This window comes from Eleutherodactylus coqui, chromosome 1, assembly GCF_035609145.1.
Source record: "Eleutherodactylus coqui strain aEleCoq1 chromosome 1, aEleCoq1.hap1, whole genome shotgun sequence".
NCBI classification, from domain to species: domain Eukaryota; kingdom Metazoa; phylum Chordata; class Amphibia; order Anura; family Eleutherodactylidae; genus Eleutherodactylus; species Eleutherodactylus coqui.
The window spans coordinates 93,131,141-93,419,498 of NC_089837.1; the positions used below are offsets into that span (position 1 = coordinate 93,131,141).

At 44.9% G+C, this 288,358-nt stretch overlaps 1 protein-coding gene across 3 annotated transcripts; it reads left to right on the forward strand.

The window, feature by feature from the left end:
* The first annotated feature begins 63,143 nt into the window (after positions 1-63,143).
* On the forward strand, positions 63,144-189,576 carry RYK (receptor like tyrosine kinase). Of its 3 annotated transcripts, XM_066598098.1 has the most exons (16): positions 63,144-63,503; positions 110,366-110,487; positions 112,486-112,585; positions 120,484-120,618; positions 121,731-121,790; positions 122,500-122,644; positions 124,857-124,957; positions 125,852-125,905; positions 129,916-130,041; positions 139,551-139,637; positions 155,084-155,153; positions 163,108-163,240; positions 174,843-174,952; positions 176,850-177,009; positions 183,643-183,779; positions 185,309-189,576. In XM_066598098.1, the coding sequence occupies exons 1-16, from the start codon at positions 63,161-63,163 to the stop codon at positions 185,418-185,420; spliced, it is 1,995 nt and encodes a 664-aa protein (XP_066454195.1). In that variant the 5' UTR covers positions 63,144-63,160; the 3' UTR covers positions 185,421-189,576. The 3 variants fall into 3 exon arrangements, with proteins under 3 accessions (XP_066454195.1, XP_066454197.1, XP_066454198.1); XM_066598100.1 differs by lacking the exon at positions 125,852-125,905 and having other exon boundaries at positions 129,907-130,041; XM_066598101.1 differs by lacking the exon at positions 125,852-125,905.
* The last annotated feature ends 98,782 nt before the right edge of the window (positions 189,577-288,358 follow it).

The window sequence follows — 288,358 nt, forward strand, 5'->3', positions numbered from 1 at the left end:
CATGTGATTAATCACATGCTGGGCTCTGCAAACAACTCCTGGAGGCTCTTTTACATGCAATTGAAGATGATAAAGTGTCAATGGCCATTAACACTTTATGCAAATAGATCGCAAAATCTTTAAATTCGAGAGCTCTACTCAAGTAACGTACCCCATTGACTACAATGGGAGACTCAAGCATTTTTGTATGTGAGACGCCAGGTGCTGAGCTTTTTTTTTCTCTCTAGATTTCTCTCTCTCTCTCTCTCTCTCTCTCCCTTTCTCTCTCTCTCTCTCTCTCTCTCTCTCTCCCCTGCCAGCCAGACAAAAAATTTGCCATTGAGGAGGGGCCAAAACAGGCACATCACAGTGGGGAGGAGCCAAAAACTGGGGCGGGGTCAAACGCGGATTGATGCTCGTTCGAGTAACGCACACTATCGAGTATGCTAATACTCGAACAAGCATCAAGCTCAGCAGAGTATGTTCGCTCAACTCTACTTTAGATCGATCGAATTTGAATGATAATGATTCACTTATCGTTCATTTTATGCAAGACTGAAATCATTCTTGGGTCATCTGCTAACTGTATGGTTTAAATACCAATCGTTTAGTCTTTCTCATTCACTTATACAATGAATGCGAACGAAAGAACAAGTTAGTGAGTGAACGATTTATTTGCCTGTATAAACAGGCTGTACGAGCGAACTCTGACATCCTTCCCTTGTGCGAATGATGAATCGTTCCGTCTATAAGCACCCTAAGTCACCTGACATGTCTCACAGCAATTACTTTATCAGTCTTTCACATAGTGTTTGCTTGCTTGTATATCACTTGTTGCATTCAGGGAACATTCTCTGAATGTTGGCTGTAACTAGTCTAATCTAATGTTTTACATCCAGTTCTTTGTGATCCAGTCAAGTCGTGATGTTCAAAGTGAATTTGCACCAGTTTCATGTGAAATCCTGTTTCCAGCTTATTCAGAGTCATATGTGTCAAGAAGGGTTGTTAGTAAGCCAAGTGTTTATACGAACGTCTGAAAACCATACCTGATCTATTACTCATATATTTCTGCACTCCTATATTTGGATGTTTGGCAGATGAGGACAATGCTTTGGGCATATTTTGTAGAGACTTGTTGAACTTTTCTATTACAGATAATCAAGAATGATGTGTGGCCGGCCCTCTAAGACTTGTTCTGCTGCCATGTGACAAACACATCTTAGATTTCATGCAAAATCTCATTTCCTTTCACAGAAGAAAAACTGTTCAGGATATGTTTTACCTTTGTTTTCATGCATACGTTTCATGCTTGGAGGTGTAACTTGAAGCTCCTGGCCCCAATGCAAAATATGTAACAGGGTCCCCTACCTTCCCATATGCTACTTATACTATTACTGTCTTCTTATGTGGCAGGCATCAAGGCCGGATTTGAGTACTACTTCTGCACCCTCTATAGCTTCACCTTTGCCCAGAATGTTACTTATATTGAATTCTATTGAAATCTAGACAAGAGAAGATACTAGTTACTTCACTGATGGGCTGAAAGCTTGAATCATTCTGATACACATATCAATATATTAATATGCATTAGATAATTACGTCCCCTATATCGGCCCCAGTAGTAATAGTATTACTACTGAGGCCACTATGGGGGTCACTATTACTACTGGGGCTGATATAGGGGACACTTACTACTGAGGCCACTGTGGGGGTCACTATTACTACAGGGGCTGATATAGGGGACACTTACTACTGAGGCCACTGTGGGGGTCACTATTACTACTGGGGCTGATATAGGAGACACTTACTACTGAGGCCACTGTGGGGGTTACTATTACTACTGGGGCTGATAGAGGGGACACTCTTACTACTGGGGCCGCTGTGTGGGTCACAATTACTACTAGGGATGATATATGGGACACTATTACTACTGGGGCCACTCTGCATGTGGCAGCATACCTCAAGCTGACTTAGGGTATGCTTACATGGGGTGGAAATGTCTGCGGCAAATTGTGCAAGATTTCCGCATCCAAAAAGCTGTTAAAATCCACACTATCGGTGTGGATTGTGACTGGAATTCAGCCGCGTATTCACAACTCATTTCATATTATATGGCCTTCCCCTGCACCTACTCTGAAGGATTCCTGCTGTCAGCATTCACTGACTTCAGATGATGCCCCTACAGGCTGCTGGGAACCAGAAGCCAGGGAGCATTGACAGCGGGAAACCTTCGGAGGAGGTGGGGGGGAGCGCAGCATAGTATTTCCAGTCAAAATCTTCACCAATGGTACGGATTTTGACAGTTTTTTGGATGCAGAAGTGCTGCAGAATTTGCTCTCTGTCTTTTTTTAAATGGACCTGTACTTTTTATAACATCGGAGGTAAAATTATTGCGGTAAGCCCCGCCCCTGGCCACACCCCTTTGACCCTGGGAAAATCTGGTCACCTTACACTAATTGACAAAATAATGCAGTCAGAAATGTTGGTTTGCTGCTAAACTCAGCCTGCAGTTATGTCAATGATACATAAGCAGATATGTAGGTGATTACATTTATGGTCTGATTACACATTGGGTCTTGCCTCTAGAGGCCAGAAAAATGCCTCCCCCATTGCCCTATAAAAAGGCTTTCAGAGGCTACCTTTGTGTAGTGGACCTCTTGTTGAGAGATTGTTGTCCACTGGATGCCTCTATAACACACTTGAAGACATTTTGAATGGACTTTTGAGAAGGGCACATCACTGGAATGAGAAAAGCAGGATGGTCATTTCAACAAAGCTGTTAGGAGGTGTTGGGAGCAGTGAATACGTGAGGGCATGCACAGACAGCCACCAGGTTCCGAGCGGCAGAGACCGGCCACCAATAGGGAGGATTGTTTGATCCACCAACAAAGCACAAGCAGATCCATACAGATATAGGAGGCATCTTCATTACAAACCCTGTCTCTGCTCGGACCATTTCTAGGCGCTAAATAAAGGAAGTTTGGTGTCATGGCACCCATTACCTGCCATAAACACCCCAACACTGACGCCTTTTTTTGCAGTGGTGTCATAAGTGAAAAACCTGGACTGCTACAGACTGGCACTGTATCGTCTTTAGCGACAAATCCAGGTTTGTTTGGGACCAGAAGATGGTTTTGTTCAAGTATGGAAGCCACATTGTGAGTGCTTCAATCCTGCCTTTGCTGTGGGGTGACACATTGCCCCAACTGCTATTGTGATGGTCTAGGGAGCCATAGCTTACCATAATCGGTCACTCTTAATAGGGATGGAGAGACACTAACAGCTCAGCGATATGTGCTGGGAATTCTGCAGCTATGTGTCTCATGGTAGGGCTTCTAACAGGTGATTTTCAGCATTTAATGCTCACCCACACAGCAAGGGTGTCCCAGGAATGCTTCCACTAGGCTGCCACACTTCCTTGGCCTGCCCAGTCGGCAGATTTATCGCCGATCTAGCATTTATGGGACCAGCCAGGACATCAATTTTGGCAGCCTACAAGTGCGCAGGATCTAGAGTCCCCAGCTGCAACATCTATGAGCAAATGTGCTGCAGGATAACATTTTCCCCCTTCCCTCTCCTTTCTGACCCTCCAGTTAATCATACTATCCCCATACTGCCATCATCTAAACTACATGTTGAATCAATCTCTTGATTCAAAAAAAATCTCTTGCTCAAAAAAGAACGTTCCATTATACACCTTCGAAACGCGTTGTATTGGCCTACATTATGTTTAATGAATACTCTATTGTTCCTGAATAAAATTCTGACTGAAACCAACCAAGACGATTTCTGTATTATAGAAGATGCAATTGGACTTAGAGGAGTTCTATCTGGACTCCTCTATGAAGTAAGTTCAATCATCATTTACGTATTGCTTCACTAGCAGCACGTACTATATTTCCTATTGCAAGATAACATACGGAGCCCGTCCAGAAGCTCCTCCCATATTGTGATGTGTCTTTCCCATTTGGAACTAAGTGCAACTATTATATGTGTATGTTTTATAAGACACATACTACGCCATGAGATGCGTGTCTCTCCTTCCTTTTAATTCCTATTTTGCCTCATTATGCCTATATTGGCCTTGTGTGGTGCAGAGTATTAAAGGGGTTGTCCCGCGGCAGCAAGTGGGTCTATACACTTCTGTATGGCCATAATAATGCACTTTGTAATATACATTGTGCATTAATTATGAGCCATACAGAAGTTATAAAAAGTTTTATACTTACCTGCTCCGTTGCTGGCGTCCTCGTCTCCATGGTGCCGACTAATTTTCGCCCTCCGATGGCCAAATTAGCCGCGCTTGCGCAGTCCGGGTCTTCTCCTCTTCTCTATGGGGCTCCGTGTAGCTCCGTGTAGCTCCGCCCCGTCACGTGCCGATTCCAGCCAATCAGGAGGCTGGAATCGGCAATGGACCGCACAGAAGAGCTGCGGTCCACGGAGACAGAGGATCCCGGCGGCCATCTTCAGCGGTAAGTATTGAAGTCACCGGAGCGCGGGGATTAAGATAAGCGCTCCGGTAAGCCTCCTTTACCTCCCTGCATCGGGGTTGTCTCGCGCCGACCGGGGGGGGGGTTGAAAAAAAAAAAAAACCGTTTCGGCGCGGGACAACCCCTTTAAGGCAGCAGTATGTAGTCCTAAGCTCTTGCTCATGACCTGAAGGTTGCGGGTTTAATCCCTGCATGGTTCAAGTAGCCGGCTCAAGGTTGACTTAGCCTTCTAAGGTCGGTAAAATGAGTACCCAAGCTTGCTGGGATAAGCGATGCGGAATAAGTTGGAGCTATACAAATAAGTCCCTTTCCCCTATTTTTGCAGCAAATCTGCCTCATGTGAATATGGCCCTATGTCTAAAATACCTCTGTCATAACGTGTGCAATTGTTGGCAGCCCTATAGAAATCCAATAGAAAATAAGTGATAGCATCTATGAATATCGCCATGCTAGGAAGGTTGTGCAGCATTTATCTGTACGAGTTATAAACATGTACCTGGCATTTAGAAGGAGACATACTGGGCATACACTTAATGGTTGCACAACACATATAACTACAAGTTCTGTACTGGTGTCACAATCAGATCATTCCTTCTTCCTCTTCTCTTTCCAGCTCAGGATTCTTTGCATATAAACAGTAAACAGTTCTCTCTTCCCCTCACATACTTCACATACTTGTGGCTATTTTTTTTGTACTTTTCCCAGAATTCAAGAAAGGCCACATATTCCTTGCCGCTTCTTTGGGCCAATCTCTAGTATTCTTTTCCCATAACCTCAGTGACCTTGAAAGTTTCTGACCAAGAGAAGCAGTGTCCTATATCTTCTTTTATCTGGCATTCCAGCATTGGAATAATGAGTACAATATCTCTTGTCTTGTTGTTAGACTGTGACCCTTCATACACTCGGAAAAGAGTTGCCTCCTCTGCACTGCTGTAAGCATAACTTCTGCGATAGTCCCACCAGTAGAAGTATTTACCCAAAGATAAAGGGCCCCACACCATGGACAAGCTGGAGTAGAGAGGGAGAGATGGTAATTCATTAGTAGTTCTGTCCTGAATTATATATTCGTCCTTAATAAAGGAAAGAATTCATAACCCTACAAATGAAATGACATAGAACTTGCCAACTTCTCTATGGCCAGCTTCACACGTGCATTTCTAATGTCATTTTTTGAGCAAAACATATAGGTGGATCAAAAAGGTTAAAAAAGTATAAAAGAGACCGTTTCTCCTCTTTGTTTAGCTAAATCTGCACGTGATTCTAACCTTAAACCATTTATGAGGTTTTCTTTTATAAGTCCCATTTTTCTAGTTTGGGTAAACAATATCATTAAGTAACTTTACTTTATGCATTTCATACATTGGAATTTATTCAATAGATTGCTGTAAAAGGCTGGAATCACACATTCATTTAGTTTGCAAGTTGCACAGAGATTCCTCCAAGCATCTCACAGCTGACATTACTAGATAGGGGCAATAAATTCGCACTGTGATCATATTTATAGAATCTACTACCAGTCGCAGAAGATATGGAGTTACAAGGCATACTCATAACAGGGAGCCAGCCTTGATAGTTGTAGCTAAGGTGTTATCGATGGTTAGATAATGCATTTAAAGAAGACACAGTACTTTGGACTCTATACCTTCCATACCAAAAGTATAGACTGCACAATATTATAAATAGCTCTGTAAGTAGAGATGAGCGAGCATACTCGCTAAGGGCAATTACGCGATCGAGCATTGCCCTTAGCGAGTACCTGCCCACACGGAAGAAAAGATTCGGCTGCCGGCAGCAGGCGGGGAGCGGCGGGGGAGAGCGGGGAGGAATGAAGGGGAGATCTCTCTCTCCCGCCCGCTCCCCCCTGCTCACTGCCGCAACTCACCTCTCACCCGTGCCGGCAGCCGAACCTTTTCTTCCGAGCGGGCAGGTACTCGCTAAGGACAATGCTCGATCGAGTAATTGTCCTTAGCGAGTATGCTCGCTCATCTCCATCTGTAAGCCAATTCTGCTTCTTGTCCCTGCTGTAACACCCTGGGGAATTACTAGGTGTTCATACATCTTTGATAGCAGTTGGCCACCAGCAATTTCTCCCAACTCCGCCATACACATGTATGTTCAGTTAGGCCAAGCGTTTTTGTGTTTTCCATGGGGAGTCGGTGTATTTTTCTAAGAGAGTTCAAGTCTGGAGTGAATTTGAGGAAATTTGTTTCATTCTTACTATCTGGCAGCATATTGTCAAATTCTCTATAGCTAGTCAACAATGCTGATCTGTGTGTTTCAGGATTGAACCAATGGTGCATATTTATTATCTAGTTTGCTCCAGAATTGTGGCATCAAAAGTCACAATTTTGGCACCATTGTCAACTTTGAAGGTTTATGCCGGCTCCCATCACTTTTTTCTTTGAGGGAGCACAGCTTAGCATTAGAGGGTGTGGCTGCAGGGGCTGCAGATATGCTAGAATATACACCATTAGCTGGCATAAATATAGCTAAAATCTACACTAGCTTGTAGCTGGCGTATGTTTCAGTCTGGCACACTGAGGTGTCAATGGATGTGACAAATGTATTAAGAGACTAGCGCTAACTTTACTTAGGGTGGCATATATTTAAGGGGTTACCCTAAAGGGTTAAATTATTACCGTGACAATAGACTATGAGTTGTCGAAAAAATTGCACCAAATTATTGCATGTGCCAAAATTTTGGTGTGGCCAAACACAGTATGCCTAGCGGACTTTTACCAATTGGCTGATGCCTGGTAGATAAAACGGAATGTATGCTTCACCACAGAGAGAGCACAAGGACTTAGCAGGGAGCCGAGATGCTGCTGAAAAGCTGAGAGAGAGAGAGAGAGACTGACTGTGGGAGCCAGGACCTCTGGTTGAGAAAGGACACCTGAAGGACAGATAGTTGGCCAGGCTGTGTTCTGGACTGTGGGGAAGGCCCAGACATCTGCTGTTGGTGTCTGGAGCCGAGAGGGAGAGAGCAGCCATAACATTGTCCTAACCTGGTGGGGTAGCTGAATTGTTTTAAGGGACCATGGATAGCTGTGGTAGAGTTGCATTCCTAACCCTGAACAGGCTCAGGTTGGTAGTAACGGTGACTCCCGGGCAACCAAACCGTAAGTAATGCTGGCCTCAAAAGGGAGTGCACACCAGCAAAAGGTTACAAATAGACAGCAGGCCTGTTGCAGGGAGAGAAAGAAATCACATGGGGAAATCGGACTATTATTAATAAACCAGTGCTTAAACCTCACCTGCCTATGGTATCAAGTGAGGTTTAAAGAGACAACAGGAGTGTTAAACTTTAAGGAAAGACTGTGTATTATATTCTGCACTCTGCATTTTTGGAAACATGACCGATATTCACCAAACATTATTGATATTATTCTGAAAGGTGTTGTAGTTGTTTTGTGTTATACACAAAGTAAGACCATTCCTAGGATTTATGCCCCTTTTACACGAGCCGATTGTCGTTCGAACAAGTGCACGAGCGAGTGACGCCACCGCTAATTCATTTGCAGCTGTTTGTGCTTGTGCAGACTTGTCCACTTCTCGTTCTATGGTAACAGTTATTTGCTTACTTGTCATTATACCATTACTCTCTTTTGTTGGTAAATAAATTAATTCAAATAGTTCATATTTTTGTAACTCTTTCTGCTGTATCGTATCCTGAATCTGCATGATTATACAATCATCCTCAACATATGCTTCACCAGTCTATGTATGTACACCCCACTATGTACTGTGATCACTCATCATACTGAGGGCCTCATAGTACAACATCACAGGCTGTATGTGGTCCCTTGACTATAAAATGAGCTGTTGAATAATCAAAATTAGCTGATTGATTGCTATAGCACTTGATTACACATTAAAATACGCCATGTCCTGGAATTTTATGAATGAACACTATTAGAGAACATAAACATGTCATCATTTTAATCTTACACATTTGCAAATGTATAGTAATACACTGATATTATGACACTGATTATGCTACTTTCTTTCCACTGAAGAATGCCACCATGTTTGGTAGTCTTTGATGAAATAATAAACACACAATGATGAATTACTACATGCATGCTACATCTATGTATGTAATTTAAATGCTTCTAGTTCTTCAGAAGACATAATTATGCATTGACGTAGTCGGTCTACATTCCCTCAATACTTTCATTGTAATAGGTTCTAGAATGACTCACATAACCTACAGCTGGAATGAAGCTATAGGCAGACATTACAGGTATGTGACTCAGGGGAGGCTCTAATATTGCACCTCATAACCCCAGACTCTATTATACTGATGACTTCAGGAGTCGTCTCATGATCTAACTCAAGAATGACCTACATTCTTTTCGAAACCATATAGTCACCTACTTATGTAATAAATGTAGATACTGTGCAGTAGCGGCATAGTCATCTACACTTCCAAAATTACTGAAGGTTTCTTACTACCATTATAAAATGTACAAAACTGGTTGTCCTGTATTATAAAACAAGTGTAATGTCTACTAAACTATCTAATACAGTTATGAAAGTTGTATTTATTTTCCAGGTGATAAAGACATGGTTTGTATGGTTTTCAATAGAGACAAGCAAATTTTTGAAAAGTTTAAATTCGTCAGTTCTCCGAATTTCAGAAAAAAGTTTGGTTCAGTCCAAATACTAATGAGTGTGACAGCCATAGCATATCAAGAACACAAGACCTCATGGTTTAGAGATGCTCTGATCCATTTGTCTAGTGATTATAATTTATTCCTTGTCAGAGTTGCTCAAATCCTTGCACAGCTGACGGTTCCAGAGGTGGAGGAAGAAGGAAGTAGCAAGAAGCATAAGCATGGTGGCTCAGTGGTTAGCACTGTTGCCTTGCAGTGTTGGGGTTCTAGGTTCAAATCTAACCAAGGTCAATATCTGTATGGAGTTAAATAAAGGTGATTATTATGAAACACAAAGTGAACATACAAACTACATGCAGATATCTAAGCACCACAAGGCAACAGTGCTAACCGGTGAACCACAGGAGAAGAGGAGTCACCTTCGGCTTAAGTAGGCTTGGCCCAGGATGAAGGTTTGAATTCACTGCAAACCAAACTATTAGAAAAGTTTCACCTGACACAGGGTTTGACTGGTTCACTTTGCTCAACACTAGTCTTTGAAGGGTTGTCTACTTCAACCAATCTTTTTGTGAGAAGAGTTCCCTAAAAATAAGTTGATTATAGGGTATTCTACAGTTGGGATCCCCAGCAGTCAGCTATAATCTAAGAGATTCCTGGAGCATATCATTATACATAATGCGATAGATACCTTTGAGTCTCAACCCCCTCACTCCCATCCACACCCTTCCTAGGATAAAGGTGTTACTATACGACTATCCATTTGTATGGTATAGCCCAATGATGGACAAATTGTGTGCAAAACATTGCTACTTCCACATGTATTAACTCTACAGTCGGAATCCTTTCCGATATATAGTTAATAAAAGGAATATTGATGAGCATTTCAAAAACTCTGTTTCCTATGTTTCTTTATATCAGCTATAACCTGGGGGATTACCAGGCAGCAAGTGTCTAATAAATACCACCTGTATGCTGATGACACCCAGCTATACACCTCTGCCCGTGACATCTCTGCACCTTTCCTCCAAAACATCACCAACTGTCTGTCCGCTGTCTCTAACACCATGTCCTCTCTCTACCTAAAACTTAACCTCTCTAAAACTGACCTGCTGGTATTTCCACCCTCCACTAACCGACCTCCTCCTGACATCTACATCTCAGTGTGTGGCGCCACCATAACTCCTAGACAACATGCCCGCTGCCTTGGAGTCATATTTGATTCTGATCTCTCTTTTACCCCCTACATCCAATCTCTGGCCCGAACATGTCAGCTGCACCTCAAGAACATCGCAAGAATCCGCTCTTTTCTCACTGTGGACACGCTAAAAACGCTTACTGTTGCCCTCATCCACTCCCGGCTCGATTATTGCAACTTGTTGCTGATCGGCCTCCCCTGCACCAGACTCTACCCTCTCCAATCCATCCTGAATGCGGCAGCCAGGCTCATCTTCCTGTCCAGCCGCTACTCGGACGCCTCTGCCCTGTGCCAGTCACTGCACTGGCTGCCCGTTAAATACAGAATTCAATTTAAACTCGCCACCTTCATCCACAAAGCCCTCCACAGTGCAGCGCCCCCCTACATCGCCTCCCTCATCTCAATCCATCAACCAGCCCGGGCTCTCCGCTCTGCTAACGAAATCAGATTGAGCGCCCCTTTAATTCGAACTTCTCATTCCCGCCTCCAAGACTTCTCCAGAGCAGCACCGGTCCTCTGGAACGCACCACCAAAGGCTACCCGAGCAATCAAGGACTCGCAGAACTTCAGGCGTGCTCTAAAAACGCACCTCTTCAGGGAGGCATACCGAATTCCCTAAACAAACCCCTCTGTACTCCGCCTGATAACATGCTCCCTGACCTACTGACTGCAATCCCTGCTAGCCATCATAAACCGCTCCTGCAGTCATACTGTTTCTGCCGTCACACGGCTAAATGTCTGACCATTGTTTATGTGTATATCACCCCTCACTCTCCACCTCGCCATACCGTACACATCTCCAGCCCTTTACCTTCTGTATCACCCCACTACTTGTAGTATGTAAGCTCGTTGGAGCAGGACCCTCACCCCTATTGTTTCCATCAATTGATTACTATGTAACTGTGGTTCTGTAATGTTTGTACTTTTGTCTTTCTGTATCCCCTGTCCATGTAAGCGCTGCGGAATATGTTGGCGCTATACAAATAAAGTTTATTATTATTATTATTATTATTAATTTCCCTGTAATGCCTCCACAGGTGAATTGAAGCATTGCACTATTCGTACTAAAATCAATTGACTGTATATGCAACACATGGAAAGGCTAGATCCTCCAGTCAGGAGACACTCTTTAAAGCCATTTTATACTCTGGCTATTAGAGGAGGGTCCTAAACACAGGACCCCTCTCTACTAATTTAGTATTCTCTAAAAGAGCATTTGAAAAAGGATTTTCAAATTCACACAATACCTTTAAGAAGCAAGTATGTATAAAATAAAATATACTAGGGTTTGCAAAAACTTCTATAGCAATTTGCTTTCTTCTATTAGCTACTGGGGTCATGTATAGAAGGGTTTATTTAATAATAATCTTTATGTGTATAGCGCCAATTTATTCTGCAGCATTATTTAATGGTAATGATATAATTAGCCAACATAAAAGGGATTATGTTGTTCCACTGCTGGGACATTAGAGATCATTTGTAATCAATTGGTGAACATGGAAGCATGTGTTAAATTTTCCAGTAGTGCTCCCACAGGACAAATAAAGTATTGCATGTTGTGGATTGTTATCTGTGTAATACATGAACCTTTATTAGAGATAGTCCTTGTAGGTGTTCTCTGCTTTGGTTAATTGATGAAGCTTATGATGGAGGTGCTTCCTTGTATTAACTAATAGGAAATTTGAATTTTTTTCATACCAGACAATCCCTTTAAGGCTGCATTCCCACGAACGTATATCGGCTCGGTTTTCACACCAAGCCGATATACGTCGTCCTTATCTGCAGGGGGGGGGGGGAGGATGGAAGAGCCTCTCCCCATTGCAAATAGTGCAGAGAGGCGGAGAGGAGGCAGAGAGTGGGTGGGAGCTCAGTTCCTGCTCCTGGCTCTTTCATCCCCCCCCCCCCCCCCCCCCCCGCAGTTGAGGACGACTTATATCGGCTCGGCGTGAAAACAATGCAGCCCAAAGAAAATTTTCATTCAAATGATAAATAAGAGGAAAATAAACATCTATACATAAATAGTAGGAAGATCAGTTTATCACTGGACCAACAGTAAATAAGATTTGGAAGGTGAAAAGTTGATCAGGACTTTCATGAGTTTCACTTTAAATATAAGAATTAGCTTATAGAAGTCATTTCTGGAATTTTGCCTGCAACCTTACTCTGTAATAGGGTGGCATAAATCAAGAGGCTCTTGCTAAATGGAAGATTTTCTGAGTACTCGCATTAGGGAACAGAATGAAGAACATGCCATGTCTAGCTGTGACCAGTTACTGTGGACTGCTATAAATGTTGCTTGCTCAGAAGTTCCAGCAGGAGCAGCTGACTTGAAGGGGATGAGTTTAATAGAAACAGATATCACTCATCCATGAAAGTTCAGCCAATGTCCAAGGTATGAGTGGTAAAGAATTGGCAAGGCTGCAGGTGCATGCTAAGTGATAGCCTGCTAAAGGAAATGTATACAGTACAGATTTGTACATATTGCAGTCTGAATTTGGGTGTTACATCTCTTAAAAAGTAGTTAAAAACTTTTAACTAACTTTTGACACGCCAGGGAGACATGTCAAAAGTATTGATTAGTGGGCGCCTCGCTACTGAGACCCTAGCTGATTGCTAGAGTGAGGGGGCTGCAGGACTCACCCAAGTGCTGTTCTCTTTGGCTGTCTTTGCTGCTTTTTGGCCCCTTCCAGTAGCTGAAGACAATCGCATAGAGGTGTATAGTACTTTTTATAGACCTCTATGTAAACCGTCTACAGCTGTCAGAAGGAGGCAAAAAGCAGTGAAGACAGCCAAAGGGAAAAGTGCTTGGTAAGCACTGCTGTCTGCTCATTCTAGCGATAAGCTGGGGTCTCAGCAACGAGACCCCCACTGATCAATACTTTTAACATGTCTTTATGATAGGTCAAAAGTAACTTGAAAGTGCAGCTACTCTTTAGACTTTATGTTGCCCATGCAAATTCACTATATGGTGTGATATTTTACATTCATATGCACTTAGTCAACATGAGTAAGTATGAATATGAATGCAGTGCTGGTTCATAGACTCTACTGGGAAACTTTTCCACAGGGCTTTGAAATATAGCCAAATTAGTAAGATCACGGAAGTTGGGCGAAATGGCCTGTCTCATCGTTCTCACTGATTCCAAAGGTTTTTGCTGGGTTCAGTGCATCATGAAGGGTAATGATGTTCTTCCATGCTAAACTCAGCAAACTATTTCATCATAAAACCCATTTTGTGCAAAGGGAAGACATTGTCATGCTGAAACTTTTACCATGTTCCGTAGGATGTCTTTGTTCACTGCAAGAATGGAAGATAACGTACCATATCATTCCCAGGTAATACTATCATGCTGTGCATAAATATCGATTCCATACTGTGCCTAAATCATAATGCCATGCATTATAGAGCCCAAATAACAGTCTATACGTTGACCAGATAGCAATGAGTTACATTGTCTAAATAACACTTAAATATATGTTGTACATTAATGTTGCCGTAGGACAGCCATACAGTCGCCTAAATAGTATAGCAATGCGATGTAATGCTCAAACAATACTCTCAATGGGCACGTTAGACTTGAATAATCCAACGTCAACTATTGACATTGAGGTGTGGGGACCGCACACTTGACACTGAGCATCAGTAACTTGGCTTAGGAAGAACCTGTCCAGGCATAGAGAGGTGAGTATGGAAAAATATAGGAATGGAGTCAGCAGGGCTGCAGAGCCATGCTACCAGCCCTGCTAACTCTATCCACTAATAGGTCTTCTTAAAGGGAGTAAAAGTGTTAATATCCCTTGTGTTCTTGGTTGGTTGAAGGTATTTATATCTCTGGTGGTCTATGATGGTGAAGATTTTAATATCCGTGGGGGTCTAGGGCTACTTCCCAGGTGGTATATGATGGTGAAGGTGTTTAGAAGCCTCTTAATATAAGGTGGTGGAGGGGGTAGGGGTAGGCGAAGGTAGGCAACAGCCTAGGGCGTAACCTCATTTGGGGTAAGGTGGGGCACAATTCTATTGAGAAAAGAAAAGTCTTGCATTGCCAAGCTTTATAACCAATGAGCACTTCCATCCATAATGGAAGTATTTATTGCTACATGAGGCCTAACAGTGGGTATGGTCTACAGTATTACTCACCACTCCTCCATTTGCTTGTGATGTGCTAAGTCCTAATACTGCCCTTAATTAGGATGCAGTGTGTAACAGCAGCAGCATCAGTACATAGCACAGCGCCCCTAGCAAAAAAAAGCTGATTAACTGTGCTCAATGTAACTGGCTTTCCATGGTTTTATACAACCAAGCTAATGGATAATGCATTTTTCGGGACTGCGTACATACACCCTTTAACGTTGGTATACTGCAGAAGTAAAAGAATGCCTATTGGCTTTTGTACCGACATTTCCAAAATATGCCATAATTCACATGTAGTGTACAAAATCTACAATTTGATGGAAATCGACCTCAGGTTCTGTGAGAACAGTTCACTTAGACAATGCAAAAAGTCACATTACATACTCTGGATCCATTAGGGCGCCTATAGTTTGCAACTTATTGCATGTCAGTACCTAGTGAAACATAGTATATACACAGTTTTACTACCCCTGTTTTTAGGATTTGTATGTTTCCTTTTTTGTTAGAGATTATATATTGGGAAGTCACTCTGCGTCTTAGATCATCTTGAAAAGTAGCCCCAAAATTCTTGCAGTAAAAAAGAAGATTTGTTCCATATGCCTATAAATAAATAAATTGGCCAAATGTCAGGAATTCAACTCACGAATATCTCAGCAATGTTTCGATTGACAGTTGACCTAATTCTGCTTGCATGACTCCAGTTTCTGTACTGGACATAGAGCCAGAGAGGTTAATCATTAGTGGAACTTGCCTGGTTAATATCAAGCTATTTTTACACCCCAGGTTGGAGGAAATCACATTCTGTACTGGGGTACATATGTCTTCTTGGGAAGTAACTGCCTTGTGGTTTTGTAATACTAGAGGATTCATCTCCTTTGCACGAACAGAAGGCCCATATTAACAATACACATGTCAGACGAGCAACGCTTCAAACTACAGTGTATGTGAACTGAGTCTACTGGGTAGCCAGCCATAGAATTCAATGGAACAGCACCTATATAGGGTTATTCCTTTTGCAGGACCCTTCTATTACATGCTTAAAGAGGATCTGTCACTTTGATGGACAGCTACAAAGCAGGGCATTTATGTCATGGACTTAGTAGGTGTTATGGTACCTACTGAACATTCGACCAAGCCTAGGGAGCCAAGAGGTAGTCAGTGTTGTATGGAAAGCCGAGCATCCTCCGACTCCCCAAGAGACCTGGCAAACTCTATATCACCTTTCTTAAAACAGAATTGGGGAACCTGTTAGGTAAGCCTAACTTTACATTCATTGTGCATCTCCAGTCAGTCTCACATTTGAGAGTTTGGGGGTTAGTTTTCAATGTGTGATATTGCACTCTGTGTATGAGGCTGCCCTAAAGGGTAAAATTATTGCCATAATAATGGAATTCCATCATAGTAGAAATATTTCAAGTGGGTTTTGTAAGTTGTATTTTCCTATAGGCTGTGCTGATCGTATTGAAGAGTACACCCTATTGAAGAGGCAATCTTACTGGGTCCTCCCTGGTGTATAATATGAAAGCGCTGATACTCACCTCTCTCTGCTCCTTGCTCGTCCCCCACTGCCAGCTCTGATCTCCCTGCTGGCATCATCTTTAGAGGCCTCAGTCAGCCTGAGCTATCTACAGACAAGTTGCTGCAGCCAATGACAGAGCTCAGCAATCATCGTTGTGTGCTGTCATTGGCTGCAGCAGCCGGTTTACGGGATGTCAAAGGCAGCCTGTAAACAAACACAGTGGAGACAGGAGCTGGCAGTGGGGGACGAGCGGGAAGTAGAGTGAGGTGAGTATCAGCTGATTTCTTATTTTACAACATGAAGGACCCAGTGAGATGGCTCTGCATAACTCAGACAATCCCTTTAAGTGAACTATATTTCAGTGCAATTTGACTGATTTAAGCCAAAGGTTATTTGCATTAATTCTTAAAGGTATTGCAGTAATTCTGTGTTGCACACCAAGCAATATTATTTTTAGTGTTCAGTTAGCTGTAGTAAGTGTTAGGTAAATCTATGGTAAGAGTTCAGCTGCTTCCTTGTTTTTGTATCAATATTCTCTTTCATTTTTTTCTGCTCTTGAATAAACATTGCACATTTTGTAACTCCTTCTGCTGCATCACATCCTGAATCTGCATTGCAAAATCATCCACCTGTAATAGTTGCTCGAAGCTATAGCTTGATCACTACAGGGACTTTGAAGCTCTGTATCTGTAAAAATTACCGTATATACTGAATATTAGCCGACCCGAGTATAAGCCAAGTCAATAAGTTTTACCACAGAAAATTGGTAAAACTTATTGACTCGAGTATAAGCCTAGCTATACTCAAGTATATAGTAGGTAAAAAATAAAAGCAATACTCACCTATCAGCTGGCATCTGTGTCCCCAGCGCAATGCTGTCCCTGGCTGTGGGGCCAGCTGCTGCAGTCTTCTCCCCACTATCTTCTCCCTGTCTTGCTTTTGAAATCCCCGCCATCAGTGCTGTGATTGGATCGAGTGCCGGCCAATCACAGCAGGCGCTCGATAAACCAATCACACCCATTCAGAATGACATCACCGAATGGCTGTGATTGGTTTATCGAGTGCCGGCTGTGATTGGCCGGCGTTTGATCCAATCACAGTGCTGACGGCAGGGTTTTTCAAAAGCAAGCAAGGAAGAAGACAGCGGGGAGAAGACTGCAGCAGCATCGTGCCGGGGACACAGACGACGGCTGAGAGGTGAGTATTGAGGGTTTTTTTTATTTTTACCTCACTCGAGTATAAGCTGAGGGGGGCTTTTTCAGCACATTTTTTTGTGCTGAAAAACTCGGCTTATATTTGAGTATATACGGTAATCTCCGACCACTAACAAGATATATTAATAAATCAATCAACTGAAGATGTTGGATCTATTTAGATAATCTGCATGTCTTCTCTACAAAACCATTTGTTAAGATAACAAAAAGAAGAAACATCATATCCATTGTCTTAACATAACCAATAGAGATGAGCGAGTATACTTGTTCCGAGTATTTACTCGATCGAGCACCGCGATTTTCGAGTACTTCAGTACTCGGGTGAAAAGATTCGGGGGGCGCCGGGGGGCGGGGGGAGGCGTGGCGGCGTGGGGGGTAGCAGCGGGGAACAGGGGGGAGCCCTCTCTCTCTCCCTCTCCCACCCACTCCCCTCTGCAACCCCCCACTCACCCACGGCGCCCCCCGAATCTTTTCGCCCGAGTACAGAAGTACTCGAAAATCGCGGCGCTCGGGCGAAAAAGGGGCGTGGCCGAGTACGCTCGCTCATCTCTAATAACCAATTATAACATATGTAAAAGTTCCCAAAAACATTTATTTGCAAAGGGTTGCTGTTGCGAAATTGAATTTAAAGGGGTTATCCAGGGAGCGTCTTCAGGGATACACTGGGGTCGGAGGGGAAGCACTGCTCCGATCTCTGTATAGTGGCCAGCACTCGTAATTGCAAGCACAGTTGTCATTTAAATCAATGGGTTTAATCAATCAAGCCGCCAGGTGCTTCCTGAATAACCCTTTAAAGAAACCCTCCGGCCCTGGATAAACAAAGATAGTTGAACTGCTTCGCTGACTACCTGATGCACACTGAGCATAGTATGCATTGGTAGACACTACATGTTGATCTGACTGGCCAGCACTGCTCATGTGAGCAATAATCAAAGCAGGTGTAGTGTCTAGACTTATGTGTCACTAGACTGAGGGCTTAAGGCCCATTTACACTGAGCGATGATCGCTTAAAAATCGCACAAACGACAGATTGAGTGACAGCTTTGAGCGATCATTTTGCATAAACTATTAAGTAGCTACTCAGCTGCTTAAGAGCAATTAAGTGTGCAAATGAAGCCTTTAGCTGAATGCAGTTATTAGCCCAAGGGCTCTTATCTGCTTTCAGTTCTTTTGTTCTTCAGGGGGAAACAATGCTATCAGCACTCCCTGTGGAGAACTCCTGATAAGGCCCAATGATGATTTTTAGCTTGGCCTGAATTTAATGATCAGCTAGCAGTGCACGAAAAGTGCACAATGGCCGCGCGTTTAGATGCAACGATGATCGCTCAAACGATCGTTTTTTTAGCAATTTTTGAGCGATCATCGTTCAGTGTAAATTGGCCTTTAAACTGGTGAACGTGTTTGCGCACATTTTTGCGCGTGTGAAACTCACTCCCACAAAACATGACAAAGCAAATCCATTTATTTTCATAAGCATGTTTCTCAGGCGCAATTCCTGCTCGGGAGACAAGATAGGATCTGTCCTATTCTGTGTTTTAAGCAGAAAGTTACCATAGAAGTCTATAGCAGGTTAAAAAATCAAGGAGAAGGATATGACGCTGCGGACGAGAAGACAGATGGGCCCTAATTAGGCTTTAAATTGCCATTCTATCCCACGGAACTGGCACTGCGAACGCAAAAATTACAGTACCATACACTGGCACGCGAGTATCAGTCTGATTATTGCTAAACCTTGTTCATGCGCTCCGTTGCGGCGAGCGTATTTGTGAATACATTGATCTGTCGAAGCCCTAAGAGAGGGAGTTTGATGCAAATGAAGGTGCATTCACACAAGCAAGTTTCTCGCGCCAATTTTGTGCGCTGTGAGACACACAAAACTCGCAATGAAATAGGCTTCATTGTTTTTACTCGTAGTGAACATGGCAATTTTACAATTGCTCATCTGTGCGAATGCACCTTAACTTATGGAAAATCTGATCTAAGATACAGTGAATATGGCAAACGTGCACGTTTCTGTGTAGTCCCTAATATTTCCAAGGGTAATATTACCACCGTGAATGGTTCCTTTATGACACTGGTGACATTTATGGGAGGCCACTTCTGCCGTTTCTGAATGCTTCTTACACAGGGATAGTTGTTCTACCTCTGGATACAAATGGTTGTGTTGCACAATCTACCTTAACAATGAGCAGTTTATTAATAATGTAGTACTTAGTAAAGTCATGGAAACTTGAGCAAGGAATGACACTGGATTTTGGGATTCTTACAGGAATCTTTTAGGCCAATTTCCATTTACTGCAACTTGTCACTTGATAGGCTGGTGACAAACAAGTGTGTTTCGGCTGCGTTTATGTGTCCATTGCACAGCGGAGCACTCCGGTGTAGTGTCCAGAAGTGGATGTGCATAAGTTTCTAGACGTTTCTGAATGGTCTATGTTTGTCTTGTGCCTATGTGTTTTCAGTGTCTTCCATGTGAGTGAATTTGATATGTATTGCATAGCTGCAGCACCGAATGGGTTACTGTTTGGGTTATGTCTGGAAATGTAGCTTTTGTATGTCATGTGATCTTGTTTTATATATGTGGTGGCGAGGTGCATGAGTGAGGTCTTTTATCAAGAGTCTTCTATCTTCTGTCTTCTGTTTTCTGGGAGCCTGTTGGCACACAGACACCTTCAGTCTGTGGGCCAAGAAGATGGAAGAGGCAGAGAGGATGCTGTGTGTGTTCTGGACCTAACCTACCCAGGCCTCTATGCTAAACACCAAGAGTAACCGCAAGTTCGTGGGAGCCCACCGTGCTGGGTGCCTATTCTAGAAAGTAAGTGTTTACTGGTAGAGAGTTTGAGAGAGTGAGAAGAAGAGTGGCCGGGAATAGATCCGCTCAGATAACCTGGCCTGCGGATTCATCTGCTTTCCCGTGTTTTCCTCCCCGTCACACCACAATCCTCCTGCATCAAGTGTCCTGATGGTGGCTGCAAATTGTTTTGGACTGTTTCTATTTTGTACAAGTTTAATTCCATAGGAAACGGTTTTAACGACAGTTCCGGGTTCAGTCTTTTAGAAGTCAACTCTGTGTCCCTGGACTCATTATTGCATCTTCTGGAATTTACCAGAGAAAACGGAACAGTGGCATCACACGTGACAAGAGACTAAGGTAAAATGCAGTTAGGTTAACCTCCCTTGAATAGCCTGTCCTGGGCATCTTGGACGTGTCACCAGTTACCTTTTGGGTGGGACACGGTAGAGCCACCATGACAAGGCCCAAACTCTATCCCGTTGTCTCCTAGGCTGGGGCCTACTCCTTGGATGCTGCACCGGCATGACCATGGGTATCTTGACCTGAACTATGAGCATCATAAATTCTTACGGAGACCCACTGGTGCCGTAAAAACGCGTGAACAGGCGCACAAATCTAATGTTTGTGCGCCCGTTTAGATGGCACAGGCCCCGGAGCATATACGCTGAAGCCACAATGCCGTTGCCTCCCCTTCCCTACCCCTTGCCAGCTCACCTCCTTTTTCCTTCCCTCCGGCTGTTTGCAATGGGAGGAGGCGGAGCTAAGCACACGCCCCTCTCCGCCCCTTGTCTGCAGCCAGCAATGTGAGGGGCGGAGCATAGCTCCACCCCCATTCCACCCCTTCTCACTGCAAACAGCCGGAAGGGAGGAGAGAAGAGGGAGGGAGTTTAGCAGTCACGCTACTAATCTCCCTCCCACATCCCTTCTCCAGCTGCTGTCATTGGCTCTCATAGGAGTCTATGCAGCAGCTGACGTATTCCGGTTTGAAAGATAGTTCCAGGACTATCTTTTTGGCCCAGCGTGAAAGTGCCTGGCGCTATATTTGCCAGCCGGGTGCTTTTAAGCCACAGGAAAATCGCCCATCTGATCTGATGCATTAGAATCCAATGTATCAGACTGTAGCATATATATTGACCGGCCGTGAAAATGGCAGCCGTTATATGCTCGTGTGAAAGAGCCCTCACTTGAAGTCCTGCTCAGTTCCTCACCAGCAGAACAACCAATAGTCATAAATACGGCATTGTATTTTCTTTCCTCCCCACCCTGATTGGGTTGGAATAGAGAAGTGAGTGCTGCTGGACTTTATATTTGCAGCAGAACAACCTAGTCGCCTACACAAAGCATCGCCATATTTGACCCATCTGCAATGTACTGTACATAAGGGTCCACATGAAAATGTACCCATGCATATAGTATACATGGCAAATCAGGACACCACTTCATGTATGCCCATTCAATGTCATGTATAAAGGCTTCTTCACCCGGGCATATGCGCAATTGCACACACCTCAGTACAACGTATTTGCATCATGAACTCCTTTTTTTGCGCTCATATCGGCGTATTGTACTACACTGTTTGGGCACATAAAGCATGATCATTTGCACGCGGCAAACAAACACATCCTGATTTAAATGACTATTTAGCCTAATGATTTCGACATGTGTTCTGTTTCCCCATGGAATTGCGCAGCGTATTGTGCATCTCCTTGCGTATTGCATGCACATTTGCGCACCCCTATAGACATCTATGCAGAAACACACAAACGTACAGCCTGCTGCGTTTTTTTTTCAGCACTCGCAAAATGCACTTGCAAAAAAAGTCAATGTGCACGAACCCATTGAAGTCAAGGGGTTACAGTATATTCTCTACAAATTGCATGTGCACATTTTCAGCCCCAAAATCCACACTGCTAATGTGCCGAAATCAGGAACGGGATATTCCACAACAGCATTGCAGAATATTCCATCTCCTGCCTGCAGATTTTGGATTGGGGTGCGGTGTGCAGCCTATTGCGTCCTGTATGAATGGTCCCTAAAGGATATGCGGTATACACCTATGACATGCAGCAATAAAGGAACAGGAACACACGTACACATTTCATTCACGGTTCTATTAGTAGTTATACATAATCCAGGTTAGATTTTAGGATTAGCTGTTGTGTAATGTGCAATTCCAAAGTCATCGAAAAATCCGTGTAATAGTTTCAATGACATCTGGTTATGACATACCGCATCATAACTGACAATGGAGACATTCTCCGTAAAAGCCATCATTAACAGGTTGCCTAAATGAATCCAGAGGAATCTCTCGCACACATATCTCCTTGACTTGATGGACTGTTCCTACCCTCCAATACAATTAGTAATTTATTGCTCTGATTAATGATAGCAGACATTCCTGGGATATTTGCTGGACTTCCCACTACCATTAATAACCCATAATCACCCGCTTGCTGGCAGTGTAATGCTCTGACCTGGATTGCTATGTTATTCAGCTGGCTGGACTGAGCACTATGAGAGGTGCTGATTCCAGGCCCAGGTATTTCTGCTTTGGGCTGGGCTTGGCTTTATTAGGCTGGCCTGCGACATTGTTAAAATGCAACACATTCCTTTACTGGATTCTTTTATTGCTTCTGCAAGCCTGATAGTAGTGCAAGTATGCTGCTAACCTATTCACATACCCCTGCTCTTCCAGGAAGCCCCCGTACAAGGCTTTGTGGAGACCACTGGGTGAAACACTGTATTGGGACTTGGCGCCAAATTAATTAAAAGGGAGATTAGAGAAAATAGCTTCAAGTAAATCCTGCAGATAGCAGCGCTACAATATACTAGAGAACTAGACATAGTAGGAAAGCAATGGTTTCTAAAAATGTACCATGCAATGCTCAATTAGCACAATGGAATGCCTAAGGGCGGCTTCATACGACCATAAGCGCAAAGACTTATGTGGTAGCGTAACTTGTTGCTCTGTGAAGGTTGCTCTATTGTGCACATTTTACTGTCCTTTCGGTGTTGCTGGGTACCATGCACAGCACCACAGTACATTTAAAAGGCTGTGCAGCCTAATTAGCCCCCCAATGTTATCGGTTTCCCCACAAAATTGCAAAGTTTATTGTGCAATTTTGTGGGGATCCAGCGCACATTTGCACACCCCTATAGACTCCCATGGTGCCCTAGATGTGCAAATGCGTACAAAAAGAGCATGTCACATTTTTTTTTGCACAAGCGAAATGCATGCACAAAAAATAAGGGTGAGAATTAACCCCTAAGAAATATTGGTTCAATTCTCTGCGCAATGCACACCCAAATTTTACGTGTGCAAATATGGTCGCCTGACGCTGCCATAAGGGTGAAGTCACACGAACGTATATCTGCTCGGTTTTTACGCCGAGCCGATATACGTTGTCCTCGTGTGCAGGATGGGGGAGGATGGAAGAGCCAAGTGCAGGAACTGAGCTCCCGCCTCCCTCTCTGCCTCCTCTCCGCCCCTCTGCACTATTTACAATGGGAAAAGGTGGGACGGGGGCGGGGCTAATTCGTGTGACTTCACCCTCAGGCTGCGTTCACATCATTTGGAGCCTCCGGCAATGATTTACCTTTTGCATTCATCAGTTCCCAAAGACTCAGCTTGGCATCCTACCTCTGTATGGATAACCTGGGCTTGTAATGGTTTTTTTCACTAAGGGTGCATTCAGACAAGTGTGTTTATGTGCGTACATATGTCCACACAAAACCAGAAATATTAGTTCCCCAATAAATTCAATGAATAGCAGAGCACTGCCTCTGATTGGCTAAGCGTTGTGACCAATCACAGGCAGCACTCAGTTATCATTCAATGAATGGCTGAGCGCAGCTTGTAATTGGCTGAGTACTCAGCCAATCAGACGCAGCCCTTTCAGCAGGCAGGGATTTTAAATCCCCACCTGCTGAAAGAACTTCATTACAGTGACGGGACCCAAGCGACTAGACACGCCTGAGCCCCGGCAGTGGTGTAAAGGTGAGTATATATATATATATATATATATATATATATATATATATATATATATATATATATATATATATAATTTATTTATTTATTTATTTTTTTTAACCAGATAGGAATGATTTTCAGGGAAGGGCTTATATTTAAAGCCCTTCCCTGAAAATCACTGCAGGGGTTGCCAGCAGACCATTGCTTTCAATTGGGCTGCCAGCAGCAGCCGCGGCCCCATTGAAATCAATGCTACATGGACCTGTTTTTACGCATGTTTGTGTACGCATGTGGGCGCACCAGTTTTGTGCGCACCTATGTACGCACCAGCGCATGCTCATCTGAATACACCCTAAGGCCGCCTGCAGACGAGCGGGTCGGATCCGGCGGCGAGAATTCTCGCCGCGGGACCCGACCCGAGAGCCTGCAGGGCCGAGCGCGTACTCACCCGCACCTGGCGGCCCCCGGCTCTTTCATGTGCCGGCTTCCGGGCAGCCGGCGCATGCGCAGACTGGAACCGGCGGCCGGGTGAGTGACGTTTCTGTGCGAGGCTCTGTGAGCCCCGCACAGAAATAGGACATGCCGCGGTTTGTTTGCCGCGCGAGATTTCGCACGGCCAAACCGCGGCCGTCTGCATAGGAGTGCGTATTGTAATGCACTCCTATGCAGGCTTTCAGTGGTGGAAATCCCGCGGGAAATACCACCGCGGGATTTCCGCCCGTGTGCAGGCGGCCTAATGGTGAGCTGTACTTTTAACATTTTTACAATATCTGCATGCTGTGCTATTTTGTCTATTATACCTCCAAAGGGCATGCCAGAAGCTGGACGGACTCCATTCCTTATAATACACTGCTCATTTGTACTGTTCCGGCACTTCCAGGCTTTCCATTGATTGGCTTCTGGGATCGAAGTGAATACCCAAAATGAAAAGCCCTGGTGTGAAGCTAGTGATGCTATTGCAATGCAGAATTCCAGATTCAGAATACAACGCAGCAGGTGGAGTAACCAAAATGTACAATATTTATTTAAGAACCAAAAAAATGAAAGAAGAATGGAATAATTACATTGATTGAGCAATCTAACTTTGGACTTGGAATAACCTGACATTAACCACACTGACTAGGAATGATGCAACTTTGTTCACAGTAAGAAATAACATCAAAGCAGTAAAATAAATAATATCAATAATCAAGTATCAATAATACCTGGCGACAAATGAGTTCTTTTTTAAAGAAATACAGATTCTGAAATGTAAGGCACAAGCCTCTTTAAGGGTTAACACTTCCCCGTGACCATTGCGCAAAGCACCACTGCACCAATATCTGTGTCCTCTGTGCGGAGCTTTATGTAGCATTGAAAATGGCATAATTCTGCTGTCAATTCCACATCAAAATGCGGGTTTTGTAGTAAATTTCACAGTGGCAGATTAAGCCGCCTTTTTGGTGCGTATTGAAGGTGAATTCCCTTGGGGCGCTTTCACATGAAGGTTTTTCCGGCAGTTTTCCAGCAAATTTTTGAACCAGAGCCAGAAGTGGATTGAGCAGGAGCGAGAAGTAGAAGTCGATATTTCCTTACCTTTTGAATTCACTTTTGTCTCCGGCTCAAAAGCTGCATGAATCGAAGCCAGACGTGGATTCTAGAAATAGGGGACATCTAAAAGGAAGGACTCCCACTTCTCCTTATGGCTGGATCCAGCATGTTTTTAGTGGTGTTTTTCCAGTTTTTGGTTTTTTGCCAATCTTTTTGAACAAATACCGCTGCAGCCAAATGTTAGCAGTTGGTCAATGGGAAAATGCGAAACTTGCTACAAACTGCGTTTTTTGGTTACTCTTTTTTTTCTTTCGGCATGCGATTTTTGGGTCAGTGACCTTTTTTTGCAATCCCAACAAGCTGTAGGTTTGGTGGGTTTCTTTCTGGTGTTTTTGCATAATTTTCTCTGTGGAATAAAAGCACATATAAAAATATGTTCATTGAAAGAAATGCCACCCCAAAAATGCATTAAATAGACTAACGTAATAAAAGATTGCTGGCTTTTTCATATGCGGTTTTATGGTCAAAAAACACCACTAAAAAAGTGAATGTGAAGGAAGCCTAAGGCCAGCTTCACACGGCAGAGAAAATCACGCGAGATTTGTGCGTTGTGAGACGCACAAATATGAACCAATCGCAGCATTTTCTATCTGGCTGCGTGCTCTCGCATCACGGCCCCAATGAAAGCAATGGGAGAACTCTGTGATCCTCTGCTACGGCTGTTGCAGCCGCAGTGGGGGATTCCCTTAATCCCCAAAGTGATGTGAGGCTGTTTTCACAAGAAAACGCCTCGCATCCACAAGGACTTCACATGATGGGGAGCGGGATTCACGGCTCCATATCGCGCTCGCCCGTGTGAAGGTGGCCTTCACATGGGCCAGAATTGCTGCGAAATTTCTGCTAGCCAAATCGCTGCAGACATTTCTGCAGCATTTACAATACAAGCCATGTGGAAGAGATTTTAAAGCTGTCCTTCGCATGGTGTGCAAATTTTCCACAATAAATGCTAAATTGAATTCCGCAGCATAAATGGACATGATTCTAAATGCGCAGCATGTCTATTTATATTGGAGAATTCAACCCTTGAAATACAAGGGTTAAAGTCTGCAGCTGATCTGCATTTTAAAACGTGGCCAAATTTGTACCATTTTGGTGCGGATTTGGCCACCATGGATTTCCAGCAGATTTGCTACGGTGTATTCCATTGTGGAATGCCCACAGCGATTGTCAAGGTACCCTAAATCTTAAAACCACTGTGTATTCTCTGGATAGCACTAGGTCCCATAGTTTATGAAGCTATTCAGAAGGTCGGCTTTTCATATAGACCAATGGTCTGTTCGAAAAAACTTGCTGCATGACTTATTCTTGTCCGTAGGACATTCAGTGAATGGAGTGCTGCGTAGTGCAATATTTTTCTGCTCTCCTTAAGGCTGCATTCAGATGAACGTATATCGGCTCGGTTTTCACGCCGAGCCGATATACGTCGTTCTCATCTGCAGGGGGGGGGGAGGATGGAAGAGCCAGGAGCAGGAACTGAGCTCCCGCCCCCTCTCTGCCCCTCTGCACTATTTGCAATGGGCAGAGGCGGGTTGGGCTGGGCTAATTCACGGCACTTAGCCCCGCCCCCGTCCCGCCTTCTCTCATTGCAAATAGTACAGAGGGGCGGAGAGGAGGCAGAGAGGGGGCGGGAGCCTCAGTTCCTGCTCCTGGGCTCTTCCAGGCTCCTCCCCTGCAGATGAGGAGGACATATATCGGCTCGGCGTGAAAACCGAGCCGATATACGCTCTTGTGAACGCACCCTAAAGGAGTTTTCCACTGAAATACTATTGATGACCTGTCATCAGGATAGGTCATCAATAGTTGATTGGCTGGGGTCCGCCGCTCGAGATCCCGACCGATCAGCTGTGCGGGCGCATGCAGTCAGTGCCGCAATCACAGAGGTTTGAGCAGAAGCATCCTCACCAACCTCCGTGTAGTGGCCTGGGCTTGTAACTGCAGGCACAGCTCTCATTGAAATCAATGGGAGCTGTGCCTACAGTTACAAGTCCCGGCCACTACATGGGAGGTTAGCACGAAGACTTTCGCTCCAAATACACAGAGGTCGGAACATAAGCTTCTGCACCGACCTCCCATGTAGTGGACGGTGCTAGTAACTGCAGGCAGAGCTCTCATTGATTTCAATGAGAACCGTACCTGCAGTTACAAGCGCCGGGCACTATACAGAGGTCAGCGTGGAAGCAATAGATTTAAGGGGAAAAGCAAGATATTTTTTTAGCTCTGAACGCGGATACGAACACTTTCTTTATGCATTTCAGTTGAGTCTTACTCAGACACGACTCAACAGTAATTCAGGTTATGGATATGAAGGACTAGAGGTGCTGCACCTTTATCGCTTTTACAATCCACATCAAAAAAACGTATATGTGGAAAGCTACTGTGTTCTTTACTACTCCCGTTTGCATGCTGTTGCACATCACTAGTGCATTCCGGGGGTGTGGGAAAATTTGATGTAAAGCGCATTTAACAAGCTTGGGCGTATTTCCCTTGTAATCTGAAATCCAAGCAGTTATAAGGAATGGGAGGCGGCTCCTCCCGTACACCTTATGTAATGAGGCACTACATGGAAACACTGTCCTCTTATGTCATAATGTCTTTGTTACTTCACCATCCACCGCTGTGAACTTTTAACACACTACAGAATCCAGCCTCTCCCTGCTATGCCAATTACTACTTCTAAATTGCAGGTTTCAATTTATTAATGTCTTTGTAGTGGCAATATGACACCATCTCATTTGCATAAGACAATATAATTAATATGGGTTCATATAGTTGTTCAGCTTTGTTATACATGCTTGTCTAAGGGCGGGTTGCACCAACTATGCTGTTAATCTAGGTTTAGTTAAAGGGATCTGTCAGCTCCAACATGCTTTTCCAACTGCAGCCATCATATTATAGAACAGGAGGAGCTGAGCAGATTGATATATAGTTTTATGGGGAAATATTGAGTATTACTTGTATTTTATTCATTTATATCTCTGCACATTCAGAGCTGCAGGGTCCAATGGGCGGAGCTATCAGTGACTGACAGCTGTGCATAACTGTACATACACAGATAGCTGTCAATCACTGATAGCTCCGCCCATTGGGCTGTTCAGCTGAGAATCTCTTCAGGAAGGCATTTGATAGGTCCAGTATGAGTAGAGCATTTAGAAGAAGCCCTCAAATAACGGGGCAAGTCCAGGTGACAAGTTTTTTTAACAAACCTCCAATGATAACATGACCAAAAAAGGATGTGTTAACTGTAATTCCTGTATTTACCTAACTCTAGTGGATGCTATTTCATCATCTGGGCCACTTTGCACAGATATCCCTGTGTACATGCCGTAATAATAGCGTGTTTAAATGTACACAGCTGTTATGGAAACTGTAGGTTTGGTTACTTCTTGTTCCATCCTTACTATCCTGGGTATGATATACATATTAACTAGAGATGAGAGAGCATACTCGCTAAGGACAATTTCTCCTTAGCGAGTACCTGCCCACTCAGAAGAAAAGATTCGCCTGCCGGTGGCGGGCAGGGAGCGGCGGGGGAGAGCGGGGAGGAACGGAGGGGAGATCTCTCTCTCCCCCTCGTTCCCTTCTGCTCACTGCCGCAACTCACCTCTCACCCGCACCGGCAGCTGAACCTTTTCTTCCGAGCGGGCAGGTACTCGCTAAGGACAATGCTCGATCGAGTAATTGTCCTTAGCGAGTATGCTCGCTCATCTCTAATATTAACCTTATCAAGATCAATGGTCATCCTTGAAATAGAGCATCAATAGTTGATTGGCAGGGGTCCGCCATTTGAAACCCCTGCCAATCAGCTGATCCTCCAGCCCACTGTCAGTGCAGCAGGGCTAGAGGTTTGGGTCGGTAATCAAGACCAAATGTGTAAAAGACAGCTTCACACACATTAAAATCAATGGGTGCGATGCCTTCTAATACATTGACCGTAATGAGGAGTCTCCCATAGAGGTCCCATAGAGATTCCCTCCTGTCCATTGCATGAATGTCCCATGACACTGCTGTAAAAGCCTTGTGTGGCGCAGAGTGGTAAGGCAGCAGAAATGCAGTCCTAAGCTTTTGCTCACGACCTAAAGGTTGCGAGTTCAATCTCTGCATGGTTCAGGTAGCAGGGTTAAGGTTTACTCATCCTTCCAATGTCGGTAAAATGAGTACCCAGCTTGGTAGGGGGTAATAAATAAATTACCTGAAAGCGCAGCGGAATAAGTTGGAGCTAAACTAATTACAAGATTTATTTTTATTTATCTCTAAATGCTGTTAAAAGCAGTTCAAGCAAGATGGCCATCCATAGTCATGTACAGACAATAGAATAAAAATGTACAATAAGAAAATAAAACCAGATTAGAAAAATAAATATAGGAATAAATATATCAAGAAATGGCACAGATTTTATTAAATTAAGGCCGGCTGCACACGGCCGTCACTGCGCCTCGCAGAGACCCCAATATTACCTCCGTCTTCCGTCCTGCAAGACGCTTTGGCACGCATGCGCAATAGAGCGCGTGATGCGCCGGCCGCGTCATGTGACATGTCCACAGCGTCACATGACGCGCCAGACGCGTCATATGTTGCGGCTGGCGGTGGGCGGGGAAGCAATTTCACGCTATCTTCCGCTGTGCTACCCTCCCCCCCGGTAGATGAAATGAAACAAGCTGAAGGATTTTGAATATTGGAAGAATGGAGGTGCTACACGTATCTCTCAGATACTGTCAGGGGAAGTGATAAGACATTCGATCAACTACTAAGTGATTGTGATTTACCGCACACACAGTTTTATAGGTACTTGCAGTTGCGGTACCCATACCAGGCAGAGGTGAGCTCTAGGGAAATGAGGACTACAAATTTTATATTGGCTGACATTATAGGTACAGCATCCACTACAGCAGGGATGATATTGCAGTTATACAATTATATACAAGGACATGTAAACCTACAGAATCAATCCTCGATTAAGAATAAATAGATAAATAGTAGGCTGATATTGGTCCCATAGAGGACTCACATTGGGATGAAATCGTGCAGATGACCCCTAAGTTGTCCGTAAGTGAATCACATAGACTATCACAGACATATTTGATACTCCAGCATTTTTGCAGAATATAGGGATAGCCCTTTATGTGTTCGCTGGAAAACTTATGTAGCGGGACTGATACATATGATGTGGCAGTGTCCAAAATTGAACCAATACTGGAGGGAGATCCACTCTCTGATTAACACGTATATGAAATAGATCTGAAATTTTCTCCATTAATATGTATCCTAGGATATATAAGTGATATACCAGTGGAGGAGCGTGAACTAGCAGTAGCGAGATTCTTATATATCGCAAGAAAATTGATAGCGCAGCATTGGCTGGATGAGTCCCCCCCCCCCCCCCCCCTATTTTTAGGGAATTTAAGGATAAAGTCAATCGATTCGACCATGAGAAAAAGGCATATACTTTAAACAAAAAGCCTAATAGCCCGAGGCTATTATCTGCGCTCAGATCCTTTGTTCTTCATGGGGAAACAATGCTATCAGCACTCCCCCCCCCCCTTCCCCCATGGAGAACTACTGATAAAAGTGAGCGACGATTTTTATGTTGGACTGAATTTAACGATCAGCCAGCAGTGCCCGAAAAGCGGGTGATGGGCGCACATTTACACGCACCGATTAACGCTAAAATGATTGCCAAATAGTTTTTTTTTTTTTTGCGATAATTGGCTGGTGCAAATGGGCCTTTAGGCTGAAGGGAGACAATGTCAATCTAGTTCAGACTGTTTCCACCCCCCACTCCTTGTTCATCCAAATAAAGGCAAATTTTGCTTTACTAAATTTTAGTTTTTTTGTCATTCCCTGATAAGGCTTCCTATTGAATGACAGCTGGAAATTAACTATAGTGTGGTCACTATTTCCTAAGTGTCCCTCAACCTGCATCCCTATAATTCTGTCCAGTTTGTTAGTTAATAAGTCCAGAGTGGCCCTCCCTCTAGTCGGCTCCCACACTAGTTGGGTAAGGTAGTCGTCTTTAATTGTTCTTAAGAACTTATCACCCTTGTGAGTTTCGCAGGTTTCGTCTTCCCATATTATATCTGGATAATTAAAGTCCTCCATAATAATTACTTTATTGCGGCTTGACGCCTCTTCTATTTGCCTTATTAGTAAGGTTTCAGTTTCTTCTTTTATTTTTGGTGGCCTATAGAAAACCCCTATCAGGATTTTGTTATTTTTGCCTCTCTGTATTTTTGCCCACTGAGATTACACGTGTTCATAGCCTTCACCTATATCTTCCTGTTGCCTCGGCATTAAGAAGGATTTAATGTACAGACACACCCCTACCTCTTTCTGTTTGTCACACAGTCTCTTCTGAAGAGATTGTAACCCTGTAAATTCACCGCCCAATGGCACTTATCATTAAGCCATGTTTCAGTTATTCCTACTATGTCCTAATTTTCCTCAGACATTGATGCTTCGAGCTCACCCACTTTACTGCGAAAAAAACAAAAAAAAATATAAGAATTTTGGTATTGTTGTAATCGTACCGATCCGCAGAATAAATTTATTGTGTCACTTATGCTGCACGATTAACGCTGTAACAAAAAAAACCCCAAATCTATGGCAGAATTGATGCGTTTTCTCTCCCTGCCATGATAAAAAAAATAATAAAAGTTTTACAATATAGCCTATGTATCCAAAAATGGCACTAATAAAAACTACAGTTTGCCACGCAAAAAAACAAGCCCTTATACGGCCGCGTTGAAAGGAAAAATAAAAAAGTTATGGATTTTGAAAAATAGGATGAAAATCTGCCAGAAATTGTTGCATCCTTAAGCCTAAATATTCCATATCCTTAAGGGGTTAAAGGGCCACTCTGGGGAAAACACATTTTTCCATATCTGCCCCCTTCACTTGATTGCCTATCACAACCTGGAGGTTTCCTCTGTGTATTCTGCAGTGTCCCGTAGGGTGACCGTGGACACATGGCATACGCCGAGGAGCTGGGAGGGCAAGATGCTGGCTTGTCACGCGGCACTTACCACGCTCCCTACCAGAGGGACACACGCAGCCAAGGCCAGGGTAGAGCTGGGCCTCTTCTGAACACCCCCGGCATAGGGATGCCCAATAAACATTAGAACAGGTGAAGGGGTTGTCATGGGTGACCCCACCGGCGTGAACATCGGAGAGGAAATAAGACAGTAATATAGTACTTCAGGTCCCTGGGAATGGTCAGGGCCTGGAACAACTTTACTGAGTAAACTTCTCCAATGGTACAAGGCAAAACAGACAGTATTTCACGTGCAGGTAACATAGTAACATAGTTTGTAAGGCCGAATGAAAACAATGTCCATCTAGTCCAGCCTGTCTATCCTCCTGTGTTGTTGATCCAGAGGAAGGCAAAAAACCCCAAGAGCAGAAGCCAATTAGCCCTTTTGGGGAAAAAATTCCTTCCCGACTCCCTAATGGCAATCAGACTGTTCCCTGGATCTACCCCTTATAGTTCCTACCTGCCTGTATACCTGGATTAACAATTAACCTTAGATTTATAACCTATAGATTTAGGCATATACATAGACAGACTTGAAGATGAGTACCTCCACCAAGCGGTCCCAGACTTCAGAGCATGAACAATTGAAGACAGAAAGAGGACCTCTGCACTGGGCCTCGGGTAAGAAGAGTTAGAACTGACTCACGCTCTCTCTTTCTTGGCTGGGCTCACTCACTGGTAATGCTGATCCTTGCGCTCAGGAAATCTCTCCTCCTCTTCCATCTTCAGAACATGAGGGCTGAAGGTGCCCCCATGTGCCTCTGTGCTTTACTCTCTCAACTCCAGAAGATGAAAGACAACAACCACCTTTTCCCGCTCTAAAGCACTCACATTTATACCCTTTCTCATACCACGGGACAAGACATAAATTGATACATTTGCAAACAGTCAGATCACACTTTGCAGACATTAACCTCTCCTTTGCTTCAGCTGTACAATACACATAACAGAATGACAAGATAGTTTTGCACAGAGCATCTACATAAGACATACCTATATGACATTATGGAGAGGGCCAGGAAAGCATGAACTGGGCCACTACATATTCCAGTCACTTCTCTGCAGTGTAGCCCCCTTTTCAGCCACAATCTTAACGCAAGATTTTGTTTTCACTTTCACATCTATCCCATGATGCATCAGCACAGCTAGACCATTTCTTTCTGCAGGAACAGTTTAATCATCATTAGCTTCTTAAAGGGGTTGTCCCGCGCCGAAACGGGTTTTTTTTTTTCAAACCCCCCCCCCCCCCCCCGCGAGACAACCCCGATGCAGGGGTTAAAAAAACAAACCGGGTAGTACTTACCCGAATCTCGGCGGTCCGGCGTCTTCATACTCACCTGCTGAAGATGGCCGCCGGGATCCTCTCTCTCTGTGGACCGCAGGGCTTCTGTGCGGTCCATTGCCGATTCCAGCCTCCTGATTGGCTGGAATTGGCATGTGACGGGGCGGAGCTACACGGAGCCGGCATTCTGCACGAGCGGCCCCATTGAAGACAGCAGAAGACCCGGACTGCGCAAGCGCGGCTAATTTGGCCATTAGAGGCCGAAAATTAGTCGGCACCATGGAGACGAGGACGCCAGCAACGGAGCAGGTAAGTATAAAACTTTTGATAACTTCTGTATGGCTCATAATTAATGCACAATGTACATTACAAAGTGCATTAATATGGCCATACAGAAGTGTATAGACCCACTTTGTTTCGCGGGACAACCCCTTTAAGTCTTTTAAATAAACTGCAACCTATAAGTATACAGTCAGCAAAATTAGCTGTGAGCACCTCTATTATAACTGTGAGACAGGAGCTGTGTGATCATCATCAATAACTGTGACAGAAATGACTGCACCCCCCTGCAGGCAGGTCCTTGTAACAGTATCACACAAACTGAGAGTTTGACTAGAAAACAAACACGTAACACAACTCAGATCTGAGATGGTCAGAACTGAGATCATATGACCATCTGAGAAAAAAGAGGCTGGGAGTTTCAGATAGAGAGAAATAACTAACCAATGTAACCCTAGCTCACTTATATATATACTGGGGTTTAGCTACATAATGAATGAATAAAAAAGGCACTGGAATGGCCCTTATTGTTTGTACTGACAAATGGTGCCTATAGCAACCCAAAACTAACTATATACACTCGTTGTTAAAAAACTTCAAGCACATAGAAGAAGTTGTCTCAGACAGATATGCAAATGATTAGATTTGTGGTGTAATTAGATGAACAGTCTGTCACCCGGGGCCCTAAAGGTGGTTCCACCCTTGGCCTATAAAAAGGTTCTCAGAGGCTACTTGTGTGTAGTGGACCAGTTTTTCTGCTTGTGTAGAGCTTGTTGACCACTTAATGCCTCCGCGAAGCAAATCAAAGAGACTTCACCCCATTACCAGAGGTTTAGAGAGGTGCATTATTGGAATGCAAGAAGCTGGATGGTCGTATTAACGATGGATGTGTGAGAGCACACGAGACGACTGAGCTTACGACGCCCTCGACAGACCACCAAGAGAGAGGATCGCCTGATCGGCCGACAAGCATGAACAGCTCCAACTGTTTCATTGTCCGCCATCCAGAGACAGGTGGCCCCATTGTTACAGGGCTAGAGGTGGTACAACAGGGTACGGGAGCCTCCATGCCCACCCATATTGCATCTTGCATCCAAGCTAGAGGTGGTACAACAGCGTACATTTGCCTCAATGCCCGTCTGTAAAACATCTTGCATCCAAGCTAGAGATGGTACAACAGGGTACTGAAGCCTCCATGCCCGTCCGTATCACATCTTGTATCCAAGCTAGAGGTGGTACAACAGGGTACTGAAGCCTCCATCCCTGCTTGTATCATATCTTGTATCCAAGCTAGAGACGATACAACAGGGTACTGGAACCTCCATGCCTGTTCGTATCACATTTTGTATTCAAGCTAGAGGTGGTACAATAGGGTACTGGAGCCTCCATGCCTGTCTGTATCATTTCTTGTATCCAAGCTAGAGGTGGTACAATAGGATACTAGAGCCTCCATGCCTGCCTGTATCATATCTTGCATCCGAGCTAGAGGTAGTACAGCAGGGTATGGGAGCCTCCATGCCCGCCCATATCGCATCTTGCATCCAAGCTAGAGGTGGTACAATAGGGTACTAGAGCCACCATGCCCGCCCATATCGCATCTTGCATCCAAGCTAGAGGTGGTACAATAGCATACAGTTGCCTCAATGCCCGCCTGTAAAACATCTTGTATCCAAGCTAGAGACCGTAAAACAGGGTACTGGAGCCTCCATGCCTGTTCGTATCACATTTTGTATTCAAGCTAGAGGCGGTACAACAGGGTACTGGAGCCTCCATGCCTGCCTGTATCACATCTTGTATCCAAGCTAGAGGTGTGGTACAACAGGGTACTGGAGCCTCCATGCCTGCCTCTATCACATCTTGCATTCAAGCTAGAGGTGGTACAACAGGGATACTAGAGCTTCCATGCCCGCTTGTATCACATCTTGTATCTAAGCTAGAGGCAGCCCAACAGGGTACTGGAGCCTCCATGCCTGCCTCTATCACATCTTGCATTCAAGCTAGAGGTGGTACAACAGGGGTACTAGAGCTTACATGCCTGCCTGTATCACATCTTGTATCTAAGCTAGAGGCAGCCCAACAGGGATACTAGAGCTTCCATGCCCGCTTGTATCACATCTTGTATCTAAGCTAGAGGCAGCCCAACAGGGTACTGGAGCCTCCCTTCAAAAGTTCATTTTCCATAATAAATTGCCCTTTTGCTCTGATATTGTAATCACTTACTTACATCAATATTACAATCACTCATACAGTTTCACTCATTTCTGACAACCTGTTCTAAGAGCTTAATATTTTTTTTTACAATAAGTTTAATTGTGACTATAAATGTATATTGCATATGAGCACCACCTTGACCTAACTTATCTCTTTACTCAACATAGCTGAAGGTGTCCAGTCCAAGGACTTTGCCTTACTCTCAGAACACTATGTGCAGTATTTGACCTTCTGCTACTGGCCTTATTATACTGCTAACCGTGTTAGCTATGTGTGGTATTTATTTGGTGTTTTTGTATTTAGACTTATGCTTTGCTTTGTGAATCTTGGCTTGTCTTATGTCGACCTTTCCAATTTAATATTATTATTATTTTCTGACTTCTTTCAAAGTCACATCTTTCCTGGCCGGTGGAACAATGGAAGGTATTACCCGAGTTCATGCTTGAAACTTATGAAGAAAATATTAGACCATAAACACTGTTGTATCCCATAAATTGACTGAACTTTACACCCCTCTGAGGCCATGTAGAAGATATGTAATTCAATATTTCGAATTGTACAATGATGTATATAGTAAGGAATAATAATCTAATTGTGTTAAAGTTGTATTTGTTTTTTGTAAAGTTACTGCATATTGCTAGTATATACAGTAATATGATCAGTGAGGATATACCTCTAGGACCCTCGCCAGTCCTGAGAATGTAGGAACCCTTCACATTTACCTGCACAGTGGTGCTCCTGGAAACCCATTTCATTCAGGGAAACGGAGAATTAATTAAGCCATTCATTCCAAGGTCTTGTTGGGAGTCCCAGCAGTCGGACGCAAAATCAATCAAAAAGTGATGGCATATCCAAACTATATGCCATTACTCTCTATGGTGGGGAAAAACCTTTAAGAGTTGGCCAGTACTACATAAAAGAAAGTTTATGGACTGCATATTGCTGAAACCTAAAAAACGTATGCAATCTGCCAAATGTGTTAAGAAAGCAAGTAGAGTTTTTAAGAATAGTAGTCTTACCAGTAGAAGGGACAGCGGTAGTTCAAGAGGCCTGAATAAATGTTGCCTATAGATGTGTCACATCTCATAACACTCTACAGGCAGCGCTGTAGGAATAGTAGACAACAGGATATTACAATATCTTTTTCTTCTGCTAAATCGACCATCCCACATGACTCCTTAGTCCTTACCATGGACATTTATAACAAAAATCCCACTTTGTAAATCAATAATATGGTCTCACATCTTGGAGGTACCATGTTCTGGCCAAAACGCTCCAATGTCATGTGAATACCTAAATTGGAGCCAAGTGGAATTTAATTGTACCCACTAGAAGCATTATGGAGAAACAGTGACAATTTGTATTGATGTTGTCATAGCAATCACATAGAGTAAAAATGTAAGTTTTTGGCTGTACTGTTCTTTATTGTTACGTAAGATAGACAAACCTAGGGGTGTATTAACACATGGTGAATTTCTTAGCCATTAGAGCAAAATGTCATTCTTCTCAGTAAGAGAAAGAAAGTAATGTTGTAGATATGAGACCCTTTAATGGCTAACAGAAAGAGATGATGTTCGAAAACTTGCTGTAACATTATCTCTTTTTGTTAGCTATTAAATCCCCAATCAGATGTGCCACATGTTAATTCACCCTTTAGAGGGGTTTTGCAAAGATGCATAGCCCCTTTGAGAATCCTGCTTTCGGCACACTCGGCAAACAGCTGATTTTGCCAGAAGGAGCCATGGTCAATCTAACATTTGACCCTGCAGCAGATGCTGTAGGGTAAGTGTAAAATCCACACAGTGGCTGCTGATTGACATCAGGACCCAATCCAGTAGTGCCAAGAGCTGAACACGAGCTGGGAGCGAGGAGGATAAGCACACAAGCCACTACCGGTGAAATCCAATTGATAATGACTGTTTTCATTTTCAGTTTGTTCTTTTTTGCTGCACTTTTTAGCCTCACTCCCCAGCAAGAGAGTAAAAACCATTTATCACAGGGTGAATGGGTGAGAGAGGCTAAAGATGGGTGAGGGTGACTCAAAGGCCCCTTGACCACATAATAAAACAGTATTATAAATGATTCGTGGAAGGGGGAGGCCCTAGTACAGATTTTGCATTGGGGCCAAAGAGCTTCAAGTGAAACCACTGTTTTCTAACCAATGTTTCAACTAGAGTTTTATTCTGTGCGCCACCAAACTTTAAAGGGGTAATCTATGGTAAAACATTTATTGGAAAGCCACTTGCTAGGTTACTAAAACTTAAAATAAGACATACTTCACCAGATCTCCTCGGTCAGCCGGTGCAGTCAATGACTACTCTCTACTTCCTACTGCAGCAATGATATCACTGACCCCAGAGATATGTGACCACTGCAAGCAATCAATTCATACGGTGATTAACTACAGCAGTTGCATGTCCTTATGTTAAAACGTCATTTCTGCTTTAGCAGGAAGTGGTGATGAACCACAGACTGGGTAGCGGCTGAACGAGAGCGGTGGGTGATTGAGTGAGATGAGCATGTCTTCTTTTATATTCCTGAGTCCTGTTGAGCAGCTTTCCAATAATTGGTTTTCCCAAGATAACCCCTTTAACTTCTCTAAATATTTAGACATATGCATAAATTGTGTTATACTTCCTCACCATATGCTTTTGGTAACTAAGATTCATTGTAAGGAATTTGTAAGTTCTCCTTGTGTTTGCGTGGGCTTCCCATGAGCACTTCCTAAAATGATAAATTCACTGCTAGATCTATTGGCTTCCCATGAAAACAGGCCCTGGATTACATGTGTGTCTCATATAAAGAGTTTAGATTGTGATCCCCACTATCGCAGGAAATGTCAAGAAATCAACATATGGTGACAATGTTGGACATTCAGCATAGATAAGTACGAATATGTTCTTCACACAACTAGCAGGCACAGTGGCTTGGACGGATTAAGAAGGCAAGTGTAGGCCTATATATAAAGGTGAATTTTAAGGATTTGCATGTTACAGGGGCAAGGAGTTTGCTAAACTAGTTGCAGGAGTTTTATGGAACTTTAAAGGGAACCACATGTATAGTTATCATTTGGAATAAGAGGTTTTTCTCATAAACTTAGAAGTTACAACTTTGACTCGTGAAGCAGAAACTGTTGTGAACTGCAGGGAGGCAAATCCCTGAATAATGAACCCACAGAGAAAGCTGGAACTTATTTTCCAGTCATCTGGCTGCTCAATTTTTTTCTCTTCCTGTCTTATTTCATTTTCTTAGAATTTCCTCTCTCCCATTACAGTCCCCCCTCGCCTCCCGCCTCGCTCATATTTGGGATTACACAGTGAAAACATTTGAGGGTTTCCACGGCAATGATTTAAAAACTTCCAAAGCTTATATAACGAAATAGCAAGAAAAAGAAAGAATTTTTTAGCAGAGGACAGGATTGAGTGATGTCTTAGAATGGAGCGAGGGCTGAGAAGAGGGGAACATTCAGGGAAGATATGTGGAATGAACGAAAATACTCCCTTAAAATAAAAAAATAAAATAAAAATCATCAGTAAGTATAAGTTCCTTAGTTGTCCACTTTTGTAAAGTTTCACAAATTCTGTGGGAAAGCGGTGTGACAACTTTTGCTGATATCCTTCAAACATACGTATGGAAGGATTTCTGAAAGCTCTCGGAGTTGAAGTCAATGGTTGTGGCGGCGCAGAATGCAGAACACTCAGTAGTGATGAACAAACTTTTCAAAAGTTTGGTTCAGCCAGCTAACTAAACTTCTGCAAAAAGTTCAGCTCAGTCTGAATTAGTTTGAACTGAATCGGACATTTACCAAAACCCCTAAGGGCCATGAAAGCTCTGTGTAACAATCTGAGAGTAGACTGAGAGTGGATTGATTTACATTGGTCATGTAACTGAGCCCTGGTTACTAGGCCAAGTTAATGGGGTTAGTACTTGACTTGCTCTCACATTTTTCTGCCGTTGATTACATTTGTCAATTCACTGGCCCTAGTGAACTGGGCCCACAAAAAAAAATCTCCTACTGCTATTCTACTCGCCTATTCACTGTTCTGTACACTTTCCTGTTGTTTACACAGGGAGAGTGTAAGGCGAGGGGAAGGAGAGCGTGAGCAACTCTGCCGTCTGCTCTACCATTTCCCTCTCCGCAGTGCTCATCTGTTTACTCTACTGTCCACTTGACCAGTGTGCTTACATTAGTCAAGTGGTCATGCTTTTACTATCTTGCCTGCCTACTCAACCATCTACTTGACCGATGTAAACCAGACCTTATCGCTCTTAGACAGTGTTATACACTGTGTTCCGGACCAGTGTTGAGAGAACTAAACCAGTAGAACCCTGTCTCGGATAAAACTTTGCTAAAACCTTAATTCATGTTCATGCTGAACCAAACTTTTAGCAAAGTTCGACCTGAAACAAGGTTCTACTGGTTTGGTTCACTCAACACTACTAGTTAGATTGGCTGATGAGAGGAAACAGTGTATTGCACTATAAATTAGGCATCCTGCACATGGCAAAACTGGATTCTATTTGATATCACATGGAAACCCTGCGGTCGGTACTCTGTTGCCATTCGGTGAATACCTCTGTATTATTCCATATAATGGCACATGTTGGGATTTTATTTTTTCTCACAAAGGCATACAGTAATAAATCAGTAGATGTGGCTCCAAATCTACTTCTACTTATTTCTCTAAATTCTCTACCAGCTACAATCCATCTGCAACATAGGCAGAGGAGATACAGGTAGGCTAGCCTTCTGGTGCCAGACCACAACTCATGACAGTTAATAAGTACAGAATGTCGGTACATTTTTATGCAGAGACTAATACAAATCGAATCATTCTGCTAGTGCCATGGGCAAAGCTGTGCCAAGTGTGCCAAGGCTAAAGCCAAAGACTACCACTACCTTGTTAATAGCATGAGTTTAAGTCTGAGGTTGAGCAACCCATTTAAACATATGTTTCAGAGCCAAAAACAAACCACAAAAATTGCCATGCATACCAGCCTTTCTGGAAAGTATCATAGAAACCTTTGTTAATCCCTAAAGCTGCTACAGAGGCTTAAAATACAGTACAGTCCCTCATGGAAATTTGGAAGGGCTGAAAAATCCTTACAGGAACAGTATTCAAAATTTGCTGTATGGGGTATGTTATTGGTGTTGTGGAAACACCATGGTACGATCCCCATTTAGAACATGCTCTACGATTGACAATGCCGTCTAGTTTACATCTCGTGCCATGTATGCAGTCCTTGAACAGCCGTTTGAGGGTCCATACTGCTGTGCGAGATGTAAGTACGTTGCGTATTTGGAAGATCCTGGATCTAAAGGCACAGCTTGCAACACTGAGTTCCATTGGCAATATGGAAAGGAGTTTGCTGCTCACTGAGCAGGCACTCACTGGTGTAGATGTGGGGGTGGATGCTGGTTTTGGAGAGCAGGATGAGCAGGCAGTTAGCTATGTGACAGTTAGAAGGGGTAGAGGGAAGAAAACCAGGGAGGCTAGTCCTGAACTGGCACACCCCAATAAGTTTGAAAAGATTGAAGATGAGGGGAATGCCATTACTGGGTTAGCACTGCTGCAACATGACAGGGGGGTGACTGCTCCAGTAAGCAGGGGAATAGGAGCGCCAGGCAGGCTAGACAGGTCCTGGTAGTGAAAGACTCAATTATAAGAGGAACAAACAGGACAATCTGCCACAAAAATCAGGATCGTCAAGAGGTGTGTTGTCTTCCTGACACAGTTTGACACATCGCGGAAAGTGTTAATAGATTACTGGGAGGGGTTACTGTGAATCTAGCGGTCATGATATGCATTGGTACCAATGACTAAGTTACAGGTCGGTAAAAAGCCCTTAAAATGATTTTAGGGACCTAGGATGTAAGCTTAGTGCAAGGACCTCCAAAGTAGTATTTTCTGAAAAACTACCTGTACCTCTTGCCACACCAGAAAGGCAGCAAGAGATTAGAGAGGTAAACAAGTGACTTCAGAGTTGGTGTAAGAAGGAGGGGTTTGGGTTTCTGGAGAACTGGGCTGACTTTACTGTAGGCCACAGGTTCATCTGTAGGCATGGGCTGCATCTTAATGGGAAGGGTACAGCTGTGCTGGGGAAGAAGATGACTAGAAGTTTGGAGATGTGTTTAAACTAGGAACTGTGGGGTGGGGGGCAACCAGAGAGATAGGGGGGAAGATGGTGTAGACAGTGACCTGGGACTAAGTAATGGAAATGGGAGTGGAGGTGTGGGAGGGGTTAGTAAAGTTAGAACTGGCAGAATAGTTAATAAAATAGACTTAATGTAAAAAATAACCCAAACCTTCTAAACTGTATGTTGACTAATGCTAGATGTTTGACCAATAAAGTAGATGAACTAGAAGTAGTAATATCTTGGGAAAACTTCGACATAGTGGGAATAACTGAGACCTGGTTGGATGAAAGCTGTGACTGGTCGGTGAACTTACAGGGTTATAGTCTGTTCAGAAGGAATCATAAAAAACAGAAAGGGGGAGGGGTTTGTCCTTATGTAAAATCCTGTTTAAAGCCCACACTACCGGAAGATAAATGTGAGGCAGATGAACATGTGGAGTCTCTATGGGTAGAAATACATGGAAGGAAAAACAGTAACAAAATCCTCATAGGCGTTTTCTATAGGCAACCAAATATAACAGAAGCTACTGAAAATATATTACTAAGGCAAATAGATGAAGCAGCAAATCACAATGAGGTAATTATTATGGGGGACTTTAACTATCCGGATATAAACTTGGAAGCCAAAACCTACAATTCTCAAAAAGGTAACAAGTTTCTGTCAATTACTAAAGATAATTACCTTACCCTACTTATACGGGACCCAACTGGAGAGATCGCCCTTTTGAACTTAATATTAACCAAGCAGACCTGACAGCACAACAATAGTGCAGGTTTGGGGGGCATCTGGAAAATAGTGACTATAATAATATAATACATTTTCACCTGTTTCTCAAAAGGGAGTTTTATTGGGGGATACGAAAATAGTAAATTTTAGGAAGGCAAAGTTCGATAAGCTCAGAGATGCCATTAACTTTATTGACTTGGACAATGTCCTCAAAACAAGAGTACAAATAATAAATGGGAAATATTTAAAAACTTCCTGTGAGAGGCTCAGCAAGTGTGCAGGAGCCTTTATGCACACAGCAAATTATAGACGTGGCATGGTCTGATCTATTAGATTTCTATGGACTAGAGATGAGCGAGCGTACTCGCTAAGGCAAACTACTCGAGCGAGTAGTGCCTTATATGAGTACCTGCCCGCTCGTCTCTAAAGATTTGGGTGCCAGCAGGGGAAAGCGGTGAGTTGCGGGAGTGAGCAGGGAGGAGCGGGGGGGGGGGGGGGGGGGGGAGAGAGTGAGAGAGAGATCTCCCCCTCGTTCCTCCCCGCTCTCCCCCGCCGCTCCCTGACCCCCGTCATCACCCGAATCTTTATAGATGAGCAGGCAGGGGTACTCGCATAAGGCACTACTCGCTTGAGTAGTTTGCCTTAGCAAGTACGCTCGCTCATCTCTACTATGGACTCATACTGTACAGTTTGCATGCCAATCATGCCATATTATAGAGCCTTAATAGGGCACTATACAATTGCACATGGTGGATAGAGTCTCTGTGTAAAGGCTCTGTGCATATGGCAATACTGGGTGCACTTAATTACTTGTGCCAAAGCTTCCCACCATTGACCCCCAAGCTTCCACCCTTCTCACTCAGAAGTTTGGAAACTAAAACTTCCAGATCATTGGACAACTATGGTTTAAAACTGAATATAGGAAACGGTAGGTGAGGGGAGAAGCTACTCATATGGTAGTTTAGTGGAAGCAGGGGTATTCTAGCTTGTGGGCTTTTCTGAAGAGGTGGGTTTGAAGGTTGTGATGGTGGGGGACAGTCTCATGTTGATGTAGTGACTTCTAGATGCATGGGAGAAATCCTTAAAGGGGTTGTCCCGCGCCGAAACGGGGTTTTTTTTTTTCAACCCCCCCCCCCCCCCCCCGTTCGGCGCGAGACAACCCCGATGCAGGGGTTAAAAAAGAACACCGGAGAGTGCTTACCTGAATCCCCGCGCTCCGGTGACTTCTTACTTACCTGCTGAAGATGGCCGCCGGGATCTTCACCCTCGGTGGACCGCAGGGCTTCTGTGCGGTCCACTGCCGATTCCAGCCTCCTGATTGGCTGGAATCGGCACGTGACGGGGCGGAGCTACACGGAGCCCCATTGAGAAAAGAAGAAGACCCGGACTGCGCAAGCGCGGCTAATTTGGCCATTAGACGGCGAAAATTAGTCGGCTCCATGGAAACGAGGACGCTAGCAACGGAGCAGGTAAGTGAAAAACTTCTTATAACTTCTGTATGGCTCATAATTAATGCACAATGTACATTACAAAGTGCATTAATATGGCCATACAGAAGTGTATAGACCCACTTGCTGCCGCGGGAGAACCCCTTTAAGATGATTATGTGAGAAACCAGTAAGGGGAGAGAAGAGAAGGAGGTCTTGTGTAGGGTGGTATTGAAATATTAGGGCAGAGAAGTATGGAGGGCTCAGATTGTGGACAGCTTTGTATGATATTGATAATATTTTGAACTGGATTCTCTGTACGATGGGTAGCCAGGGATGTGATTGGGGTAGGCAGGGGAGAAACGGGGAAATGTATGGATTAGCCGGACAGCAGAACTGAGAATGGATTGGAGTAGTGCAAGGGCATTGGAAGGGAGGTCAAAGAGATAATGTTGTAATAGTCAAGATGGCAGATGAAGATGGCATGCACTAACATTTTTGGTGAACTGAAATCGAGGAAAGGGCTAATTCGAGAGACATTTTGGAATTAGAGGCAATGAGAGGCGGTAAGGACTTGGGTCTACAGTTTGAAGGACAGGGCAGATATGTATTTCAATGCATACTTGTTTAATACCTTTGGCAAAAGTTTGCCAAGTTATATGAACACATAATTGGAACTGTTACCAACTATTATATACAGAGTTGTAGTACAAATTGGGGATAATGAAGATATAAATAAACGCTTGGATACATCGTTTCTCCAGTTAACTAGTCTAGCAGTTATGAAACTTGTGCAGTGGGTTTACCCTGTTTATTTGCATCATGTGAAAAACATCTTTTCATCACCGGATAAATTTCTTTTCTAGTTGCAGATGTTGCCTGGAATGTAAATACAAAGCAGTTTGCCCTTTGTTATTTAGATTGAAATCTATTCCCCTTAAATGGATCCTTCGCTCGTTTAACATGGAAAGATATTTAGTCAGGATTAAATGCTTCCAACCTGTACTTCACTTGCTATCTTGTTACATAATTAGGCTGGTATTTTTAGTTGTTGATCGGTTTTATTAACTCTTCAGTACTGAGTATTCTTCCAAGCGCTCTTAGCGCTGCAGATCATGCCTGAACCATTCAACTTGTTTTGAGAAGCAAATTAAAATGATCAATAAGTACAATACTGCCCCCTAGTGGAATTTAGGAAAAAGAGCAAAGATTATCAATAACAGTTTAGGGCAAAATCAGGAAACAGCCGCTCTCATATTTTAGACCTATCATGCCAGCCAATTCTCTGGAAACAGCATTGATGCTCGGCTCGGTTAGTGGGTCACAAAGAAGAGGACAACACAGAACACTTTGGCTGGATGCAATCAAGATTCTAACATATGGAAGAACTGAAAGAAGCGGTCAAGGATAGGAAAGCATGGAGAATGATGATCCATAAATTGGCAGAAAGTGGGTCTCGTCTGAATGGATAATCATCATCATTTTCGATCAGTATTTCGAAGCTGAAATCAGGAATGGAACCTCAATGTAATTAGGCCTCTTTCACATGGGCTACAAAAGCATCGCTACAAAATGCATGTATGTGAAGCCCATAGTTTCCAGTGGGTTCTTTCACATGAGATGTTTTGTAGCCTGAAAGACCCCATTGGGCTTCACATACATGCGTTTTGTAGCAAGATTTTGTAGCCTGTGTGAAAGAGGCCTACAATACATACCGCAATAACGTTCAGCACGTCACAAATCACACAGAAAAGACATTTCTGTGACAGTCCAACTCATCAGAATAGAGTTTGAAGGCATCCATATACATACTGTACAACAACCCCATTAACCCTTTCCAGTCCACTGTCTGACCTGTGAAGACATTAGGGTCTAAGGCTGTACAGCTCTGATGTTGGAAGACATCCGTCGGGGTTCTCTTACTGTGTATTGCCAGCCTCTCTGCTGTCGGAGCCTATCCAATGTGTCACCTCATGCAGTACTGGCTTTAGCCAGCATATAGCGCCATGGTATAACGGCAGAAAAAGAGTAAGCCCCCTAGGAAAACCAGCATACGAGTTGGATTGGAAAGGGTTAACATGCAGTGGATATAAAAAGTCTACACACCCCACGTTAAAATACCATTTTTGTCAAGGTAAAAAATCCGACAGATGAATAATTTTAGATTTATTTTCACCTGTAATGTGAAGCATTATCTGTACAATTCCATTGGGAAACAACTGAAATCTGTTAGGGCAGCCGCACACAAGAATATGCGCACATAAAATCTGCAGTCAATAGAGCCCATTGTTTTCAATGGTTTTTTTTCCACATGCATTCCAAGTGAGCGGGAAAAAAACGCGACATGCTCTATTTTGGTGCACAATTACACAGCAAAGGCCCCTGAACTACACGATTTCACATTGGAAAATCAAAAACCAAGTAGGATGGTCTGCCTACTCAAACATGGTGCTGCTAGAACCACGCCAATGTGAGCAATCCCAGCAGAGCCAAAAAGTACTGTAAAAAGTGCCACTATGGGCCCAATAGTAGGTGATTGCACTCCCTGCACAGCGCATATACTTCAAGCTATTATGAACATATGCGCGCTCGCCTTTAGGGTGAAAAAATTAAAAAAAAGTTAAATAGTGTGGTTGCGCAAATTTGAACACTCTGAGGGCTTAAACACATGGAGGTGTTTTAGTTCCATTTTGCAAAACAGGACGAACTTTCCCTTTCTCACACATAGTTTTTCTACTTGCAGGAAAGATAGGGCAGGACCTATGGTGATATGGGTAGGACCTATCTTCCTGCAACTTATTTTTACCACTGCGCAATAGCAGAAAATTTGAACGGTAAAAAAAAAAAAAAAGAATTTTACTCGATTCATGCTGTAATATGCTCTGTAGCGGCGACCATATTAGTGCATGCGCCAGTCTGTTTAAGCCCTAAACAAATATTTTGTTGATGTACCCTTTGATGTTATGACAGCATTCAGTCTTTTCAGGTAGGTCTCTATCAGCATGGCACGTCCTAATTTGGCACATCATGTCGTACCGACTTTGTGTCATTTTTCGTCTTTACCAATTTTTTTTAGAATGGTAAAATGAGTTGCCAACTTTTACAAGATTTCGAGAGCCTATATACTACTAGTGAAAGTGCCCTGGGACTACAGGCCCATTTAGACGGGACGAATGCCGGGCAAACAGTGCCCGATACTCGTCCCCGCACATACTCGCTGCTGCACGGGAGCTAGTATCATTGGCTGACAGCAGGGCGGTTGGAGGAGATTTCACTTCTTGCTCTCCCCTGCCCCTCTCTATTGACTTAACATAGCGGCTGTTCAGTACTGAATGGCTGCTATTTACACTGAACATCAGCGTTTAGCTCATCGCCCATTGTTTATGCTCCCCGTCCCCCTGCTGGCCACTCTGTGAGCGAGCCAGTGATACTAGCTCCTGTGTGACAGCATGAGAGCGAATATGTGCGGGGACGAGTGTCGGGCATCATTTGCTCAACATTCGTCCCATCTAAATGGGCCTTTACTGGACATGTTGAACATATTGAGTATATATGTAAAGGGGACCCAACATTGCTAGTTTACAAAGAGTGTTCCCTCCAAAGATTGGCACAGATAGACACACTAGTTTTTAACAATGCAAAGCTAATTGGATTGTGAGAAATGAGGCATTAAGACCTTTAGGGCTTAGCGTCAGGAACGATCTATCATCATCCATGGTTAGAAGTATGTTTAATATTTACCTTGGATGTTTTGGATGTTTTTAAGCTTTGTATCTTTTGTACTTGTAAATAGTTTGATTGAAACATTGTATGAATGGTAAGAGGCGATGCGTGACTAGAAGCTATGTTATCTCTCGTTAACCATGAGAAAAAGTCAGAGAACGTAAGATGGCTGTAGGCCGAGCAATATGTATCAATCTCCCATGTAAATACCTGCAAAGAAGCACTACAACAAAGAGTTTGTTAGCGCACACTGATATCACCCAACGCATTATAGTGCGGTGTTTGCATTAACAAATGCTGTTTACTGCGGTTGCTATACATTGGATGTTGGGACTGTTTGGCCCTGTTCACATGCATAATCTGGGCATGAATCCTAACATAGATTCTGGTGCGGATTCCATGGTCAAATCAGTGAATTCTACACCATGTTTAGGTGCGATTTTTTTTCTTTTGCGCGGCTCAAGTTCCTTCATCTGAACATTTCCATAGGCAACCATTGGTTCTAATAATCACTTTTTTTGTGTGTGTAAGTTAGCTGCGCAAATTCCCTTGTATGACTGAGCTCTTAGGCTGCCTTCACAGTGGCGAGAAAATCATGTGAGATTTGTAAGTTACGAGGCACACTAATCTCAAACAAATATGAACCCCATTTTTTTGAATAGGGTCATGCACATGGATGATATTCTTTCTTTCCGCATGCTCTCGTGTCCCACTATTGCCACTAGGGCCGAGGGCAGCATCGTGGGGTCTCCTATTGAAAGCAGTGGAAGAGACTCAACAATCCTTCCCCGCAACAGGATGATTGCTTCTTCCTTGAACTAATTTGAGGCTGTTTTGACATGATAACGCCTCACATTCTCTGGGAATTGGCATGATGGGGAGCGTGATATGGGGGTGGGATTTATTCTAAAGGGGTGAAGATCCTTTTACAGTGGCAAATTTTCAGGCAGGAATGAGTCCCGATCAACTCGTTCAGCTTTACATGGAACAATCAGCTTGGCAATACAGCCCTGTTCACACACAGCGACATACTGCCAACAACAGATGATTTTTAGTGCCTCATAAAAGATACGATCACCAGAAAAAAAGAGCCCCTTAAGGAGAGCTCACACATCATGGAATTGTTGGGGAATGCAGATCACAATTCCATAACCATGTACAGTACCAACCTCAGTCCTCACAGCTAGGGTTGCCACCTTTGTCACGAAAAAATACCGGCCATGGCAAAAAAGGGGCATGTGGGGGGCGTGACTGGGGGGGGGGGGGCTATTGCAGCATTTTTTCCCCTTCTTTATTTCCTGGATCCCGTCTAGCAGCTGTGCGCATCAGCGGGATCCCGTCCAGCGTGTTCTCCCGACTAGATGATGTTTAGGTTGATTCACATGTCATCTACTCGCGAGTACACGCTGCAGACGCTCGCATCGCATACAATCTACACATATTTAATTATATGATATTCCCAGGTTACCCCAGCATGGTCCATATCACTATATACAGATATACCTTCCCTGTATATAGTGATGCTGATGTAAGGTAGATATGTCCTGTATGTAATTATATGTACAGCTGGTATAACGTATACCACCTAAACATACAAGATTACATGCAGTACATGGTGCATACCTCGTATCGTATGTACTGCTCCTCCACTCTCCTCCTCGGGTCCCGATACTGTCACTGCAGAGCCGGCCGGACATCCATCCTGCCCCCCACACATTGCACACACAGCTCCGTACATCCATCCCAAGGGTGTAACTATAGAAGATGCAGGGGATGCGGTTGCACCCGGGCCCAAGAGCCTTAGGGGGCCCATAAGGCCTCTCTTCTCCATATAGGGAGCCGAGTACTATGAATAAAGCATTATAGTTGGGGGCTCTGTTACAGGTTTTGCATGGGGGCCCAGAAGCTTCAAGTTACGCCTCTGATCCATCCTGATCCCCACACATCACACACACAGCTCCGTTACATCCATCCTGATCCCCAGACATCACATACACAGCTCCACTACATCCATCCTGACCCCCACACATCACACACACAGCTCCGTACCTCCATCCTGATCCCCACACATCACACACAGCTCTGCTACATCCATCCTGATCCCCACACATCACACACACACAGCTCCACTCACTCACTCCATCCATCCAGATCCCCACACATCACACACACAGCTCTGCTACATCCATCCTGATCCCCAAACATCACACACGCAGCTCCGCTACATCCATCCTGATCCTCAGACATCACACACGCAGCTCTGCTACATCCATCCTGACCCCCACACATCACACACACAGCTCCGTACCTCCATCCTGATCCCCACACATCACACACAGCTCTGCTACATCCATCCTGATCCCCAAACATCACACACGCAGCTCCGCTACATCCATCCTGATCCTCAGACATCACACACGCAGCTCTGCTACATCCATCCTGACCCCCACACATTACACACACAGCTCCGCTGCATCCATCGTGATCCCCACACATCACACACACAGCTCCACTACATCCATCCTGATTCCCAGACATCACACACACAGCTCCATTACATCCATCCTGATCCCCAGACATCACATACACAGCTCCACTACATCCATCCTGACCCCCACACATCACACACACAGCTCCGCTGCATCCATCCTGATCCCCACACATCACACACAGCTCCACTACATCCATCCTAATCCCCACACATCACACACAGCTCCACTCACTCCATCCATCCAGATCTGCACACATTACACACACAGCTCCACTACATCCATCTTGATCCCCACACGACACACACAGCTCTGCTACATCCCTCTTGATCCCCACACATCACACATACAGCTCCCCTACATCCATCTTGATCCCCACACATCACACACACAGCTCCGCTACATCTATCCTGATCCCCAGACATTACACACACAGCTCTGCTACATCCATCCTGATCCCCACACATAACACACACAGCTCCACTACATCCATCCTGATCCCCACACATCACACACACAGCTCCACTCACTCACTTCATCCATCTTGATCCCCACACATCACACACACAGCTCCACTTCATCCATCTTGATCCCCACACATAACACACAGCTCCACTTCATCCATCTTGATCCCCACACATCACACACACAACTCCACTACATCCATCCTGATCCCCACACATCACATACACAGCTCTACTCCATCCATCCTGACCCCCACACACAGCTCCACTCACTCACTCACTCACTCCATCCATCCATTTACTGACTCCTCCCACACAGGGTATCACATGACATGACATCATCAGAGGCCCTGGAAGCTGTCAGCTCTGCAGGTCTGTGTTTCCCCTGATGTTAAAACTGCCGGAGGAGGGTTAACCGGCGGTAAGGGGCAGTGCAGGCTCTGAAAATACTGGCCTGCAATAGGGCCGGTAAAAAAAAATACCGGCACCGGCCTGGCAGAAAAAATACCGGCCAGGCCTGTGGATTACCGGCAGGGTGACAATCCTACTCACAGCAGAAGACATCCACAACGCAATCTGGTCTTACTGCAGATTTTCAACTCCTCGTCACGCTATAGCTGTTGCAGTAAAGCAGTGAATGTTACTGCATATTCCATTCGTTGCGATGCGTTCAGTGAAATCTGCTGTGAAAATCTGCAATGAGGTTGTGCGGATTTTGTTGTAGACTTTGGTGTGGAGTCACATACTAATCTTACTTTGTGAACTTTCTTCATCTACTATCTGGATAGATCTGATGTGTGTTTGCCCCTCTGCTGGTTTACAGACAGATGCCCGTTGTGACCCGCTCTATCCCTGACCTCAACAGAGTGTTTCCTGTTCTTTCTGCAGTTATCAGCTACATAGTGCAGTGAAACTGGTTGCCATGTCCTATGGGTATAGATTGTTATGGAATGCTTTGTGAATACCATAGGACTTTATGGATTCTTCCATGCAGTTGGTGCACACATAAGACATGTCTTCCTCTATCCCCGTCCCCACTGTTCAAAATTTAAGGATAGTCAAAACACTGTTAATGTCACTGACGTAGTTTATAATTATATACGGCCAATGAATTCTTATATTACACCAATGCTAAAATTGCCACCCGAACTGGTGATAGTCCCAGCAGCACCTGACGTTCCCAAGCAATTACAAGTTTTGGGGTCCCACCCACTGGCGATATTTTCTTTCTTGCACTGCGAGAGCACGAGAAAACTCTTGCATCGCAGCGCAAGAAAGAGGCCGGTATAGAATCGGTATATCGCAAGTGGTTTCAATGGGGCCAGCGACAGCAGCGCTAGCCCCATTGAAAGCATAGGAAGAATGCCGCGGACTTCTGCCACAGCTGTGTCAGCTGTGGCAGGAGTTTCCTTCATCCCCGTGGATGAAGATATAGCTAAGATATAGCTATTCATGAATGAATAGCTAAGAGCTATGTGTGATTGGCTGAGCGCTCAGCCAATAGCTAAGCAGTAGCTGCTTTTGGCTGAGCCCCCAGCCAATCCGCACAGCCCTTTCAGGAGGCGGGTATTTTTATATCCCCGCCTGCTGAAAGAGCTTAATAGCAGTGCTGGGGAGCCAGCAGGAGGACGCGGCTGAGCGCAGGAGAGGTGAGTAATAATTTTTTTAATTTTTTTACACACTTTTGGCAGATTATCAGGGAAGGGCTTATATTTCAAGCCCTTCCCCAATTCCGTGGGGCTTGGCAGAAAGCAGTGCCGATCCCATTGAAAGCAATGGGCTAGAATGCTGGGGACTTCCGCCACAGCTGTGACAGCTGTTACAGTTGTGGCAGAAGTCCCCGGCATTCTCCATCTCTTTTCAATGGGGCTAGCGCTGCTGCCACTGGCCCTATTGTAAAGACTGGCGATATGTCGGCGTGATGCCGATATCCTGGCGTCATGCTGATTTTTTTCTCGCACTGCGATGCGAGTCTTTAACTTTAGTCTCGCATCGCAGTGGAGAAAATATCGCCAGTGGGTGGAAGACCCTTATACTCATCTTTTGTGATCATTTATGGGAGTTTCTTGAAAAAGCAGCTTTGGATTTTATCTTGCTTTAATTATGTAACAGGTACATAAATTCCTCTGCATTGGGCAAAAAGTGTGTCTACCATGATATTCTCTGCCTGCTTCATGGCTATCCAGGTATCTGGGACCTTCATTTTGTCCCGCTTAGGGACGCTGGGGAAAGCGGGACACGGGGTCCCAAAATGGGACAGTCCTGCTTAAATCGGGACATCTGGTCACCTTAGGTATGGGCACACAAATCCACACCAAAATCTACAATGAAATCCATACAACATCTGCAGATTTTCGCAGTGGATTTTGTGCATTGCAATGAATGGAATATACAGTAAAAGTCCGCTGCAACAAATCAGAGCGTGCCGTGTTTGTGCTTCAAAATCCGCAACAAACGTGTATTTTTGAATTGGTGCTGTTTTTATGTTCTTCTTTAATCTCTATGGCAAAAATCAGCTGAATTTCCATAACATAAACATGCTGCGGAATCGTAATCCACAGCATTTTTCAAATTTCTTACTTTTCCACATCAGAAGAATTCCGCTGTGTGAAGTGGATTTATAAAATCTTTCTCACTTGGCTTGTACTGTAAACGCTGCATTTACTGCCTGTGTGAAGGCGGCCTTAAACTATAGGGGTGATAATCCTGCTCATAATCGTTTATTCTCACTGGTGTAACTCTCATCATTCTGCTGTCCATGTGTGTAACTGACTGAATAGTTGATCGTTAGGGGTCCGCCACTTGGAACCACTAGTGATCAGCTGTTCTCAAGGCGACCGTCAGTGTGCGCAGACAGCTCCGTGCACATTACAGCAGCCCTGGTTGGTAATGCGGGCACTGTTCCCATTCAATTCAATGCAAGTGAATTCAACTGAAATAGTTATATGTACGCAGGGCCAACATATTCCATAAATGCCTGCTGTGATTCTCAACTCTGACATAATATCCTGGCATATTATACAATGGAGAGGTGACCAAGTGTGACCTTCCCTATTAAACTCTATGGAAGCAGAGCTTGGCTCTTTTCCTAATGCGCTTCCATATCGCTGTATGCGCGTGGATATGTTATAAATGTTTAAGATGACTATGTGCCCTTAACTGCTTGTGGGTGATTAGCTTATGGAGCTTTATTTATATTACCCTACTGGTAGGCTGGCTTCACACGGGCTTAGGCATCTGCACTGCGTATTTGCACGATGGGAGTACTTTACTGTATTTTTTGCGGGCACATATCTTGCATATTTGCACGCTCAAAAAAAGAAGCATGCTCCCATTGATTTCAATGGCCAATTAAGTTTAATTGGTCGGATATGTGCTATTTCTGTGCGCAATATGCACAAAAATAGAACAAACTTTGGGGGTTTTTTGCGCAACCGAAATGCAAAATTTACGTGACTGAATCCACTTAAATAGATGGGTTCTATTCATTGCGGATTGCATATGCAAATTTTGCACATGTAATACACAGTGGAAATGCGTTTGTGTGAATAATCCCTTAAACAAGCGGACTGGACCAAGTGACAGAGCAAGCACCTTTCCCTTTTGTGCCACTCCTTTGTCCTCATTGATTATAAGCTTGTGCAATTAGGACTCCCACGCCTCTTGCTGGAATTGCTAATTAGTTTGATACTCTGTAATATCTGTTTTGTAAAGTGTTGCGGAAAACGGTGGTACTATATAAATAAAGATTATTATTATAGTTGGAATTTAATAAATGCTTTGCTGTCAACATTAATATTACCACTAGATGGCGCTCAGAGGTTAAATCACAGCAGCTGCTGCTCATTTCACCCACACAACTATTTGGGCTTATTGACATGAACGCATTTGTGCAGCATATTACGCATGCAAAATTTGCATGCGCAGTACACAACGAATAGAACCTATTGATTTCAATGGGTTTGGTCACATGTACATTTTTGTGCAAATAAAACCCCCAAAACTATTGCACACCAATTAGCCCATACTAAACTTAATTGCACATTAAAATCAAAGGGAGCATGCCTGCGTGTCTTTTGAGCATGCAAATATGCAGGGCATGCACGTGCAAAAAATACAGTAAAATGCATACCTATGTGTGCAAAAATGCAACGTCCATCGCTTAAATATACAGTGCAAATTCGCATATAAATACACTTATGCCCGTGTAACATAATAACATAGTATGTAAGGCCGAATGAAGACAATGTCCATCTAGTTCAGCCTGTTTATCCTCCTAACTTGTTGATCCAGAGGAAGGCAAAAAACCCCAAGAGGCAGAAGCCAATTAGCCCATTTAGGGGAAAGAATTCCTTCCCGACTCCCTAAGGACAATCAGACTAATCCCTGGATCAAACTCTAATAGTTCCTACCTGACTGTATACCCGGATCAACAACCCACTGGTCACCTAAAATTTATATCCTGTAAAATCCTTCCCCTCCAGAAAAACATTAAGACCCCTTTTAAACTCCTCTATGGATTTTGCCATCACCAAAACTCATGGCTATTTCAGACGACCGTATATTGGCTCGGTTTTCACGCCGAGCCGATATACAGTGTCCTTGTCTGCAGGGGGAGGAGGATGGACGAGCCAGGATAAGGAACTGAGCTCCCGCCCCTCCCATTGCAAATAGTGGCAAGGGGCGGGAGCTCAGTTCCTGCTCCTGGCTCTTCCATCCTCCCCCCCCCCCCCCCCCCGCAGACAAGGACACCGTATATCGGCTCGGCGTGAAAACCGAGCCGATATACGGTCGTCTAAATAAGCCCTAAGGCAGAGAGTTCCATAGTCTCACTGCTCTTACAGTAAGGAACCCTTTTCTGTGTTGGCAATGAAAAGCTGGCCTTTAATTTCTCACATATTCTACCTACAACATGCTCCTTGCAAGGATGGAATTTGGTGGAGCCTTTTACACGGGTTCCTTCATATGGGCATAATATGCAGAGAATGGATGTCAATGGGTTCGTACACATTTCCGTAATTTGTACATGCATTTCGCGCATGCAAACAATACACAGCATACTCAACTTTTGCGTGCATTTACACACCAAGGTTCCCCATAGAAGTCTACATGGGGTGTGCAGTACGCAAGGGGAAGCGTGAAACAATGTGCAATTCCGCTGGAGAAGAACACTTCTTGACCTCATTAGACAAATTAGCCATTTAAATTGGACCAGTCGTTGCCTCGTACTCAAAAAACCATGTCACGGAAAAAGCACAGTAAAATACACGGATACGCGTGCAAAAAAGACTCATACACGGCGCAACTACTGAGGCGCTTGTGTGAAGCTGCCTTAATCTGGACCCGTAATGGGTGCCAATTACCGAGATCAGTCCTTCACACAGGCCAATTCAGCATATGCGTTTTTATGTTCGCACGTCTGTGCCGTAAATGTGCAGGAATGGACAATTTTCCGCGGCCAAGTCCCGAGCTTAATTAGTGTTTTTTTGTCCATTCACGCGGCTGGGTATGAAGTTTTAGCAAAAAAATATATCACACCCCAGAGTACCCTTGCTCGGCATAGATCCTCAGTATGACTTCACATACCTAAATAGAGGCACCTGTAAGCTTGCTGCAGTGTTGGACACTGCTAAACTGCCTCCCTCTCCCTTTTCTTCCCCAGCTCCCTTAAGGCATCATGTCCACGGGGAAAATCAGGCCCGCTACGGATTCTCCAGGGAGAATCTGCAGCGGGTCCCTCCTGCCCCGCAGACATGAGCGCTGAAAATAGGAATTTAAAAGAATTTACCCATCCGTAGCGGGTGGGAAAAGTCTTCTCTTCCTCACGGCCGGATCTTCTTTTTCGGCCGGCGGATGAACTCGTCACGCCGGCGGCACGTCGCCGACGCCGAGCCGAAGCAAGAAAGATGCGGCCGTGAGGAAGAGAAGACCTTCCCCGCCCGCTCCGGATAAGTAAATTCTTTTAAATTCCTATTTTAGGTCTCCCGTGGATCTGGACAGCTTCCATAGACTTCAATAGAAGCCCGCGGGAGCCGTCCCCGCGGGAGATCCGCACGAAAATGGAGCATGGTCCAGATTTTTTCATGCTCCATTTTTTTTAAAATCACTTTTATTGACCATCCACAGGTATTTATCTACCCCGCGGGTAGTCAATGCATCCCTATGGGGTGCGGATCCGCGCGCGGGAGAAGAGTTAAAATCTGCTGCGGATTTTAATTCTTCTTTTGCCCGTGGACATGAGGCCTTAGGAGTCTATGGAACCAGAACTCTCTTTTTACCCAGCGTATAACAGCGGGCCCGAATTTCAGTCACGTATGTTCTATTTTTTACAAACCGATGGTCGCGTATATCGGCCAGGCGTGAAAGCCTACATGTAGCCGCACATAAACGTTCCGGTGAATAAAGCCTCAGAATGCATTTTCCCCCATCCAGCTTCGTCATCGCGCGCAGCACATTGCTCATTCACACGAGGATGCGATGTGCTGCTGACAGCAGTTATTTTTTCCAGTTGCACAAAAGTTACGACCAACCAATAAACAAGTATTTTCTCACTTGTTGGCTTATTAAGTGCTACTTCGCATGGGCCATTGGTTGGGCAAACAAGTGTTCTTGGCCAACATTGTGTCATATATAAGGCCATTAAAACAGAACAGTTCTTAGACCCCATTTACACTGATAGATGATCGCTCAAAAATCGCTTAAACGACAGTTTGAGTGACAGTTTTGAGCAATCATCTTTGCACAGTCTATAGTAGCTACGTAGCTACTTAAGAGCTATGCAGGCGGAGGGGGACACCACTGCTATCGCTCGGCGCACAATACGGCTGTTTTGCATAGGCAAACAGATGCAATGTTCTCCGCGCTTACAGCTCATGTCCCGCTGTGAACTACCAGCGGGACACGGGCTGAAAGAATCTTATAAGCGCTGCCGACTGTGATAGCAGCCTGCACCGCTGATAAGAGTTCATCGCTCAATTCAAGAAAACTAGAATTGAGCGAGGAACAACTCATGCATGAAAACTGCACGATGTCCATGCATTTAGACGCAACGGTTATTGCTAAAAGACGGCTTTGAGCGAATTTTGAGCGAGAATCTTTGTGTCTAGATGGGCCTTTACATTCTTTCTACAACCTGCTTCGACTGTCCCTGCATCCTCAGAACAGACTGCAGGAGGCCACAGCAGGCTCACTTGATATCAGTGGGAGGTGTGCCTGCAGTACCGACCTCAGCCACTGCACTACGGACAGAAGTGTCTGCTTCCGGCTTTGTCCATAATGACAGCTGCATGATATCAGTCGATCAGCAGGAACCCCGAGTGGTGGAGCCTGTCGATCAGCTATTGATGACCCGTCCTAAGGATATCCAGAAAGATAAAAAAGTTGTACCAGCAGCACCAATAATACACCCACCCTGGGTCGGACTAAATGATGCAACAGCCAAAAAAAGGAATCCAAACCTGTGTTCAAGCTTGATAAAGACCTTGATAAAAATTGATTTTAAAAAATGTATGTTTGGTATTGCAGGCTATATCCAGTGATACCAAACATGCATTTTTTTAAATTAATTAATTAATTTTTTAAAGAGGGGAAATTGAGCGAAAGAGTATTTTTTAATAGTTTATTTTTTTAGTAATTTTTTTTAACAGTTTTTTTAATATCTCTGTAGGGGACTTGAATCCATGATCATATGATCACTATGATAATACATTGTAATATGTCCGTACTGCATTTTATTATTGCAATTTTTAGCAGAGCTAAACAGTCTCCCTCCGCCCAATGGCATTGTGAGCTCGGCATATATGCGCTGGGCCAGGGCCAGGGCCGTCTTAACGGGCGCACAAACATTAGATTTCTGCGCCCGTTCACACGTTCTTACGGTGTCGGCAGGTGAACGTAAAAACTCCGACACCCATGTAAAAAAGCCCTAAAAAAAGGTTCTTATAGTGCAAAAGTGTAAAAACCTAAAAAATATATATATAATTTTGGTATTGTGGTAGTGTTGCCAACATACAGGAAAAAATTATCATGTCATTTAGGGCTTATTCAGACGACCGTATATCGGCCGGGTATTCACGCGGGCTGATATATCACAGAACTTAGCTCCGCCCCTGCACCGCCTTCTCTCATTACAAATTGTGCAGAGGGGGGCGGGGGGAGGGGGTGGAGAGGAGGCAGAGAGGGGGCGGGAGCTCAGTGCACTGCTCCCGGCTCTTCCAGCCTCCTCCCCCTGCAGAGAGGGACGCCGTATATTGGCCGGCGTGAATACCTGGCTTATATACAGTCATCTGAATAAGCCCTTATGCTGCATAATTGTTGCTGTAAAAAGGTAAGTGCAGAAAACAATGGCAGAACTGAGGTGTTTTTTCTCCCTGCCTTCCAAAAAAAAGGAAATAGAAGTTAGACAATCCATTATATTTATGGTACCAATAAAAGCTACAGTTTGTCACACAAAACAAGCCCTCATATGTCCATGTTGCTGAAAAAAAAACAAAAAAACAAAAAAACATGGCTTTTGAAAAGTGACGATGAAAATCCAAAAAAAAACGTTGCATCCCTATGGCCAAAATATGCCATGTCCTTAAGGGGCTAAGGTCCTGACAGTTTTTGTTTTTTCATCCCTGCCTTCCTAAGTCCATAAGTGTTTTCCTCTTCCATGAGTATAGCTATATATATATATATATATATATATATATATTTATTTTTTTTTCTCTGGGGATGAGTTGTATTTTTTGAGAGCACCATTTATCTTATGTTTTGAAAAATGAAAATTTTTGTGCAGCAGAATGGAAAAAAAACTGTATTTCTGCCACTGGGCTTCTTTTTTTACGGCGTACAGTATGATAACATGTTCACGTTATTCCGTCAGCCAGAACAGTCGCAGCAGGACTAAATTCATGTACGTTTTTATGACTTGTTACTTTTACTAAACTTAAAATTTATACAAACTTTTTATTTAAATTCTGCTTTGTGTTTCTGCCTTCTGAGACCCAAAACTTTTTTTATTTTACCGTTGACGGGGATATGAGAGTTCGTTTTGTGTGGAAGCAGTTGTATGTTTTTTTCGGTATTATTTCAGGTTACATGTGACTTTTTGATCATTTTTTATTCAATATCTTGGAAAGGCGAGGTGATGAAATAACAGCAATCCTGCCATTCCGTATTTTTTTTTGTACATCATTCACTTTGTGACATACGTCATATTTTTAGGTGTTTTGTCACATCGGCGTTAGGCCTTAGGCCAGTCTCTCACACAGGTGTTTGCAAAAAATGATACGTTTTTAAACACTGAGTTTTACAGCATTTAGGAACGACGTTCTCAAGCGTGTTCGACAGCGTTTTTAACGCACCTCCCCATTGTAGTGGGTGATCTGCTGCGTTAGAAAGCGCTGCAACATACTAAAATAGATTAGACGCTCGTCTGAGAGGCTCCATTGAAATGGGATTCCCCAGCAGCGGGGATGGAGGGATTCCCCTGCAGTGGGGATGGAGGGAACATTGTTTTTGTCAGTAACACGCAGCTTCCGATCATGTGAATAGATGATTTTGACGCTCATGAAGTTCGGGACTCGACCGAGGAAAATCATCCATTTATACAAATTTTTGGCGGATTAGCCGTGATTTTTTTGTGTTGCTAACTTCTGCGCTGTTTTGATATCCGTGTGAATGAGCCCCAAGAGACACCTTACTTATGAATATGTATAGCTTATTACAATCCATGTGTTATCATTGGTCCTTAAACCTCAGTATGTGCAGTGACGTTGGTCTGAAGGTAGAACTCCGGGTCGTTGTTTGGTTGGTCTATAAGCTCCCTAGAGTTGGTGCTTTTCTGGCCATACTTGTATGTTACCTATTTCTAGGGTCATTAATTAGTTAGTACATATACATTTCTAAGCTTATACACTGGCAGTGTTTAGTAATTATTAATCAGTTAAGCCTACATAAAGGATATCAAACTCATATGTGTATAAAGTATTATATAAAGAGATATATACACATACGAGTATATATAGACACAGAGTACATTCGCCCTAAGGTATATATGGAGATACATCCACACACACACAAAAAAAAACATATATATATACACACAGCAAGAGAACCCCATCCCCCACTGCTGGGGAATCCCTCCATCTCCCGTGCAGGAGAACCCTTCCAACGCTGGCTGCTGGGGAATCCCTCCATGTTCCCTGCAGGAGAACCCCTCCATCCCCCCCTGCTGGGGAATCCCTCCATCATTCCTGCGAGAGAACTCCTCCATCGCCCGCTGCTGGGGAATCCCTCCATCTCCCCTGCAAGAGAACCCCTCCATCACCCACTGCTGGGGAATCCCTCCATCTCCCTTTGCCAGCTGGCTGGAATAGTCTCCCATAGGAGTCTACGGACACTCCTGCGTTTTGCACACCAAATATAGGTTAATATCTATATTCTCACACAGCTGGGAATTTCAGTTGCTGATGTCTCTTTTTAGGTGCGATTTTTGTTTGTGCAGGTAAAATTCCTTCACCTGAACGTTTCCATACGAAACCATTGGCTCTATTAGTCGTGTTTCTTTTCGCATGTAAGTTAGCTGCGCAAATTCCTGCGTGTGAATGAGCCCTTGGTAATGTCTTTGTCTAAGGCCACATTGACACGAACGTATATTGGCTCGGTTTTCACGCTGAGCCGATATACGTCGTTCTCATCTGCATGGGGGGGGGGGGGAGGATGGAAGAGCCAGGAGCAGGAACTGAGCTCCCGCCCCCTCTCTGCCCCTCTGCACTATTTGCAATGAAAGGAGGTGGACGGGGCTAAGTTTCGGTAATTAGCCCCACCCCCATCCCGTCTCTCCCCATTGCAAATAGTGCAGAGGGGCGGAGAGGAGGCAGAGAGGGGGCGGGAGCTCAGTTCCTGCTCCTGGCTCTTCCATCCTCCCCCCCCCCCTGCAGATGAGAACAATGTATATCGGCTCGGCGTGAAAACCGAGCCGATATACGTTCGTGTGAATGCAGCCTAAAACCTATAAATATCACCGCCTGTTCCCAAAATACAGTGGAAATTGTCTTGATTACGCAAGTTCTGTGCGGCCAGTCAATAATTTTGTGCGCAGCTTATAACTCAACTCTTTTATGTTTACACCGGCTCAAACACTATATAACCCGCCTGTGTGTGAGCGCCCTCACCGTCTCGGTGTCACGGTTTTGAAGCAGAGAAATGAAGTTAAAACTGAAATTGTCACTTTTTTGTCATTGATTTTAATGGGTTTTCAAAAAATAAAGTTTTTTTAAATACTGGATTAATAAAACTGCAAACCGCGTTATTTGTTCTGTTAGAATACAGAAACCTAACGGACGGAAGGAGGCTGCAAGCGTTGTGCTTTTTGATTTAAACCCATTAAAATCAATATGGAAAAAATGACAATTTTACTTCAGTTTTTATTGTGTTTCTCTGCTCCAAAAACGGAACAAAGACGAAAAGCCCTAACAGAGTGCCAACGCAGATGTGAGCGACCCCTGACAGCTCGGTCTTTTACGGACGCGGTGATACCAATTTCCTTTTATTTTGATTTCTATGTGATAAATGAGAAAATATATATAATTTTAGGTGGTTTCATATTTGGTTGGAATACTGTGAAAATGTTATTAAGGCAGTTATTCCAAAGTATTAACGTATCTCCTATTCACAGACACTTTTATGTGTACAGTGCCCACCTCTGTAAACAAGACAAAACTCCACTATATACTATTGTTCTGTGTTTTTGTTTACATTGTTAATAAAGATTCTTCAGGGGGAAAAAAAAAGAAACTAAACTCTATGCGTCCTAAAGGGGGCGCGCGGCAGCTGCAACAATACTACGGCGGCCCGGAAGAGGCAAAAGAGTGCGATGTTGCGAGCAGCCTGAGGACGGAGTGCGCATGCGTCTGGTGGATTGTATCCTCCGTGAGGGAGACCGAGCGCGCCAGGGTGGTGTTTTGTGTCCGCGGTGCGGTGTTATAGGCGACCGCCTGTTCGGGGATGGTCTGGGGCGCCCCTTCCTCTCAGCACGGCCTGTGAGAGACATGCTGCCCGGGGCCCCGGACCCCCCAGGGTGGAGGAGGAGATGGGGGAGACAGCCGGGCCCCGGGCTGTGGTGTCCGTCCCTTCTGCTGCTACTCGCGGTCCTCCTGGGCTGCATTGAGGCGCAGACCGGGCCCGGCAGCGGCGGGGAGCCCGAGCTGAACGTGTACATGAGCGAGGAGGAGGTGCGGCGGCTGATCGGTGAGTGCGGCCGGGAGGGGGAGGGGGAGAGCTGTGAACGTGACCCGCCATTGTGCTGCTGCATTGTGGACACCCCGTGTGGGGGGATGATACAGCACTGATACATTGTAGCGGCACAGAGGGGATGATACAGCACTGATACATTGTAGCGACACAGAGGGGATGATACAGCACTGATACATTGTAGCGACACAGAGGGGATGATACAGCACTGATACATTGTAGCGACACGGAGGGGATGATACAGCACTGATACATTGTAGCGACACGGAGGGGATGATACAGCACTGATACATTGTAGCGACACGGAGGGGATGATACAGCACTGATACATTGTAGCGACACGGAGGGGATGATACAGCACTGATACATTGTAGCGACACGGAGGGGATGATACAGCACTGATACATTGTAGCGACACGGAGGGGATGATACAGCACTGATACATTGTAGCGACACGGAGGGAATGATACAGCACTGATACATTGTAGCGACACGGAGGGAATGATACAGCACTGATACATTGTAGCGACACGGAGGGAATGATACAGCACTGATACATTGTAGCGACACGGAGGGAATGATACAGCACTGATACATTGTAGCGACACAGAGGGAATGATACAGCACTGATACATTGTAGCGACACAGGGAATGATACAGCACTGATACATTGTAGCGACACAGAGGGAATGATACAGCACTGATACATTGTAGCGACACAGAGGGAATGATACAGCACTGATACATTGTAGCGACACAGAGGGAATGATACAGCACTGATGCATTGTAGCGACACTGGGGGAATGATACAGCACTGATACATTGTAGCGACACTGGGGGAATGATACAGCACTGATACATTGTAGCGACACAGAGGGAATGATACAGCACTGATACATTGTAGCGACACAGAGGGAATGATACAGCACTGATACATTGTAGCGACACAGAGGGAATGATACAGCACTGATACATTGTAGCGACACAGAGGGAATGATACAGCACTGATACATTGTAGCGACACAGAGGGAATGATACAGCACTGATACATTGTAGCGACACAGAGGGAATGATACAGCACTGATACATTGTAGCGACACAGAGGGAATGATACAGCACTGATACATTGTAGCGACACAGAGGGAATGATACAGCACTGATACATTGTAGCGACACAGAGGGAATGATACAGCACTGATACATTGTAGCGACACAGAGGGAATGATACAGCACTGATACATTGTAGCGACACAGAGGGAATGATACAGCACTGATACATTGTAGCGACACAGAGGGAATGATACAGCACTGATACATTGTAGCGACACAGAGGGAATGATACAGCACTGATACATTGTAGCGACACAGAGGGAATGATACAGCACTGATACATTGTAGCGACACAGAGGGAATGATACAGCACTGATACATTGTAGCGACACAGAGGGAATGATACAGCACTGATACATTGTAGCGACACAGAGGGAATGATACAGCACTGATACATTGTAGCGACACAGAGGGAATGATACAGCACTGATACATTGTAGCGACACAGAGGGAATGATACAGCACTGATACATTGTAGCGACACAGAGGGGATGATACAGCACTGATGCATTGTAGCGACACGGAGGGGATGATACAGCACCGATGCATTGTAGCGACACGGAGGGGATGATACAGCACCGATACATTGTAGCGACACTGGGGGGGATAATGAAAACAAAGATCTGGTACCGTGTTAGCCAGTAGAGCAAAATGTGATTGTTCTCAGCAAGAGAAACGACGTAATCTTGTAGATATGATACCTTTTAATGGCTAACAAAAATACATGATGTAATAATAGCGAGCTTTCGTACCAACGCAGGGTACTTCTTCCGGCTTAAATGGATTGGATCTGAAGAGGCATGCATATTTATACACACTTATAACATACATACTTATGACAAGGCACAGATATGGATGTGATTGGTTCGCACTTAAAAGGAATTCTGCAAACCAGAAAACAAACTTTTTTTGGTTTGTTTTCTGGTTTGCAGAATTCCTTTTAAGTGCGAACCAATCACATCCATATCTGTGCCTTGTCATAAGTATGTATGTTATAAGTGTGTATAAATATGCATGCCTCTTCAGATCCAATCCATTTAAGCCGGAAGAAGTACCCTGCGTTGGTACGAAAGCTCGCTATTATTACATCATGTATTTTTGTTAGCCATTAAAAGGTATCATATCTACAAGATTACGTCGTTTCTCTTGCTGAGAACACTGGGGGGGATGATGCAGCACCGATACATTGTAGCGACACTGGGGGGGATGATGCAGCACCGATACATTGTAGCGACACTGGGGGGGATGATGCAGCACCGATACATTGTAGCGACACTGGGGGGGGATGATGCAGCACCGATACATTGTAGCGACACTGGGGGGGATGATGCAGCACCGATACATTGTAGCGACACTGGGGGAATGATGCAGCACTGATACATTGTAGCGACACTGGGGGAATGATGCAGCACTGATACATTGTAGCGACACTGGGGGAATGATGCAGCACTGATACATTGTAGCGACACTGGGGGAATGATGCAGCACTGATACATTGTAGCGGCATCGGGGGAATGATACAGCACTGATACATTGTAGCGGCATCGGGGGAATGATACAGCACTGATACATTGTAGCGACACTGGGGGAATGATACAGCTCTGATGCACTGTAGCAATATGCAGCAAAGACTAGGCAGACTCAGATGGGTCTTCCAAACAATTTTCCAATCCTTATTCCTCCAACAAAGGTAAAACCTGCGACGTTTCGGTCACAATTGTGACCTTTCTCAAGCATACTCACCGGCGGCTTCTCCTGAGGGGATGTCGTGGGCACTGGAGTGGGGGCTCGTTCACACGGTCCTGCATGTATCATGCCTCTTACCACTTTGTCAGCCGGGGTGTTGTCGGGTAGAGCAGGAGTTTTGGACTGCGCATGACCGCGTATCTCACGCACGCTCTCCTGCGCAGTCTGACTTGCTCCTTTTATACGCAGGCAATTCAAATACATTCGTGTGAATGAGCCCTAACTGCGGAGTGAGCGTGTAGTGTTGGATACCACTTGATGGGTGGTTGTACGCTTTGGGGACGTCTGCTAAAAAAAACTTATAAAATTAAGCATAAGCCTTGCTTGCATAAAAAATTGTACTTTTGGCAGTTTGTGCGCAATTTTTTGAGAAAGGGAGTGGCTGTATAATGGACACATTCATGTATAACCTGTAGCAGAAACTGGTGTTAATTGGGCTGTAATAACACAAGTAACGTGCGATTTGTAAGACGTACATTATCTTCAAGGGGTTAATAGACATGAGCGATTTAACTGATTTATTTTTTCCTCCCCTTGTAGTTGAAGATCGGTGTAAGGTGGAAAAAATGTCTTATTTTTGTGTATGGGAGCCAAAAAACGACATCGCGCCCGCATGTAAATGCGATGATTTATTTATTTCCTCTCCCTTCGTGTGTGATGCATTATTCCATTTGAACCATTGAAGGCTCGTGTTCGGTGTGAAAGAAAAAAAAATGGCCAGCACTGCAAATCAAACGTTTTTTACAGCAGTCCTCCGGGCCTGGAGAAGCAAAGATGGCCGCAGCGGCTTCTCTGACTACCTGATGCACACTGTGTATTAGTATGCATATTAGACACTCCACCTGCTTTAGTTGACCAGGCAGTGTCTAAGGCCATTCTCGCACAGCCCGCTTTTTACAGCGTTTAGCACGGTGAAACGGTGCAATTTTGAACGCGCTATTTTGTTAAGCCTGTGTGAGAGCGTCCTTAGGGCCCTTTTACACAAAACGGCCTGTTGGGCACAGATACCCGACAGCTCGTCACAGCAATCGTCGCTCTTCTGCTTTAACGCAGGAACGATCATCACTAGTGAATGGAGGCGGAGCGGGCCAGGGATCGGCCGCCAGCATTCACAGTGAATAGGCAGTCGCTCTTAAATGACTGCCTGTTTACATGGGCCCATCCTGAACAACGAATGGGAAACTAACCAATTCTCGTTGGTCGTTCAGTCGGGGTGTGCCTTTACACTGAATGATTTATCAGCCCTTAGACTACCGCACAGTGTGCATCAGGTAGACAGAGGAGCGGTGTGGCCATTCCTGTCTCTCAAGACCTGGGAGAGGGGGGATCACTTTAACTGAGAGGCGCATCGCAGAAGCCTGGAAGTCGCAGGTTTCCGAGTGCGCTGTGTGTCTGGTCTTGTCAGTGTGCGCATTTCTGTGTAGGTTCATGGAGGTACCAGGATGCGCCTAATATATGATGTGGCGGATACCTTTTCATACATTACACGCAATGTACACCGGGGAAATCATATTTAGACTGACGATTCAAATGCCGGTCTTGAAGGGAGCTCGCACATCCCGTCCGTGTGCTGAACACCACACGCTGACAGGCTATTCTCTTCCGAAAAGTGGACAAGAATATGGTATGCTGCGATTTTATTTATATATATTTTTGTTACTTGGACTACATGGGGGGAAAAAAAGCCCCCGTGCATACATGCTTTCGTTTGGATGGGAAGCCCGTCTGTGTGCATGTTAGGGGCCTTATTCTGATGCACGCCCCTTAAAGCACTGCATCAAACCCACCACAAATATGGCATCGCCGCGTTTGCAGTATCCAAAGGGAAAGAGTTAGTGCATTGATTAACCCGCTCGGGGCAAGCTGTAAATAAAATACAAAATTTTGAAAATGGCTAATTTTGCCTATTCGCCTTCCAAATAATGAAGAAAGCGATCAAAAAGCCGTATGGATCAACAAATGATACAGTGAGAAAGTACAGCTTGTCCCACAAAAAACCCTCAAACGGCACCAGTGAAGAAAAATGTTGGGGTCTATAAATACAGTGATAGAAAAAAAAAAACATTAAAAAATCTAGATTTGGTATTGATGTACAGATGCACAGAACTATTTGAACATATTATGTAGACCGCATAGTGTGTGCCGTAAACAACAACAAAATCACAATGGCTGATTTTATCTTCCCTGTTAAAAAAAATAAAATAAAAATTGATTAACCTGTTATAGGTTCACAAAAAGGGGGTGAATGAAGACTAGAACAAGCAAGCCCTCCGCTCTGTTGATGGGGAAAAATACAAATGCAACGGCTCTTGGAATTTTTTTTTGTTCATTTGCACTTTATCTTCTCCTCCATCTCTTGGTCGGGGCTCATGTCCACGGGTGCATTTTCTTTCACCGTGTATTACGCGTGCCATGCACAGACCCGTGATAGCGCATGGAGTCAATGGACTGTTATTGATACATGTGCGTGTAGATACACATGAGAAATAGACTGCAGCATGCTTGATTTCTCTGCCTACCGCGCAGCGTGAGCCCTACATGGTTGTATAGGCAGCGTATGCAGACGCTGTCCATATGCAATACATTGTGTACGGGCGTCATAGATGAAAACAAAATAATCTTGTTGTTTGTGTAGCCCAATTTATTCTGCAGCGCTTTCAGGTAATTTTTGTATCCGTGTGCAGTAAGTGCCCACTGGTAGCTCTTGTCCACATGAGCGTCTAAAGCTCCATAAGGAACCTTTGCCGCATATTTCTGCTAAAAATCAGATTGGAATAGTGCAGCTTGTTGCGCCATTTCATCCTGTAAAATGCGGGCCGAGGTGGTGGTACGTCGGATACCTAAATAATCCATTTGTAGGTTTTGCACTGGGAGGCACAATGCACTACAATACAAAAATAGTGCAGTGTGTTATACAAGCGATTCTGTGCTCTCACACGGGAGTGATAGTTCAGTGAATGGAGGTGGAGCGCGCCACAAAACTTCTGACTATCTTCCGTTCACTGAACTGTTGCTCAAAGGTGAGAGGCTGTTTACACTGAGAGAGAACTCGTCCACTTCGTTGGGTTCCGTATTTACACAGGACAGCTATCACTGAAAATCTCTTCCTTTTGAGCAATTATATACATTTTGTGGCTGATAGTTGACCCATGTGAAGCCACCCTCATCTTAGCCCTAGTATACAAGGCCACCACTGAGCTCTGCTTTGTAGGTGGCATTGGAACCACTAGGGGCTCAGGGGCTTCTAGGCAGGTTGATGCAAGGATAGTTGGTTCACTCTGACGCCCCCACGTCTAGTGCGGCCGGGTTATGGAAACTTGCAGTTCATGATGACATAATCTCGGCAGTCCATATCTGGGGAGGATCAATCATGGCTTTGAAAACAGAAGTATATGTTGACAAGATTTGTATGTTTTATTGGGAAACCTTTCATGTGAAGCTATTTAGGTCGGAAATATTGTCCCAAAGCTCATCCGACTATGGAAGTCCTTAAACGGCAATACACAAAAGGGAGTCATAATATGGCTATTTATCTTAAGGCCCAATGTCCACTGGGGGGTTTGATTTGCAGAACCCGTGCGGGAGATCCACAAATCAAACCATCCATGGGGATGCATGGATGTCCGCAAATCAATTTTAAGCATGCAGAATTGTTTTGGGGACCTTTTGGCCCGCTTTTCTGTGGATCCCGAAGGGACGGCTTTCATTTAAGTCAATGGAAGCCGCCCAATCTGTGACACCGCAGAAGTGCCGCAGATCCTGCGGGAAAGCAGGAGACTTGGAAAAAAAAAAATCTACTGTGCATGTCCGATGGCAAGCCATGAGGACCATGCACAGTACAGCGCATCCGGAAGTAGAGGGATCCGTACGGACCCTGGGGATCCTGCTGCCGTGGAAAATGCAGGTAAATAGGCCTCGCTGGCCACGGGCAGGGCTGGATTCCGTGCGGGATTCCCTGCATGGAATCTGATCCACCCGTAGACATGAGGCCTAAAGGTGTTTGCTGTAATTCACATCAGGTCTCTGCACACACCAGCAAAGTTTCATCACAACTAAATTTAGGGCTCTTTCACACGGGTTTATTTTTCATCAGTATTTTATGAGCCAAAACCCGACATGAGACCTACAGAGATAAAGTGAAATTGAAAGATTTGCATTTCTTCCTGATTTTTGGACCAACTTCTGGTTTGGGCTCACAAAATACTGATGAAAAATACTCCAGTGTGAAGGAGCCATAAGACCAGCGCTACATATCTCGATCTTAATCTGAAGATGTGGCAAATGTACTAAGAGACGCAAGCCTTCTAGTATATCTGGTGTATCTTAAGCCGTTGGTGCAGCAAAAATGACACTTATTCCAGCTGTGAGCTGGAGTAGATCTCTACTGGTTTGTGGCATAAATCCTAGCTAATGGTCTATGCGTGGACTGCCAGGTTTCCACCCACGGAGCAACATCTACTTTTTTGAAAAACGACCACTGAAGCTTAAAGCGTACCTGAGTTTCTAACAAGCTTTTTAAAATACACCAGGTTCCCGTTACCCACTCATTTGCTGCTGTTTGCACTCTGTTTCATGAATCGATGTTCTGATAATTCAGGTGGTCTTGCCCATTTTTCGGTCCTGCTGTTTGTAATCCAATCACAGAAAGGGGGTGTGTAGCAAGCTGAGCGTTCTGACAGTAGTTCCCTGTCCTGACTTCCTTTCCTCTAGTTCCCATGCTGCGTTGCACGGTCTCTGGTCTAATCAACAAGGAAGCAGTATCTGAATGCTCACGCCTCTTTTTTTTTTCCCCAGGACATTCTGGCCAAATGGTTATTAAACTCACTATAATGCGTGTGCAGACAGACACACACCCTGGAACAGCTGGAGAGGCAGAGACAGTAGAGATCCTTATCACAGTGTCTGCAGATCTGTCAGCCTGCGAGTGCGGAGGAGCCGTCTGTCAAGATGGCGTCTCCCCCTGTTGCTATTGAAACAGTGTCCTTGTTACTATGGAAGCTCTGTACATAACAGTGGATTGTAGAGAAGCCACTGCAAACCTAATTTACAGTAGTAGGGCAAGAAAACTTTTAATGCAAGTATGTTACATAAATGATGAGACTAACACAAGTTAGTAGATGAGCAGAAGTTGTCAAAGTTAGTTCCCCTTTAAAGGTAAAGGCCAATTTAGACACTTATCGCTCAAAAGCAACCTTTTGAGTGATGATCGTTGCGTGCATTTACATGGCAAGATGATCGCTCAAAATTCGCTCAAACAGCAGTTTGAGTGACAGTTTTGAGCGTTCACTTTGCATAAGCTCTTCAGTAGCTAATTAGCTACTTAAACAGCTTATCAGTGTGTAAATAAAGGCTCCCGCTGTATACATAAGACAGCGTGAGCGCTGTCTTCTGTATACAGTTGCTGTATTCTCGAAGCTGGTATCCAGCTGAGTGCTCCAAGCGGGGTATGCAGAAGACAGCTGGAGCGCTCTCTTCTGTATACAGCTGCTGTGTTCTCGAAGCGCTCAGCTGCTATACAGCTGAGCGCTCCAAGCGGGGTATACAACTCCTTTCTTCTCCGTGCTTTCAGCTGCTGTCCTGCTGAGAACTGCCAGTGGGATACCAGCTGAGAGAATCTTATCAGCGCTGCTGGCTGATAATTATTGTCATTGCTCATTTCTAGAAAACTAGAAGTGAGCGATGAACGAACAGTGCACGATGGGCAGGGGTTTCGATGCAACGGTTATCGCTCCAAAAACAGGTTATGAGCGAATTTTGAGTGATCATTGTCTAAATGGGCCTTAAGTCTTAATTTTTTTTTTAAATGCAAAAAATGCATCACTGGCACAAGTGTTCTATTAAATCCCCCCCCCCCTTTATTGTTTAAGGGGAACTGTCCTGCTGAAACAGTAATGAGCACATTATTTTGAAGACTATCATTGACTGTCTCCGTGTGTGCCGTCACTCGCGTTGGTGGCAAAAGCACTTCAAGATTTAACGTAACTGAAACTATAGAAACCTGCCAACAGAAAAACTCCACAGACCAAATTTCATGGCTGGCTCTGCATCTTCAGGGTTACAGCATTGCCTTGGCATTCACCATCTAAGCAACTGCCAGATGGTGAAGTGTTGCTGGATGACTCCAGAGAACACTTGTCCAGTGGCACCTGACAGCGCTACAGCCTATGCATCTTAATGAACGTCGATGTTACGCCTGCATGCGTTTCTGGTACTTGGTAGTAAGTGTGTCCGCAAAGGGCATGTCTAACCCGGATCATGGAAATGCCCATAAATCAGACAGTGCAGTAATTGTAACTCGGGAATTGTCGCACCTGGATTTGCAATTTGAAACAGCGGCAAGTTCAAGTGCAGCCTGGCACCGAGTGGTAAATGGGCAGCTGTATTGGTGGCAGCTTATGCCGGTGTGCTGGCATCCAGTAACTGCTGCGGGTGATTGGTGGCATCACCTGGACGTATTGTTATAGTTGGTGATGATCATCGGCACCCAATGTCATTGTGGATTGTGGCAGCAGATTTTGCTTCTTGTATCACAGTGGATGAAGCATACAGTGACAGTCCGCTGCTCTTCTGCAATCTCTACAGCCTGCTGCGGATGGGAAGGTCTGCAGCACAACTGCATTTCTTTGCAGATTCCTTTCACTGTGAATGAACGGGTTTATTATAGCCACATCCACTTACATCGTACTGCAGTTTGTGACCGCGTTTCAGTGTGTGACCTCCCCCGTAAACGAGGTCTTTTGGCTGGATATCAATTATCACAAGTGGGGTCACAGTCGGATTACTAATCGCTGCGTGTGGTTTTCTGCTGATCGCTTCTTTTGATGGCTTAAAGCAGAATGTGTTTTTCAGTATGGCAGCTACATGTGGAGGAGAACTGTCAAATCTCATTCACCTGCCGTTTACAGTACCTGTGCAAATCAAGGGGTACGCATATCCGCTATGTGAATTCATCCTGATGATGGTGCATATTGGTGTCCTATTACTGCTCCATACAATAGTGATGTGGTCTGTTTTTTTTTTTATTGCATTAACCCATTACTTGTTTATTTTACACTATGGAGGAATGTTCCGGTGATTTGTATATCTTGTGCGTCCAGGACTAATTGGCGTATAGTGTCTGCATATACCTGTATATGTCCGCCTTGCTTCCAGCCATTAATCTGCCTACATTGTGTGCCATATGCCAGGAGCAGGGTCATTATTTTCTTTTGTGGAGCACTTTTCCCCCCCGCATATTGCTGGCAGTGTTAATGGCCCGGCTTGTTTACACGACAGGTTTGAAGTAGCTCATCTGTTCTGACATAATTGACTTTTTAGATTTGCGCAGCTTGCTTTGTAAACAGTCAAGGAGAAGAATGGCCGTGGGATGCCTGGAGGCAGCGTGTCGAGGAAGGAGATTTGTTTCTTTAGGTGAGCTGACACATGTAATAGGTTTTCTTCATGATCCGACTCGCCCATAGGGTAATTGACGGCATGTGGTCTGCAGCCATTGTGAAACTACAAGTCTAAGCATTACCTGCTGATCATCCCGGTTGCCGACCGCCGTCCTGCACTGCTCATAGGATCTGGACTCTTCCTTACTGGTATAGACGGAGGCGAGGATATTGAATTCGGCAGCTTGAGACCTTTATTGGCCGCTGTCAGTGGGAAATATTTAATTACACTTTGCCTCCAACGTAACGTTTTAGCTGCTTTTAACGAGCACAAAAGATTTCCTTCTCACAATGGCTCGTCTACAGACAGGGGAAAGGTGATGCAGCCATTTGTCAGGTCCTGCCGGCTTCTGCGGCACAGTCGGGGCGTCTCCGATGTTCTTCTATTGACTTCATTTGCCTTCAGAAAAGCAGGATTGTGTTTAGACTGATTAAAAACCTCATCTGTTTAACTTCTGACCGCTGGCCAAGTTACTGTACGGAGGAGGGCTGCCGTCTCCGAGTGTCTGCCCAATCTGCTATGTTCTCATGGTAGTTAATGGGTATACTGTGTTCAGGGTTTACTTCACTGGTTGGGTTTGTTCTACTTGGGTTATGGATTGCGTCCGTATATTTCCTGACTACAGTCCACCCTATTTGGAGGAAACGGAGCTGTGGTTGGGGTAGTCATTGACTTTTGTGAGTAACAAGATGCCCAGACAGGCTTCCTTCTATCATGGCTGTGCAGCCTGTGATGCACTTTTCCTAAAAATGGCACACCAGAAATGTCAGGCACACTTGTGCACATTGGGGAAGTGGCATCTTTTAGTCATAAATGTCAGTGACCACTTGGACCCTCTTGGCTGGGGCGGTGGGTGTTGCCGGACCCTCTTGGCTGGGGCGGTGGGTGTTGCCGGACCCTCTTGGCTGGGGCTGTGGGGGGGTCCAATCCCAGCCCAGAGATTTTACTGTATAAAGTAGCTATAAGGAAACCATTCCAGGATCTCGGAGTGGAGCCAAGCCAAAGAAAGGATTTGGGGCAAGAAAGAGCGGGAGTACTCCATGTGTAGAAGAAGTTTGGGATGGCGATACTGCAACCTTTAATCCTTTCTAATCCAATTTGTATCCAGGTTTTCCTAGGGGGCTTACTTTTTTTCTGTCATTATACAACGTTGCTATCTGCTGGCTAAAGCCAGTACTGCATGAGGTGACTTGTTGGATAGGCTCCGACAGCAGAGAGGCTGGCAATATACAGTAAGAGAACCCCGACGGACGTCTTCCAACATCGGAGCTGTACAGCCTTAAATCATAATGTCTTCAGACGTCAGACAGTGGATTGGAAAGGGTTAATTGGCGGCAGCAATCACCTGACTTGTGCTGTCAGCAGAGACCAGAATTGTTGCGGCACCCAGTACACCCTTTCCCTGGGGAGAAGAGAGGTGTGCGTTCAGTATCTTTTGTTATTTTGACACATGGACAATTTTTTATTTTTTTTTTTCTTTTCTTTTTTTTCTTGGACAACGTCTTGATGGAGTTGTCCCAGGAAAGTGAATTAGCTCTATCCCTAGGATGGGGCATGACTTGCTGATAGGTGGGGGTCCAACCACAGGACCCCCCCCCCCCCCCCGATGCTCAGAATGGGGTACGTGTACGCTGCCACTCTGTTCCGTTCAGTGTGTTACTGGAGATGGTCGATTGCGTGAACGTGCCGATCTCCTGTTCATACCCGGCACAACCCCATACACATAAGAGGGCCATCTCGTCCAGGAGAGGTTGGCATCTTTGGCTGACCTTTCACTTATATGTATGGCATGCTTACTGTGAGCAGTCGCTCGTTAGTTGGACTACATTAAGATGAGGCTGCGACTATGTCTGAGTGCGAGGTTCTCTTTTTTGCAGATCAGGCTCGTAATTGGCCATTTTCCCATATTGAAAAGTCACCAAACTAAACTCTTGTGGATCTCCTACATGATTGTGTTCCCTTTTAGACCTCAAGCACGCTGGTTAGTGGGGTCATGTGCTTTCCGTGGTAATTCGTGATCAGCACATGGCCCCATTATAGCCCACAGGGATGTGCAAATTAAATTGATGATCTGCATGAAAAATCTCATTGCATGCCCTGTTCCTATCCGGATATGCTACTTCATGTCCGTGAGCTGTGCCTGCGTAAATCGGATAGCAGTCCGCACACACGGGAAGTGAGCGCCCTGTGGTATATCCCGTTAGCAACCTTTGTGCCTTAGTACATTTCCCTGTAACGTTCCCTCATTTCTGCATTGGCTATAAGCCTTGTATCCCAGCCAGAGGGAGCTGCAATCTCCATAGGATATTGGATAATGGGAAGGCAGCTCACTCCTGCTCTGTAGTAGACCCTTACTAATTTGATTACTTGAGCCCTCAGTGACTTGACTTCCTCTGTTGCCCCCCTACCTATGGTTCAGTGAAGAGATAATGCAGTCAGCTTAGGTTTTTTTTTTTTAGGGGGGAAAAAAGATTTTTCTTTTCTTCCCCTTTTTATACCAAGTGTGATTTGGAACACTTTCCAGCTCAATGTCTGAGTTTTATTGTGAACTTGGCACGCAAACTTCAAAGAGAATTGAAACCTCCTTGAAATATCTGGTTAACCACAAGAGCAAAGTAGACGGCATTTTTCCTGCAGCGCATTGCTTAGTGTTGACTAACATGTGTTGGCCGCAGCGTACAGAGCCATTCACTGCCTTTATCAGTCCATACCCGTGACATTGCCTTATTTACTGTATATCACAGGAATGTAACAATGCCAAGGCAGAATTTATTCTGTTTCCTGGGCCTCATAAATATGACCCGTTCTACTCCCAATTCCAGATGTCACACCCGTATCCACTCCCAACACGTACTGTCTGACTTCTCCTTGCGATATGACTGATGCCACACTTGGTAATAGAACTAATCAGTGCCATGAGAGGCCTGCCAATCTATCTGGGTGAGAGATGGCACCACGCAAAACCAGTTTAAAAAAAAAAAATTGGCTGTAAGTTAGTGAACGCCAGAACATCCCCTGACAAAACAATAGGCTGATGTAGCGGCCTCCGCCCTGCGGCAGTGCTATGATGGCTTTCCGTCAAGATTTTGGACTATGATTGCAGGGATTGGTGTCCTTTAAGTGACAGGGTCGTTGGTGAGCATTGCTGTAATTTTGGGTAATAAGGCCTGGCTCGCAGCCAGTGGTCCCGTTCGTTCCAAGACTAACGGTCTAGGTCCTCCCTCCATGCTGGCACAGGGCTGGAACCGCAAAATTCTTTATAATGTCATTATATGATGCAACAATAAGATTTAATTTCACTGGAAATAAGGAGCCCAGCCCAAACTCTGAAAGACATTCCCAGACCATTTCTCCTTCTCCAGCAAACTCTACGGTTGGCGTTGAGGTTTTTTCTTTTTTTTTTCTTAAGGATTCATTCAGTTGGCATCTGCCAAAGTGAAATAGTAGTCCGTAGGATCGCCAAATTGAGGCATGATTTCTTATTTCAGAGAATGTGTTTCCACTGCTGCTGAGTCCAATGGGCTCCACCTAACCCAGCGCACCCAGCTCTTCCCTGGGGGGTACTGCGGGACAGATTGATCAGCAAGGTGCTCGGTTAATGAATCTGTCATAGGCGGTTTCAAACTTTGCATTGGTTTCCTAGGCTTGTGTAGTTCTAAAAGTGACACATGTTTAGAAAACGGGTTGTGCTAGTGGGTCTTGGGGTGCCCACGCGGGTCACTGCTAGTTGCTGCACATTATCTGCACTTGGTATTCTTTCATTTGGAAAAAAACCCCACAAAAACCCAGATGCTGCCCGGCACGTAGCTGTTATCCGCGTGTGTTTGCACCCTTGCTCATCCCCATGCTTGTCTGTGCTGACAATAGGATACTGAGGATATGTCCTAATGACCAAATGCCAATATGTAAGCCACCCTGCCTGTGGCAAGAGGACATCACTTACCCTTCTGGATCCTCTGTGTAGCTGTGCAAGTCTTCCATCTTCTCCTCTTGCTTTCTTGCGGGATCCGCGGCACCTCTACAGTAACAGCTGCGGGTGTGCCGCGGATCAGACGGCTTCCATTAACTTCAATGAAAGCTATCCCTACGGGATCCGCGGCACAAGAGAGCATGCTTTGACTAGTTTTCCGTACCAGAAGGTCTGCAAAACAAATATGCATGCTTTAATTAAGCTGTGGATGCCCATGTCCCCCTATGGGCGGTTTCAATTGCAGATCATCCACAATTCATACCAGCCCATGGACATGAGGCCTAACCCAACCCTAAGACGTTGCCATAATTGAACGCCTTGTATTTGCTGTTCTTGCATGGCCTGTTGCTTTGTGGCTGAGCGGTTATCGTTCCAATACCTTTACATTTCGCAATGGCAGCGCAAAGTGATGGAACCGTTCAACCCAGCCTACTGCAGCTGTCCGGGTCTATAATGTGGTTGTGTGCTGAGTTTCCTGCTGCTGCTATCAACAGGTGTAGCTCAAATGCTCTTAGTAGAAGAGGCATATCCACTTGACTGCCTGCTTTTTCTTAAACATCGTGCTTTGCATCATAATAAAGAGCTGGTCTGCGCAGAAGACCTGTGCGGCGCGAGCACGCCGGAGCGGCCCCATTCAACAGAACAGAAGAGCAGACAGCGCAAGCGCATCTAATGGAAGGAGAAGGCTTCAGTCTGCGCCATGGAGACGGGGACGCCAACACCGGAGGGGGTAAGTGTATAACTTCTGTATGGCTCATATTTAATGCACGATGTACATTACAAAGTGCATTAATATGGCCATACAGAAGTGCTGAACCCCACTTGCTGCCGCGGGCCAACCCCTTTAACAAGTTAGGCCATAAGTATATGTCAGTGGGTCCCCGCCAATCACGAGAATGGGAATAATCGCAGTCAGACCACCTCCGAACTTATAGACTGTTTTCACATGGGACAGATTTCCAGCGGAATTGGCCCCACCGAAAATCCATGAGAATTCCGCTGGAAAACCGGAGCGGCAGGTTTTGGAGCGGCTTCGCTGCCTGCATTTCCGCTGCAGCCATCTCTCCCCATAGAGAGGAGAGAGGCCGCTATGGAAAAAATCTTGTCCACTTTGCTGGCTAATTCCGAGATTAGGAGCCGCGTGTGGACAATCCGCACAGAAATTCTGCAGCAAATCCGTCCTATGTGAACCCAGCCATACAGTACTTAGCCCGTGGGGCAATGCCTTTTAGCAAAAGGAAAAGCGCAGGTCCGACGGGCTACAGGTGCCCATACATTTTAGGGTCCTTTTACATGGAACAATTATTGTTCAAAAGCCATTGCATCATCTTAAACTGAACAATCTTAGTGTAAAAATAGCCAATGATTGGAAGACAGTTCATGCATTTATCATTGGCTCATTTTACGCAGACCGAAAATCGTCGAGTTGTTTGCAAGTCGTTGGATGTGAGAAGCAGTCCTTCCCAATCCCTGGCACCGTCCCCTGAAAGACCAATGATCCAGTGAATAATGAAAAAATAAACCAATTATCTGTGTGTGTAAACTGACTGCATTTTAAAACAAGATGTGGTCATCGTTCACCCGTTCCAGCAATTTTTCGCTCCGTGAAAAACGACCCACAGATTGCTGCCAGCTGAATATTTTACTATTGTTCTCAGCTCAGCCCATGTATTCTCAATGGGGAGAGAAGAAGTCGCTGCCAAGTACCTCTGACAATGACTTATCTCCCAGGAGTATAAAAAACTTGGACATGCTGAAATCAAGCTTGTTTAACCCATTACTCCCTTAAAGGGGTATTCCAGGCATTTGCTATCCTCCGGATAGGTCATCCGATATTCGATCAGTGGGGGTCCGCCACTTGGCATCCTTACCAATTGGCTAATCCTCCGGCCCGTTGTCAGTGGAGCAGGGCCAAACATCCGCGATGCTGTCGGAGCTGGTTGTGTAATGGGAAGCATTGCTTCCATTGATTTCAGTGCGAGTGAAGCCTTCTATTACACTTCTGGCTCTGACCAGTGACAGCGGATCGGAGGATCAGCTGATCAGGTATCTTGAACAGCAGTCCCTCGTCGATCGACTGTTGATGACCTATCCTGAGCATAGGTCGTAAATCCCTTGAAAACCCCCCTTTAAATGGACCTGTCACATCCCTACAGCACCATAAACCAAGATATGGTGCTGTTAGGGGAAGGTGACAAGGAGCTGGGTGATGTATTTTATATACTTACCCGCTCCCTAGTTCCAGCGGTGTGCCCCTCTGAGGATGAAAAGTCAGATTTTTCTGTGCCACATGATCTGAAGGACAAACTGTGGGAACTAGCGAGCGGCTGAGTATAAAAAATACTTTACTCTGCTCCTTGCCACCACCCCAAACGGCATCATAACTTAGGGACGTGACAGATTCCCTTTAACATATGTCATTGGTTGAGACAACACAATCGGGTGGGGTTTGCTTGGTCGGTCGTTCATCCAATTTGTATTTGTACCTTTATTACAGAACGTGTGGGCAAGACAACACATTTGGTGGTCAACCCAATGGATAGTTACATTAGTACCTCCTATATACAGAATATTTTTGATACTACTGGTAGGATGTATGACTTGCCAAAGGAGTTTGTGAAATGAGGAGTGGGGATAAGAGGAAATCTCTTGTGGCCTTAAGTGCTAAAATAATGGCTGTGATCTTCTTATTCCTCATCCGTACATCTCGAGGCTTTATGAAGGCCGTACTTTTATGACCTTGCTTGTATACAGCTTGTCGTGAACGTGATCTATACACTTGTATATATGGAGTGACTCCGTGCATGTCTACAGCAGCAATGGTTTCTATCAAAAGCTAAAACTGGTGAATGTTGGCAGAGGAACAACAGCTGGACTGTAGCGCCTCCCGGCCGTCCTCATTATTAGTCAAGCCTGAAACATGGAGACCTTTTCCTTATTGAAACATGTCAGACGTCAGTATCACATAGCTGTCACATAAGCCAGCTGCTTCATTGTTGCAGCACGTCCGAGGATGCTGGCAGCCATCAGCCGTGGCCTTATTGGTTCTCTGGGCTGTAAATATCACTTTCATTTTTTGCTTTCCCATTTTTTTGCTCTTAAACTTTTTTTTTTTTTGCTAAAATGTCCAGAAAGAGGCTGTGGGGAGGTAGCAGAGCCATAAAGTGACCTGAAATATGAAGGGTCTTGTCTTTTATTAAATTGTCTTATGTTTTGTCCCAGACTTTTTCTTGTTCAAAGGATTGTCTCACAAAGAAAACTTATTACAATTATACGGGTTCTAGAGCGAGCCTCGCACTCGGGGCCAAAGTGAGCCGGGAACTCAAGGGTAGGTGCAAATGGGGCAGAAAAGTGTGCGTTAAATCCACAGCAAGTTCCACATTTGTAATATCTTGGTTTTCTATGAACTTCTTCAGGTTTCACCCATCTAGATTAAGAAGTGAGAACCGTGGTGTATCATCCACTGCATGTGTATGAGTACCATCCAAGATGCCTATTGGACAAATGAGTGCTCAGACTGTCTATGGCCAAGCTATGGCTAACGTCCCTCACAGAGACAGCTGTACATATGGCCGGACGCATCTTCTCTCGTCATTAACAGCTGATTGCTGCGGGCTTGTGAAGCTGGACCAATGGTGTTCAGCTTGATCGATGGTGTCGCTTCATTACAAAAAGGGATTATCTACATCAGACAATTCTCTAAATATATCTGTCAGGTAATATTTTTAAAGCGAACAGGAGTTTTCAAAAATTTTCAAAACAGCCCAGGACCTCATTCGTTGCTGGTTTGTGACTGGTTGCCTCCAGTTTGAGCTCAACCAGTTAAGCCTTGCATGTTGATTTTGCTATTTTTTTTCCACTGCTTCGCTCTTTGCAATGCCCTTATAGGTAGGAGCCTTGTTGTAAGCCACCTTTTTGCCCGTACTGACGCTTGCTCCTCTTTTGCATGTAATAACTAGCAGTGTCCCCATGTCCCTGTTACTAAAAGGGGGAAGGGACCTGTTATTTGTATAGCGCCAACTTATTTTGCAGCGTTTTCAGGTAATTTATTGATTACTCGGAAGGATGGAAGGCTGAGTCAACCTTGAGCCGGTTACCTGAACCATGCGTGATATTGAACCTGCAACCTTCAGGTCGTGAGCGAGAGCTTAGGACTACACACTGCGCCACATGACGCCCTGAGAAACCAACTAGAGAAATCAAATGCCTAACGACAGGCAGTGGATTACACTGGTGCTGGAAGGGAGACCCCTAGTGGCAGGCACTTCAAACTTGGATTTTCAGTGGGAAAACCAAAGCTAATGTAATTATTGCTAGATTAATGATACACACATGCTGTTTAAATGAGTGTGAGTTGTGTGAGAAGTTAATGTGACTTACTGTATTTCACTGCAAGTGTCATGCCTCACAAAACGTGTAGTGCAAGCGTTGGGCTGCCACAATGCGTACTGCATCTGAGAAGAAGAGAAATTACATTGGGATGGGAGAATCGATAGTACATTGCACTGTTGGAATATCGGAGATCTGTCTGCGAAATGTGTTCTGAGGATGAGGAGTAAGAATGGGGTTTAATGCCGCCAATTAGACTGCTGTACAATAAGGACGCTGTGTCTTATTATTAATGGGAACCATACCCCAGGCCCAGCTGACTACGATGAGCTCTAATTTGCTTTCTCCAGACGACTTTTCAGTGAATCATTTAATAGCAATTTCCTCGCTTCCTGCTCAGCAGAAACATTTGTGAAATGCCTCGGACGGCAGCGCTGAAACCGGAGAGCCGGATAGTTTTCCTACCCTCATCTCTCAATCACCACATGTTTCTGGGGGGTTTAGGGGAGGGGGTCACTGCCTATTTTCTGACATATGAGCCATTTTGTTTAAATATAGGATCTTTCTCGACAGAACAAATCTTTTTTGGCTTTTTGAGGCTGTAAAAGGATCGTTTTCTATAGCCGTTTTTTATAGCTTGCACAACAGCAATTTTATTATCTGTATTTCAGCGATACAGTAACTTTTGGTGCTCTTCGTTGCCAGGACACTCTTTGCCATTACTGTAAGAGGATTTGCACCTTAATCGTTGTGTGTAAATGCTACCTTTGTTTGCTTTTCGTCCGACCGATGATTTTTCGTTGAGTTTAAAATCCATAGTTCAGCTGGGCAACTGATGGCAGGGACCGCACTCCGTGATTCTCCACGGGAGCGCTGATAACATTGTATACAGCTGCAGAACAAAGAAGCTGAATGCAGATAACAGACCACCTGCTGTTCTCTGCATACAGTGAAGGAAGCCTCATTTACATGGAAATGAAGGTAATAAGCTGCTAATGGACATTTAGTTTGCATTAGTAGCTTATGCAAAATGATCGCTCAAACTGTAATTCTCCCTATCTTTTGAACACATTAGGGCTTTACTCATTGCATGGGTAAAGGCCCATTTACACCAGCCGATGATCGCTAAAAAAAATCGCTAATTGGCGACCATTTTAGCAATCGATGCGTGTAAATGTGCGCCCATCGTCAGCTTTTCAGGCACTGCTAACATCATTAAATCCAGTCCAACCTAAAAATCGTCATTCAGCCTTATCAGCAGTTCTCCACGGGGAGTGCTTATAGCATTGTTTCCCGTGGAGAACAAAGGATCTGAGCGCAGATAAGAACCCTCAGGCTATTAACTGCATTCAGCAAAGGCTTCATTTGCACACCTAATTGCTCTTAAGTAGCTACTTAATAGTTTATGCAAAATGATCGCTCAAAGCTGTCACTCAAACTGTCGTTTGAGCGATCTTATAGCGATCATCGGCTCGTGTAAATGGGCCTTAACTGAGCACAATTTGGGGAAATTGCTTTCTGCACAAGCTTTCGAAACTGTTTTGTAGATATCTGCAAACTATATTGCCTTTCTCCCGCGCTTTCGCTTTTTTAGTTTTCTGTCTGTTTTTTTTTTAAGGTTGTCAAGGAAGCAGGTCTATGTGCACCTTTAAACCTTTTATGGGGTCATTGATGCTCCTGTGTCCAGGTCACATTCTGCAGTTCTGTTATCCCCAATTAAAGAAAATTTTAACTTTTTAATTTCAGATTGGCATCACTACATGAGGGCTTGTTTTTGTGTGGGAATTGTATTTTCAACTGTACCATTTAACATGCCATATAATGTATTAGGCCCCATGTCCACGGGCGGATTTGATTTGCTGAATCAGCATTTAAAGCCGCCAATAGGGAAGAATGGGCATCTGCAACTGAATTAAAGCATGCAGATTTGTTTTGCGGACCTTTGGGTGCACGAAACAAATTGCAGCATGCTCCATTTTAGTGCGCTTCCCGCACGGACGGCTGAAGTCAATGAAACTAGCCAATCCGCGGCTCATCTGCAGTTGCATGGCGGACAGGCTATGGATTCCACGGGAAAGCCGGAGTTTAAAAAAAACAAACAAAACCTGTACTGCGCATGGGCCGGTACAGAAAAATTGAAGACTCGGACAGGTATGTGTGGTCGCCGTCCAAGGGCAGGGCCGGATGCCAGCTCCTGCATGTAGAATCTGACTGGCCTGTGGACATGAGGCTTAAGAGGACTTTTAAAAATTTCTAGGTGAAATGAAACAGAGTGGAGGGGGGGGGGGGGGGGGGGAATTGTGTCATTTGGAGGGGTTGTTTCTACAATGTTTATGGTGCAGTGAAAATGTTATCTGTTTTCTGTGGGTCAGTACGATTACAGCGATACCAAATTTTAGTAGTTTTTGAGTTGTACTACTTGAAGAAAACATTACCATTTTAAAAAGAATGGTTTGTGTCATGAGTTTTGCCTCCCAGAACTTTTTATTTTCCTTTGATATCTGGACTGCACCACCACAATCTCATTGTGGGGGGCATCATTTGGTATACTTGAATTCCAATTGATTAGGATGTCTAATGGCTGCAACCAAGGTTAACTTCAATCTCAGCTTTTACAGGCAAGTGTCAGCCTCAAAGACAGCCGATACCTGCTCTGTATGACTGGGCTTGGCTCATGAGCCCCCTCCATATACATGGGCCATAGGCAGTTGGGACCTATATAGCCATATGTGTCGGGAAGGTATTAACATGCTGCCCTAGGAGAGCAGTCGTATTTGAGGCCCTTAGCCCAAGCATCGGGCTTGCACCTTAACACAGTTAATGTCCAATGTCCATGGGCAGACCTGACTTGCGGAATCTGTGCGGGTGACCCGCAAATCAAGCTACCCGAAGGGAAGCATGGGCGTGCGCACATGAATTATAGCATGCAGGTTTGTTTTGCAGAGCTTTTTGGTCCAGAAAACAAATCACAGCACGCTCCATTTCAGTGCGGATCTCGCACAGACAGCTTCCATTGAAGTTAATGGAAGTTGTCAGATCCATGGCCCGTCTGCAATTCAATTGCGGACTTGCCACGGATTCCTCAGGAAAGCGGGAGTTAAAAAAAAAAATAAAAAATCCACTGCGCATGTGCGAAGGACGGCGTCTTCGCACACATCAGCAATGAAGAACATTGAAGACCTAGACAGGCATGCAGAAGACCCGGACAGGCAGTGTCCTCAGCCGCAGGCAGGTTCGAATTCCACTGTGGGCTCCCGCATGCGGAATCCGATCTGCCTGTGGACATGAGGCCTTAAAGGAGTCCAGTGAAAGAAAAGCAGCTGCCATAGTGAAATGCATGTAGCAGCCGGTCAAATAACTGCTTTTATTTTGCAATCTGCATCAAGAAAATGCAAGCTGTAATTATGCTGCCTTTTCTGTTGCCCACCCCCACCCCCACCCGCTCATAGAAATGCATAATTTTATTCTGGAAAATAAAAAGGCATTCTTTATGCCTCACTCGCTTCCCCACTGCTCAGCGCTGCTCCTTCTCAGCTGGTTAGTATGACTACGTGCTACACTGCATTTGACTGCTGCAAACAATCCCTGGCCTCAGTGTCTTGAGACCAGGAGTTAGATTCAGCAGTCATGTTCCCACCACAGGATGGCGCTAGCCAGAAACGAGGAAGGAGTGGAGCTGAGTGGCGGGGGAGCAAGAGGTGAATATACTGTCTTTTTTTTTATTTTACGGTGGGAGACTTGCCAAGATCAGTCTTGTCTGTAGAAATACACATGGGGGTGGTTTTAAGCAGGAATTTGCCTGTACACGCATTATTGTGACCTGGCTTTGCAGGTTTACTTGCTTGATCTCCCTTGCAGAGAGAGCAGTGTGGGAGGATAGACTGCAGCAAGCTGCCTCCCAGCCAGAGACAAGGCAATAAGGAGAAGAGAGGAGAGATCGCCCTCAGACGGGCTCATGGTGGTACTCGGGCTCCTTTTACACGAGACCCATGTTGGTCACTTTAGCGCACAACAGACGTCCCAGCGATTATCGCTCCTGTGCTTTCATACAGCAGCGAGGGTTGTTCAGTGTAGGCTGAGCTGTCCGGGGATCATTCCAGCCCGCCTGCCTCCAAACGAGCTGTCCTTAAATGAACAATCGCCTGTTTCTACGTTTTTTTTTTTTTTTTTTATGCAGAAACCTGAAGGACTAATGAATTATTGTTTGTTCAGCCGCTGCCGGCATTTACACTACAGATGATCTGCGAGAATCTGAATAATCTATTCATTGTAAAAGGGCCTGTTGTTGTTTACTGTTAATTAAAGGGGTATTCTGCGCTTTTTGATTGGATGACTCATGCACTGGTCGCTTCCTGATGTCTCGATCATAAGAGAAGCAGGAAGTGTCAGAGAAGCGTGGCGCTTCTTCTTCCTGCCGTGACCACTGATAACTACTTGCGGCCCGCTTCACTGACAGCTTGCCGGGCGATCAGCTGATGGACAGGGGTCCTGAGCGGTGGGCCATAGTCGATCAACTACTGATGACCTTTCAGAGAAAAAATCATGGATACAAAAAGCCTGAATTACTCCATTAAAGGGTCAAGGAAAAAAATGACACAATAATGGCGCTTGGCTTAATTTTGTCTCTGATTACACACTTTATGTTGTGACGTTTGTAGTTCTATGTAGCATGGTGAAGTATTACCCACAGTGGGTTGAGCACTCCTAGCCGTGCGGTTTTGTGGCGTGTTCAAGGCTATTCGGGAGGGCTATACGGAGGATGTAGCTTCCTTGCCTCGGGCACTCTCCGCTGGTCTCCAGATCATTTACTATCACACATGCTCTGTGTTTTTCGTGTACACGGATCTTATTACTTCCCCTGACCCTATTAGAGGGGAGGGGAGCTCAGCCATTGTCTATGGGAGCTTGAGCAACCAATCCCGTCACAAGAGGCCACATAATTGGGGATGACTTGTGCTCTGCAGCTTACTGAGAGCTACAAAAGGGTTCCTGCTGAAAAGGTACAAGAAAGGCCAGGTTGTAAGTTGTGAGCCACGTTCTTCTATTGGAGCTGCCCAATACTAGTGTGCTCCCCGGCAGTATCTGATGCGTCTTACCATGAATTGCAGCAGTTCTGTGTAGCGGTAATGTTTGGCCTCATGTTTTATTCCATTAAAATACAGTCTTTTGAATATTGCATAAAACATGGGGCCGATAACCGCTCTGCAAAACCGTGGCAATTATTGCTAAAACACAGCTTTGCCGCATGGTATCTGGTCGTGCGGCACACTACTGCAACGACTGAACGCCGCCTCGCAGATCAGCAGTGCTCTTCAATTGCAGTCTTTTTTTTTTTTTTTTTTTTAAATATCCATTTTTACAGGTTTGTGGCTGACAGAAAAGGTAGAGGTGGAAAAAACTGATACGTGAAACAAGCTTTAAAGGGGTTGTCTTGTGAAATCAAGTGGGGTTCAGCACTTCTGTATGGCCATATTAATGCACTTTGTAATATACATCGTGCATTAAATATGAGCCATACAGAAGTTATTCACTTACCTGCTCCGTTGCTAGCGTCCCCGTCGCCATGGATCCGTCTAAATTCGCTGTCTTCTGGCGTTTTTAGACGCGCTTGCGCAGTCCGGTCTTCTCCCTGGTGAATGGGGCCGCTCGTGCCAGAGAGCTGGTCATCGTAGCTCCGCCCCGTCACGTGTGCCGATTCCAGCCAATCAGGAGGCTGGAATCGGCAATGGACCGCACAGAGCCCACAGTGCACCATGGGAGAAGACCCGCGGTGCATCGTGGGTGAAGATCCCGGCGGCCATCTTGGTAAAGGAAGAAAGAAGTCGCCGCAGCGCGGGGATTCGGGTAAGTAATGAACTTTTTTTTTTTTTTTTTAACCCATCCCTTGGGTTTGTCTCGCGCCGAACGGGGGGCCTATTGAATAAAAAAAAAAAAACGTTTCGGCGTGAGACAACCCCTTTAACTCTGCTGTCTCATGATTCCCTGTGGCAGCGGGTTGTGGGGGCCTAGAGACCATTGATTTCATATCGGTATTCTTGCAATTCTAAGGGCAACTTTTGCCCACACGTGGAAACGTGAAGGTTGAGCTACTAAAAGTAGTGATTGAACACAAGCTCACGGGTAACTTTCTGCCTCCGGTCCCGTTGTGCCGGTGTTTGATCCGGGTTTTGAAGGGTTATTTTTATTTTCCCCTTTTCTCCACAATGCGCCTCATACTGTCTCCGCAGGGTTTATCTCTCCGACACACTGATTTACTGTTCCTTCTGTGGATATTTGTTTTAGCTTTCTAGTCCTCCTTCCCACATATTGTGGAATTCCCTCTAATCACAAGTGTCACCAGCAGAACACATAATTGGCGCACGCTCACTTACCAGGTTTCTTTTCTGTTTAGTCAGTTTTGTGAAATATGGATTTGCCTAATCATAAAATAACTGCGTTCTGCTGGAGGCACCAATCTGAATTCCAGAGTTTGTCCGTCTGTCTGGCGTTGAAGACTTTTCTTCTATCCACAAAATCCATTGCACATAATCCGTACAGACACACTGACCGCTCCAGTGTTGGATATTTTGTTTATTAGGCACTGGCAAGGTTTTTATATGCGATCTCTCTAGAGTTGGGCCAAGTGGGGTGAGATGTTGCGAAATCGCCTATCGTATAATTCAAATAGTTGAATATATAAGAATTTTGTGGGGTTAATTTTTGAAAACTTTATTTTCTTTACTTTTCGATCTCATCGTCTAGATCTAGATAGTTGTTGCCCTGATTGTGCTCAGCTTCACAAAACTCTTCCTCTCTCCACTCTATCCTGAATGCAGCAGCCAGGCATATTGTCTTGACCAGTTGCTACACCGATGTTCCCACCCTGTGCCAGTCACTACACCGGTTGCCCATTTAATATCTAATATATTTTAAACTCCTCCAGAAAGCTCAGCAATACACTGCGTTATATCTCCTCTGCCATGTCTACCACCCTTCCCATGCTTTTTACTCTGCTAAGGAGCTTAGACTAAGGTGAGACGTGCAAACATCCACTTCATTCTTGTGAATTGAGTTATTCACATCAGCGATTTTATTTTCCCCCCCACAGCGATGTGGCATGTCTTTCCTTTTGCCTTTCCATTGGAACGCCTTGTCCATTGTTTTCAGTGGGACCTATAGACATTGCATGGCATGGGAGTGTGATGTGATGCTTCCCATTGAAATCAATGGGAAACACTTGCAATCCTTTAGGATATGTGAAACGCACGCTTGAGGATTACAATTTCACAGAAGGGATGTGAAGCGTTTTTGAATGGAAAGCACCTCGCATCCCCGGGTAAAATGCACTTTGGCAAGCGTGATATCAGGCAGAGATTCTGTGAATGTAGCCCAAGTTCCTCTCTAACCTCAACTTCATCTCCAAGAGTCTTCCTGAGCTGCACCAGTTCTCAGGGGTGCGCCATTGCAGACCATCGATTTAATTACCATTGTCCATAGTTTTTAGCGTGCCTTAGAAACGCATCTTTGGGAAATGTGTTGGGACACCCTACAATCTAACTCTTCTCCATATACCCGCTTCTGTATTCCTCCTTTAAAACTTGACCCCCTTCATCTGACTGTCTCCCTAGCCCAGACACCCTAATGCTCTTCATATCCCTATTTACACACGTATACGGCTGGTGACTGGCTCATATAGCTTCATGTATATGCATCTATTTAAAACATGTCTGGACCATTGTACAAGGCAAGCACTTGTACCTCTTGTGTGCCACCCCTACTTTCTCAGTGTTCAGACTGTCTATTGGGTTAATACTGTGTGTTATGTCTTATTTAGTCTGTTCCCTCTGACTTGTAAAGTGCTGTGGAATATGTTGGATGGAGATATAGATATCTATATTCCCACTGACCTCTGAGCCTAATAATCTAAATAGTCTAACACTTCCTGTTCTGTAGAGAGAACTTTTCAGCAGTCACCTTATTATCATAGGCAAAATTACAATAAAAGGTTACCCCTTTATACAGATAATACAGGATTTCATGTGCCATTCCATCTGCACAGATCAGAGCATGCATAGAACACTCCCAGAGAAGTCAGTTGGCTCCCTCCAGTGTGACTGGCCCATGAGGTTGCTGTAAAGCATATCGCTGCACCGCTTTCAAGATGGCCGCCCTGCTTTTCCTGGTTTACTTGCTACCTCTGACCGTTCGTTTGTTTTAAGTCATTCTTCAAATTTGGATTTCAGCAACCCAACCTCATGTTGTATAGGAATTACTAGCTGTAGACAGACCTTGGTCAAAAGTCACGGTACATAGTTCTCCTGCTCCCGTACTTTGTATGTGTACTGAGGGAAGCTTAAAAACTTCTGACCCTTTTGAGGGTTACCCTCTTTAAAAGTTTGTTTTTGTTTTTTCATGTTCTTTCGTTTACTGTTTTTCTCATTTTTTTTATTTTGTGTGTCCAAAAAGGTGTTTCTTTTTTTTTTTGCTTTCCATCTATAATTCCTAGTTGAGTAAATTGTGTAGCAAACATTCTATTTAAGCTTAATGAAAAACAAATTTTTTTTTCTCAGTTCGCTGGCAGTAGCGCGGCCAATTCCATCTGGAAACCTGTAAAATAAACTGTCCAAATCTCTAAAATGTCTTTGTTTAGAAATGACTGAGAGGGGATTACGGGGTTTCCGGTAATAAAATGCGCTTCAAACTTTAATATCTAGTTGTTGGACTCTTGATCCCGTGGCGCAGTTTCTGCCTGATATGTGGTCGTTTTGTTACACTAGGTTTTCATTGATGCGATTAAATCTGCCGGCCGTTCTGATCGTTGCCTGGGTGGGTTCCTTTACACGTTGCCTTGTGTGTTTAGAAGAATTCCTGCGCCGGTTTCCGACGGTTCCGTCTACAGATTGTACTGGAGGTGGAGGAGCTGCCAATTGATTGATGGGTTTGGCTTCAGGCAAAACTAATATTTGCTAGAAATTATTATAAAAGCCAAAAATGTGGAGGGACTGGGGAGTTGTATGGGGTCCTATAAGATACCCAGGGTACCCCATGAGCCCATTACAAAAGTCTTTATATTGCTAACTGATCCATATAGAATACAGCAGAAAAAGTGGTGACCTGATCTGTTTTACCGTGTTGCTGTCATTCACTCATGGCTTCAGATACCTCTATAATACAGCGTGATACTGAAGGCTACATGCGTTAAGCCTAAACGGGCTTGAACAAACCTTTTGCTTAATTTTAACCCCCTACATGCCCCAGTAGATATATATGTCCTAGTTGTGTTGGGTTAATTTGGTGTGGCCTCAGAAGCAAAGACCGTTCCTTACATGGAGAATATGGTATAAGCGATTGCAAGTTCAAGTACCCCAAGAGGTCTTTATAATTTCCACTTAAAAAAAAAAAAAAAAATAACATATTTTCCTGCACAGTGAATGTCATTAGAAGAATAATACTCAGCTCCTGGATTACTTTTTGGTCACCCCTGTCTTAAAGAAAAAAAATGAATAACGAGTAATCAAAAAGTCTTATGTACCCCAAAATGGTGCCAATACAAACCACAAGTCATTCTGAGACGACCCCCCCCCCCCCCCCCGCAACCCCATCGCCGGAAGATAGTTATGGCGGTCAAATGATGGCGAAAGCTAATGCATACCCATGTTTTACTTACAAGTTAGTGCAGTAAAAAGCTAAATCCGGTATCCCTGTAGTCGTAATGGCCCACACAATTACGTTCTGCTGTTTTTACTGTGGTGTGTATGTGTTTAATAGCAAGCCCCTCCCACCACTCCTAAAAGATGCTGAAACTTCATTTATTTTCAATTTCACTCCACTTGTTAGATTTTTCAGTACATTATATAGTACCACTGAGAAATACTACTTGTCTCTCAAAGAATAAGTCCCAATGTCCACGGGCGGAAAATCCGTGTGTGTCTCACGTGCGGGAGATCCGCAGATTTAAAGCCCATAGGCCTCATGTCCACGGGCACGCTCTGTTTCCAAGTGTGGAATGCCCGCAGTCTTGAGGCAAGTTACATTTACTCACCTGTTCGAACACTGTGGGGCTCTCCTCCATCATGGCCGGATCTAATTTCCTCTGCCTGAACGCTTGCATGCGCCGTACTCACTTTATTAAAATCTCCCGCAGCTCCGCGCCACAGTGACAGGTGCAAGGGTGTCACTGTGGGGATGGCTTACATTGACTTCAATGGAAGCCATCCCTGCGGGATCTTCAGAAAAATGGAGCATGCTGCGATTTCTTCCCACACGTGTGATTCGCACTCCAGGAAAAAGTCACATCCACATGCATTAAATTGCCCTGCAGATGCGAATGCATTCCTATGGGCTTTTAGATCTGTCGATCTCCTGCGTGGGAGACGTGGGGATTTTATAATTAAAATCCGCCCGTGGTCATTGGGCCATAGGGATGCTTTAGCATCCGCAGGGCAATTTAGAGCATGCAGATGGGATTTTCTTTTTTCCCCTCCTGGTGTGCGGGGAAAAAAAATCGCAGAATGCCCCCTTTTTCTTCGGATCCCGCAGGGACCGCTTCCACTGAAGTCAATGGAAGCCGTGGCACACCCACAGCTGTCACTGTGGCGGGAGAGCAGGAGATTCAAAAGAAAAAAGGGAAAGCCCCGCAGCGTTCGGACAGGTGAGTAAAATGTAATTTTTTGCTTCATATCTGCGGTTACGGGTGGAATCCGTGCGTGCCCGCGGACATGAGGCCTTAGACAGCTATGTTGACATAAAGAGTTTTGATGTTTTGAAAGTAAGGAGGAAAAAAAAAACTAAATGGAAAGAAAAAAATATGGCCGGGTCATTAAGTGGTTAATCTATCATACTTGGCATGTGATGCTCTTCAGCAAGCGGTCACACAATTGGTTATCTTGTGATTGGCTGTATTGACAGTTTATGGCCCCTCCCTCTCTGTTGTGGCCTCCAGGCTTAATTTCCATTCTTTGCAGCATGAAAGATTTGGAAGCGTTCTAAGGAGGACTCAATAGAAGCATAGTTGGTCTTGGTATATTGGCTACCTTAAAGCTGTCCGTAGTGGGATGTTTTTTTTTTCGCTTTGCAAAAATATGGGCTTTGGAGACCTTAAGGCCGCCTGCAGACGAGCGGGTCGGATCCGGCAGCGAGAATTCTCGCCGCGCGATCCGACCCGAGCGCCTGCAGGAACGAGCGCGCACTCACCCGCGCCTGGCGGCCCCGGCTCTTTCATGTGCCGGCTGCCGCGCAGCCGGCGCATGCGCAGACCGGAGCCGGCGGCCGGGTGAGTGCGTGCCCCGCAGAAAATTAGGACATGCCGCGGTTTGTTTGTCGTCGGCCAAACCGCGGCCGTCTGCATAGGAGTGCGTATTGTAATGCACTCCTATGCAAACTTTCAGCGGCGGAAATCCCGCGGGAAATCCCGCGGCGGGATTTCCGCTCGTGTGCAGGCGGCCTTAGTATACAGCTGTGTTCATGTTTAGTATACAGCTGTGTTCATGTTTGGGTCCTATTTTCCATTTACGAAGATGGTTACGTCTGGGTTTCCATAGTTTTAACGGCAAGAATCGTATCCTCTTGTTGAATTTCCCTGATGCAGATGTGAACAAAGGGGAGATTGTAGTTATTCATAGATAGATATAATGTATTAGAGGTATGCCTTCCACGTGATGTGACCGCTGTGCCCTGGAGATGCCTGCAGTTGGCTTATCAGCTGCTCCTCAGTGCCTGCAATTGTGAAGCAGACGTGTTGTTGCCCACGGATCTCCTATTTACAAGGAATTAACAAAAGTGTGTACTGAGACATTGAAGATATCAATGTGAAGGCCCATTTAAACGCAAAGATAAGCTTTCAAACAAATGAAAGATTTATTGATCTGTTTACATAAAGTATTAATGGCCATTAACACTTATCTTCATTTGCATATAAAAGGACCTGCAGGAGTTGTTCACACAGCTGGGTGTGTGTTTAAACACACACTGGGCCCTGCAAACAGCTGCTGGCACATTGCATTGTTCTCCTAGCGGTTAGTGTAAACATGCCGCAGGGAGAACATCCTGCAGTTTTTTGAAAGATGAGCTAAATGCATTTTAAATGGGATGTATTTGCTCAGTCTTTGAGCGGCTGAACGATTGGATTTTAAGTGAACCAAAATCCATTGTTCAAACAAAAACTCCACCATGCCCGCGTTTACATGTAACAATTATTGCTCATTTTCAGACGTTTGGTCGAATTTTTTGAGCAATGATCGTTGCGTGTAAAAGGGTCTTAATAACTTCTCTACTTCAGCGCTCATTATAGCTGGCATGTTTACATTCAGCTGTTCGACTTGTAGCATTGGCTATCTTGGCATGTGCACTGCATTTTGAAGCGGAGGTGATGTTTGTTCCAGGCACCAGTAAGAAGGCGTACGGAGCACTCGAAGGGAAGTATTTGTGAGGCTGCTGAAATCTGTGTGTATTTGCATAGTGTCCTCTACTCATCGGGATAGTCCTCATATATATGGGTGGCAAAATGTAGAAATATACTGCAGTGTACAACGTGCTGCACCATAGAGGTGATCAGATTGGGATGATGGAGTCATTTAGCACCTTGTGAGTGCTGTAATGTAGTTTCCAGAATGTGTCACCACGGACCTCCTCAGTGCAGAAAAGGAGGATGAACTAGCTTTATCAATGTATATTCATGTTTCTTCAGTGCTGCAACGTGTCCCTGGACCTGGAGGGCAAACAGGAAGAATAGTCCAGGGTTGACCTTTTGGATGATGATTGTGTGGTCAGCTGGTTAGGTGATGGTTTTTACCATGAGGAGAGAGCTCTGCAGATTGAGTCCTATTGGACTAATACATTTAGGTTGGCGTCGCAGCCTAAAAATGCTGCGCTAGTGGCGGTTTTGCCGCAATTTTTTTTTTCCAGAACCGCTACTTCCTGCACACAAGTGGCCCTTCTGCAGTGAGCATTGTAGAAGGGTCGCGGAATCCGTGTCATTGCCTAGCGATGGCGACGCATAATCTACTGCGCATGTGCGATGGACGGAGCTCCCGCTGTACAGATAAATAGGAATCCAGACAGGTAAGCAGGATCACCGGGTTGGATCCTGCTGCGGGATCCCGCATGCAGGATCCAACCCTGTCGTGTGCAGGAGGCCTTAAATTGTAGGAACATCTCTACACCCATTCATAACCAGACAAATGTATCAACCACCTGCGATATTTGTTTTTTTGTGGCAAATCTAACATTGTTTCCTGTTAAACTGACATAAAAAATACCGCACACTATGTATTCCTCCCATGTCTGAAGGAAGCCTCAGGTGGGGTCCACCTGGGGCGGGATTGCCGTGGAATTTCTGTGCGGACCCTTCAGTGGAAATTCCACAACATTTACAGCAGCAGCAAAGTGGACAAGATTTTTGAAAATCTCATCGACAAGCTGCGGAAATAACCAGCACACATCCCATGTGGAAATTGACTTGCAGTGCGGAATTCAAGTCCACGGCATGTCGATTTTTATCGCCATCTTTGCTGCAGAATTCAGTCTTTCTCAATGAGGGTGTGGATTCGACACAGGAATTTGCGATAAAACCCAGCAAATGGTGCAGCTCTGGAGGCAGGCATTCTTCGTCTGGAAATCAGCCCCGTGTTGACCCATCCCGTCTCTTTTACATGGAGCGATTATCATCCCTGAGAATGGTGATCGTCTTCCCGTGTACAAGCAGCCGCGAGAAATAGCTCAGCTAGCAGTCAGCTGATTTTAGCACACCTAAAAAACAAGCAACTATGAGCCCATTTAAACAGGCAATCGTTCATGGCAGTGAGTGCTGGAGGACGGCCGGAGCGATCTCTGCCCCAGTCCACCTGCATTCTCACCGGAGTGATAGTCGATGGGATGGCTGGCCGGCGCTTATGTGCCAGACAGATCTCTAGCATAAAGCTGCCTTTTAAGGCTCATTCACATCAGTATTCTGCTTTGTCCAGAGCCTCCATCGCTGAATTCTGTTAAAATGCGGGATGACATGGTGCTGGATGCAGTGCCCTTACGTCATGTAAATTCCGGACAGCCACGTGGAAAATGAACCAAAAAATGAAAATGAAATGAAAATGAACCAAACCCCACTACAATTCAGCGCTGTTGAGTTTTGACAATCAGTTTTCGCAGTGAATTCGGGTTTCTGCTACTATAATGGAGCACAAAAATGTAACCCAGAACAGTAAATGTGGATTAATCTAGATAGCAAATCCCTTTAAAACTTTAGGGCTTGTGTACACGACTGTCTTGCACATCCATAATCAAGACATATATATATATATCAGTACACTTTTTTAAATTTTTTTGACCAAAGTACCTGCACCTTTAAAACTCCAGATTATGAAACTGGTTCAGGGCAGGTTACGTCCCCTCGTGATCATGTTTTCTAAGCGCCATCTGTACCCATCTAATTCACCAAGAATGGTAATGCACGATGATTCCCCAGATCTTTGGACCCCCGGCATTAGTATGCAGGCAGAAAGTTCCCATTTCCATACTAATTTAGAACTGGCATCAGCAGTGGTGGCTGATTAATTCCACAGTCGAAACCCTATTGAGAATATGCCTTTGTTGGAGAACGCTAGTGCTTGAGGAAATGAGAGCGGGCTGGAGGAAGACCGTAATGTGCTCCACATGTGGACCTTATCTGACAACCTGTTTCCAGTGGACATGAACAGGCCAAGCCTACAGGCTGGGAGAGATGTGGTTATGGGGCCTTCATCTAAACCAAATGCTTGAGTAATAGCGAAATACGTTTTTTTCCCACTGCAGACAGATATCCTTGGTGGCGTCTAGACATGAAGAATAAATGGAACTTTCTGACAGTGAAACTTAGTGTCATGTTTGTTTGCTCAGGCTCGTTCTTAAGCTGGGTATGAGAAGTTTTTCCCAAACTTTACATGAACTCCTAAAGCTCCTCTCCATCAGATGTTTGTCTGAGAAATGAGTTGGTTGTGGACGGGCGTAAGTCGTAGTTGTGACTCCGACGCTTTACTGTTGAAAGGAAAGACCCAGCGTAATGTACAAGTGGAATATGTCTGCCTCCTCACATGAGTGAAATTACAAGGGTTATCTGGTTATCGGACAACATGCCCTCTTTAGTCCCTCTTTTAAAATAACAAGGGCATTTGTTGTGACAGATGATGTAGAGGGACTTGTTTGGGTAGCGCCAATTTATTCCACAGCGCTTTCAAGTAATTTATTACTGCCCGGCAAGCTGGGTACTCATTTTACCGACCTCTTAAGGATAGAAGGCTGGGTCAACCTTGAGCTGGCTACCTGAACCATTCAAGGATTGAACCCTCAACCTTCAGGTTGTGAGTGAGAGCTTAGGATTGCATTTTGCTGTCTTAACACATTGCTTTCTGAAATCTTTGCATCATGGCGCTCAGGATGTGAGTGCTGATGACAGGAGAACAGTGATGCTGCAACAACACACGCCAGGACCACAATAGGGTTGCAGCGCTGGATCACAGCGACGGGGAACAGGTAAGTACTGCTGCTGGTTTTATTTTAGCAGAGGGGGCGTTGTTGGCCGGTAACTTTAATTCTTCTCTTTAAATCAAAAACCCTCCCTAATTCTCTCCCATCCAGATATCAGACTATATCTATATAGGGATTTGAAGCTCCGGTTTGTGTAGAGCCTGAAATCCCCTTTATAGTCCTAGTTAAATGATAAAATAGAACTATCGCTATGGAGATCTGTCCTCATATGGATTTATTCTGCTCTCGTTGAGCTCTACGATAAACCCTTTTTTGGTAAATGTTAGTGGTGGCTGCTGATAGCCAGGATTGTAGATTATAAAGGGAGCAGGCTGTAATGTATTGTTGAGGACTAGAGCGTTTACATGCAGCTATGATCTGCCTCCAATTAAAGGGGGTATCCAATTAAACGGGTTAACACAAATAAGTGTGTGATTGCTGAGGGTCCAACAGCTGAGACTCACAGAGATGAGCTTCACAAGTTCCCCTAGTGAGTGGGGCGGTTGTGCACGTCTGACTGCTGTGCCCGTCACTGTCTGAGTCAGGCCTCATGTTTGCTGCGTATTGGCAAAACACTGCGGGTTTCTCCACGGCATCTTACCAGTGTTTGTAAGTACCGAGTCTGCCGGCAGAGCTTGTGTATGGCTGCGAGTGTACTGCATGTATAGGGCTCACGCTGCCTGCTTCACACAGAAAGGCCTCGTTTCCATGTATTTTTTTTATCACTTTTGTTTTCCAGTAATACCAGAGCCTCTTAAGAAACCGATGCCACCATTACATAGTTGTCTTTGCCACTGTACTTGCCCGCTGCAGCCGTAACAATTGGTGCACCAATTGTGCCATCACTTGTAGGGGTAGGACAAGGTGCTGCTGTGCCAGTCGGAGTGTTGCTGTCTGCCTTGGTTATCTTCTCCAGCGAGGAGGGAGGAGTGGCGCCTTCTCATGACGGCGAGCGGATCTGTAGTTTTGCGTGTTGTGGCATACACTTTTCCCTGCACTGCTGGATCAGAGCTCCCCGGCTCCTGCATGCGGGTGTTTTGGCTTGTCTGGTATTCCTGACCTGATATAACTCGTCTGGAGGATCACCCGTGTGTTATCCGTCTCCGTGTGGATGATGGTTTTCTTCTGTTCTTCCAGCGCACATGACTCCCACAGTATGGCTAAATAAGGCAATCAGATGCTTGACGTCAGCCGCACCGAGCTCTTCTGTTCTGCACTGGGGGATTATTAGTGAGGCGTTAGACACTTTACATAATGTTGTGTTTACTGGTAAATCTCATTAAGTGAGCTAAGAATTCCATTGATGATTTGGATTGTTAGGGGTCAAATTGTAGGTTACCCTATCACAGGGTTAGTCCCAGATCTGACCAACACTAAATAAGAATTCCTTTGTTCTAGCAACGCCTATTGGAAAAGGAAAATCAAAATATTAATCTCCCACAGGCGTGAAAAATTTGTAAAGAAAGCTGAAGCCAGCATCCCATGACATTAACCTCTTAGGCCGGATTCCGCATGCAGAAACTCGCAGCCTATTCCGGCTGGTGACCCTGTGTACCTGAATCCTCCGTATTGCGTATGACCGCGGTAGCATTAATTTTTTTTATTTATTTTTTTTTCTTGACTATTTCCTGCATGTCGCCAAGCGATGATGCAGGTACCCGCGGCCCATACGCAATATTGATGATGTATGGGCTGCCGGTCAGACAGCCTACATTGACTTCAATGGAGGCGATTCGCACTAAATCAGCATCAAAATGGAGCATGCTGCAATCCCCCCCCTCACTGCTCGCAGAATATGCAATTCATATTCTTGTGCTTTAAAATGCCCACGTTTTGCCACGGATCCTCTGCATGGATTCCACACGTGTGAAGCTAGCCTTGGTGATGGCCAATTCACCTTATACTGACCTCACTAATGGGCTTTAAATCTGCACGTCTTTTTAGGGTGGTGGCTTAGCTGACTACTGACAGCCAGAATCCTGCTCTAACTGCCAGAAGATGAGATTCCTCAGATCCTTGCAGTTGAACCACTTACTTGCCACAATCCATAGCACCTGCAGCAGAAGACAGGGGGCGGAAGCTCTTTCTGTCACCCATCGGCACCCTGCAATGCAATCACAAGTTACCAGTGGGTTTCCCCGGGCATATTATCAATTTCTGCAACACTTCTGCCCTATTCAGCAATTCCAGCAACCAGATTGGTTCCGATTCACAATTCCAGCAACCTGTTTGGGTTGGCTGATTCAACCTGATTGGTTGCTTGGGTTGGCTGATTCAACCTGATTGGTTGCTTGGGTTGGCTGATTCAACCTGATTGGTTGTTTGGGCTGAAGTGTCGCAGAAATTGATAATATGCTTCCCCCAGCAGCCTGACAAAGCCCTCAATGTTTACCATGTAACTCAGCCAATTAAATCCCACCTCCTACTGAGTCTAAAGTCTCATTTAGGTGGGACAACAGTTGTCTAAAGGACTGCATGAGCGCTGACGTCATTAGCATGTGTGCAGAGCGTTTAGACTTCACTGCTGGATCGTGGGCTTCACCTTCTATATAAAGTGGGGAGCGTTCACACGCCACAAGACGCCCGCAATCCAGTGATGGTTTTTATGTTGCCTGAAAGTCAGCAATAACGAGCAGTGAATGAATAGTAAACTATCTTCTTTTTGCATTTTCATGGGACGATTATCTCACATTTTCATTCTTTTGGAGCGATAATCGTCCCGTGTCCGTGGCCCTTAATACTGTCTTAGGCTTAGTAGAAATGCACTGTATTAGTAATGCAGTGTACTACCCTAGTGATCGAAGGATCACATCTTGGTGAACGGCGCGAAAATAATTTTCAAAGGTAATGGCAGAATTGTTAATTTTCTTTAGTTTGCCTCCCAATAGAGCATGCTAAAAAGCAATCCCAAAAGTCACATGCAACTCAAAATAGTATCCATAAATACTACTACTCTTCCGTCAAAAAACAAGACAGCGAGTAGCTCCGTTCCCTGAAAAATAAAAATGATCTTCGAATAAGACTGCAGATTAAAAAAGTCTATATAAACCTGGCATCGCAGTAATTGCGCTGATCTAGATAAATTATCGTAGTGGTGTTGCCAAATGGCGGATGCGGTAAAAACAAAACCTAAAAACAATGGCGGAATTTCTGGACGCTTTTTCTATCAAGGGATCAGTGTGAGATGTGGTCTCAAGGCCGGCGGCGGTAGTGTCCTGCAGCTCCTTTCATTATGCTGGGAGTGGTTGTTCAAATGTGTGACCACTACTATGTTCATTCCTGGATGCACTGGACCATTCTTCACTGGATTGGTGGGGGTCAGGGATGACCTAAATCTGTTCTCTGTTTTTTATTTTTTACTATTGAGGATTTATCCGTAGAATAGACTAACAATAGTTGATTGTCGGGGATCTGCCATTTGAGATCCCTGCCAGGAAGCTGATGTCGACGTGGATGGTGCTGGAAGCTGATAGCGCTGTCTGTATCGCGGTGGTTCGGTTTGGCATTACAATGGGAGCTGTGTAGTGCCACACTGGGCTGCTGCTATGTTCACAGTGTTACCTGCTTCCGGCGCTGTCCACACCTGACGGTGGACCTGGGGATCAGCTTACCAGCAGGGAGACCGAGCAGCGGACCTCCACTGATTAAACTAATATTGGCCTATCCTGAGGATTGGTCATCAGTGGTCCTGGAAAAAACGCATTTAATTTTGTGGGAAACCCATTTAAAGTTCAGTTCATACCTCCTTTTAAAAAAAACTTGCAATGGAAAACTTGTAAAATAATGGAAGGTCATATCTGTCACCTGATAGACCCATCTTTCCATCGAGGAGTCCCTGATTTTACTGACCAAAATAACACTGTGTGCTGTGCTATGTTTTCCATTATTTATGATGGAGCCTGAGAGGTGTGAACCGAGCCTACAGGGGTGGTCCACACAAGGAGATAACGCACTCCTTGACTCTTCATTCCTCTGACAAGGCCTATTCGCTTGTGTGCCATGAAAATGTATGTGCAGTTTTTCATTTGTTATTGCTAAGCAATAGAATGGGAAAAAAATGAAGTCTTTCGTTTAGTTTTGTTCCTTTTTGAAATGCGCAGAGCTCCATCCGTGACCATCGGATATAGCTCAGGTGTGGATACATAGACAAGTCCCTCCAGCCCTCATCGGACTCGATGTCTTATCATGTTCCCAGTATGAGCCGAGGACGAAGCGGAGGACCGTGCAGAGGTCAGACTATTAACAGTTCATTCCTCGCTGACCTCTGCTAATCCAAACAGTCCTTTCCCAGGACCGGCCTGTAATCCCCATTGTTCCAGCACTATAAATCTAGAATAACAGAGCCGCTGCGGCCCATGGAAGCGCTGCAGGAAGGTTGGAAGCGGCGTGCGCTGATGAGGAATGTAGTTGCCCTCCTGGTGCTGCACATATGAAAAGCCCCACTTCCTGCAATGAAATCAATCTCATTCAGGCTAATTCAGGAAACCGATTCCAGCTTAATCCATTCAACACGTTCTTCCCTTGTTTCAGTCTAATTTGTTTAGTCGGTTCCATAATGAAAAGCACTCGGTGTAGTATTTGTTTCCATGTCTTCCTTGACGTCCGTCCTAGAATAGCACAAGAATGGAACGTATCACTTCTACCAAGATAGCTGATGTTTTGTTCTCCTGCTATAGTAATTAGCTTAGTGTGTGTGTGTGTGTGTGTGTGTGTGTGTGTATTTTATATATTTATTTTTATATTGTGTGTTTTGTTTTGTTTTTTGTTTGTTTTTCGAAACCCCTCAAGTACCTCCAGCAGGTCATGTTTGCAGGATTTCCTTGGGATTGCCTGAGTGATGTCATTATTGTCTGTTTTAGGAATGACCAGCCTCTCTATAGGATATCCTGAAATCATGACCTGTTGGAGAGAAGTGCTGGCTGGACTTGAGAGACCCTGCTGTGGGGAACACACCGGAGTGAACCCCAAACCTGGAGCATGCTATATTTTTGGGAGGAAAAAAACAAAACAAAAAGCAAACTCCAAAAACAAAGCGATAACTTTCACCCGATCATTTTGGTTGAAACCATCCACTTTGACTAAAAAGGGATTACGGACTTTTTGAACGGATGATCCATCCTCCGGATAGGTCATCAGTAGTTGATGGATGGAGGTTCGCCGGGGTGTCTTAAACTTCCTGCTGCTCCTATGACCAGGGCGCTCCCTTTGATTTCAGCGGGAGTGGAGCCGGCGCTCCCACTGGCCACTGAGGATGAGGTTTGGCCCGCTGTAGTGACATTGGACCTGCTGATCAGCTCATATACAGGGGTCCCGATTCCCATTCATCCAGTACTATAAAGGGGTATTACAACATTTCAAAGTGAAAGTTCTAGGCGATAAGATGTAATTTTGTAAGGCAGCGATATTGCTCTCCCGGTGGTGTCCTGTGGCTACAACCTGTATGGCTCCCCCTGGTCGGGCACGCTCAGTGCCTTCACATTCTGTTTGTACGATCATGAATGCGCACCCCTCAGTACCTGGCAGTGGGGCATTGTGGGAGATGTAGGTTTTGCACTCCCCAGTTGCCATTTTAAGTAACCATGTGGTTATCTGAAGCTTGCGGGAAAGCAGCGGGGACGCAGGTCAGTTAAAAACTGTGTGGGAGTTCAGTTTGGTGGTTTAGCTGGTGTTCAGAATAATGTCAATAAGTGGATGTTTTGCCCAGTCTCCAATATAGCCCTTTAACCCTACACTAATGTATATGCCCAGCTTTACTGTGGGGAATGGAACAAATAGGGGGTTACATGTAAGAAGTTGCTGATTGACTGATGGCAGTTGGAGTAGATTGTATTGTAACCAGGGATGTGGGGTCAGTTCGTCCGGCTGCACACTAACGGGCTGGATTCCGAATGCAGGATCCTGCGCCCAGCCGGTCACCCCACGTACCTGCCATTTTCTCTGCTGCGTACAGTCCGGACAGCTCACCGGTGGACGTGCGTGGTATCGATTTTTCTTTCTTTTTTTTTTCAAACCCCTGCTTTTCCCAGGGTCATCGCCTAGCGATAATGCAGAACCGTGACTTTTCCACAATGTCAATTGCGGTGGAGTGCAGTTTCGTGTCTTGTCTGTGAAGTAGCTGTCCCATCCGCTGTTTGAGACATCTATGATGGAGACTGCCTCCCAAAATCTGTTTCTGGAATTATTGGGCTGACAGGACAACTCCTCCATACACAGGCGCTATAGACCGTAACCCCACCGCCTTATCTGCAGCCGCTGGCAGATGCCCTGTTCACGGAAGTTCAAGAAATCGTCTAATTTAAGTATACAAAATTGTATTTAAAATTTTAAAGACAAAAACTCAAATTTCAAAAAACGTTCTGTTAAGGCCAATGCACACGGGTGGATTTGCATTGCGGAATATAGAGCGGGTAATCGCCTCCGGATTCCACAGAAAATACTGCCCATAGCATGCAATGTAAAAGCTGGCTTCCACGCTCGTGAGTTGCAGAGGGAAAATCGCAGAATGCTCTATTTTGAGCCGGAATCCATGTGGACTGCTTCCATTGAAGTTAATGGAAGCCGTCCGTCCCGTGGCCCTTCTGCAATCATCATTGCGGAAAGAGCGCAGGATCTGTGTCATTGCCTAACAATGGCGCGGTCACATCTGTACTGCACATGCGCGATGGCCAGCACATCCGCAGTAAGAGGAATCCATACAGGCCGAGAACAGGGTCTGATTCCGCTGCGGGATCCGACCCGGCCGTGCGCATTCGGCCTTACTCTTCAAGGTTATGTGTGCATGTGACTTTCCATTTCCAGAATGTTGGTGGTGAAGCCTGTCTGATATCATTGCCCGGACGCTTCAGACATCTGTTGTACCCGGTCTATATGATAGGATCTGCTAATTCTAGTGTGATGTATGTGGATGTCTCACATGGCCGAATAACCTTTCCAGCTCACTAGATAAGTGGCATCAGATGTGTTTGACAGCTTCTTATCACAATAATAGTTGCAGTCTCCATTATTGGTCAGGGATGCAATAACTGCTCATTAGATTATAAGCTGTGTCTGCGGATACGGGCCGCAGCAGGCAGTCGTTGCTGCAGATTATGTGGTGGTTAATATGGCTTGTCACCTAGTGAAATCATATTAACAGTTTCCCCCGGGCTCATGTCTCTGTTGTGTAACTAACATGAGCCGATAAAAGCTTGATTTAATGGCCGTCGGGCGCCCTGCCAGGTCAAGCCTTTTATTTGAGGTGCTTTGCTGAATATCTGGGATTTCTTTGGGGAGAGGAAACCTTTCACCTCCACAGCTCTGGGGTTGTGTTCATTGCCCCCTTTCACAAAGATTATATTAAAAGGTCTGATATTAACTCAGGTAACTTCCAGTAGGTGGTGCTATGACAGGTAACTTCCAGTAGGTGGTGCTATGGAGGCATTATTTCATCACATATTTGCATAACTTTTTCCCATGGAGCATTGCATGGCCTATAGGATTCCCCATACCTTGGTGCTGTGTCCCTCCACCTTCCCCAGGCTCACACTGATGAGGCGCAAGAGCCCCCAAACTGCATGCATATCCTGTTTCAACTTGCATCACTGGTTTTGTTGCAAAGGCCTGTTTGAAAGCTCGTGTATTAACCCTTTCCAATCCAACTTCCCTGCACACTCCCCAACTCTTATTTATATTGGCAGGAGAGCCCTTTTTGGTTTCCTTGGAATTACTCAACAAAATGCATAAAAATGATTTTTACTATTTTTTTCTTAAACGTCTTCAGTCAGTCCAAGGCTTTGTGCCGCAGCTGAATAGTCCTAAAGAAACGGAGCGAGGAAGAGGAGGGAGAGCTGGATACTAATCAGTTTTCCATCTCTCATTAATATGCCAAGTGTGGGAAGGTGCGGCGCTGGAAGGATGACCTCAGCCTTCACAGTATCTTGGCGTGGGGAGTGCAGAATCTTGATTTATACTCGGAGCAGTCACTAATCGTCTTACGGGCTCTCCCTTTGTATACGTGTTTTGCAGTAATTTTGAGACATTTTTATGTCGCCGTGTAGTGATATATTAGGAAGGCGCGACAGACTGAACATATATAAGCACTCCTACCCGAAATAGAAATAAAACCGGTTTTATTATTTAAAGGCTGTCATATTGAATCATATTGTGCATTCACATCCCTAGGGCTGTCTTACACGAGCGGATGGTAATTGCGTGTATGCGAGCTGGTTTTGCTCGTGTAATACACTGTACCAATATCACATAGGCGGCCATGTTGCTTCTCCATCGAATTGGGTATTTTGTGCTGGCAAAAAATCACAGTATATTCTGGCCTGGAGCGTATTACGGTGCATACAACATGGTACATGGCGATGGGCAGCCCGCTGTCCATACGCGATGGCATTGCGTTTGGTGCATGTATCTCTCGCAGTCTGCATGCTGCAAGATAAGCTTGTGTGAGCCGGCCTTACTGATCGGTATACACTGTCCTACAAAAAGTAATTGGGCACCTGAGTAAAGGGCTCATTCACACGACCGCGATTTTGGGGCTTATTACGACCGCCTGACACACGGTGAATGGAGTCGATGAAAGTAAATGGACTTTCATTGATCTATTGACATTAGCGTATAAACACTAAGTGTGGATATGTGCCAGAAATAAATTGCAGCATGCTCTATTTCTCTGCATATCCCGCAGCGTGAGCCCTCTACTTTGTAGGAGCAGCTATGCAGCGCTGTCCATACACAATACATTATGGGAGTTGGGGGGGGGGGGGGGTTTATACGTAACCCCGCTATTTAAAAAAAAAAAGTGTCACACTATGCATGACCGTGTGCGTGATATACACCGTGATGTACAGTACATTCACTGCCCTACGCGGTCTCTGCCGGCAGACCTGGCATCACACAGATTGGTTAAACGCTGCAGGACACCCGCTGCAGCATTTTACACATGCAGCCGTGTGAGTTAAGGCCCATTTAGACCCAAAGACTCTTGCTCAAAATTCTCTCAAAGCCGTCTTTTGAGTGAGAATCGTTAGGTCTAAACGCGTGGCCATCGTGCAGTTTTCATTAACGATTCGCTCATTGTTGTCTTTCAGCAAGCTGAATGACAACAATAAGTCTTATCAGGACTGTGCGCTGCATTCTCAGCGGGATGCTGCTGATACTATGGTTTCAGCTGGTATCCCGCAGAAGACAGCGCTCCAGCTGTGTTCTGCATACCCCGCTCGGAGCACTCAGCTGTAGACCAGCTGAGCGCTCTGAGAAGACAACAGCTGTATGCAGAAGATAGCGCTTGTCTTCTGCATACAGTGTGAGCCTTCATTTACACACTAATGCAAAATGAATGCTCAGAACTCACTCAAACTACCGTTTGAGTGTTTTTTTTCTTTTTGAGCGATCATCTTGCCGTGTAAATGCACACAACGATTATTGCTCAAAAGATGTCTATTCAGCGATAATCGGTTTGTCTAAATGGGCCTTAAAGGGGTTGTCCCGCGCCGAAACGGGTTTTTTTTTTTGTTTAACCCCCCCCCCCCCCCTCGTTCGGCGCGAGACAACCCCGATGCAGGGGTTAAAAAAACAACCCGCACAGCGCTTACCTGAATCCCGGCGGTCCGGCGTCTTCATACTCACCTGCTGAAGATGGCCGCCGGGATCCTCTGTCTCCGTGGACCGCAGGGCTTCTGTGCGGTCCATTGCCGATTCCAGCCTCCTGATTGGCTGGAATCGGCACGTGATGGGGCGGAGCTACACGGAGCCGGCATTCTGCACGAGCGGCCCCATAGAAGACTGCAGAAGACCCGGACTGCGCAAGCGCGGCTAATTTGGCCATCGGAGGCCGAAAATTAGTCGGCTCCATGGGAACGAGGACGCCAGCAACGGAGCAGGTAAGTATAAAACTTTTTATAACTTCTGTATGGCTCATAATTAATGCACAATGTACATTACAAAGTGCATTAATATGGCCATACAGAAGTGTATAGACCCACTTGCTGCCGCGGGACAACCCCTTTAAGGCCTAAAAATCAAAAGTAGTGTTTACATAATTCATTGAAGTAGTATTTATTTACATTAATACTTAGTGGGGCTCCTTTGGCCCTTATGACATTGGATGCTCTCCATGCTATACTTTCTACTAACGTCTGATACACTTCAGCTGGTATTTCCCTCCATTTATTTGGGTGCCTGGCGAGTTCCCTCAAAGAAATAGGGACACTGTTCATATTTCTTGATCTAATGTTCCAGTTCATCCTGAGGATGCTCAGTAGGTTCAGGTCGGACTCTGTGCTAGTTGGTCCAATCGTGGAACATTCACATCCTCAAACCAATGCAAAACAGGGTTCGATTTGTGACAAGGCACATTGTCTTGTTGGAAGTATTGCTGACCATTCCCAGAGTATTGTTGCATTCTTATCAGCACACTATTGTCTAGAGTGTCAGAGTATACCTCCGTGTTCAGGGTTCTTGTCACTACAACCAATGGGACCATGTCATGTAACACATCCCCAGACCATAATGGAACCTCCTCTGTACTTAACTGTTGGCACAACTCACTCAGGTAAATGTCATTCCCCAGGTACCGCCGTCTGATGTGAAGATGGAGTAAAGTGATTTAGCACTTTTATAGAATCTTCTTCCATAGCTCAACTGTCCAATGATGATGCTCCTTGCAGCATTGTAGACAAGGCGATGCATCTTCTTTGAGAGAAGTTGCCAGACGTTTGCGGGATGAATGCAGGGAAATACCAGCTAAAGTGTATCGGATGTAGAAAGTATATTAAGGAGAGTATCTGATGTAATTGGGACCAAAAGAGGCCTCATTAAATATTAACTTAAGTAAATAAATGCTACTTTTGCTGCTTGTTCAGGTGTCCCATTACTTTTTGTAGAATAGTGTATGACCGTCATCCTGTTCCATACTCCTCCATATAACACTGGTATATCCTGTATAATACTGATCTCCACCATGAGTATATGGTAGTCCTACGTGGAGGCCGTTATGTATTGGGCATTGTACAGCAGTGTGTACGGTGTTGTCACTACAACTTGTTGGTAGACTTTGTGTAGCCTATATAGAAAGTTGCATTTTATGTCTCTTACAGCATGTTTGCAAAAGCGAACATTTTTGCACTTGTTGAAGTAATGCTGTGATGCAGTGTAGGCATTATATATACCGCATACAACATACGTGTATGCTATGCTTTGTGCACTTGTCTCCTGCTCTGGTATCTGCATCAGTTTCAGTTAAAAAACACAATATGACTGACATCGGTGACAGCGAACAAATACCATTGACCTTGTGATGGGTCCTTCAGACCCCTCTGTGGTCCATCGTTTAGAAAAATCGCAGTGCTATGCTACACGCAAAAAACGCCAGGGCATGTGAGGCAGATGAGAACGTGGCATTATTTGCTCTGTCTTCATACATCTTGCTTGTCCGCTTGTTTAATGAGTCTGTGAAAGTGGTTGTCCCATGGAGAATATTGTATCTAATTACATCCAGCCCATGATTCTTGGCTTTTTTTTAATCTTTGCATTTACCCTTCTTTAAATCAAAAGGTGTCCCCAGACATTTCGGGACTAATGATAGAGTAGCACCCCCTGCGGTCTCTACTCTGTACCCTCCTCAGTAAGTGCTTCTCTCTCTGCCCCACTGGATATGTGAAGGGATCTCTGGTGTAGTCAGCTGGCCACTTCTGACGTTGCTGTGTCTTCTGTGATGTTGGAAGAGCAGATGAGCAAGTGCTAAGAGGACGAGAGGGTGTTGCTGCTATTCCACGTGCTCAGCATCTCTCCTAACATCAGAAGGCTGTCTAGCATCGGAACTGGCTGATCGCCACACAAAGGGGATCCTTCCACATACCCAGTGAGAGCAGACTGAGCATGTGTGACCACCTAGTAACAATTACTGAGGAGGGTACAGAATCTAAGCAGCAGGTGGTGCTATTCTAACACTAGTTCTGGAATATCTGGGGATAAAAAAAAATATATATATTATTAGAAGTGTACATTATAAGGCTTTTTAATTGTGGGCTGGATTTGGCTATCATGTTGTTGGGGTGTTTGTGTGTGTGTGTGTGTTTTTCTTTTTTTTTTTTACCTGGAGCAGCCTTTTTGTAAGGCCGGACTCACACGAGCGTACTTGAATTGCGTTTTACGCACAAGCTGTACACATGGTATATCGCAGCAATTCAAATACACTGATTTTTCACTGTTACACTCACACTAGTGTTTTTTTTCTATTGGGTGTAATACGCGAGTAAAGAAGGCAGCATGTTGTATTTTACTTTGTATTACGTGCGAGAGGGTCCTATTCTCTATGGGTGTGTACTAAATGCTGTACATACATAATTGCATTATGTATATGCGGCGTCTACACAGCGTCGCTAAGTGACATTGTGGAATGAAAAGAAAAATTAAACTATGAAGACTGTGATGGCAGCATGCATGATACACCCGGTCATACACAGCGGTAAAACACTGCGTTATGTATGCAGCTGGTGTGGGCCCGGCCTAAGGCGTTAAACAGCGAATGTTCTGTCACTTACCGTATATTGTATGTGGATGTTTCCCATGCCTGGGCACAACTAGTCCTGTGGGACAGTGGGGTATGGGCCTGGCATCAGTTTTTGCCGATGAGCCACTTTTCCTGTATGATTTGATCTGCCCAGATATATGTTGGTTTAGAGACGAGGGTATAGAGCAGTAAGAGGACTGTAATATGCCGATTACTGGAGGCTCATCTTTGGGCCCACTATTTAAGCCGGTTTTGATCTATGAATGCTGAATCTCTGCTCCTTCTTGCATTGTTTAGGACTGGATGCAGAGCTTTACTACATCCGAAACGATATCATAAATCACCGTGCCCTCTCGTTTAACCTCATCATCCCCACCGAGACCAGCAGCCTCCACTTCAGCTGGCATTCTAAGTCTAAGGTACGTTTGGTAACTTGTGTTATGGCGCCAATTCACCATGTTCCTCCTTTGTTCCCAAGGGTTGTTCGAGAGGTTTTCTCTAAAAACTGCTCCATTAGAGGGAGGGAGCTGGGAAAGTCCCATGAACCTGCCGCTGCAGCCAATGACAGTTCAGTGATCATTGCTGAGCTCTGTCATTGGCTGCCGCCGCAGATTCACAGTACATTATCTGCTGACTGAAATCCATTGGTGACAATTCTGAAGGTCAACTTGTCCTTTTTTTGTCCAATGTCATTTTCTAATGTTGCTTGTATTAAATGGATTGGCTAGTTTGGACTATTGATCAGCTTTATTTAGAATAGGTCATCAATAGTAGATCAGCGGGGTCCCAGACGACAGACTGATAAGCTGCCTGCCATGCAGGAAGCAGACAGCTTTGTTCCCATAGCTGAAAACCATCTCAAAATGTAAGCACAGATCTATGTTTTAGTTTTTTTCCAAATTGCTGATATAGTTTTTTTACCTTCAAAGCCATGCGGTCATCTGCTGTAAATCTGCACATTGCTGCAGTTTTTGGCCTTGGCTGCTATGTGTAGACTCGCCCCGAATGCGCATCGGCCCAACCTTCTCTAATACACACTTGTATTAAACTGTCCGTACACCTTAGAAAGTTGTCAGCAGATGGTTTAATCAATAATTAGTCCACCAATCCCCCCGTAATACCCCCATACATACAGGTGTGTGCTCAGCTTGGCCTATTGTGTTCTGAATAGGGAGAGGGCGCTGATGGTCCTTCTGCACAAAGCAATCAATCATTTGAGTGAGCAATCAAGTTAATGCTTCGTTTGACTTCAAACGAAGTCCATTTACACACACTGATAATTTTGTTTTTTACATTTTTTTTTTTTTTTCACCATAGCTCGTTAAGACCACCATTAGTCTGTCAGAGTAATCTGGGAATGCTCTGTGATCCCCTTTTACATGGAATGACTGGCAAGTGATGAATGGTGCTTTTTACACCAGCACAAAATGAATGTCTGACCATAAGCAAACAAATGGTAATTCAGTCGTTTGAAATATACAGAGGTCAGCGTAGCGCTCCTGCGGTCATATATAGTGAGATATAAGATATTAAATGAGGACTTACCCGGTACTGCGCAGGGTCTTATACCAAGACAGGTCCTGCCAGCACCTCTCGGTCCAAAATTGCCTTAAAATTTTTGATGAAAATTCTTCCTCCACATCCACAGATTGGGAGAGCTGCAGGGTTCCTTGAGTGCCCCAAGGAGGAGACCCAATAAATTCCGGAAAATGGTAGAAAGAAAAATGACCCCAGCGCTCGCTGGAGAAAAATTCCAATATGTATGGAAATAACTAGTTTATTTTGCAGCCACGTGCATTGGCTGAAACGCGTTGCAAAATAAACTAGTTATTTCCATACATATTGGAATTTTTCTCCAGCGAGCGCTGGGGTCATTTTTCTTTCTACCATTTTCCCCAATTCAGTCGTTTGGCCATGTTTACACTCAACAATTATTTGTATTTTCGTGCGATTCAGCAGTTATTTAAACAATTATTGTTCAGTGTAAAAGGTCCTTAAGTCTCTGACAGACAATTGTCACTATTGCTTATCTCCCCTGAGATCAAAGGATCGGGCATAATGAAATCCAACATGTCCAATCCTTCTATTCCTCCTCGGCATCTGTTTCCAGTGGCTAGTTGCCCCAATACACATTAGAGGGTCACCTGGTCCCTTAATATTGGCGGGTTTGAACATCATCTGTGCCGACATCTTAACATCTGATTTTAGAACCTGCCTACAGTGGCCGATGGCATAATGTTCTTAAGTTTGTTCTTGGGGTAATGGAGTTCTGTTCTAATAAAACTGGGCACAGTAGAACTCCAGTGACCAGAGATGACTTGATAATAGTCTATAATACCCCGTGGGGGTGGACACTTTGGCAGGCTTTTTCCATACTAAAGTTTGATTTTTATTATTTGTTGTGATTTCTTTTTCAGGTTGAGTACAAACTGGGATTCCATGTGGACAATCCTTTGGCTATGGACATGCCACAGACCAATATTTCATTGCAAGGGGACGTGCCTCGCTCCTTGTCAGGTAATTGGCTTTCTCATGCATCATTCCTGCTCCGCATCACCAACATTAGATAGACATAGAAATAATATAACAATTATTTGACAATAGCTCTGGAGATTCTGGCTCCTAATCACATCCACATGCCTCCAGCACTTATACTGCGCAGCAGCACCACCTAATGGCGAGAAGGAGTTGTTGCATTACAATGTAATAGTTAAATATACCGAATGTATTAAAATACTTTCAGCACACTCATGCTATTGTTTTATAGGCGCATACAGACCGCACATGTTGTGCTTAATACAACCCATTGTGATACATTAACCCTTTCCAATCCGACTTGCCTGCCATTAACTCGTATTTATTTTGTTTGGGAAAGCGCATTGTGGGTTCTTTGGAATTACTCAACAGAAACACATAAAAATGATCTGACATGATGAATTTATTTGAACGTTATGAGTGTTTTCACATGGCACAGATCATTTGTAGTGATCCTGTAAATATATGTATATTGATATTACATATATTTATATAATAGGGCTCTATCTATCCAGTCTCTCTCTGTAATACAGTGCCATACAAAGGCATCCTAGAACTGCATTTAAACATGACAATTGTCACTCAAAATTCGATCAAACAAATGAATCTGGGCAATAATCATTCAGTGTAAATTCACAAGAACCGCTCCCTTTTAATCTACAGTTTAAGCTGACTTTCAGTCAGCTTAAAAACTACTGCTGGATTGCAGGCTTCTCATTCCTTGTAAACGCTTCCCTCTCAGCGCTTCCCTTAGGACATGGAGCGCTGAGCAGGAAGCCCGCGATCCAGCGGTGTAGTCTTTCTGTGTAACGCTCTACACAAGCGCTAACGACCTTAGTGATGACATCAGCGATTGCGCAGTCGTTGACCCAACTGTCATCCCGTGTAAAAGGGCTGTTAGTCCTCTATTCATGCAGGAAGTATTGTTGGCCGGTATAGGAATGTTTCCTCGCACAAATAGCTTGTTTTTAACTACATGTATGCGGTTGTGCTGCTAACTGCTATAGCTGTAGGTGGTGTACTTCTTGGTTAAATATACTCCTAAAAATGCTGGGATGAGTATTTTACTCTTCTGGAAAATGTTTTGTGAAACCTTTGAGTTTAAGGGTCGGCCCAGACGATCGTATGCGTAAAACGCTGCGTGTATAACGCTGTCGTATGTAGTCTTACATGTGCGGTGATGCGAAAATGCATTACACTTGCCTATAAAATCCCCTGCTTACCAGCGTAATACCAATCAGAGTTTCTTGCACGGTTACCACACTTCTCCTTGTGAATACAGCGAATATATGCGGTAAAATAGAACATGTTGTGTTTTTTTTAATTTATTTTTTAACACTCATATTGTAGACAATACGAGAATGCTAGTTTAACCCCTTGCGTAGCGGGTTTCCTACCACCCTGTCAGACCCACCAGGGCAGGTTTTTTAAAATGGTCTAATCATTGAATTTCAACTAATTTTGCAGTTGCGTCTCAAGAGCCATAACTTTTTCATTTTTCCATTGACACGGCCATATAAGGGCTTGTTTTTTTGCGGGACAAGTTGTGATTTTTTTTAAACAGGAGGGAGGAAAAAAAGAAATGGGGGGGGGGGGGGAAAGAAAAAAGGGGCCATGCCATTAAGGGGTTAAATAATGCATTAACTTCCTTCTCTGGGTCATTACGACGCTGACGGATACCACATGTGTGATTTGATTTTTGATTTTTTTTTTACCAAGTAAAGGGAGACAAGTGTTTTTATTTATTTATTTTTTTATAATTTTTTTACTTTTTTTTTTTTTTGTCCCTTTAGGGGACTTCCACAGGAACCCATCAGGAATCAGGACCCCCTGATCACTTTCCGGGGGTCCGATGGTGACAGCCCTTTACATGCTGCAGTGACAGCCCTTTACATGCTGCAGTCACATAGACTGCAGCATGTAAAGCGTTAACACAGCAGAGATTGGAGTTTTTCTCTGATCTCTGCTGTAAGAGCTAGTACCTAGCTGTCCTCTGACAGCCAAGCACTAGCTCTCCCTGCCACAGAGACAATCGGCTATGGTCTCTATGGCAACCTATAAACAAAGCAGGAGACTTAGAAGCAGGAGATTGCCGGCAGATCGGCAATATCTTCTGCTGGTTTTTCAAAGCCCTTGCACTGCTCTGTGTGGGTCTGTGCAGGCAGAGCACAATGTCACAGCTTGTGGCATTGTGCTCTGCAGCTCCCATGGTGATACATAGCCCGGAAATCTTCCGGGCTATATCGCTATGGGCAGTGGAGCTCATCCCGGAAAATTTCCGGCCGTGCCACTCAAGGGGTTAAGTGGGTCAATGAAAATGAATGTATTTTCATGGACTCCATTCACCGTGTATTATGTATGCATACACAATGAAATTACATTGGGAGTCTACCATAAGGGTTCTATCTCAATAAAACAAGGTGTATTAAAAGCTGTACTTACACGGTGAGTTTCACGTGGGATTTCTGTGTGCTGCGAGATGCTCAGAAATCTCACATGAAAAGAATCCATTATTTTAAAAATTTTAGTGCAAGAACAAAAAATTGCAACATGTAAATTTGAGGGCAATTCATGGTCTGTTTTTTTTTTTTTTGTTTGTTTTTTTTAAATCATTGAACCAATGTGCGAATTTTTTTTTTTTTTTTCACAAGCTTGTATGTGCAGCAAAATCATGATTTTTTTACCCCTAAGGCCGCCTGCAGACGAGCGGAAATCCCGCCGCGGGATTTCCGCCGCTGAAAGTCTGCATAGGAGTGCATTACAATACGCACTCCTATGCAGACGGCCGCGGTTTGGCCGCGCGAAATCTCGCGCGGCAAACAAACCGCGGCATGTTCTAATTTTCTGCGGGGCACGCACTCACCTGGCCGCCGGCTCCGGTCTGCGCATGCGCCGGCTGCACGGCAGCCGGCACATCAAAGAGCCGGGGCCGCCAGGCGCGGGTGAGTACGCGCTCGTCCCTGCAGGCTCTGGGGTCGGATCGCGCGGCGAGAATTCTCGCTGCCGGATCCGACCCGCTCGTCATGGCCTATTTTTCAAAAGCCATAACTTTTTTATTTTTCCGTCGACGCGGCCGTATAAGGGCTTGTTTTTTGCGTGGCGAGCTGTAGTTTTTATCGGTGCCACTTTTGGGTACATAGACTATATTGTAAAACTTTTTTATTTTTTTTTTTTATAACAGGGAGAGAAAACGCATCAATTCTGACAGATTTTTTTTTTTTTTTTTTTTTTACAGCGTTAATCATGACACACTAAATTTTTTCTGCGGGTCGGTACGGTTGCAACAATACCAAAATTCTTATATTTTTTTTCAGGTTTTTACACTTTTCTGCAATAAAAACCCTTTTTTTGGGGAAATCTTTTTTTTTTTTTTTTTTCTCTATAGCTGCATTCAAAGTCCTGTAACTTTTTTATTTTTCTATGTACGGAGCTCTATGAGGGCTTATTTTTGCGAGACGAGCTGTAGTTTTTATTGGTACCATTTTGGGGAATGTACGGCTTTTTTGATCACTTTTATTGCATTTTTTGGTGAGGCAAAATGCTAAAAATTAGCATTTTGCCTGTTTTTTAGGGGGTTTTTTATGCTTTTTGCCGTACAAAATAAAAGAGTGTTCAACTATTTGTACATGTCGTTACGGACGTGTCAATACCCGATATGTGGGGTTTTAATTTTTTTTTTTAACCTTTTTTATGCTAATATTAGAAAAAGCATTAAAAAAGGGGGGGGGGGGTTCCTTTTTTTTTTTTGTACAGTTTTCTTTTTTTTTTTTACACTATTTGAGTCCCTCTGAGGGACTTATAACACTGTACCGATGATCGCTGTCATAAGGCATGGCAGAGCTACTGCTCTGCCATGCCTTATCGCTTATACAGCGAGCATAGGCAATACAGGATGCCAGTGTCTGGCGTCCTGTTGCCATGGTGACAGGCCGGGCTCTCGCGATGACCTCGCGAGAGACGGCCGGAGACACAGAGGGAGCGCACGCTCCCTCTGTGAACTTTCTCTGCCGCGATCTACTTAGATCGCGGCAAGGAAGGGGTTAACAGCGGGGGGCGCATCTCCGATGTCCCCCCGCTATTGCAGCGGGACGCCGGCTGTGACTGACAGCCGGCTCCCGCTGCGGGATAGCGCGGGATCATATGTGATCTCGCGCTGTCCCCAGGACGTACCGGTACGTCCTGGAGCGGGAAGGGGTTAAAACAATTTATTTTTATTAACCCTTTCCAATCCACTGTCTGAACGTCTAAAGACATTTTGATTGAAGGCTGTACAGCACCGATGTTGTAAGACGTCCGGCAGGGTATTCATACTGTATATTACTGGACGCTCTGTTGTTTGGGGGGCCTCTCCAGCATGTCACATACCGCAGTACTGGCTCTAGCCAGCAGACGGCGCCATTGTATAATGGCAGAAAGAGCCCTTGAAACCAAAATGTAATTGCAAAGGTTTAAAGTATGTTGCAGACAAACAAATCTGCAATGTACAATGAATATCTATGCATATGACTCAAGCGTGAAATGAAAATTATGAAACCTTGTGATTGAGACACGTAGGTCTCACATAAACAGTCAATTACAATTCACAACAGCATTAACACTTTTCAAGTTTGACTCTGCTCGTAATCTACTTTGCAACTATCGCAAGGATTAATGATCTTAAGGCTGATTTAGACACAATGATTCTCGCTCAAAGCCATCTTTTGAGCGATAATCATCATTTCTAACTACACTGACATTGTGCAGTTTTCGTTAAGGAATTGCTGATCATTCTCCTTCAGCATGCTGAAAGATCAGTTATCGGGGATTCACAGCGGGGGATACAGCTGATACTATTGTTTCAGCAGTATCCTGCTCCCCGAAGACAGGTGGGGTATGAAGGACAGAGCGGTCCAGCTGCGTCCTTCATACCCTGCTCGGAGCGCTCTGCTGTATAACAGCCAGGTGCTCCGAGCAGAGAACAGCTGGATACAGAAAACAAGCAGCCCTGCTTGTCTTCTGCATCCTCCGCTCGGAGCGCAAAGTGATTACTCAACGTTTGAGAGATCACCTTGCGCTGTAAAGGCACACAATTATCTTTCAAAAGACACATTTGAGCAATAATCGTGTCTAAACCAGGCTGTAACCTTAAAGGGGTTGTCCCGCGCCGAAACGGGTTTTTTTTTAATTCAATAGAACCCCCGTTCGGCGCGAGACAAACCCGATGCGTGTGTTACAAAAAAACAAAACACGGATAGTACTTGCTCGAATCCCCGCGCTGCGGCGACTTCTTCCTTACCTTGCTAAGATGGCCGCCGGGATCTTCACCCACGGTGGACCGCAGGTCTTCTCCCATGGTGCACCGTGGGCTCTGTGCGTTCCATTGCCGATTCCAGCCTCCTGATTGGCTGGAATCGGCACACATGACGGGGCGGAGCTACGAGGAGCAGCTCTCCGGCACGAGCGGCCCCATTCACCAGGGAGAAGACCGGACTGCGCAAGCGCGTCTAATCGGGCGATTAGACGGCACCATGGAGACAGGGACGCTAGCAACGGAGCAGGTAAGTGAATAACTTCTGTATGGCTCATATTTAATGCACGATGTACATTACAAAGTGCATTAATATGGCCATACAGAAGTGTATACCCCCACTTGCTTTCGCGGGACAACCCCTTTAAGGCTGCCCGTCCATGGGCGGGTTTTCATTGTGTTCCCTGCGGCTGGTGCATAGCCGTGGGGAGCGCAGTAAAAGCTCTCCATAGCATTGCTATGGAGAGCGCTTTTCCCCTGTCCACGATCGGAGAATCGTTGCGATTGTCCGTTCGCGGCCAGCAAATCGCAGGATGGGGGGCAGGGGAAGACGTTTGTCATCTAGGCTGATTTATAGAAGGGTTTCTAGTCTGGAGATTTATTATTAGTGATGGGTATGTTTCTAAAGTACCTATGTTAGGTGGTCCTGATGGTGTTGTATAGCCATCTGCTTGTTTCTTAAATTCAATCCATGGTGACCATGTGTTCAAGAACTTCGCTCTGGTACCGCTCTCCCAGCTTATGAGCTCCTCAAAGCGGAAAATTTGCTGTATTTTGTTTTCCCATTGAGTTAGAGAGGGGGGTTCCTTGTTTCGCCACGTTAAGGGGATGAGTAATTTGGTTACAGTTAGTAAGATTGTTGGCAAGTCGTCTTTCTTTGGGGTAAAATTTTGGGATGGGAGCCACAATAATACTTCTTCTGGCGTCAAATTAAATGAGGGTAAACAAATTTTATTGATTTGGGAGATTTGCTTCCAATAAGGGTCAATTCCTGGGTCGTTCCACCAAATATGAGAGATGGTGCCACCCTGGAGGTCGCATCCCCAGCAGCAATCAGGTGAAGCTGAGCGTAATTTAAATAGTTGATGGGGTGTTTTATAACATCTTGTTAGAAGCTTGAATGAGCTTTCTTGAATCCAGATACATTTTGAGAAACCATGGGAGTTGCTCAGGATTTTGTAAAGTTTAATTCCTTTCTCTATTCTCTCAGGAGCCACGGTTTGCGCGGTGCGGAGTCTAAGAGCACCGCCTTGTGAAGCTTAGAGATTAATTTTTTGCAGTTATTCGGGAGTGATAAGTAGGATTCAAACCATAATGGGTCCCTTAATTTATTATGGTGTAGACCAAAGAATCTTGAGAGAGATTTATATAGATTCAAGGCTTCTAAGAAGTTGGATTTATAGCAAGGGTTATGGGGTTCATTTTGTTCTAGTTTGGTGATTTGGGAGCCTTTTAGGATGTCATGAATTGTCATAAAGATTCTATTCCAGATGTGGGATACTGGTAAAGATTTCTTCTCCATAATGAAGGGTATTGGGGAGGCTGGAGTGAAGGGGGCAAGTTTATCAGACCCTGTTCCAGTTTGACGTAATTCTCTTACTATCTTGATCGTCGCATGAGTGGCTGGGCTTATTAACTTATGGGTTTGTATTTTTTGGCTAGACCAAAGGAGATAGTGGTCCTCTGTGTTTAGGAAATCTTTCCATGCGGAATGATTGGAGGTTTGTGTTCGGGTCTACCAAGGAGATCCATCTGGCAATGTGCATTGCCCTATTGTAGTTTTGAGCATCCAGGAGGCAATATCCACCTTGTTGTTTCAAAGTCATGTGGTTTAATCACAAAGTGTATTGCATCAAAAAAATCACATCCGCATGCTTTTCACTGTCCTGCGGACGCTAATGCATCCCCATGGGCGGCTTGATTTGCAGATCTCCCGTGTATATATGGGAATTGTGTGCATGAGCTGCACAACTGTCTCAACAGCTCCCTCTGCTGGCTGCTCACAGGATGCATTAGGGTGCCTTCACACTTGCGATCGTGATATCACTGCGTTTTTTTAAACGGAAATGTCAATAGCACTTTCTAATGTTAAAAACGCATCGCACATAAATGTGCTTTGTGATTTTAGTGCGATTCGTTTTTAACGTTAGAAAGTCCCATTGACAATTGCGTTTAAAAAGAATGCGGCGATATCACGATCGCGAGTGTGAAGGCACCCTAAGCCTGCTGAATTTACTGCAGGGCTTTGTTACCCACCGCCGTTCTCTGCACGTAACGCCAATGTACTGTCAGGTTTCTTCAGCTCCGCTTTAATAGGATCTGACAAGTGTTACCAACAGGGGGCGCCTCTTTACAGAAATCTTTCAGTTATGCTTTAAAACCACCACAAGTTGCAGCATTGCTTTTGGCAGCTGATGTGATGTTAGTAGCTTGTTGTGTTTAGAAGTGACTTGACCTGTGTGCCCCACGGGCGCTGCCAGGGTTGTGTTTATAGTTTCTAGTCCCTTGTACACTGGCAGTGTGTGTGCCCGGGTTACATCTTACACCCGTCAGTGTGGGCATTAACAGTCTTTGCATCTGTTTTCTTTGACAGTCTTCAGAGTGGATCTTTTCTGCTCGGGAAAAATGGAAACGGAGATCATGCTTGTCATGCAGCTCAACATAACCATCAGCTCCGCCAAAAACATCACAGTCCTTAACTTCAAACGGAGGAAAATGTGCTACAGAAGTAAGTGTGCCCTGATCTATAATGATTAATCCTAAATGTTAAAGGGATTTTTCCAGCTCTTAAGAAGTAGTCTTTACACAGGATGGGCCATGAATAGCGGATTGGTGGGATACAAGGACTCTTGGCTTGTGGATAGGGCTGGAAAAACCCCATTTACAGACTTACTGTCTACTCACAAGATGAAACGGCAACTTGTGTCTCCTACTTTGATAAGACCTTTCTAGTTGGCACCCCTAAAAGCAGAGTGACACCAGACCGTTCAGGGTGGTGAAGTACATTTACCTGTGCTCTTTTTTTTTTTTTTTTTTTGTGAGGATTTGATGATCGCTACAACCACACACAGTGCTGCTGTTTTTTAATTTCCCACTTTTAGGGAATTTCCCACTTTCATGTCCACGGCATGCGATGATCTTTCATGCTGATTTCTATAGAGGATGCACTGCTAGTCATCAAATTGATTTTTTTTTTTTTTTTTAATTGCTTGCAGGAGTTTGCGGATTTTTTTTTTGCGGAAAGGTATGCTAATCCGCAACCCCCACCTCCCAGGCTTTTCCCCGCCTCCCTAATTGATTTTAACCTTCAAATCCGCAAATGTATTTGCGGATGCACTGCGGATCATAAGCCCCCATAGAGATGAATGGAGCACATCCGCACGTGATCCACTGTAAAATGGAGCATGCTGCCATTTATTATCCGCGCATCAAATAAAAACAAATTCGTAGGTTTGTGCGGACGCCTAATGCTTCCCTATGGCTGGCTTGATTTGCGGATTTCACTAGCAGGTGCCATGCCCGGATTTCGCAAATCAAATTCGTTCGTGGACATTGGGCCTTGAGCCCAGTTCTGCATGCATGCACACATTCTTCCATTTGCCCCTTTCTCTTCAGTTGGGATGCCCAGGCATAAATAGTAGTTTCCTAAGGTAATCTTGGAACACAGAGCATGCACTACGTCAGTGCAGAACTACAACTCCCAGCATGATGCATAATCTAGAGAGCCAGAGGTTGAAGTGTTGGGGTGTATCATGTCACTGCTTGTTCAGATACGGGTGGCTGTTCGCTGCTACATGTGACACATGACTACTTTTTTTTTTTTTTTCCCCCCCCCCACAGAAATTGAGCCAGAAGTGAAACCCCCAATCTCTCCAGACAGAAACAATTCAAGAAATCACTGTAAGTATCATCCACAACGACTTTCTGCCGTGTAACTTTGTAAATACATAAGTGGCCAACGGAGCAGAAGGGTGCAGTTTTGAAATGACATTTACGACTCCTGTAAAACACTGCATTATAACACCCATACATCTTCCAAACTGTAGCAGTCTGTAATACAGCACCTCTACATGGTCCTTCCATCCTGTTCAAGCATGGCCAAGATGGGAATATCGTTGTTTACAAGGTGGTCAGAATGTCTTGGTTACAGAAACGGCCATGTGTAGCTGGGCTACACTTTTCATAACTCCCATAGAAGTCAATAGGAGCTGCACTGTTTCCATCACTCAGAAGTTGCAGAAACACTGTAGCTTGTTGTGCTACACAATCTGCACAACTCCTATTGACTTCTATGGCCGTTTTGAAAACTGCGTAACGAAGCTCTGTGGATGTGCTGCACAAGTTTGAGATGGGAATCGCTCTTTGAGTCTGTGGGTCTGAGCGTAGCCCCGTATGCCTCAAGCATAGGTTTGCTTTTTTTTTTCCAGATTCTGTCCAATTCTGTATAAAAAATAAAAATATCACCTGCCATAATGTTCCCAATAATTGTAGGGCAGTTGTGTCTGTAAGGAGGGACTGTGGCTTCCTAGTATGCGGGACATAGTTAGTATGGTGGCTGGGTTGCTATCCTACTTTCTTCCTGACTCTTGCCTGTTCTCACTTCTTTCAGTTGATCCTGTAAATGTAGCCCCTACAACCTCCACCCGTGTCTTCTATATCAGCGTTGGCGTTTGCTGCGCAGTTATTTTCCTGGTGGCAATCATCTTGGCTGTGCTGCATCTTCACAGCATGAAGAGAGTGGAGCTGGATGATAGGTGAGACTTTGTCCTCTAGGTGGCACCACTGACTAATGTTACAGTCTGAAGAATTTTGGTAAACCCGCGTAAATGAAGTGCAATGGACGTCTGTCGGTTAAACAACTGCACGAGCGGGTGACGTCACCGCTAGTTGTTGGCACTCGTGCACAGCGTTTAGACGGGCAGATCACCGCTGACTTCTTGCTCAGTGCTTTACATTCTATGAGTAGCGCTGAGCAGAGAGTGTTTACATGCAGCGAGGAGTCAGCGATCCAGCGATGATTTTTATACTTGTTGAAAGTGAGCGGAAAACTTATAATTGGCTTAGCAATTAGATATAACTATTATTGCACATTCCTGTTTGTTTGAACTAATTTTACGCGATAATCGCCCCGTATGAATGGCCCTTTAGTAAAATTATATTATTATTTTCTTTTAATGAATGGCTTTACTATAAAAAAAAAAAAAAAAAACTACTGTAGGGGCTCCTTTCCACTGGCGAGGTAATCGCACGTTTTCTGTGCGATGCGGCAGTGCGAGCTCTCGCAGGAAAGTCCCACACATGTTCTATGACAACCTTTCCACTAGCGATGTTTAAGGGCAAGCTGTGATGCGAGGATTAAAAATCGCAGCAGGGGGACAGTTTCAGCGTTTTTTGCATTTTTCTATCCTCCATAAAGTGCAATGGCAAAACAATTGCTTGCGATTTTAACACTGCGATTTCCCCCCCCCCCCCCCCCCCCCCCCACGCGCTTTCGCCAGTGGAAAGGGGCCCTAAGGGCTCCCACACACTTGCGTTTTTTTAACGCTGCGTTTTTTTATTAACACGATTGTCAATGGGACTTTTTAATGTTAAAAACGCAACGCACCAAAAATGCAAGTTGCGTTGCGTTTTTAACATTAGAACGTCCCATTGACAATCGTGTTTAAAAAAAAAAAAAAAAAAATGCAGCGTTAAAAAAACGCAAGTGTGTGGCAGCCCTAATGTATTCGGGTTTTCCGCCTTCAGAGGTGTTGTGTTTACACTCAGAAGAGCTTCAACTTGGAGCTCCAAGTGTGTATATAGGCATCAGTGGTATTGGTAGTCTCTCCTCACCCTCGTATGCCAATTGAAGCTGGCACAGAAATCAGATTGCTGTAACTGAGGGGCCATATACAGACTAATGGGAAGGAGCAGAGGAGTGTTGCGGGTCACAATACTCCTGGCAAATATGCAAAAGAAAAAGCAGAGTTAAAGGTTGATTTTCCATGTCCGTTTGTTTCTGTTCTGCTCCGTCATAGGAGTAAAGCAATGACAATGACAGAAGTGCCAGATCAGCACCTTGTGGACACGTACAGCGCCTGATGGGCTCCATTAACTACATTTGGAATCCATTGGGCGTTCCTCATACCACATCACCTTATACCAATATAAAGCAGCATGCTGTGCTACATGGTCTGGGGGTTTGGATTGGATCTGCAACAGACTACGAGCCTTTGGAAAAGATGTGGACAGAACCTAACATGGCAGTGAGAGTCGTGGTGTTTCAGAATTGGCCCTTTTTGCAGTAGCAAATCACTGAAGGCAGCAGTAACCCCAAAAGAATAAAATTGGGAATCACAAAAATAAGGACCTGGTCTAAAATATAAAACCTTTTTAATGGATATACATTAAAATAATTGGCCCAAAAGGCAAGACACACACATAAAGACATCCCACATACTTATGGTTTATAAGACTCCATAGCATGTGCACATCCACTCCAGAAAATAGGGAGAGTTCTCATAGAAGTCTTGGGCTCAATCTCCTACTTGCTGGTGATGTGTAGCAGGTGACTGGGGGACTCATTAAAGTCCTTCAATGTAGAAGTCCCTCAGTTGGGTTCTGGGTACTTCCGGCTGTATTACTACAGACAGTGATCAAACGGGGGAGACTTTTACTGTGATTAATTCTTCCATTATGCCAACACTTTCTTCTCCTTCTCCGTACGATCATGCGCTCAGTAAAGGGGTAACAGTAATCTTGTTGACAAAATTAAATGAAACCCCATAGATTCTTGATTCCATATATAATGGAAGAGACCAAAGTGACGATTAATGCCCACTTGGTATCTGTGCAGAAGATATATGCTGACTGAGATGAATCCGCAGTACCGGATTCTGCAGTAGCACTGTGCAAGTTTACAAGAATTGCTGTGATTCCTAGGTGTCTAATGGACTGACCATCTGGTGATGTATCTTTTACTTCCAGTATGAGTGACAGCGGCAGCTCCCAGGGACTCTCGCAGCCTTCAACCCAGACGACGCAATACCTACGAGCGGACACTCCGAACAACGCCACTCCAGTCACCAGTAAGAGTTCATTTACCAATCTTGTGTCCACACAGTAGATTTATATACTGAATGCAAGCAAATAGGTGACACATTGCTGTCAGTCCATTCTTGCATGGTTGTTCCTGATGGTAGTTTTTTACGGCTCCTGAAGCATAGCACAGATTACTTAGACCTCTTTTTGATGATTTTATAGCAAACTTTAATATTTGGCTTTTTTTTTTTTTTTTTTAATAATCTCCCTTGCAAATATTATGTCCATAAAGTTGGGCTTTTCTATTTTTATCATGTAGACTTTCCACCCCCTTTTTTTAACAAATTGTCTCCTAATACTATTGGAATTTGTATTTCTAGTCCTTTTTTCCATCTGAGTTGATGTTTTCTTTGTTACTCATTCTAAAATGATAGGAGGCAACAAGAAGTTTATGGATTACTTTGTCGACAAGCTTTTGGGTGTTGAATGTACTGCCTGTAAAGTGGCATCCAGTACGGCCTTTATGGCTATCTCACACTAATGAGTAAATCTGCTTTATTACGCTCTAGTACATCTCCCTCATATGGTCTCTAATAGATTCAGTGACCTCTACTCATCGCGTGCCTCTATTAAAGACATCTAGAGCAAGTTCATATATAGAAGCTAGTAGATATATAGCCCCCGTGTTTGCGGTCTGCACTATTTTGCAGGGTCCCTGTTCCAACACTTTAACGGCAAACTCTCCAGATACTGAGCTTGGGGTTAAATAACTCCTGTTTCCTGGCGGCAGCGAGCAGCTCAAGGATAAGATTGCATGACGATAATCAGGGGTGGCTAACAAGTCCGTAATGACTATTCCCAGGATGGCTAAGGGGCTAATGATTTTCATTGTGGGCTAAGGTAGCTTGGAGGTTAATACATTTTTGTCCCTAATGGTCTAGACGCAACGGGGGAACAAGGCACCAGCGGCGCAGGAACGGCGCGGAATTTAAACGGTACGTATGTTATATATGGCTGTTTCTTAAAAGTATTGAGCATGACTAGACATCGGTTCAAGTGTAAATTATACTATTACAAGGGTTTTCCAGCACTTTGGGTATCTTTCTATTGATGACCGATCCTCAATATTGATTGCGTAGGAAGCAGATCGGGCCATCCGTCTGCAGTGCCTTGGGTTGGTATTGCAGGCGAGGCTTCTATTGAAGTCAATGGGAGGTGCGTTTACACTTCCAACACAGGCTACTGCAGTATGGACAGCATGATCTGCTTCTTGAGATGTCCTTGCTGACAGCAGATCCCCACCGATCATCGATTGATGACCTGTAATAAGGATGGGTCATCAATAAAAAAAAAAAAAAAGCTGAAAGTCCTAGAAAACCTATTTTAATAATCAGAATAAAGTGGTCTGTAATTTGTATTTGTCCACCAGACCTAGTTGATTTGTGTTATGATTGTAATACGATTTCTGAAGGAAATCTCGAATAGTGTATAATGTCGTATTACAGCCTATACATTATCACTGACCATTGAATGCCCAATGCTCTGCAATCAGTGTGTTTGCTTTATCCCCCTCGTTCATGCTCGGCACATCCCATTTTTGCTATGATTTTACACATCTTGTTTCCTCTTGATGAAAATAACTTTCACCAGAAGGTGGCAGTCATGATAATAAAATAATCTGCATTATCCTAGTTTTCACATACCTCTACTGTGATCCGCCGCCCTGAACCAACCAATTAGCAGCACTTTGCTGCATCTTCATCACAGTTGCTGTCAATGTGAGAAATTAATTTCTCGCACACTTCTGTCTCCCTGACTGCTTATGTAGGATGTATAAACTTATTCTTCAAGTGCACCATTGGGGTCATTAGGGTGGGTTCACTAGATTCTATATACATCTGAAGACGCAGCGTGTCAGACACAATATTGATGGTAGATATTGAGGAATGTTCTTTTGGAACCATTTGCATTAAACAAAGTCTTCTATTCTAATCAGGACCCATCAGTGGAGTTTGGGGGGGGGGGGGGGGGGGGGATTTACTTGCATTCTTTTAGGCTGACAAACCTTCTTGCAATAAAGTTCTTATCAGCTAATTTATGACCGCTATAACGTTTGTTTTGGTCATAAATTAGCTGCTAAAAAGTCGAGAAGAGAAGCGATGAGGAATGAAAACTTAAAGTGCCTTTTACATGGGATGATTGTCAGGACCACTTGAGCGATAGTCCAAGTAAATAAAGGCAGAGCGGTCGGAGATCGCTTCATTTGCCCGCCTCCATTCACAGTAAGCAGAGTTGATGATAGATCGAGTGGCTCCTGTTTACATGGCCTGACCATCGCTTGGTTTTTAGTTATGCTCAGCACCCTGTCGTCGGCCGTGCGCTTACAGGACTGATATCGCCCAAATTCACTGTTTCCAGAGACTGTGCACAATAATTGCCCCGTGGAAAGGTGCCTTTAGCTGTCAGTCCAGCACACTCACAGATCTCCTGCTGAGACTCAGACTGCAGTGTCTACATATAGTGATATGTAGAAGCTGCAGTAGACAAATGGTGTTATTTTTTTTTTAAATCTCCTGATGGCTTTTGTTCATTCCTTAGCCTAACCTCCTCTATAAAGGTCAATGGTAAAAATACTGGAATCCCTCGGTTTGCCTGTTGCAGTCCTCGTAGCAGTTGGTCTGGTTTTTCTTTGTATAAATGGAAAACAAAAGCTAGAAATAACTACAGTGCGCTGATATTTTCCTTGCTTTAAACTGTTCAGGTGATTTTACAGTTTTGCTATAATGTTGCAATCTGCATGTCTTAAATGTTGCAGTCACTTCTATGCAGTGCAGCCCCCAGTCTGATACTTATCAGGCACCATATTAATGTTTAGCTTTTTCCCTGCTTTGTCTATGCTAACAATCCCATGATACATCAGCACAACATCACATGTCCAGCTGGAGCCGGTAGATCTCTGCCTGCTGGGAGGACAGTGTATTCTCATTGACCTCTATATTCTTCTAACCAAGCTAAATACCAACAGTATAGAGTAGGTGGGAGATGTGGGGATGGTGATCTCCTTTATTATAATTGTGCGACGGGAGCCTCTAATTATCATCCATAACTGTAATAGGAGTTTGTCCCTTCGTGAAGATCCCATATGGTACAGTCCATTCAGTTTCTGCTGACTTAAACAGTGACTCCTGGAAAGAACTTAAAGAAAAGTAATTTCCAAGCAGTCACAATGAGATCAAGGGACGCACCTGAAGAGAAGGACTACAGGAACTTTTAGATAGAAACTAATAACTAAACAAGATACTAGCTGCCTTAAAGTGGGGAACAAGTTACATATGTATGAAAAAATGTTGTTTACCCAAGTGCCCCCTCAACTATGGACCCAAGTACAGCCATATCCTATTCTATTTACTTTTATAGCCAAAGCCCAAGTGTCTACTAGACGGTTTCCAGGAATGATGAAATGTAGAGTAAACTCTGTCTTGGTTTTAATGACCTAACCCACAGAGTAATTGCACTTACGTGTTTGCATTCTGTCACACAGGCATGAGTAAAATGTTGAGTGCTGGGCATCTTAATGGACAAGAATCTGGATAACACACATGAGGACGCAAGTCGTCTCCTCTTGTGTGAAGTTAGAAATTCTAATATTCCATTCCTTAGAAATGCCTAGTTTTCGGAAGGTTTGGGGTGCACCATTAGAATGGCGCGATACATCGCATTTTTTGGAAAAGCACAGCATATTTAACGTGTTGTGGTTTTTTTTTTTTTTCCCTTTTTGCCCCATGCACAAACCTTCAGAACTAGACTAACTAATCGCATATCTACCAAGTATCAGCAAGGGTTCTATGTGACTGATGGGTTATCCTTTTGGGAACACTGTGCAAACCTTAAGGACCCAGATACCCATCACCCAATAGTGTAAAATTTTAATATGTGCTGCAATCTTATATTTAAAGTTCGAGCTCCAAACCTCTACAGATGGTCCCTGACTTGCGAACAGGTTCCGTTCCAGGAGCCTGTTTGCAAGTCGATTTGGTCGCAAGTCGAACAAATGCTTGTATGGAGCGGGATCGCGGGTGGATCCCGCTCCATACAACGTTGGGTGCAGGCTGTTCTTACAGCGGGCACCCGGCGGCAGCAGTTCCGACGCGCCGCTCGTCTGAACTGCTAACACTTTAAATACCGCTCTGACAGCGGTATTTAAAGTGTTAACAGTTCTGACGAGCAGCGCGGCTTGTCGGAACTGCTGCCGCCGGGTGCCCGCTGTAAGAAACAACCTGCGCCCGGCATTCAGGGGGCCCGTACAGCGTCCCACGATGAGATCGCGGGACGCTGTGCGGTTGCTTGGCAGCCGGGGACCTCCTGAAAGGCCCCAGGGCTGCCTATGCAGAGTGCCCATCAAGCGCACGGCTTGATAGGCGCTCTGCATAGACAGCCCTAGGGCCTTTCAGGAGGTCCCAGGCTGCCTAGCAGCTGCGATCTGACTGGGCAGGCTTCTATCAGGCTTGATAGAAGCCTGCCTGGTCCCAGCACAGTATGATGTAAGGCCATAGCATTACATCATACTGTGCAGGACAGATTGTTCGCATCTAGCAAAATTCGTAACTCGAATGTTCGCAAGTAGTCCCCTATCTGTATTATGCATCTAATAAGCTTATGTGTAAAAGCCTATTGCAGCACTTCTCTAGCCAACTATATTATCACATACACATTTGTTTTCTGTGCACTGATTTCACATATATCACTGTCCCATCCATAAGACAAGCCCAAATCTTTGATAGAACGAAACATTTTCTATGATGCATGTGGTTGAATAAATGCTGTATATCACACAGTGAAGATGCCGTCTATTCTTTGGTAACCAGTACAGTATGTTGTACATGTGCCATTCGATTGATTTTTATTCTTTTTGTCCTGTGTATATATACCTACTTTTTTGGACTTGTCTTCATTAACACTAGCAGGGTATTCATATTGCTTTTGTTTGGTTCCATTGGCGCCTCAGGTTATCCAACGTTGCGGATCGAAAAGAATGACCTGAAAAGTGTCACCTTACAAGAGGCAAAGGCCAAAGTAAAGGACATCGCCATCTCCAGAGAAAGAGTGACCCTTAAAGATGTCCTGCAGGAAGGTATGAGATGATTTTTTTATTGCTTACTTGTACTGCGTTCCTTTTTAGCTTTCAGTTCAGATAAAGCATCATCAGGTATTTGGGGATGTGCTTTGCATACTTACCCAGCTCCCTAAACCTCGGCTTCACCTGGGGAAGTCGGTCTCTCTAAGAAAAGTGTCATGCTCATAGACCCAAGAGCAGTCCCCTACTTTTAGCCCTATAGGCTAAGCTGATGGCCTAAAAGTAGGTGAACCGCTGAGTCTGGGGATGTAAGTGTTATACTTGCCTCCACCATCGCTCCTCCGATGTCAGCGCTGAAAGCCGCACCTCAATGCATTGAGCTGCTCTGCTAGGTAGTCCTATTATAAAATTAGAACGGGTGGACTGCTACAATGGATATGGAAGTCTAGTAAAGGCAAGGTACATTAGAAGTAATTTTCAGGTTACATTGAGTAATAAAATACTGGAAACCGCCTTTTATTAAAGATTTATGATTCTCTTCACTTATGATTAGTATTTCTTGTTTGTACTCCACCCAGGGTTGTGGAAGTTTCTGAACATGACTGCTGAACAGCCTTCGGGTACAACTATTGTGTAGGATTTAACACCGCTTGTAGCAATTTCCCTTTATATTTATATCTGATTTAAGATTGCTTCTTTGGTATAATTAGTCATATTAGGGAACAAGTTGGCTGGCGTTTGTTGTTTTTACACCTTGGGCTCAGTAACCCTCATTAAAGGGGTTGTCCCGCGCCAAAACGGGGGTTTTTTTTTTCAATAGCCCCCCCCCCCGTTCGGCGCGAGACAAACCCGATGCATGTGTTGAAAAAAAAAAAACCGGATAGTACTTACCCGAATCCCCGCGCTCCAGTGACGACTTACTTACCTTGCGAAGATGGCCGCTGGGATCTTCACCCTCGGTGGACCGCAGGTCTTCTGTGCGGTCCATTGCCGATTCCAGCCTCCTGATTGGCTGGAATCGGCACACGTGACGGGGCGGAGCTACGAGGAGCAGCTCTCCAGCACGAGCAGCCCCATTCAACACGGAGAAGACCGGACTGCGCAAGCGCGTCTAATCGGGTGATTAGACGCTGAAAATTAGACGGCACCATGGAGACGAGGACGCCAGCAACGGAACAGGTAAGTGAATAACTTCTGTATGGCTCATAATTAATGCACGATGTACATTACAAAGTGCATTAATATGGCCATACAGAAGTGTATACCCCAACTTTGTTTCGCGGGACAACCCCTTTAAGAAAAGTACAGGCTCCTCTATAGAATAGCAAGCTAAAGGGATGCTGTCATTGGATCAGGTCATATGACCGCTGGGACCCTTTGCGGGTTCTGAGAATGAAGGGGATATGCTTCCTTTAGCTCTAGTTTTTTGAAACATTGTTCACTTCGTGTGGATGGCGGTCCTCCGATATGGAGCCTGCTGATCAGGAAGTGATGGCTCCTTTTAAAAGGGGTTTTCACATCCTAAGAAGTGATGGCACATCTCTAGACTAAGCAGTTTATGGGACCTGGAACATAGCTTGCCACAAGCTGTCACTTCTAGTTGTCGGCACCTCCTGATGTCCCCAAATTTGTCTTTGATGAGTTTTCATAAAGTGTTATATAGATGAGCTCGTATAGAAGGAGCCAATACATTGTAGTGTGCTGTAATTTGTTGTCTCGGGTGCAGGAACACCAATAACACTGTGTGACAAATTGTAAAAAAAAAAGTAACAAAGTAATGGAGAGATTTCTGAAAAATTAAAACCTGCTGATTCCACTGGTAAAACTGGATAATAGCAGCACGTCTCATTTTGAATTTCATTAACCCCTAAATGACCAATCATTTATTTCGTGTAAAAAAAAATTGTAACTCCTTTTTGCCTGATGAGTTGTATTTATTTAAAGGGGTTCTGACATTTAAAAAAAAAAAATTGTACTCACCTTGCCTGGTCAGGACTGATCGCCAGGCATGTCCCCTCCAGCCGGCATCTTTCTGTGGCTTGTAGAAGCAGAGCAGGAGCGGTCAAAATGACCGCTTCGTGTTCTGCTCCGTCCGTCAGCCACTTCCAAGGTGGGCGGCCCGTCCGTCCTGGCTGAACTCCAAGATTCTGCGCGTGCGCAGTGGAGAAGCGGCCCGTCCTGACTCCTGTCAGAGGGCACCTCTCCACTGCGCATGCACGCGATCCCGGAGCGGCACGGCTTGTGGAGGAAAAAGAGGAAGAACAGCGCCTGCCGGGAGATGGACCCCCCCCCCCCCCCACGATGTCAACAACAACAGGAGACAAGGTAAGTATTCTGTTTTTATGTTTTAGCAGCCATTAAACCGTGGGTTCCCTGTGTCCATTAGGCAGACCAGGGAACAATAGCTGATAAGCATAAAAACATTATTCATGTCAGAACCCCTTTAATGTACCATATAATGTACTGAAAAACTTTTTAAAAAAAGTTGAAATGAAAAAAAAAAAAAAATGAAACTCCACCATCTTTTTATGCGTCTTGTTTCTACGGCGCACAAACTGCAACAAAAATGACCTTGTAACGTTATTCTATGGGTCAGTAAGATTGCTACAATACAAAACTTTTTTTTTTTTTTTGCTGTACTATTTTTATTATTTTTTCAAAGACTTTTTTAAAATTTTTTTAAAATTATTTTCTGCTGCCATCTTCTGCGTGCAATAACTTTTTACAATTTTTCCATCCACATAGTTGTACAAGGGCTCATTTCTTGTAGAATGTCCTGTAGTTTGGGTTAGCACCATTTTGGAATTTATACGGCTTTTTGATCTCTTTTTATTGCATATTTTTCATGGAGACATTCTCCATTTTCTTTCAGACGCCGTTCACCACACAGGGTAAATAATGTGTTACTTTGGTCTAATCAATGACCTGTAAATCACAGTTCATTAATTACAACTTAGGCCTCCTGCACACGCGCAAAATTTCCACCCGTGCCCGCCCGCATAGGATTGCGTTAGATAACGCACTCCTAGGCTGAAGGGCGTGATTCGGCGTGTTTGCACGTGGACAAAAAACAACTCGTAGCATGTTCTATTTCTGTGCGGGTCTCGCAGAGGACCACAAAAAAATGTCAGTGGTGACGGGCCGGCTTCTCTCTGCGCAAGCGCCGGCTGAGCGGCAGCCGGCACACAGTGCAGAGAGGAGACGCTGGGAGCGGGTAAGCCGCAGGGCTGTGCAGTGACACGGGTCCGCATCCCACTGCGAGAATCCTCGCAGCGGGATCCAACCTGGCCGTCTGCTGGCGGCCTTACTGGTGGATGATCTGCAGTGTTTACGCCACGTGGAAACATGCCCTATATGTTACATAAACCTACCCTTATAGTGTTCAGTCAGCACGCGGTGTGTAACAGTGATTGCAAAATAGTTGCTCAATCACTTTTGTTCTTTTTATTAAGCAATGTTAATGGCGAGCCTACAGGATTAATTGGATAGGCATATTTCCAAAAAATACAATACAACGGCAATTGGATTACCTTACGTGGCAGAAAATAACAGATATCATATTTGAATTTAGCGCACTAACGTTACTATGAGCCGCCTGTCTGCTTATCGATTACAAAAATTGTGTTGCACAGTAATTGTCGTCCAGTCACCATGAAGTCTGCATCTTGCATAGCTTCTATCTCTGGAAGTATATCTGAAATGTTGGGCTGTAACTTCCCTGTTCTCTTCTTGTCACAAGTCCTTGATTCCCAGTCCCTCTGACGGCAGGGAAGAGTGATAAGAGATTCCACTTGGCAATATCTCATCTCCTTTATGTTTTCACAAAAGGAAAGTTCACAACAAGGAGGGGAAAAGAAGAAATGTGTGTATAGCGTAAAGACGTTACAGAATGCTACTTATCAAAGTCCTCGCCTCTCATATAGTTGTGGGAGACAAAGCGCCTTTTTTTTTCTGTCCTACGACTCCAAATCACCTGCTTTCCCATAATCCTACAGGGGACTGATAAAAGTCTTGCTGCCAGGCCCCTCAGGCGGGCTACCAGCATTGGGGTTTATACAGCTCCTATAAGACACCATTAAGAACAAATCTGTGCCCCCCCCCCCCCCCCTCCCTTAAGGGTGCTGCCTTTTTGCTTCACGATTTTTGGTTTCTCCTACCCAATTTAAAAAAAATATATATCATAACTTTTTCTGTTGATGTAGCTGTCTGGGACTTTTTGCGGGACGAGTTGTATTTTTTGGTGGTACTGTTTAATATATGATGTGCTGAAAAAATGTCTAAGTGGGATAAAAAAAAACAATGTAATTCAGCATCTTTGAGAGGTCTTTACAGCGTACACACTGGCAAAAATAACATGGCATTATTCTGTGCGAGACGTCTTGGTACAATTTCGGAGTGCACATGGCTTTTTGACTGCTTTTTACATTTTTTTTCTTAGACCGGGTGACCAAAAAACATCAGTTCTGGCGTTGTCTATTTATGTTTGACAACATTCACCATTCTGAATAAATAATGCATTATTTTGATCAGACATTTATGAATGTGGTGATACCAAATATGTTTTCTTTTATTTTTGATTTCTTAAATAATTAAAATAATATGAAAAAATCTAAATATTGATTTTATAAATAGGCAAAATGAGCGGGGGGGGGTGGGGGGGGGGTAAACTTATTTTTTGATATCCTTTTTTAATAATTTTTTTTAACTTTTTCTGTCATCGTCCCAAAAGGAAACTTGAACTTGCGATCATTTGTTCACTCCTACATTGTAAGGGGAGGCGCACGCCTGCATAATTTCATTGTGTATTACGTGTGCGCATAATACGCAGTGACTGGTGTCAATGAAAGTACATTGATTTGCATGACTCCATTCACACTTGTGTAAGTTTGTTGTGTATAATACGTGCATAAAAGAAAACAAAAACGCAGAGTGTTCTATCTGACCGCATATTACGCTATAGAGCCTAGTGTTCTCTCTGGGCTCGTAATACACCCTGTACATACACAATTACCGTGCGCCGTTTATATGCAATGTTGCTGAGCAGCACAGGGGGGAAATAAATAAAAAAACGAGGAAGACTGCGCATGACAGCGTGCGTGAGAGAAGTCATCATCAAAAATTGCTGCCATACACGGCGATACGCCAGCGCTCACAGCTGTAAACGCTGTTCTACCACATGCTTGTGTGTGCCCGGCCATATGCAATACTATGACATACAGTGTCATGTAGTACCGTAGTATTGCATTATGCTGTATTCTGACAGTCCACCAAGATGTGCCACAGGCAATCATTCACAGAAGCCCTGGGGGCCTTCAGAAGACCCATCTGCAATGACAACCAAACACTACCAGCTGTTGCAGGCAGGGGCGTTGGCTGTCAACGGCAGCCAGCATCCACAGTGCATGGAGCGTGATCAGCTCCTGATCCCTCTCCATACAGATGCCGCACCCATAGAGCATACATATATGCCATTTAGGAGGAGTAAGGGGTTAAGCTCCCTCTAGTGGTGGCAGCAGAAAAACTGAATTTTTAATACATTTAACCCCTTCATGACATGGCCTATTTTGGCATTGAGGACCAAGCGATTTTTTTTTTTTTGGTATTTTTCCATCTCCATTTTTCAAAAGCCATAACTTTTTTATTTTTCCGTGGACGCAGCCGTATAAGGGCTTGTTTTTTGCGTGGCGAGCTGTAGTTTTTATCGGTGCCACTTTTGGGTACATAGACTATATCGTAAAACTTTTATTTATTTTTTTATGATAACGGGGAGAGAAAACGCATCAATTCTGCCATAGATTTATTTATTTATTTTTTTTACAGCGTTAATCATGCAGCATAAATGACACACTACATTTTTTCTGCGGGCCGGTACGGTTACACCGATACCAAAATTGTTATATTTTTTTTTAGGTTTTTACACTTTTTTTGCAATAAAACCCCCTTTTTTTTTTGGAAATCTTTTTTTTTTTTTCTCTATAGCTGCATTCAAAGTCCTGTAACTTTTTCATTTTTCTGTGTACGGAGCTCTATGAGGGCTTATTTTTTGCGAGACGAGCTGTAGTTTTTATTGGTACCATTTTGGGGAAAGTACGGCTTTTTTGATCACTTTTATTGCATTTTTTTGGAGGCTTTTTTAGCGTTTTAACGCTTTTTGTCGTACAAAATAAAACGCATGTTCAACTTTTTGCACACGTCGTTACGGATGCGTCAATACCCAATATGTGGGGTTTTAATTTTTTTTCCCCCTTTTTTTTATGGTAATATTAGAAAAAGCATAAAAAAGGGTTTTTTTTTTAACTTTTTTTTTTTTTTTACATTTTTCTTTTTTTACACTTTTCTTTTCTATTTTAACACAGTTTGAGTCCCTGTGAGGGACTTACATCACTGTACCGATGATCGCTGTCATAAGGCATGGCAGAGACGCAGAGGGAGCGCGATCCCTCTGTGAACTCTTTCCCTGCCGTGATCTACTTAGATCGCGGCAGGGAAGGGGTTAACAGCGCGCCCCCCCCCCCCCCCCCCCCCCCCCCGCTGTTGCAGCAGGAAGCCGGCTGTGACTGACAGCCGGCTCCCGCTACGGGATAGCGCGGGATCATATGTGATCCCGCGCTATCTCCAGGACATAAGTTTACGTCCTGTTGCGGGAAGTACCAGGCTGCCAGGACGTAAACTTACGCCCTGCAGCGGGAACGGGTTAAAGGGACTGTATAATGCACACAACCTCTTCTTAAAGGGGTTGTCTCGCGGCAAACCTCAAAATTTTACCTTACCCCATTCCCCCTGTCACCCCCTGGCATAAAATAGCAAATTAAAGCGGTTTTTAAACCGCTTGCTACTCACCGATCCGACGAAATAAGGACTTTAAAAAATCTTCTCCCAAAGATGGCCGCCGGTTCTTTCCCAGGGATGCACTGCGGTTTTCTCCCATGGTGCACCGCGGGTCTTCTCCCATGGTGCACCATGGGCTCTGTGCGTTCCATTGCCGATTCCAGCCTCCTGATTGGCTGGAATCGGCACACGTGACGGGGCGGAGCTACGATGACGACGCGGTGACCAGCTCTCCGGCACGAGCGGCCCCATTCACCAGGCAGAAGACCGCCCAGCGCAAGCGCGTCTAAAAAAGCAAGAAGACATCAGAATTAGACGGAGCCATGGAGACGGGGACGCTAGCAACGGAGCAGGTAAGTGAATAACTTCTGTATGGCTCATATTTAATGCACGATGCACATTACAAAGTGCATTAATATGGCCATACAGAAGTGTATAACCCCACTTGATTTCGTGAGACAACCCCTTTAAATATTAGCTGGTGCAGCAGTAACACCAAGGAGAGTGATGTCTGCATATACAATCTCCTTGCATGCCTTGCATACACATCCGTGTATTTGCAGGGACCGGTTTTGTCTACAAGAGCCGGAGCCATTTGTACAGCCGGTCCACATGCAGTGGATTTTTCTGCACATTTCTCTGTCGCTTTCACCCTGCTACAATTAGCAGTGAAATCACATGCCTGTTACTGTGATCTGCTGCGGACGAACCCTTTCTTGTAACTGGTATTTCCTGTTTGCTGACGTAGGGTTCTGTTTGCGCAGTACAGAATTGGGCCATGTTTGGCTCCTAATTTTTACTAATGTGGCCTTATTGTCTGTAAATATTTTGCGTGGTGTTTCCACCCTTCCTCCATCTAGAAGAACCCATGACGTAAAAATTAACGAGCTGTTGACGTCTCTTACGATCTGCACAAGTAATTCATGGTTATCGCATAATAATGCAAAGTTAACTTCAACTTACCGGACGTCATCTGTCAGCCGTGCTGCCTTCTAGGCCGAGTCTCGGCTTGTTCTGTGAGCCTGCTTACGCACAAACTACATTCAGAGGAAAGTCAGCCTAATGCTACTCAGATATTTAGGGTTTTGTATTACACAGATCCGACTTCATCTCAGCCATTATGGTAACTTTTATGGGGAAGTTGGCTTTAAGGAAGTTAGAATTTTTAGTTTTTGGGATCCTTTTTCACGGTACTTACAACTTTGTGTGAAAAATGATCGCTTCTGTACTTTCACACAGGAACAGTAATCGCTTAGTGAATGGAGATGTAGCGCGCTGATATCGCTTTCAGGCAACCGCTTCCACTCACAGTAAACCGTTGTCCATAGATGAATGACTGCCTGTGTGTACGAGGGCCGATTATCGGCAGGCTTTTATGCCTGCATAAAACTAATCACATATGATAAGTGGATTAATCATTGTATGTCATTCAACTGTGTATGTATGTATGTATGTTTATATATATATATATGTGTGTGTGTGTATATGTGTGTGTGTGTATATGTGTGTATGTGTATATATATATATATGTATGTGTATATATATATATATATATATATATATATATATAAATTTAATTTGCATGTATTTAGAGAACAGCAGGTGGTCTGTTTTCTAAATACATTGCCATTGTTCTCCAGCAGGACAGCTACTGAAAGAATGTTATCAGCGCTGACTGCGGAGAGCTCAGCCTGCAGTCTGTCTAATCAGCAACATTTAATTTTAGGCTGAACTGGACTCGGCAATGGATGAAAACTGCACGATGGGTGCACATTTACACACAATTATCGCTCAAAAGACGGCTTTTAAAAATCTTGTTTGTATAGCGCCAACTTATTCCGCAGCGCTTTCAGGTGATTGATTATTTATTACCCCCCACCAAGTTGGGTACTCATTTTACCGACCTCGGAAGGATGGAAGACTGGGTCAACCTTGAGCCGGCTACCTGAATCAGCGAGGATTGAACTTGTAACCTTCAGGTCGTGAGCGAGAGCTTACACTCTGCGCCACACGAGGCTCAATTGAGCAATAATCATTGTGTGTAAAAGGGCCTTCAGAATGGTTTACGAACGACTAATACATTTAACACGCAATGAGTGGAAAAAAATTGAACGATAATATTTATGCCTGCATATAATGAAAATTAACGCTACGTGAAAAAATTATCGTTCATCTCCTGATCATTGTTTACTCATCGTGCACTTTCTTTCCTAAGTAATCTTTACTTTGAATTCTGCATTGTGCTGTACCTCTACTGCTCCTCCTGAAAGGAATAAACGGACAACCCAGGCAATACCATGTTGTCCCTACACAATCCGATATACTGTCAAATCAGTGCAGACGGTGCAGGGCCACAGCTTATTAACATGGTAGAGGGGCAACACCTAACTTATTTCTAAGAGGAGGAACAGCCCAATTCTGAGTTCTAAGAAATCTTTGATTGTGTCTAGTGGCCAACAAGCACTACACAAGCCAAAGAGGAGGTCACTGCATACAATGAGCCTCCGAGCCTTTATAGGCCAAGGGGAACCACTTTTAGGTCCTCAGGTGACAAGACCGCTCATCTAATCGTACCACAACTGCAAAGATTTGTGTATCTGCCTGAGATGTACGGTAACTGCATGCTAAGTTTTGCAGCAAAAATGCCAACTCAAGGACTGTGTTTGTTTTTGTTTTTTTTAGATTCCTGTAATTCTACATTTTAGTTATTCACCACTTTTTTTTTTGTTCTGTTTCAGGGACGTTTGGTCGTATATTCCATGGCATCTTGGTGGATGAGAAAGATCCAAGCAAAGAGAAGCCCATGTTTGTAAAAACTGTGAAAGGTGAGTTTGGGTCTGGTTCAGTCCGGTGGACGCTTGCAGTCCTGTGTGATCTCTTTCTGCCATATTTATACAGGTTTGCATTATTTATACTCTCTATGAAGCGCATGTATTATTCATAAGGGCTGACAATCAACGACGGAAGAATTGTTTTAGTTTGCTTTAAGACTGGTAGGTTTACTGTCCTTGATGAAGCCAACAAAACCAGGGTTTAAAGCTAATATTAAGAAGGTCAAATAGGAAATCGTTGATGACCGCAGGGGATCATTTACCAGGTACAGAGCAGCAGTCTTGTTATTTCAAATGAACTTGGGACCATTAGAGGAAATGTACGGTAGTTCAAATTTTTTTTTTTTAATCGATTTGAAACGTTTCCTGTCTTTTGTGTCTACAGCTCCTATGTAAGCTTATATTCCTCCATGGTTACAGATGACAACACAAACCCTGTGCCACTCCTCCTCTTCTGTCACCTCGTTTTGCTATAGTACAGACAGAAAATGAGAAGTCAGGACAGTTGGAAGAGTGTCATGTCCCATCTAAACAACTGCACGAGCGCTGATGTCACCACTAAGGCTGTTGGCGCTCGTGCAGAGCGTTTAGACAGGCAGACTGTGCCTGTCCAAACATACCAAAATGGCCAGTTTACACACAATGAGTTTTCGAGCTGGCAACAAATGGGTAAATAGAAAAATAAAGATTTTTCAATCAAAAGCACCATCTTGGAGGTATTTCCACGTGTGTCATGCCTCCCCTACAGCTGTTCTTGCTACAACAATTTGCTAAGCAGTTTAATGTGCTGTAAATGTCGCTATAAGCAACACTTACTGATAATGCAGCAAACAATGACTGTTTTGTTTTTTAGGTATATGTAATCCTCTTGGGTCAACTATGCCTTCATAAGTTTCCATTGATCCCTGTATGTATCTGCAACAGACCATCATTATTAGTCATTTGGAACTAACCAATTGTAATGATCTCGTACTCCAAGAGCCAACAGCAACACTCTTGAGTCTATGGGCACGCTCGTCCTTAAATGGGTTGTCCTACTTCTAACTGTTTGGCTGCAGGCAGCAGGATGTTTTGTACATTGCACAGCGGCCCAGGTTGGAATTGTAGGCTGAGTCCCCATTCGCATTAATAGGATCCAACCTGCAGTACCAACCCCGGCCCTGTACAATGTACAAATCCATCTGCTTCCTATAGCAAAACAGCTAGAAGTGGAAAGACTCTTTTAAACTTCTCCTATAATGATATGGTACAACACAATCGTAATGATAATTTCCCAGTGACAGTCTTGTGTTGCGCAGAGTGCTAAGGTTTCGCTCATGACCTGAAAGTTGTGAGTTCAATCTCCGCTTGATTCAGGTAGCCGGCTCAAGGTCGACTCAGCCTTCCATCCTTCTGAGGTTGGTAAAATGAGTACCCAGTTTACTGGGGGGTAATAAATTGAAAGTGCTGCAGAATAAGTTGGCGCTATACAAATAACATTTACTATTTATTTTAAGTGGTTTTCCACACAAATACTGTTGATGTCCTCACGATAGTTCATTAATAGTTGATCGCCTGGGGTACACCGCTCGGGACCGCAGCCAATTGGGTGCCCGCTGACACTGGTGTCGGAGCAGAAGCGGTTGGCTTTGATCCTAGTGTCGTGGCTGGGGCTTGTAACTGCTGGCACAGTGACCAATTGGGGCACTGAGAGCGGACATGCAGGCTGTCTTGAGCGGTGTACCCCAGCCAACTATCCTAAAGATAAGTCATTCATAGTATTTGCGTGGAAGATCCCTATAACAAATGGTAGATTTTTAATACTCTCTGCAAAATTGCTTCACTTTTTTTCTATTGATCCAATGGAGCTACACGAACAGTGATATATTTAGAAATGATGGACTTATTTATAACTTCTATTCATCATTGTACGGAGATATTTATCACAATGCCGTAGTGTCTCTCCTTTTCTTACATCAGTTTTTCTGTAGACATTCTAGTTAGAAGTTCTGCCAAAATGTTAGAAAAACTTTGTACAACTCTTGTCTTAAAAAGCCTGCTGAGTGCACGGGGCTTATCCGACCTCTGTAAACATATAATTTACTTGAAAACAAGCCCGAGGCATCATTTTGTCCTGACATATTTACTTTTCTTGGTTCCTTCGCTTTGAATGAATTGCTAAGAAGAAGAATACTCTACGGTTGTTTTGGCAGTGGGGACGAAGCCAATGTTTTCATTGCAGGAACTATGAAAAGCTGAAGGTCTTGGGCCTGCGTTGTGTCAGTGTGGGAGCGTGACATGGATTCGCTTGGCATAGACCACTACAAAGCGGAGCAGGAATACTGAAAAAGACTTGGGTTTCACGATTATTTTTATAAAGAGGTTTAATTTGCTGAGTTCAGTTATCTCGGGTCACATTTTTAACCTGTATCCACCCAAATCACTCGCATTTCTTCAGAGTCCATTAAAGCTTGTTACTATTCCAACCACGTTTTCCCACATTATTAATTACAGTTTCTGTAATTTGAGGGCATTTAGCATAATTTTGGTTTCCATAAAGCAGCATGCACGCGGGAGAGACTCCTGCGGTAAACCCTATTGTGAGAGCCCTAATATGGATCACCTGTCCTCAAGATAGGTCATCCATATCAAATCTGTGGGGATCTGACTATGGTCACCCCCGCTAACTAGCTGCCTGGTATTCCAACTCAGTCCCTTTCACTTGAAGGGGCCGCAGCACTTGCACCTTCAAGCACCTCATACAGGGGTCATGAGACTGTCCCCCTGAGGATAGCCCAACTATATTTTAGTCATGGAAAACCCTTTAAGGACTGGAAACGCATGCCGTTTTCGATGGAGATTTGTGAGCCAATGTCATAAGTTGTTTTTAACTTTTATTAGTTTCTATGTGCCCCATGACGTCTTCTGGGAGATATATATTTTTTTTATTTCACACTTTTCCATTGTAACTGGAGCTTCCAAAGGAGCCCCTGTTACATGGAAAACCTCCCCCATGAGTGGCCATGTCAGTGGTTAATACAAGGTAGTTATAAACTATATACTGTCAGAGTTGGCTAGAGGCCCGCTAAGACCCTGTAACTCTGACATGCCAGGGGTCGCGGATAATCATGTGATCGCTGGGTCCCATGCTGGAAACTGCAGTGTCGCTTCCTGCATTCTCTACATAGCCTGTAAAAGAGAAGGCAGAAGAGGTTAAAAACCAGTTCTATCTTCTACTTCGGGTCCTCTGCTATGTCTGACAGCTGAGAACCCGACCTGCTTGAATCCTGCACTGTAGATTTACTATTGGCCAGGATTACAGCCCAACAATAAGTGCCGTATATTTACGGTGCTTGGTCCCTAATGGGTTAAAGGAGGACATCCGTAATTGTTAATTAAAAGGCCCTTAGGGAAAGTTCACACATCAAAGAGCTCTTCCTCATGACTATTTTCACTGTGGGTTTCATGCATAGCAATGAATGAAATCTGCTGTGAAAGTCTTTTCCGCGACAGTCTTGGTGCGGATTCTCAAGTCTGCAGCATGCTGTGTTTTCCAGATTTCCATGCTCTGTTGCGGATATCTTCTGCTGTGAGTAAACTGAGTTTTTGTAAAACCCCATTGGCTTTCGTTGTACTGTAGAATGTTGCAAAATTCCAGCACACATTCCACGACAATTCCACTGTGTACACTAACCCAAAGTGAGCGTAAAGAAAGTGATTCCTTAGGCCCCTTACCAATGATTAACATTACAGGTTTGATGCCTGCAGCTCTGCACCTATGACAACTCTTCCTAACCTCTGTTCCTACAGCTCAAACTTGTCATAGAGCAACTAGGTCTCGGCATAAAAACAGTTTTGCTGTCCTTTTGACTTCTCCCTTATGTTCCAGCTTTACGCATTGTCTTTCTGTTCCTTTGTTGCTTGGCATCACATATAACTGTGTAGCCTGCCGTTCTAGATCATCAGATAGGTACATGTGGATTTGGTTTGCGTGTTATTATACAAGGACCCTTTGTCTTTCCAGTGAGTTTCTCACATTGAGACAAAGTGTTCATAGTTATATATATTTTTTTCGCATATCCGTTCCTTTTTAGTTCTGTTCTCTCACACAGAATATTGTATTTTAATGTTGTACCGAAATGTGAATTATAGTGCATTGTGCCGCCTTGGAATGGCAGCTCTGCTTGCGTGGAGAAAAAGAAGGAAATAATATTGATAAGAACATACAATACGGATGCTGGAACTGTACACTCTGATAAGATTTGTGTTTCCTCATACAAACTTGCAGAATGTCAATCCGCAGCTCCGTAAGCCAACAAAAATAAATCTCGCCGTTTAACTTCTACAGCAAGGAAACAATGGGAAGCCAAAGTGTCGGAGGTGACAGATTTCTGCTTATCAATAATGTTTCAGTGGAAGGGAGACGGTAGACTGAAATATGGGAGTGGGAAGTGGGTTAATTAAAGCTTTCCCCGCTTTCCTTTCTGCTGCTTTTTGTATTTGTATTTGAAGCTGGAAGATTATATGCCGGTCTGTAAAATCTATTAAACCCCAATGCCAAGGAACTCCTAAGATTAGATTAAAAAAAGTAGTTTGCTATTTGGTCTTAATTAGTAAAACAATATTAAACGACGCTTTCCCTTTTAGTTGTCATTTGATTATGTTCAAGTCAATCGCAGTGACATTATAGTTATAATCATTATAGTTATAATCATTATATCGGTGTGGAACTCATTTCTTTTTCCTACCGCTTAAACTAGACCAGGCCGGCAGAAGATGCCCCAAACTATGTGAAACGGTGGAACCCAATGCTGATTCCACCTCTAAAACCACTGCTAAGCCATGTATGGATCAACTTGTAGATTTAGAAATCACTGGAGCAGGAGGAACACCAGATGGTCAAACTGAATTTGTCACTGTGGGGTTCAGAACTAAAATATAACTTTTATTAAATATTTATAAAAAAAAGAACTTGATAAACAAGTCTCGAAAAGGACACACATATAACTAAAAGAGTACTCCTAAACAAAATTCCCAGAGATGTATATGACGGAATAGCCGTATTTCGGGATAAAGATTTTAAAGCTATACTGCTTTAAAAGGAGTAGACCATGGAAGGCTCAAAACAATCAGAGATTTGCTACAGAATTATATAGTGTAGCTATAACCTTTTACTCAAAGGGTCAAACTAGCTAGTACGTTCAGAAGTTTCTCAGAACACCAACCACCTCGAAAAATCTCCGTAGCCCTCTAAACGAGGGGTTAACTCGGTGATTGGGTTCAGAAGTTTTAGGAACTTCACACGTTACCCCAGCCTAGTTTAGTGCATAGGGGTATAAATAAATCCAATAGAGACTGTAGAGTAATCTCAGCAGAGAAAAGAAGATCCACTCCTCCCAGACCTAGTCCACTGGATATAGATAACTTCCCATGTGGCTATATCTGATGGAGAATGGACCATTGATAGCTCAGAACAGATTCCAAAATTGATTACTTCCAATCCAGACAGGAGAGGAAAGATAGTCCATCAATTCTATGGAATCGTTTTTAAGGCGTCGCTTCTTAAGAAAAATTACGCGGTTCGACGCGTTTCTGCTACAGTTAGAGTAGCGTCATCAGGAACCAAATTCCATATCTGGACATCAAAAAGTCAGTACACAAGGTCCTTAAACTGCTCGACAAAAATTAAATTGTAGCGGAAGTTGCAAAAGTAAGGAGAGGTAGACGATGCTAGCATATCCCCCAGAGATTCCCCCCAGAAAGTAATAAGAACGAGAGAAGGTAGCAGCACCAGCCCTTGTGGTAGGCTGGCGGCTAATGACCCGTAGTGTGTCTCAACAGGGTTTAAGTAGTGGATAACTCCTTCCCTGATTCAGGGGTGTGTCGTCACATAGCCAATTATAATGGAGTGCCTTGTAGCTCCACCCATTCTGACATCATTCAGCTGTCACCTTTACTATGATCGTTATATTGATCAATACCCATGCTGTGGGATAGCTGGCCAGACCCTGTCAGTCTTGGATTGTTCCACAGACTGTCCAGGGACATGTTTATGCTGCACCTCCTTGTTGCGATCCTGTTGTAAGCGTGCCGTTGCTATAGGGGCTCGGCTCAGCGTCCAGCGCTACCACGGACCCATGTGATCAAGCGTGGTGACGTAGGACGCTGAAAGGGTGCATAGGGAGGATCGTCATTCTTTCACCGTGCACGCGCCCACGTGATCAAGCGCGATGACGTGGAGTGCTAGAAGAATGCACTGGGGGAACTTTAAAGAGTTATAGTGTCCCTATGCCTGCGGTCACGTGTCTTGTTTGGTCACGGGACCGGACCTGATAGGAGAATAGATCTGAGGGAGGTGTAAGAATCCATCCCTTACAACAACATGGCTTATGTTATACTTCACCCCCGATCATGTGACCGGGCCCGTTAGTGAAGCTGATGACTGAGCCGTGTCTGTAACCTCCCCATCGGTCACATGATCATGGCCGATAATATGACTGGTGGGGTCCTATAATGCTATTACGTAGTGCCCAATTGGACAACGCCGAGGTGGATCGTCCAATCAAATGCCCCTATTGGTGGTTTGGTACCAGAGTGTCCCTAAAGGTACACTCAGGTAGGTATATCTTTAGTGTATGATCATAAGACTTAAAAGTTGGGCAAGCTTGTTGATATACAACTATCATATAGTATATTGCCAGCTAATCAGGGTACTGACATAGTAGAAGACTATATCCACCCCTGTATGTTTTTAAGTATAAAGGTAACAGGGTTGGATTATTCAATGATGTCAACATGATGATGGCCATAGAATCATGTCCCACCGTCAAAACTCATACAGTTGTTATCGGAATGAATGTCCGAGGCTTATGAGATAGATACAGGCAGATGAAGTCAATTTATGATGTTAACATCTATAAAGTATTGGGCATACTCTATTAAGGCTGTATTTATGTGACGCTTATAGGAGGAGGGTGTGTTGATAAGACCTCCTCATATCCTCTTAGTAAATATCCGAAAAGAGATTAATGATGGTAGAGCAGAGTGGGCTAGATCACTAGAAAGTATTGCTCAACTCAGGGAAGAAATATGACATAGTTTAGTCCCAGTTCATAAAAAGCATGCAAATGAAAGGGTTTCATTCAGGCCCTTTGGTTGTATGCAGTCTATACGGTAAGTCCATTGTGACTCCTTTTGAAGGAGTCTCTTGTCAAGGTCACCTCTCCTCCCATAGCTCCTAATGGATTCTACCCCCTGAAACATTAGTAGGTCAGGGTTACCCCCATGGTAATCTCGCATGTGGTTTGCTACAGGTGTTTTGTCGCTTCGTCGTATATTCCCAAGGTGGGCAAGAATCTGTCGCCTGAATTCTTGCCTCATCTTCCCTATATAGTTCTTCTTACAGGGGCATGTTGCCATATACACTAAATGGGAAGAGCGACAGTTAAACTCTCTTAGCGTGTACATCTTACCAGTATGGGCACTCTTGATAGTGTCTCCCTTAAGGATATTTTGACACGCTAAGCAGTCAGAACACGGGAAAGTACCCATGGGTCTCGATATGGTCAGCCAATTACCAGATTGGGGTGTCTTCAAGTGGCTCTTGACTACTCTATCCTTGATGTTACGACCCCGTCTGAAGGTTAGGAGCGGATTTGGAGGTAATATAGTTTTAAGGTCCGGGTCTTCTTGGAGGATCCCCCAATATTTGGAAAGGATGTTGCGCATGTAAGGAACTCCATTGTCAAAAGTAGATATGATACGTAGTTGACTATCTGGGTTCTTAATTTTAGGGACTAACAGTGCTGGTCTGCTTTGTTGTTTAGAGAAGTGATATGCCTTCTCTATGGAGTTAGTGGGATAATCACTGTCTGAGAATCTATTTTTCAACTCCGTGCTTTTATCTTCAAAGTCCTTAGGATCTCAACAGTTTCTCCTAAGGCGCATAAACTGCCCTTTAGGTATCCCATTTTTCAGGGAGTAGGGGTGGGCACTGTCCCAGGCAAGCAGGCTATTGGATGCAGTTGGTTTCCTGAAGAGAGAGGATTGTAGGTAGCCATCGTTAGTTTTGCTGATACAAACATCCAAGAAGGAAATAGAGTTCTCTTGGGTCTCCATGGTAAGTTTGAGGTTGATTGAGTTGTCATTCAAGATGTCAACGAACTCTATAAATGACTCCTTGGTTCCAGTGTAAAGGATCAGGATGTCATCAATAAATCTCAACCAAAGTGGGATGTTATCTGTCCACTTAGTGTGCTCTTCCGTGAAGACCATCTGTGTCTCCCACCAGCCCAGGAACAGATTTGCGTACGATGGGGCACAAGGACTCCCCATCGCGGTGCCCCTGAGCTGGTGGAACAGATGGCCTTCGAACAGCAAGTAATTTTTAGTGAGCACGAAGATCAGGAGATTTTCAACGAACTGGTTGTGATGCATATATGCCGTTCCTCTCTGCTTCAGGAAGTATCCAACCGCTTTAATCCCTATATCGTGGGGGATAGAACTATACAATCCTTCTACATCTAAACTTGCCAATAGGGTACCTGGTTCAACATGAATTCTATCTATCAACCGTAACACGTCCATAGTGTCACGGACGTATGATGGGAGCGCCGTGACAAATGGACGCAATATACGGTCGATATAAATTCCTGCATTCTGTGTAAGATTCTCTACCCCAGAGACTATAGGTCTGCCCTTTAGGGGGTCCAGGCCCTTATGGACCTTGGGCATGTTCAGAGGAATTTATACAACCCCAAGTCTTGGCCTGTTGCAAGATTTTTCTGAGATCAGTTAGAAATGTATCGGTTGGATCCGATGTTAATTTACGGTAAGTATCACGATCATCCAGAATTCGTTTGCACATTGTGATATATTGGGATCTGTCTAAAGCAACAATGTTACCCCCTTTGTCTGATGGTTTGGTTATGAGGGTTTCATTTAGTTCCAGAGCTCTTAATTCATCAGGTGTAAGATTGTTTTTGATTCTCTGTAGAACTTCAATGTCCCTTATCTCATTGAAGACGATTTTCTCAAAAATGTCAATGTGCGTAGAGGAGTTAGCTTGTGGATTTTTTGAGCTCTTATTTTTAAGCTCGGTGAACGGGCCCTTCCCTTCTTTTCTAGTATTTTCTCTCTCAAGGGCTTCAAGAGCTTCCAGACCAGGTAAGTCATCAGATTCCAAACCCAATTCTTTCAGTTTTCCCCTATTTTGCACGGCGAAAAACTTTTTCCATCTAATTTTGCGAAGAAATAACGCGATATCCTTCGTCCAGGCTGCTTTAAATGAAATAGTATCATCTCCGCTGTTTGATGACCCAAATAGATCAATAGGTCATTATTCTGTTCTTCCTCTGCCTGACATCCCTGAGACCACAGCATCACCAAGTGATGCGATAAGCACTTCGACCCCTGTTTTCATCTCCACGTCTATGAACATCGCTACATCCTGTGTCCACCCTAATGGGGAAACCGATGCAGTAGGGGATAAGTAGAGGGTTATAAACGTATCATCACAGACTTTAACCAAAAATCAAATCTCTGTCCTTGAGAGAGGTTTGTCCTTCGTGCCGGCATGCAGATTTGACAGATTTGCCTGGACGAAGGACATCGCGTTATTTCTTCGCAAAATTAGATGGAAAAAGTTTTTCGCCGTGCAAAATAGGGGAAAACTGAAAGAATTGGGTTTGGAATCTGATGGAAACTATATTACCTCCAAATCCGCTCCTAACCTTCAGACGGGGTCGTAACATCAAGGATAGAGTAGTCAAGAGCCACTTGAAGACACCCCAATCTGGTAATTGGCTGACCATATCGAGACCCATGGGTACTTTCCCGTGTTCTGACTGCTTAGCGTGTCAAAATATCCTTAAGGGAGACACTATCAAGAGTGCCCATACTGGTAAGATGTACACGCTAAGAGAGTTTAACTGTCGCTCTTCCCATTTAGTGTATATGGCAACATGCCCCTGTAAGAAGAACTATATAGGGAAGATGAGGCAAGAATTCAGGCGACAGATTCTTGCCCACCTTGGGAATATACGACGAAGCGACAAAACACCTGTAGCAAACCACATGCGAGATTACCATGGGGGTAACCCTGACCTACTAATGTTTCAGGGGGTAGAATCCATTAGGAGCTATGGGAGGAGAGGTGACCTTGACAAGAGACTCCTTCAAAAGGAGTCACAATGGACTTACCGTATAGACTGCATACAACCAAAGGGCCTGAATGAAACCCTTTCATTTGCATGCTTTTTATGAACTGGGACTAAACTATGTCATATTTCTTCCCTGAGTTGAGCAATACTTTCTAGTGATCTAGCCCACTCTGCTCTACCATCATTAATCTCTTTTCGGATATTTACTAAGAGGATATGAGGAGGTCTTATCAACACACCCTCCTCCTATAAGCGTCACATAAATACAGCCTTAATAGAGTATGCCCAATACTTTATAGATGTTAACATCATAAATTGACTTCATCTGCCTGTATCTATCTCATAAGCCTCGGACATTCATTCCGATAACAACTGTATGAGTTTTGACGGTGGGACATGATTCTATGGCCATCATCATGTTGACATCATTGAATAATCCAACCCTGTTACCTTTATACTTAAAAACATACAGGGGTGGATATAGTCTTCTACTATGTCAGTACCCTGATTAGCTGGCAATATACTATATGATAGTTGTATATCAACAAGCTTGCCCAACTTTTAAGTCTTATGATCATACACTAAAGATATACCTACCTGAGTGTACCTTTAGGGACACTCTGGTACCAAACCACCAATAGGGGCATTTGATTGGACGATCCACCTCGGCGTTGTCTATTTGGGCACTACGTAATAGCATTATAGGACACCACCAGTCATATCATCGGCCATGATCATGTGACCGATGGGGAGGTTACAGACACGGCTCAGTCATCAGCTTCACCAACGGGCCCGGTCACATGATCGGGGGTGAAGTATAACATAAGCCATGTTGTTGTAAGGGATGGATTCTTACACCTCCCTCAGATCTATTCTCCTATCAGGTCCGGTCCCGTGACCAAACAAGACACGTGACCGCAGGCATAGGGACACTATAACTCTTTAAAGTTCCCCCAGTGCATTCTTCTAGCACTCCACGTCATCGCGCTTGATCACGTGGGCGCGTGCACGGTGAAAGAATGACGATCCTCCCTATGCACCCTTTCAGCGTCCTACGTCACCACGCTTGATCACATGGGTCCGTGGTAGCGCTGGACGCTGAGCCGAGCCCCTATAGCAACGGCACGCTTACAACAGGATCGCAACAAGGAGGTGCAGCATAAACATGTCCCTGGACAGTCTGTGGAACAATCCAAGACTGACAGGGTCTGGCCAGCTATCCCACAGCATGGGTATTGATCAATATAACGATCATAGTAAAGGTGACAGCTGAATGATGTCAGAATGGGTGGAGCTACAAGGCACTCCATTATAATTGGCTATGTGACGACACACCCCTGAATCAGGGAAGGAGTTATCCACTACTTAAACTCTGTTGAGACACACTACGGGTCATTAGCCGCCAGCCTACCACAAGGGCTGGTGCTGCTACCTTCTCTCGTTCTTATTACTTTCTGGGGGGAATCTCTGGGGGATATGCTAGCATCGTCTACCTCTCCTTACTTTTGCAACTTCCGCTACAATTTAATTTTTGTCGAGCAGTTTAAGGACGTTGTGTACTGACTTTTTGATGTCCAGATATGGAATTTGGTTCCTGATGACGCTACTCTAACTGTAGCAGAAACGCGTCGAACCGCGTAATTTTTCTTAAGAAGCGACGCCTTAAAAACGATTCCATAGAATTGATGGACTATCTTTCCTCTCCTGTCTGGATTGGAAGTAATCAATTTTGGAATCTGTTCTGAGCTATCAATGGTCCATTCTCCATCAGATATAGCCACATGGGAAGTTATCTATATCCAGTGGACTAGGTCTGGGAGGAGTGGATCTTCTTTTCTCTGCTGAGATTACTCTACAGTCTCTATTGGATTTATTTATACCCCTATGCACTAAACTAGGCTGGGGTAACGTGTGAAGTTCCTAAAACTTCTGAACCCAATCACCGAGTTAACCCCTCGTTTAGAGGGCTACGGAGATTTTTCGAGGTGGTTGGTGTTCTGAGAAACTTCTGAACATACTAGCTAGTTTGACCCTTTGAGTAAAAGGTTATAGCTACACTATATAATTCTGTAGCAAATCTCTGATTGTTTTGAGCCTTCCATGGTCTACTCCTTTTAAAGCAGTATAGCTTTAAAATCTTTATCCCGAAATACGGCTATTCCGTCATATACATCTCTGGGAATTTTGTTTAGGAGTACTCTTTTAGTTATATGTGTGTCCTTTTCGAGACTTGTTTATCAAGTTCTTTTTTTTTTATAAATATTTAATAAAAGTTATATTTTAGTTCTGAACCCCACAGTGACAAAAACATGTAGATTTAGCACTATGAATGGGCATAATCTGTGTGCTTAATTTCTAATGCAATTCTGTGTCGATCCGCATCGGAAATTCCACATACAGATTTTGCCCATTCGTGGGGTTAAATCCGCATATCGGTCTGCAACGAAATACACAGCCATTAGGCCTATTTACACAGGACAAGCTGTTGGGCAAATGATACCTAGCAGCTCATCCCAGTGATGCTCGCTCCTGAGCTGTTACAGAGGAGCGAGTACCTCTCAAAGCACAGCTAGCATGGTGGCGCTGCAAGCCGAGGAGCGTTCTTTCCTCGTCCACCTACATACATGAGGGGACGATACGATGATCTCTCCCATGATATGTTCATACCCAGGACTGCAGCGGTAACAAGAGGGCATCCACTAGGTCTAGAAGAAAGCAGGTTTCAACACCAACACAGAAAAGGGTTCTTTACTGTAAGAGCAGTGAGACTGTGGAACTCTCTGCCTGAGGACGTGGTGATGGCTAAAACCATAGCGGAGTTTAAAAGGGGACTTGATGTCTTTCTAGAGCGGAAGGATATTACAGAATATAAATCTTAGGTTAATTGTTAATCCGGGTTTACAGGCAGGTAGGAACTATTAGGGGATTAGTCTGATTGCCATTAGGGAGTCAGGAAGGAATTTTCCCCCAAAAGGGCAATTGGCTCCTGCCTCTTGGGTTTTTTTTGCCTTCCTCTGGATCAACAACATAGGAGGATAAACAGGCTGAACTAGATGGACATTGTCTTCATTGGGCCTTGCATACTATGTTACCTCCATTCACAGTAAGCAAATAGTCGCTCAGAAGTGAATGAGTGCCGTTTCCACTGCTCGGCTCGTCATTCGTCGTTCAGTTTTCTGCATGCAGAACAATTCTTGCTCAGTCACTGCATGCAATGGCACGAAATGATTATGGTTCAAATTTCTGCGGGAGTGCAGGAATCTGAACGCGGCCCATGTAAAAAGAACTTTAGTCATGTTCTGGATTCCACCATGCGCACGTACCCTCGTGCTGCGTCACTGATTTGAGGCATCTTACTAGAAATGTTGGATTTTCTTCTCTAGCTTACTTTGCTTACTAATACTACTAAGCCGCGGCTCGTTTCTAGACCCTTTCCAATACTGCCTAAAGCTACCTACACACATGCAAGTGCGATATTGGGCTGAGGATCTTGGACTAGTATAAAGCTTGCCAACATTGCGTTTTTATGCAGATGTGAGACAGTTTTTGGCAAAATCCCTTCTGTAAAGTAGTGATCCTCCAGCGTGTTTTTCAGCCGTGTTGGAGGCTCAGCATGTATTTCCCATTCCTTTCAATGGGACACTTGCATAGCTCTCGCATGCGCATCGCACAGTGTGAAATGTGTTTTACTGTCCCATTGAAAACCAATGCGTAAAGCGTTCCGAGGAACACGAAAAGATATATGTACGACTCCGTTCAAATAGTTCATATTCACTTGAGATTTGAGAGTCTCACAACGCACAAATCTTGCACGATTTTCACGCTCATGTGAAATTGGCTTAAAGCAGAGCAAAAACTAAAATTCTAGTGCAATTCTTCCCAAATGTTTGTTTAGTCTAGCTTTTTCTATCCGTAGATTTGCATTTCTAATGTCCCCCCCCCCCATATATATTGGTCTATTTGATGAGAATATTGCCTGAGGGCTTCTGGTGATTGGCTCTTGGTTCTTCGGAATGAATGTGGCAGCACCTGAAGTGGTTTGTTGCAGGCCCCTACTTTTACACAGTACAAGCAATTACTTCATCATGTCTCTTGTATGCAGACGGTAAAAGTAAAGGGCATTGTAGATGACTAGGATCATTATCTACTATATACCAGTGTCAGACTGTTGCACAGATGATGTGATCAAAGTGGCACGGTGACTGCCAGAGCCCAAGCGTAATTGTCTTGGGAAGTGATGTGATGCAGGCGTACCAGTAGTGGCTTTTACATATAATGAAATATGCCAGGTTATAATTGTATAAACTTTATACTCTGGCTGAGCAAGCCAGAGTTAGGAAGCAGCATAATCAAAAGTTGTGTTGGAGAGTGTACTGCTTGAGAACACGGACAGTTTTTCATTTTCTCATCCTCTCCTTGCAAGAGCCATAACTTTTTTTTTTTTTCCATCGACACGGCCCTATGAATAGTTGTTTTGCAGGATGAGTTGTAGTTTTGTTTTGGTGGTATTGTATAATGTACTGGAAGGACATTTTAAGAATGATTGGGAAGAAATGGAAAAAAAAATAGAATTTCACCTACTTAATAGAGGGGGATTGTTTTTACTTCATTCCACCAATCATTACAAACATTGCAATACCAGATTCAGATAGTTATTTTTGTTGTACCAAAAATATAAAGTCAGACCTCCACTAATCATAGATAGACCCCACTGATCAAGAGATGGGGGATATCTGGGGGGGCACCGGACGTCCCCTCATGAATGAAGCACCACTCATTCATTTCAGTGAGTCGAAGATTGTCATGTGCACCTACTTGGCTATTTCTGGCGCTGTCACTGGAATGAATGGAGTGGCAGTGCGCATGTTCAGCCGCTGCTTCAATCATGCAAGGATCTTTGGAACCCCCACTGGTCATAAAATGTTCCCTTATCGTATGGATAGCGGATAACTTCATACTTTGGTACAACACCTTTTTTTTTTTTTTTAATTGCCTTACATTGCCATATTTTGACATCCATAATTCTTTATTTTTTAGCGGGGAGGGGGGGGGGGGGGCGGCTGTAACTTCTATCCATAGCGTTTTGGGATGCATACAACTTTTTGATCACGGTTTACCTCTTTTTTTTTTTTTTTTTTTTTTTTTTCTTTATTTAGGTGGGGGACCCCTAAATTTTGACATTACCAGGGGAGGAAAGGGAGTGTATCTGCAACGCTCACCATGTGGGATAGGTTTGTTAGTTAGAACTTTTTCAGATGTATCTTTTTCTATAATCTACCATGTTTTATGTAATTCTTTTAGATCAAGCATCTGAAGCTCAAATTACAATGATGCTAACAGAAAGCTGCAAGTTGAGGGGTTTGCACCACAGGTAAGTGCCTGTATTCCCAGTTGATAAAATTTAGATGGTTATTTTTTTTCCCAGAGTATTTGACTTTTTGTTTAAAAAAAACTAGATTGCACTTTGTTGGTTTCCGTGTCAGAGCTTCATGACCCTGTTCTGTACTATGTACGCAGTGTACAATAGAAGTTCCTCCTAGCTGCACCACATGCATTATTTGTTGGCATTAAGTTGACCTCGAAGTGACACAACCTTGAAAGACTTTTTCTCATAAATCTCACATGCTGTGGCTGTTGGAGGGATCTGTTTACATTATGTGATGCTCCCTTGCATTCAGTGGACACATATGGTCCCATGCCGAACGCTTTAGATAAGAAAAGGGGTGAGGGTATCCGATTGGGCATGTCCACCTTCCAGCAGCAGTTACTCTACATGAAATTACTACTTAAGGCCCATTTAGACACAACGATTATTGCTCAAAAGCCATCAATCACTGATGACTGTTAGTGCCGCACGCTGATTTTCTCAGCAGGCGGCACTGATAGTATTCTTTCAGCTGGTATCCCGCTGGCAGCTCATTTTTAGCTAGTATCCTGCTAGCAGTTCTCAGTGGGAGACCAGCTGAAAGCTCCGAGAACAATGCAGCTGTTTGCATATACAAAACACCTGCTTTTTTCTCGTAGCGATCGCGGTGGTATCCCGCTCCACCTGATTTTTGAGCGATTTTTATCTTACAGTGTAAATGGGCTTTATACAGATTCTAAGTTCTAGCCTTTTATTATAGTGGCATCCATAGTTATGTAAGTCAATCTTCCGCCACTCGTTGATGGATGACTATGTTAGAGCTTGCGGTAGTGCTTTGCTTTCTGGGAAAAAGCAGTCTTTATATGACACACTGTGCAGTAATCTGAGGTCGGAAAACCTGCATTGTATGTATTCGGCTAAACTGCTGACGAGCTTGATGTCTGTGTCTAACGCAGTTGTCAGTACCGCTCTAGGGAGTGTATGTGCTTTGGCTTACGTACAGGCTGTAAATCAGGATCCGTACAAAATTAGTTATGTAATTAGTTGCTGAACTCTTTATGTAGATTCCTTCTGTATATAAACTGCAAAATGGTGTTCATGAGTAGATTGTACCCTTCAATATCAGATATTTTTAAACTAATCCCAGCAGACACCGATCAGCTCTGTTGGTGACTGTTGTCGTTAGAGGGGGGAGTTTTTTCCTGTTACATTGGATGCCCCAGCTACAGTGAAAAAGTGTAAACTAAAAAAAATAAATAAAAAAAGACCATGTGAATGACCCCCAGAGGTCTTATATACCTCATGGATGGTAAAAAAAAAAAAAAGTTACAAAAATAAGTAAAGAAAGACAGAATACATAAAAAAAAAATGACCTAAAGCCGACACCAACCAAAACTGTTGACACAAGTGCCCTGTAATCTAAAACTACACATATTATATATCAAAACCTCAAACAAAATGAGGAACCCATTCCCATACTTTTTACTGTAGTGTAAATATACAAATTAAAAACAAAAAAGAAAACTATGTTTTTAAAAATATTTACCGTATATTCCGGCGTATAAGACTACCTTCTAACCCCAAAAAAACTGCTCTGCAGTCGGGGGTCGTCTTATACGTCGGGTATACAAAAAAAAGTGTCAAAAAAAAAAGCAGTATTCGCCTCCCCCGGTGTTCTGCGGTGCTGCTGCAGGCTGTCGCTCTCTCCTTGTCCCCGACACAGCATTGCTTTCTGGATGCGGGGCTTAAAATCCCCGCCTCCAGAAAGCTAATGCTGTGATTGGCTCACGCGGCATCAGCCAATCACAGCCATTCAACATTGAATAAGGCGACAGTTGGGGGGGTCGCCTTATACGCCGGAATATACAGTATATTTTTTTTTGCTTTTTACCCCCAATAAAACTAAAAAACAGAAATAAAAGTCAGTGAAAAAAAAAAACCCTATATGTCGTGGGGGAAAAAAAAACAGAAAAAATAATTTTCGTGGATGAAGGGGAAAAAAAAGGCACAAATCCCTAAGGCCTCATGTCCACTCGAAAAATACAATCCGCGCAGAATCTGCCGCGGATTTGCTTCAAATGGTATTTTTTTTGCGTGCAGATATCCGCACACATTGCTATCAATGTGATAGCAATGTTGCCGATCCGCCGCAAAATGGAGCATGCCGCGTTTTTTCTCCCGCGCGTGAAAAACGCAATTCTTTTAAAATGCCATTGGCGGGTGCAAAAATCAATTTAATGGACCGCGGATGGCCAATGATTCCCTGTGGCCAAAATCTGCTGCGGAATTTGCAATTCCATTTAGCTAGTGGTCATGAGGCCCAAAACAGTCTGGTCTTCAAGGGGTTAAGGGGGTGGGGGAGAGTTGATCTACAAAACTTCAAAAACATATACTTTTTCACTGTAAACTTTGCTTCCTAATGTAAAAAAAAAGGGGGGGGGGGGGGTCAGGAGAGAGATATCTATGTCTCTCGCTATCTGTTTAATGTGTTCATATTGAAAGATTACAGAGATGCTTATAATATATATTTTTTAATGTTCATTTAATGTATACTGTATATTAAACATGCATAGGAATCCTAATGTAAAAAGCCCCTTATTTGTTACTTTATTTTGCACAATTTAAGCTTTTACTATCCCATGCCCTCTGGTATTTGCCATTTTTGCCATACCCTGACATTTTTTTGGATAAGAAAAAGTTAATAAAAGCTGTGGACTGTTCTAAAAGAAGCAGAGTTTAGCTATTCTATGTGTTCTAGTGCCGCTGCTTCTCACCTGTCTGTATCAGACTACCCATGTGACCACTGCAGCCAATCACTAGCCTCAGTGGTCCTGTGGGTGATTTCACTGCTGCTGCATCGGAAAACAAAGACCAGCATGGCGCAGTGGCGCTGCAGCGAACTATCCATGGCTTATTACATTTGTGGGTGTTTTGGAAAACCCCTCTTAATGAGGAAAGTTTGTACACCATGAACACTGGAGGAGTCCCTCATACCCATGCTTAACTCATGCAGTTCCCTTTGCATTGCCATTGCCTATGATCGCTATTACAAGGGATAAGACATTGCAGTACTGAAGTCCTGCACATCATATCATAGCTGCTATGGTTCAAGTCCCTTTCAGAGATATAAAGGGATAGTGTAAAAAAAAAAAAAAATTACAAAAAAGACACCTTTGCGCTCTTTTCCCCATTTGTGTTCTGTTTTTTTTAATTTTTAAATCCCACATTTTTGGAATAGTCGTATCCGTAACGATCCATACAATAAATTGAACACAATGTTTGTCCTGCACAGCAAAAAACCTTAAAAAATAACCCTAAACTGAGACAAAATGCTTATCTTTATTTTGTCTCCCAAAAAAGCACAAAAGTGATCCAAAAAGCCGTATGTACCCCAAAGTGGTACCAATAAAAACTACAGCTCGTCATACAGAAAACAAGCCCTCACAGAGCTCCGTCCAATAGATGAAAAAAAAAATTACTTTCATTGCGGCAATGCAGAAAAAAAATTCTCCAAAAAGTTGTTTTGCCTTTTTTTTATTGTGGGAAAAACCTAAAAAAAATAAGAATTTTGGTAGCCTCATAATCCAATGGACCCACCTAAAAAATGTATCCCGTCATTTATGCTGTTTAATTAACGCTGTAAAAAAATGGCATAATTGATGTTTTCTCTCCCTGCTCTCCAAAAATTAATAAGTTTTACAATGTAGTATATGTACTCAAAAATGGTGCCAATAAAAACTACAGTTCGCCACACAAAAAACAAGCCCTCATACTGCCATGTTGACAGAAAAATAAGAAAGTTCTGGCTTTTGGAAAGTGGAGATGAAAATCCGAAAAATCTTTGCCTCCTTATTCCCAAAGTAAGCCGTGTCCTTAAGAGGTTAAAGGGAACCTGTCATCTGCTAGAAGCACCGTAAAGTAAGTTAGTGTGCCTATAGAGTTGGTGATGTGGAGTCCGGGGCACTAGTAAGTTCAGGGGGATTCAAGTGTCTTAACACAGGAAGGTTTTCGGATGAGTCTGTTTCACATACCAAAAAAACCTGAGCATAATCCCCCCTTTGTGTCGGGTAAATTGCTGCGGCGTGTTGGGATCTGCTCAGAGCGTATACTTCTGGAATTGTCGGAGGATTAACAACTGACAATATGAACGGGCTGTCCAACTACTTGTACTGATCAACACCGAGCCGTGTCCCAGTACTTCCAAGTACTGATCTGTCATCGTTCTGGCTAGGAGGACTTCCTTCATCTGCATTACCCCATGCAGCTTGGAATGAACCTCTAACCCGCCTACGTTAAACAGTAGTGAGGTCATAGACATTATTTAGTTAATACAGGGATTTATGGTAATCCTTAGTGTAAATCGGCACGGTGTGATAACCAAGCACAAGTGATGAGATCATTAGTTTAAAGAGGAAATAAAGAAGCAAAGTTTCTATCAACACTTCCTACGATGGCCTACTTTTTATTGACCCTGTTCTATCTCTTATCATAAGCTAAAGGATGAAGGTGAGAGCAAAAAACAGGTCATCTAGGTCTCCCAGGAGGCAGCTTCTTTGGTAGTGACCTGACAAGAAGTCTTTGTACAGAAGTATTGAAGTCGGGACCTTTACTATTGATCTATCCTCTGGATAGGTCCTCAGGAGCCGATCAGTGTCGGTCCGCGACTCAAAATCCCTGCTGATCCCCAGGCTTACTGTCAAACCGCGTTGGAAGTAGATGGAGCTGTCAACATTGCAATGACCTGTTTTGGTACTGCAGGCACAGGACCAGTTGAACTGAATTCAGTGGGAGCTGTGCCTGCAATACCAAATTGGGTCATAGCAATATTGACAGCCTCCTCTGCACTGTCAATGGACCTGGGGATCCCAAGCTGTAGACCTCTGCCGATCAGTTAGGTCATAAATAGTAAAAGTCTAGGAGAATCCTTCAAGGTGGCCATATACCTTAGATAGCTGTCAGATGAAGATGAGCGTGCATGCAATGGGGGAGTAAGCGACTGCCACACACTTCTAGCAGCTGCTTATCTCCCTTAAGAACAAAAGGACTGCACATGTTGAAATCTGACATGGTCAACCCTTGTTTTCACCATCATCTGCTGTTGGGAGAGAAAGTTGGGACACAAAATGCATATTAGATTGTCGACCCACAGAAATCGGCAGGTTTGGCCGATTTAGTCATCTAATGTGTTGAGGTACCTTTTTTATGTTTGATGTAGGAGCCAGGCTAACAAATAATGACGGCACCTATAGAACCCTACAGAACCTAGAATTAACTCCGACTTTTAGCCTGGTTTCATCAACATCCTGTATTTGTGTTCTCCCATAGAAGCATTGCTAATTAATAAAAAGTTGTAATAGCGTCATACAGAGCAGAACCGCAAGGGCACCATGTGCCTCCATACAGTGTCCATGTGTATGTTCCTGCTATGTGCGGGAGGGCTTAGGTGAGAGAACAGCAAATCAAGATGGATGTCATATAGCGGAATTTACAATGTAAGTGTAGTTCAGTAGATTTTTAAGTACCGACCCCTAAAGTTCACCTGCCCTTCATGGCTGATTTCCAACAAGAGGTGGGAGAACCTTGCTTTACTGGCCAGCTTTCAGAAGCTTGCAGAGTGATTCTAGAGACCTCTAGTAGTCCCCGATCTGCCTGCTCCAGGGCTGATATCGGAGTGGTTGGATAGAGACGTCCTATAGAGAATATTAGAGGAGGTATATAGCCGTGTACTGGTTCAGCATTTGTGTCGTGTCCTCACACAGCACTCATTTGTGCGTTTTCTCTGCATTATATACTTGGACGCTTCCAGTTCTCTGACTTTCTGCTTTGTTTTTGAGGCACGTGTTGAATTCTTTTTTGTGGCCGCAGGCAACTTCACTATGTCGGCACATATTTCAAAATCATTTTTCTGTAACGACGCATTAAATAGTGATTTGATTGTTTTACTCACTGGTGCCCTGTGGGCAGAGGTTTAATGTCAGTGTTCCTGGCTTAAAATTTGAAAGAACGCCAATCTCTCTTCCCCTCCTGGAGAATACATTTTGCAATGCCATGTATAGCTGCAAGTCCTGTAACCGGCAAGCTCTGGTTCATAGATTATAGATCAGTGATGGCGAACCTTTCAGAGACTGAGTGCCCAAACTGCCACCCAAAACCCACTTATTTATGGTAAAGTGCCAACATGTCAGGGAGCGGGGCTTATCCCGATGTATGATTTTTACTTCAGTCGTCATATAAAAAGGACAGGGCCATTTCAAAATAGACGGGAGGAACGCCCTGTGTTTTATTTCCCAGCTGGAGCCCTGGAGTGCCACTCGTGCGGATTTTGACTGGAAATCGGTTGCATATCCGCAGCTGACTTCATATTATGTGGCGCTCTCCTCACTTCCTCCATAGGCTTCTCGCTGTCAGCGCTCCCCGGCTTCTGGTTCTCGGCGGCCTGTAGCGGCATCACTTGACCAAGCTGCTGGGAACCGGAAGCTGGGGAGCACTGACATTGGGAAGTCTTCGGAAGAGGACGCAGCGCTGCTGCATGATTACTGCCAGGGAGCTGCGGCACCCCAGCCGGTAATCCTTATTGAGATGAGCGGCGTGTGCCAGCAGGGGGGGGGGGGGGCTCTGCGCGCTGCCATAGGTTTGCCACCACTCTTACAAATTGAGCTGCTTGGTGCCCTGTAAAAACACCAAGATGCCAAGCAGTGTGTGAATTCAGACTAACGGATACATCCGTGTAATTTAACATTTTTAATTTTATGGGATGATATCAGCATTTAAGTGGCTTTTTCCTATTCACGCATCGTTAGTTACCACTTTGTTTTGAAGCTTTTTCTAGAAGAAAAAGGGAAATCTAATTTCTGGACCCGTTAAGTTTGCGTGGCGTTGTGATTGTACCGCAAATTAGAGCTGGTGAAAGGGCACCCCCCCCTTTATTTTTTTCTGGGATGGGGGAACAAATACTATCCGCCAACACTATGATTATTATTAAAGGGATTGTCTCACCAGATCAACACATTTTTTTTTTTTTTAGCAGCGATCAGCTGGTCACTGTGACTTTGATATACGGCATTAGAAGTTATGTCCGGCCAATAATTTCATACCTGGAGCCGGACACGGTTGATGCCATTTTGGTGCACTTTGTGCACCAGTCCAGCATCCATAGGTGGACAGGATAATGCTGCACACAACACTTTTTTTTTTCTGGCGCAGGGAGGCATCCAGCATCAAAAATGATGTGCTGTGTGCCATGATCAGAAAACTGATCAGTTTGGGCATCTATTTCTAGAGGGGGAAAAAAGGTGGTCTGCGGAGTATATGGGAACCTGAGCAAATCCCCAGCAATCAGCTTTTATCCTCAGCCGTGACTCTCATGTCCCCTGCAGTGACTGGGTATATAGAGAGGATGTTGGGATCCAAACACTTTACACAAATTGTTACAAAGTGTTACTAAAAAGAACTGGCCCCACTTTTTATAGAGATCTGCTTCATTCGTTCTTAAAAATTTTGTATCGCTCACTCGAGGTAAACTCTCTGAAATTGCCTAGTTTAGTTGACTAAATTGTGTGGCAAGGCAAACTTATATGGGTTTTCTGACACAAAAATTCAAGCAGCAGATAATGGTGTAAAATGGAAAAAAAACCCCGCTATGATCACGTTTTCGACGGACTGCACATCCTCCATCAGTTTGATTCATCACATCTGAAGCGGATGCATTTGTGTCTCAGGGCGCAGCATAGTTTTTGCTGTTTTTAATAAAGGAGTCAAATTTTATCCTTCAACTCCACCTCACATGGCAGGGTTGTGCCAGTGCCCAGTGCGTGTGCAGACTGTTTTTACACCGGTTTCAAAAATGGCACATTTAGAGCACGAGTACGAGACGGTTTGTTTGTTTAACCTTTTTTGGTCATACTGATGGAAAAAACAGTTTCTAATACCTGTGACTATTAACTTTTTTGTTTTTGTCTAGGAATCTTCTCCCCATTGGTCATGTCTGTATAGAGGACGGGGAAAAACCAATGGTGCTGCTGCCTTTTATGAACTGGGGCAATCTGAAGCTGTTCCTACGGCAGTGTAAGCTGGTGGAGGCCAACAACCCCCAGGTAACCACATCAATGACTGACACACTAATAGGGCAACGTTGTCTTTATCATTGCCATACTGATGCACATGATATACAGCATTTAAAGAGCATTACCAGTGACCACCAAACTAGTATATAGAATGCTCGATCCAATAATCTAATTGTAGCACTTTGGGTTCTGCCTTTTCTTAGTTCTGTTTCTATTTCTGGTGGCCCCGATTATGGCTCCTGTTACCCCGGTGTCCTGAACTTCTGGGTAGTAAATATGCCTTGTTGTGGAGCTATATGGCTGGAGATTCATACATGTGTTTTCCACAAGTCCGGGAAGCTTAGTCGTCACACCTGTGGATACAATAATGGCTATATAAATGACCTGTCACATGCTCCCTACGTATAACCCATGCAGGTAAATAGCCTGTCCTGCGGCGGATGAATAAACTGTCCTGCTAAGTCTCCAGCAGAAACTAATCTGCTTTATTAGCCACGTCATGTTCAGTTCTAGGAACCGCTGAAGCCTTACTTTGTTTTAGCACAGTCTTGTGAAGCATAAGAGAATGTAATGTGCAAACAAACAGGGGCTTTCCTGTGCATTGTCCACTATTACTATGTGGTCCATGTAGGTAAACATGGCCAAGAAGTGCAGGAAGTGGAGGCTTTCCTGTGCTTGCTGTAAATTCACCTGCTTTACTGATACGTCCCGATCGCCTGATCCTTTCAGGCAGCTTCTTTACTTCCCCCAGGAAAACAATGTACAGTAGTAGCCCATATAAAAGAAGGGAATGTCCTGTATTGTGCACGATGGTAGTATCCACCAATATCCGGGGTTATTCAATAATCTCCATTGTATCGGAATTCACTTTACTTTGTTTATTTTTAATAATCACATTGATCTCATTTCTCTGGGCGCTCCATTCAACAAATGAGCTAAGGGAAAGCCGGGACCACCTCTCCCAGAGTGGTGAACCGTGGCTGAACCGGATTACGCTCCGGCGCTTGTGCTACATAACGTGATGTAGTCAAAGTGCTTGACCTCCATTTCTTGCAGTCAGCACACATGTTCCTAAAGTTGTTGAGCTGCTTCTGTTTTGAGAAAACAGACAAGGTTCTAACGTTGTATACAGAAAAGCGGCACCTTTGCTCGTGTATTAGTAAGTACAGCAGCGTGCCTGAGCAGGCATGTATCGGTATGGATCACCCTCCAGGAGCCTGAACAGGTTTGCTCCCTCTGCGCCTTTACTTTCGTTTGTATGACAGATTTTCCCAGATTATTAAATTGCAAACGTCACAAAACTATTCCCAAAATGTAATTTAATCTACGTGTTGGCACTTTAAGACTTAAGTCTTGCCACCTTGGACACATCAGTTTCACTGTTCCAGTGCAGCAGCTTAGTCACCATTGCTTCATTCCTAGAAGCGCCTGCAGCGATCACGTGCTTTTCATCATTCACATGACTGCTGCAGCCAATCACTGGCCTTAGCAGTCATGTCCCATACATTGTAGCATCACTACTGCAGCTAGTGATTGGCTGCGGTCATCACTTGAATGATGAAGGGTGGCTGGACCAAGTGACCGCACTCGAGTGGAGAGATATTTAATGGGTGAATACGGTATACTTTGTTACTACGTTCCCTGCTTTCAGTCAATTTTTGAAAAGTCCCGGTAAACCGTTTTAACTTCACTGCCATTCCAGCTTTGAGCGCTTTCAGCTTTCTTTTTTTAGTAGTCTATATATGGTGCCGTGTCTTGGTCAGGCTTTCGGCTGCCGTATGAACCAATTGGTGTAAGGGGTTTAACTGCCAGGCTAGAGCAGGAACCAGGCTGTTAGTAGTCAGCCAAGCCACCATCATTAAAAAGAAATATGTGCAGGTTCAAAACCCGTTAATGAGGTCAGTAAAAGGGTGTACTGCGCTCTTTAATTGGTTAATGAGAGTGACCGTTCAGGACATCACTGGAGGAGTCTTGTAATAGAGTTCTCCTGTAACAGCCATTGCATGGAAAGTGATTAACCAACAGGATTTGTATTCAGTGAAATCTGTGGTTCAGGGACTTGAAGGGCTGTCTGTGTTGAACATGCAGTGGAAAGATTCCTTGGATTTTTCCAGATTTGTCACAGACTTCACCCATTAATCCACAGCACAATGCAGATGTGGGTACATGGCTTCAGAGCAAGTTATCTTCCACAACTCTGGATTTTGTCCCAAATCTGCAATGCGGGGGTAAAATCCGCTGCAAATTGTGGCTGGGCCTACAATTTAATACCATTTTTCTTAAATTTCTTTTTTAAGTGTTTTGTAATTTGTGTTTTGGATTTGGTGCAAAATCTAGTTTGAAATTGCTATTTCCACAAAAAGCTTTAGATTGATGCTAGTGGTCGTAGCTTCAATTTGTACAGAAATACTTTTCACAAATTACCGTTTATATGCCATAACTGAGGTAGATAAATTTTGTATGTACTGCAAAGAGAAGTGCGGTGCCATCTCTAACCAAATAAGCCTCACTATGTCTTACATGCGCTGACCTTGGTTAATCCCCAGAACAGCACTTCTCTTTTTTTTTTTTTTTTTTGTAAATCCTTATGAAGTTGATTTTTATGTACTGACGGAGGAGGATGGTTGTGCTCAGCATCGTTGGGTACCTCGGTCAGGTCGTGCTTTGCTGGCATATAACTCCCACACAGTGAGGCTTGTGCTGTGCTACATTTTAACATTAATCTTGGCAGGTTAATATGTTGGTGCTCCATGATGAGAGACATGCAGCCTTGAGAGGTTCTTCGTGAACCGCTGCTGGAAAAGGGCCATATACGTTGGGTCCTGCAGCATAGGAGTATGTTCCGATAAAGCTAAGCAGACAACACACACCTGAATGTGGCTGTGTGACATTCTTCACTTTTCTCTTGACATACTTGCGTACAAGTGACCCAATCTTTCCCCATAATTTTGCTTCTGGCTTTAAGGAGTATTCTGCATACTATACAGATTAAGTCCATAACTGGTGGAATCTTCACATCAATTCTGTAATCTTTAAAGCTATTGGAACCTTTGTGCATGATAAATCAATGTACATACATCTTGCCAATTGTCCTGCAGGAAAAAAAATGTGTACTTATTTGTTCTGGTGTTTTTTTTGCATTGCGATTTTCTTCTCATGCACTTATATAGCCTAATACTTGGTTTGCAAGCACTCCTTCATTCAGATTTCCAGCTCAGAGACATTTCCGGCACTGATCAGCTGGTCTTATGTACACAAAAGCTCAGTTCTCCCTCTCTTCTCCTCTTTTAGGTGCTGTGAAGCATAACCACATTTGCTCAGTGCTACACAGCTATTTCTTCATCTTCTGAGTATCTACTGGTCCTTTCCCCTCCTCACTTCTGCTAGGAGCAGATGAAAATTATCCTGGAGTGAATTGCAGCCCTTTGTAATAGTAGCTTTCTCTGCTTTATCATCCTGATCTCCACCAACCCCCATCCGGTATTAGTGTATCTTGACGCCAGCAAGAAGCTAGGGGTTTCCCAGGGCAACACCCCTGTCACACCCCTAGTTCCTGATTGGCTGCATTCGTCAAGGTATGTTAAGGTCCTTTACCATCGTCGTAGTGAGGACTTTGCTGTCAGCCTCATGTAGTGTGTGCAGTGATGTGCCTAGTTGGAGACCAGAGTGGGTATATTCAGACCGCTGTCCCTGGAGGGCACTCGTGTAAATCACTGCTCCCATGTGTTGCAGTGGGCTGGGGCAGGATCCCGCATCTGTACCTGTGCTGCCCCTGCAGTTGTTCAGTGTGCTGCTGCCGTCCGTGAGTACAACCCAGACTGCCTTCGGTACTGTGCACAGATGGAAGGCTGTGCGGTGTTGTGTGGACCCCGCTGCTGGAACTGACCCATCCCCGCACTTCAACCCTGTGCAGCTGTGGGCTCAGAGGTGAAGCCGGAGTGAAGTGGCTTCTGTACAGCGAAGTGTGGCTGCAGTTACTCCATGGACGCCGCTTCTGTTCTGCCCTCCTGTCACCTCTGCGGACTCCCCGCGCTGCAGTCGGCAGTATGCACAGATGTGCGGCTGTCGGCACTACAGGGACCCAGCAGCCGTTCGTGGGCCGTCGGCGGCGCCGCCATCCTGGAATGTGGGCTGTAATGGGCTGTTCACATTACCCCTGGTGACAATGGGGAAGGGGGGACATAAATAACTCAATGGTGGCTCCAAAAATGGAGGCACAGATCCGGTGGCAGGGGAACAGCTGTAGGGGAACTTAATGTACAGCCTGCTAAAGGACCTTAAAGTTTCTTGACTAATTGGGAGCTGGGGGTGTGACAGGACCGTTCCTCCTATCAAACCCCTAGCTTACGGTGGCGTCAAGGTACACTAATACCACCCCACCCGCCCCTGAGCACTGTCCTACTGCCCTCTGTAATAGTTTAGTGGAAAGGGAGTAAATGCATGCTCACAACATGTTCCTCCAGTCTGCAGTGCCTTGGAGAATAATTCAAGCATAGAAATCAAGCAAGAACATTTATGATGAAAACTAATTACAAAAGTCTTAATTTCCATAAACACATTCTTTAAAAAAGGTTTGCAAATGTGTATGTAAACTTTAAGCTGAAGAATATAAACCGAGGAATTAATTTATCCAGACGTTCTACGATAGCAGCTTATTTGCTGTACGTTGTAGTGAGATGTCGGCGATTGTTGGAGATGCCAGTTGGCCGTTGCTGGTGAGGTGCCTTTTGGTTCAGTTCCATTTTTTGCACAAACTGCAAGGTCGCAATGGATGTCAGTGTTGTAGAATAATAAGTCTGAAGTGTGAGACTTCATCCATTGTATATTTTGCTGACGTGCTTTTAGTACCCTGCTCTGTCGAAAACAGGGAGGGTCCCAAACTTGACCCTTGGTTATCTTGAAAAACTGTGGAGTTGCCAGCTTTCAGGGGAAAATGTGAACATGAGGATATGAGCTCCAGTCTCAGGAGATACCAGAGGAATGTGCGTATATTTATTTTTATTACGATAATGGTCTTGGTGTATTGCTCAATCTGGGTCATTCATGGAGCTTTGACAGTCATAGGGGATAATTACGTCCGTTAACTTCTGAAGAAATTGGCTTCTCACTGGATGTTCTGTGACTGTTCCAACTTTCCGAAGGAAATGGTAACCTGGTTAAGATAACTAGTGGTTTACCAAGAAAATCCCCCATTGTGTTATAGGTCAGTGTGAGGGGGGCATTATGTTACTCCTGGCCTTCACTCCATCACTTTCATTTTCCATATCCGTTGATGAATTGGAATCTAACCTCATTGTAAGTGCCCGTTGCCCTTCTCTGCATACCCTTTTACCTTATTTTAGAGTCTCCCCAAGGTGAATAGAATATTCTTATGTGACAAGTTGGTCCTCATGACTGATTTTCTGGCCTTGAAGATATTTAACAATATTTCAGCTTTCAAAAAGGTAAAGTTATTGCCAGGGGCGGATCTAGATATTTTCACATAACACTTGTTTGAACAGACACAAACCTCCATAATAGAGACCTGTAAGGTCCATTAACTCCTATTAAGTGGGCTTTTAAAAAGTTCCAAACGGGATGCTGAAAGTAGCTTCCTTTATATGACTTTAAAGCAGTTCTGAGTGCCAAGACTTTCCAGTGTTTTGGTGATAGTAAGGATCAGTTCAGACGTGATGAGGTTTTTCTGTTAAAGTATTTGTGGCAAATTCTGTATGTGCGGATTACCAGCACGAAAGGGGTTGTGAGACTTTTTTTTTTGTTTTTCCCCCTTTTTTGTTCTGCATTGTGAGTTTGTCTTGACAGGCTGCAGTCAACCTATTTACAAGATGCCACAGGCTGCTGCCACCAATCCCAGCAGCCTGTGGTCTGGGCGAGAATGTGAGTAAGTTACTGGCTCGGTGATAGAGGGTGGTTATTAATGGTAGGTACTCTGATTGGGTCACCATTACTAGTCGGGTGCAACAGGGGGCAGTATTGGCCCCATTCTTTTTAATATATTAACAACATTGTGGAGGGATTGTATAGTAAGATATCAATATTTACAGATAATAGAAAACTATGTAAACTAACACAAGAGAGTACAGGATGCAGTTGCAAGTGGATCTGGGTAAGGGTGAATGCAGACGGTCAGGTCGGATCCTGCTGCAAGAATTCTCGCAGCGAGATGCGACTCGTGCCCCTGCAGTTTTCCGCGGCTCTCCTGGTGTCATCTTTCTGCTCTACGATGTGTCGGCTTACGCACAGCCGCACATGCGCAGAGCCGGCGCGTCAGCGGTGAGATTTCTGTGCGGGCACAGAAATAGGACAAGCCACAATTTGTTTACCACGCAAGATTTCACACGGTCAAATCGCGGCTGTCTGCATAGGAATGCGTAAACCAATGCAATCCAATGGCAGCGTGCACAGGCGGGAAATCTTGCCGCGAAATTTCCGCCCGTGTGCATTCACCCTAAATTGGTGGCTTGTGCTGAAAAGTGGCAAGTGAGGTTTAACACTGATAAATGTAAGATAATGCACACGAGCAAAGGAAATACATGTTCCCGGTGGTTTCCCATTTAGCGTGTAATGGTAACACTGACATGGAAAAGGACTTGGGGATTCTAGTTAACTATCAACTTAACTGAAGCAACCAGTGTCAGACAGCTGCTGACAAGGCAAATACGATAATGGGGTGCATCCAAGTAGGTCATGGGGCACATTATTTAATCCTGCTTGGTTATTAATATTTATTGAATGTTCTAGCTGTTTAGATAAAACGGGTGTTCAATTGAAGTTTCTTCTTAATGTTGTAAATGTCCATGGTGGAGCACAGACCACATATCTGCATTTAGGATATCTGTTTGGGTACTTTTAGGCTGCCTGTCCATGGGCGTTGTGGTAACCCGTGGCGGATCTCTGCTGCGGGAGCCGCTGCCCGGGAGCTGGAGCCGGTAGACTGATCTCTGCTTTCAGCCTATCTGACAGATATGCTGACTACGGAGAAGCACTGCAATTCGCAGCATGAGGGGACGAAATGCTGCGAATTGCCGGCCGCGAGCGTAGAATCGTAATCCTTCTCCGCTCGTGGACAGGGGGGGCGGCGCTTTCCATAGCAAAGCACTGCCTCTGGTTGGCTGCGCGCTGTGACCAACCAGAGGCAGCGCTCAGCTGTCATTTAATGCCTAAGCTCTGTCTCTGATCACAGCGCGCAGCCAATCGGAGCAGCGCTCAGGCATTGAATGACAGCTGAGCGCTGCCTTTGATTGGTCACAGCGCTTTGCCAATCAGAGGCAGTGCTTTCTGGAGGCAGAGATTTTTCAATCTCCGGCCACCAGAATACAGAAGAAGACTGCCGGGGACAGGCAGAAGAGCTGAACAGCGCTGCTAGGTGAGTTAACGTTTTTATTTATTTTTCTACAGCTAGGGATCATTTTTGGGGTAGGGCTTATATTTCAAGCCCCCTTCCTTCCCCAAAAATCATTGCTGCTGCGGTTGCCTTCATCCTATTAATTTCAGAGGGGCAACAGCAGTGCCGATTCCATTGAAAGCAATGGCCTGGCATCGTGCTCCTCTGCAGCAGGGGATTCTTTCGTTCCCGCAGGGAGCCCCCTCATCACTGAACACTGTGACAGTGTTCAGTGATGAGGGGACTCCCCGCGGGGATTAATAGAACCCTCCGGGAGTCCCTTTATTCCCTGTCATGTCTGTAACAACACACGAAGTCTTTATGTGCAACACGGACCTTACAGGCGCGCATCTCCCATCTTTTGCAGGTGTAAAAAAAGATACTTCATAGTAAACCAATGGGTCTAATAAATGCAATTTTTAATTTTTTTATATTTTTTGCGCACATGTGCATAAAAAAAAAAATGCTCTTGTCTGACCGAGTTCTCACTATGTGAAACACTGAACGAGAAGTGAACGAGCCAACAACTCTTTTTATGCCTGCATAAAATGACCAATGGGCAAGGAGCTCATCGTTGGCTCGAGTTTAAACCGAACAATTATCACCGTCGCTCGTTTGAACAATTTTGTGAAGGATAACCTTTTCTTCTAAAAGAACCCAAAGTAAGAAAGTCTCACCACTTAAAATGACTCTCTTTTAGGCAGTTCCTGGCTAGATCTGCTCAAACAGAAGATCGGCTTGCCCTTTCCTTGTAATTCCTCCATCTTCATCTTTTATTAAAATGTTTCATAGGAGTCCATTTTAGGCATTTTTTTTGTTTGTTTGTTTTTTTTGTTTTTGTCAGCCTGTTTTTTAGTGGGGCTTTTCCAGCTGCTAAAATAAATATGGCTACAGATGGTCCTAATGAAGACCGGCCAATTCAGTTTGGCCCAAAATCCCCTTTCCCATTACTGATACAAACTTAAAGAGGACCATTGCTCTTGTTCTATTGCATAATTGTAAACATGCGAACGGAAGCCTCCAGCCTCTCGCAACGGTCATGTTGTTACAGACAAGCAAACAAACCTCGAGTGGCTGTGTGGAGACACTTGCAGCAGGATAGGTGGCCCTGGCTTCTAAGTCATTAATAATTGTATAGCTCAAACTAATTCTAGAGCAAATTATGTGTTATCACTTTATTAGGGCTTCTGCTATAGACTACTTAAAGGGGTGGTCTCGCGAAACCAAGTGGGGTTATACACTTCCGTATGGCCATATTAATGCACTTTGTAATGTACATTGTGCATTAAATATGAGCCATACAGAAGTTATTCCACTTACCTGCTCCGTTGCTAGCGTCCTCGTCTCCATGGTTCCGTCTAAATTCGCTGGCAGCTTGCTTTTTTAGACGCGCTTGCGCAGTCCGGTCTTCTCCATTCAGCACGAGCCGCTTCAGTGTGCTCCCCGCTACAGCTCTTCTGCGCATGCGCAGACGAGCTGTCACTGCTCGGGAGCGCGCTGAAGCGGCCATTCTGCACCATCCTCTGTTAGAGGAAGGTGCAGAAACTGGAGCTGCCCAGCGGAGAAGACCAGCCCAGCCCAGCAGCCCCGAGAAGCCTCCCAGGTAAGTGATGGGTCGGGGGGGGGGGCTGCCGCTGCGCCGGGGGGGGGCTGCCGCTGCGCCGGGCTGCGCCGGGGGGGCTGTCGCTAGGCCGGGGGGGCTGCCGCTGCGCCGGGGGAGCTAGCGCTAGGCCGGGGGGGCTGTCGCTAGGCCGGGGGGGCTGTCGCTAGGCCGGGGGGGCTGTCGCTAGGCCGGGGGGGCTGCCGCTGCGCCGGGGGAGCTAGCGCTAGGCCGGGGGGGCTGTCGCTGCGATGGGGGGGGCTGTCGCTAGGCCGGGGGAGCTAGCGCTAGGCCGGGGGGGCTGTCGCTGCGATGGGGGGGGCTGTCGCTAGGCCGGGGGGGCTGTCGCTGCGATGGGGGGGGCTGTCGCTAGGCCGGGGGAGCTAGCGCTAGGCCGGGGGGGCTGTCGCTGCGATGGGGGAGCTAGCGCTAGGCCGGGGGGGCTGTCGCTGCGCCGGGGGAGCTAGCGCTAGGCCGGGGGGGCTGTCGCTGCGATGGGGGGGGCTGTCGCTAGGCCGGGGGGGCTGTCGCTAGGCCGGGGGAGCTAGCGCTAGGCCGGGGGGGCTGTCGCTGCGATGGGGGAGCTAGCGCTAGGCCGGGGGGGCTGTCGCTGCGCCGGGGGAGCTAGCGCTAGGCCGGGGGGGCTGTCGCTAGGCCGGGGGGGCTGTCGCTGCGCCGGGGGAACTAGCGCTGGGGAGCCGGGGGCTAGCGCCGGTTACCTGCTGTCTGGTCGGCGGCTGCGATGCGTCCGGTTGCCATGGTGACACAGCTGGCGGCGTCTCGGGAGCGCGCACGTCGGGCTGCAGCGAGCGACTGGGAAAGAGCCGGCGGCCATCTTGAGGAAACTTTTATAACTTGCTGAAACGCTGGAACGGTAAGTACGAACCAGCTAGAAATGTCATTTACAGGGGGGCTTAGTAATGTGTGTTTAATGGGGGGGACTGGGCAAAAAAAAAAATTAACTGCTTCCTCGAGACATCTCCTTTAACTACGCTTTTCAAAAATGTGACCCGTCATCCACCAGGCCAGCTTGTCAGTACTTTGCAGCTAGCGTTATGTTCCTGGGTGTACTGACGTTTCATGTACTGTGTGTATGGGGGCAGTTCAAAACAAATTACTACTTAAAGGGGTTGTCCCGAGGCAGCAAGTGGGTCTATACACTTCTGTATGGCCATAATAATGCACTTTGTAATATACATTGTGCATTAATTATGAGCCATACAGAAGTTATAAAAAGTTTTTTACTTACCTGCTCCGTTGTTAGCGTCCTCGTCTCCATGGAGCCGACTAATTTTTGGCCTCCGATGGCCAAATTAGCCGCGCTTGCGCAGTCCGGGTCTTCTGTGTTCTTCTATGGAGCCGCTTGTGACAGAGAGCGGCTCCGTGTAGCTCCGCCCCGTCACGTGCCGATTCCAGCCAATCAGGAGGCTGGAATCGGCAGTGGACCGCACAGAAGAGCTGCGGTCCACGAAGCAAGAGGTTCCCGGCGGCCATCTTCACAGGTAAGTATAGAAGTCACCGGAGCGCGGGGATCAAGGTAAGCGCTCCGGTAAGCTGTCTGTACGTCCCTGCATCGGGGTTGTCTCGCGCCGAACGGGGGGGGGGGTTGAAAAAAAAAAAAACCCGTTTCGGCGCGGGACAACCCCTTTAAGGGGTTGTGCCACAAAAATATAATTAATTTATAGATAAATACACACCGTAATTTCAAACCTTTTTTCATAATTAAACCTTTTTTTTTTTAAATATATCCCCAGATACTCCAGGACTGTTAAAATAGTTCTACTTGCTGTGTACTGAAGAGTCTTTCTGTGTCTGTCGGTACTCAGTCAATGTTCCAAGATGGTCTCCCCTCCTCAGTCTTGCTTCTCTGCAGTAAGGTGGTCTTATCACTTGCTCACTATCTCTCCTGACATCAGAGGAGATGCTGCAACTTAAGGAGCAGCTGCTCACCACACCAGGGATCCTTCCACATACCCATGGGGCAGAGAGAATTAACCCTGAGCAGGTATGACCACCTTAGAACAATTACTGAGGTGGACACGCAATACAATCAGCAGGTGGTCCCATTAGAACGTTGGTCCTGGAATATCTCAGGATAGAAACATTGTTTTCATAAGTGTAAATACAAAGTTTGATCATGATACATGGGCTAGATTTAACTCTAAACAGTACTTTTGTGGGAGAGCCCTTTTAAGGTGCCCATGAACGCAAAGTTAAAGTTGTCCAAAGTGGACAACATTGGTCATATTGGGAAACAATTGTTTGAGATGGAGAAGACAACCCGCAAATGGTTGTTCACAATGGCCGACTGTGTTCTGCCAAAAATGTGACCATCATGTTGCAAGATGTCTTATGTTGTCAGCAGAAAATACAAGTATATGGCATAATCTGCTAATTTCAGCCGATCACTTACCACTTTACATAAGCTTTATGGTTTTCCTTTTGTAACTGTGTCCCTCGTCAGCCAGTTCAGTCTGGCATGTTGCTGAAGGCATTGTACATATGACCGATCCCATGGACGATTGATTGGCTACAATGTGTCAGTTTCATGTGTATGGCCAGTTGTAGACTGTCTGACCTTGATTCTCTTGTGCTCAGTTCTTGGTATCCTCAACATTATGTTTGTTTATTTTCCTTCCCTCTCTTAGGCTATTTCCCAGCAAGATCTTGTACACATGGCAATTCAGATAGCCTGCGGGATGAGTTACTTGGCCAGACGAGAAGTCATCCACAAAGACCTTGCTGCTAGAAATTGTGTGTAAGTGGTTCACTTCTCAGAAATAACTTCATTCTGTTATCTCCTAAAGCTTTCTGATAAGGAACTGGGTGAGAAAACATGGGTTCCTTTTCACGTTTTTTAAATCTGTTCAAACTGGCAACGAAAATTAAAGCAAAAACTAAATAAAAATCCCACAGCAATAAATGTGGGTGTAAGGATCCGTCACCAGACTTAATAATGCATACTGCATAAACTATTACATTTAAGACCTGCCTGATATTAACTTGAACATTTTACGGGTCCATCTAGAACACATTCTTCATTATAATATCTGATGGGGAGACTTTCAAAGAATTACTGTATACAGACCATTTTAAGTTGACCTTTTTACACGGCCCAATGGTCACAGGAGAATGTTATAGGAACGTTCATTTGCCTGATCATCTAGTCCATGTGAAGGTTCCGCTGATCACCTGACCAGTGCCTATTTATCGGGTGATTACATCCTTAATGTGGCACCACTAATGATTGTTGGCTGCACATCTCTCCATGTGAATGGGGGCTATGCTTCCAACAGCACTACAACAATATGGGGGACGAATGATTAAATGAACGATCATTCGTGCTTCATATATCCTGAAACAACCCCCTGTGAAGGACAAAAATAAGCATTGATCTAGTCGTCTGAAACAAATCATAGAGTATAAAGGACCTTGGCAGATATATTTACCCTTGTCAGAACCGGAGATTTTTCTGCTTTTTACGTTCATTTTTTTCAAATGGCTACATGGGGGCTTGTTTTTGTGGGACAAGTTGGATTCATTTAATGACACAATTTTGTCTACCACGTAAGGCTTTGAAAACATTTTCTATTTTTAAGAGGGGGTGAGATAAAAGAATGCAACTGCAATTTCTGGGGAGGTTTTGTTTATGTTTACAGCATGCAAAAAATGTACATGTTCACTTCATTCTACGGGTCCGTATAATTATGGCAATGCCAAACTTATACTATTTTTCTTCTATAGGTCACTATTTAAAAGGTCAAAACCGTTTTTTGTTTCCATTTCCATTTTCTGAGCCCTGTAACTTTATTTTACCAATGATTGGGCTATGTGGAGGCACATTTCTCACGGGGTGAGGTGTAGTTTTTATTGATACCATTTTGGGGTACTTTTTTTTTTATCCCTTTTTAATTCAGTTGTTGTTTGTCTTGTATTTAGGACAGGGTGCGCTGAAAAAGCAACTCTGGCATTGTGCCTTTTTTATATATGTATACAGCATTCACTGTGCAGGATAAATAGTGCAATATTTTAGTAGTTCAGACTTCTGCAGACAAGCCAATACCAATTATGTCTTTTCTTTGTGAGAAAAATGGGAAAGGGGTTTGTTAACTTGATATATATTTTTTTTATTTTATCAGCTTCTTTTACATAGGGGTCTTGAACTTGCGATTTGTCTGTACCTGCATTGCAGTATATAATATCCACCAGTGTTGCCTAGGTATACGTATCCTTGCATGAGAGCCTTCAATAGACTCCAAACTGCTATGCTAACCCAACAAAACTTCGCAGCCATCTTGGCGGAGAGACACCACCCCTCAACTAGCTGCTATAGTCCTGACCGCAGCATCTAAGCAGTTGACCTGCCTCGGTTAAAGCAAGTCCAGTGGCTGTCAGTTGCTGAAAACAGCTGGCACCTGCCAGCTATGGAGAGGGTTCATTTCCCCAACCTGCTTCATACAACCCTCCATGACCAAACAACATATTCTGTATGTGTATGGTGGATGTGAAGGGGTTAATAATGTATGCCGTCTGTGTTGTGAAATCTGCTGACGCATCCTCTTTAATGGAAACCTATTTCCTAGTCATAAATGTCATTTCCAGGCGTTGTCAGTTATCACGATCCTGCACACTCATCCCGGTCTTCTGTTTTTCAGTATCGATGAGTCTCTCCAGGTGAAGATTACAGATAATGCTCTGTCACGAGACCTCTTCCCCATGGATTACCATTGTCTGGGTGACAATGAGAACCGACCGGTACGCTGGATGTCTCTGGAGAGTCTGGTAAACAAGGAGTTTTCCAGTGCGGGTGATGTGGTAGGTCCTTGATTAGTGATTGGATAGGACGTAAGCATGCACTATTTCATCCTGTGAGATGCTGATGCCTGCACTTATCTCTATACAGAAGTCACATGGTCTCCTTTAGCTCATTCAGTACTTTTGGTGTAAATGTTTGTTCGTTGCTCGGGTTCCTTTTTTTTTTTTTCCCCTGACAAGAGACTTGCAGATGGCATAAGGACTGCCTGAATTAAAATGTCTAAAGTTCTGGGCTGATTTGCCTTTAATATTTATGTATCCATCTAGTAGGTTATCACCTTGTACATCATTGTAATATGTTTGTAGTGTTGTTTGATACTATGTATTTAGAGCATGGATAATACACATGTAGCATTAGAGTCCACGGCAGCAAATGCACCTTGCATCCCAGCGTGAATGTTGAATGGAATAATCTAGCTCGCTGCTCCAGTCTCTGCTAATGGGTGCGTATGTAAAAAGAGCACTAGCTCGTCTATCAGGGAATGTATCCTACGGCTATTCCTTCTTTCCTCACGCTCTTGTGTGTGTTTGATATAAGTCGGATAAGAACAAAGGCTTCTGCGTTTGGAATATATTTCATTCGCCTATGACGATAGTTTAAAGAACAAAGGTGCAAACATGAGTAATAGTAAAAGGCAGGGCAGCTGATTAGAGGGCAGACACAGATCGCTGCTTCATTCATTCTTCATGCACAGAGCTAAACAGTCTGTTATTTTTCATGGAGCTATGAGCAGTTGACGTGTTTAATGTCCTGCTTAAGATATCCTTTGTGGTTTTAGGCCTCCCTCACACAGGCTTTTGCAGAAACGCAGCATTTTTCTATGCTGCGTTTACTGCAGATTCCGCCCGGTTTCAGCAGCGTTGGCATGCATTATGCCAGCGTTTTGGCTGCTGATGAAAAAAAAAAATCAATACTCCCCTAGTAGGTGAAGCCATCAGATTGCTGTGATTGGCCAGTGCTGGATGCGTCCAATGTATCCAATGGCTGTGATTGAAAAATAGAACATGCAAAGCTCCGCATTTTAGATGCTGCGTTTTCAGCCTTGTGTGAGCAAGCATCTGTTCACAGTAAACAGACAGTCGTTCAAAGGTAAAAGACTGCTGTTTACACTGAATGGCGTGTCATTCAGCTTTCTGTATGCAGGTACTGAACAATTCTCATTTACACGGGATGATTATTCAGATTCCCAATACAGGGCCATAAAACCAGAGGGAGGACAAGTGGTACCCAGGTTTACAAGGTACAGAGTATAGCAGCTGAGGAGATCCCTTATGCTTTCTAAGCTCCACCCTTCACTTCCTGTAATCTGACTTACTACAGACGGGCATCACTTGACAACTGGCAGTGGACGTAAGCCCCTAGTGGCCAGCATTGGGGTGTCATTTTTCAAGCAGAAAGTATGAACTTTGGTAAATCAAGTAAATTGCTATTTTCCTAGTTCTCACATTGGCTGTCTTATTAACATAAGATTCTTGAAACTATAGTGAGCATTTAAAGAAGGAGCGCCCTTGCTCTGTAAAACCACTTTGGCGCCATGGATGCTTTATTTCTGATCCCGGCAGTTAGAACAATCATCTGAAAGCAAAGCCTCTGCGCCCGCACCCTGACTGTGCCATACGGTTTATGGCAGTCAGCACTAACCCTATTGCTGATGAGACATAATAGTACGTTCGACAGGGTAGGAGACAGGTAGGCCACAAACTCTGCCTTAATGCTTTACACTTAAAAGCTATCGCTAATGCTGTCACCTCTGTTCTCATTCTTGCTCTCAGTTTCAGAACTTCTTTCAAGTGCCAACCTCTGGGGCCCACTATTCATATTAGCCCCTCTCTCCTGTCCTCACCTATGCACAGCTCGCATGCACTCTTTACCTTCTTGGTTAGCCTCAAACCCCCTCATGTCACTAACAAAAATAACAGTCTTCCTCATAAATCTCCTAATCATCTGCTAACCCTCACTATTCTGCTGTTACTAGCTGCTGGGGATATCTCTCCCAATCCTGGCCCACCCTCCACTGCTCCTAGCTATCACCCCCTACCTGACTCACTAATAAAATCCCCAAGCCCAACTGCTAGCCCATGTATACCCTCCCCTGACTCCTTTAAATGTGCGCTCTGGAACTGCCAGTCAGCATGTAATAAACTCCCCACCATCCACGACTTTTTTACTGCTAAATCTTTAAATCTGCTAGCTCTCACAGAAACGTGGATCCAGCAGTCTGACACAGCCTCCCCTGCTGCACTGTCTTACAATGGCCTGCAGTTCTCCCATACCCCGAGACCAGATGACAGGCGTGGCGGAGGAGTAGGTGCTCTTCTCTCCCCGAAATGTACCTACCAGGTCATCCCCCCTGTACCCTCACCCACTTTTCCATCATTTGAGGTACATTGCTACTCGCATGGACAGCGGATGGAAAAGCCGTAGCATGTTATCTACCGCCCCCCAGGTGCTGCTCGCCTGTTTTTGGACCACTTTGCCGCCTGGCTCCCCCACTTCCTATCCTGTGAAATTCCAACCCTCATCTTAGGTGATTTTAACATCCCCACTAATGACCCCAACTCCCCATCTGCCTCTCAGCTTCTTTCGCTCACCTCCTCCCTTGGTCTCTCTCAACTCACAGCCTCTCCCACTCACAGGGATGGCAACACTCTGGATCTGGTCTTCCTCCGGCTCTGCTCTGCTTCCAACTTCACTAACTCCCCTCTCCCACTCTCGGATCATAACCTCCTCTCTTCTCTGTCACGCTCCCTAACATCTCTCCAGACCCACCTACCTACAGGAACCTTAACGCCATTCACACCCAGAACTTTGCTGAATCCCTACAGTCCTCTCTGTCCCCCATCTCTCTCCTCACCTGTCCCAACCTGGCTGCCGCTCACTACAACACCACTCTCAAACATGCCCTGGATGAAGCGGCGCCCCCCAAGGACCCGAGCCATCCGATGTAGGCGGCAACCCTGGCTCACACCTCAAACGCGCTTCATCCGGCAGTGCTCTAGAAGTGCTGAACGGCTGTGGAGGAAATCGCAAACGTCCGCAGACTTCCTCCACTACAAATTCATGCTCAGAACCTACAACCTTGCCCTCCACCACCCCAAACAAGTCTACTTCACCTCTCTAGTCTCCTCACTATCCCACAACCCTAAACGGCTCTTTGATACTTTTCACTCCCTTCTCAGCCCTAAACGGCAGCCGCCGGTGACGGATCTCAGTGCCAAAGAGCTGGCTGCTTACTTCAAAAAGAAAATTGATGACATCCGTCAGGAAATAACTTCCCAATCCCAGACTAGCCCATACCCTAGTCTTGTCAGCACTGCATCTAGCTCCTGCTCACTGTCTGTACTCAGACCAGCGACAGAGGAAGAAGTCTCCAAATTGCTCTTCTCTGCTCGCCCCACCACCTGCGCTAGTGACCCCCTCCCCTCACACCACCTCCGTTCCTTCTCCCCAGTGGTCATCTCCCATCTCACCACTATATTCAACCTCTCTCTGACCTCTGGCATCTTTCCCTCTTCTTTCAAACACGCCATCATATCCCCACTGCTAAAGAAGCCGACTCTGGACGCGACTGATGCTGCCAACTACCGACCCATCTCAAACCTCCCCTTCATCTCCAAACTACTAGAACGGCTGGTTTACTCCCGCCTTGTAAGCTACCTATCAGAGCACTCTCTCCTAGATCCCCTACAGTCTGGCTTTCGACCTCAACACTCGACAGAAACTGCCCTTACAAGGGTATCCAATGACCTACTCACAGCCAAATCGAGGGGCGATTACTCCCTACTGATCCTCCTCGACCTCTCTGCAGCATTTGACACTGTTGACCACAAACTCCTCCTCAGTATGCTACACTCTATTGGCCTAAAGGACACTGCCCTCTCCTGGTTCTCCTCCTACCTATCTGACCGCTCTTTCAGTGTCTCCTTTGCTGGCTCTACCTCCCCTCCTCTTCCCCTTGCTGTTGGGGTCCCCCAGGGCTCTGTCCTCGGCCCCCTTCTTTTCTCTCTCTACACAGCCCCTATTGGACAAACCATCAGGAGATTTGGCCTCCAATACCACCTGTATGCTGATGACACCCAGCTATACACCTCTTCCCGTGACATCTCTGCACCTTTACTCCAAAACATCACTGTCTGTTTGCTGTCTCTATCACCATGTCCTTTCTCTACCTAAAACTAAACCTCTCTAAAACTGACCTGCTGGTATTTCCACCCTCCACTAACCGACCTCCTCCTGACATCTCCATCTCAGTGTGTGGCGCCAACATAACTCCTAGACAACATGCCCGCTGCCTTGGGGTCATATTTGATTCTGATCTCTCTTTTACCCCCTACATCCAATCTCTTGCCCGAACCGGTCAGCTGCACCTCAAGAACATCGCAAGAATCCGCTCTTTTCTCACTGTAGACACGTTAAAAACTCTTACTGTTGCCCTCATCCACTCCCGGCTCGATTATTGCAACTCGTTGCTGATCGGCCTCCCCTGCACCAGACTCTACCCTCTCCAATCCATCCTGAATGCAGCAGCCAGGCTCATCTTCCTGTTCAGACGCTACTTGGATGCCTCTGCCCTGTGCCGGTCACTGCACTGGCTGCGTGTTAAATACAGAATTCAATTTAAACTCGCTACCTTCATCCACAAAGCCCTCCACAGCGCAGTGCCACCCTATATCGCCTCTGTCATCTCAATACATCAACCAGCCTGGGCTCTCCGCTCTGCTAACGAAACCAGACTGAGCGCCCCTTTAATTCGAACTTCTCATTCCCGCCTCCAAGACTTCTCCAGAGCAGCACCAGTCCTCTGGAACGCACTACCAAAGGCTACCCGAGCAATCCAGGACTCGCAGAACTTCAGGCGTGCTCTAAAAACGCACCTCTTCAGGGAGGCATACCGCATTCCCTAAACCAACCCCTCTGTACTCCGCCTGATAACATGCTCCCTGACCTACTGACTGCAATCCCTGCTAGCCATCATAAACCGCTCCTGCAGTCACACCGTTTCTGCCGTCACACGGCTAAATGTCTGACCATTGTCTGTGTATATCACCCCTCACTCTCCACCTCGCCATACCTTGCACATCTCCAGCCCTTTACCTTCTGTATCACCCCATTACTTGTAGTATGTAAGCTCGTTGGAGCAGGACCCGCACCCCTATTGTTTCCATCAATTGATTACTATGTAACCGTGGTTCTGTAATGTTTGTACTTTTGTCTCTGTATCCCCCCTGTCTATGTAAGCGCTGCGGAATATGTTGGCGCTATACAAATAAAGTTTATTATTACATCGCAGGGCGGGAAGGGGTTACTATCTGCCTCTAGAGCATGATGATTAACCATATATATGTCATTATGATTAAATGGTTTTAATGCTTAGCAGATCTTGATGGGGTTTCTGCCCACACCCAATTAATGGTTCCTGCCTCATTTTCACTTCCTTGTCTGTCTTGAGATTCTCTGTAAGTGTATTTTGAATTTCCCGAGGTGCGATGCGTCGCACGGACCTGGCAGATGGAACCCAGTAGCATCAGCAGCCCTAGTCCACCTACACAGAGCAGCTGCGTCATCCGTCATCTCCCTTGCGTAACACGCTGATGACTTCATTACTAGATGTGTAAAGGGAAATGCTTCACAATCCCTCCATAGATCATCTTGTCTGCTCCCTCTTACTATGGTGGTTTTCTACTGTCACTTTTTATATAGATTGCTGCATTGTGTTGTTCTGTGACTAATCTGATTGCCATTATATCAAGTATGAAAACCAACATAGCTTATCAGCGTTCAAGGCTACAGAAATGTCCCAAGAGCCCGGAACATTCCAAAATATCGTTGTGTGTTCTTAAGAGTCTTGAGATGATAGACTTCCTTCTATTGAGAGTCTTGTTCCCAGAACAGTGTAGAAAGTGACCGGGTTCACAGTCATTATTATATTATCACCATTTATTTTCTATGGCAGAGTCCCTGTGGGATTTTTTTATATTGTTCCATAAACAAACTTTTGTGTTTTTTATCTTTTTGACAATTGGTGGGCGAGGGACAAAGTCGGTGAAGGATAGCGGAGAGGGCACAGAGTCTAGACACCATTGTAATGTTAAGGCCAATTACGTAATCCCACAAACTGCTAGTCTCCAAAGTTTATAGATTACTTTTGACCAATCGTCATTGGTTGTTCTTTTTTAGTTCATTCAAATATATGTTGTGCGTACTGGGACCAAAATGTCACAGCACCAATACTTGGATTGCCAATAATGAAAAAAAAACAACACCTTTTCAAGTATATCACGGAGTGCTAGATCCTGTGTTATCTGTTACTCAAGGATCTTATTTGTGCCCCATCCAAGGAGTGCTGTGTTTACTACTTTATGTAAAAGCCAATGGGAAAAGTTATGACAATGGTGCAGTCCATGGAGACACAACAGCCGAGGTTGGCTTAATGAAACTTCTATTGATCTGTATGACCGTTCTTAAATCAACCCTACACATGAAAGCGCCTACTGATCTGCTTCTAGATGTATCTGAAGTCACATGCTGTAAGCTGATGTATATTTTTCTATTAGCCATTGCAGTAACCAGTCTGTAACCTTTCAGAATGCCGAATTCTTCTAACACCATGTATACATTGTTCTTACTTCCAGTGGGCATTTGGAGTAACACTGTGGGAACTGATGACTTTGGGACAGACTCCTTATGTTGATATTGACCCATTTGAGATGGCTGCTTACCTAAAGGATGGCTACAGAATAGCTCAGCCTATCAACTGCCCCGATGAGCTGTAAGTATGACTTCTATAGAATGTTACTAGTATGTAGAGTAGGCTCCTAAGGCTTTACACAGAAGTGACAGAAGGACTTTGGTCCTGCTTTCTAAAGCTGCACAGCCAAGACCCTGCTGGACTGGATTTTCTGAAGTCATTTATACCCATGTTGCCACTATGTTATTTTTATCATTGATGCTTCTTTTTTAATACTTTTGGTGGTTTAAAAGGGATTATAACCCCCTTTCCCTATGACCTATTGGTTCATATGAACTTTTTAAATGGTGGCACTCCTTGTTTGCAAGAATATCTCCTACTCCGACGGCCTGGCCCATTCACACATTACATGGTTGACTTAATGATATCTAAATCTGAAGCATTGCTCTGTTACTTTAGAATGTTTGACCAGACACCTCTTCCCTGGAGGTTAGAATAGGTGACTCAAGTGGTGGCTGACCCTTACCCAAGCTAAATGGGCGGTTATCTTTATGTGTCCTATATTGGAGGTTACGTTTGTGATCATCCCTTTAAAAGGCCACTCCAGCAAAAGCCGATTTTTTTCTATTCCTGCTTCCCTCAGCTCATTGTCTATCACAGATTAGAGGTCTTCTCTGTGTTTTACAGCCAATTCTATGCGCAGCAGAATGCATATTAGCCTTTTACTCCGTACTTCGGTCCTAACAACCAAACAGGTTGAATCAGCGAACCCAAACAACCAATCAGGTAGAATCAGACAACCCAAATAACCAACCAGATTGCTGGAATTGCTTCATAGTACTGAGCTAAAGAGTAAGAGGCTAATATGCCTGCAGAACCCCTGTCTGATGCTCATTAGGCACCATCTTGAGATTATTTACTTTCACTTTCAAATCGATCCTATGATGCATCGGCACAGCATTAGCTAGCAACATGTTGTACCATTTCTGCCGGCTGGGGACACAGTTTAATTATTACCTTCTATATTCATCTAAATAAGCTACAGAGCAAAAGTTTACAGTCAGGAGCGTGAGCTGTGATCTCCTCTATTATAACTGTGTGACAGGAGCTATATGATCACAATCAGTAACTGACAGGAGTGTCTGTGTCCTCCTGTAAGCAGTTTCTGTGGTAGATTCTTGTAACAGCATCACACAGACTAAAAAACTGACCAACTCAGACCTACTTGGGAGTTATGTTTCAGTTTCTAGTCAGTTGAGATCACATGACCATCTTAGGAGAAAAGGGCTGGAAGATTCAGATAGGAATAACTAGCCAAGGTGACATTAGCTCACTTATATATACTGGGGGGCTAGCTACATAATCAAAAAAATCACTGGGGTCTCCCTTTTAATTTATGAACAGCAAACTATTGAACGACCCCCATTGCTGCAATCCCGGTTCGGCACAGTCTCTAGGGGCTCCGTAAATTTGCTCTTTCAAATTGCTCTTCCGATTTTAAACTGTTCTCCACATCTTCCAATACAGAGCAGGTGTCCGTTGTGTTTGCTGCGGTGTTTTTCTGTTTATCCTGTATTATGTCTAACTTTTTCTACTTTCCTGTTCTCTAGGTTTGCAGTCATGGCATGCTGCTGGGCTCTGGACCCTGAGGAGCGGCCAAAGTTCCAGCAACTGGTACAGTGTCTAACCGAATTCCACTCTGCCCTCGGAGCATACGTGTGAGCGGAAGACCTTACTCCTCCGGAATAACACTGCATGGACTCTATAGAGCTCTCACATCACAGTGCCTTAGGATACTATGTTAATCTTCATTTTTTTTTTACTTTTTTTTTTTTTTTTGTAAAATACTTTTATATCAAGTATTTTAGTTACTAGACTCTTTTTTTGGGGGGTGGATTGAACAGAGGAACACTACTTCATCCGGCCTTTCTTGCAAGACATTACAAATTTGTTTTCTACAAAGGACACTCGATACCATAAAGACATTGTATTTTATAAATATTGGACATTTTTATTGTATTTTAACCCTACCCCTTTTTGTTACACTTTTTTTTTTAATATATAGGACCTTTTTATTTTGTTTTTAATAATTGGTATGTGTTTGGACGTCTTTAAGATGCATTGTTCCTTTGTAAAAGGGTGAAAAGATAAGTTATAACACTAGACAATGCCTCATTATGTATACTTCTGTTGACTTTGTTGCATCAGTTCACTTTGTATATAAAGGATAACTTTGTTTTCTACGATGCTCACACTACATCAGTTGTACGGTACACTTATACATCTATTTACTGGTTTGATGTTTTTTTTTCTGCAGACTGTTGCTTTTCCTTCATGGATTCAGAATGCATTATGTATGGTTTTTAGTTTGACAATATTCAAAAAGCTATAACGCTTTAGATTTTCATTTAGAACATGGGTGAAAATATACAACAAAGGTTTCACAGCTTAAGGAGACTGAACCTCGTGTTGGCGGGGGTCGTTGTCCGTAATTAGTAGCAGGACTAGTGGGTAAACCACTCTTGTTGAGTCCAAGGCATCTGGATAAGAAAATAACCAACCGCTTATGTCTTGTTACTCCCCAACATACCTGCACGCTTCTGTGCGCTGACGTAAAAGACTGACCAATGGACAGGATGGAAGGAGTCTGTTCAGTATTTGGCTCTCCCAGTCTCGGCCCATGAACAGCAGTTATGTGAAGGCCCCACTTTCCCGGGAAACCTAGTTGACAGCTTGTCATACTGAAGTCCGCAGATCTTAGTGATGCGATATTCCCTTCCACTAGAATTACACGATGACATGACCAACTCTGGTTCACAGGCAGATGAATAGTATCTCCCCTAACAAATCATTAAATTAAATCCTTTCCTGATGTCCCAAGAGCAGAATCGGGCACCAGATACTATGACTGGTTAGAATGTGAAATGGTTTTGTAATTAGATATTTCATTGGATCAGTATTGATGTGTTGTTGATGGTTACATTTCTTTTGTAGTTTTTACCTTTTACCATCAATCTTTATTTGTAACAGCATGTTGCCAGGAGAACAACATGTAACAGCGTCTACAGTGAACACTAAGACTGGCTTCACATTGGCCTAAGCCTATTTACGTGCGCATTTCCGTGCCTGGGCATTGCAGTTTTGTGCGCAGTTTACTGTACGTTTTTTTGTGCACGCATGCCCTGCAATACGCACAAAATACATCATGCTGCATGTTTATTTGTGCTTAATACGTTTGTGAGCGAACCCATTTAAATGAACAGCTTCTATTCACTGCGTATTAAGCCCTAAGGCTATGTTCCAATGGGGCACAAGTGCTGTGGATTTTCTGCAGTATTTACAGTGGTAGCACCGCGTCAACAAGATTTTTTTTTTTTAATCTAGTCCACAGGGGTTAATCTACACGACTTTGTACAGATTTTACGCTTTGGAAAATCTAAAGCATTTCCGTCTTATGAAAACATACCCTGAAGGTGCGCATACACATTTGACTTTAAAGGCCTTTTACACTGCCAGATAATTGGGCAAAAACATTTGGCAAACCGGCCAATTACCTATTGATGATGTATCCTTAAGGATAGTATTTTCCCTGGAAAACTCCTTTTAATGAGCGTATAAACAATCATTTTACATAGGTCTTGCTCTATCTTTCGACTGATATATGCTGGTGCCTCCCATAGACTCCTATGGGAGCTGGAAAAAAGGGAGGAGGCAGTTGAGCAGCGTCCAACGCAGGGAAGAGCTTGCAGGTGCCTCTATTTATTCATTTGAAGTCATTCCAAGGATTTGTGCTGAGCGAGTGCTTTCCAGGCTGCGGCTTATTTTTTCGCTAATACGGCGCACCCGGCCGCATGAATAGATGAGAAAACGCTAATTAAGCTGAAGACTTGATCGCATCTTTTCTTCATTCACGCGATTTAATAGCTCATGTAGGTCACTGCAAAAACCGCATATGCTCGTGTGAAGGAGCCCTCAGCACGTATGTGTATTTCAGTCGCGTAAATACGCAGCGTATTTATATGACTGAAATATGCATATTGCCTGCGCACTTGTTTGCATGTGTAGTCATATGCATTTGAAAAAAATGCACCCCTTGATTTCATTAAGCAATTAATTTTTAGCATGGGTTATTTTAGTAATACGCACCAAACTAGGACATGCCGTTTTTTGGGGGGTTTTTTGACACAACCGAAATATCCTGCATAAATACAGATATGAATAAACCCATAGGAACTAATGGCTTTTATTCACTATGTATTTATGCCTGTGTGAATGAGATCTTAAAGTGAATAATTAGCCACAATTTCAGCCATAACGCTTATTTGTCGGCTGCGTTTTAACAGGGAACAGCCCTTTTAGATGACCGACCGCCCTTGTCTGGAAAGACGTTAGCTGTGTTTGGGATTTTGGCCAATAACACTGTGCAACACAATTTTTGTAACTGATAAGCTGCTTCTAGTAACTTTAGCGCGCTGAATTCAAATATATCCGTTTTTTTTTTCTTGCCACGTAAGGTTTTCCAATTATGGGGAATAATGTAATCCAATTGCCATTGTATTGTACTTTTTGGAAATATGCCTATGCAATTAATCCAGTCGGCTCGCCATTAACCTTGCTTAATAAGAAGAATAACAAACGTGACTCTGCAACTATTCCGCAATCACTGTTACTCACTGCCCGCTGACTGAACCCTATAAGGGTAGGTTTATGTAACATACAGGGTATGTTTCCACGTGGCAAAAAAAACACTGTGCATCGTCCACCAGTAAGTTGTAATTAATGAACTGTGATTTACAGGTCATTGGTTAGATTAAATACAAGAATCACAATCCTAAAACAAAAATACATATTTGGTATCGCTGCATCCGTAAAAGTCCAATCTATCAAAGTAACTCATTATTTACCCCACATGGTTAACGTCGTACGGAAAAAAAAAATAAAGAATGCCAGAAATGTGCTTTTTTTGGTCATTCTGTCTTCAAGAAAAAATGCAATAAAAAAAATATCTAAACGTCAAATATATTCCAAAACGGCACTAACACAAACTACAGGACGTCCTGCAAGAAATGACCCCTTATATGACTATGTGGATGGAAAAATAAAAGTTATTGCGCACAGAAGGTGGCGTCAGAAAATAATTTAAAAAATTAAATGTCTTTGACAAAAAATGTACAGCAAAAATAAAAATCATAGTACTCGTACTGACCCATAGAATAAAGTTATGTCATTTTTTGTTGCAGTCTGAACCGTAGAAACAAGACGCACCAAATATAGTGGAATCTTGTGTTTTTTGTTTTGTTTTTTTTCCATTTTATTCCACTTATAATGTACTGCAAAACTTTTAAAAAGTTCTATGGTACATTAAATGGTACCACTGAAAAATACAACTCGTCCCGCAAAAAGCAAGCCCTCAGACAGCGACGTTGATGGATAAATAAAGGAGTTACGGTTTTTTAAAACTAGGGGAAAAAGGCTTGGGCTCACTAAGGGGTTAAATTACTTGAAAAGGAGACGTACCAGCTATTCAGTTTTACCAGTGTAATCAGCAGGTTTTAATTTGTGAAATTTTTTTAAAAATCTGTTGCACAGTGTTATTGGATAAATTCTCTTTTGTTCGTAACCATGTGTGGTCTGATTCTACATCTAGAACTTCCAAAAGGGCCAAAATGTGTACGGCTGTCTGCGCAATGATCGTTCATCAGACACTTACTGCTATTTAAGGTGTAGGAGTGACTTAAGCAGGTTCTCCAGTTGGACCTCTCCATAGGGCAATTGAAAAAGTTGGATTTATGACTGATCAGTAGCCCGACTCCTCATTGAACATATAGACCAAGGTTCCTTGCACTTGATTAAAAAGCTTTCTTGTTGATTTCTAGAACATATGTCCATGTTTTATTGAATTCAGTGGTAATTGGATGGATTTCAAAGACTGGAAGAAAAAAAAATATATATCCCCATAAATAGTCCCACTTGACTATGGGAAAGTGCCGTTAATGGTGCAGTGAGTGCGGTAGAGCTGTAATAAAATATGACCCGTGAACAAAAGTGCTGCTGTTTGAAAAGTAGCCATTAAGTATGGGATCTTTGCCATTTACCAAGTGCCAGGACCATGTTTAGTTTTTAGGGGTTTTGTCATTAAAACAAAGCCCAATCCCACAGCTGGGCCCTGCCTAAAACAGCGAGCAAGGGTATACTCTCCTCTCCTGGGGGCCCATGATGCAGCTGATATCAGCTGTGACTTCCGGGTAGAATTGGTCCGCACATTCCTGGCATCGTGGTGGCCAGGATACGAGTGCTGCTGCCTCTGATTGCCCGCAGAGGTCATATGCTTCCTCCAGCCTGTCTACCCAGAAGTCATCACCGATGCCGGCTGTCAGCTTTGGCCCCCTAGCCCTAGAAGAGGTAAGTGTACCCTCATGGTTATTTCAGGCAGTGTCCAGCTTGGGGGACAGTTTTATTTTAATGACAAGACACCTTTAAAGTATTGTTGGGAGAGTCTTTGTTTCTCAGCCATTATTAATGGAACATTATAACAGTTTCAAAATACTGAAACTTAAGAACAGTGTCCGCTGTAGGCGGCCGTGGATCGGACTTCTTCCATGGACCCGCAGCAAAATAAAGTGTGCTGCGATGTAATTTTTTAAATTTATTTATTTAAATTTTTTTTTTCTTGTCCCAGACTAAAAGGCCTGCAAATCCGCATGCTTAGATTCAGCTGCAGGCACCCATGATTGTCTATGGACGGCTTGAACTGCGGGTGAGCTGCACAGGTGCCCTGCGCAGATTCCGCAATTCACTTCCGCCTATGGACATTGGGCGTTAACCCTTTGCAATCCAATTTTGGATTCAGGGTTTCCTAGGGCGCTTTCTTTCTGCCAATATACAATGGTGCCATCTGCTGTCTAGAGCCAGTACTGCGGTATGTGACAAGCTGGAAAGGCCCCGACAACAGAGCGGCCAGTAATCTACAATAAGAATACCCTGGTGGACGTCTTCAGACATCTGAGCTGCCCAGGCTTCAATCAGAATGTCTTTAGACGTCAGACAGTGGATTGGAAAGGTTTAATCTTGGAAAAGGCCTCTTCAGTCAGATCTGTTCATCGTTCTACTTAAAGCAGAGTCTTATTTATATCACATGACCCCAGTGAATACAGCAGTAATGTTCATGCTGTGCACTGACTCACATGGTGGTTTAATGAGAATATTGTCACATTTGGGTTCTCTGGGATTTTGGTGCATTTAGCAGGTTGAGGTCTGGCGTGCTGCAGGAGGTGCCGCGACTGTAAGGCTCGGTACACACAGCGCACCGTTGGTTCAGTGTTTTAGCCACAGCTAGGGGTGAATCTATGAAAGCGGTACAAATCTTTCCCTTATACTTCTCATGTTATTATCCATGCATGGTTTTGGCATTAATATCGCACTGTGAATGGGGAACTAAATGCAGTTAAATCCATTTTTCTCATTGGCTTGTGATGCTATGTTGCATTGTGAGTAGTTTGTCATTTGCAGTACTATCAACAGTTAGGGTTGTATTTAACAGGTACAGGCTTCTAATTAAATGACAAAGAATTATCCAAATATATTTTTTTAATATGTTGTGAAATAAAAATATATATATTTAAATTTGCTGTCGGATTTTGTAGAAACGGGTTTATTATATTCAAATGCCAACAAGTCTTGGGCCGCTTTCACATCTGCGTCAGAACCTCCGGGTGGGCGGAAAGCAGCCGGACCCCATTATAGTCTGTACAGAGACTGAGCCGTTCAGCTGTGGGGATTCCGCTTTCCTGCATGCCGAATGGAGCAGGGAAGCAGATATGAAACCACCTTAAGCTTCATTAACTTTGGGTTCTATGCTCCTTCTGTCGTATTCATCCAGTGTCCCATCTGAAATGCTGAAAATGGCATTTAGATAGGACCCTGGATGGCTCCATGGGCTGTCATCCTTAAAATGCAGACCATAGCTGCAAGGTTTTGCTGTAGTCAAACATATCAGAACCTGTGACAGAGCAAACTGCTAAAATGAACATTTTTCATCTATTTGGGTACTATGCAAGAGCTGTATATATACTGAATGACAACTTGATTAGAGACACCTGCCTTTTCACAATTGGAGCTTCCCTGTATGGAAATTAAACACGTGACCCTGAAGTGCAGCATAAAATCAAGTGAGCAAGTGCGAATTTGCATTAGAATGGGAAATTCGAACAATCTGAGCAACTTTGAATGAAGCCTGGTCAGTGGTGCTAGATTTGCTAAAGTCAGCATTTCCAAAAACTACTAACTGCGTAAGGTCTTCTCATGCAACTCTGTCGAAAGTATACAGAGAATAAATCAAGTAAAATGCCCAACCACAGGGGATCCTGTGGACCTAAACAACAACAACAACAACTCCTCACAATAGTTCAGAAGACTGAAGAATTGTGCTGACGACCAGGCGGTGCTCAGTCACGCACATTGCAGCCAAAGAACTGCTGGTGCTCCCACGAACGTGGCCGAATGCACAACTGGTCGTTCCTTAACATGGATGGCCTATAACAGCAGCCAACTGGTTGGAGTGCCATTATTAAGAGAAACCGAAAAGCAAGACTCCCATGGGTAAAATAGTACAAAAATGGGAAAACAACTGAACAGTGAAAAACCACCTAGTGGTTCACCAGCGTGATAGGAGGGTCAAAATTTGGTGCAAGCCGTATAAATCCTTCCTCTGGGTGCCAACTGTTCAATCTGGTGGAAATAGAGTAATGGTGTGGGGAATGGGTTCTGATATGAGGGTTAAAATTCTAAGTGCAACACCAATCGGCCCACCCCACTTGCCCCGTTGCCGGCCGTAAGAAGAGACACCACACACAGGAGTCTGGTCTAGCTCCTCACACGGGAGAAAAAACTGCGCACTTTATTACAGATTACATGAGATCTTATACCCTCTGCCCTCTCACCACCAAGGGGTGATGGGCTTATAACCATATATGGGCAGTCCGGTTTTGCGGACTGAGACAGTGAAAATCATATAACAGTCATGTACATTTGAACATCTTGATATCTTGTTCCAGCGCTTCTGGGAAATCGGCCAAGTACATGCGGCCTTGTCTGGTTCCGTATCTTCTCTGAATTTCCTAGAACATCTCTCTCTGCCTTGAGATATCTGATGTAAGGTGACATTTAAGTTTTTTTTCTCATTTGGAATTGAATAAAACTTGCATATAGGTATAAAAGCATAAAAAACACATATGGCAATATATATATATATATACCCTCACAAACCCCCCTAAAAAACTTAATATGGAGATCAAGTATCAGACCTTGCACTCTTCCTCGGTCGTCTCTCCCTTACGTCAGGGTTTCTCCACTGCCCGTAAGTCCCTACTCCTAAAAGGGAGGGATCCCTACCTCACCTCAGAAGGAGGCCATGGATTCCCTGGGCTTATTTCCGGGCCTCCCATACCCTCTATCTGTACAAGTTAACACCCCACAGGGTGTGCCCTAGCCTGAACCTAAGGTCTTCTGCACTTTCCCTAGGCAAATGGGAAGTCCACTGACAGTCCATCTTATGAGACTGAGGCAGACACAGTACTAGTCCATCTCTCCATTCTTCTGGTAACGTACCTGGTTGGCATTATCGGAACTGGCTCTTCATTTTTTTCAAACAAGGGAAATTTTGGTCACATTATCCAGTCCCTTACTCATACTCTTTGATCAAAGGGAAAATACACATACATGAAATTACATACCCCACCTCTTTCTGCTAAAATCATATCCACGGCCACTCTATTTTGGAACGCCATGGATGCAGTGGGCCCTAACTGGTCAATTAACCCTTGTAAAGCATCTCTGGTGTAGTTTACAAACCTCTGCTGATTGTAATAGATATAATTCATCTAATCTACATTATTATTAACAGTGACAATAGCAAATGAGGAATCAAAACCTGCTTTGACATGATCTCTAGAATTAAATTCATCTGGCACCCCCCTTGGCACTCCTATTGCATCTAGGTATACATGTGGATCAACGTTACCACCTGGAGCGTCAATTTCTCTCTTAGCACGATGCGGTGTTGGATTCTCACCCTCAGTGTACTCTTCATATTGCACATTTGATTATATTAATTTGTTCTGAAACAGGGGGCTAGTGTACAGTAGTCAAAGGTGTGTGTTAGAGGAATTGTACCACATTATAGCATGTAAAGGATATACAGGATCATGAGTTTTTTCAGTGCGAAGTGTGGATCCAAGTGGGCTTTCCTTCGAGCTTGACTGCAGTTGGGTGAACAACATCTGGTAGGGACATTCAAACTGGGTTTCTCTCAAACTTTTTTACATCTGGTCACCTGGTTTTAGATTGTGACACTCATCTGTAGGACCTGGTAGAAAAGCAGAGACTACAGAATACATTACTAACAATTCCTTGGAGAGACCTATGACAACATTAACAAGAGAATCATTCCCCAAACTCTGCTACTGTGGCATGTATCCTCCTGGAAAAAAGAAAAACTAATGGAAAACACTCAATTCAAAATTTTACCATTTTGTTCATTGCCTTTTGTATCTACTTTCCCCCTACTCCGTGGACGGTAGGGTGTGTGAAAAGCCTGGAATATACCCAAAACAGACATGATGTGTTGCATTATTTCACCTGTGAAGTGTGTACCTTTGTTTGACTCAATCACTTCCGGTGCCCCATATCTGCAGATTACCTCATTCATGAGCTTCTGTGCGGTTACCTGCTTATTTACTTTGGTAACAGGGTAGGTCTCCAACCTGAAAAACATCAACAACAAGCACATATTCATGCTTCCCAACAAGTGGGAGCTGAGTGTAGCCAATTTGCAATCCCTGAAATGGGTAGAGTGGTCTAGGCAAGTGTGGTATGGCAAATTTTACTTCTGCCCTGTTGCTTACGGCAAAGATCATGCAAAATTGGACAAATGATGCAGCAGCTACAGAAAACCAAGGAGCCACCCGTCCTTGTTCAAGCGTCGACATCATTACTGCTTTGGGAGGTGCGTCTTTCCATGCGTCAGCTGGGCCATTATGAGGCACAGGGACTATGGTAAGCAAGTGCTGTTGACTGTTCACCATACGCTGTCCCTTTTTAGTCCATTTGTAGTTTTAGTCAAAGTCCAAAGTTATAATCAAAGTCCAATGTTTTTATCAAAGTCCAAGTGTAGTCAAAGTCCAAAGTTATTATCAAATTCTTCTTTTCTTCTTTCTTCCACGGCTTGAGGGCCGCTGCCTTTGCTGTGTGGCCTGTGATGGCTTTGCCTCTTGCTTCTCCGGTGTAGGAATTGGTGTGAGCTTTCCACTTTGTCAGGTAGAAGTAGGGTCTCCGTGAGACTGCACCGCTGCAACATTCTTAATTGGCTGTCCTGCTGTGGTAAAAAACTGTCTGGCCTTCCATGTTGGGCCGTAATCATGAGCTATGCCAAATGCATACCGGGAGTCAGTGTAAATGTTTGCCGTCTTACCTGTGGCCACTCCACACGCCTCCGTGAGTGCTTTTAATTCCGCTTCTTGTACTGCGACATGCGGAGACATTCTGCTTTTTAGGACATCTTGTTGTGTAACCACCGTATATCCAGTGTGGAGTCGTCAATCACCCTGGGTACCATCTATAAAAAACAACTCAAAATATGCATTATTAACAAGGGCTTTCAGTAACTTTTTAAAACTTAAATTTTCTTGTTGCATCACTGCTAGACAATCAGACTGATATTTTATTTCAAAAAGATTAGAACCTTGTTGCAAAAAATTTAAAAATGACTTGCAAAAAAAATTTAAAAATGGCTGATTTGCAATACCTAGATCACTTATGCCTTCTCCTCCCCCCCTTTAAACCACGGTACGCAATTGGAACAATAGTAGCCGGGTTTAAGTTATTACAACATTGTAAAAAGATTTGATGGAAGCAGATAAGGCCTGTAAGATGTTAGCACCAATAACAGAAACATGAGTTACATCGGGGAAGAATAATCTACAAAACATCTATTAATATTTGAAATGTGATATCCCTTTAAGTGAATTCATTATTAGTCTGTTCCTGCCTGCAATTTCTTATCAAATCTCAGACAGGAGAAAAAAAAACAAAACAGGAAAAAAAACTAGCTGCTCAAAATTCTCCCCCCTCCCTTGTGCAGGAGGGATGAAACATTATTACGTACTATTACATCATCTAGCTCTACCCCTTCGATATTGGCACATTGCGTCCGTCTTCTCAACTCCATTTCAGCGTAACAGTCCACACGTCCACATCTCAACCAAGCAAAGTCCCATGCATGGGGTAGGACTTTTACCCCCAGTCAATTATCTGCATCACACATTCCACCACAGCCCGAACACGGGTCACCAACTCACATCCATCCATGCTCCCAAGTCTGCTCCGTCGCCCCCCTTGAAGGTGTACCAGTCCATACAGATGCACAGACAAAAAAAAGTTTGACAAACATACATACATCAGCTGAAAAACACCGAGGTGAGTGCTATAATTTTTATAAAATACATAATTCTATTGAGATGAGATTGTGAATGAGCGCTATCTATGACAAATTATGTGAAAAAGTTTGCTGAGTGACTGAAATATTCTATATTTCTTATCTACTGAAGCTATTATATGCTGTATTAAACACTGAAGTATTTAGTTTCTGTGACCCTGAATTTGGAGTGAATTCTGAAAGCCCCCACCCTTTTTTAAAACAAATCTCTTATCTCTCCGCGAATATGAAACACATACTGAAATAAGTTTTAGCTTAAACTATTGAAAAAACATTTTGAAATCATAATTAACACATATGCTGGGTCCTTGCAACATTCATTTTCAACCCCTGTATAAGTAAGAATATACATTAGAAATTACTATATTTCCCTGCCTACTAAGACAGTATAACTAATTAAATTCATTTCAATTCATTGCAAGCAAGCCAAGATATTAACCAAGGATGTTATTACATTTTCTCTCTCGCTGTTATCTTCCTGACCTTGGAAGGCTACACAGAGTCGCAGCTATATGTCAACAACCTCTTCTCCCCTAAGAGCAAGCTGTTAACTATTTGCACATACAGTATATATATATACACACACACATATACCCACCTAGTATGGATTATACATATTATCTATTATCTATCTTGTATTATACACATTTTCTTCCTTTCTTTGCCAACAAATCACGTGCATTGTAATTCTCTCCCCTACCTAACTGCCAATATAACCTTCAATAGACACTCTCCTGACGCCCTCTTGATCACTTACTGTACTTTTCAACATTTCACTTACGGATACTTTCTTAAACAAATAATGTGTACATACTTAACTTACTCTGACTGTCTCTCTCTCTCCTTCTAGCAAACCTTGATCTTCCAAGGCACCTCTGGGTCCTAAAGACCTCCCTCCCAGACACCATTTTGTAATCTGCCATGCGGGTCGGTGTCACACATTTTCATACAAGTTTTCTTACATTCTACAGATTCATCCACACGGCGGCAGCCCTTGAGGGGCTCTATCTTCTTTAATAAGATCTTACGCATATTACAACAACAATAATAATAATAATAACACGCTCCATAGAGTGCATCCCTCTTAATTCCAAATTGTCAGCCCCTTATATACCGGCAAAACAACCGAGGACATCTTCTTCCATGGAACCAGTCCCATAAAAATGCATCTCTCTGAAATCAAATCGCTAGCCCCATATATAAGGCAAACCGACCGAGAGTCCCTATTTCTATGAGACTTCTCATAGAGTGCGTCTCCTCCTCAGCTAAACCATTAACTAACTAAACTAAACCCGAGGGTCCCTTCTTCTATGAGACAAAATAAAAAGTAAGAGAAAAAAATTCTGCAGATACAACAAACAATCTCCACTATCGCTAAAACGCTACGGACTTCAAAGTACAAATAAACTACAGACTAGTTTCTGGGTGAGCCATTGGTGCGCATATCACGGTCAGTGGTCCATGACGGCAAACCCGGAGCCCACACGAGTTACCGTGTAGAACTCTTAACCCAACCCGTCCGGTCACAAACCACAGATAGTCAGTCCTGCTGCAAGACTTCGCAGTGTAAAACACAACATAAATATATGTTTGTCTTACCTGGAGTTCTAAGTGAGTTGATCAGGCTCGGTTTGCAGTAGGACGGTTTCTCAGTAGCGTGGATCCGGGTGAATTGCGCTGTAAGCTCCGATTTTACCGCCCCAGTTGGTTGCGCCATTTATGAGGGTTAAAATTCTAAGTGCAACACCAATCGGCCCACCCCACTTGCCCCGTTGCCGGCCGTAAGAAGAGACACCACACACAGGAGTCTGGTCTAGCTCCTCACACGGGAGAAAAAACTGCGCACTTTATTACAGATTACATGAGATCTTATACCCTCTGCCCTCTCACCACCAAGGGGTGATGGGCTTATAACCATATATGGGCAGTCCGGTTTTGCGGACTGAGACAGTGAAAATCATATAACAGTCATGTACATTTGAACATCTTGATATCTTGTTCCAGCGCTTCTGGGAAATCGGCCAAGTACATGCGGCCTTGTCTGGTTCCGTATCTTCTCTGAATTTCCTAGAACATCTCTCTCTGCCTTGAGATATCTGATGTAAGGTGACATTTAAGTTTTTTTTTCTCATTTGGAATTGAATAAAACTTGCATATAGGTATAAAAGCATAAAAAACACATATGGCAATATATATATATACCCTCACACTGATACCTATGGGTAGGCACCACATCAATTGTTGCTATTTTGAAGGTCAGGCAGTTGTATATTCATTGCACTGTATAGTACTAAGCACATGATGGAAAATAGAAAATCTTTCCTGATCTCGCAGAATAAGGTTTGATCTGGGTTCAGCCACAGAGTATTACTTTGGCCATGTGCAAGGCCATGTAATTATGTCGACAGAACCAGTCAGTACAGATAGTCCCCGACTTGCGAACATTCGAGTTACGAATTTCGCTAGATACGAACTATCTGTTTTGCACAGTATGATGTAATGCTATGGCATTACATCATACTGTGCAGGGAGCGGAGAGGCTTCTATCAAGCCTGATAGAAGCCTGTCCGGTCACATCGCGGTTGCTAGGCAGCCGGGGGCCTTCTGAAAGTCCCTAGGGCTGTCTATGCAGAGCGCCTAGCAAGCCGTGCGCTTGATAGGCACTCTGCATAGGCAGCCCTGGGGCCTTTCAGGAGGTCCCCGGCTGCCTAGCAACCACACAGCGTCCCGCGATCTCATCGTGGGACGCTGTACGGGCCCCCTGAACGTCGGGTGCAGGCTGTTTCTTACAGCGCGCACCCGGCGGCAGCAGTTCCGACGAGCCGCGCCGCTCATCAGAACTGTTAACACTTTAAATACCGCTGTCAGAGCAGTATTTAAAGTGTTAACAGTTCCGACAAGCGGGCGGCTCGTCGGAACTGCTGCCGCCGGGTGCCCGCTGTAAGAACAGCCGGCACCCGACGTTGTATGGAGCGGGATCCACCCGCGATCCCGCTCCATACTACCATTTGTTCGACTTGCGAACAAAACGGACTTGCGAACGGGCTCCCGGAACGGAACCTGTTCGCAAGTCGGGGAGCACCTGTACTTACTTTCCTTATATGATGTATTAAACATAATTGTTTCTGTTTAGGTAAGGGGGGAGATAAATATTCTGAGCACTTGCCCCAATATTCTAGAATAGAACGGCATTAGTCTTGTCTGATGGTAGAACATTGCAGCTTTACTGGCTCATAGGATGAGATTTATCTGCCCGTAGCAAGCAATCCGATCAGTGCTTTAATTTTCTGCATAATTGAGGTATAATCTGATTGGTTTCGATGGGCAACTGCATCATTTTTCCCTTACACTAGTTTTTAATAATCTTCCCCGCCATCTTATGTCTGATGATGAGGTAATCGAGGCTTGGTCTATGATGCCATATTTACAAGGCTGATAAACTTGTGTGAGATTTGTCCTGTCCGGCACGGACAGAACCTGCATTCAGTTGAATGGGTTCGTTCACATCAGCTATTTTTCACTTGGACCTACGGTTCAAGATTTAAAGCTCGCTACAAGTCCCATTTTCGTGAGAGTATTGCATGAGAATGGGGTATGTAATGGGCGGTGTGCCGCACCTCATACAGCCAGATCGGGGGTTCGTGTGTTTGTTTTAAAGTGTACCCTATTAAAACAAACAAACAAAACCCCCTTTATCTGATAAATCATTTCCGAAAGGTAAATGGCCTTAATACACTATCCTGTTCTTTCTGAGTATCTTCTCCTGCTTAGGTAAACTTAACATTGCACTCAATCCTGCTCTTGCGATGCACACAACTGCTCCAGTCACTTCTCCAGATCCTGTTATGAGACCCATGCTGCACTCTCTAATGGCTCTTGTACGCGGGACGACAGTTAGGTAAGTGACTGCACAAGTGCTGACGCCACCGCTAAGATTGTCAGCGCTTCTGCATTCAAACTGAGAGACTCGCGCTGGCTCGCAGGCTTCTCGATCGCTTCTTGCTCAGTGCTTCTCCTCCTATGAGAAGCAGTGAGCGGGGAGCATTTACATAGGACAAGAAGCCAACAAGATTTTTTAAGCTGACTAAAAAGTCAACTTTAACGACCACGAACGACACGTGAGTGGTTTTTTTTTTTGCTTTCACCAATGACTGCGGAGGACACCTGGAGGAAGAAGTGCGGGCTTCAGTCACTGTTGAACCGTGAGAGGCGATCCTCTTACAGTCCCAGTAAGTGGGCAAGAAAGCAGGAGTACTGGAAGGTGATTGACTGATCTTTAATTAAGAGAAATAAATTGCCTCCTGTTGGGTGGGCAGTGATGCTGCATAATGTTGTTGGGGGGGGGGGGGGTAGAGGTCGGAGAGGAAGGGGTATAGAGAAGCAGCTCAATGTTGTTAGGGGAGAGGTGTTGCAGTGACAGCACAAATTGTTGTCTGGGGAGGCACAGCGACACCGCACATTATGGGGGCATCTGAAATTGGGGGCCTTTTACAGGCATGTAGACACTGGGAGCATATGGTAGAAGTTGTGTGTGGCTGTGGCATGCACTATTGAGCATCGAACGCCTTGAGCCAGTTTTTTCCCAGTGCATCTATGACACACTAATGGATGCACTGTTACTGCTGGGACCACTGAGGAGGGTACTATTTCTTCTGGTGACACTGAGCAAGGTGCTATTACTATAGGGGCCACTAGAATAACGGAGGTAAAATTATACATCATGATATGCTATGCACCTAGCCACGTGCCCTGACCACATGCCCTTTTTTGGTGGGGTACCCCACAGTAAAAAGTTTTTTTCAGGGGTGCCCTAAAGCTGAAAAGTATGGAAAGTGCTGCTCTAGCTGGATGGTAGTTCTGAGACTTCAGGTGTTTTGATTCAGTGTAATATCCATTCTGAATTCTGTGCTGCACACTTTCTAATTACCTAGGTTATTTCTCCGCTCCCTAGGGAGGTCTGGCCTAGTTGTCCTCTCTCTGGGAATGTGACGAAGCTGCCATCTGCTTACTAACACTTTTTTGTTGATCTTCCATAGGACCACGTCCACCACTACTTCTGCCTTAAGCAGGTATTATCTTCTATTAGGCAATATACCATTAAATCTGCACCCTTGCTTTGGATCAGTCAAGCTTTGTGGGATGCTGTCTGAGAGGGGCTGACAAGCCACATCAAAGCTGAACTGACTAGATGTGATATTCATTCTGCCCTGGAAAATATCATCACTCTAACCACTCAAGTGGACATCGACATTAGGGAATGGGTTTTGCAGCCACAGTGCTACTTGTGAGTACGTGCAAGTATGCTGCAACACTCTGTCCTCAGTCAATCTGCTTGAGCAAGACTGTCCTCGTGATTGAATTTATCCATTCTTATTATCAGAGGAAAGGTCCAGAAGCCTGTCTTAGGCTTTGTGACTTTACTTTGGTCAGAGAGGTCATCAATGTCAGAACTACTCAATCCATCCTCCCAGACAAAGAGTACCTACGCTTACATTTGACAGGGGTGATCCCCTTAGGCCAGACCTACTCCTCCGAGGAAGGAATATTTCTATCTGGGATCCTTAAATCTTCTGGAATCTGCACTACCTTCTGAAACGTTCCTTGACCCAGGACCTGAGGGCTGTGATGTGACATAAAATTTGCAGCTATCCTTGTTACTTTTGGACCGACCGCTTCATCTTATAACTGTAAATGGCTTCTCTTTTCAAGAAGGTCTAATAGGATGTGCATCACATCTGTTCATTTGCAAAATGGTCTGCAACATTGTGAAGAAGTCATCTTTCTGACTTTGCCATATAGCCACCCAGCAATCCAGCCTTACTGAGCTTGCCTTAGCCCTGTCTATATAATATTGCTTTCAAATTGGTCTACTGGACAACTTATTCTCTGGTCACATGTGGATATATCCGAAGATGCCTTCAGGTTCTTTCTGTTCCTCTTCCACTGTCCTTTCTCTTCTGGACCTTCTCCTTAATACTCTGATTTTGCTGACGTATTCATTAATCAGTGCGGAGACACTCCCAAATTATCACTCCTGCCAGAGCATGACCCTCCTCATGGTGGAGTTAATCCTCAATACCGGAGATAGACACCTTGTCCACCTATATCCAGGAGAATCTAAGACCGCCTAATATTTGATAGTGTTCTCCGGGCACCTTTCAAACCCAGATTGGTTCATCAGATTGCCAAATAGTGGAACATGATTCATCATTCCAGAGAACACATTTTCAGTGCTCCCGAATCCAGGCAATACTTGTCACTGTACATGGGGAACTTGGGCTGTTCAACCATAGAAACTCATTTTATGATGCTCCCTGCACACAGTTCTTGTGCTAATGTCACTTCCAGGGGCAATGAGGAACTGTGTAGTATATGATGCAACAGAGGATAGTTGATGTTCAAGTGCCATGTGCTTCAGTACTTGGCAACCCCACTACCACTTTTGGTCGGCACAGTCAATAGCTCTTCGGTCCTATTCAATGTTTGTCTGTGGAGATTGTTTGACTGTGTTCTTGATTATATACACTTGTTTGTAATGGGTATGGCTGAAACTTGAACTCAATGATTAGGAGTGGTGTCCGCATACTTTTGGCCATAAAGTGTACTTTGTATATCAGTTTCTCACATTCTTGTTTACTTTCAGGCTGAAAACCTTTCCTGAACTCGTTCTGCTTAAACATCCGAGGGTTTTCTTACATAAGATTGGACAATTTCTCTAAGTATGTTTGGCTAGACTCTATTATTCCTAATGTTTACTTTGCCTACTTTATTAGAAAAGCATTTTTCATTTTTATTATGCATTGTGTTCTATTCCCAATGTGTCACCATAATCAGGTTTTTCACTCAACCCATTTCCTGCCGCATACAACTGCAAAGCTGAGGAGGAAAGAGATATTTACCATAGCGTCCACTGCCTTGTTAACATATTAATTATTGGAGGAAACATTCGATGTGAACAGCTGGCTTTCTGTATGGTAATCATGGTAAATGACATTGAAGTGAAGCTTTTTGGAACTGGGTTGGCAACTGAAAACATGTGGGCTACTATTGTAGATCAGGATTATTTTCAGTGCCATCTAAATTGACTTTCCAAGGCTACGTATATCAGTACATCTGTTTTTTTTCAATGGTAGTTTGGTTCGATTCTGTTCACATTTTATTTACCACGCCTGGGAAATCTCCTGCCATATGCCATCCAATCTGAGGAGACAAAGCTGTAGCAGCAAGGGTAGAGCAGTGGTCTGAACCAATGATGAGACAGGAGCTGGATTTCAGACTACCTGTAGGCACTGTAGCTAAATGTGGTCATAGATCACAGCTTTCCTCTAAGGCTCGGTTCACATACAGTTTGTTTTATCCCTGAGCCAGACCCAACTAATGATAAAGTTGATCACTTTGTTCACTAGTTCGGCATCCATGAAATGTTTTTCTACCCAATTCAGCGTAACTGACTGCATCATTACTGTTACTGGACAGAAAAGTTTTCTTATAGGCAACAATGGGATCAGTTTTGTCATCTATTTCTCAGTGACGTAGTACAACAACAACAAAGGGAATCATGATGGCAGGGCTGGATATATGTGGAATAGGTCTAATGGGCTAAAAACAAAGCAACCAAGCTGTAAGGACAATGGATTATAAATAGAGATGAGCGAACGTACTCGTCCGAGCTTGATACTCGTTCGAGTATTAGCGTGTTCGAGATGCTCGTTACTCGAGACGAGTACCACGCGATGTTCGAGTTACTTTCACTTTCATCTCTGAGACGTTAGCGTGCTTTTCTGGCCAATAGAAAGACAGGGAAGGCATTACAACTTCCCCCTGCGACGTTCAAGCCCTATACCACCCCCCTGCAGTGAGTGGCTGGCGAGATCAGGTGTCACCCGAGTATATAAATCGGCCCCTCCCGCGGCTCGCCACAGATGCATTCTGACAGAGATCAGGGACAGTGCTGCTGGTGCCGGAGCTGCTATAGGGAGAGCGTTAGGAGTTATTTTAGGCTTCAAGAACCCCAACGGTCCTTCTTAGGGCCACAACTAACCGTGTGCAGTAGTGTGGAGGCTGCTTTTTGCAGTGTTGCACTTTTTTTTTTTTGTATATCGGCCGTGCAGAGCATTGCGTCCTGCAGTAATTTTACATTGTCCAGGGCCAGTAGTGGTGAGGCAGGGACAGAAGACATATTTAGTGTATATAGGCAGTGGGCCTTTCCAAAAACATTTGGGAAAAAAAAATCTATTTGGGCTGCCTGTGACCATCCTCAGTGTACTGGGTCTCTGCTGGGGGTAGTTGTCCTAATTCATACGCAGCCAGCTAAGTGTTACAGCAGGCTTGCGCAAAATTCTTTCCTGCCTCTGTGTTGCCTCTTACATCACCGCTGTATTCCTGTCCACAAGTGTACTGGGTCTCTGCTGGGGGTAGTTGTCCTAATTCATGCGCAGCCAGCTAAGTGTTACAGCAGGCTTGCGCAAAATTCTTTCCTGCCTCTGTGTTGCCTCTTACATCACCGCTGTATTCCTGTCCACAAGTGTACTGGGTCTCTGCTGGGGGTAGTTGTCCTAATTCATGCGCAGCCAGCTAAGTGTTACAGCAGGCTTGCGCAAAATTCTTTCCTGCCTCTGTGTTGCCTCTTACATCACCGCTGTATTCCTGTCCACAAGTGTACTGGGTCTCTGCTGGGGGTAGTTGTCCTAATTCATACGCAGCCAGCTAAGTGTTACAGCAGGCCTGCGCAAAATTCTTTCCTGCCTCTGCTGTGCGTTCCGTAAGCGAAGTCAGCCTCCAACCACAGGCCAATAAGCGGCACATTTAATTACAGCGTTCTGTTTCTGCACTACTGGTAATACAGCATGCTGAGGGGTAGGCCTATAGGGCGCGGGCGAGGACGCGGAGGCCCAAGTCAGGGTGTGGGCACAGGCCGAGCCAGTGCGGTGGCCAGGGGTAGAGGCAGGGCCAGACTGAATAATCCACCAACTGTTTCCCAAAGCGCCCCCTCGCGCCATGCCACCCTGCAGAGGCCAAGGTGCTCTAAGGTGTGGCAGTTTTTCACAGAGACGCCAGACGACCGACGAACAGTGGTGTGCAACCTTTGTCACGCCAAGATCAGCTGGGGAGCCACCACCACCACCACCACCAGCATGCGCAGGCATATGATGGCCAAGCACCCCACAAGGTGGGACGAAGGCCGTTCACCACCTCCGGTTTGCACCACTGCCTCTCCCCCTGTGCCCCAACCTGCCACTGAGATCCAACCCCCCTCTGAGGACACAGGCACGAGTGCCTACCGGCCTGCACCCATAACCTCACCTCCGCTGTCCTCGGCCCCATCCAGCAATGTCTCTCAGCGCAGCGTCCAGACGTCGCTAGCGCAACTGTTTGAGCGCAAGCGCAAGTACGCCGCCATACACCTGCACGCTCAAGCGTTACACGTGCACATAGCCAAATTGATCAGCCTGGAGATGCTGCCGTATAGGCTTGTGGAAACAGAGGCTTTCAAAAGCATGATGGCGGCGGCGGCCCCGCGCTACTCGGTTCCCAGTCGCCACTACTTTTCCCGATGTGCCGTCCCAGCCCTGCACGACCACGTCTCCCGCAACATTGTACGCGCCCTCACCAATGCGGTTACTGCCAAGGTCCACTTAACAACGGACACGTGGACAAGCACAGGCGGGCAGGGCCACTAAATCTCCCTGACGGCACATTGGGTGAATTTAGTGGAGGCTGGGACAGAGTCAGAGCCTGGGACCACTCACGTCCTACCCACCCCCAGAATTGTGGGCCCCAGCTCGGTGCTGGTATCTGCGGCGGTGTATGCTTCCACCACTAAACCACCCTCCTCCTCCTCCTCCTCTTCCAACGCAACCTCTGTCTCGCAATCCAGATGTGTCAGCAGCAGCACGTCGCCAGCAGTCGGTGTCACGCGGCGTGGCAGCACAGCGGTGGGCAAGCGTCAGCAGGCCGTGCTGAAACTACTCAGCTTAGGAGAGAAGAGGCACACGGCCCACGAACTGCTGCAGGGTCTGACAGAGCAGACCGACCGCTGGCTTTCACCGCTGAGCCTCCAACCGGGCATGGTCGTGTGTGACAACGGCCGTAACCTGGTGGTGGCTCTGCAGCTCGGCAGCCTCACGCACGTGCCATGCCTGGCCCATGTCTTTAATTTGGTGGTTCAGCGGTTTCTGAAAAGCTACCCACACTTGTCATACCTGCTCTGAAAGGTGCGCCGGGTCAGCGCACATTTCCGCAAGTCCAAGACGGACGCTGCCACCCTGCGGACCCTGCAACATCGGTTTAATCTGCCAGTGCACCGACTGCTGTGCGACGTGCCCACACGGTGGAACTCTACACTCCACATGTTGGCCAGACTCTATGAGCAGCGTAGAGCTATAGTGGAATACCAACTCCAACATGGGCGGCGTAGTGGGAGTCAGCCTCCTCAATTCTTTACAGAAGAGTGGGCCTGGTTGGCAGCCATCTGCCAGGTCCTTGGAAACTTTGAGGAGTCTACCCAAATGGTGAGCGGGGATGCTGCAATCATTAGCGTCACCATTCCTCTGCTATGCCTCTTGAGAAGTTCCCTGCAAAGCATAAAGGCAGATGCTTTGCGCTTGGAAACCGAGGCGGGGGAAGACAGTATGTCGCTGGATAGTCAGAGCACCCTTATGTCTATATCTCAGTGCGTTGAGGAGGAGGGGGAGGAGCATGAAGAGGAGGGGGAAGAGACAGCTTGGCCCACTGCTGAGGGTACCCATGCTGCTTGCCTGTCATCCTTTCAGCGTGTATGGCCGGAGGAGGAGGATCCTGAAAGTGATCTTCCTAGTGAGGACAGCCATGTGTTGCGTACAGGTACCCTGGCACACATGGCTGACTTCATGTTAGGATGCCTATCTTGAGACCCTCGCGTTACACGCATTCTGGCCACTACGGATTACTGGGTGTACACACTGCTCGACCCACGGTATAAGGAGAACCTTTCCACTCTCATACCCGAAGAGGAAAGGGGTTCGAGAGTGATGCTATACCACAGGACCCTGGTGGACAAACTGATGGTAACATTCCCATCCCACAGCGCTAGTGGCAGAAGGTGCAGTTCCGAGGGCCAGGTAGCAGGGGAGGCGCAGAAATCAGGCAGCATGTACAGCGCAGGCAGGGGAACATTCTCCAAGACCTTTGCCAGCTTTATGGCTCCCCAGCAAGACTGTGTCACCGCTCCCCAGTCAAGGCTGAGTTGGCGGGAGCACTGTAAAAGGATGGTGAGGGAGTACGTAGCCGATCGCACGACCGTCCTCGGTGACGCCTCTGCCCCCTACAACTACTGGGTGTCGAAGCTGGACACGTGGCCTGAACTCGCGCTGTATGCCCTGGAGGTGCTTGCTTGTCCTGCGGCTAGCGTCTTGTCAGAGAGGGTGTTTAGTGCGGCTGGGGGAATCATCACGGATAAGCGTACCTGCCTGTCAACCGACAGTGCCGACAGGCTTACACTCATCAAGATGAACAAAGCCTGGATTTCCCCAGACTTCTCTTCTCCACCAGCGGACAGCAGCGATACCTAAGCAATACGTAGGCTGCACCCGCGGATGGAAGCATCGTTCTCTATCACCATCAAAAACGGGGACCTTTTTTGCTTCATCAATCTGTGTATTCTATTCATCCTCCTCCTCCTGCTCCTCCTCCTGAAACCTCACGTAATCACGCCGAACGGGCAATGTTCCTTAGGCCCACAAGGCTCAGTCATATAATTTTTGTAAACAATTTTTATACGTTTCAATGCTCATTAAAGCGTTGAAACTTTCACCTGAACCAATTTTTATTTTAACTGGGCTGCCTCCAGGCCTAGTTACCAATTAAGCCACATTAACCAAAGCGATTAATGGGTTTCACCTGCCCTCTTGGTTGGGCATGGGCAATTTTTCTGAGGTACATTAGTACTGTTGGTACACCAATTTTTTGGGGCCCTCGCCTACAGTGTAATCCAATTAATGTTTTGCCCACCTGCATTAAAGCTGACGTTACATCAGCTGTGATGGGGCAATGCAATGGGATATATTTATGTACCGCCGGTGGCTTCCTGGCACCCACCCATGCTGTGGGTCCACAGGGAGTTGTAACTGCATGTGTCCACTTCTAAAGAACCCCAGTCTGACTGGGGCATGCAGTGTGGGCCGAAGCCCACCTGCATTTAATCGGACGTTACCTCAGCTGTGATGGGCACTGCAATGGGATACATTTATGTACAGCCGGTGGGTTCCAGGGAGCCACCCATGCTGTGGGTGCACACGTAATTCCCATTGCGGAGTTGTACCTGCCTGTGACTATTTATAAAAAAACGCATTCTGACTGGGGCATGCAGACACCTTAACAGAATGAATAGTGTGTGGCACATAGGTTCCCCATTGCTATGCCCACGTGTGCAGCTCCTGATGGCGGTGGCACAGGATTATATTTCTCATTGCTTCTGTACAGCATTGTGGGCTATCGCCCCGCCCCTTTTAAAGAGGGTCGCTGCCTAGCCGTGCCAACCCTCGGCAGTGTGTGCCTGCGGTTCCTCCTCATGGCAGACGCACTTATAAATAGACATGAGGGTGGTGTGGCATGAGTGCAGCTGAAGGCTGCGCAGGGACACTTTGGTGTGCGCTGTGGACACTGGGTCGTGCAGGGGGGTTGGGCAGCATGTTACCCAGGAGAATTGGCAGCGGAGTGTCATGCAGGCAGTGATTGTGCTTTGTTGGAGGTAGTATGGTGCTTAGCTAAGGTATGCATTGCTAATGAGGGCTTTTCAGAAGTAAAAGTTGTTGGGAGGGGGGGGCACTCTTGCTGCTATTGTGGCTTAATAGTGGGACCTGGGAACTTGAGATGCAGCCCAACATGTAGCCCCTCGCCTGCCCTATCCGTTGCTGTGTCGTTCCCATCACTTTCTTGAATTGCCCAGATTTTCACAAATGAAAACCTTAGTAACGAGTAACGAGCACCCGAGCATTTTGGTGCTCGCTCATCTCTAATTGTAAAGCATCACCTATAGGTGTGTACATGTGATGTTTGAGTTTACAACTGGACAGTCACATTAATATTGTTTTCTCATTTAATTCATTAATTTGGCCAAAACATTTGAGTCAAAACATGATAGAATATCTGACTAGTTAAATTATAAGTAGCTTTATATTGAAGCAAGACCAGCGATTAGCTTTTTGGTGATGGACTGACTTCAGAAATTCCCACTGAAAGGCTGCCATATACGGCCTGCCATGTAATTCTTTCTGAGTCCATCAGAGTAGGAGCAACTCTACACTCTAGGTCAGTGTTTTCCAACTCCAGTCCTTAAAGGGGTTGTCCCGAGGCAGCAAGTGGGTCTATACACTTCTGCATGGCCATAATAATGCACTTTGTAATGTACATTGTGCATTAATTATGAGCCATACAGAAGTTATAAAAAGTTTTATACTTACCTGCTCCGTTGCTGGCGTCCTCGTCTCCATGGTGCCGACTAATTTTCGCCCTCCGATGGCCAAATTAGCCGCGCTTGCGCAGTCCGGGTCTTCTCCTCTTCTCTATGGGGCTCCGTGTAGCTCCGTGTAGCTCCGCCCCGTCACGTGCCGATTCCAGCCAATCAGGAGGCTGGAATCGGCAATGGACCGCACAGAAGCCCTGCGGTCCATGAAGACAGAGGATCCCGGCGGCCATCTTCAGCAGGTGAGTATGAAGACGCCGGACCGCCGGGATTCAGGTAAGCGCTGTGCGGGTGGGTTTTTTAACCCCTGCATCGGGGTTGTCTCGCGCCGAATGGGGGGGGGGTTTCGGCGCGGGACATCTCCTTTAAGGCAGCCCCACAGGTCATGTTTTCGGGATTTCCTCAGTGTTGCACAGGTGATGTAATTATTGTAAGTGCCTCAGAAATTGCCAAGGGTGTTCTTACTATATGATATCCTGAAAACATGACCTGGTGGGAGCCTTGAGGACTGACGTTGGGAAACGCTGCTCTAGATCATAGATGGACGTCTCCAGAAGTGGACATCCATATGCCATATTAAAACATACCAAAATTGATTATGGTTCATCGGGAAGTAAAGGGATAAAAATTAGAGATGAGCGAGCGTACGCGCTAAGGCAAATTACTCGAGCGAGTATTGCCATTTTCGAGTACATGCCCGCTCGTGCCAAAAGATTCGCGGGGAGAGCGGGGAGGAATGGGTGGGAGATCTCCCTTTCCCCCTCTTTCTCTCCCTCTCCCCCTTTCTCCCTCTCCCTCTCCCCCTCCCTCTCTCTCTCTCTTTCTCTCTCTCTTTCTCTCTCTCTCTCTCTCTCTCTCTCTCTCTCCCCCCCTCTCTCTCTCTCTCTCTCTCCCCATCTCTCTCTCTCTCCCCCTCTCTCTCTCTCCCCCTCGCTCTCCCTCCCTCTCTCTCTCACTCTCCCTCACTCTCCCTCTCTCCCTCCCTCTCCCTCTCTCTCCCCTCACCCCTACTGTCTCCATCAACTGATTACTACATGTAACCGTGGTTTTGTTTCTGTTCCCCCTGTCTCGTAAGTGCTGCGGAATATAATGGTACCTGGGGATGCGAGCGCCTCAGCTTGCGAGTTTTTTGACTTGTAAGCAGGCTCTCTCCCAAATTTGTGCTCTGATTTACAAGCAAAAACTCAGGTTACGAGCTTGCTTTCAAGTCAAAAAACTTGCAAGCAGAGGCTCAGGGGAAGGTCTAATACTCACCTATTGCCGGCGTTTTGTCCCCGCAATGGTCTGCAGCGCTCATGCAGGCTGTCGCATCCTCCTCCACACCAACAGAGCATTGCTTTCTGGATGCGGGGCTTGAATGCCCCGCCTCCAACAAGCTAATGCTCTGATTGGTTAACTCAGCGCCGCGTCAGCCAATGAAAGCCAGCACTGGGTTAACCAATCACAGCCATTCAATGATGTCATTGCATGGTTGTGATTGGTTAACCCAGTGCCAGCTTTCATTCAAGCTGCACATCCAGAAAGCAATGCTCTGTCGGCGTGGAGGAGAATGCAACAGCCTGTGGCAGCACCAGAGACCACAGCGAAACACCGGCGGTAGGTGAGGATTGATTTTTAATATTTTTTCACTTGTAGTTAGTTTCGTCATGGAAAAGAATTGGAACGCATTAATAGCGTTTCAATTTATTTCAATGGGGAAAGTGCTTTGACATACGCGGTTTTTGGCTTAAGAGCTCTGTCACAGAACGGATTAAACTCGTAGGTCATGGCACTACTGTATGTTGGTGCTATATAAATAAAGATTATTATTAAAGAAGCTACTGTAGTCTTATCCCATCATTGGACCAAGGTCAAGTATAGGAGAGATTAATGCTCTAGCAGGGTTGTAGTTAAGTAGTGGTGATGGCGTGCCAACAAGCCAGTCTGCTCTGTACAAGGCAGTCGGATACAGAACTAGGCCGGCTAACTGAATCTTTGCCTGGGGTGGAAGAAAATCTAGATACTATTCTGCTTCTAGTGTATTTGGAATTTCCTCATGTACATGCCGAAGAACGTATATCTAAAAGCCAGGAATAACTAAATGCAGAGACCAGGAATGTAGTATTTGGCTGAGTACAGACTGCGGTAAACATCAACCACAGTGTGTAGACAATCGGTGACGTGCAGCCATAGAAACTTGACTGTTCCTAAACACAGTGCATAAACATGTAAAACGTAAAATCTAAACATATAAAATACAAACATCCCTAATGCAAGATGACTGACAGGAAATAATCTGCACCCATTTTACGGTCTCTCAAGCGACCAACAAAAAGCAGATACGGCTAGATTTAATCAGACATACAATATTTCACTCCCCCTCGATTGTACAAGATGGGTAAAACTCTGAGCATAGACGGTCACCACTGTCATGTACCCAAGGCAGATTTTTGGTGCTTAATTTTGATGTGCTCAACTATATCCTCCTTTTGGACCAATATATTTGCTTTTGTATACAGTGGCTATAAAAAGTCCTGTTAAAATACCAGGTTTTGTCATGTTGAAATAATCCAACAAAGATGAATCATTTCACATTTATTTCCACCTTCAATGTGACCCGTTATCTGTACAATTCCAGTGAAAAACAAACTGAAATCTTTTAGGATGGAAGAATAAAAATAAAATAATGTGGTTGCATAAGTGTGAACACCCTCTTATAATCAGGGATGTGCCAGAATTAGCCAATCACATTAGAACTCATGATAAATAGTAGCCAGTACACGGCTGTCATTTGTTACAGTGATGCAGATTTACTCCATATAAAGTTCAGCTCTTCTAGGAGGATTTTCTTGGTATTTTCTTAGTTGGTCCGTAAGAGTTTACAACACATCAAAGGGATTTGATTGTAGAAAGGTATCAGTCAGGAGAAGGGAACCAAAACATTTCCAAGGCATTACATATCTCATCAACAGTGATATTACCAAGAACTGAATGTCCCTGAAAAATTGATAAAAAGAGCAGAAGAAAATTGGTCCAGGAGGCGGCCAAGAGGCCTATAGCAACATTAAAGGAGCTGCAGGAGTTTCTGACAAATGCTGGTTGTGTAGTGCATGGGACAATCATCTCCTGTATTCTTCATATGTCTGATCTGTGGGGCAAGACAGAAGCATTTTCTAAGAAAGAAAACACCCAAGCCCGTCTATGTTTTGCCAAAACCTACATCAAGTTTGCCAAAAGTCTGTGGGAGAACGTGTTATGTCTGATAAGACCAAATGGTGAACTTAAAAGGTTTGTTTGGTGCAAAGCCAACACTGTATGTCACCAAAATAAGACTATACTAATAGTGAAGATGGTGAGGCAGCATTATGCTTTGGGGCTATGCTGGCACAAAGCCTTTAGGCCTCTGTTACAAAGCTGAAGATGAAGAGGAATTTCACCTTTCAGCATGACAATGTCAACAAAAGAATGGCTTCGCCAGAAGAAGATCAAGTTTTGAATTGGCCCAGTCAGAGTCCAGACCTGAATTTCATTGAAGACCTGTAGTTCACCTAAAGAGGGTGCTACACACGAGATGGCCTTACAATCTGACAGATTTTGAGTGCTTTTACAAGGAACAGTGGGCAAAGATTGCAAAGTCAAGATGTGCCATGCTGATACAGTAGATACCAACCGAAAAAGACTCACTGCTGTCTCAAAGTCAAAGGGTCCATCAACAAAATATTAGTTTTATGGTGTGTATATTTATGCAACCACATTATTTTAGTTTGATTTTTAATAGAGATGAGCGAGCGTACTCGGAAAAGCACTACTCGCTCGAGTAATTTGCTTTATCCGAGTATCGCTGTGCTCGGGTCTGAAGATTCGGGTGCCGGCACGGAGCGGGGAGCTGCAGGGGAGAGCGGGGAGGAACGGAGGGGAGATCTTTCTCTCCCTCTCTCCCGCCCGCTCTCCCCTGCTCCCCGCTGCGACTCACCTGTCAGCCGCAGCGGCACCCGAATCTTCAGACCCGAGCACAGCGATACTCGGATAAAGCACATTACTCAAGCGAGTAGTGCTTTTCCGAGTACGCTCGCTCATCTCTAATTTTTAATGTTTCTACCCTAAGAGCTTTCAATTTGTTTTTCAGTAGAATTGTACAGAAAGTGGGTCACATTGAAGATGGAAATAAATCTGGAATGTTTATTAACATGACAAAAACATGGTATTTTAACAGGGGTGTCTAGACTTTTAAATCCACTGTACTCTTTAGTACCTGTTAACCTGACCTACAACAACGTTTAACATGGCAACACCACACACACATATTTTTTTTGGAGAAATTTTATTTTTGGCTTGTAAAGCGAGTATCATGCAATGGATGGCTAACAGACTCCTGTCTTTTAAAGGGGCATTCTGAGCTTTTTGAACTGATAGGTCATCAGTAGTTGATGGATGGGGGTCCACTGCTTGGGACCCCCATCCATCAGCTGATTGTCCAGTCCACTGTAAATGCAACAGATTGGATGTTGTCTTCAGCGGTCAGCACAGGAAGTGCAGGCGCCAAATTTACTCCCATTAAAATCAGTGGGAGAGCCATGCTTCTCTTCTACTTACTGCTTCTGTAATGATCAGGACGTCATGTCCTGGCCTGACCATAAGACAATGGGCGAACGATCAGCTAATGGATGGGCTTCAGGACTGGTGGACCTCCATCCATCATCTACTGATGACCTATCCAAAGCACCTCTGGCTAGGTCATCAGTTCAATAAGCACAGAATACCCTTTTAACAAATGGAAAAAATTGGGTAAATACAATCATACCATATGACCATGTTATATATACTAATAAAAAGTGTCCTGGTTGGACACCTTCTCCACTCTTGACTTTCCTGACATGTAGTAATGGTTGCTTCCCTTTTTTCCAGTAAATTCATGCAGATTTGAATGGCAAAAGAAAAGATTTTTGCTGGAAAGTACAAGTTTTGGTGACTTTTCTTCTTAATTCTCAAATTTGAAAAGTGACAGGAAAAAATAAACATGATCTCCAAGGTGAATTACTTTACATTTAATAACTAGAGTGTAATAAGCCACCGTCTCACTTCTTTTGGAATCCGGCATTCTGCTACTAACTGCTGCTCTGCTCTTGTACTGTGCTGTGCTGCTCTGTCATTGTAGCAAGACTTGTATAAAAAGTCCCACTTTGACTCGAAGGAATGCTGCCTTTTAGTAGGTGGCACTGTGGAGGATTTATTCCATCTCCCTTATTTGCATATTACCCAGAGGAGCGTGCGTGGCCATTTGAGTCTCCTCACTTATTTATAGTATATAGTTGCTCTCCCTAAGGAGAAAAGAGCGTTTCTGACCCCTGTCCCAGGCCTCTCACTAGCAAAAGCCAGACTCCTACTGTACACTGATGATGGGCAATAACCCGGAAACAGCTGTATGTACATGGGGTCTGGCTTTGCTTTTGATTCCCAGTCATTGTAGCAAGACTTGTATAAAAAGTCCCACTTTGACTCGAAGGAATGCTGCCTTTTAGTAGGTGGCACTGTGGAGGATTTATTCCATCTCCCTTATTTGCTCTGTCTCTGGGATATGCATACGCATCGGCTCCAAGAGTCTTAAAGGGCCAATGCGTATCTAACATGTATAGGGTTCCCCTCACTCTCCTTAATAGCAGATCGTGAAGGAAAGACAGATCCGGTGTCGTGGTACATTAACCACAATGCGGAATCAGACTAGCTCTGCTTCTATCCAGGCTGCTGGTTGACACATTTTGTGTGGGGGTTGCTGGCTACTATCTGTATCTGTATAGTTGCATGTTGGTATTTTCCTCAGAGTCCCCCACCTCTAAGAGGTTTTATTAGTTGTGGCTTCTTCTCTGGTCTACCTATCAGCAGGTACAGAGGGCTTTATATTCCCCCCTTAGCTTATTGCTGTGTATTGCCGTTCAGTTGGTCATGGTGGTTGCAGCGGTGTCCAAATCCTCCTGGAGTTAGCTGCACATCTTTCAGTTAAGTTGCGCTTTATTTCCTTCTCTCTGAGTTATTTATACTATCGTTCGGTCTTCTCTCTTTCCCCCTGTTAGGGTCAGGTAGCAGGTCGAGAGTCGTTCAGTAGGTTCGCTCTTTTCAGAACGGTCAATCTACTGTTAGGTAGGTACCTCTCCCATTAATGTATTTTTCTTTGTTGAATAGGGGTTTTACTGCAGCATTGCATTTTCCCATTTCCTTGCGTCTGTCCTGGACCAGATGTGCATTGTGCTCAGGTCGTACGTGACATCAGGAAGTTGGATTTCACCATGTTCATGTGGGAGACAAACTGCTGCCAGGGGCTTATACGAGGGGTGTTCATTAAAGATTTCCCCTGACCCACTTCTATTTATCGCAGGATACTGAAACTGCATATGTGTAATGATATGTCTCTATAGGTTATGTGCCTATTTGCAACTCTGAACTGATAACGGTCTTTCTTTTACAGGTGCTCAAGTGCTGCGAGGTCTGATAATGGACCCCGTGGAATACACAGCACTCATCAAGTTCCTTAACTTGAAAGGCCGCACACCAAGGGAGATGTTCGATGAGATTAAAGAGGTTTATAGGGAGGATTCCCCATCATACGATGTAGTCAAGAACTTGTGGCATCAATTCAAATGTGGTCAGACTTCAGTGGAAATGGTTCCAATTCCAGGGTGACCCCAAAAATGTCAAGATTAGTGTGGGGTCTGTGGAGAAAATTATCCAAGACCATCTTCATATGCATAAGGTATCTGCTCGCTAGGTTCCCAGGCTGCTCATACCTTTCCAGAAGCAGGAACGAGTCGCTTGCTCCCAGGCTCTTTTGACAATGTGTCATGGAAACCAGAAGGACTTTTTCAACAGACTGATCCCACAGGATGAAAGCTGGCTCCATCACTATGATCCAGAGAAGAAAATCCAGTCGATGCAATGGAAGCATCTGGACTCACCGACTCCAAAGAAGGCACAAGCCCAACCCTCGGTAGGCAAGGTCATGCTCACATTCTTTTGGGACCAGCGCGAAATCCCAAGATGGATTTCCCCAGAGTCTTGATGGATTTCCTAGCAAAGGGTTCCATGATTACTAGGGAATACTATGCTTCACTGCTGCAGAAATTGCCAGAAACGAGACCAAGAGATGTGGCATGCTCACCAAATGTGACTGTCTTCTGCAAGACAATGCCCAGTTCACAACTCACATGTTGCCCAGATGGAAGTACGCTGCTGTGGGTATGAAATTTTACCGCATCCTCCTTATTCACCCGACCTCACACCATCGGACTTCCACCTCTTTCCAACAATGTAGACATTTTTGAAGGGCAAGCATTTTCCAGATGATGAGACTCTGATTTCCGAAGTCACAACGCAGCTTTTGGAGCAACCTGTCAACTTCTACAAGCGAGGTGTTCACAGTTGCATAAAGAAATGGAATAAGTGTGTGTCCCTAGGCAGCACCTATGTAGAGAAGGGCTAATAACTGTGCCAAGTTTCATTGCGCTCAGTCCACAGAAAGTGTTCATGGGAAATCTTTAATAAATGCCCTCTCCAAAGTCAAGTGTGTATGGGAATAAGGCTGTCCGGAGGATTAGCTGACGGCCTAATGTGTGTTTAGCTGACAGATTTATTAGGTGTATGGGACACTTACCTGATGTCCTAAAAAGAAAAACTATACACAAGCTGACATTAAACCGGTAATGTTTCCAATTGGTTTCTAAATAGAACTTTTTTTTTATAGGCACTAAATATCTTTGATTGCTACTTTTTTCATCTCTATAAATAAATGTCTGCTCTTTCTAACAATCTAAGTCAATGGACAGATAGATCCAACAGAATGACACAAGTTTACATACATGTACTGTACATTTGGAGGACTCACAATTCCTTCTTTAAAAATCTAACCAAAAGAAGAAAAATAAAACGTGTGTTTTTTATTAACCCCTTCCCGTTCCAGGGCGTAAGGGTATGTTCTTAGCAGCGGGGTACTTACCGCAACTGGACGTACCTTTATGTCTATGTAGATTGCTGCATGGGAAGGATTCAGATTCAGAAAAAAACAAATTCCAAAAAATAGGGGTTTTATTGCAGAAAAGTGTAAAAACCTAAAAAAAAATAAGAATTTTGGTATCGTTGTAACCGTACCGACCTGCAAAAAAAATTTATTGCGACATTTATGCTGCATAATTAACGCTTTAAAAAAAATCAATAGCAGAATTGCTGCGTTTTCTCTCCCTGTGATCATAAAAAAATAATAAAAGTTTTACAATATAGTGTATGTACCAAAAAGGGTACCAATAAAAACTACAGTTTGCCACGCAAAAAACAAGCCCTCATACGGCCATGTCAACAAAAAAATAAAAAATAGGCCATGTACTTAAGGGGTTAACCCTGTAAATAACACAATCCAAAAAGGCAAAGTACAGTATATTTTTGCATTCGCTGTTTTACAGTATACTTTTCTACAAAGTTTATAGAAGTATACTGCATTATACACACAACTGAATGTGATGTGCTAGTCAGCATCCACTTGGTTTGGGTTACAATATTGCATTTCAGAACCTTTTATCACTTGCATTTTACGATCACTTAAACTGTAGCTGACCTGAGAGGTGCAGCTTCCTTTGACCATGAGTTTTCGGCACTCATGCCCAATGATTTATCTGCCTAAGGTGTGAACAGAGTTGAAGCTTTTATATATGTTATAATGTGCTGTACATATGATTGACAGCAGAACTCGCTGACTAGTCATTACCAGCAGAGTCTGATCTACTTTCCTCCTTGCATTTTGCAGAATACGTTCTTACCAGAGTTCGGAAAAGTAGATTCCCAATTTTTGCATATGATAACAGGCAGAGGTACAGTCAAGGAACTGATGATTGTGTAAGACATATACTTGCTTCCCATTCCCGTTAATGATATCCAATGCTAAAGAGTAAAGTAATAGTTACCCAGAACTGACTCCTATTCTTCAGAAACCAAATCTCTGCTTCCTGTCCAGACCGGTCCGACATCAGCATCCGGTGCGAGGACACAGATTGCTGCAATACATCCGATATTGGAGTATCTTGATGCCACCGGAAGCTAGGGGTTTGACAGGAGGCACGCCCCTCTCATACCCCTAGCTCCCAATAGGGTGAAGAGTTTAAGGTCCTGGAAGGCGCTAAAGCAAAGAGCTGTCAGGCGTATTATGTTCAGTGCGACGCAGCTTACCGCCTGTCCCCCCATGCTGTGGCGTAGCAGCTGTCCTCCTTCTGCTGTATGTGGCTGCAGCCGGTAATGGAGTGTCCGCCATCCCTGTAGCCTACCTGCTATCCTCCAGCAGTGTCCGGGGATGGCATGTGAGGGAGTGCAGCGCACCGCTGGCAGCTCCCCGCTGCACTCCTGCTGTTTGTGCACGCTGTCTGTCACTTCCTGGACAGACAGACAGCTGTGTCCCTCTGCTGCCGACCGGAATGTTTAGCACATCTGTGGCCGGGGGAGCGCCTTCTGTAGCGCCGGCGGAAACACCACTTGACGGCAATGTGGCCTGAGTGATGCCGACCTCACTCTGCTCTTTAACACAGAGCGAGTTGCTACGTTTTGGACCGCTGCCGGGGAAGGGCTTTTCAGCTGGCCCAATGAGCACATACAGCGGCGTAATTGAAGTTAATGATGTCAAGGGCGCCTTGGATGAAAGCAACTTGCAGCAGCTTCCTGACGTCAGTGGCCTGCCAGGACCTGTAGGCAAGCCATCTGTGCAGCGAATCAGGTACAGGGGGCGTCTCCCCCCTGTCAATCTTGACTCCACCAGGACTTCCTGGTGGCGTCAAGATGCAGTAATACCAATACATCCAGATGAGAGAAAGGAATAATATATTTCATTGTTACACACTCCAGCTATTTCTTTGGTATGGAAAGTGAGTTATAACTAATATGCTCATCATTACAACTCCCAGAAGGATTGTTTCTCTAATTACCAGCCATCTTGTTTTTCATCGTCACATTTCAAGAGACTTTAATGGCCAATCATATTAAAAGTAGAGATGAGCAAGCCTCGCTCTTCTCGAGTAACTGCATTCTTGTCCGAGCCTACTCGGGGGGGGGGGGGAGATATCTCTCTCACTCTCTCCCCCGCTACCCCCGCTATCCCCCGCTGCCCCCCGAGCACGCTCGAACAAGAATGCAGTTACTCGAGAAGAGCGAGGCTTGCTTGAGTAACTGACTTATCCGAGCGTGCTCACTCATCTCTGATTAAAAGGCTTCCTGTAGACAACTGTGCTTTTCCATAGAAGTGTATACAAATAGAATTCAACCTATATGGTGCAATAGTGAATAGTATCTATATGCAGATATACAGTTGCATACATCTGTAGAAACCTTTACAAATAGTCCCCCTACACATAAACATCAGTGTAAATTTATCCTAAAAAATGCAGATATGTTGTATGAACAGCTCTATGCTATTGGGAAAATATAGCTCCCATGTAATGTTGCCATAAACACTGTTAAAACCGGTTTTCTAACACTAGGGAAGTCAATACTTCCTTTGGCTTTCCCACTTGTAAACCTGTAAACATCAATAAACCTCATAAGTTACGCTCAAAAATACCTCCTATTCTAGTAAACTCATTTACACATTTTATCTAGTTCACTTTAACAGGATCAGGGGCGTAACTAGAGTTCCATGGGACCGCAGAAAATTTTAGTACCTCCACTCAGTAATAGTGCCCCCTTTTTGCCCCATACAAAAGTAGTGTCCCTTTTGTGCCCTCTATACTTTGTGCTGCTCTCCATAACTAATGCGCTCATAAGATAGTCCTCCAATAATACCATTACGAATCCCCTCAATAATGTCTTCATCCAGTAATATTGCCTCCAATAACATGCTCCTTCATTAATAATGCCCCATAATATAGTCCTCGATTAATAATGTCCCCAATAATACCCCCCTCCAGACATAATTCCTCCTTCTGTACACACAAGAAGCAAAAAAAACTTTATACTCACCTCTTCTGTTCTCACAAGAATGGATCACTTTTCTTCCTCTAACAGTTAGACCGGGGTTCGGCACAGGTGGACCGATGCAGTGACGTATTGCTCCACCTGATGTTCTCCTCTATGTGCCCTGAAACTCTGGCAGGCCAGAGGCTAAAGCAGCCTGTGGTTTGCCAGAGTGAGTGGTGGGGCAAGTAGCCAATGGCTTGGTGCTCTGCTGTGGTATTCAATTGGATCCAGCTGAAAGTGGTGCTTGCCTGGGAATATGGGCGTCCAGGCCCTTATTGTAGTCGCACTGCCTATGGCAGTGATTGTTACACCATTAAATAGCAGATCTTTTTCAGTGGTGTACATAGAAGAAAACAAATTAGTCCCCCTATTATTTTGCTTGGTTATAGCCCCCAGAATAAAGGGCCTGGCATTTTGCTTAATTTCCTTAGAGCGCACATATCAAACACATGTTGCTGCTCGGCCAGAGGCCAATAGGGAGGTACACTACTACTATTTGGACAACTAGGGGGGGTCACTTATTACTACTTGGGCCAATATAGGGGACACTATTACTACTGAAACCACCAATATAAGGGAAACTATTACTACTGGAGCCACTATGGAGGACACTATTACTATTGGGACTACTATGGGGGTCACTTATTGTGTTTTCTGTATCTGTGGGACAGTAAATAACTCACTATTATCCACAGCAGTGTGTGTCTGTCTTTTCCTCCTTCTTTCTCCCCTTCTTGCGCCATTGACTTTAATGAGCAGCATAAGACTTCACCCTAATCAACTTTTTGTTCTGTCTGGTTATCTCTGTTACGGATTTCACATTACAACAGTTACAGCTGTAGTAGAGTTTTGTTACAATTAAAAGAAAAGTCAATAGGAATGCATTAGGTGCGTGAAAAGGGCCATAAAAACGCAATTGCTGCATTTTTACAGCGCTTTTCACACAGGTCAGTTGAGCCACTTACCCAGCAGACTTGGCTGCCCACACAGGATTACTTCCTAGTTAAAGGATTCGTAAATCCCGCCTCCACAAAGCGATGGCTGTGACTGGTTCTTCAAGTGCTGCATTAATTGGCTGAGCATTTATCTTTTTGGATTTTTAGTCTAGAAAAGGAAAAAAAAAACCCTGACCACATATACAGCAAAGCACATAACCGAGTCTGTTCAGTAAGGATTTAGCTTTTGTGCCTGGTAGGAAGATAATGGGGGGAAGAAATGAGTGTGGTTTTGTAGAAAAAAAAAGCCCTTTGCCCCTCCTGCAGATCCATCATGCAGATGTGTAAAGCCCCATTTACACACAACGATTATCACTCTAAATTCATTCACACAATGGCATATGAGCGATAATCGTTGTGTGTAAATGCTACCATTATTTATTTTTTAGCTGAAAGATGATTTTAAGGTGAGTTTAGGAGAGAGAAAGGTAACACAGACCGCACGCTGTGCGCTCCATGGGAGTCAGAGATTACAATGTATTCATCCAACAGCCCATGTGAGAACAATGTAGTTATGTGCAGAGCTCAGACAACATGCTGTGCTCTGCAAACAGCTCCTAGAGGCTCATTTACACATAAATGAAGTTTACAAAGTGCTAATGGACATTAGACTCCATTAGCACTTTATGCAAAACGATCGCTAAAACTGTCAATCTTTCAATTGCTTGAAAAACTGTCTTTGCGTGTAAATGGTCCTTAAGCCACAAATTTGTTGTTTGGAAGAGACAGCGATAACATTTTCATTCAATTGATGTGTCCTTGGAGCGCTGTGTGATGACATTTAAATTGCATAGCAAGCCCACCCAACCCTTCTTTTTTTTTTAAAAGCAGCTGAGATGCATTGTTTTTATTTTACTGGTTACCAGAACAGTTAATTCAGTGTGCAGCGGGTCGTTGTGCTCCACTAATACCTGTGGAGCAGTTAACATAAATATATGGTATTTGAGGGCTTACATAGGGGAGGATTGCTATAAGGCTCCTATGTGCATTAGGTTTTACCCAGATATAGATAATTGGTGTCCGGCTAACAGAGGGACTTAAAGATGCAAGCTATATGAAAGCGGGTATTCCAGTCTGAAGCATTTATCACCTATCTGCTGGATAGGTGAGGATCCAACCAATAGGAACAGAGAACTCCAGTCCTTGTTCCCCTTCCCCAATCACGCGACTCCAGCTAAAGTTTAAATGGACCCACTGTCAAGCTTGAGCCGTGCCGCTTTGTTCCAAGTCTATGGTTGAGCATGACTCACTGCATAATGTTTAATTTCTCCTGTGATGATTCTGTAAGGAACTTGAAAACCTAGGGTTCGTTCACACAATGGAATACGACACTGAATTTTCTGTGCAGATTCCTCCTCTAAAACGTCCATAGAAATCCACGGCTATTCTGCTGCGGACGTTGCCACAGATCCACACATGGGTTTAGCCCGGTCAATGGACATAATCTGCATGCAGAACTTCTGATGCAATTCCGCAAGGATCGGCGTTACAAAGCAACATGACGTATGAAGCTTAGCCACAGATTTCTGCTTTGGTTTTAGAGGTGGAATCCGTGGAGAAGACTCCATGTTGATCACATGGTGTGATTTCGAAAATCTGCACTGTTATAGCATGCTGTGGAAATCCGCTCTAGAGTTCACACAGCGAGTATTTTTCAGCATATGGATTTTGAAATCCACATTTGGGAAAAAAGAATTGACGCCTCGGGTGGTCACGTGAGAATATGTCCTTGGGCTAAATCCTCATGGGGATCCACATGAAAATTCACAGCTGGACTGTGAGATCTGCCGTGAAATAAATTGTTAGTTCTATGTCGGAAAAAACATTTTCCTAGGTGGATCTGACCGTAATAAGCCCCTGTGAACAAGCCCTTACTGACAGTTTTCTCCACATATGACAGCTGATGGCTGGGGATTCCAGCAGAAATAACAGGGAACCTTGGGTTGTCCAAAGAAGAAATCCACTTTAAGGCCTCATGTCCACGAGTGGATTGGAATCTGCATGCAAATTTCCGCAGCGGGACACCTGCAGGAGATTGCGGGTGTGATAGTTTTTCTGCGTGGATCATCCGCGCGGAAAAAAATCCACAACCCCACCTCCCAGCCTTTTCCCCACCTCCCTAATTGATTTTAACCTTCAAATTCGTAGTGCATCCGCAATTCTATTTGCACTGCAGATTGTCTGCACCCATTGACATCCACAAGGAATCCACACTGAAATGGAGCTTGAGGCAATTTGTTTTCTGCACCAAACGGTCCGCAGATCAAATCCACATGCGTAAATTCAGTTGTAGATGCCAATGCTTTATCATGGTAACTTTGAATTGTGCAGGTTTGCTTTGTATTGTCCCTTGAGAAGCTTTCCACCAGAATAGTCTAACCACATTTAGTTGGTCAGCCGGGGCTTCCAGAGGGTTTCTTTACCGGACTAACATTTCACTATTTGGAGTGATGCATGCAGAATAAATATGGAGGGAGACTGCAGGAAATTAGACATTCTGGTGTAGAAATTTGCAGTAAATCCACAAAATGCATCTGGCCTAAAAGAGGAAAACTAGCTGCTTCTCGTAGGTGACAATGCCATCAGGAACTGGGCTGGCCGCCTACTGATCTTATCCTGAAACATCTTGTTGTCCTACTAGAGTGACAACAGCCCATATTCCATGAATTGGAGAAAAGCGTATAAATAAACCCCACACACGTCCCAATCAGACTCCGGCTGCGCAAGTTTTTTTTAACTGTTTTAGGAACAAACAGTTTGGAAGCAGAGAGCCATTAATGGTGAGAACACTGAACGGTTTCATAAGAATAAGCTGCAGACACGGCTGGTTTTAGAAAAAATGATTTTTATTCAAGTAGTTAACAGATGTTTAATGGCATTAATAGGCATTCTATCTAAAAGCATTAAAGGGTTCCAATAAGTTATCCCCTACCTATGGGATAGGGCATAACTATCTGATCGGTGGTGGTCCGACCACTTTGGCCTCCACGGATCACAACAACAGGGGCCTGGTCGGTACCCGTATGAATTAAGTACAGGTTGGGCAATGCAGGCAGACTGCACTCCATTCGTTTCAGTGAGAGCGCTGGACTCGGGAATTTTTGGCACTGCCCAACCTGGGCTTCTTTCATTTGAGGACCGACCAGGCCCCTATTCTTTTTAAACAGTTGGATGGGGGCTAACCTGTTGGAACCAGAATACCCCTTTTAAAACATTACCAAATTTAAAATATAAATGTTCCATTTATACACTCTCCCTCCCTATTCCAAAACCCACCACCACCTTCCTTCCTATCCCACAAAGCCCCACCCCCTCCCTCCATATCCCACAAACCCCGCCCCTCCCCCGATATAATCTCTCGAACTTAACTTCTAATTCTTTAATACCACATTTCCTTTAATGCAGAATTCCTCTAACATTGCTGTGTTCAAAATTGCCTGTTCAGCAACCGCACTACCACAGCCAGACTTGGCGCTGGCTACTCTGGGTAGCAGAGGCTAGGGACCGCAGGTTTTCACCCTTTAACCCCTATACAGGGATCTGGACTTCGCTGCTACGAATCCCTAGGTTGCATCTCCAGAGTAGTCGCTGACTGGTGGAGCAAACAGGCAACAAAGAAAACAACAAGCCCTGGAGTCAATGCTTGATTATCAGTATAAAAAAGCATCAGGCCAAGTCAGATTTAGCAAACAAAATCTGGATCAGTGAGTAAAACTACTTGCCATGATTGTTGCTCCAGGGCACTAAGGGGGAGCACTATAGTAATTGGTGATGCACTATTATTGAGGCCACTAAGGGAGTGCTCCATTACTATTGTGGGCCACTATCATAGTGCACATTATTACTATTGGGGGCACTATTGTTATTGGGGCTATTAAGGAGGTGCACTATTGCTATTGTGACCATTAAGGGGGCGCGCTATTGCTATTAAGGCCATTAAGTGGGTGCACTATTGCTATTGGGACCATTAAGGGGATGCACTATTGCTAGTGGGGCCATTAAGGTGGTGCACTATTGCTATTGAGGCCATAAAGGGGGGCGCACTATTACTATTGGGGCCATTAAGGGGATGCACTATTGTTATTGGGGCCATTAAGGGGGCGCACTATTGCTATTATGGCAATTAAGGGAGCGCATTATTGCTATTGGGGGCAGTTAAAGGAGCACACTATTGCTATTGGGGCCATTATGGGGGTACACTATTGCTATTGGAACTATTAAGGGGGTGCACTATTGCTATTGGGGCCATTAAGGGGGTACACTATTGCTGTTGGAACCACTAAGGGAGTGCTCATTACTATTGTGGCCATTATTTGGGGGCACTATTTTTATTTGGGCTATTAAGGAGGTGCACTATTGCTATTGCGACCATTAAGGGGCACACTATTGCTATTGGGGCTATTAAGGGGGCACATTATTGTTATTGGGGCCATTAGGAGGTGCACTATTGCTATTGAGGCCATTATGGGGGTGCATTATTGGTATTGGGCCCATTAAGGGGCCACACTATTGCTACTACGGTCATTAAGGGGGCACACTATTGCTATTATGGCAATTAAGGGAGCGCATTATTGCTATTGGGGCAGTTAAAGGGGCACACTATTGCTATTGGGGCCATTATTGGGGTACACTATTGCTATTGGAACCATTAAGGGGGTACACTATTGCTGTTAGAACCACTAAGGGAGTACTCCATTACTATTGGGGCCATTATTTGGGGGCACTATTGGTATTGGGGCTATTAAGGAGATGCACTATTGCTATTGCGACCATTAAGGGGAGGCGCTATTGCTATTAAGGCCATTAAGCGGGTGCACTATTGCTATTGGGACCATTAAGGGGGCACACTATTGCTATTATGGCAATTAAGGGAACGCATTATTGCTATTGGGGCAGTTTAAGGGGCACACTATTGCTATTGGGGCCATTATTGGGGTACACTATTGCTATTGGAACCATTAAGGGGGTACACTATTGCTGTTGGAACCACTAAGGGAGTGCTCCATTACTATTGGGGCCATTATTTGGGGGCACTATTGTTATTTGGGCTACTAAGGAGGTGCACTATTGCTATTGCGACCATTAAGGGGAGGCGCTATTGCTATTAAGGCCATTAAGCGGGTGCACTATTGCTATTGAGGCCATTATGGGGACGCACTATTGCTATTGGGGCCATTAAGGGGACGCACTATTGTTATTGGGGCCATTAAGGGGCCACACTATTGCTATTACGGTCATTAAGGGGGCGCATTATTGCTATTGGGGGCAGTTAAAGGAGCACACTATTGCTATTGGGGCCATTATGGGGGTACACTATTGCTATTGGAACCATTAAGGGGGTGCACTATTGCTATTGGGGCCATTAAGGGGGTACACTATTGCTGTTGGAACCACTAAGGGAGTGCTCATTACTATTGTGGCCTTTATTTGGGGGCACTATTGTTATTTGGGCTATTAAGGAGGTGCACTATTGCTATTGCGACCATTAAGGGGCACACTATTGCCATTGGGACTATTAAGGGGGCACATTATTGTTATTGGGGCCATTAGGAGATGCACTATTGAGTCCATTATGGGGGTGCATTATTGGTATTGGGGCTATTAAGGGGCCACACTATTGCTATTACGGTCACTAAGGGGGCACACTATTGCTATTATGGCAATTAAGGGAGCACATTATTGCTATTGGGGCAGTTAAAGGGGCACACTATTGTTATTGGGGCCATTATTGGGGTACACTATTGCTATTGGAACCATTAAGGGGGTACACTATTGCTGTTGGAACCACTAAGGGAGTGCTCCATTACTATTGGGGCCATTATTTGGGGGCACTATTGGTATTGGGGCTATTAAGGAGGTGCACTATTGCTATTGCGACCATTAAGGGGAGGCGCTATTGCTATTAAGGCCATTAAGCGGGTGCACTACTGCTATTGGGACCATTAAAGGGGTACACTATTGCTGTTGAAACCACTAAGGGAGTGCTCCATTACTATTGGGGCCATTATTTGGGGGCACTATTGTTATTGGGGCTATTAAGGAGGTGCACTATTGCTATTGCGACCATTAAGGGGAGGCGCTATTGCTATTAAGGCCATTAAGCGGGTGCACTATTGCTATTGAGGCCATTATGGGGATGCACTATTGCTATTGGGGCCATTAAGGGGACGCACTATTGTTATTGGGGCCATTAAGGGGCCACACTATTGCTATCACGGTCATTAAGGGAGCGCATTATTGCTATTGGGGGCAGTTAAAGGAGCACACTATTGCTATTGGGGCCATTATGGGGGTACACTATTGCTATTGGAACCATTAAGGGGGTGCACTATTGCTATTGGGGCCATTAAGGGGGTACACTATTGCTGTTGGAACCACTAAGGGAGTGCTCATTACTATTGTGGCCTTTATTTGGGGGCACTATTGTTATTTGGGCTATTAAGGAGGTGCACTATTGCTATTGCGACCATTAAGGGGCACACTATTGCTATTGGGACTATTAAGGGGGCACATTATTGTTATTGGGGCCATTAGGAGGTGCACTATTGAGTCCATTATGGGGGTGTATTATTGGTATTGGGGCTATTAAGGGGCCACACTATTGCTATTACGGTCACTAAGGGGGCACACTATTGCTATTATGGCAATTAAGGGAGCACATTATTGCTATTGGGGCAGTTAAAGGGGCACACTATTGTTATTGGGGCCATTATTGGGGTATACTATTGCTATTGGAACCATTAAGGGGGTACACTATTGCTGTTGGCTCCACTAAGGGAGTGCTTCATTACTATTGGGGCCATTATTTGGGGGCACTATTGTTATTGGGGCTACTAAGGAGGTGCACTATTGCTATTGTGACCATTAAGGGGAGGCGCTATTGCTATTAAGGCCATTAAGCGGGTGCACTATTGCTATTGAGGCCATTATGGGGACGCACTATTGCTATTGGGGCCATTAAGGGGACGCACTATTGTTATTGGGGCCATTAAGGGGCCACACTATTGCTATTACGGTCATTAAGGGGGTGCATTATTGCTATTGGGGGCAGTTAAAGGAGCACACTATTGCTATTGGGGCCATTATGGGGGTACACTATTGCTATTGGAAAAATTAAGGGGGTGCACTATTGCTATTGGGGCCATTAAGGGGGTACACTATTGCTGTTGGAACCACTAAGGGAGTGCTCATTACTATTGTGGCCTTTATTTGGGGGCACTATTGTTATTTGGGCTATTAAGGAGGTGCACTATTGCTATTGGGACTATTAAGGGAGCACATTATTGTTATTGGGGCCATTACGAGGTGCACTATTGAGGCCATTAGGGGGTGCATTATTGGTATTGGGGCTATTAAGGGGCCACACTATTGCTATTACGGTCATTAAGGGTGCACACTATTGCTATTATGGCAATTAAGGGAACGCATTATTGCTATTGGGGCAGTTTAAGGGGCACACTATTGCTATTGGGGCCATTATTGGGGTACACTATTGCTATTGGAACCATTAAGGGGGTACACTATTGCTGTTAGAACCACTAAGGGAGTGCTCCATTACTATTGGGGCCATTATTTGAGGGCACTATTGGTATTGGGGCTATTAAGGAGGTGCACTATTGCTATTGCGACGATTAAGGGGAGGCGCTATTGCTATTAAGGCCATTAAGCGGGTGCACTATTGCTATTGGGACCATTAAAGGGGTACACTATTGCTGTTGGAACCACTAAGGGAGTGCTCATTACTATTGTGGCCTTTATTTGGGGGCACTATTGTTATTTGGGCTATTAAGGAGGTGCACTATTGCTATTGCGACCATTAGGGGCACACTATTGCTATTGGGACTATTAAGGGGGCACATTATTGTTATTGGGGCCATTAGGAGGTGCACTATTGAGTCCATTATGGGGGTGCATTATTGGTATTGGGGCTATTAAGGGGCCACACTATTGCTATTACGGTCACTAAGGGGGCACACTATTGCTATTATGGCAATTAAGGGAGCACATTATTGCTATTGGGGCAGTTAAAGGGGCACACTATTGTTATTGGGGCCATTATTGGGGTACACTATTGCTATTGGAACCATTAAGGGGGTACACTATTGCTGTTGGAACTACTAAGGGAGTGCTCCATTACTATTGGGGCCATTATTTGGGGGCACTATTGTTATTTGGGCTACTAAGGAGGTGCACTATTGCTATTGCGACCATTAAGGGGAGGCGCTATTGCTATTAAGGCCATTAAGCGGGTGCACTATTGCTATTGAGGCCATTATGGGGACGCACTATTGCTATTGGGGCCATTAAGTGGACGCACTATTGTTATTGGGGCCATTAAGGGGCCACACTATTGCTATTACGGTCATTAAGGGGGCGCATTATTGCTATTGGGGGCAGTTAAAGGAGCACACTATTGCTATTGGGGCCATTATGGGGGTACACTATTGCTATTGGAACCATTAAGGGGGTGCACTATTGCTATTGGGGCCATTAAGGGGGTACACTATTGCTGTTGGAACCACTAAGGGAGTGCTCATTACTATTGTGGCCTTTATTTGGGGGCACTATTGTTATTTGGGCTATTAAGGAGGTGCACTATTGCTATTGCGACCATTAAGGGGCACACTATTGCCATTGGGACTATTAAGTGGGCACATTATTGTTATTGGGGCCATTAGGAGATGCACTATTGAGTCCATTATGGGGGTGCATTATTGGTATTGGGGCTATTAAGGGGCCACACTATTGCTATTACGGTCACTAAGGGGGCACACTATTGCTATTATGGCAATTAAGGGAGCACATTATTGCTATTGGGGCAGTTAAAGGGGCACACTATTGTTATTGGGGCCATTATTGGGGTACACTATTGCTATTGGAACCATTAAGGGGGTACACTATTGCTGTTGGAACCACTAAGGGAGTGCTCCATTACTATTGGGGCCATTATTTGGGGGCACTATTGGTATTGGGGCTATTAAGGAGGTGCACTATTGCTATTGCGACCATTAAGGGGAGGCGCTATTGCTATTAAGGCCATTAAGTGGGTGCACTATTGCTATTGGGACCATTAAAGGGGTACACTATTGCTGTTGAAACCACTAAGGGAGTGCTCCATTACTATTGGGGCCATTATTTGGGGGCACTATTTTTATTGGGGCTATTAAGGAGGTGCACTATTGCTATTGCGACCATTAAGGGGAGGCGCTATTGCTATTAAGGCCATTAAGCGGGTGCACTATTGCTATTGAGGCCATTATGGGGACGCACTATTGCTATTGGGGCCATTAAGGGGACGCACTATTGTTATTGGGGCCATTAAGGGGCCACACTATTGCTATTACGGTCATTAAGGGGGTGCATTATTGCTATTGGGGGCAGTTAACGGAGCACACTATTGCTATTGGGGCCATTATGGGGGTACACTATTGCTATTGGAAAAATTAAGGGGGTGCACTATTGCTATTGGGGCCATTAAGGGGGTACACTATTGCTGTTGGAACCATTAAGGGAGTGCTCATTACTATTGTGGCCTTTATTTGGGGGCACTATTGTTATTTGGGCTATTAAGGAGGTGCACTATTGCTATTGGGACTATTAAGGGGGCACATTATTGTTATTGGGGCCATTAGGAGGTGCACTATTGAGGCCATTATCGGGTGCATTATTGGTATTGGGGCTATTAAGGGGCCACACTATTGCTATTACGGTCATTAAGGGTGCACACTATTGCTATTATGGCAATTAAGGGAGCGCATTATTGCTATTGGGGCAGTTAAAGGGGCACACTATTGCTATTGGGGCCATTATTGGGGTACACTATTGCTGTTGGAACCATTAAGGGGGTACACTATTGCTGTTGGAACCACTAAGGGAGTGCTCCATTACTATTGGGCCCATTATTTGGGGGCACTATTGTTATTGGGGCTATTAAGGAGGTGCACTATTGCTATTGCGACCATTAGGGGAGGCGCTATTGCTATTAAGGCCATTTAGCGGGTGCACTATTGCTATTGAGGCCATTATGGGGATGCACTTTTGCTATTGGGGCCATTAAGGGGGCACACTATTGCTATTGGGGCCATTATTGGGGTACACTATTGCTATTGGAACCATTAAGGGGGTACACTATTGCTGTTGGAACCACCAAGGGAGTGCTCCATTACTATTGGGGCCATTATTTGGGGGCACTATTGTTATTGGGACTATTAAGGAGGTGCACTATTGCTATTGCGACCATTAAGGGGCACACTATTGCTATTGGGACTATTAAGGGGGCACATTATTGTTATTGGGGCCATTAGGAGGTGCACTATTGAGGCCATTATGGGGGTGCATTATTGGTATTGGGGCCATTACGGGGCCACACTATTGCTATTACGGTCATTAAGGGGGCATACTATTGCTATTGGGGCCATTAATGCGGCGCACTATTGCTATTGGGGTCATTAAAGAATTTTTCTGTTAAAAAAAAATATTGATGAGCTATCTTCAGGATAGGTCATCAATAGTTGATTGGCCAGAGTCTGCTGCTTGGTACCCTGTGTGGGTGCAAGCTATCAGTTCCACAATATCAGAGGTTGGAGCGGAAGTCTCCGCACTGAACTCCGTGTAGTGGCCGGTGCTTGTAACTGCAGGCACGGGTCTCATTTATTTTTTATGAGGCTTCAGCTCCCACCTCTGTTATTGCGGCGCTGACAGCTTGCGCCCGGACAGCTGATCGGTCGGGGTACTGAGGATAGCTCATCAATAGTATTTCCATGGAAAACCCCTTTAAGGAGGTGCACTATTGCTGTTGTGGCCGTTAAGTGGGTGCACTATTGCTATTGGGGCTATTAAGGGTACGTACTATTGCTATTTCGACCAATAAGGGGGTGTACTATTGGTATTTGGGCCATTAAAGAGGCACCCTATTGCTATTTGGGCCATTAAGGGAGCACCCTATTGCTATTGGGGCCAATAAGGGGGCGCACTATTGCTATTGGGTCCAATAAGGGGGCGCACTATTGTTATTGGGGTCTTTAAGGGGGTGCACTATTGCTATTGGGCCTATTTAGGGGGTGAACTATTGCTATTGGGGCCAAAGGTGGCAACCCTAACTACTAATGACTTATCCAGCAGGAAGTAGCGGCAGGATTGCATCTTCATCTTCACATCGAGCTCCATTTGTTGTCTGATACGTTGTTGCTTCCCGGTTTTGTATGTTTCTGTAGCAAATGGAAGACCCCCTAAGAAGAAATGTAGAAAAGTAATGAGAAAATACCCCAATACAAATATGCTGTTAGAGAATTCAGATGCCTGATCTATGAAGTACGACATACGAGCCGCCTGTATGGGGGTGACCCTTTATAGCCGCTGCAGGCCATAGAGTGTAAGCTCTTCTGGGCAGGGTTCTCTTGGTACTCCTGTATTGGCCTCTTGTACAGCGCTGTTAGTATGTTGGCGCTTTATAACTTTACAATAACAGTAATTATATCGTCGCCTCATATGTCTCTTCTGATCCCGCTGGTTTATGGGATTTGTACTAATCATGTGACGACTTATAAAACACTTCTCTCCGTCCTCTCAGGTTGTTGTTTCTCTTTATGTTCTATCATTTTCCATGTTACTTTGTTATCAGCTCTCTGTCTACATTTAGGCCCAGTAGCCGCGTGCCCGTTTACCAACATGGCTGCTGCTGCCATGGCAACAGCACTAACAACTCTCATACTGTCTATCTGACTGTTGCTATGGATGTAACACATTTGGTGGTATGACTGACAGTGACTTTGTGTCCCCCAGGGAATGGGTGTAGTAGGTGGGCCTGCATAGTATGTGTCCATAATATTGGGTACCAGAAGGGGCCCTAACAAACCTCGCCCCTGAGGTACTTATTGAAGCGGGCAGTAAATGAAATATTTGCCCTGGTGACACAAAGCCTAATTCTGATTCTGTCCATGCACGAGCGTACAATACCTTCACACCGTCAGGACTTTGTATTCGCTGGCCGTCACGGGTTTCTTAATATTTTACCGTGGCAGATAAATGGCGAATGATCTGTTATTTTCCATGGTTGGCAGATGGAAATGATGCATCATGGGATATAACAGCTAATCTAACACACAGGGGCGGGGCTTATCCGTTGTGACAATAGGAGATGTATGACCTCATCTAAAGTCAGTTGTCTGTTGCCCATAGCAACGAATCACATTGCCCCCAGTATTGGATGCCAGGAGGGGCACCAACAGACCCCGCCCGGTGTATATACACCTGAGATGGGGCAGGGAATTAAATCTCTGCCCTTGGTGACAGGAATCCTGACTACAACTACATGTAAGTATGACCTTCACTGCACCTTCATCTTGGTGGGAGTTCGCTCTTCATCTTCATACTTTATGGCATCAGATGACTGGCGGGCGATCTGTTCTCCTCGGGTGGCAGATGGAAATGATGCGTCACGGAATCTTAACGGCTAGTAGAACACGCAGGAGGCGGGGCTTATCCATTGTGACAAGGGGAGATGTATGACACGTTTTAAAAGAACACTTGTCTTTGTTGCCCATAGCAACCAATCACAATGCAGCTTTCACTGCATATTCTGCTATTGAAGACTGTAAGCTTTTCTTTCAGAGTGTTTTCGTAAATCTTCCCTAATAATCGATATTATCGTCACAGATGTACTAATGCGGTCTAATAGTGTAAATTCAGACCAGCCAGCCTAACAATGCGCCATATTTATCACCATGTCCAATGCTGGATGGTAAATGTGATGCATCCTCAGACACCTCTATCTAAGGATGCGTACCCACGAGCGATATTTTTTCTTGTGATGCGAGAGCGGTGATTATGAAACGAATGATTTTCAATGGTTTCATACTAATTTGCGATTTTTACTCTCAAGCCTCGCAGCGCCGGTGCAATATCGCTCAGTGTTTTCAATGGGGCCGGCGGACAATGTTCCATAAATTTTAGACGCAGTTATTCATAGATTGATGAACCTCTGGCCATTTTTGCTTCTGAGAGACTCTGCCTTTCTAATATGCTCTCTTTATACACAGTGATGTATCTTAGTAGAAATTGACCCTCCAGCTGTTTTTCATTTGTAGAACTTACTTTTCCATCCTTTTATTAACGCTGTGCCAACGTTTGTGAGATGTGTTGCTGCCATCAATTTCTAAATGAGTTAATTTTTTCAAATTGAAATGGAAAAACATCTCCCTTCCACCTTCTGATTTGTGCTTTATGTTAAATCATGAATAAACTATGGTTATATGAGATTTCCAAATCAATGCATTCTTTTTTTTTTCTTTACATTTTTTTTTACATTTTATACAGTATTCCAACTTTTTGGAATTAAGGTTGTATAAAGCAGGGGGTTCTTGGCCATACACATGGAATCATTTGCATACTACATATATGCACATACAAAGTGTAATACACATGAATATGCAAACACACACAAGTATTTACATACCGTATTTTTCCCCCTATAAGACACACTTTTCTTCCCCCCCAAAGTGGGAGAATAAAGTCAGTGCATTTTATAGAACGAATGTGCCATTTGTTTGCGCAATCGCAAGTTTAAAGCGCGATTGTGCGAACAATCAGGCAAAGCAACTCACGAGCAGTTCTAGCAGGAACAGTGCTAGCAGGAACTGCTGCTCCCCCGTCTCCACCAATCAGATTCTTCCCTTCCTCGGACCGTACACGAGTGCTGCTGTCACGGAGCTCCAGTGTTTTAGAGCTCTGCTGCTCCATCGGCTCTGTCGCCCGATACTATCCCCTGCACTGTCCCTGAGTGAATTCAAAATATTTTTCCACCTCTAAAACGTAGGTGCGTCTTATCGTCCGGTGCGTCTTATAGAGTGAAAAATACGGCACATTCGCATACTAATCTTTCAGGGGTGGGCACAGCAGGACGGGGCTGCTCCAGCCAACAGCACTTTGGGTGAAGCTGTGAATCTGTTCCCCTACCCACTATTACCTCAACTCTATAGTGCTTTATGTAATACTGTCTTCCATCTGCTGATAAAAGGTGAACATCTCCCATGTAATGTTTTCCTTTCACAAGCAGATGGCAGACAATATTAATTACTGACCATCCATACTGACTACACAACTGGTGAAGAAGAGCTGCTGCAGTGAGCAAGGGAAGAAGCCAGTTCACAAGGGAGGTTTTAATCTGTGTCTGAGGTCTAATTAATTTAGGGGTCTAGTCCTGCAGCCTAATTTATGGAGCACTCCGCTCTTTATTAATTTAGGGAGCTAGGTTTATTATTTTATAGATTTGGTTTGGGGTCTGCATACATTTTAGGGGGGTCTGGTGTTTCATTTAGCAGTTGGGCCTAAGATAATTTAAAGGGGTTGTCCCGCGCCGAAACGGGTTTTTTTTAACCCCCCCCCCCCCCCCCCCCGTTCGGCGCGAGACAACCCCAATGCAGGGGTTAAAAAAACAAACCGGGTACTACTTACCCGAATCCCGGCGGTCCGGCGTCTTCATACTCACCTGCTGAAGATGGCCGCCGGGATCCTCTCCCTCGGTGGACCGCAGGGCTTCTGTGCGGTCCATTGCCGATTCCAGCCTCCTGATTGGCTGGAATCGGCACGTGACGGGGCGGAGCTACACGGCGCCGGCATTCTGCACGAGCAGCCCCATTGAAGACAGCAGAAGACCCGGACTGCGCAAGCGCGGCTAATTTGGCCATTAGAGGCCGAAAATTAGTCGGCACCATGGAGACGAGGACGCCAGCAACGGAGCAGGTAAGTATAAAACTTTTGATAACTTCTGTATGGCTCATAATTAATGCACAATGTATATTACAAAGTGCATTAATATGGCCATACAGAAGTGTATAGACCCACTTGCTGCCGCGGGACAACCCCTTTAAGGTTTGTGAATTTATGTAGGGGTCTAGATATTCTTGAGGTTTTATTTAGGTGTGTGTGGCTAAAAATAAACAAAACAAGTAAGAAACATTAGTAAAACATTTAAAATAGGCTTCATATGAAGATATTATTTAACTACTGTTTGGCATTATTATTTTAGAAATGGACACTTTATTAAAAACACTGGCCATTTCATGATTGGATCTTCACTGGATGAAAATTAGATTTTAGGCCCCCTGCACACGGGTGGAAATTCCGCGGCGGGATTTCCCGCAGAATTTCCGCCCGTGGGAGCTGCCATAGGATTGCGTTAGAAAACACAATCCTAGGCAGATGGCCGCTGGGCTCGCACATCAAAGAGCCGGAGCCGTGGGTGCAGGTGAGTGCCGCGCTGGTCTCTGCAGGGGCACGGGTCGGGTCCCACTGCGAGAATTCTTGCAGCCGGATCCAACCCGTCCGTCTGCAGGCGGCCTAACCCTGTACTGTAGCATAATATCAAGTAATCAAATTTTCTGTGGACCAGTTTCACTGTGAAACCTTATTAGGGCTCCTGACAGTGGCCGGATATTTGCTGCAGAGTCCGCGGCAAGCGTCCGCACTGCGAATCCACAGCAAATAGTGCCAATAACATGCTATGGGAAATCAATTCGTCCTGCACACTTGCGCAAACCAATTGGGGTTCCTGCAAGCGGAGGAAAAATCGCAGCATGCTCCATTTTTGCGCGGATGGCTTCTATTGAAGTCAATGGAAGTCGTCTGATCAGTGGCCCTTCCGCTATGACATTACGAAAAGGTCACGGATTCCGCGTCATTGCTAGGCAATGACACGGGAAAAGCAGTAGTTGAAATGAAAAAAAAAAATCTGTACAGCACATGTCCGATGGCTCACCGTGCGGACTATCCGCAGTACAGATGAAAACTGAAAGTAGAAGGTACGCACAGACACTGCTGCTCCAAGGGCTGTGTGCAGCCGGCCTTAGAATGGGAAAATTGAATGATTTGAGCAACTTTGAACAGCTCATCGTCATTGGCGCTAGACTAGCCAGGGCCAGCATTTCAAACACTGTTAACCTTGTGGTGTTCTTTCATGCAACAATATAGAGAGTATAAGCAACCATAAAGAAAAAAAGGAATCAGCTCAAAATATGCAAGCAAATTTCATCAATGCAAGCAAATTCACCAAGAACAACTGCAGGTACAGGGAAAAGAGACACCGGACCGGTTCCCAGGTAAGTATAATCCAAAAAGGTAGTGCTAGCACCAAATCACTAAGCTTTTCTAAACGTTTATGCTTTACTCAGAAAAGTTCAAAAACTTGAGTGCTTATTAGAGATGAGCGAGCACCAAAATGCTCGGGTGCTCGTTACTCGGGACGAAATTTTCGCGATGCTCGAGGGTTCGTTTCGAATTACGAACCCCATTGCAGTCAATGGGCGACTCGAGCATTTTTGTATATCGCCGATGCTCGCTAAGGTTTCCATTAGTGAAAATCTGGGCAATTCAAGAAAGTGATGGGAACGACACAGAAACGGATAGGGCAGGCGAGGGGTTACATGTTGGGCTGCATCTCAAGTTCCCAGGTCCCACTATTAAGCCACAATAGCGGCAAGAGTGGGCCCCCCCTCCCAACAATTTTTACTTCTGAAAAGCCCTCATTAGCAATGCATACCTTAGCTAAGCACCACACTACCTCCAACAAAGCACAATCACTGCCTGCATGACACTCCGCTGCCACTTCTCCTGGGTAACATGCTACCCAACCCCTCCGCACTACCCAGTGTCCACAGTGCACACCAAATTGTCCCTGCGCAGCCTTCAGCTGCCCTCATGCCACACCACCCTCATGTCTATTTATAAGTGCGTCTGCCATGAGGAGGAACCGCAGGCACACACTTCAGAGGGTTGGCACGGCTAGGCAGCGACCCTCTTTAAAAGGGGCGGGGAGATAGCCCACAATGCTGTACAGAAGCAATGAGAAATCCAATCCTGTGCCACCTCCATCTGGAGCTGCACACGTGGGCGTAGCAATGGGGAACCTATGTGCCACACACTATTCATTCTGTCAAGGTGTCTGCATGCCCCAGTCAGACCGCGGTTTTTTATAAATAGTCACAGGCAGGTACAACTCCGCAATGGGAATTCCGTGTTCACCCACAGCATGGGTGGCTCCCTGGAACCCACCGGCGGTACATAAATATATCCCATTGCATTGCCCATCACAGCTGATATAATGTCATGTTAAATGCAGGTGGGCTTCGGCCCACACTGCATGCCCCAGTCAGACTGGGGTTCTTTAGAAGTGGACACATGCAGTTACAACTCCGTGTGGACCGACAGCATGGGTGGGTGCCAGGAAGCCACCGGCGGTACATAAATATATCCCATTGCATTGCCCATCACAGCTGAGGTAATGTCATGTTAAATGCAGGTGGGCTTCGGCCCACACTGCATGCCCCAGTCAGACTGGGGTTCTTTAGAAGTGGACACATGCAGTTACAACTCCGTGTGGACCAACAGCATGGGTGGGTGCCAGGAAGCCACCGGCGGTACATAAATATATCCCATTGCATTGCCCATCACAGCTGAGGTAATGTCATGTTAAATGCAGGTGGGCTTCGGCCCACACTGCATGCCCTAGTCAGACTGGGGTTCTTTAGAAGTAGACACATGCAGTTACAACTCCCTGTGGACCCACAGCATGGGTGGCTGCCTGGAACCCACCGGCGGTAAATAAATATATCCCATTGCAGTGCCCAGCACAGCTGATGTAACGTCAGCTTTAATGCAGGTGGGCAAAAAATTAATTGGATTACACTGTAGGCGAGGGCCCCAAAAAATTGGTGTACCAACAGTACTAATGTACCTCAGAAAAATTGCCTATGCCTAACCAAGAGGGCAGGTGAAACCCATTAATCGCTTTGGTTAATGTGGCTTAATTTGTAACTAGGCCTGGAGGCAGCCCAGTTAAAATAAAAATTGGTTCAGGTGCAAGTTTCAACGCTTTAATGAGCATTGAAACGTATAAAAATTGTTTACAAAAATTATGACTGAGCCTTGTGGGCCTACGAAAAATTGCCCGTTCGGCGTGATTACGTGAGGTTTCAGGAGGAGGAGCAGGAGGAGGAGGATGAATATAATACACAGATTGATGAAGCTAAAAGGTCCCCGTTTTTGATGGTGATAGAGAACGATGCTTCCATCCGCGGGTGCAGCCTACGTATTGTCTAGGTATCGCTGCTGTCTGCTGGTGGAGAAGAAAAGTCTGGGGAAATCCAGGCTTTGTTCATCTTTATGAGTGTAAGCCTGTCGGCACTCATAAAGATGAACGGCTTATCCGTGATGATTCCCCCAGCCGCACTAAACACCCTCTCTGACAAGACGCTAGCCGTAGGACAAGCAAGCACCTCCAGGGCATAGAGCGCAAGTTCAGGCCACGTGTCCAGCTTCTATACCCAGTAGTTGTAGGGGGCAGAGGCGTCACGGAGAATGGTCGTGCGATCGGCTACGTACTCCCTCACCATCCTTTTACAGTGCTCCCACCGACTCAGCCTTGACTGGGGAGCGGTGACACAGTCTTGCTGGGGAGCAGGCCTTAGAGAGTGTTCCCCTGCCTGTGCTGTACATGCTGCCTGATCTCCGCGCCTCCCCTGCTACCTGGCCCTCGGAACTGCGCCTTCTGCCACTAGCGCTGTCGGATGGGAATTTTACCATCATCTTGTCCGCCAGGGTCCTGTGGTATAGCATCACTCTCGAACCCCTTTCCTCTTCGAGTATGAGAGTGGAAAGGTTCTCCTTATACCGTGGGTCGAGCAGTGTGTACACCCAGTAATCCGTAGTGGCCAGAATGCGTGTAACACGAGGGTCACGAGAAAGGCATCCTAACATGTCAGCCATGTGTGCCAGGGTACCTGTACGCAACACATGGCTGTCCTCACTAGGAAGATCACTTTCAGGATCCTCCTCCTCCTCCTCAGGCCATACACGCTGAAAGGATGACAGGCAAGCAGCATGGGTACCCTCAGCAGTGGGCCAAGCTGTCTCTTCCCCCTCCTCCTCATGCTCCTCCACCTCCTCCTCCTCTTCCTCAACGCGCTGAGATAAAGACTGGAGGGTGCTCTGACTATCCAGCGACATACTGTCTTCCCCCGCCTCCGTTTCTGAGCGCAAAGCGTCTGCCTTTATGCTTTGCAGGGAACTTCTCAAGAGGCATAGCAAAGGAATGGTGACGCTAATGATTGCAGCATCGCCGCTCACCATCTGGGTAGACTCCTCAAAGTTTCCAAGGACCTGGCAGATGTCTGCCAACCAGGCCCACTCTTCTGTAAAGAATTGAGGAGGCTGACTCCCACTGCGCCGCCCATGTTGGAGTTGGTATTCCACTATAGCTCTACGCTGCTCATAGAGCCTGGCCAACATGTGGAGCGTAGAGTTCCACCGTGTGGGCACGTCGCACAGCAGTCGGTGCACTGGCAGATTAAACCGATGTTGCAGGGTGTGCAGGGTGGCAGCGTCCGTGTGGGACTTGCGGAAATGTGCGCAGAGCCGGCGCACCTTTCCGAGCAGGTCTGACAAGCGTGGGTAGCTTTTCAGAAAGCGCTGAACCATCAAATTAAAGACGTGGGCCAGGCATGGCACGTGCGTGAGGCTGCCGAGCTGCAGAGCCGCCACCAGGTTAGGGCCGTTGTCCCACACGACCATGCCCGGTTGGAGGCTCAGCGGCGCAAGCCAGCGGTCGGTCTGCTCTGTCAGACCCTGCAGCAGTTCGTGGGCCGTGTGCCTCTTCTCTCCTAAGCTGAGTAGTTTCAGCACGGCCTGCTGACGCTTGCCCACCGCTGTGCAGCCACGCCGCGCGACACCGACTGCTGGCGACGTGCTGCTGCTGACACATCTTGATTGCGAGACAGAGGTTGCGTAGGAGGAGGAGGTTTAGTGGAGGAAGCATACACCGCCGCAGATACCACCACCGAGCTGGGGCCCGCAATTCTAGGGGTGGGTAGGACGTGAGCGGTCCCAGGCTCTGACTCTGTCCCAGCCTCCACTAAATTCACCCAATGTGCCGTCAGGGAGATATAGTGGCCCTGCCCGCCTGTGCTTGTCCACGTGTCCATTGTTAAGTGGACCTTGGCAGTAACTGCGTTAGTGAGGACGCGTACAATGTTGCGGGAGACGTGGTCGTACAGGGCTGGGACGGCACATCGGGAAAAGTAGTGGCGACTGGGAACCGAGTAGCGCGGTGCCGCCGCCGCCATCATGCTTTTGAAAGCCTCCGTTTCCACAAGCCTATACGGCAGCATCTCCAGGCTGATCAATTTGGCTATGTGCACGTTTAACGCTTGAGCGTGTGGGTGCGTGGCGGCGTACTTGCGCTTGCGCTCAAACACTTGCGCTAGCGACGGCTGGACGGTGCACTGAGAGACATTGGTGGATGGGGCTGAGGACAGCGGAGGTGAGGGTGTGGGTGCAGGCCAGGAGACGGTAGTGCCTGTGTCCTGAGAGGGGGGTTGGATCTCAGTGGCAGGTTGGGGCACAGGGGGAGAGGCAGCGGTGCAAACCGGAGGCGGTGAACGGCCTTCGTCCCACCTTGTGGGGTGCTTGGCCATCATATGTCTGCGCATGCTGGTGGTGGTGGCTCCCCGGCTGATCTTGGTGCGACAAAGGTTGCACACCACTGTTCGTCGGTCGTCTGCACTCCCAGTGAAAAACTGCCAGACCTTTGAGCACCTCGGCCTCTGCAGGGTGGCATGGCGCGAGGGGGCGCTTTGGGAAACAGTTGGTGGATTATTCGGTCTGGCCCTGCCTCTACCCCTGGCCACTGCACTGGCTCTTCCAACCTGCCCTGCTGCTGCACTTGCCTCCCCCTCTGAAGACCTGTCCTCAGTAGGCTTAGCAAACCAGGTGGGGTCAGTCACCTCATCGTCCTGCTGCTCTTCCTCCGAATCCTCTGTGCGCTCCTCCCTCGGACTTACTCCAATTACTACTACCTGAGTGATAGACAACTGTGTCTCATCGTCATCGTCCTCCTCACCCACTGAAAGCTCTTGAGACAGTTGCCGGAAGTCCCCAGCCTCATCCCCCGGACCCCAGGAACTTTCCAAAGGTTGGGCATCGGTCACGACAAACTCCTCCGGTGGGAGAGGAACCATTGCTGCCCATTCTGGGCAGGGGCCCGAGAACAGTTCCTGGGAGTCTGCCTGCTCCTCAGAATGTGTCATTGTAATGGGGTGAGGAGGCTGGGAGAAAGGAGGAGCAGCAGCCAGAGGATTTAGAGTTGCAGCAGTGGACGGCGCAGAACTCTGGGTGGTCGATAGATTGCTGGATGCACTTTCTGCCATCCATGACAGGACCTGCTCACGCTGCTCATTTTCTAATAAAGGTCTACCGCGTGGACCCATTAATTGTGAGATGAATGTGGGGACGCCAGAAACGTGCCTTTCTCCTAATCCCGCAGCAGTTGGCTGCGATACACCTGGATCAGGAGCTCGGCCTGTGCCCACACCCTGACTTGAGCCTCCGCGTCCTCGCCCGCGTCCACGTCCTCTAGGCCTACCCCTACCCCTCAGCATGGTGTATTACCAGTAGTGCAGAAACAGAATGCTGTAATTAAATGTGCCGCTTATTGGCCTGTGGTTGGAGGCTGACTTCGCTTACGGAACGCACAGCAGAGCCAGGAAAGAATTTTGCGCAAGCCTGCTGTAACACTTAGCTGGCTGCGTATTAATTAGGACTACTACCCCCAGCAGAGACGCAGTACAGTCAGGACGGTCACAGGCAGCCCAAATATATTTTTTTGTCCCAAATTTTTTGGGAAAAGCCCACTGCCTATATAGACAGTATATGTCTTTCACGTTTTTTACTGTCCCTGCCTCAGCACTACTGGCCCTATACTATGTAAAATTACTGCAGACTGTTTCCCTCTGAACAGGATGACAGCAATGATGTAACGGGCAACGCAGAGCCAGGAAAGAATTTTGCGCAAGCCTGCTGTAACACTTAGCTGGCTGCGTATTAATTAGGACTACTACCCCCAGCAGAGACGCAATATAGTCAGGATGGTCACAGGCAGCCCAAATATATTTTTTTGTCCCAAATTTATTTGGAAAAGCCCACTGCCTATATAGACAGTATATGTTTTTCACGTTTTTCACTGTCCCTGCCTCAGCACTACTGGCCCTATACGATGTAAAATTACTGCAGACTGAGGATGCAATGCTCTGCACGGCCGATATACAAAAAAAAAAAAAAAGTGCAACACTGCAAAAAGCAGCCTCAACAGTACTGCACACGGTCAGATGTGGCCCTAAGAAGGACCGTTGGGGTTCTTGAAGCCTAAAATCACTCCTAACACTCTCCCTATAGCAGCTCCAGCATCAGCAGCACTTTCCCTGAGCTATGTCAGAATGCATCTGTGGCGAGCCGCGGGAGGGGCCGATTTATATACTCTGGTGACACCTGATCTCGCCAGCCACTCACTGCAGGGGGGTGGTATAGGGCTTGAACGTCGCAGGGGGAAGTTGTAATGCCTTCCCTGTCTTTCTATTGGCCAGAAAAGCGCGCTAACGTCTCAGAGATGAAAGTGAAAGTAACTCGAACATCGCGTGGTGCTCGCCTCGAGTAACGAGCATCTCGAACACGCTAATACTCGAACGAGTATCAAGCTCGGACGAGTACGTTCGCTCATCTCTAGTGCTTATATGTTTCAGACCCATTGGGTCCTTGTTCAAGAATTGTTTAAAGTCCCCTGATGCAAGCACCGAATCATGACTGACTCCTCAGGTGACATCACATTGTGATGTTTTCTTGGCAGACTGTTTTCGTGGGGTGGTTTGCCATTGCCTTCTCCAGTCATCTTTACCCCCCAGCAAGATGGGTACTCATTTTACCAACCTCAGAGGGATGGAAGGCTGAGTCAACCTTGAGCTGGCTACCTGAACCATGCAGGGACTGAACCCGCAACCTTCAGGTCGTGAGCAAGAGCTTAGGACTGCATTTTCTGCTATTCGAAAAAACTTTCTAACAGTGAGGGTGATTAATGAGTGGAACAGGTTACCACGGGAGGTGGTGAGTTCTCCTTCAATGAAAGGGTTCAAACAAAGAATGGACAAATATCTGTCTGGGATGATTTAGTGAATCCTGCACTGAGCAGGGAGTTGATTAATGAGTGGAACAGGTTACCACGGGAGGTGGTGAGTTCTCCTTCAATGAAAGGGTTCAAACAAAGAATGGACAAATATCTGTCTGGGATGATTTAGTGAATCCTGCACTGAGCAGGGAGTTGGACCCGATGACCCTGGAGGTCCCTTCCAACTCCACCATTCTAAGGTTCTATGAAGTCACAAGAGAAAGAATTTCATTTATTTGAATGGATTCATTCACACTAGCCATTTTTCACTCAAACTAATCGTCCGAGTCTGAAAGATTGCTGTATATCCTATTCTTAGGCAATTCCGAACATCGGAAAGCACACAGATAGAGTGGCTGAGTGTTGTGTGATGCGACTTGTGCTCAAGAACTTCATGTTCAACCTGCTCTCGCCTATGTGCATACAGCCTGAGAAAGTTATCATATATTGTTAATAATTAATAAATGGTTAATGTTGTTTGAACACTTTTTAGATGAGAGACGTGATGGCCGCAGGGCTGTCACTCCCTCTACTCTTATTATTATTAAGCCCTGGTTCCTGCAACTCAACTACAAACTGTAAGTGGGACCTCATAGAAACCTGTTCCCTCACTAAATCATGTGTAGAACTAGTTATGTCAGAAAGTGTTCAAACAAAGGCTGGACAAATATCTGTCTGGGATGATTTAGTGATCCTGCTTTGAGCAGGGGGTTGGACCCGATGACCCTGGAGGTCCCTTCCAACTCTACCATTCTATGATTCTATGCTGCCTTAACACTCTGCGCCACATGAGGCTCTAGAAAAGAAAAGCATCCAACCATTGGGCATCTTAAGGACATAACCAGCTCATCAACAAAAGGGGTCAAAAGGGTAATTTTATGAATCATTCTGACAAACAGGTGGTGCACAATTAAACAAATTGCAACTAAATATAATAACGATGCTTCAAATAATGTGTCTGAATGCACAGTTCATCATTCCTTAACATGGGTGGTTTGTACCTGCAGTAGACCAGTTCCAGTGTTAGGGTTAAGAGAAACAGAAAGGAAAAACTCCTGTGGGTAGAAGAGTGCAAACATTAGAATTCTGGGAAGTGGAAACAGATTGCCTATGTAGTGGCTCAGTACAACGAGGCCCCTTCTTAATGGTGTGTACGCTCATTCTTGTGTTGTCAGTGTTTTTCATGTTGTAAGAATGGTGTGCATTGCATATCTGCAGCATTGGAAGAGTTAAGTGTCTGGTATGTGGATGACTGTCTGGTTTAGATTCGGGGAGGGGGGCCAGGACCCACAGATAACTGCGACTATGGTTTCTCCTGATGTCACACGAGTCCTCCCTGCCACATCACCTGCCAAGTAGCTGCTCAACAGTTCTATCTGTGAAGTTAAGTAAAACGACCAGTCGCCCGTTCTGTTTCCGGGGGCTGTGTCTTGAACAGTACCCGTGTGTGTATGTAGATTTGCTCTGTCACCCAGGAATCCCCCCCCCCCCCCCCCTGTGGAAGAAGCGGTGGCGTCACAAGTCAAAACAGGACTCAAGGTAATCCATTACATGGGTTCCACTTTATTAATCTGCCCTCGGCCCTTGGGTGTGTCACTGGTTACGCTCCGGGTGGGTGATGGTAGAGCCACCGTAGCAAGGCCCAAACTCTACCCCGCTGTCTCCTAGGCCGTGGGCCGCTGCTCAGTCACTGCACCTGGTCCAATGAAAAAGGATTTCTTATGTTGTTGGGAGGATCAAAGTTTCCCACTAGCAGCATGAATCAATGGACCTTGTCAGCATTTTGCTGCAATTGCAAAAAGCTTTCCTGTCTCCAGAATGATTTCAATATGTGGTGGAATCAATGCCATGATGAACTACTGCAGTTCTGAAAACCAAAGGAAGTCCAAAGTGGTACTAGATGGGTGCCTCTTACAGAGTGGTCATTCAGTGAATGTTGGTTTTTAAAAGGGGGTTCCCATCCAGGGCCAGCTCTAGATTTATGTGGGCCATTGGACAACAAAGTTCCAGTGGACCCCTTTGCAGTGTGTCCCACCAGTAGTAAAACTGCAATGATGCATACAGTGAGCATATAACGTCACCAGCTCTACGCATGTGCTTTGCAGACCATATAAGTGATTACAGTATGGTTATGTCCAGTGATCACAGGTGCTATGCTCTCTGACTGAAGTTGTTCAGTTCCCCTTTTCTTCTGTTTCCGACCCAGATTACCATGACAGCTTTTCGGGACGCAACTTGTCTCAGATATCTTTCAGTCCTTGTTTCTCCAACACCCATTCCAATGTCATCTACACCTTTACACAAAGTCCCCTTCTATAGTACCCAAGATAGTAATAATGACACCTGTGGTACCACACACACTAGTACTGTCCCCATTGTTGTTCCCTCTGTAGACCCCACACAACAAGTGCTGCTTATAGTGAACCTCATACAGTAGTACCCACACTAAGCAATAATGCCTTTGTTATATCCCTACTCAGTAGTAATATCTGCTTCTGCTCCCACTTAGAAATACTGCCCCTTTTGTCCTTATTCTTGAATATCCCCTTTTAGATATAATGTCCCCTTTCAGAAATAATGTCCCCATTTTAGAAATAATGCCTCTGTTTTTCCTCTTTAAAAATAATGCCCCCATTAACCTCCTCTAAAAAATAATGCCCCCCATTTGCCCCCTCTGAAAAATAATGTCCGCATTTGCCTTATTAATAATGCCCACGGTTCTCTTCTTTGAAAAAAATCCTCCTCCCAACATTTCCTTGTATGTAATTTAAATAAAAAGTCCATACTCACCTACCCCTATAATGGGCACCGCTGTCTACCGCTCTTTTTCATGATATGCAGTCATGTTGCAATCACACGATCGCTGTGGACATTCCCAACCCCACTGACCCTGTGGCCAGGAATCGACTACAGTAAACATGATTATCACATCACGGTAGTGAGCGGTAGACAGCGGTGCCCATTACAGTTGCTGGGGACAACAGGGAAGGTGCGTATGGGCAATTTTATTTTTTATTACTACACACAGTTATAATTAAAATCATGGGCCCTGACTGCTGTGCTTGACCCATCTCCAAATGAGGTTTGGCCCTCCCAACCAAATCATTGAGCCCCAGCATCTCACAGGGTTTGTCAGGTGCTGATGCTGGGCCTGTTCCCACCTCATAAATTGATACATGTCTCTAGGATATCCAATCACTATATGATTGGTGATGGTACGACGTCTGGGGTCGATCATGAAAAAAGAGGATTCAGAGCCGGTGTAGCCCTGTGTCCTCTCACGGCCACCCAGCTATGTTGGAAGCTACAGCACAATCCCATTCAAATGAATGGTGCCAGCTGCAGTTCCCTGCACAGCCAAGTGGCCAGCAGTGCCACAGTGCAATGAAAAGCTTTGTACTTTTGAGTTTACCATATGGGAACATTCCTGGATAATGATAGTGGCACCTCCCTTTCACTTAGGTCATATGTTCGTAATGCAGCCTGAGAAGAGAACATTCATGACGAAAATACTAATGACAATGCAACAATTACTAGATCATTTACCAGGAAATCAAATCCTGCCAGGGAAATTACCAAAATTTAAAGGTACAAAGCAGCAAATAACCTTGTATGCAGTAATATTGCATTGGGTTCACCTCACACATGGCTGGGTCTGGAAAGTGAGAACTGCAATGTGACGCGGTTGTATTGTCAAGTCCTTCTGATACGATGACTAATTATATTTTGAAATTACCCACTTTATATAACGGTACAAGACCATAATAGGAATTAATAGGCCATTTCAACTGTTTCATTTACATGATATAATATCATGTAAAAGACATCACCCCCAATTATATCTGTTAGGGAAATCATCAGAGGTTTCTTAGCGTGTTTCATTGCCTGGTGCAAATTATGAGAAGTTGTGTACACGAATCTCTGATACATGACACAGTCTGTATCATCCGACAATGAAAGCTCTTCTGAGTTTATTACAAAGCAGACAATGTATATATATTCACTTACGTATGAGCAGAAATACATGCCCCCTGTAATGATAAGAACTCATGATTGGCTCTAGGTGCAAATGGTTTAACATATGTTAACACCTCAAGGCGTGTCACTACTAAATATGTCATTCCTAGGAACCTGAAACTTAGTTCTGTATAAACTGTTCTAGCAGATTTTATATGTATAGGGGATTAGAAACTAATATCTGTAGACATTCCTAAAGGCCCATTTACACGGCCCGATGATCGCTCAAAGATTGCTCAAACCACAGTTTGAGTGACATCTTTAAAGGGGTTCTGACACAAATAATGTTTTTATGCTTTAGCAGCCATTGTTCCCTGGTCTGCCTAATGGACACAAGGAACCCATGGTTTAATGGCTGCTAAAGCATAAAAAGATAATACTTACCTTGTCTTCTGTTGTTGTTGACATCGGGAGGGTCATCTCCCGGCAGGCGCTGTTCCTCCTCTTCTGTCTGCACGAGCCGCGCCGCTCCGGGATCGCGCGCATGCGCAGTGGAGAGGTGCCCTCTGACAGGAGTCAGGACGGGCTGCGTCTCCACTGCGCATGCGCAGCACTCCGGAGTTCAGCAGGACGGACGGGCCGCCCACAGCAAGCACTGCTTGTGACGTGCTTGCTGTGGGTGGTCCGTCCGTTCACCTCGGAAGTGCCTGACAGACGGACCAGAGCAGGAAGCGGTCTTTTTGACCGCTCCTGCTCTGCTTTAAAGGCACAGAAGAAGATGCCGGCTGGAGGGGACATGCCTGGCGATCGGGCCAGGCCAGGCAAGGTGAGTACAATTTTTTTTTTTTGATGTCAGAACCCCTTTAAGTGATCATTTTGCATAAACTATTAAGTAGCTACTCAGCTACTTAATAGCAATTAGATGTGCAAATGAAGCCTTCACTGAATGCAGTTAATAGCCCCAGGGCTATTATCTGCATTCAGATCCTTTGTTCTCTGGGGGAAACAATGCTATCAGCACTCCCCTGTGGAGAACTGCTGATAAGGCTGAACCATGATTTTTAGGTTGGACTGAATTTAACGATCAGCTAGCAGTGCACAAAAAGTGCACGATGGGCGCACATTTAGATGCAACGATTATCGCTAAGATGATCGCCTTTTAGCGATTTTTTTTTTTAGCAATCATCGCTCTGTGTAAATGGGCCTTTAGCCTTGAGAGGATATGGGCCTACATATACATGCCAGTAGGACCCAGAGAGTATAACATGTCTTTGTACGCGGGTCATATGATATTATATATTACACAGCCACGTATCTACCTCCCTGTGATTATCGCTGAGATTCGCAGCTTTGGCAGGTTGAGCAATTTTAAAGTTAATACGTGGTTGTGGCTGGTAGTTTCTGACCCCTCCCATTTGTGTTTGTCCTACCTGCAGCTGCTATGGGCCCACCTACAACATGGGGCCACTTTGTAATTTTTTCCCAAGGTCACTTTGAGTTCTTAATCTCCCCCTGCTCTGCATTAAGTGTCAAGCTAAATAAAAATACGCTTATACATACCGGTAGCATATAAAAAGAAGATCATACGTTAGTTTCATAACGACTTCCAGATCAAATCTGGACTTTTGTAACAAAATAAAATGTGTTTTGTAAATCTAGTTTTTCCCGTCATCAGCAGTGAATGAGTTAAATGTTCTAAAATGCAGCACAACAAGTTTGTTTCTATTGCAATAATTTTCTATTGTCCTCCATTAAATACATGTTAAATTGATGTATTCTATCTAAATAGTTCACTTCTGGCTGGGAATGCAGTAATTCTACTAGTCAATGTGATATTTGTCAAGTTAATTCCAGATGAATTCTTTCTGATGTAGCTACTTTTGCAAATGATTTAGTGAGGGAACAGGTTTCTATGAGGTCCCACTTACAGTTTGTAGTTGAGTTGCAGGAACCAGGGCTTAATAATAAGAGTAGAGGGAGTGACAGCCCTGCGGCCTTCACGTCTCCCATCTAAAAAGCGTTCAAACAACATTAACCATTTATTAATTAACAATATATGATAACTTTCTCATGCTGTATGCACATAGGCGAGAGTGGGTTGCACTTGAGATTCTTGAGCACAAGTTGCATCACACAGCACTCAGCCACTCTATCTGTGTGCTTTCCGATGTGCGGAATAGCCCAAGAATAGGATATACAGCAATTTTTCAGACTCGGACCATTAGTTTGAGTGAAAAATAGCTAGTGTGAATGAATCCAGTCAAATAAATGAGATTCTTTCTCGTGTGAGTTCCGTCCATATTGCAATCAAACGGAACTCCCGCTGGAACATCGCCCCTGTGAAAAAGCTGTCAGTTCTATAATCTCACTGCTCTAAGGGCTCCCACCCACTGGCGATATTTTCTTTCTTGCGCTGCGAGAGCATGAGAAAAATCTCGCATCGCAGCGCAAGAAAGAGGTCGGTATAGAACCGGCATATCGCAAATGGTTTCAATGGGGCTAGCGACAGCAGCGCTAGCCCCACTGAAAGCATAGGGAGAATGCTGCAGACTTCTGCCACAGCTGTGACAGCTGTGGCAGGAGTTTTCTTCATCCCCGTGGGGACTGCGGGGATGAAGGAATCCTCTGCCACAGCTGGTTTCAGCAAGCCCCGCGGAATGATTATCGGGGAAAGGCTTGAAATATAAGCCCTTCCCCAATAATCATCAATAAGTGTGGAAAAAAATAAAAAAAATTATACTCACCTCTCCTGCTCTCAGCCGTGTCCTCCTGCTGGCTCCCCGGCACTGCTACTGAGCCCTTTCAGCAGTCGGGGATTTAAAAATCCCCGCCTCCTGAAAGGGCTGTGCACATTGGCTGAGGGCTCAGACAATAGCAGCTACTGCTTAGCTATTGGCTGAGCGCTCAGCCAATCACACATACACTACCGTTCAAAAGTTTGGGGTCACCCAAACAATTTTGTGTTTTCCATGAAAAGTCACACTTATTCACCACCATGCATTGTGAAATGAATAGAAAATAGAGTCAAGACATTGACAAGGTTAGAAATAATGATTTGTATTTGAAATAACATTGTTTTTACATCAAACTTTGCTTTCGTCAAAGAATCCTCCTTTTGCAGCAATTACAGCATTGCACACCTTTGACATTCTAGCTGTTAATTTGTTGAGGTAAGCTTGTGAAATTGCACCCCACGCTTCTAGAAGCATCTCCCACAAGTTGGATTGGTTGGATGGGCACTTCTGGCGTACCATACGGTCAAGCTGCTCCCACAACAGCTCAATGGGGTTCAGATCTGGTGACTGCGCTGGCCACTCCATTACCGATAGAATACCAGCTGCCTGCTTCTGCTGTAAATAGTTCTTGCACAATTTGGAGGTGTGTTTAGGGTCATTGTCCTGTTGTAGGATGAAATTGGTTCCAATCAAGCGCTGTCCACTGGGTATGGCATGGCGTTGCAAAACGGAGTGATAGCCTTCCTTATTCAGAATCCCTTTTACCCTGTACAAATCTCCCACCTTACCAGCACCAAAGCAACCCCAGACCATCACATTACCTCCACCATGCTTAACAGATGGCGTCAGGCATTCTTCCAGCATCTTTTCATTTGTTCTGCGTCTCACAAACGTTCTTCTTTGTGATCCAAACACCTCAAACTTGGATTCATCCGTCCACAACACTTTTTTCCAGTCTTCCTCTGTCCAATGTCTGTGTTCTTTTGCCCATCTTAATCTTTTTCTTTTATTGGCCAGTCTCAGATATGGCTTTTTCTTTGCCACTCTGCCCTGAAGCCCAAAATCCCGCAGCCGCCTCTTCACTGTAGATGTTGACACTGGTGTTTTGCGGGTACTATTTAATGAAGATGCCAGTTGGGTACCTGTGAGGCGTCTGTTTCTCAAACTAGAGACTCTAATGTGCTTATCTTCTTGCTTAGTTGTGCAACGCGGCCTCCCACTTCTTTTTCTACTCTGGTTAGAGCCTGTTTGTGCTGTCCTCTGAAGGGAGTAGTACACACCGTTGTAGGAAATCTTCAATTTCTTAGCAATTTCTCGCATGGAATAGCCTTCATTTCTAAGAACAAGAATAGACTGTCGAGTTTCAGATGAAAGTTCTCTTTTTCTGGCCATTTTGAGCGTTTAATTGACCTCACAAATGTGATGCTCCAGAAACTCAATCTGCTCACAGGAAGGTCAGTTTTGTAGCTTCTGTAACGAGCTAGACTGTTTTCAGATGTGTGAACATGATTGCACAAGGGTTTTCTAATCATCAATTAGCCTTCTGAGCCAATGAGCAAACACATTGTACCATTAGAACACTGGAGTGATAGTTGCTGGAAATGGGCCTCTATTCACCTTTGTAGATTTTGCACAAAAAACCAGGCATTTGCAGCTAGAATAGTCATTTACCACATTAGCAATGTATAGAGTGCATTTGTTTAAAGTTAGGACTAGTTTAAAGTTATCTTCATTGAAAAGTACAGTGCTTTTCCTTCAAAAATAAGGACATTTCAATGTGACCCCAAACTTTTGAACGGTAGTGTAGCTCTTAGCTATTCATTCATGAATAGCTAAGATATAGCTATTCATGAATGAATAGCTTAGAGCTATGTGTGATTGGCTGAGCGTTCAGCCAATAGCTAAGCAGTAGCTGCTATTGGCTGAGCCCTCAGCCAATCTGCACAGCTCTTTCAGGAGGCGGGGATTTTTAAATCCCCGACTGCTGAAAGAGCTCAGTAGCAGTGCCGGGGAACCAGCAGGAGGACACGGCTGAGAGCAGGAGAGGTGAGTATGATTTATTTTAATTTTTTTTACACTTTTGCCAGATTATCGGGGAAGGGCTTATTTTTCAAAGCAGTGCTTTCAATGGGATCGGCAGCTGTGCCGATCCCATTGAAAGCAATGGAATAGAATGTCGGGAACTTCTGCCACAGCTGTGACAGCTGTGGCAGAAGTCCCCGGCATTCTCCATGTCTTTTCAATGGGGCTAGCGCTGCTGCCGCTGGCCTCATTGAAAAGTCTGGCGATATGTCGGCGTGATGCCGATATCCCTGGCATCATACCGATTTTTTTTCTCGCACTGCAATGCGAGACTTTAACTTTAGAATTGCATCGCAGTGGAGAAAATATCGCCAGTGGGTGGGACCCCTTTTGACGTTGATATAGAAACCTTCTTTCTTCTAGACATGAGGGCAAATCCATTTTTTTTAATTTTAGATGGGCGGAAAGCTCTATGGTCAGGTGTACTGAAGAATGTTAGCCTCGGGCAAAGAAGTCCCCACCCATCCTGAAAAGTTAAAGAGGACTTGTCATGGGATAATATCAGTAAGGCTGGCTCTATTGCAATGTCATGGCTTTATATTGACAGTTTTGCTTCTTTCACACTCATGTCTCTTGGCCTAGACAGACTCTTCTAAATTCCTTCTCCTGACACTGTCAATGTGTCAAGTGGATGATCTCCACAGCTTAGTCTCATGGATGACATTGGACAAGTAAATATTGGATGAGCTGGATGTACAAACAGCTCACTCACTCAATTAATGGAAATCTAACCCAGTCACAGATCAATGCAGAGATCCATCTACCAACTATCAGCGATTTATCATTTCCATTTTGAAGCTTGACAACCTGAATAGACTAGTCATTCAGAAAAAGACTATTTAAAGGGAAACCATCAGCTTGAACATGCTGTAAAAAGTGCAGGCATCATGCTACTGACAGCTATCAGTGTACTAGTGTAGATATGGAAGTAGCTGTCAATTACTGATGGCTCCGCCCATTGGACTGTTCAGCTCAGAATGTGCAGAGATATAAATTAATAAAATACAAGTTCTACTGAATCTTTCCCCATCAAACTATATATCAATCTGCTCTATAACATGATGCCTGCAGTTTGGACAGCGTGTTGGAGCCGACAGACTCCAATTAAGGCTCTGTTCACATCCAGTGCAGATCCAGCACAAAATCCTAACCGAAAGAGTTGCAGTATGCTACGCTATTCTGTGCGGGAAAAGACCAGGTGACCTGATGAAAGTCTGATGTATGCTATGATAGTCAATAGGTTCTGTCGGGTGCCATTCGTTTCTGTCCCCAGGTGGCATTTCGTTTTGCTGCTCCTATGTCCAAACAGGAAAATTGAATGCCATAACACATGGGAATTAAGCATAATAATGTCTCTAGTGTATGGCCACTTTACAGTCACTCCGCTTTCATTGTTTGACTCCTCATCCAAATAACCTCTGTATTTCTGCCTAGAGCACTGTTGTCAATCTGTGATAATTCATCCACACACAATATAAATGACTAAGGTGTGACACTTGACATCTCTCAGATAATCTGTACAGGACGAATTTGACAACAGTATATAAATTGGCAAAAACACCGCACAAAATGCTAAACTGCTGTGAGTAGATAATAGAAGTGCAAGCTGTGCACAAAACAAAGAAAGCAGGACGAGTTTTCTAGAGTGCATATAAAGCTGTGGATATGTACATGAAAGAACATGATGCAAGCACTGGATGAAAGTGGTTTTATCTAGCAGCTTTTATTACCCCCATAAACATACATATTCAGTTTGACCAAACATGTATGACAGTGCCATAGATGAGGAAGAAAGATGCTCCGATGTGCGGAAGTCAAAAGAATCAGCCTGTAAGATCAAAATAAAAAAGTGTACACATTTCGAGTGTCTTTGGGTTTACCAAAGACACATATGATAACATCATTTATAATATACACAAAAAGAATAAAACAAACCCTATGAAATAGACCTTAAAAACATAGTAACATAGTATGCTAGGCTGAGAAAAGACAAATGTCCATCCTGTTCAGCCTGTTTTCACCCCCCCTGTTGATCCAGAGGAAGGCAACCCCCCCCCCCACACCCCCAGAGAGGTAGAAGCCAATTTACCCTTATTTGAGGGAAAAAATTCCTTCCTGACTCCATAATGGCAGTCAGAATAATCCCTAGATCAACATTTGAGATCAACAATAGTGATGAGGGGGCACGCTCGGTAAGATCGGTTACTCGAGTGAGCCTCGCTCATCTCGAGTAACTGCCTACTCCTCCGAGCGTGCTTGGGGGCGGCGGGAGGTAGCGAGAGATCTCTCTCACTCTACCCCCCCCCCCCCGAGCACGCTTGAAGGAGAAGGCAGTTACTCGAGATGAGCGAGGCTCACTCGAGTAACTGATCTTACTGAGCATGCTTACTCATCTCTAATCAACAACCCTTCTAGTAAGTGATAGGCTTCAATGTCACTTTCAAACAGGCTTATCCTCTGCTCAACTTGTGTGGTGATAAATATGAGGTATTAGTTAATATTTTGGCAAAAATAAGCAAGCCCACAAGTGAAGGATCCTCGTCCTCTTGCAAGTCCTCACAATACCCCGAATTCAACTCTACTGTTTTTAAAGGGGTTTTCTAGGATCCAAATTATAGAATAAGTCACCAACAGTAGATCAACAGGGTTTCTGCCGCTCAAGATTCCTGCCGATCAGCTGGCAAAAAGCTTCTATGGACTGCCTGAATAGTCAAAACAGCATCTGTAGTACAGTGGCCCAGTCTGGTATCGCATCTCACTCCTACCGTGTTTCCCCGAAAGTAAGACAGTGTCTTACTTTCTTTTTATCCCCAAAAGCCAGACTATGTCTTACTTTCGGGGTATGTCTTATAATTAAAAAAAATCATTACTTACCTCCCCCGGCGTTCTGTCGCGCTCCGGCAGGATGTCGCTCGCTCCTCGTCCCCGGCGCAGCATTGCTTTCTGAATGCGGGGGCTTGAAATCCCCGCCTCCAGAAAGCTAATACACACGCCGGCAGCCAGTTACAGAATGGCTGTGATTGGCTGAAGGCGCACGGGGCTTCAGCCAATCACACTATTCAATGACATCATTGAATGGCTGTGATTGGCTGAAGGCGCACGTGGCTTCAGCCAATCACACTATTCAATGACATCATTGAATGGGTGTGATTGGCTGAAGCCACGTGCGCCTTCAGCCAATCACAGCCATTCAATGATGTCATTGAATAGTGTGATTGGCTGAAGCCCCGTGCGCCTTCAGCCAATCACAGCCATTCTGTAACTGGCTGACGGCGTGTGTATTAGCTTTCTGGAGGCGGGGATTTCAAGCCCCCGCATTCAGAAAGCAATGCTGCGACGGGGACGAGGAGCGAGCGACATCCTGCCGGAGCGCGACAGAACGCCGGGGGAGGTGAGTAATGATTTTTTTTTTCTACGGTATGTCTTACTTTCGGGGTACGGCTTACATTGGCCGACCCCCCTGACACCCCCGATACGTCTTACAATCGGGGGTGTCTTACTATCGGGGAAACACGGTATTTACTTCAGTGGGTGACAGCTGCAATACCAAAATGGACCACAGCACTATAGATGGCATGATGACAGTTCTGGCAGTTTGTCATCAGTTGATTGGACAGGATGCTGAGTGGCAGACCCTCACCAATCTGCTATTGGTGACCTATCCTGAGGTTAAGTTACCAATAATTTTGATCCTGGAAAAGCTCTTAATGGAGCACTCACACGTTGTGGAAATGCTGCAGACTTTCCGCTGCAGCAGCACAGCAAAATTGCAAGTTAGAGTTACAGTGCAGTTGCAGCAGAAAATTTGCAGCATTTTTCTTCCTCTACATGGGAACAGAATTTGCTTTAATCCCATTCACTTTAATAGTAAATATTTCCACTGTGGTTTCTCTGCAGCATTTATGCTGTGGAAAAACCGCAGTGTTTCTACAAAGTGTGAACGCACCCTTAACCCCTTGAGTGGCACGCCCGGAAAATTTCCGGGGACGAGCTCCACTGCTCATAGCAACATAGCCCGGAAGATTTCCGGGCTATGCATCACTATGGGAGCTGCAGAGCACAATGCCACAAGCTGTGACAGTGTGCTCTGCCTGCACAGACCCACAGAGAACAAAGCAAGGGCTTTGAAAAAGCAGCAGAAGATATTGCCGACATGTCGGCAACCTCCTGCTTTGTTTACAGGTTGCCATAGAGACCATCGGCTTGTCAGAAGCCAGCCGATGGTCTCTGTGGCAGGGAGCGCTGGTTGTTAGCTGTCAGAGGACAGCTAGGTACTAGCTCTTACAGCAGAGATCAGAGAAAACCTCCGATCTCTGCTGTGTTAACCCTTTACATGCTGCAGTCTATGTGACTGCAGCATGTAAAGGGTTGTCACTGCAGCATGTAAAGGGCTGTCATCATCGGACCCCCGGAATGTGATCAGGGGTCCTAATGGGTCCCTGTGGAAGTCCCCTAAAGGGACAAAAAAATAAATAAATAAATAAATAAATAAATAAACAAAAAAAAAAAAAGTAAAAAAATTATTAAAAAAAATTGAAAAAACACTTGTCTCCCTTTACTTTGTAAAAAATCAAAAATACAATCACACATGTGGTATTCATGTGTCGTAATGACCCAGAGAAGGAAGTTAATACATTATTTAACCCCTTAATGACATGGCCCCTTTTTTTTTCTTTTTTCCCCATTTCTTTTTTTCCTCCCCCCTGTTTAAAAAATCACAACTTGTCCCGCAAAAAACAAGCCCTCATATGGCCATGTCAATGGAAAAATGAAAAAGTTATGGCTCTTGAGACGCAACTGCAAAACTAGTTGAAATTCAATGATTAGACCATTTTAAAAAACCTGCCCTGGTGGGCACGACAGGGTGGTAGGAAACCTGCCACTCAAGGGGTTAAAGGGGTTGTCTCGCGGCAGCAAGTGGGGTTATACACTTCTGTATGGCCATATTAATGCACTTTGTAATGTACATTGTGCATTGAATATGAGCCATACAGAAGTTATTCACTTACCTGCTCCGTTGCTAGCATCCCCGTCGCCATGGATCCGTCTAATTTCGCTTTCTTCTGGCGTTTTTAGACGCGCTTGCGCTGTGCGGTCTTCTTCCTGGTGAATGGGGCCGCTCGTGCCGGAGAGCTGGTCATCGTAGCTCCGCCCTGTCACGTGTGCCGATTCCAGCCAATCAGGAGGCTGGAATCGGCAATGGACTGCACAGAGCCCACGGTGCACCATGGGAGAAGACCCGCGGTGCATCGTGGGTGAAGATCCCGGCAGCCATCTTGGTGAAGGAAGAAGTAGGAAGAAGGAAGACATCGCAGAGCGGGGATTCGGGTAAGTAATATATATATATATATTTTTTAACACATCCTTTGGGGTTGTCCTGCGCTGAACAGGGGGCCTATGGAAAAAAAAAACCCGTTTCGGCGCGAGACAACCCCTTTAATGTTTGTTTCAGGAGCCATTTTGTATGCTCAGTCTGTGTGGCAGCCAGAATTGTTTGCAAAGCACATTAATCTTAAAGAAAACTACTAAAGGCTCTTTTACACACAAAGATAATTGTTCAAACTGCCAAAAGATTGAACACAATTCAAGTGAGCTGCCAATATTTTTGAATAAAAATTAATTGCTGTAATTATCTGATTTCCCCTCCACGAGTTGTTTGCTCAGCTGGGCATGTGTTTAGGTGATTGTTATTGCAGAAACACTTCGCCCAGCTGAGCAAACATCTGTCCGGTGCATTTATTTATTCTCTTAGTGGCTCCTCATGGCTGAATAAACATTTCACTAGTTGAATATCGCTTAGCCCCTGGAAACACTAAACTGCATTCAAACTCAACGAATTTCCAGCGGCCAAATGATGGATTTCATACCAGCTTAAAATTCTTGGCCAACAATAATCGAACAAATAGTGCACGACTTCCTGCGTTAACATGTAACCATTATTGCTAATTTTCGGCCCTTTTAACAAATTTTAAGCGATAATCGTTGCGTGTAGAAGGGGCTTAAGATGCTGACATTGGCGAAACAAGGATAAGTGTGGGTCAACATTCCTTATCTTAATAACCTTTAGATTAACCATAAACATTGTCACTGTCTTATTGAGTCTAGCCATAAGCAAATACCAGATGACATGGGAGCCTTGAGCTGAAATATTTGCTGAGAACAGACAAACAGCATGTGCATGGGATGAGTGAGCGTACTCGGAAAAGCACTACTCGCTCGAGTAATTTGCTTTATCCGAGTATCACTGTGCTCGTCCCTGAAGATTCGGGTGCCGGCACGGAGCGGGGAGCTGCAGGGGAGAGCGGGAAGGAACGGAGGGGAGATCTTTCTCTCCCTCTCTCCCGCCTGCTCTCCCCTGCTCCCCGCTGCGACTCACCTGTCAGCCGCAGCGGCACCCGAATCTTCAGGGACGAGCACAGCGATACTCGGATAAAGCAAATTACTCGAGCGAGTAGTGCTTTTCCGAGTACGCTCGCTCATCTCTAGTTAAGATGTGCTATGATTGGTTATATGCTAATAGGTTAATATTACATGCTAATATGTTGATACAAATACAAGTTATGATTGGTTGTATGTTGTCACAGAACTTGCTGTTCTTGTGATTTGCCCTCTGTAAGGCGTTGCTTTTCCTCGAAATAATATATCAACTACTGAAACAATATACCTAGGCAGAAATCATTTTATGAACACAAATCGTGTGTTACGCTTGTGATTTCTCTGAACTCGTACCAACCACACCCAATTTGGCACCCACATTATATCCAACAGTGCAGTTGCGCTAACTTAAGTGTTAACACAGGCACTTCTCAGAATGATTCTGATTCCTGGGTCAACTGGACTTTTTGTTTGGTTCTGTTTCTTGGATCCTCTTCTGACTCCTGATTAGGACTTTTTTTCCCTATTAACTGTACTGTGCTTATGTGTAACTACTGGCTATGTCTTGTGCTCATGTTCTGGTTTTGGAGTTCAGGCTTTTCACCTAGCACCAATTACAGATTACTTTAAGACTGACCCCACACATGATTAATGCTATCAGCACACAGCTATTTCTCCACCATAAAAATATATACTTAGTTTATGCTATTTTAATCATTCATTTATCCCTAATATGAGGTACCTGTCAAGAGTATACCCTGTCCTTGTTGTTATGTTCTCTATCGAATGAGGCATTAGCTTTGAGGATCAGGCAGGATCAAGGTATACAGGAAGCAAAGAACGTGTGTCGACATGCATCAGCGCCCCGTAATATAATTAAATATAATGAAAGCCACTCACCTGGTACACGGTGGGGCTCCTGTGAAGGAATCCCATTGGTACGCAGTGCCCGGGTTCATGAATCAGTCACACCTTTGGTCCTCTATCCGGTTTTGGAAAGACGTCTCGGAGGTAAAAGCTCTCTGGCATCCAGGAGCTTACAGCCAAACGGTGGGATAAAAGGAAAAGCTCAGCGCTCCAGGACTAAGGATGATTTCAAGACTCAAATTGGTCTAATGGTTGTAATAACCTTGCTTTATTAATTTACTCGTGCAACGCGTTTCGGCGCTCCACAGCTTTTAGCCCACCATTAAGGTATACAGGGATTTCATTATCTACATGGATGAAATGCTCTTGCTTCCTTAGCTGATGGACATTCTGTCCAGTTCTCCTTTGTGGCTCATTAAAAGTGGAAAAGCAGAAAAAGTCACAGCTTACCTCCTCACACTACACAGATCACAGAGCATGCCTAGAACAATCTCCCACAGACATCAGCGAGTCTCCTTCTGTCTAATTCATGGAGGATTTTTCAAAAAGCTTTTTTAATGAACAATAACAAAGTTTCAATTTGAAAATTTCTAAAGTTTCAATGTAGGATTTTGAAAGAAGTTTAAAGTTTCAAAACTAGGGAGATTAGGATGAGTTTTGCAATTTATGGGCCAAAAAGAACTAATTTTATTTTTGAAAAAAGGTAAATTAAGATCTTCGGATGTTTGTAGTAAATGTGGAGAAAGCGATTATCAAATTGGATTCATATGACTTTGATATGTTGGCCTTGCGAAGGCCTACATACCATACAGCTTTGTCCCAGCCTCTTACCATATTAAAATCATTGGTTTTGCCCCATTATAAGTAGCTGTACCATTCAAGAGGCAGAAGGACCACTATCCATGTATAGTTTGAGGAGAAGTAAAACGCATGAGATGAGGGCGCAACCATAGTAACATAGTAACATAGTTCGTAAGGCTGAATGAAGACAATGTCCATCTAGTCCAGCCTGTCTAGCCTCCTGTTTTGTTGATCCAGAGGAAGGCAAAAAAACCCAAGAGCAGAAGCCAATTAGCCCTTTTGGGGAAAAAATTCCTTCCCGACTCCCTAATGGCAGTCAGACTGTTCCCTGGATCAACCCCCAATAGTTCCTACCTGCCTGTATACCCGGATTAACAAATAACCTTAGATTTATAGCCTATAATATCCTTCCTCTCCAGAAAGACATCAAGTCCCCTTTTAAACTCCTCTAAGGATTTTGCCATCACTACGTCCTCAGGCAGAGAGTTCCACAGTCAATTAATGTTCAAAACAAGGGAAATACCTGGTTCATTATTATCCATTTTTAAAAACAGCTAGATCTAACGCGTTTCGGGGACGCAGACCCTTCTTCAGGAATGGCTGTAAGAGTGTTCTCTTATGCTCTTACTTCCTGCAGCAAATGGACCTCCACATTTACGGTATGCTTCCTTATACATTAAACTTTAGTCTCTAGTTGTTTGTTATCATCAAACAACATACATAGGACATACGTAGTAGACAAGCAGCTCATGTGGCTGTGAAGCCCCTGCAGAGAGGGGGCCCTTCCCATGTTGGTCTTGTTCCCAATTTAATGGGTAGTGAAGCCCACCAAAAGAATGTGGTCTCTATAGGTGCTGCAGTGTTACCAAACAATGCCATGAAAGGCGTACTCAAGTCATAAAATGGAATGGGGGCACCAAGACCTCCTGTTACTGGTAGATGATAGCATGATGGTGTCAATCAGCACCTAGCGCAGGACAATCTTTATCTCTGTTAAGGAACCCCCCATTGTGTATATCCCCCACCTGTTAGCATAAAAGGTCCCACATTCGCATATATATATATATATATATATATATATATATATATATATATAAGCTGAAACCCCATAATTTCATGTGCTATGTCAACACTTCCTTACATATACACAGAAGGAGAAGTAGCAGACGCACAACCACAACAGAGTGCCCTCAGATACACTGTCATAAAACTCCTGTGGAGCAATGCAAACACAAGAGAGGACTTGCTGTTCCTATTACTTCCTCCTTTCTGTTGTATAACTGCCAAATGTCCCTGATTTTCAGGGACAGTCCTTGCTTATAAAACATCTCTCCCTGAGTATTTTTCCCGATCAGAAACATGGTGTCTGCTGATATTAAACACAATGTCGCTTCCTTTGTTTTTCTTCTGCTTGGATTTATGACTAGGTTTTATGACTACTGGAACATGTAACCACACTGTATTTTCACCGTCCTTAACCTCATACACTTTGAAGAATTTTTTTGCAAATGTTTAGTCCGACAATGAAAAGCTCATATCTGGAAAAAAAACTGCAAAGCTCAACTTGTTATCTTTTTAGAGGTCAATGTTGCTTCTTGCAGGTTATGTGTTTTCTTTCTGCAACCAAAACCTATATAGGTTCAATGGGACTTGAAAGCAATGCAACTGTGGTTACAATGCCAACCTAGGCAAGGCAAAGTATACATCTGGTTTGGCTCCATACAGCGGCCTTGTGAACAGTAGATTGGCAGCGCCCCGACTGGCAGATATACAAGAATCAACTATTGATGACTTATCCTGGGAATAGGTCATTAAAAGTTCAAAGTCGGACAACTCCTTTAACTATTGCATAATGAAAAGTTCTACAATTTTTCAAAATACTTTCTTTATTAATTTCTCGGAATTTTACAGATCTCTTTTTGATATCAAACAATAGGAATCTTCATTTTTTTATTCCCATAAAATGTAAATCATTTCTAGTTATGCGATTATCACACACCCTGTTCGTGAATCTGGCATAGACTAATGCCAGGTTGAACGCCAGGTTGCCAGGAAAATTTTCATAAATGAGTTGCAGCTGGCAACACTGTCAAAATGTGTCAGAAAAAGTGGCATAAGGGTCTCATAAATATCACATTCAGTCTGGACAACATATTTTTCAATATATATACGCCAAATGCTAGCGTGCTCTAACGTGCCAATGGATCTATGAGCCTGATTAGAATTGCAAAATATCTTTTTTGCCAGTTTCTGAACCATGGAAAAATCATATACAGAGCTCCAGGTACTTTCACATAAATTACGATGTTTAAGGCATGAAACTTGCAACTTTAGAAGAGAACTAGGGAGTTGAATGCACTCATTGTCAAAAAAAACAATCCCTCCCTTAGAAGGAGTTGTTGGAATCGAATGAAACTTTCATTGTGTGATTGTAACATTGATATAAGCGAGTGATTACAATATCAGAGCAAAAGGATCATTTATTACAGAAAACTTAATACTTAAAGGGGTTGTCTCATGAAAGCAAGTGGGGTTATACACTTCTGTATGGCCATATTAATGCACTTTGTAATATACATCGTGCATTAAATATGAGCCATACAGAAGTTATTCACTTACCTTCCCTGCGCTGGCGTCCCCGTCTCCATGGCTCCATCTAACTTCAGCGTCTAATCGCCCGATTAGACGCGCTTGCGCAGATGGGTCTTTCCCCTTCGGCTCGGTCCGGCAGCAGCGGCGTTCTGGCTCCACCCCCTTCTACGCGTCATCTCGTAGCTCCGCCCCGTCACGTGTGCCGATTCCAGCCAATCAGGAGGCTGGAATCGGCACACATGACGGGGCGGAGCTACGCGATGACGCGTAGAAGGGGGCGGAGCCAGAACGCCGCTGCTGCCGGACAGACTTGAAGGCAGAAGACCCTTCTGCGCAAGCGCGTCTAATCGGGCGATTAGACGCTGAAGTTAGACGGAGCCATGGAGATGGGGACGCCAGCGCAGGGAAGGTAAGTGAATAACTTCTGTATGGCTCATATTTAATGCACGATGTATATTACAAAGTGCATTAATATGGCCATACAGAAGTTTATAACCCCACTTGCTTTCGCGAGACAACCCCTTTAAGGGGAGGCTCCAGTACCCTGTTGTACTGCCTCTAACATGGATACAAGGAGTGATACGGGCGGGCATAGAGGCATATAGGTTCCTTATGGTATCCTGCAGCATACTGGTCCACATTTGGTGGACTGAGCCTCTACATTGTACAAAATCATAGGCTGTTGAAGTTGGCATCACAGAGGTCCCATAAACCTGACGAACGGACAGGCCACGGAGGTGTGACAATGTTGTGGAGGCATTCTTGTTACACCCTTGCTGTGTGCAGCCGAGCATTATCCTTCTGAAAAATGCCTTTTGGAAGCTCTGCCATGAGAGGCAACACATGTGGCCGAAGGATGTCCTGAACATATTGCTCAGCTGTCATTGTCCCTCATACCACTACTAGGGATTACTGACTGTCTTATGCGATGGCTTCCCAGACCATCACACCAGCAGTGGGGGCAGTAGGCCACTCCACAGCAAAGGCAAGATTGAGGTGCTCCAGGCACGAATTCGGTAGTCATAAGTGCCAGAACTAAACCTGGATTCATCACTGAGGAAAACCTGGTTCCACTCCATAGCAGTCCAGTTTCGTGGTTCACAACACCACTGCAAACAGAGGTGACAGTACGTGGGTGTCAAAGACCGTACATGTAGTGGGCGCAATGAGAGCAAATGTCCTTCAGCCAAGTGCCTGGAAATGGTTCCGACGGACATAGGGGCCTGTAAAGATGGTGCTACCTGTCTCTGTATGATGGACAATGAACAGTTAGAGCTGCTCATGCTTGTCAGACAATCAGACTATCCTCTCTACTGGTAGTCTGTTGAGGGTGTCCTGGGCCTGGTCGCTTTGTGTGCCCTCATGCATCCCAAAACCTCCTAACAGTCTGGTCCAGACGGTGGCAATTCATTGATACTGCCATCCAGCTTATCTCATCCCAATAATGTTCCCCCTTTCAAACTCTGTTAACTGGGCAAAATCTCCTCGATTGCTAATATTTCCATTTACTTTCCGTTGAAGTTGAACTTGTGTAGTGGACCATCTCTTTCCGCTTGTGTAGAGCTTGCTGACCACTAGACCGTTCATCTAATCATGTCACAACTCTTATCGTTTGCATGTCTGCCAGAGATGGAACTGCATGCTGAGTTTTGCAGCAAAATGACAACTCCTTCTAGGTGCTTGAGGTTTTTTTTTTTTTTTTCAAAAGAGTGTATCTACAGTGCTGTATTACTGCTGTATTCTGATAAATGCATAAATACATATGTTGAATTGGTAATGGTTACTATTGCAATGAAACCTAATTTAAACTTTCCCTGCTCACAGTATTTAATAACAGAATGAAGTCTGAGTAAGGCCGCCTGCAGACGAGCGGGTCGGATCCGGCAGCGAGGATTCTCGCCATGGGACCCGACCCGAGAGCCTGGAGGGACGAGCGCGTACTCACCCGCGCCTTGGCGGCCCCTGCTCTTTCATGTGCCGGCTGTCGAGCAGCCGGCGCATGCGCAGACCGGAGCCGGCGGTCGGGTGAGTGACGTTTCTGTGCGGGACTCTGCACAGAAAGAGGACATGCCGCGGTTTGTTTGCTGCGCGAGATTTCGCGCGGCCAAACCGCGGCCGTCTGCATAGGAGTGCGTATTGTAATGCACTCCTATGCAGGCTTTCAGTGGCGGAAATCCCGCTGCGGGATTTCCGCCCATGTGCAGGCGGCCTAAGTTCTCTGGGTCTTCTCTACCTATGAGCGCTTTCACCTGTTTAAACAAATGAAGTACTCTATGGTACAAGAGGTATCTCCTGCTTCCAGTGCTGCCCCTACCACATTGGATCCTCATGCCTGAGAGCAATGTATCTGTAAACCAAGAATATGTAAATAATACTAAGTATTATAGAGGGGGCACTTAACTGGAAGCACCTCTTTCAAATCAAATATTACATAACATGAACTTAGCAAAAAGTTGTGTGAACTAAATTGGTTGTAAGAGATGAGATGCAGGTTGGATGTTGCGTGATCGTGCAGTGCTGACAGACGGAGGCAAAGGCAGTTCATTGCAGCAAAATAAAATTTACCAACAGAAAATATAATTTACATGGCATCACTCCACAGGAGTGTTAAATACTTAAATATTGAATAAGAATAAAGTTTGACTCCTCTCAACGCAAAGTAAAAGGAAATATTAGCAATTGTCCTTCTAGCAATTAACTTTGTACTCACAATTGTCCTTTAATCAATAACACATACTTAGTTGCAGTAGTCTTTTAAGCAATAGTCCTTTTAACCTCCTTCTATCAATACCCTCTAACTACCAGTACCCTGAGTACTGTAGGTTTACCACTGTGCTCCTGATCCGAAAGGGCACATCTTTCGTTGTTCTCTACAATCGGCGTCGGAGTATTGGCAACTCAAATGATCTCTTTGTAATGACCCCAAATAGGTTCAGAGCCTTATGTTGCAACCTGAGCAAATAGATAGCGTGATCAAGAAAAGCCAAGGGTTGGTGACAGTGGATATCAGTGCAATACAAGGAGTGAGCAGGTACTGTAGTAAGCAGGTAGCCAGGGGTCAGTAACTGTGAATATCAATGCAGTATAAAGGAGCAGGCCGGTAACATAGTCAGGAGGTAGCCAGAGTTTGGTAAAGGTAGCAGCAATCATAACAGCAGGTAGAAGCAGAGCTTGATTATCAGCAGAACACAATAATCTCGCACTGGAGCAGAGACGGTAACAGGCTTTTATAGTTTGCTTAATCAAGAGCAGTGCGGAGCCTGGACAGGAAACTGGATCAGGGGTATGGGAACCAGACTAAGGTCAAGCAAGGGAGCTATCCAGACAGTTGGATAGCTCAGCAGGGAGAGCTGCCGACTGGAGTACAGGAGGTCCTGGTTTCGATGCCTGACGTTCTCTTTATTCTCAGCCATTCTCTCTCAGTGCACTTTTTCCTTTTCTGCTGCTTTCCCCTTAGTCTCCTGCCAGATCTCCTCTACTTGCGCCCACAGAACTCTGGCTTACTTTCAGCCCTGCGTATGGGGACACTCATCAAACACCTCTACTTTGGGTACTGGCTCTCCATACCTGACTTTGGCTATGGTTCATCTAGCAGCAGCTTCTCTCTCAGCATCTCTATCTGTCCCCAATGTCTGTGTTGGCATGCACACGCCAACAAATCTTTCAGTAACACACAGTAGCACTCAGCATTTTTTGGCTCATTATGACTCAGTCACATTTTTCTTCCATCTCTCTTCATCTGCACAACAGCTACTATGCAGACCTTTACACAGCCATTCCATCTCTAGCTCAAGTAACTGTGGGGAAGGAGACTCCCCCTCCTCTCATGCGCTGCAAGCGCTCTTCAGTCATGGTTGACTGAGCCCTCTTGGTTTGTCAACTTCCCTTGGGTCATGTTCAAACTCTTGGTCACTCCCCAGCATGGTATTGGGGCCTCTGTCACTGATCTGTTATTAAGCAGTCTCCACCACTTTCAGGGATGCTGTTTTGTGCTCTATGCCCTGCTCTGCTCTCAGTGCTGCTTTACTTTCCCCTTTTTATGCTCCAACACACAGCACTTATAGCTGGCCAATCAGCCAATCAGAATAGTCTCTAGATCCTGGCAGATCAAAGCATTTCTTTTCAAACAGGACTTGAGAGGGACATGTGACCTTTTCTGGAAGGTCCTTACGGGGTGATACACACACTTCAGCCTTACATGCACACATCTATTGGCAGCTCCTTATTACTTTACAAGAAGGTAAAGTGAAACTGGTTAGGACATTCTTAAACATGAGATTAAATATGATCACCTTAGTGACATTACTGACTGGAATCGATCAGCCACTCTGGGGCACACATTCTGTTTGTTTAACCCCTTACACAAAGCAATTTGCCCCAGTGCAAATTACATAATACATTTCACCATTGTCATGCATATTTTGGATCTTTTTGACAAAAAAACCCCAAACATAATTTGTTTTTAAATTAATTGATAATCTTGAAAGCTCTATTTTGCATATTGTCTTTTAGTTATGTTTGACATTGTAGGATCTGCATTTCCACCAAACACAGAGCCTTCCACATGAATCTTGTCTTTTCTATTCTTTGTCTGTATCTTTCCTGTAAATCTAATTCTTGCTGCTCTTTACTATTCCTACCTTGAAGCCGTCATATCTGCCATTCCCATTCTTTCCTGTCTGTCTTATTCCGGTCTGTCTACCACATTGGTGATGGTATAATTAGACATTTCAGGACTAATTATTTTTTCTTATAATAACACTTTTCCTCGTGCTGTTAGGCCATGACCCATCTTTGTCTATTTCCTGAAGACACCTTGAGAATGATTCCTTTGATGGTAAATCTATGCAAACACAATGCATCGCAAAATCTTCTCCACCCTCCATTATTCCGGTCTCCAAGTAAGGAATCCCATAAAAAATATGATTTATGCACTCAGGTCCCCCAAGCCTCATTAAAAGGAAATGGTCTCTTAACTTTTATGTCTACACTTATTAATGTCTTAGTTTAATGATCTTACTTCGTACAGTAATCATTACTAAGCTTCTCTCTTCTGTAGTCTCTGAACAAAGACAACACATTTTATGGAGTTTTGTAGTTTAGCCCTCTTGTGAGCAGCAGAGGTGTTTATATGGGTAAGCACATAAATCAAGGCAGCCTTGCTTGGCGGAGTCTGACTGTAGGAGAAACTAGACACTTGCCTCACTAATTTCTGCTCCAAAAGCCTGACCTCTCTGTAAAATCCGAGCAAATATCCTGGAAAGGTTCATTGGCAGTGGGAATCCTATTGTTCCAGCTCCATCCTGCAGTGAGACATTAACGATATTAAATGGGTTATACCACAATTGCAAATTTTCCCCTATCCTTGGGATAAGGAATAACTTGCTAATTGGTGGGAGTCTCATTGCTGAGACACCTGCCGATCCTGAGAACAAAGGCCCTATGTACCTCTTTCTACTCATAGTGGGGTTACTGCAGTCCCTGCAGGGAGGAGGTGACTACAAGGGGCACTAGTTGCCCAAACGCACTAACGCTCCCTTCACTTTCAAATGTACTACCGAGATACCTGAACGGCACCCACTTGACTATTTCCATCAGCCCCATTGAAATGAATGGAGTGCTGACCACATATGTTCGGTCAGCGCTCCATTCCCAGTGACGTCTAAGCAGTAAGTCCCTCCAGCGATCAGCAAGTTATTCCCTATCCCATCAATATTGGAGTTCTCCAGGAGAACTAAACGCCCATGTAGACGGGACAAATGTTGGGCAAACGATGCCCGGCAGTCGTCCCCGCACATACTCGCTCCCATGCTGTTGCACAAGAACGAGTATTGCTGGCTCACAGCAGGGAGGCTGCAGGAAATTTCACTTCTCTCTCTCCCCCGCCCCTCTCCATTGACTTAACATAGCGACCGTTCAGTACTGACACTGAACGCTCATCGTCCATCGTTTATGCTGCATAAATAATGGCCGATGAGCTGAATGATGAGCGTTCAGTGTAAATAGCATCTGTTCAGTATTGAAAGGCCGCTATGTTAAGTAAATTGAGAGGGGCGGGGAGAGCGAGAAGTGAAATCTTCTGCAGCCTCCCCGCCTCCCTGCTGGCCGCTCTTGAATACCCAAGTTCCAGCAAGTGATTGGTCTGATTGGTTCACAAGCGCCACCTCTGCCAACCGGGGCCGGCGCTCAATGAACCAATCATAGTCATAGATTTAGTGAGTCTAAAATTCATTCATCTGAAAAAAGCGATCGTGTAAACAAGGTCTAATACTGCAGATATTTGTTAATGACATTGGCTGTATGTTTGGGGTTGTTGTCTTGCTGCAGAATTACATTACAGTGAATCAGTCTCCAATGTAAATGACATATCAGCTATAGTCCATATAAACCTGTAACCAATAAAACAAACAACATATGGTTCAGTATAGATAATAGACAATCACTTAAGAACCACTGAACTCAGATGCTCAGTACACGAGGATCATGTCATGGGGAGGTGGTGCAGGTCTCAGGATATGATGTAATCATAGAATTAACCAAAATATACAATGCTTTAAGCGTTTTCTCTTTCTTGCACTGCGAGAGTGAGCGAAAACACACGTCTCACAGCACAAAGAAAACGCTGCGATATCGTGAAATGCTTTCAATGGGTCCGACAGCAGCAGCACCAGCCCCATTGAAAGCATAGGGAGTATATTGTGAACTTCTGCCACAGCTGTAGCAGGGGTTTCCTTCATCCCCGCTGGGATCGCGGGGATGAAGGAATCCTCTGTGACAGCTGTGGCAGAAGTCCAGGATGCTATCCCATTGCTTTCAATGGGGTAGGCACTGCTGCTGCCAGCCCCATTGAAAGCAGTGAGTTGTAGGCAACCCCTGCAGCGATGATTTTCAGGGAAGGGCTTGAAATATAAGCCCTTGCCTAAAAAATCATCCCTAGCTGGTGAAAAAAAATAAATTATATACTCCCCTCTCCGCCGCTCAGGCACGTCCTTCGGCTGGCTCCCTGGCACTGCGTGAAGCTCTTTCAGCAGGCGGGGATTTCAAAATCCCCGCATCCTGAAAGGGCTATGCTGGTTGGCTGAGCACTCAGCCAATCACAGGCAGCGCTCAGCCATTCATTGATGGAAATTAGAGCAAGCTGCGATTTTTCTTAGCAGAAAATCATAATTGAATCCTGCTCATGTGCAGGAAAAAGCGCTTTTCCATAGCATGCTATGGAAGGTATTTGCTGCGGAAACTGGAGGTAGATTACCGCCCCGGATTCCGCAAGGCAAACCTGGTCATGTACAGCAGGCCTTAGACTGGTAACTGTAGGATTCGGACACAAAAAATGGTACACAGTCTTTTTGAACCAAGTTGTTACCACACTACAATGAATGCGCTAGAACTAAACACACCATCAATACTCCCAAGGCGGTGTATTGCATTACATTGCTGTTCATAACCAGGGAGCACTGTTTCCCTACACAACAGGCCTGTTGTGAGTCTGTAGTAGTATGTGAGTTGGAGCTGATCTCACTTACAATTTGTCACTGAAGGGTACAAGTGTCTCTGTTCTGGTATTCCCTTAACTGGTTTCTAATTACACAAGCCGAAGCACGTGGGCCTTGGAAATGCAGCAATAACAATGGATGTCACTCTCTGCAGACGATGGCTCTGTTGTCTCCTCAGGTTCCAGTGGGTTCTGAGGTGCTCCCGGTGTCTCTCCTTCCAGATGCTGTGACCCCTCTCACTCAGGGGTGTGTCCCACAATGTCCTTAAATCCTGGCAGTGCCTTCTTTTCTAAGGCCTGCACCCTCACACCATCTCTACATGAGCGCCTCTCTCTATAGCGACAACCCTCTAGCCTCTGTGCCACTTTCTGCGAAGTTCTAGTGACTCTAGGTCCTGTGAAAGGGATCGAGCTCACACCCACCCACTATCCCTGATACACAGAGGATGCCTACATTAACCATTGTGGGTAGTCCCTTACAATCACACATCTCTTTTAATGCTCAAAATCTGCTCCAACGTGTTTTCCCCGTAACAGGTTCATCAGCTATAACACACAAATAAATATAAAGTGAAGTCTTCTATACTTAGCAGTCTCCCAGAGAAGCAGTTCTCCTCTGTCATGGTCAGCCCAGAGATGTGTGATCCACTTGTACTGAGTATCTGAGTTTAGTGATTCTAAAGCTAGCTTCACAAGGGATATCGCGGCCCAAATTATTTCCCGCAATTTTTGAGCAGCAGTGAGTCTTTTTATTTTTTTTAGAATAATCTCATATCACATCGCTGCCGCCCACGAGAAAATTGTGCAATAAAAACGCAGGATTTTTTTATTGCGAAAGTCAATAGGAATTTCCAATGTTAAAATTGCATTAGAGGTTTGTTACATTGTGATGCAATAAAACAGAGGTTCCATAGAGAAACATGGGCGATAAAAAAGACAAAACGCAGAAAGATTGAGAACGACGCGATTTTTTGCTCTCGCAAAATCGCATGAGTGAAAACATTGCTAATGGGAAAGAAAGCATTGTAAATCGCATCAGGCGAACATCGCACGATTTTCTCGTCCGTGTGAAACCACCCTAAGTGATTGCCTGTTATCTATACCAACCCATATATTCCTTGTTTGAGCAGAGGTTTATATGGACTTTAGCTGATACGTATTTTTATATTGAACAGGGTTGATATCTGTGTAATGCATTGTTTGATGCTGGCATGTAAAGTGTACATACATATTTATATTAATTACTCTGTTACCCTGGTCACTGCACGTAGCGCGTTCCTTAATTTGGAATACCATAGTGTCATTGTATTTAGCCCAGTATGATTATAGATCATTATTAGGGCCATCTAGGGTTAATGGGGTGACGTTCCCTCTCGGGGCCGCCCTTGTCAGAGTAACAGTCCCCTCTAGGCATAGAGGGAAGTGACAAGGCATGTCAGGGTCATTTTAGGGCAATTTCAATGTAAGCTATGTAACGATCTGGAATGCATTTTTTTTTACCTTCTTTGGAGAAACAGTAACTCTATACCTTCACAGTTCCATATACAGAGGTTTTAAAAAAAAATAATTTTCTATGAAATTGAATTATTTTCTAGGTAAATATTAACAGCAATAAACAATGTTTTCATTGTTAGCAATAAAAGTTGTATGGTGTTATCTACCTTTCGTTGATACATTACGATATTGACAAAGATTCTCATCTGACTAGTTAACCTGCTTATCTAGGACTAATTCATTTTTAGTAAACAGTCTTTATGGCTGACTGCACAATATACCCTAATCTATGCCACCTACTTATCGGTTTGCAAGCCACCAATGCCAATGGCAGGTCCAGGGGCCTGATGTTTCTCAATACCAACAGGGACATTCAGTGGAAGGGGGTGCTTATGGGCAACTTTGAAAAACATTGGGGTTTCTCCTGAATTTATTAGATGGATCCAACTTCTGTATAATAAACCAGGAGCTTGAGTGCTGGTGAATGGGCATCCTTCTGATATGTTTCCTAGGCAAAGGTATACCCTGTCATATTTATTGTATGTGATAGCAGTAGAACACCTTGCCATTTCACTAGGAACTCATCCAGGGTCCTTGGGTTTCAGGCTGACTTCTTCATTTAAACTGTTAGTTTCTGAGTAGAGATGAGCGAACGTACTCTGTGCGCGGGGGGTTGCAGAGGGGAGTGGGGGGGGGGGGAGAGAGAGAGAGCTCCCCCCTGTTCCCCACTGCTACCCCCCGCTCCACCACGGCGCCCCCCGAATCTTTTCGTCCAAGTAGTCAGTTACTCAGAAAAAGCGGTGCTCGAGTCCAAAAACACCCAAACCGAGTACGGTCGCTCATCTCTATTTCTGAGCACTTTCTGTACCTAATGGACTCAGGTCATTCTCTTCAGGCAGTTCTGTCCCTAAAAGATCAATTCAGCTCCTACTCTAGTCTGAAAATCAAGTGGCATAAGTCCCATATTCCGCCAACTGATTTAGGACCCCAGGCAGCTAGCCTGCTCACAGCTTCTTCAGTGGTTTACCCTTATCACATACTTGAGTGCTCAACAATTCCATTCAGTATTGGACTTTTGTTCCAACAATTCCCCTAAATAAAAACTACGTAAATTCCAAAATTCAAGCTTGATCCAACCTATTCCTCTCTATCCCTACTAGGAATAGTCCCTGACCCCATTGGGGGCTGCAAACTAAATTCATCTATTAGTATGTTTTGGGAGTGTGAAGAAATGTGATACAAACTCCATGTAGATTATTACCCTGACCCAAAAGTGGTTCAATACAAAAGTTGACCACTAACCACCATGCTGTCCCATCTGTCATATGTAATGTAATGCAAGTCATTCTAACAGCTTTGGAATGACAGAGAGCTGCCTTATTGTTACCAAATTCTTTACTTTGCCTTAAACTGAAGTATGTAGTACAAATCCAGTTCCCTGGGCCTCCTTGACTATGAACAACTTCCACATTCCCAAATTCCTTCTTCAATCTGAGTAAGCAAACAATATCAATGCTAAATCCCGTTTCCATAGGATTGACATGGGAATCTGTTGCCAGCATTATAACAGATGAAGAGTGGTCCACAGCATTAAAGACCAGTAAAATAGTCTCATCAAAATATACTAGGTGTATTCCTCAGCTCTACACTTAGTAGACTCTCCGCTCAAAAAATTTGAATTTGCCAGGCAGTCCTTTCCATCTCCTTTGGTCCTGCTTTAGGATCAAAGTTTGTGGGTCTTTACAGTCTAAAATGACAATATAGAATGTCATCCTTAGATGATCCTAAGATTTGCTTATTCTTACTTTCCTCCTTCCTTCTAGCATTGATAGGACATTTATATAAAAGGCACTCTTCCAAGAGCGCAGGAAGACAATTGCTCAAATGTAACTGGCTTTATGAGCAGCACCCATAACTTACTTCCTTTCAAATGTAGGTATATACGCATAGAAATGCTGAAGGCAAATTTCACAAAGTATGGGGCAGATGTTTTCATTCTGCTGCCATAATATTACCTGCATCCACGTAAACATTCCACCTTCTCCTAGAAGTTCCTTCATCTCCTCCAGGCCACTCATACATTGGTCTCATGATCTTATTACCATGACTCCCTCTCTTAGGGTGACTACCCACTAGCGTTTTTTTTCCCTCTGCTTTGCGATCTTAACATTAGAAAGTCCCATTGACATCTGGAAAAAAATGCAGCGAATTCGCAGCGGGAAAAAAAATGCTAGTGGGTAGTCACTAGAGATGAGCGAACGTGCTCGGCCACGCCCCTTTTTCGCCCGAATACCGCGATTTCCGAGTACTTCCATACTCGGGCGAAAAAATTCGGGGGGCGCCGTGGCGGCACGGGGGGTAGCAGTGGGGAGTGGGGGGGAGAGGGAGAGAGAGAGGGCTCCCCCCTGTTCCCCGCTGCTACCCCCGCACCGCCACGCCTCTCCCCGCCCCCTGGCGCCCCCCGAATCTTTTCACCCGAGTACTGAAGTACTCGAAAATGGCGGTACTCGGGCGCGTAAGTACTCGAAACGAGTACGTTCGCTCATCTCTAGTAGTCACCCTTAGACTTCTTTCACATGAGCGCATATCGGCCGGCCAATATGCGCTGTGATCTGATGCATTGGATTCCAATGCATGAGATCACATGGGCGTATTTCTGAGACGTAAAAACGCCCGGGCAAGCCAATATAGCATTTTTACTTCGAGCCCAAAACATTGTCCTGGAACTATATTTTGGTCCGAGAATACGTCGGCCGCTGCATGGACTCCTATGGAAGCCTATGGCAACGGCCATAGGTGGGAGAGAGTTTAGCAGACTGGCTGCTAAACTCTCCCCCTCTGTTCTCCTCCCCCCCTCCCCCATGCAGGCTCACTTCTGTTCCTCCCCGCTCGTTCTGTGCAATGGGAGGGGCAGGATGGGGGCAGAGCTAAGTGGCGGTCCGGCCCACCTCCTCTCATTGATGGCTATAGACAAGGGATGGGACATGTGTGGAGCTAAGTGCCTGCCCTCTCCCCGCCCCTTGTCCATAGCCATCATTAAGAGGAGGCGGGGCGGACCACTGCTTAGCTCCGATCCAGTCCAGCCCCCTCCTATTGCACAGAACGAGCGGGAAGAAACAAGAGGTGAGCCTGGGATGGGGAGGGAGGGGAAATGGGCAATGGCCTGGTGAGCTCGGCGCATTTGCGCCGGGCTCACCAGGCCACATATATCCCTATTCCACACCACCTCTATTTGAGCCAACCTAAACAACCAATCACTGTGAATCAGCCAACCCAAATAACCAATCACCGTGAATGAGTTAATCCAAACAACCAATCAGGTTGTGAATGGTGTGGAGGTGGTATGGAATTTAGTTATACGCACAAACGTTTGATTTGTGTGCCCGTTCACCAGATTTTTCACTAACAACATAGCGTATATCAGCCGGCTGTGAAAACAGATGGCCAATATGTGCTCGTGTGATAGAAGCCTTATATAGTATATACAATATATCATTATGTAGTCCATAGTCTGATGATGTGATTGACTTAGAATGTCTGACTTATTACACATATTTTCTTAAATTTCTACATTTTCTGTGTATAACCTTGATGTAAGTAGATTGCATGCACTGTCTTGTTTTCAGATTTTTTACTGAAGCTTTTCTATTGTTCTCTGTAGATCCTATATGCTGATTTAATTGATGTCTAAATTGATAGCCTTTTTCATATGCTAATTATTATAATCTCATTAATGAGGAATAATTGTGCATTAAAATTAAGGTAGCGGGACCTAGGCTGATGTCTCAATAAGAACAATGAGAGGAATGTCATTAGTCTTTCTATATCTTCAGGTTTCAGGGCAGCCAGTCCTTAACTCTAAACTGCAATGTACCCTGTCACATCATATCAACATTTGCAGTCTCCCTCTCTCTTTTTTTGACTATTTCACTCTATTTCAGCCCACTGGCTTGGCCACAGTGACACTACCCAGGGCCCACCATATTTTTTTTACATTTTAAATGCTCTTGTAAAGACAAGTTAATTTACATAGACACATAGGGAACCATTTCCTGAATGGCTCCTGCAGTCCCTCTTTAAATTAATGGGTCGCTCTCTTATCCTGTTACAATTAAAGGAAGTCTGTTGATGAAAAGTAGCATGAAACCTAACCAAAGAAAGGGGGTATGAAAACAATTGGAATCATACCATTTTTTCCTTGCACAACCACTCCACGGCCACGAAATTGTCATTGTTTGCGCAAACTAGTTGTAACTGGTCCAATGAGTGCTTCAGTTGCAAGACTGGTCTGGGCTCTCTGTCTCATCACCAGCTCAAAAAATGCCCTTTGGCTCTTAATTGACATCTCTAGCTCCCTTGAGCTAGAAATGCCATGCACTCCACACAATGTGCCATACATCAAGGATCAGGGCATATGTTTGACACCAGCAGGTCTAATGGCTGCAGCAGGGAACGTTAGCACTGATTCCGGAGGTGCAACACATGCGCAGTATGTAGCAGGCACAACATCTCCAGCTCAAGGGAGCTGGAGACATAAATCAAGAGCCAAGGAGCGTGCTTCAGCCAAAGGAGTGGGGGAGAGTTCAGGCCAGTCTTGCAACTAAAACACTGGTCGGACCAGTTACAACATATTTTGTATACAGCGTGCAACATAAAAAAACTGCAATTTCAGGGCTTTAAAGTGGCTGAGAAAAATCATATGATTACAATTGTCCAGGATGAAAAAAAATGGTTTAGCACTAGAGATGAGCGAACGTGTTCTTCCGAGCTTGATATTCGTGCGAATATTAGGGTGTTCGTGATGTTCGTTATTCGTAACGAACACCATGCGGTGTTCGGGTTACTTTCACTTCCTTCCCTGAGACGTTAGCGCGCTTTTCTGGCCAATTGAAAGACAGGGAAGGCATTACAACTTCCCCCTGTGACGTTCAAGCCCTATACCACCCCCCTGCTGTGAGTGGCTGGGAAGATCAGGTGTCACCCGAACATAAAAGTCGGCCCCTCCCGCGGCTCGCCTCAGATGCCGTGTGAGTTAGATGAGGGACAGTGCTGTTTGTACCGGAGCTGCTGTAGGGAAAGAATTGGTAGTTAGTGTAGGCTTCAAGACCCCCCAAAGGTCCTTATTAGGGCCACTGATAGCTGTGTGTTGGCTGCTGTTAGCAGTGGCAATTCTTTTTTTCTCAAAATCGCCTCTGCAGAGCGTTGCACCCGGCATTAGGGACAGAAGTGCTGCATAGGCAGGGAGAGTGTTAGGAGTGAGTGTAGCCTTCAAGAACCTCAACGGTCCTTTCTAGGGCCATATTTAACCGTGTGCAGTACTGTGCTGGCTGCTGTTAGCTGTGCTGCATTTTTTTTTACTTCTCAAAATCGCCTCTGCAGAGCATTGCACCCTCCATTGATACTGCAGGGAAAGAACTGTGTAGGCAGGGCCACAACACAGTTATTATTCATTGAATATACACAGTGCTGCCTTTTGGTGCAAAAAAACGGAAAAAAATTCTATTTGTCCTGCCTCTGTCCGTCCTAAGGGCGGTGGACACGTGTCGGCTGCGTGTGCAACCTTTAAAAATCAGACGCACCCAGCTACGGTTTACTGCTGGCTTTGCCATTTGCTTTCCTTAATTGGGAAAAAAAATACCTGCTCTGCCACAGTTAATAACTCTGCTACCCTCACGTTCTGTGACACATAAGCAGGAAAACAGCACAGTTATTAAACTTCTCATGTTCATAGAATATACGCAGTGCTGCCTTTTGGTGCAAAAAAACGGAAAAAAATTCTATTTGTCCTGCCTCTGTCCGTCCTAACGCCGGTGGACACGTGTCGGCTGCGTGTGCAACCTGTAAAAATCAGACGCACCCAGCTACGTTTTACTCCTGGCTTTGCCATTTGCTTTCCTTAATTGGGAAAAAAAATACCTGCTCTGCCACAGTTAATAACTCTGCTACCCTCACGTTCTGTGACACATTAGCAGGAAAACAGCACAGTTATTAAACTTCTCATGTTCATAGAATATACGCAGTGCTGCCTTTTGGTGCAAAAAAACGGAAAATAATTCTATTTGTCCTGCCTCTGTCCGTCCTAACGCCGGTGGACACGTGTCAGCTGCGTGTGCAACCTGTAAAAATCAGACGCACCCAGCTACGTTTTACTCCTGGCTTTGCCATTTGCTTTCCTTAATTGGGAAAAAAAATACCTGCTCTGCCACAGTTAATAACTCTGCTACCCTCACGTTCTGTGACACATTAGCAGGAAAACAGCACAGTTATTAAACTTAGATTATACATTCACTAGAGGCAGTGGGGCCTTTCGTTTTCAAAAAAGGGAAAAAATTATATTTGGCCTGCAGTCTTGCGCCAATTTATTAGCTGCCTGTGAAATCAAATCACTAGTAATACAGCATGCTGAGGGGTAGGGGTAGGCCTAGAGGACGTGGACGCGGCCGAGGACGCGGAGGGCCAAGTCAGGGTGTGGGCACAGGCCGAGCTCCTGATCCAGGTGTGTCGCAGCCGACTGCTGCGCGATTAGGAGAGAGGCACGTTTCTGGCGTCCCCGCATTCATCGCCCAATTAATGGGTCCACGCGGGAGACGGTTATTAGAAAATGAGCAGTGTGAGCAGGTCCTGTCCTGGATGGCAGAAAGTGCTTCGAGCAACCTATCGTCAACCCGCAGTTCTGCGCCGTCCACTGCTGCAAATCCGAATCCTCTGTCTGCTGCTCCTCCTTCCTCCCAGCCTCCTCACTCCACTACAATGACACCTGCTCAGGAGCGGGAACACTCCCAGGAACTGTTCTCGGGCCCCTGCTTAGATTGGGCAGCAGCGGTTCCTCTCCCACCAGAGGAGTTTATCGTCACTGATGCCCAACCATTCGAAAGTTCAAGGGGTCCGGGGGAAGAGGCTGGGGACTTCCGCCAACTGTCTCAACAACTTTCTGTGGGTGAGGAGGACGATGACGATCAGACACAGTTGTCTTGCAGTGAGGTAGTAGTAAGGGCAGTAAGTCCGAGGGAGCAGCGCACAGAGGATTCGGAGGAAGAGCAGCAGGACGATGAGGTGACTGACCCCACCTGGTGTGCAACGCTTACTCAGGAGGACAGGTCTTCAGAGGGGGAGTCAAGGGCATCAGCAGGGCAGGTTGCAAGAGGCAGTGCGGTGGCCAGGGGTAGAGGCAGGGCCAGACCGAATAATCCACCAACTGTTTCCCAAAGCGCCCCCTCGCGCCATGCCACCCTGCAGAGGCCGAGGTGCTCTAAGGTCTGGCAGTTTTTCACAGAGACGCCTGACGACCGACGAACAGTGGTGTGCAACCTTTGTCGCGCAAAGCTCAGCCGGGGAGCCAACACCAACAGCCTCACCACCACCACCATGCGCAGACATATGATGGCCAAGCACCCCACAAGGTGGGACGAAGGCCGTTCACCGCCTCCGGTTTGCACCGCTGCCTCTCCCCCTGTGCCCCAACCTGCCACTGAGATCCAACCCCCCTCTCAGGACACAGGCACGACCGTCTCATGGCCTGCACCCACAGCCTCACCTCCGCTGTCCTCGGCCCCATCCAGCAATGTCTCGCACCGCAGAGTCCAGCCGTCGCTAGCGCAAGTGTTGGAGCGCAAGCGCAAGTACGCCGCCACGCACCCGCACGCTCAATCGTTAACCGTCCACATAGCCAAATTTATCAACCTTGAGATGCTGCCGTATAGGGTTGTGGAAACGGAGTCCTTCAAAGCTATGATGGCGGCGGCGGCCCCACGCTACTCAGTTCCCAGTCGCCACTACTTTTCCCGATGTGCCGTCCCAGCCCTGCACGACCACGTCTCCCGCAACATTGTACGCGCCCTCACCAACGCGGTTACTGCCACGGTCCACTTAACTACGGACACGTGGACAAGCACAGGCGGGCAGGGCCACTACATCTCCCTGACGGCACATTGGGTGAATTTAGTGGAGGCTGGGACAGAGTAGCCACCACCACCAGCCTCACCACCACCAGCATGCGCAGACATATGATGGCCAAGCACCCCACAAGGTGGGACGAAGGCCGTTCAGCGCCTCCGGTTTGCACCCCTGCTCTCCCCCTGTGCCCCAACCTGCCACTGAGATGCAACCCCCCTCTCAGGACACAGGCACTACCGTCTCCTGGCCTGCACCCACACCCTCACCTCCGCTGTCCTCGGCCCCATCCAGCAGTGTAGTTCAGCGCACCGTCCAGCCGTCGCTAGCGCAAGTGTTGGAGCGCAAGCGCAAGTACGCCGCCACGCACCCGCACGCTCAAACGTTAACCGTCCGCATAGCAAAATTCATCAGCCTTGAGATGCTGCCGTATAGGGTTGTGGAAACGGAGTCCTTCAAAAGTATCATGGAGGCGGCGGCCTCCCCAGTCGCCACTACTTTTCCCGATGTGCCGTCCCAGCCCTGCACGACCACGTCTCCCGCAACATTGTACGCGCCCTCACCAACGCGGTTACTGCCACAGTCCACTTAACTACGGACACGTGGACAAGCACAGGCGGGCAGGGCCACTACATCTCCCTGACGGCACATTGGGTGAATTTAGTGGAGGCTGGGACAGAGTCAGAGCCCGGGACCGCTCACGTCCTACCCACCCTCAGAATTGCGGGCCCCAGCTCGGTGGTGGTATCTGCGGAGGTGTATGCTTCCTCCACTAAAGCACCCTCCTCCTCCTCCTCTGTCTCGCAATCAAGATGTGTTAGCAGCAGCATGTCGCCAGCAGTCGGTGTCGCGCGGTGTGGCAGCACAGCGGTGGGCAAGCGTCAGCAGGCCGTGCTGAAACTACTCAGCTTAGGCGATAAGAGGCACACGGCCCACGAACTGCTGCAGGGTCTGACACAGCAGACCGACCGCTGGCTTGCGCCGCTGAGCCTCCAACCGGGCATGGTCGTGTGTGACAACGGCCGTAACCTGGTGGCGGCTCTGCAGCTCGGCAGCCTCACGCACGTGCCATGCCTGGCCCACGTCTTTAATTTGGTGGTTCAGCGCTTTCTGAAAAGCTACCCACGCTTGTCAGACCTGCTCGTAAAGGCGCGCCGGCTCTGCGCACATTTCCGCAAGTCCCACACGGACGCTGCCACCCTGCGCACCCTGCAACATCACTTTAAGCTGCCAGTGCACCGACTGCTGTGCGACGTGCCCACACGGTGGAACTCTACGCTCCACATGTTGGCCAGGCTCTATGAACAGCGTAGAGCTATAGTCGAATACCAACTCCAACATGGGCGGCGCAGTGGGAGTCAGCCTCCTCAATTCCTTTCAGAAGAGTGGGCCTGGTTGGCAGACATCTGCCATGTCCTTGGTAATTTTGAGGAGTCTACCCAGGTGGTGAGTGGCGATGCTACAATCATTAGCGTCACCATTCCTCTGCTATGCATCTTGAGAAATTCCCTGCAAACCATAAAGGCAGCTGCTTTGCGCTCGGAAACGGGGGCGGGGAAAGACAGTATGCCGCTGGATAGTCAGGGCACCTTCCTGTCTATTTCTCAGCGCGTACAGGAGGAGGAGGAGGAGCATGAGGAGGATGAGGAGGAGGGGGAAGAGACAGCTTGGCCCGCTGCTGACGGTACACCGGCTGATTGCCTGTCATCCTTTCAGCGTGTATGGCCTGAGGAGGAGGAGGAGGAGGAGGAGGATCCTGAAAGTGATCTTCCTAGTGAAGACAGCCATGTGTTGCGTACAGGTACCCTGGCACACATGGTTGACTTCATGTTAGGATGCCTTTCTCGTGACCCTCGCGTTGCACGCATTCTGGCCACGACGGATTACTGGGTGTACACACTGCTCGATCCACGGTATAAGGAGAACCTTCCCACTCTGATTCCCGAAGAGGAAAGGGGTTCGAGAGTGTTGCTATACCACAGGACCCTTGCGGACAAGCTGATGGTAAAATTCCCAGCCGACAGCGCTAGTGGCAGAAGGCGCAGTACCTAGGGCAAGGTAGCAGGGGATGTGCGTAGATCGAGCAGCATGTACATCCCAGGCAGTGCAACAGTCTTTAAGGGCCTGGCCAGCTTTATGGCTCCCCACCAAGACTGTGTCACCGCTCCCCAGTCACGGCTGAGTCGGCGGGAGCACTGTAAAAGGATGGTGAGGGAGTACGTAGCGGATTGCACGACCATCCTCGGTGACGCCTCTGCCCCCTACAACTACTGGGTGTCGAAGCTGGACACGTGGCCTGAACTAGCGCTGTATGCCCTGGAGGTGCTTGCTTGTCCTGCGGCTAGCGTCTTGTCGGAGAGGGTGTTTAGTGCGGCTGGGGGAATCATCACAGATAAGCGTAGCCGCTTGTCAACCGACAGTGCCGACAGGCTAACACTCATCAAGATGAACAAAGGCTGGATTTCCCCAGACTTCTGTTCTCCACCAGCGGACAGCAGCGATACGTAAGCAATACGTAGGCTGCACCCGCAGATGGAAGCTACGTTCTCTCTCACCATCCAAAACGGGGACATTTCTGCTTCATCAATCTGTGTCTAATATTCCTCCTCCTCCTCCTGCTCCTACTCCTGAAACCTCACGTAATCACGCTGAACGGGCAATTTTTCTTAGGGCCACAAGGCTCACTCAAATAATTTTTCTGAACAATTTTTATAAGTTTCAATGCGCTTAAAAGCATTGGAACTTTAACTTGAACCAATTTTTCGTTACACTGGGCTGCCTCCAGGCCTAGTTACCACTTAAGCCACATTAACCAAAGCGATTCACCTGCCATCTTGGTTGGGCATGGCCAATTTTTACTGAGGTACATTAGTACTGTTGGTACACCAAATTTTTGGGGCCCTCACCTACAGTGTAATCATAGCAATTTGTATGTTCTTCGCCTGCACTCATGGTACAGAAAGGTGTGTGGGGTTGGCCTACACTTTAGCTACATAAATGTAACTTGGGCCTTGGCTATACTAAGGCTACTGAAATGGAACTAAGACTGCGCTCCCGCTATACTGCTGCTTCGGAATTGTTACTGGGGCCTGTCTTGAGTGCTACTATTGCTGACATGGAACGAAGACTGCGCTCCCGCTATACTGCTGCTTCGGAATTGTTACTGGGGCCTGTCTTGAGTGCTACTATTGCTGACATGGAACGAAGACTGCGCTCCCGCTATACTGCTGCTTCGGAATTGTTACTGGGGTCTGTCTTGAGTGCTACTATTGCTGACATGGAACGAAGACTGCGCTCCTCCTATAATGCTGCTAGTGATATGTTAGTGGGGCCTGTCCTAATGCTACGGCTGAAATGTTACGAATTCTGGCCTCTGCCTATACCGCTGCTAATGGTATGTCTCTGGGGTGTGGAAACAGAGGCTTCCCAAAGACATGATGGCGGCGAGGCCATTTCCCACCAACGCGGTTACTGTAAAGGTGCATATAACCACGGACACGTGGAGAGGACACGTAGTGCCTCAAAAACATCCCCCTCCTCCTCCAACAGGGAAAACATTCTTGGCAAATGTCTTTGCATTGGTTCGTCTGGTGGCAGTCCAAGAATTTCACCTTTACCGACACAACGAGAGCCCCCACACCATCCCCCCACCACGGCCCACTTAATCCTGGCCGCATTCCGAAAACCAACAAAATACAACCGTGCTACTAGGTCCGCAGTCACCACCACATTACCACCAACGCGGTTACTGTAAAGGTGCATATAACCACGGACACGTGGAGAGGACACGTAGTGCCTCAAAAACATCCCCCTCCTCCTCCAACAGGGAAAACATTCCTGGCAAATGTCTTTGCATTGGTTCGTCTGGTGGCAGTCCAAGAATTTCACCTTTACCGACACAACGAGAGCCCCCACACCATCCCCCCGCCACGGCCCACTTAATCCTGGCCGCATTCCGAAAACCAACAAAATACAACCGTGCTACTAGGTCCGCAGTCACCACCACATTACCACCAACGCGGTTACTGTAAAGGTGCATATAACCACGGACACGTGGAGAGGACACGTAGTGCCTCAAAAACATCCCCCTCCTCCTCCAACAGGGAAAACATTCTTGGCAAATGTCTTTGCATTGGTTCGTCTGGTGGCACTCCAAGAATTTCACCTTTACCGACACAACGAGAGCCCCCACACCATCCCCCCGCCACGGCCCACTTAATCCTGGCCGCATTCCGAAAACCAACAAAATACAACCGTGCTACTAGGTCCGCAGTCACCACCACATTACCACCAACGCGGTTACTGTTAAGGTACATATTACCAGTCTGACTGGGGCATGCAGACACCTTGACAGAATGAATAGTGTGTGGCACATAGGTTCCCCATTGCTATGCCCACGTGTGCAGCTCCTGATGTCGGTGGCACAGGATTCTATTTCTCATTGCTTCTGTACAGCATTGTGGGCTATCGCTCCGCCACTTTTAAAGAGGGTCGCTGCCTAGCCGTGCCAACCTCTGCAGTGTGTGCCTGCGGTCCCTCGTCATGGCAGACGCACTTCTAAATAGACATGAGTGTGGCGTGGCATGAGGGCAGCTGAAGGCTGCACAGGGACACTTTGGTGTGCGCTGTGGGGGGGAGGGGGGCGGTTGGTCAGCATGTAACCCAGGAGAAGTGGCAGCGGAGTGTCATCCAGGCAGTGATTGTGCTTTGTTGTAGCTAGTGTGGTGCTTAGCAAAGGTATGCCATGCTAATGAGGGCTTTTCAGAAGTAAAAGTTGTTGGGAGGGGGGGGGGCCCACTCTTGCCGGTATTGTGGCTTAATAGTGGGACCTGGGAACTTGAGATGCAGCCCAACATGTAGCCCCTCGCCTGCCCTATCCGTTTCTGTGTCATTCCCATCACTTTCTTGAATTGCCCAGATTTTCACACATGAAAACCTTAGCGAGCATCGGCGAAATACAAAAATGCTCTGGTCGCCCATTGACTTCAATGGGGTTCGTTGTTCGAAACGAACCCTCGAACATCGCGGGAAGTTCGTTCCGAATAACGAACACCCGAACATTTTGGTGTTCGCTCATCTCTATTTAGCACCATGTCTATCTATGGGCTGTGTGCAGTATTTGTAATTAAGCCATATGCGATACAGGCAGCTGGTGGTAGAAAAAATATACACCATTTTTTCTCATCTTCTAGTCAGGAGGACCTTCAAACATCAATACAGCCACTGAGACTGGATCTACTATGAAGCGGTAAAGTTAACAGTACCATGAAGTATCCAAATAATGCCCCACAGTGCAAAAATAACAGATTGATATCATGCTTAAATAATAAAGCCATATAGTGCCCTCATAACATCACTGTACATCTCAGATAACAGTGCTCTGGTCCTGCTGGGAATGAACCTGAGGAGGGTGGTGGAAGCCCCAAAATGGTGAATACCAACCTTGGGATATTTGCCCTTTGGCACCTCTATAATCTGGCCCTGTATGATTCCCCGCCAATGTTATCTTTGGACATATCTATAAGACATAGATGACTTTGGATGAAGTTTCTCTGAAGTAATGTTGGCAGAGTCACGAAGATTTTCTCCACCCTACTAAGAATCTGAGTCATTTGGCTTTCTAGAGCATCCTTTCCTTCAAGACTAACACAAATACCGCTCTTCCTCATTTTTGTTCTGATTAGTGTCCTGTCCTGGCTGAATGATCCCACACCCAAAGTGTCACCAGGCCTCCTGTTAACGGGAATGAAGGATTAATGTGCCAGATACTGTTTAACTCTTCAAACAATACAAAGTACTGGCAGAGGGCCGGGAGTGGTGCAATGATCTCCAGGTCAACACAATCATTGTAGGCTTATGTCCTATATAAAAATAGTGGTAGTATTGACACGTATCCAATGCATTTACATATTTACAAAGAACTAAACTCCAAGCACTTCTGGCTACAGAACTAATTAACCATCAATGGCACAAAACCTATGAAATAGCATATATATTTATATTATTCCACCTGAAGAACATCCAATTTCCTTTATGAACCCAACAACGCATTTCACATTCTGCCATGGACGTAATTATTAGGGGAGCAGGCATAGCAGCTGCTACGGGACTCAACAACCAAGAAGGACCACCTCTACACAGAAGTGGAGTTAAGGTGCGTTTAGATGGAACGATATTGTTCAGAAAATCATTCAAACGAACAAAAGTGAATAATAATAATTAAAAGCGAGCCAACGCCTGAACGACGAACGAGAATTGTGAGGTTTTAGTTCAGAGTTCAGTTTCAGCTGACATCTGCGCCAGCCTGTTCACTTGTTGGGCAGTTTAAACACAGATCATTCAGTGCTTCACACAGGAATGATAAGTGAATGAGAACTGCACAACTCACAAAGAGCTGGTGATGATGTCTCCAGCATGTTCACCCGGGCAAACAAGAATCGTGAGATTTTCCTTCTGTCTAAAAGGACCATTAGTGATGACTATGGATGACTGAAGGAGGAGTGAAGAATTGAATGTAGCCACATTCTATGTTTTCCTATGGAGCCCAATAGTGCCTTGTTCCCAATTCAGTGACATTACTATGTCATTATCCCTGTGCCAGTAACCTTTTCTATGTGCTATTCCTATACTATGATAGCACAGTGTGCATTATCTCTGTAGTGTGACATCACTGATTTTTATCTCTGTACTCTGACATCACTGTGTTAATGATCCATATAATGTAACATTATTGTGAGCATTATCACTTCACTGTGACAATACTGTGTATACTATCTCTGTACTGTGATGTCACTATATAGTGCCATTTACTATGACGTCACCATGGGCATTATCTCAGTGACATCACTGTATTTATTATCCAGGTGGTGTGACATCAATATGTTTACTATTCCTGTACATTACTCCCTGTACACGGTGTATATCACTGAGTACTGTGCCTACGCTACTACATTATTGTGAGCATCGTCCCTGCACTGTGACAACAGTGTGTGGATTGTTTGTCCGGTGACATCACTCTGTTTATTGTCCCTATTATGTGACATCATTTAGTGTATTATTTCTCTTGTGCATTATCCCTGTGCAAAAAAAAGACCAAAATAATCACATGATTTACATTTTCTGAACTCACTGCTAAAGGTGATGTTTCATTACACAGTACATAGTAACATAGTATGTTAGGCTGAAAGAAAACAATGTCCATCTAGTTCAGCCTGTTTGTGGGAAAAATCCTTCCCAACTCCATAATGACAGTCAGAATAATCCCTGGATCAGTGTTTGGTAGTTCCTACCTGACTCCAAGGCCCGGGTCAACAACCCCGCTGGTTATTTAATGTCTATATCCTGCAATATCATGGTGCTGTAAAAAGGCCCATTGCAAGTTCGGCTATGTGGTTTATTTATTTCACTCATTTAGGGCTTCTTCAGATGGGTGCATGTGCTAATATACTAGCCGCATAATAGGACTAAAACATGTCCATCAGTTTAAGCCCTCGTATAGCACATCTATGT

Excerpts from the sequence above, each read along its gene's own strand:
- RYK (XM_066598098.1), top strand. The coding sequence starts at position 63,161 with ATGCGTCTGGTGGATTGTATCCTCCGTGAGGGAGACCGAGCGCGCCAG. Across the intron at positions 163,241-174,842 it reads TGGAGGCCAACAACCCCCAG|GCTATTTCCCAGCAAGATCT; the intron begins GTAACCACATCA and ends TCCCTCTCTTAG. Across the intron at positions 177,010-183,642 it reads TTTCCAGTGCGGGTGATGTG|TGGGCATTTGGAGTAACACT; the intron begins GTAGGTCCTTGA and ends TCTTACTTCCAG.